The sequence below is a fragment of the Zosterops lateralis genome (assembly GCF_965231275.1).
Source record: "Zosterops lateralis genome assembly, chromosome: 4".
Lineage (NCBI taxonomy): Eukaryota > Metazoa > Chordata > Aves > Passeriformes > Zosteropidae > Zosterops > Zosterops lateralis.
The window spans coordinates 73,585,570-73,816,427 of NC_139765.1; the positions used below are offsets into that span (position 1 = coordinate 73,585,570).

General features: G+C 61.8%; 14 protein-coding genes and 1 long non-coding RNA gene across 19 annotated transcripts in view; 10 read left to right on the forward strand and 5 right to left on the reverse strand.

The window, feature by feature from the left end:
* Nucleotides 1-4,160, forward strand: part of SHANK3 (SH3 and multiple ankyrin repeat domains 3) — a gene marked incomplete at its 5' end in the record, with an annotated part of 158,618 nt that extends 154,458 nt beyond the window's left edge. The window contains 2 exons of the mRNA XM_083860077.1: nucleotides 2,359-3,418; nucleotides 4,093-4,160. Coding sequence (XP_083716203.1) covers nucleotides 2,359-2,908 — 550 coding nt within the window. The 3' untranslated portion in view covers nucleotides 2,909-3,418; nucleotides 4,093-4,160. The remainder of the gene's footprint in view (nucleotides 1-2,358; nucleotides 3,419-4,092) is intronic.
* Nucleotides 4,161-20,019: 15,859 nt separating this feature from the next.
* On the reverse strand, nucleotides 20,020-43,795 carry MAPK8IP2 (mitogen-activated protein kinase 8 interacting protein 2). The gene is made up of 12 exons (XM_083860643.1): nucleotides 43,699-43,795; nucleotides 36,614-36,719; nucleotides 36,132-36,386; nucleotides 33,174-33,276; nucleotides 29,351-31,522; nucleotides 28,559-28,634; nucleotides 26,985-27,157; nucleotides 23,963-24,072; nucleotides 22,929-23,048; nucleotides 22,094-22,164; nucleotides 21,393-21,491; nucleotides 20,020-20,193 (listed from the first exon to the last, which is right to left on the reverse strand). Exons 1-12 carry the CDS (start codon nucleotides 43,761-43,763, stop codon nucleotides 20,121-20,123), a joined length of 3,423 nt encoding a protein of 1,140 aa, XP_083716769.1. The 5' UTR covers nucleotides 43,764-43,795; the 3' UTR covers nucleotides 20,020-20,120.
* Nucleotides 43,796-51,810: 8,015 nt separating this feature from the next.
* Nucleotides 51,811-53,481, reverse strand: LOC310908945 (uncharacterized protein). Of its 2 annotated transcripts, XM_083860427.1 has the most exons (4): nucleotides 53,186-53,481; nucleotides 52,916-53,017; nucleotides 52,143-52,268; nucleotides 51,811-52,051 (listed from the first exon to the last, which is right to left on the reverse strand). In XM_083860427.1, the coding sequence occupies exons 1-4, from the start codon at nucleotides 53,474-53,476 to the stop codon at nucleotides 51,857-51,859; spliced, it is 714 nt and encodes a 237-aa protein (XP_083716553.1). In that variant the 5' UTR covers nucleotides 53,477-53,481; the 3' UTR covers nucleotides 51,811-51,856. The 2 variants fall into 2 exon arrangements, with proteins under 2 accessions (XP_083716553.1, XP_083716554.1); XM_083860428.1 differs by lacking the exon at nucleotides 52,916-53,017.
* Nucleotides 53,482-53,637: 156 nt separating this feature from the next.
* CHKB (choline kinase beta) lies at nucleotides 53,638-66,358 on the forward strand (the record flags this gene model as incomplete). The annotated part of the gene is made up of 11 exons (XM_083858810.1): nucleotides 53,638-53,789; nucleotides 55,329-55,437; nucleotides 57,804-57,917; nucleotides 58,670-58,803; nucleotides 59,615-59,719; nucleotides 60,504-60,562; nucleotides 61,073-61,157; nucleotides 61,823-61,931; nucleotides 63,308-63,408; nucleotides 64,278-64,359; nucleotides 65,749-66,358. 11 exons carry the CDS (start codon nucleotides 53,638-53,640, stop codon nucleotides 65,803-65,805), a joined length of 1,107 nt encoding a protein of 368 aa, XP_083714936.1. The 3' UTR covers nucleotides 65,806-66,358.
* Nucleotides 66,359-68,716: 2,358 nt separating this feature from the next.
* CPT1B (carnitine palmitoyltransferase 1B) lies at nucleotides 68,717-90,993 on the forward strand. Its single transcript, XM_083860697.1, has 19 exons — nucleotides 68,717-68,777; nucleotides 71,037-71,199; nucleotides 71,286-71,425; nucleotides 72,705-72,876; nucleotides 75,541-75,642; nucleotides 75,720-75,857; nucleotides 77,120-77,197; nucleotides 77,299-77,406; nucleotides 78,635-78,719; nucleotides 78,815-79,010; nucleotides 81,198-81,383; nucleotides 82,215-82,320; nucleotides 83,221-83,337; nucleotides 83,889-84,053; nucleotides 85,036-85,170; nucleotides 87,614-87,766; nucleotides 89,135-89,248; nucleotides 89,883-89,975; nucleotides 90,794-90,993. Exons 2-19 carry the CDS (start codon nucleotides 71,059-71,061, stop codon nucleotides 90,881-90,883), a joined length of 2,319 nt encoding a protein of 772 aa, XP_083716823.1. The 5' UTR covers nucleotides 68,717-68,777; nucleotides 71,037-71,058; the 3' UTR covers nucleotides 90,884-90,993.
* Nucleotides 90,994-95,068: 4,075 nt separating this feature from the next.
* LOC310909081 (rheacalcin-1-like) lies at nucleotides 95,069-97,815 on the forward strand (the record flags this gene model as incomplete). Its single annotated transcript, XM_083860644.1, has 5 exons — nucleotides 95,069-95,138; nucleotides 95,692-95,758; nucleotides 95,836-95,947; nucleotides 97,055-97,160; nucleotides 97,748-97,815. 5 exons carry the CDS (start codon nucleotides 95,069-95,071, stop codon nucleotides 97,813-97,815), a joined length of 423 nt encoding a protein of 140 aa, XP_083716770.1.
* A 2,977-nt stretch (nucleotides 97,816-100,792) lies between these two features.
* CIMAP1B (ciliary microtubule associated protein 1B) lies at nucleotides 100,793-104,556 on the forward strand (the record flags this gene model as incomplete). The annotated part of the gene is made up of 5 exons (XM_083860648.1): nucleotides 100,793-100,917; nucleotides 102,184-102,287; nucleotides 102,990-103,105; nucleotides 103,894-104,031; nucleotides 104,482-104,556. 5 exons carry the CDS (start codon nucleotides 100,793-100,795, stop codon nucleotides 104,554-104,556), a joined length of 558 nt encoding a protein of 185 aa, XP_083716774.1.
* Nucleotides 104,557-106,047: 1,491 nt separating this feature from the next.
* Nucleotides 106,048-114,405, forward strand: TYMP (thymidine phosphorylase). The gene is given in 10 exon segments (XM_083860099.1): nucleotides 106,048-106,292; nucleotides 108,400-108,602; nucleotides 108,674-108,772; nucleotides 109,902-110,031; nucleotides 110,115-110,177; nucleotides 110,180-110,232; nucleotides 111,191-111,353; nucleotides 112,393-112,623; nucleotides 113,492-113,632; nucleotides 114,114-114,405. Coding segments are annotated over 10 exon segments (1,392 nt in total). The 5' UTR covers nucleotides 106,048-106,165; the 3' UTR covers nucleotides 114,296-114,405.
* A 178-nt stretch (nucleotides 114,406-114,583) lies between these two features.
* Nucleotides 114,584-117,085, forward strand: SCO2 (synthesis of cytochrome C oxidase 2). Its single transcript, XM_083860306.1, has 2 exons — nucleotides 114,584-114,660; nucleotides 115,611-117,085. The coding sequence occupies exon 2, from the start codon at nucleotides 115,623-115,625 to the stop codon at nucleotides 116,424-116,426; it is 804 nt and encodes a 267-aa protein (XP_083716432.1). The 5' UTR covers nucleotides 114,584-114,660; nucleotides 115,611-115,622; the 3' UTR covers nucleotides 116,427-117,085.
* An 873-nt stretch (nucleotides 117,086-117,958) lies between these two features.
* Nucleotides 117,959-129,547, reverse strand: NCAPH2 (non-SMC condensin II complex subunit H2; the record flags this gene model as incomplete). The annotated part of the gene is made up of 21 exons (XM_083860649.1): nucleotides 129,488-129,547; nucleotides 127,469-127,710; nucleotides 127,278-127,379; nucleotides 126,381-126,436; nucleotides 125,889-125,964; nucleotides 125,423-125,494; nucleotides 124,423-124,502; nucleotides 123,711-123,853; nucleotides 123,568-123,633; nucleotides 122,876-122,970; nucleotides 122,372-122,443; nucleotides 122,192-122,258; nucleotides 121,635-121,742; nucleotides 121,320-121,370; nucleotides 120,468-120,538; nucleotides 120,308-120,362; nucleotides 120,081-120,164; nucleotides 119,915-119,958; nucleotides 119,697-119,798; nucleotides 118,847-118,996; nucleotides 117,959-118,108 (listed from the first exon to the last, which is right to left on the reverse strand). Exons 2-21 carry the CDS (start codon nucleotides 127,574-127,576, stop codon nucleotides 117,959-117,961), a joined length of 1,752 nt encoding a protein of 583 aa, XP_083716775.1. The 5' UTR covers nucleotides 127,577-127,710; nucleotides 129,488-129,547.
* A 54-nt stretch (nucleotides 129,548-129,601) lies between these two features.
* LMF2 (lipase maturation factor 2) lies at nucleotides 129,602-143,365 on the forward strand (the record flags this gene model as incomplete). Its single annotated transcript, XM_083860650.1, has 14 exons — nucleotides 129,602-129,704; nucleotides 132,430-132,683; nucleotides 133,694-133,722; nucleotides 134,417-134,616; nucleotides 136,755-136,933; nucleotides 137,664-137,802; nucleotides 138,760-138,894; nucleotides 138,983-139,088; nucleotides 139,592-139,688; nucleotides 139,799-139,981; nucleotides 141,113-141,281; nucleotides 142,130-142,241; nucleotides 142,409-142,520; nucleotides 143,009-143,365. 14 exons carry the CDS (start codon nucleotides 129,602-129,604, stop codon nucleotides 143,363-143,365), a joined length of 2,175 nt encoding a protein of 724 aa, XP_083716776.1.
* A 736-nt stretch (nucleotides 143,366-144,101) lies between these two features.
* Nucleotides 144,102-148,337, reverse strand: MIOX (myo-inositol oxygenase). Of its 4 annotated transcripts, none has more exons than XM_083858783.1 (10): nucleotides 148,250-148,327; nucleotides 146,907-146,969; nucleotides 146,707-146,787; nucleotides 145,935-146,097; nucleotides 145,789-145,856; nucleotides 145,590-145,699; nucleotides 144,984-145,051; nucleotides 144,648-144,697; nucleotides 144,448-144,560; nucleotides 144,102-144,338 (listed from the first exon to the last, which is right to left on the reverse strand). In XM_083858783.1, exons 1-10 carry the CDS (start codon nucleotides 148,265-148,267, stop codon nucleotides 144,230-144,232), a joined length of 843 nt encoding a protein of 280 aa, XP_083714909.1. In that variant the 5' UTR covers nucleotides 148,268-148,327; the 3' UTR covers nucleotides 144,102-144,229. The 4 variants fall into 4 exon arrangements, with proteins under 4 accessions (XP_083714909.1, XP_083714908.1, XP_083714911.1 ...); XM_083858782.1 differs by having other exon boundaries at nucleotides 146,907-146,990; nucleotides 148,250-148,291; XM_083858785.1 differs by lacking the exon at nucleotides 146,707-146,787 and having other exon boundaries at nucleotides 148,250-148,337.
* Nucleotides 148,338-149,509: 1,172 nt separating this feature from the next.
* On the forward strand, nucleotides 149,510-151,262 carry LOC310908127. The gene is made up of 3 exons (XR_014589782.1): nucleotides 149,510-149,763; nucleotides 150,067-150,131; nucleotides 150,301-151,262. It is a non-coding gene; the product is annotated as an uncharacterized lncRNA (long non-coding RNA).
* A 236-nt stretch (nucleotides 151,263-151,498) lies between these two features.
* ADM2 (adrenomedullin 2) lies at nucleotides 151,499-153,382 on the reverse strand (the record flags this gene model as incomplete). Its single annotated transcript, XM_083860651.1, has 2 exons — nucleotides 151,499-151,871; nucleotides 153,291-153,382. 2 exons carry the CDS (start codon nucleotides 153,380-153,382, stop codon nucleotides 151,499-151,501), a joined length of 465 nt encoding a protein of 154 aa, XP_083716777.1.
* A 4,059-nt stretch (nucleotides 153,383-157,441) lies between these two features.
* On the forward strand, nucleotides 157,442-221,721 carry SBF1 (SET binding factor 1; the record flags this gene model as incomplete). Its single annotated transcript, XM_083859847.1, is given in 44 exon segments — nucleotides 157,442-157,496; nucleotides 186,062-186,147; nucleotides 190,050-190,187; nucleotides 190,989-191,126; nucleotides 192,608-192,718; nucleotides 196,029-196,134; nucleotides 196,463-196,595; nucleotides 196,910-197,018; nucleotides 197,651-197,764; nucleotides 198,626-198,703; nucleotides 199,331-199,444; nucleotides 200,436-200,564; nucleotides 201,140-201,238; nucleotides 201,850-202,054; nucleotides 202,725-202,837; nucleotides 203,496-203,645; nucleotides 204,170-204,238; nucleotides 204,594-204,752; nucleotides 205,381-205,640; nucleotides 206,723-206,861; nucleotides 206,863-206,893; nucleotides 207,537-207,610; nucleotides 207,695-207,890; nucleotides 208,489-208,616; nucleotides 209,323-209,460; nucleotides 209,463-209,497; nucleotides 210,654-210,793; nucleotides 211,687-211,894; nucleotides 212,451-212,647; nucleotides 213,465-213,602; nucleotides 214,534-214,629; nucleotides 215,313-215,390; nucleotides 215,875-216,059; nucleotides 216,661-216,837; nucleotides 217,271-217,372; nucleotides 217,449-217,634; nucleotides 217,968-218,094; nucleotides 218,171-218,301; nucleotides 218,807-219,037; nucleotides 219,309-219,419; nucleotides 219,862-220,073; nucleotides 220,306-220,393; nucleotides 220,809-220,940; nucleotides 221,041-221,721. Coding segments are annotated over 44 exon segments (5,745 nt in total). The 3' UTR covers nucleotides 221,140-221,721.
* Nucleotides 221,722-230,858: the final 9,137 nt, after the last annotated feature.

Below are 230,858 nucleotides of genomic sequence, written 5' to 3' on the forward strand. Positions count from 1 at the left end.
TGGAATCCGCGATGGGAATCACGGGAGACAATTCCAAACGTTTGGGGGCCACCACAGAACACCGGAGCAGCAGCACGGAGGCCTCGCCAAGGAACAGGGAACGATCCCGGGAACGATCCCAGTGATCCCAGGAATGCTCCAAATGATCCCAGGAATGATCCCAGGAACGATCCCAGTGATCCCAGGAACAATCCAAATGATCCCAGGGATGATCCAAATAATCCCAGGAATGATCCAAATAATCCCAGGAATGATCCCAGTGATCTCAGGAACGATCCAAATAATCCCAGGAACGATCCCAGTGATCCCAGGAACGATCCCAGTGATCCCAGGAATGATCCAAATAATCCCAGGAATGATCCCAGCAATCCCAGGAATGATTTTAGCAACCCCAGGAACAATCCCAGAAATCCCAGAAAGAATCCCAGCGATCCCAAGAACAATCCAAAATAATCCCAGGAACAATCCACACGATCCCAGGGACAATCCCAGGAATTATCCCAGTGATCCCAAGAATGATCCAAATAATCCCAGGAATGATCCCCGTGATCCCAGGAATGATCCAAACGATCCCAAGAATGATCCCAGCAATCCCGGAAATGATCCTAGAATTATCCAGAATGTGGCTCAAAGATGGGAATTATCCGGAACGTGACTCAAAAACGGGAATCATCAGGAACGTGGCTCACCCTGCGGATCTTCAGCCGAGCCGTGGATTTCTGGGATCCTTGGAGCTCATCAACATTCCCAAAACCAGGAGGCAGCGGTGGATCCCAGCAGAATTCCAGAGCGTCCCGGTTTTCCAGGAGGGAGCTGAGATGGGAGTGGCAGGGAAACTGAGGCACGGGGATGTGGGAATTTCACGGGATGGAGTTCTGAGGAGAAAGTGGAGTGGGAGGGGTGGGATGGGATGGGATGGGAGGAACCTCAAAACCCATCCAGGGACACCTCCCACTGTCCCAGGCTCCTCCAGCCCCAATGTCCAGCCTGGCCTTGGACATTCCAGGAATTCCAGGGGCAGCCACATCTTCCCTGGGAATTCCAGCCCAGCCAGGAATTCCTTCCCAAAATCCCACCCAAATCTCCCGTTTCCCATTGGGAAGCCATTCCCTGTGTCCTGTCCTTGTCCCCCAGTCCCTCTGCAGCTCTCCTGGAGCCCCTTTGGGCCCTGGAATGTTCTGGAAGCTCTCCCTGGATCCTTCCCTTCTCCAGGAGAACATTCCCAGTTTTCCCAGCCTCTCCAGAGCTCTGATTTTCTGGGATCCACCGCGGTGTGTCACATCCCTTTCCCATTCCCCGTCCATCCCGCGGGGACGATGGCAGGGTGGGGACAACGCCGAGGCGACACTCAGGAGCCGCGTCCCCATCCAAGATTCCCACAGTGGCACAGCCAGGGGCGTCCCAACACCAGAGGGGACCCCGGCCTGGCCACCCCCAGACCCCTCAGGCCACACTGACCACCAGGTGACCATCACTGGAGTGTCCATCCCGGGAAAACGCCGGGAGTTCCTTTTTATCCCAATTTTTCTCCGCTGGGTCTCTCCCATCCCACGCGGGACCGGGATCAGTGTGGGGTGGGGTGGGGGGTGTGGGGCAGGGATGAGGCACAAGGTCCTTGTCCCCAGGGCTGGGGACATTTTGGGGTTGCCAGGAGGGGCAGGACCAGTCGGGAATCCCCAATCCTGGAGACGCTGCCGGAATCTTTGGGACATCCCCAAAGATGGGGATATCCCACCCACCCGAGAGCCCTTTTTACCCCCATATAACCAACCAACCAACCAACCAAACCCCAAATCCGTGTCCCTGTTCCCAGACCTGGCCTCACCCCTTCCCTCTCCTCTCTCTCTCTCTCTCTCTCTTTTTCTCTCTCTCTCTCTCTCCTTTTTTTTTTGGTTTTTTTGGTTGGTTTTTTTTGGGGGGGGTTTTTTGGGGTTTTTTTTGGGGGGGGGGTTTTGGTTTGGTTTGGTTTGGTTTGGTTTTTTTGTTGGTTTGGTTTTCTGGGTTTTTTGGGGGTTTTTGTTTTGGTTTGTTTTTTTGTTTTTTGGGGGGTGTTTTTTTGGGTTTTTGTTTGTTTGTTTGTTTGGGGGGTTTTTTGGGTTTTGTCTTTTTGGGGTTTTTTTGGGGGGTTTTTTGTTTGGTTTTGGGGGTTTTTTGGGGGCGGTTTGGTTTTTTGGGGTTTTTTTTTTGGCGGGGGGGTTGGGGTTTTTTTTGTTTTGTTTTGTTTCTTTTGGTTTTCTGGGTTTTTTTGTTGCCTTTTTTTTGTTTGTTGGTTTGGTTTTTTGTTTTTTTATTTCTTTTTTTTCTCCCATTTCCCCCCTCTCTCTCTCTCTCTCTCTCTCTCTCTCCCCCCCAACACAGACTTTTCAGCAGTCTAGGCGAGCTCAGCACCATCTCCCAACGCACCTCCAGCGGCACCACCTTCACCGTGCGGCCCGGCAGCCGCTACCCCGTCACCCGCCGCACGCCCAGCCCGGTCAAACCCGCCGCCCTGGAGCGCCCCGAACCCCTCAGCACCGTCCGCCCTTACGGCCTGACCCCTCCGACCATCCTCAAATCCTCCAGCCTCTCCATCCCCCACGAGCCCAAGGAGGTTCGCTTCGTGGTGCGAAGCGTCAGCGCCCGCAGCCGCTCCCCATCACCATCACCGTCACCGTCACCGGCCTTGCACACTCTGCACCCACCCAGGCCCTTCATGCAGAAGCCGCTGCATTTGTGGAATAAATACGACGTTGGGGACTGGCTGGAGAGCATCAACCTGGTGGAGCACCGGGATAAGTTCGAGGACCACGAGATCGAGGGCACTCACCTGCCCGCCTTGACCAAGGAGGACTTTGTGGAGTTGGGGGTGACCCGAGTGGGGCACCGGATGAATATCGAGAGGGCGCTCAAGCAGTTGGTGGACAGCTGACCGCTGGCCGGAGCCGCCGTGGGGTGAAAGGGGCAGGGGTGAGAGGCCCGAGCCAAGAAAAAAAAAAGAAAAAATAATCCATCCTGGAGTTTTTCCTCCTCCTAGCACTGCACTGAGGGTGTGGAGCCTTTCCCCCTCTCCCCAAAACAAAAATTAAGGGCTCCCCGCCTCGCCTCCTCCAGACCAGGAATGTTGCATGAAATTCCTCCTCGTTCCCGTTTTTTTTCCCGGAGAGTTTGGCCTGTAAATCGCTCCCTGTGTGTCCCTTGTCCCCTCCCAGGGGTGGGGGGACAGGCAGGGGACACGTCACTGCGGCTGGTGGCACCTCCTGAGCTGTCCCGGCTGCTGGTGGCAGTGGTGACAGCGGAGGTGGCACCTCCTGGGTTGGCCCTGCCAGGCTCTAGAGGTGGCCCAAGGTCCTGATGAGTCCCCCGGGTGTCCCTGCCAGGAGGTGGCCCCAAGATCCTGAACACTTCCAAATGTCCCTGGCAGGGTCAGAGGTGGCCCAAGGTCCTGAACATCCCCCAAGGTGTCCCTGCCAGGAGGTGGCCCAAAGTCCTTTGTCCCCTCCAAGATGTCCCTGGCAGGGTCAGAGGTGGCTCAAGGTCCTGATGAGTCCCCCGGGTGTCCCTGGCAGGAGGTGGCCCAAAGTCCTTTGTCCCCTCCAAGGTGTCCCTGGCAGAGTCAGAGGTGGCTCAAGGTCCTCACAAGTCCCAGGTGTCCCTGCCAGGTGGTGGCCCCAAGTCCTGTCCCACCCCAGGTGTCCCTACCAGGAGGTGGCCTCAGATCCTGTGTCCTCCCCCAGATGTCCCTGGCAGGGTCACAGTTGTCCCTGCCAGGTTTGGAGGTGACCCAAGCTCCTGTCCCCCCCAGATGTCCCTGCCAGGAGGTGGCCCCAGGTCTTGTCCTATCCCAGATGTCCCTGGCAAGGTCAGAGGTGGCCCAAGGTCTTGAGTCCACCCCCAGGTGTCCCTGGCAGGGTCACAGTCGTCCCTGGCAGGGTCAAGAGGTGACCCAAGGTCCCTTTAAGTGTCCCTGGCAGGGTCACAGGTGTTCCTGCCAGGTTTGGAGGTGGCCCCAAGGTCCTGAACATCCCCAAGGTGTCCCTGGCAGGGTCAGAGGTGACCCAAGCTCCTGTCCCCCCTATCAGATGTCCCTACCAGGAGGTGGCCCAAAGTCTTGAGCATCCCCCAAGTGTCCCTGGCAGGGTCACAGGTGTCCCTGTCAGGCTTGGAGGTGGCCCCAGGTCCTGTGTCCCTCTCCAGATGTCCTTGGCAGGGTCAGAAGTGACCCAAGCTCCTGTCCCCAAGATGTCCCTGCCAGGAGATGTCCCCAGGTGTCCCCAGGCCCTGTCCCTGCCAGGAGATGTCCCCAAGTGTCCCCCAGGCCCTGTCCCTGCCAGGAGATGTCCCCCAGGTCCTGTCCCTGCCAGGAGATGTCCCCAGGTGTCCCCCAGGTCCTGTCCCTGCCAGGAGATGTCCCCCAGGTCCTGTCCCTGCCAGGAGATGTCCCCAGGTGTCCCCCAGGTCCTGTCCCTGCCAGGAGATGTCCCCCAGGTCCTGTCCCTGCCAGGAGATGTCCCCAGGTGTCCCCCAGGTCCTGTCCCTGCCAGGAGATGTCCCCAGGCCCCCCCCAGGTGTCCCCAGGTGTCCCCACCAGGCTCAGAGGCGGCGGCTCCCGGCGAGAGAAAAGAACGAAAGAAAAGAAAATAAAAGAAAGAAAAGAAAGAAAAAAAAAAAAAGAAAGAAAAATACAAAATAAAAGAAGAAAGAAGGGCCGGGGAATCTCCATCTCCGCCTGCACCATCCCGAGCCGAGCCAGAAGAGCCAGGCAGGACCCCCCACCCCAGGACTCTGAGCTGCTGGCCCGGGTGAGAAGGAGCGAGGAGCGAGCGCATGGATTCGAAGCATGTTTTGGGAATTTCGGGAGGCTGGGGGAGGGCACAAACCCCGCAGCAAAAAAAAAAAAAAAGGAAAAAAATTTCACAAAAAAAAAAAAGGGAGAAAAAAAAGCTTTGCCAACGTTTTAAAGGGAGGGAGGGTGGGAAAAGTTTGATTTTTTTGGGGGGTTTGTTTGAGAGGGGGGGGTTTGGTTTTGGTTTGGTTTGAGTTTTTTTTTTTTTCCAAGGGGAGGGAAAAAAGCGTTGATGGGAATAATTATTTAATCTCCGTGCATTTATCTAGAGAGCAGCTGATAAAGCCCCCACGAGATAAAGAATTACAGGATCCTCCCCCCCCCTCTCCCTCCACCACCACCCCAAACACACACACACAAAACCCCCTCCCCAAAAAAAAAAAAACCACAAAAATCCTGCTCATCCCCAATTTTTTGCATCTTTTTAAGCAGCTCTATATTTGGAAAGAGAGATTATCTATATATCTGTATCTCCAGAGCTATAGCCACTTGGGGTTGGGTTTTTTTGGGGGTTAGGAAAATTTTTTTTTCCTAAAAAATAACAACAAAAAAATATAATTATATATATATATATATATTCCTATCTCTGGACTGGAGGAGACTCTCCCTGGGGGAAACCCTTGGGAGTTTTTTAAGCGACTGAATGAATGTGATAAAAACAAAAGAAAAAAAAAATTCTTTTTAAATACACACACAAAAAAAAAAAAAAATCCCTAAAATCCCCCCCTAAAATAAAAAATAAAAAATATATATATAAATAAGCAGCTCTGGATTTGTAAAAATTCAGAGAATCGTATAAAACACATTAAAAAAAATAAATAAAATAAAACCCCAAACTTGGGTTTTGGGACACACCGAGTCTTCCAGGCACACAGCAGGGCTTGTGTCCCCAATTTTTGGGGCTGGTGGTGGCTTTGGGGACACCGATGGGGTTTTTTTTTTTGGGGTGGGGGACATTGCCAGGATCCCGGTGTCCCCCCGAGTGTCCCCAAGTGCCACCACCCGCTTTGTTTTGTCCCCTGGGCTGGAGTGGCCCGGCTGGCCGGGAGGGGAGGGCTCGGTGCTCCCCAAAAAGCCGAGACCCCCCAGGAAGGCATTAAAAAAAAACAAAAAATAAATACACAAAATAAAAATCTCTTGTGGTGCTAAGAGGGGAGGACAGGGAGGAGATTCGTCCTGACCCTCGACCGTCTCTCCGAAACCTTCCCGGAATTGCCAGGGAAAAAAAAAAAATTAAAAAGGGGGGAAAAAAGGGGGAAAAGATCCTGCGGGACACTGGGATGGGCCCTGGGTGTCCCTTGCTCTGTGTCAGGGCACTGGGACATCCCTGGGTGTCCCCAGAGTGTCTCTGAGATGTCCCCTGCCCTGTTTCAGGTCACTGGGATGTCCCCGGGATGTCCCCAGGGTGTCCCCAGGGTGTCCCCTGCTCTGAGTCAGGGCACTGGGACATCCCTGGGTGTCCCCAGAGTGTCCCTGAGATGTCCCCTGCCCTGTTTCAGGTCACTGGGATGTCCCTGGGGTGTCCCCTGCTCTGTGTCAGGGCACTGGGATGTCCCCAGGATGTCCCCAAGGTGTCCCCAGGGTGTCCCCAGGGTGTCCCCTGCTCTGAGTCAGGGCACTGGAACATCCTTGGGATGTCGCCTACCCTGTTTCAGGCATTGGGATGTCCCCAGGATGTCCCCAGGGTGTCCCCAGGGTGTCCCCAGGGTGTCCCTGCTCTGTGTCAGGGCACTGAGATGTCCCCAGGATGTCCCTGAGATGTTCCCGGGACATCCCCTGCCCTGTTTCAGGTCACTGGGATGTCCCCAGGGTGTCCCCTGCCCTGCTTCAGGTCACTGGGATGTCCCCAAGGTGTCCCCAGGAGGATCCCCGGGATGTCCCAGGCACTGGGACCTCCCCAGGATGTCCCTGGGCTGTCCCCAAGATGTTCTGGGGATATCCCCGGGATGTCCCTGGGATGTCCCCAGATGTCCCCTGCCCTGTCCCCAGGATGTCCCCAGGATGTCCCTTGCCCTTTACCAGGCACTGAGATGTCCCCGGGATGTCCCCAGGATGTCCCCAGGATGTCCCCAGGATGTCCCCTGCCCTTTTCCAGGACACCGTGATGTCCCCAGGAGGGTCCCCGGTGCCACCTCCTTGTCCCCGAGCCCTCACCCCGCGTGGCGACTCCTGGAATTGTCCGGAGGCCACCGGGGGGTGGGTGGCCTGTCCCTGTCCCCGGCTGCCACCCCGCTGTCCCCAACCCGGGACGTGTCCCCATTTCCCCGGGGACACGGGGAGTGGCCCGGGGAGCGACCAGCCAGGAAAATAAAAACAAATCCCGGGAAAAATCAAATCCCGGGAAATAAAACCCATCCCGGGAATCCCGGCCACCTGCCCGAGCCCTCCCCTGCGCCACCGCGGTGTCCCCGCGCCCGCCGGGTGTCCCCAGCCCGAGCTCAGGTCCTGCCCCTCGGCCGTGTCCCCGCTGTCCCCGCTGTGTCGCCAATGTCCCCTCCCTGTCCTGTCCCCAGGTCTGCCCCGCCAGCCCCGCTGTGTCACCAAGTGTCACCTTTGGTCCCCGAATCCTCTGTGCCTGTCACCCCATCCCTCCCCAGGGTCACCTGTGTGCAAACTGCCCTGCTGTGTCCCCAAATCCGGCCCCACACTGTGCCCTGTCACCTCTGTCCCCAGATCTGTCCCCTCTCTTTCCCCTGCCACCTCTGTCCCCAAATCCATCCCTCCTGTGTCCCCAAATCCATCCCACCTCTGTCCTCAAATCCGGCCCCCCTCTCTCCCCAAGTCTGTCCCCCCTCTGTCCCCAAATCCGGCCCCACACTGTGCTGTCACATCTGTCCCCAAATCTGTCCCCCCTCTGTCCCCAAATCCACCCCACACTGTGCCCTGTCACCTCTGTCCCCAGATCTGTCCCCCCTCTGTCCCCAAATCCAGTCTCACACTGTGCCCTGTCACCTCTGTCCCCAAATCTGTCCCCCCTCTGTCCCCAAATCCACCCCACACTGTGCCCTGCCACCTCTGTCCCCAAATCCGGCCCCACACTGTGCTCTGTCACTTCTGTCCCCAGATCTGTCCCCCCTCTGTCCCCAAATCCAGTCTCACACTGTGCCCTGCCACCTCTGTCCCCAAATCCGGCCCCTCTGTGTCCCCAAATCCATCCCACCTCTGTCCCCAAATCCATCCCACCTCTGTGCTCAAATCCGGCCCCCCTCTCTCCCCAAATCTGTCCCCTCTCTGTCCCCAAATCTGTCCCCCCTCTGTCCCCAAATCCTTCCCACCTCTGTCCCCAAATCCGTCCCCCCTCTGTGCTCAAATCTGTCCCCAAATTCATCTCTCCTGTGCCCCTAAATCTGGCCCCACACTGTGCCCTGCCACCTCTGTTCCCAAATCCATCCACTGTGCCCTCAAATTCATCTCAGCTGTGTCCCCAAATCAGTCCCAACTGTGTCCCCAAATCCATCCCACCCAAATCCAGTCCCACTCTGCTCTGCCACCTCTGTTCCAAAATTCATCTAGTCTGTGTCCCCTAATCCAACCCTCCCGTGTCCCCAAATCTGTCCCACCTCTGTCCCCAGATCCATCCCCAACCCCCTCCCCTGGCCGGTGCCACCCTCACCCCATGTCCTCGCTGTGTCCGGCATTCCCGGGACACTCGGGGCACAGGGACAGGCTGGCAGCTCCCACCCCACATCCCGACTCTGATCCCAGCTCCCATCCCAAATCCCATCACCAACCCCATCCCAATTCCCATCCCAGTTCCCATCCCAATTCCCATCTCAGCTCCCATCCCAATTCCCATCACCGATCCAATCCCAATTCCCATCCCCAACCTCACCCCAATTCCCATCCCAATCCAATCCCAATTCCCTCCCCAATCCAATCCCAATTCCCATCCCAATTCCCACCCCAATCCAATCCCAATTCCCATCCCAGTTCCCATCACCGATCCAATCCCAATTCCCATCCCCAACCCCATCCCCAATCCCATCCCGTGCCACCCTCCTGTTCCACTCCTGCCACCTCCTCTCTGTGTCCCCCATGTCCCCCCCGTCCCCAGTGTCCCCTGTGTCCCCCCTGTCCCCTCTGTCCCTCAGCCACCTCCCTCCCTGTCCCCGAGCCCCGCATGGAGCCAGAGCGCGCCGCACGTCCCGGGATTCCCAGCGGGAATGTCGCATGGCGGGAATATGGGAATGTCACATCCCGGGATTCCTGGCAGGAATATGGGAATGTCACATCCCGGGATTCCTGGCGGGAATGTCGCATGCGGGAACGTGGGAATGTGTCACATCCCGGGATTCCCGGCGGGAATGTCGCATGTGGGAATATCACATCCTGGGATTCCCGGCGGGAATGTCGCATGTGGGAATGTGACATGCGGGAATGTGGGAATGTCGCATGCCGGGAATGTCACATGCCGGGAATGTGGCACGCTAGAATGTCACAGGCCGGGAATGTCACAGGCCGGGATGTCGCATGGCGGGAATGTCACAGGCCGGGATGTCGCATGGCGGGAATGTCGCATGGCGGGCGGAGCACGTCCCGGTGGCTCCTTCCCAAGCTCTGGGATTCCCGGGAATTCCTGTGGCTGTCGCTTCCCGGTGGGAGTCCCACCACTGGCACCGCTGGCTGTCCCCGCCTTGGGGACACCGGGGTCCCCCCGAGCCCCTCCCGAGGTCCCCGCACGGCCACCGCGGGTCCCGCCTGTGTCACCCCTGTCCCCTTGTGCTGCCGCTCGGTATGGCCTGGCACTGACCGCACTGACCGCCCTGACCGCCCTGACCAGCTGACCGCACTGACCGCACTGACCGCACTGACCGCACTGACCAACTGACCGCACTGACCACACTGACCACACCGACCGCACCGACCGCACTGACCGCCCTGACCAACTGACCGCACTGACCGCACTGACCGCACTGACCGCACTGACCGCACTGACCACACTGACCGCACTGACCACACTGACCACACTGACCAACTGACCGCACTGACCACACTGACCGCACTGACCACACTGACCAACTGACCGCACTGACCGCCCTGACCACACTGACCGCACCGACCACACTGACCGCACTGACCACACTGACCACACCGACCGCACTGACCGCACTGACCGCCCTGACCGCACTGACCGCACTGACCGCACTGACCGCACTGACCGCACTGACCGCACTGACCGCACTGACCACACTGACCGCACTGACCGCACTGACCGCACTGACCACACTGACCACACTGACCAACTGACCGCCCTGACCACACTGACCGCACCGACCACACTGACCGCACTGACCACACTGACCGCGCTGACTGCACTGACCACCCTGCCTGGCACTGACCGCACTGACCACACTGACCTCACTGACCACACTGACCACACCGACCATACTGTATGCACTGACCGCACTGACCACACTGACCAACTGACCACACTGACCAACTGACCACACTGACCGTGCTGACCGCACTGACCACACTGACCACACCGACCATACTGTATGCACTGACCACACTGACCGCACTGACCGCACTGACCGCACTGACCGCACTGACCGCACTGACCGCACTGACCGCACTGACCACGCTGACTGCACTGACCACCCTGCCTGGCACTGACCGCACTGACCACACTGACCTCACTGACCGCACTGACCACACTGACTGCACTGACCATCCTGCCTGGCACTGACCACCCTGACCACACTGACCACCCTGCCTGGCACTGACTGCACTGACCATCCTGAGCATGCTGACTGCACTGACTGCACTGACCACACTGACCACGCTGACCACACTGACCACACTGACCACTCTGCCTGGCATTGACCGCACTGACCACCCTGCCTGGCACTGACCACACTGACCACTCTGCCTGGCAGTGACCACAATGACCACAATGACCGCACTGACCACACTGCCCACTCTGCCTGGCACTGACCACACTGACCACACTGACCACACTGCCCACTCTGCCTGGCACTGACCACTCTGCCTGGCAGTGACCACACTGACCACACTGACCACACCGACTGCCCTGCCTGGCACTGACCACTCTGCCTGGCACTGACCACTCCTGCCCGCCTTGCCTGGCACTGCCTTGTGCTGACCACTCTGCCTGACCACCCCTGACCAGCCTGCCTGACTCTGCCTGGCACTGACCACTCTGCTGGACATCCTTGCCTGGCACTGACCATTCTGCCTGGCACTGACCACTCTGCTGGACATCCCTGCCTGGCACTGACCGTTCTGCCTGGCACTGACCCCTCTGCCTGACCACCCCGCCTGGCACTGGCACTGACCACTCTGCCTGGCCACCCTGACCTCACTGCCCACCCTGCCTGGCACTGCCTGCCCTCCCTGCCTGTCCCTATGTCCCTGCCTGTCCCTCCCTGTCCCTCCCCTTCCCCTGTCCCATCCCCACCTCCCCTCACCCCCGGCCCCCCCTGGCAGCCCTGGGTGTCCCCTGGCTGTCACCGGTGTCCCCGGTGCCCCCGCCCGGACCCCCCGGTGTCCCCTATAGAGGACTGGGGGACTCCTCGAGCGCTGCCCTTTGCCGGGTGTCGCCCGCGGGTGACACGGGCTGGCGGTGGAAGGTGACAGTGGCGTCCTGAGCCGCGGGCAGCCCGGCGCTCTCCCCGCCGGCTTTCCCCGGGTCTCCGCCCCGTTCCCGCAGCTGTTTTTTGGGGCCGCTCCCCTTGAGACCCGCCCGCGGCCGCCTCTCGCCGCGAGAGGCCGAAAAAATAAAAATAAAAATAAAAAAAATAAACCCCGCGGAGCGCAACCGCTCCGCGCTAAGCTCGCTCTGGGACAGGAGAGCTGGACGCCTTCTCGCCATTTCGGAGGAACCTTCCTCTCCCTCCTTCTCCTCTGATTTTTATTTATTTTTTCCTCCTCTCCCTCCGCGCCCGCGGAAGGTGGAAATGGCCGTGCCCGCAGGGCCCCCCCAGCTCCCGCTGAAGCAGCTGCAGCCGTACCTGTGTTGGCGAACACTGAGTGTCCCCCGCCCCGCGGGGACACCACGGCTCGTCCCAGTCAGGCGCCACGCCCAGAGAAGGCGACTTCCATCCGCCCTGCCCCCGGCCCGGGCCCGCCCGGGGCTGCCACCGACCCGCCCGGGGTGTCCCCGCAGGCTCCTGGTCCTGCTGCTCCTGTCCCCTGTCCTGGTTATCCCTGTCCCTTGTCCTGGTTATCCCTGTCCCCTGTCCTGGTTATCCCTGTCCCCTGTCCCCTTTATCCCTGTCCCCTGTCCTGTTTATCCTTGTCCCCTTTATCCCTGTCCTGCTTATTCCTTGTCCCATTTATCCCTGTCCCCTGTCCTGTTTATCCCTGTCCCGTTTATCCCCATCCCATTGTCCCATTTATCCCTGTCCCATTTATTCCTTGTCCCGTTTATCCCTGTCCCGTTTGTTCCCATCCCATTGTCCCATTTATCCCTGTCCCCTGTCCTGGTTATCCCTGTCCCCTGTCCTGGTTATCCCTGTCCCCTTGTCCCCTTTATCCCTGTCCCCTTTATCCCTGTCCCGTTTATCCCTGTCCCGTTTATCCCCATCCCATTGTCCCATTTATCCCTGTCCCCTGCCTTGTTTATTCCTTGTCCCGTTTATCCCTTGTCTCGTTTATTCCTTGTCCCACTCATCCCTGTCCCCTGTGCCAGTCATCCCTGTCCAGTTCATCCCTGTCCCCTGTCCTGTTCAGGCCCTTTCCCATTTATCCCCATCCCATTGTCTCATTTATCCCTGTCCCCTTGTCCCGTTTATTCCTTGTCCCATTTATTCCTTTTCTCACTTATCCCTGTCCTGTTCCATTAATTCCTGTCCCCCTGTCCCGTTCATGCCCTGTCCCAGTTATCCCTGTCCCCTTGTCCCGTTTATCCCTGTCCCGTTTATCCCTTGTCCCACTCATTCCTGTCCCCTGTTCCATTAATCCCTGTCCTGTTTATCCCTGTCCCCTTGTCCTGTTTATTCCTTGTCCCTTTTATCCCTGCCCCCTGTCCCCTTTATCCCTGTCCTGTTTATTCCTTGTCCTGTTTATCCCTGTCCCCTGTGCCACTCATCCCTGTCTCATTTATCCCTGTCCCGTTTATATTCCTTGTCCCTTTTATCCCTGTCCTGTTTATCCCTGTCCCCTGTGCCATTCATCCCCGTCCCATTGTCCCATTTATCCACGTCCCATTGTCCCGTTTATCCCTGTCCCCTGTGCCGTTTGTCCCTTGTCCCCAGCCCCACTCATCCTTTGTCTCCTGCGCCACCCGTCCTGTCCCCTGCCCTGCTCATCCCCACTCCGTCCATCCCTGTCCCGTTTGTCCCGTTTGTCCCTGTCCCCTGGGCCACTCATCCCTGTCCCAGCCCCTCTCACTTCTGTCCCCTGTGCCACTGATCGTGTCCCCTGTCCTGCCCATCCCTGTCCCCCGTGCCACTCATCCCTGTCCCCGTCCAGTTCATTCCTGTCCCCCACCTTCCTCATTTCTGTCCCCAGCCCTGCCCATCCCTGTCCCCTGTTAACTCTTGTCCCCTGTCCTGCCCATCCCTGTCCCCTGCCCATCTCTGTCCCCCGTGCCACTCATCCCTGTCCCTGTCCAGTTCATTCCTGTCCCCTGCCTTCCTCATTTCTGTCCCCTGTCCTGCCCATCCCTGTCCCCTGCCCATCCCTGTCCCCTGTTAACTCTTGTCCCGTCCTGCCCATCCCTGTCCCCTCGACTCTTGTCGCTTGTCCTGCCCGTCCCTGTCCCTGTCCCTATCCCTGTCCCTATCCCTGTCCTCTGCTCACCCCTGTCCCCTGTCGACTCTTGTCCCCTGTCCTGCTCATCCCTGTCCCTGTCCCCTGCCCACCCCTGTCCCCTGCGCTGCCACGGGGATGTGGCAGATCTGGACGAGGGACATCCAAAAGGACATCAGGGTCCCCGGGAGAACTGGCTTCACCCGGGGTGGCCCCTCCAGCTGCCAGCACAGACCCCCCGTGTCCCTTCCGTGTCCCCTCCGTGTCCCCATGGTGCCACTCCACCCCACGGTGACACCGTGCCCCAGCCAGGGTCACTCAGTGGTGTCACCACCGGGACCCGCGGGTGCCCCACGGCCTCGGTCCGGTCCCGTCCCCAAAGCGCTGCCGTCCCCTTCCCACGGGGACAGAGCCATCCCAGTGTCCCCAGGTCCTGTCCCCGCCCCGGCCATGCCACCAGCCCACTCCGGACATCTCAGAGCCAGGGCCACCTCGCCTTTGGAAAAGCCATCCGGGAGAAGGCAGAGCAGGAGCCCAAGTGACCCCTGACCCCGGCCTGGCCGCTCGGCCATGCTGACCCCTGGGTTACACTGACCCCTTGGCCCTGGGTCACACTGACCACTGGGTCACACTGACCCCTCAGTCACACGGACCCCTGGGTCACACTGACCCCTCGGCCCTGGGTCACACTGACCCCTTGGTCACACTGACCCCTGGGTTACACTGACCCCTTGGCCCTGGGTCACACTGACCCCTGGGTTACACTGACCCCTCAGTCACACGGACCCCTGGGTCACACTGACCCCTCGGCCATGGGTCACACTGACCCCTTGGTCACACTGACCCCTGGGTTACACTGACCCCTTGGCCCTGGGTCACACTGACCACTGGGTCACACTGACCCCTTGGTCACACTGACCACTGGGTCACACTGACCCCTTGGTCACACTGACCCCTGGGTCACACTGATCCCTTGGTCACACTGACCCCTTGGCCCTGGGTCACACTGACCCCTCAGTCACACTGACCCCTTGGCTCTGGGTCACACTGATCCCTTGGCCTTGGATCACACTGACCGCTGGGTCACACTGACCCCTCGGCCCTGGGTCACATTGATCCTTGGGTCACACTGACCCCTGGGTCACACTGACCCTTTGGCCCTGGGTCACAATGACCCCTTGGCCCTGGGTCACACTGACCCCCAGGTCACACTGACCCCTGGGTCACACTGACCCCTCAGCCACCCTGAGCCCTTAGTCACCCCTCAGCTCTGCCAACCCCTGGGTCACACTGACCCCTTGGTTACAACAACACATCGGCCATGCCAAGCCTTTGGCCACACTGACCCCTCGGCCATGCCAACCCCGGGGTCACACTGACCCCTCGGCCATGCCAACCCCGGGGTCACACTGACCCCTCGGCCATGCCAACCCATCGGCTGTGCCGACCCCTTGGCCACGTTGACCCTTTGGCCACGCTGACCCCTTGGCCGTGCCAACCCCTCGGTCATGCCTTGGCCATGCCAACCCATTGGCCATGCTGACCCTTGACCACACTGACCCTTTGGCCACGCCAAGCCATTGGCCGTGCCAAACCCTTGGCCACACCAACCCATCAGCTGTGCCAAGCCCTTGGTCAGCCCTCAGACCCACTGACCCCTCGGCCACGCCAACCCACCAGCCGTGCTGACCCTTTAAGCACCCTTGGCCCCTGGCCACGCCAATCCTTCGGCCACGCCAACACATCGGCCGTGCAACCCCTTGACCACCCCTCGGCCCTTTGGCCACTCCAACCCTTTGGCCACCCCTCGGCCCTTTGGCCATGCCAACCCATCAGCCATGCTGAGCCCTCGGCCACGCCAGTCCTTTGGCCACCCCAACCCCTTGGCCCTGCTGACCCTTTGACCACTCCTTGGCCCTTTGGCCATGCCAATCCTTCGGCCATGCCAACCCATTGGCCCTGCTGACCCTTTGACTGGCCACGCCAACCTATCGGCCATGTCAAGCCCTTGACCGCTTCTTTGCCAGGCCAACCCCTTGGCCGTGCCAACCCCTTGGCCATGCCAGCCCATTGGCCGTGCCAACCCCTTGACCATCCCTTGGCCACAGCAACCTCCTGGCCTTGCCAACCCCTTGGCCACACCAACCCACCGGCCGTGCCAAGCTCTTGACCACTTCTCTGCCAGACCAACCCCTTGGCCACGCCAACCCGTTGGCCGTGTTGACCCCTCGGCCACGCCAACCCATTGGCCGTGCCAAGCCCTTGACCCTTTCTTTGCCAGGCCAATCTCTTGGCCATGCCAACCCATCGGCCGTGCCGACCTCTTGACCACCCCTTGGCCACACCAACCCCTTGGCCACGCCAAGCCCTTGACCACTCCTTTGCCAGGCCAACCCTTGGGCCACGCCAACCCATCGGCCGTGCCGACCCCTTGACTGCGCCAACCCCTCAACCGCGCCAACCCATCGGCCGTGCCGACCTCTTGACCACCCTTGGCCACGCCAACCCCTCGGCCACACCAACTCCTTCGGCCGTGGCAACCCATCGGCCACGCCAAGCCCTCGACCACGTCTTCGCCAGGCCAACCCCTCGGCCGTGCCGACCCCTTGACCGCCCCACCGGCCACGCCGACCCTTTGACCACCGCTCGGCCTCTGGGCCACGCCGACCCCTTGACCACGCCGCCCCTCGGCCACGCCGCGCCCGGGCCACGCCGCCCTGTGCCGCGGCGGTTACTGTGATTCCTCTCATGGCTTCTCCACCACTCGGGTTTTTTCCGCTGTACAAAGGGAGACACTTTTCCTTTTTTTCTTTTTTTCTTCCCCCCCACACCCACCCCCCCGCCGCCGCCGCCGCTTCCAAAGGGGTTTTTTTTGTCCCCCCTCTCTCCCAACAAGTTGTCGATATTTTTTCTGTCGTCCAGCCCGGCGCCATCGCCTTTTTCCCCCCTTCCTTTTCCATCCGCCTGTCCCCCGACTGCGACAACGAGCAAAAAAATAAACAAAAAAACCCTCTCGGGTCACTCAGCTCTCCCCACCCCACCCCGGGGTGGGGTTGGATGGACCCCGCCAAAACCCCCATCCGCGGCGGGGCCGCTGTCCGGCCGGCCGGCCGCTGTCCGGCCACGCCCTCACTGCCCATGCATGTGCCACGCCCTCACGCCCGCTGCATGTGCACAGCCCACACTCTCGGTTCCCCTTTCAAAACCCACCCTGTTCCTCCCACCTCTCCCCAAAGCCGGACTCACCTGTGGGTTTTCGTTCACGTTTTTAATTTCCCAGGGTCAGTTTGACTTCACCCTTAATTTTGTATGGATTTTCGGAGGAGCTTTCTCTCCTTCTCCGGAGTCACGGAGGTGCGGCCATTCGCCTCCCGCCCTTGACGTTGTGATACACATCCCCCACAGAGATCTATGTTTCTTATATTATATTATTATTATTATTATTTATTATTATTATTATTATTATTATGTAATAAATTTATAAGAAAGCTCCGCTTGGTCCTTGTGGTCGATCGGGGTCTGGGGTGGTCCTGGGCCTACACAAGGAGTGGGGACAGAGCCTGGTGGGTGGATTTTTGGGGTGAAACTGAAAAAATTTTGGGTTCCCTGGTGGAATTTTTGGGGTGTCGCCCGGTTGAATTTTTAAGTTTTAATTTTGGGATGTTCCTGGTTAAAATTTGAGGTGCCCTGGATGATTTTGAGGGTGTTCCTGGATGAGTTTTGGGGTGTCCCTGGGTGAATTTTTGGGGTGCCCTGTGTGAATTTTGGGGTGTTCACAGTTAAATTTTGGGGTGTCCCCAGTTGAATTTTAGGGTGTCCCTGGGTGAATTTTGGGGCATATTTGGCTGAATTTTGGGGGACATGGACAAGGGACAAAGGGACAACAGAAAGGGGCTGGGGGTCCCCACTTTTCTTGGTGTCCCCAACTCACCTGGGTGTCCAACCGTGCACCGGATGTCCCCAGCAGTGTCCCCACTGCTGTCCCCAGCAGTGTCCCACCCCTGTCCCCAACACTGTCCCCAGCAGTGTCCCAGTAGTTCTCAGAACTGTCCCCAACACTGTCACATCACTGTCCCCATCATGTGTCCCCAGCATTGTCCCAACACTGTCCCAGCAGTGTCCCCAACACCGTCCCCAGCAGTGTCCCCAGCAGTGTCTCCACAGTGTCCCCAGCACTGTCCCCAGCAGTGTCCCCAGCACTGTCCCCAGCACTGTCCCCAGCAGTGTCCCCAACACCGTCCCCAGCACTGTCCCCAGCAGTGTCCCCAGCAGTGTCCCCAACACCGTCCCCAGCACTGTCCCCAGCAGTGTCCCCAGCAGTGTCTCCACAGTGTCCCCAGCAGTGCCACCAGCAGTGTCCCCATCACTGTCCCCAACAATGTCCCAACACTGTCCCCATACTGCCCCCACCCCTGTCCCCAACACTGTCCCCAACATTGTCCTAGCACTGTCACCAGCAGTGTCACCAGCACTGTCCCCAACACTGTCCCCAACAGTACCCCACCTGTGTCCCCATCACCATCCCTACCCCCAGCAGTGTCCCAGCCATGTCCCCAAAACTGTCTTTAACACTGTCCAACACTGTCCCAACACTGTCCCCAAGACTGTCACCAGCAGTCACCAGCAGTGTCCCCAACACTGTCCCCACACGCCCAGTAGTGCCCCAACACTGTCCCCGTCACTGTCCCCAACAATGTCCCAACACTGCCCCAGCAGTGTCCCCACCCCTGTCCCCAACACTGTCCCCAGCAGTGTCACCAGCAGTGTCACCAGCAGTGTCCCCAGCAGTGTCCCCACCCCTGTCCCCAACACTGTCTCAACACTGTCCCCAGCTGTGTCACCAGCAGTGCCCAGCACTGTCCCATCAGTGTCCCCAACACTGTGCCCAGCAATGTCACAGTAGTTCTCAGAACTGTCCCCAACAATGTCACATCATTGTCCCCAGCACTGTCCCAGCAGTGTCCCCTGCACTGTCCCCAGCACTATCCGAGCTGTGTCCCCAGCATTGTCCCAACACCGTCCCAGCAGTGTCCCCAGGATTGTCCCACCACTGTCCCCAGCACCGTCCCAGTTGTGTCCCCATCACCATCCCACCCCTGACCCCGCCGTGTCCCCACCCTGTCCCCGCACTGTCCCCACCCCTGACCCCGCCGTGTCCCCACCCTGTCCCCGCACTGTCCCCACCCCTGACCCCGCCGTGTCCCCACCCTGTCCCCGCACTGTCCCCACCCCTGACCCCGCCGTGTCCCCACCCTGTCCCCGCACTGTCCCCACCCCTGACCCCGCCGTGTCCCCACCCTGTCCCCGCGCTGTCCCCAGTGTCACACCAAGCATATATTTTATTGAAAGACCAAGTGGGTGACAACGGCGTGGGGACAATCCGGGGCTGGCACAGTGGCTCGGGGGGGGCTCCTCTGGCGGCTGCTGAGTTACAGATAAATATCGGGACATCGAGCGGGTGGCGAGAGAGAGTCACGATAGCGCTGGGCGACAGGGGCCGAAGCGAGGGACCGCCGGGCACAGCCGTGAGGAGGGGGCGGCCCCGGGACCCCCCCCCCCGGGGAGCTCGGTGGTGGCAGGAGGGGACAGCTGGGGACACCGACACCAGGGGCAGCACAGCCGGGGACACGGAGGGCCCTGTTTCTTTTCTTTTTTTGGGGGGGCAGTGAGGGGTTTGGGGGTGTCCCCGTTCTCCCCCTGAGCTGTCCCCAGATCCCCCTCCCCTGGTGCCACCCCCCCCCCCCCCGTCCCCGCGGTGTCCCCAAAGCCGCGGTCCCCGTTGTCCCCCGGGCTGGCCGTGCTCATGCAGGGGGCGCTGCTCTGGCTGTGTCACCCCCCGGCTGGGCTGTGTCACCTCCCCCCGTCCCCACCCCCCCACCGAGGGGACCCCCGGCCCAGGGGGGCGTGTGGGGGACAGTGGGGAGGGGACACGGGTCAGCCAGAGCCTCTGGGGTGACACAGAGTCCCTGGGGTGACACAGAGTCCCTGGAGTGACAGAGAGAGAGGCTCTGGCTGTGACACAGAGTCCCTGCAGGTGACAGAGTCCCTGAGTGTCACACAGAGCCTCTGGGGTGACACAGAGTCCCTGGGGGTGACACAAGAGTTCCTGGAGTGACAGAGAGGCTCTGGGTGTGACACAGAGTCCCTGCAGGTGACACAGAGTCCCTGGATGTCACACAGAGTCCCTGGGGTGACACAGAGTCCCTGGGGTGACAGAGAGAGGCTCTGGGTGTGACAGAGAGTCCCTGGATGTCACACAGAGTCCCTGGGGGTGACACAGAGAGGCCTCAGGTGTCACACAGAGTCTCTGAGTGTCACACACACCATCCCTGGGTGTCACACAGGCGTCACACACAGTCCCTGGGTGTCACACACAGTCCTTGAGGTGACACACGGGTGTCACACACACCATCCCTGGGTGTCACACACAGAGCCCCTGGGGGTGACAGAGCCCCTGGGGGTGACAGAGCCCCTGGGTGTCACACAGAGCCCCTGGGGGTGACAGAGCCCCTGGGGGTGTCACACAGAGCCCCTGGGTGTCACCCAGAGCCGCGGGCGGGTTTGGGGGGGCAGCAGTGACCCCCTACTCCAGGTAGATGTCCTCTGTGGGGCAGGCGTACTCCAGGTGCTCCTGGTAATATTCCTGAAACGCTCGGCTGGGGGCACACGGAGGGGAGGGGGCGTCAGGGAGGGGCACCCCCAAACCCGCTGAGACCCCCACAAATGGGTGTTGGTGCCCCCAAACCCAGCACAGCCCAACCCACAGCCCCCCAAAGTTGGCACAGTCTGACCCACAGCCCCCTCAAAGTTGGCATAGTCAGACCCTGGAACCCCCAGACCCCCAAAGTTGGCACAACCAGACCCACAGCATTCACAGCCCCCATAGCTGGCACCCCCAATCTCCCACTCCCCAGCACCCCAATCCCCTGGCACCCAGACCCCCAGCACTCCCAGCCCCATCAGAGCCAGCCCCCCAGCCCCTTGTCACCCCCTGTCCCCTGAACCCCAGATCCCCCCTCCCCTGGCACCCTGACCCTTCAGCACCCCAATCCCCCAGGACCCCCAATCCCCCTGGCATCCCAAATCCCCTGGGACCCCCAATCCCCGGGCACTCAGACCCCAAATCCCCTGGCACTCAGACCCCCAATCCCCTGGCACCCCAAACGCCCTGTCATCCCAAATCCCTTGGGACCCCCAATCCCCCTGGCATCCCAATCCCCCAGGACCCCCAATCCCCAGGTACTCGGAGCCCCCAAACTGTCCAGCCCAAATTCCCCATCCTCTGTCCCCCTGCCCCATCCCGACCACCCCTCTCCCTCCCCGTGCCCCCCTGTCCCACCGTGTCCCCCATGCCCCCCTGTGTCCTCAATGTCCCTGTCCCCTCTGTCCCCCCCGTGTCCCCCGTACCCCCCTGTCCTCCCATGTCCCTCCATCCCCTCATGCCCCCCCATGTCCCCCTGCCCTTCGTGTCCCCTCTGTCCCCCATGCCCTTCATGCTCTTTGTGTCCCCCCTGTTCCCTCGTGTCCCCCTGTCCCCGCCAAGCTCCTGTCCCCCCCTATGTCCCCATGTCATCCCCTTTCCCCCCTGTCTCCCCATGTCCCCCTCTCCCCCATGTCCCCCATGTCTCCCTGTCCCCTCTGTCCCCCAGTACCACCATAACCCCCCATTCCCCCCTGTGTCCCCTCTGTCCCCCCATGTCCCCCTCTCCCACCCTGTCCCCCCCATGTCCCCTCTGTCCCATGTCCCCCCCGCCCTCCATGCTCCCCATGTCCCCGCTGTGTCCCCGTACCCCTTGTCCCCCCCATGTCCCCTGTGTCCCCTCCATGTCCCCTGTGTCCCCCCGTGTCCCCGTACCCGACACACTCGGCCACATGTCTCATGGACTCCTGGGACACGAACACGTGGCAGGCGAAGCGGCTCAGCACCGGGTGCTTGGTGATGAACCCGAAATAGCTGCGGGGTTTGGGGGGGCACGGGCTCAGGGGGCGCCCCAAAACCTGCCCTGGGCACCCCAAAACCTGCCCTGACACCCCAAAACCTGCCCCAGGGCAGGGGGAAAGGGGGCACCCCCAGAGCCCCCCAAAAGCCACCCCAGGGGGAGCAGGAGTGGCGCCGTGGGGGGCCCTGGATGGGTGGGGGTTCCTTGGGGTGTCCCTGAATGGGGTGGGGGTCCTTAGGGTATCCCTGGCAGGGTGGGGGTACCTTGGGGTGCCCCTGGATGGGTGAAGGTCCCTCGGGGTGCCCCTGAATAGGGTGGATGTCCCTTGGGGTGCCCCTGGATCAGGTGGGGGTCCCTTATGGTGCCTGTGGGTGGGGTGAGGGTTTTTTTGGGGTCCTCCCAGCAGGGTTGGGGTCCCTTGGGGTGTCCGTGGATGAGATGAGGGTCTCTTGGGGTGTCCTTAAATGGGATGAGTGTCCTTTGGGGTTCCTCTGGCAGGGTGGGGGTCCCTGAAGGTGTCCCTGGCAAGTCCCTTGGGGTGCCTCTGGATGGGTGGGGATCTCTCAGGGTCTCTCTGGCAGAGTGGGGGTCCCTGGGGTGCCTCAGGGGGTCTCACCAGCTGTTCCGGGGGTGGCACCCACAGAAGGAGATGTTCTTCATCTGGAAGAAGTGGCTGCAGCGCTCGAACTGGGGGGGCAGGACAGACAGGGGGGCTCTGGGTCAGGGCTGGGGGGCCCAGAGCCCCCCAAAAAATCTGTGCACCCTCCTCCCCCTCAGCACCGGCCCCCAAACCCACAGCCCTGCACCCCTCACCTGCTGGGCACCCCCAAACCCACAGCCCTGAGCCCCTCAAATCCCCCCAAACCCACTCCCCACATTCCTGCTGTCCTGGGCACCCCCAAACCCAGGCCCAAACATCCCTCACCTCCTGGTCATCCCCCAAATCTCCTTTTTTTTGCTCCCCAAACCCGGATCCTTGCACCCCTCATCACGTCCTGGTCACCCCCAAACCTTCTCCTGTCACCCCCAAACCCAGAGCCCTGCACCCTCCACACTCCTGGTCACCCCTAAAACTCCTGTCCCCTCCTCTGGTCACCTCCAAACCTTCTCCTGTCCCCTCTTGGTCACCCCCTGTCCCTGCTGTCCCCTCCTGGTCACCCCCTGTCCCTCCTGTCCTCTCTGTGGTCACCTTTTGTCCCTCCTGGTCACCCCCTGTCCCTCCTGTCCTCTCCTCTGGTCACCCCCTGTCCCTCCTGTCCTCTCTGTGGTCACCTTTTGTCCCTCCTGGTCACCCCCTGTCCCTCGTGTCCCCTCCTGGTCACCCCCAGGCCTCCTTCTCTCCCCTCCTGGTCACCTCCAAACCCTCTCCTGTCCCCTCCTGGTCACCCCCTTGTCCCTCCTGTCCCCTCCAGTTGTCACCCGTGTCCCCGGTGTCCCCGCTGTCCCCTGACCTCGTGCTCGGGGCTGTACTCGGTGACGGTCAGGATGAGTTTGATGCCCTGCAGTGTCACCTCCAGGTCACAGCTGGCCGGGGGCCGCAGGTGAACCGTCAGCTTCCGGGTGGTGGCGATCTGGGGGGACACACAGGGGTCAGGGGGTCATGGTGGGGACAGCGGGGTTCAGGGGGGGACAGGAGGGGACAGTGGGGTCAGGGGGGACAGCGGGGTCAGGGGTGTCAGGGGAACACAGAGAGGTCAGGGGGGACAGAGGTGTCTGGGGCTGTCCGGGGGAGGTCAGGAGGTGTCCAGGGGTGTCCAGGGTGGGGTCAGGAGGAGTCCAGGGGTTCAGGGGGCTGTCCAGGGGCTGGTCAGGGCTGTCCGGGGGTGTCCGGGGGGTGGTCAGGCCTGTCCAGGCTGTTCGGGGGGTGGTCAGGGCTGTCCTGGTCTGTCTGGGGGTGGCACAGAGGGGTCTGGGGGTGACCAGGGGGTGGTCAGGGCTGTCCAGGGGGTGGTCAGGGCTGTCCAGGGGTGGTCAGGGCTGTCCGGGGGGTGGTCAGGGCTGTCCAGGGCTGTCCGGAGGGTGGTCAAGGAGTGGTCAGGGCTGTCCGGGGGGTGACCAGGGGGTGGTCAGGGCTGTCCAGGGGGAGGTCAGAGCTGTCCGGGGGGTGGTCAGGGCTGTCCAGGGGGTGGTCAGGGCTGTCCAGGGGGGTGGTCAGGGGGTGGTCAGGGCTGTCCAGGGCTGACCAGGGGGTGGTCAGGGCTGTCTGGGGGGTGGTCAGGGCTGTCCAGGGGGGTGGTCAGGGCTGTCCGGGGGGTGACCAGGGGGTGGTCAGGGCTGTCCAGGCCTGTCCGGGGGGTGGTCAGGGCTGTCCAGGGGTGGTCAGGGCTGTCCAGGGCTGTCCGGAGGGTGGTCAAGGAGTGGTCAGGGCTGTCCGGGGGGTGACCAGGGGGTGGTCAGGCCTGTCCAGGAGTGGTCAGTGGTCAGGGCTGTCCAGGCCTGTCCAGGAACGGTCAGTGGTCAGTGTCCGGGCTCCAGCCCCCCGCACCTTCTGCATGGCAGCGCACAGGATGCCGTTGCCCTGGTGGTACGGGACCTCCACGGAGCCCAGGAACTGCACGGTGAATCGCTCCAGCCAGCACGGGTTCCGCTTCAGACCTGGGGATGAGGATTAATTAATAACATTAATTAGTGACAGCGTGTCTGAAGTGCAGCATTAATTCATGTCATCCCCTATGAACTTTATGATTCATTAGAGTTATGATGTATGGAGTTTATAATTCAATAATGCCATTGTATATTGAATTTTGCGGATTATTTTTGTATATAGGATGGTTTGTAGTTTGTTTTTAAATGATTGTGGAGTTGTTGGGTTTTGCTTATATATTATACATTATACATTATATATATAAGATATATTATTTATTATATAATATAATATTATATATATATCATATATAATATATATTATATCTCATATATATAATATATATTATATTATTTATATATTATGTATAATATATATAATATATTATATTATGTACCATGTTACATATAATGTTATATAATAAATAATAATACATATTTAATGTTATAAATATAATAAATATAATATACATGTTATATATATCATATTATATATATTATACTAGATACATTATAATGCATATAGTATACAAAATGTAAAATACAAAATATTATATATTATATACTATATATTATATAGTATATGTTATATGTTGTTTGTTATTTATTATATATTATTTATCATTTATTATTTATATTTTATATTATGTAATATATAATATATTATATTATGTACCATGTTATATATAATTTTATATATAATGAATAATAATAAATATATAATGTTATAAATACAATAAATATAATATACATGTTATATATATTATATATATTATACTAGATACATTATAATGCATATAGTATACAAAATATAAAATACAAAATATTATATACTACATATTATATAGTATATCTGTTATTTGTTATTTATTTATTATATATTATTTATCATTTATTATTTATTATATTATGTATTATGTAATATATAATATATGATATGTAACACACAATATAATATATACAACATACAATATGCTTTATATATTATATATCATACATTATATATTATACATTATATATCATATATATAATATAATATAATATAATATAATATATATTATATTATATTATACATTATATCATATATTATACATGATACCATTATGTATTAGATTATAATTAATTAATATCATTATATATTAACTCACAAATTATTTTTATACAGTACAGTTTGTAATCTCTCTTTAAATAACTACACAGTCACTATCTTTCACTATTATATATTACATATTTAATTATATAAATTTAATGTATAAAATTATAATTAATATAATTATTAATCCTATATTTATATATTAATAATATTTATATGTTAAAATTATTATTAATGTCTACTTTATATATTACAACTTTATAATTGATATCATTATATACCAAATTATTTTGCTCTAGTACAGTTTGTAATTTCTTTTTAAATAACTATGCAGTCATTGGCTTTTGTTATTATATAGTGAATTTTGCAAATTATTTTGATATTGTACAGTTTGTAACCTCTTTTTAGATAATTATATAGTCATTGGGTTTGGCTATTATTTTTAATTTTGCAAATTGTTTGCTATAGTGCAGTTTTTAATCTCTTTTTAAATAATTACATAACTATTTTAAATACTGGCATTCCTATTTTAAAAAACACCTGTTTTGGCTAAATTTTAAACAATGTAGCCAATAAAATAAAAATATTTATTTATTTTATTATTAAAATTTATTTTAAAATGAAATAAAGTTTTTATTTTATTGGCTACATTATTTAAAAGGATGGCTTTCACTATTATTTTTAAAATTTGCAAATTATTTTGCTATTGTACAGTGTAATCTCTTTTTAAAATAACTACGTAGCCATTGGCTTTCACTCTTGTATATTATATATATAATTATATAATTATATATTAACTCTATAATTAATTCCTATAATTATATATTAACTTTATAATTTATTAGTATAATTCTATACTACCCTTTGCAATTATTTTGATGGCCTGCAATTTGTAATCCCTTTTTAAATAACTACGTAGTCACTGGCTTTGGCTAATTTATGTTATATAAATAATTATATAACTATTTAATTATATAATTATATATTAACTTTGTAATTAATGTCTTTTTTTTTACTTCTGGAAATTCTTTTGATACAGCACAGTTTGTAATCTCTTTTGGAATAGCTACGTAGTGATTTAAATCATTGGCTCTTTAATTTTATTTTCTGGCTATATTTAAAAAAGAGAATTTTTTAAAAATAGATATTTTACATACTTTTATGTATTTTTAAAAATACAATATTTTTCTATCCTTAAAAACATAAATATATAATATATAAACATGTTTTTAAATTTTTTTAAAAATTAAAATATTTTAATTATTTTTTAATTTATATTTTTAAAAATATAAATATATATTTTGTATATGTATTTTATTAAATAATTATTTTTATATATTAGTATATATTATATATTAATGTATATAGATATGTATATTAAATATTTTTACATATCTAAATTATAATTTATATTTTTAAAAATATAAATATAATAAAAACATTAAAAATATTTTTAATTGTTTTAAAACTATAAGTATTTTTGTATTTTTAAAATCTTATTATATTTTAAATACATAAATATAAACACATATAATTTTTTTAATTTAAAATATAAATATTTTCAAAAGTCGTTTAAATTTTTTTTTTTTTTTTTAGATACAAAAAAATATATAAAATACTTAAATATTTTTAACAACACAGCCAAAAAACCTAAAAAATAAAGTATCAAACAACAGAGCCCAAACACTAAAAAAACCGCATCTCCCGAGCATTAACTCGGGTCTGAGAGAGGAAAAGAAGCTAAAAACCCACAGAGCCCCCTCCCCAAATCCCCGGGGGTCCCGGGTGACCACAGCCCCCTCCCCACGGCCGGGGGTCCCGGGGGTCGCACCGATGCTGTCGCGGGCCTGTCCCACCACCTCGTGGGCGTAGAAGGCGGGGAAGATGCCGCGCTCGCCCGTCCGCATGTTGTAACCGCGGTACCAGTAATCGTCCTCCTCCAGCTCCACCAGGATGGGATCGTCCACGTCCAGCTCCAGCTCGTCCTCGTGTCGTGGGATGAACCTGGGGAGAGCATCGAGGGGTGGGGACGTGGAGCCCCAAAATCCCGGACTGGGCGTCCCTTGGATCATTGTCACCCCAAATCCCAGACCGTGAGTCCCTTGGGTCGTTGTTGTCACCACAAAATCCCGGACTGGGCATCCCTTGGGGTGTCGTTGTCACCCCAAAGCCCAAACCATGAGTCCCTCGGGTCATCATGACCCCAACTCCAAACTCCAAACCCCAACTCTGCATCCTTTGGGGTGTCACTGTCACCGCAAAGCCCAAACTGTGCGTCCCTTGGGTCATTGTCACCACAAATCCCAAACCATGAGTCCCTTGGGGTGTCATTGTCATCCCAAAGACCTGACCTCCTGGTCACCCCTAAATCCCAAACTGTGCATCCCTTGGGTTGTCATTGTCACCCCAAAGCCCAAACTGTGCATCCCTCGGGCCATTGTCACCCCAAAATCCCGGACTGGGTGTCTCTCAGGTCGTTGTTGTCACCCCAAAGACCTGACCTCCTGGTCACCGCAAATCCCAAATTCTGCATCCCTTGAGTCATTGTCACCACAAATCTCAAACTGTGCATCCCTTGGGTTGTCATTGTCACCCCAAAGTCCAAACTGTGCGTCCCTCAGGCCATTGTCACCCCAAAATCCCGGACTGGGTGTCCCTCAGGTTGTTGTTGTCACCCCAAAGACCTGACTTCTTGGTTACCCCCAAATCCCAACCTCTGCATCCCTTGGGTCCTCATTGTCACCTCAAATCCCAAACCATGAGTCCCTTGGGTCGTCGTTGTCACCACAAATCCCAAACTGGGCACCCCTCGGAGTGTCATTGTCACCCCAAAATCCCAGACTGGGCACCCCTCGGGTTGTCATTGTCACCCCAAAGACCTGACCTCCTGGTCACCCCAAACCCCAAACTCTGCACCCCTCGGGTCACTGTCACCCCAAAATCCCCAACTGTGCATCCCTCAGGTTGTCATTGTCACCCCAAACCCCAACTCTGCACCCCTCGGGTTGTCATTGTCACCACAAAGCCACAGCCCTGAGCTACTGGTCATCCCCACATCCCAAACTCTGCACCCCTCTGGTCATCATCACCCTGAAGACACTGCTGTGAGCTCCTGGTCACCCCAAGGCCACATTCCTGTGCCCCTCATCCCCTCCTCATCCCTGCTCAGACCCCTCCCTTATGTCCTGGTCACCCCCAAAGCCACCCCTGTGACACCTGTGGGGTGCCCTGGGGGCCACAACACCCCCAGAGCCACCCCAGGGGGATGGGCAGAGGGCAAGGAGCCCTGGGGTGACACTGAGGGGCCTAGGGGGACACTGAGGGCCCTGGGGTGTCCCTGACAGGGCCCTGGTGTCCCTTGGGGGTCCCCTGGGTGTCCTCTGGGGTCACCTGGGGTGGCCTCACCTGAAGACGGCGCGGTGGGTCTGCTCCCGCTCCTCGCCGTTCACCATGCAGGAGAACAGCCCGAAGGACTCTGTGCCTGCGGGGACAGCAGTGACAGGGACAGGGACACTGCCACCCCACGGGGACAGGGGACACCCTCAGGGGGACAGCAGTGACAGGGGACAGGGACAGCTGCCACCCCACAGGGACAGGGGACACCCCATGGGGACAGCAGTGACAGGGGACAGGGACAGCTGCCACCCCACGGGGACAGGGGACACCCTCAGGGGGACAGCAGTGACAGGGACAGGGACAGCTGCCACCCCACAGGGACAGGGGACACCCCATGGGGACAGCAGTGACAGGGACAGCTGCCATTCCACAGGAACAGCCATGACAGGGGGCACAGGGGACAGCTGCCACTCCCACTGGGACAAGGGACAGCTGTGACCCCCACAGGGACAGGGGACAGCTGCCACCCCCATGGGGACAGGGGACAGTGATGCCAGGGGAACAGGGGGACAGCTGCCACCCCCAGGGGACAACGTGACATTACATGACACACAGAAATGGTGCCAGGGACAGGACAGGGAAGGGCAGCTGGTGTGAGGAGAGCCAGGACAGCATGGCACATGTCACGACATCCAATGATATATCGTGACATATCGTGACACGCCACAACAGCGCACACAGGAATGGCCAGGGCAGGACACGGAGGACAGCCAGCACACCGAGGTCACACAGCCCAGCCCAGGATACCATGACACGTCACCACATGTCACGACACGTCCCCACACGCCACCAGCCACTTACTGGAGGAGCGTGAGGTGCTGTTGACGAAGACATTGAGGAACTTCTTGGAGAACTGCAGGTCGGCCTCGGGGGACGAGTCCTCGGAGGAGCTGCGCGTGTCGGGGGCCACCCCCAGCCCGTCCCCAAAGGCCACCTCGTCGTCACTGGCCCTCAGGACGTCGCTGTCATCACTGAGCACCGACGTGCAGCGCCGCAGGCTGACCAGCTCCAGCTGCGTGTGCTCATCCACCACCAGCGTGTACTTGACTGAGTCGTAGGCCAGAGACTCGTCCAGCTGCTCTGGCGGCACTGTTGTCACCATTGTCACCTCCCCGGTTGGGCTGGCCCGGCGTGAGGCCACCAACGGCGGCTCAGGCTCCTCGTCCAAGGTGAAGCCAAGGTTGGTCTTGGCTGTAGACACGTCCGGCGCGGCGTCGGGGTCACCATCGTCGGGCGCTAACCGGACGTCGTCGATCATGGAGTCGGCCTCCAGCACGCCCGAGTCCAGGGCCCAGCTGTCCCCAACGGTGACAACGCCCTCAGGACTGGGTGACACTCGTGGTGGCGGCGCAGGGCGACATCCCAAAGTGGCCAAGACCTCAGAGGCGTCCAGGCGGTCAAGGGCGACGGGCGCGATGGTGTCGTTGGTGGGGTTGCTGAGGAAGAGGAAGGGCCCCGGCTCCTCGGCCGGCGGCTCCGGCGGCGGCTCGGCGGCCGCGTGCTCGGCCTCGGCCAGCAGCGAGCTCCGCAGCGTCTCCATGTCCACCAGCTCGATGGCGCCGCGCTGGCACTGCGTCGTCGTCACCATTGTGTCACCCCGCGCCGTCACCGGCGAGTCCCGCGGGGGCGGCTCCTCGTCCAGCGGCTCCTCACCCAGGATCTCGGGCTCCAGGTCGGAGGCGGGCGAGATGGTGTCGCACAGGGAGTGGCTGTTCTGGAAACACTCATCCGGGCACTTGATGGGATACGAGCCCTCCGAGATCATCTTGTTCACCAAGTTGCTGAGCAGCCACGGCGAGTCCGAGTCCTCGCTCAGGTCGGGCTCCGACTCCGAGTCGGAGTCGTACTCGCTGTTGTCCTCCTCCTCCTCCTCATCGGCCTCGGGCATCAGCTTGGGCCCCACGGGCAGGTAGAAGGAGCGGCGGATGCTCTCCAGGCTGTGGTCGGGGTCGATTTTCAGGTCCAGGGGGCTGGCGCTGGACACGTCTGTCTGTCCCTGCGGCGCGGCGGGGCCGTCGGCGGGGTCCAGGCTGTCGTAGTAGGCGTCCATCTTCAGCTCGGCCAGGCTCTCCCTTCGCACCACGCCGCTCTCGGCCGGCTCCTCCTCCTCGTCCTCCTTGCCCTTGTCCAGCAGCAGCGAGTCCTTGATGCCCAGCAGGCCGGGCGCCTCCAGCTCGGGCTCCAGCTCTCCCTCGGAGCCAGGCGAGCTGGCCTCCTCGATGGAGTTGGTGAGGTGCGACGAGCGGCCGCTGCTGCTGTCGCTGCTCAGGTCCAGCTCGGTCTCGGAGATGGACGAGATCATGTTGCTGACCAGGCGCCCGCCGGCGAAAGCCACCTCCAGCTCGCCGTCCACGTCCGAGTCGGAGCCCGGCGAGCTCAGCTCGTCCCCTCGCCTCCCTCCGGGCAGGAAAGGCTTGGCCGTGCGGCTCCTCATGTCGGCCTCGATGCCCGGGTCCGAGGAGGGCGAGGTGGTCTCCGAGGAGCCCGAGGGGTGACCGCGCACGCTGGCGGCACGGCCGGACCTGGCGCCCTCGCCGTCGGAGCTCAGCGGCTCCGGGGGACCCTCGGCCTGCTCTGACCTGGGGGGCTGCGGCTGCGGGCGAGGGGACCCCGGGCTGCTGCTGTCACCACCCCGGGGCTGCGTGGGGGCCTGGGGGGCGGCCTGGGGCTGGGGGGCGGCCTCGGGGGCGCCGTGGGGAGCGGCGGGCCCTGTTGGAGAGAGACAGGGGTGAGGAGGGGGCGGCTGGCGGGGGCGCGGCGGGGAGAGTGGAGCTCGGAGCGCAGCGGAGATGAGGTTCATGTTAAAATCGGGCGCGGCTCTCGGGGGCGATGGGTTACCATGTGCCAGGGACTCGGGGCTGTTGCCTTGCGAGTCCAAAGGGGAGGGCGGCAGCGAAGGGGGAGCCCCCCCGGGGCCCGGCGGGCTCTCCAGGCAGGGTCCGTCCAGGATGCAGGCGTGGGGGGACGAGTGTCCTGCGGGGAGGGGGACACGGGGACAGGGTCACTGCAAGGGGCTGGTGGCACGGCCGCGTGGGCAGAGACACAGTGTCACAGCCCAGTGTCACAGCCCAGTGTCACAGCCCCAGTGCCACAGCCCCAGTGCCACAGACCCAGTGCCACAGACCCACTGTCAGAGTCCCAGTGTCACAGCCCCAGTGTCATAGCCCCAGTGCCACATGCCTGCTGTCACAGCCCCAGTGTCACACTCCATTGGCACATCCCCACTGTCACACCCCACTGTCACACCCCAGTGTCACAGCCCCATTGTCACACCCCAGTGTCACAGCCCCACTGTCACACCCCAGTGTCACAGCCCCAGCGTCACACCTGCACTGTCACAGTCGCAGTGTCACACCTCATTGTCACACCTCCCTTGGCACTGCCCCACTGTCACACTGCCATTGGCCCAGTGCCACTGTCACATGCCCTCTGTCACAGCCCCAGTGTCACATGCTGCTGTCACAGCCCTTTGTCACACCTGCCTTGGCACAGCCCCACTGTCATAGTCCCACTGTCCCAACCCCACTGTCCCACATCCCATTGTCACAGCCCCACTGTCACACCACCATTGTCACATCCCACTGCCACACCCCATTGTCACAGCCCCACTGTCACACTGCCATTGTCACAGCCCCACCGTCGCTGTCCCAGCCCCACTGTCACACCCCACTGTCACAGCCCCACTGCCACACCACCATTGTCACAGCCCCACTGCCACACCCCATTGTCACAGCCCCACTGTCCCAACCCCACTGTCCCAATCCATTGTCACATCCCACCGCCACACCACCATTGTCACACCCCACTGTCACACCCCATTGTCACAGGCCCACTGCCACACCACCATTGTCACATCCCACTGTCAAATCCCACTGTCACAGCCCCACTGTCATAGTCCCACTGTCCCAACCCCACTGTCACACCGCCATTGTCACATCCCACCGCCACACCACCATTGTCACAGCCCACTGCCACACTGCCGTTGTCACAGCCCTGCTGTCACTCTCCACTGTCACACCCCACTGCCCTTGTCCCAGCCCCACTGCCCCACTGTCCCACTCTGCTGTCCTTGTTCCCCCCACTGTCCCTGTCCCCCCGCACTGTCCCTGTCCCCCCACTGTCCCTGTCCCCCCGCACTGTCCCTGTACCCCCTGCTCTATCCCTGTCCCAGCCCCTCTGTCCCTATCCTCCTCGCTGTCCCTGTCCCCAACTCTGCCCCTGTCCCAGCCCCGCTGTCCCCCCCACTGTCCCTGTCCCCCCTCACTGTCCTTGTCCCCCTCCACTGTCCCTGTCCCCCCACTTTGTCCCTGTCCCCCCCCTCTGTTGCTGTCCCCCCACCCTCTGTCCCTGTCCCCCCCTGCTGTCCCTGTTCCCCCACCCTCTGTCCCTGTCCCAGTCCCTCACTGTCCCTGTCCCCCCCCTGCTGCCCCCGTCCCCCCTCACTGTCCCTGTCCCCCCCTGCTGTCCCTGTCCCCCCACTCTGTCCCTGTCCCCCCACGCTGTCCCCGTCCCCCCTCACTGTCCCTGTCCCCCCTGCTGTCCCTGTCCCCCCCTGCTGTCCCTGTCCCCACGCTATCCCTGTCCCCCCTCACTGTCCCCGTCCCCGGTGTCCCCTGTCGCTCACCGGTGTGTGAGGAGGAGGAGGAGGAGGAGGAGTGGAGGAGCGCGTCCTGCCAGCTGGGCCGGGGGGCGGGCGGGGCGAACCCGCCGTTGTTGTTCAGGGAATCCTGCGGGGAGAGCACAGGGGGGCGCTCAGGGGGCGGGCAGAACCCCCAGGAATGTTCCAAGACCCCCAGGAATACCCGGAGCCCCAGGATGTTCGGAGCCCCCGGGAATATTCTGAGCCCCCCAGGATTTTAGGACCCAAATAATGTTTGGAGCCCCAGGAATTCTCAGAGCCGCCAGGAATTCCTGAAACCCCAAGAATACCCGGAGCCCCCATGATGTTTGGAGCCCTCAAGAATTTTGCAACCTCCAGGAATTCCTGGAGCCCCCAGGAGTATTTGGAGCCCTCAAGAATGTTCGGGACCCCCAGGAATATTCTGAGCCTCCAGGAATGTTCCAAGCCCCAGGAATGTTGGGACCCCCCAGGAATATTCTGAGGCCCCAGGATGTTCAGAGCCCCCCCAGGAATGTTGGGACCCCCCAGGATGTTCAGAGCCCCCGGGAATGTTCCAAGCCCCAGGAATATTGGGACCCCCCGGGAATATTCTGAGCCCGCCAGGATGTTCAGAGCCCCCCCAGGAATGTTGGGAACCCCAGGAATATCCAGAGCCCCAGGAATTCCTGGAGGCCCCAGGAATATTCTGAGCCCCCCAGGATGTTCAGAGCCCCCCAGGAATGTTGGGAGCCCCCCAGGAATATTCTGAGCTCCCAGGATGTTCGGAGCCCCCAGGAATATTTGGAGCCCCCCAGAATGTTGGGACCTCCCAGGAATATTCAGAGCCCCCCAGGATGTTCAGAGCCCCCCAGGATGTTCAGAGCCCCCAGGAATGTTGGGACTCCCCAGGAATATTCTGAGCTCCCAGGATGTTCGGAGCCCCCAGGAATATTTGGAGCCCCCCAGAATGTTGGGACCTCCCAGGAATATTCAGAGCCCCCCAGGATGTTCAGAGCCCCCCAGGATGTTCAGAGCCCCCCAGGAATGTTGGGACCCCCCAGGATGTTCAGAGCCCCCCAGGATGTTCAGAGCCCCCCAGGAATGTTGGGACCCCCCAGGATGTTCAGAGCCCCCCAGGATGTTCAGAGCCCCCCAGGAATGTTGGGACCCCCCCAGGATGTTCAGAGCCCCCCAGGAATGTCGGGAGCCCCCGGGGATGTTGGGGAATGTCGCGCCGGCAGCTGCGGATTAGCCGGGCCCGGGCAGAGCTAATCCCGGCGGATCCCGGCGGATCCAGGGATTAGGGAGAGCGGCCCCAGCCCCGGGGAAACAACCGGGGCCGCCCTAAAAGGGATTGGGGCGGGCACAGAGGGGATGGGGGAGATGGGGATGGGGGAGATGGGGAGACACAAATGGGGGCTGGGGGGACAGGGATGGGGGGACAGGGGTGGGAGGGGATGGCAGGGGGTGATGAAGGGGTTGGGACACAGGGATGGGGACAGGGGGGACACAGGGATGGGGACAGGGGGGACACAGGGATGGGGGACAGGGACACAGGGATGGGGACAGGGGGGACACAGGGATGGGGACAGCAGGGACACAGGGATGGGGGACAGGGACACAGAGATAAGAACAGGGACACAGGGGTGGGGACAGGGGGGACACAGGGATGGGGGACAGGGACACAGGGATGGGGACAGCAGGGACACAGGGATGGGGACAGCAGGGACACAGGGATGGGGACAGGGGGACACAGGGATGGAGACAGGGACACAGGGATGGGGACAGCAGGGACACAGGGATGGGGGACAGGGACACAGAGATAAGAACAGGGACACAGAGATAAGAACAGGGACACTGGGGTGGGGACAGGGAGGACACGGGGATGGGGACAGGGGGGACACAGGGACCGAGGACCAGGGCAGTGACAGCCACCCCTGGGCTGTGTCCCCTGGCGGTGACAGCCACACCCCTGAGCCCCCCCCCCCCCAGCCCACCAGGGAGGGAAAACAGGGAGGGGGGAGCCCGAAATTCCCAAATTCCCGAGGGCCCCGCGGTTCCCTGGCAACGGCTGCAGCCGCTTCCCACACACTGCGGTGGCGCCTGCGCGGGGACACGGGGACAGCCCCAGCGACATCCCCGGGGGGACCCCAGAGGGGACAGAGGGGGGACACGGGGACAGCCCCAGCGACATCCCGGGGGGACACCAGAGGGGACAGAGGGGGGACACGGCCTGGGGAGGGAGGAGAGGGATGGTGACACCGGGAAGGGACAGTGACACCAGGGAGAGGACAGTGACACCAGAGGAGAGGGGACAGTGACCCTGAGAGTGGAGGGACAGTGACACCAGGGGAGGTGACAGTGACCCCAGAGGTGGGTAGGTGACAATGACCCCAGGGGCGGTAACAATGACCTCAATGATGGGGAGGTGACAATGACCCCGGGGAGGTGACAATGACCCCAGGGCAGGTGACAATAACCAGCCCTCACCTGTGTGCCCAGGGCTGTCAGGTTGAGCGTGGTGGGGCAGTGTGGCTGGGGAGGTGACAGTGACCCCAGGGATGGTGACAGTGACCCCAGTGATGGGGATGTGACAGTGACCCCATGGGAGGTGACAGTGACCTCACCTGTGTGCCAGGGGCTGTCAGGTTGAGTGTGGTGGGCCGGTGACAGTGACCCCAGGGGAGGTGACAGTGACCCCAGGGATGGGGAGGTGACAGTGACCCCAGGGATGGGGAGGTGACAATGACCCCAGGGGTGGGAAGGTGACAGTGACCCCAGGGGTGGGGAGGTGACAGTGACCCCAGGGGAGGTGACAATAACCAGCCCTCACCTGTGTGCCCGGGGCTGTCAGGTTGAGTGTGGTGGGCCGGTGACAGTGACCCCAGGGGAGGTGACAATGACCCCAGGGGTGGGGAGGTGACAGTGACCCCAGGGGTGGGGAGGTGACAGTGACCCCATGGGAGGTGACAGTGACCTCACCTGTGTGCCCGGGGCTGTCAGGTTGAGCGTGGTGGGCCGGTGTTTCTGTGTCTCCTCCAGGGCGGGCGAGGGGATGGGCGAGGCCGATGGGGACGGCGGCGCCTCCAGCCCGTTCCCTTCCTCCTCCTCCTCCTCCTCCTCCTCCTCCTCCTCATCCTCATCGTCATTGTCGTCGATCATCTCGAACTCCTGGAAATCGTCCTGGAAGGTGCAGACGGGGTGCGGCTGCTCCCCGCGCTCCAGCACCAGGCAGTCCTGCCAGGGGACACCGTGTCACCGCGTCAGGGGACATGGGGACAGCCCTGTGTCACCCGCCTGGGGGTGGCAGTGTCCCCAACCCCTCCCTGTGTCCCCTGCCAAGAGGGGACAAGGGACATCAGGCTGGTCCCCTTTGGCTCAGCACGCAGAGAGTCACCCAGGAGGGTGGGAGGTGTCCCCACGTTGTCCCCAAGGTGTCCCCAAGGGCCACCAGGCTCCTGTACCTTCTCGTAGTGGTCCGAGTCGTAGTTGAGGCCGATGCCGCAGTCGTCCGTGATCTCTGAGAGGTCCTCGTCATCAAACTCCTCCAGGCTGATGTCCTGGGGGGGCCTGGGGACAGCGGGACACGGGTCAGGGGACACGGCTTGGGGACAGCGGGACACGGGTCAGGGGACACGGCTTGGGGACAGGGGGACATGGGTCAGGGACAGGGGGACACGGCTTGGGGACAGGGGGACACGGCTTGGGGACAGGGGGACATGGATCAGGGGGACATGGATCAGGGGACAGGGGGACACAGCTCGGGGACATCACTCCGTGTAGGGGTGGCACTGTCGGTGGGGGAGCAGCAGGGACATGTCACCACACCCCTGTCACCCCTGGGTGCTGGCACAGGACACCCACAGGGACATGTCATCATAACACATGAATATGGCACCCAGTCCTGTCACCTCTGGTGCCACTCGGACATGTCACCAAACCCTGTCACCTCTGAGTGCCACAAGGACATGGCACCAGAACACAGGGACATGTCACCACGGCCCTGTCACCTCTGGTATCACAAGGACATCACTACACCCCTGTCACCTCTAGTGCCATATGGACATGTCACCAAACCCTGTCACCCCTGGGTGCTGGCACAGGACACCCACAGGGACATGTCACCGCACCCCTGTCACCCCTGGGTGCTGGCACAGGACACCCACAGGGACATGTCACCACACCCCTGTCACCCCTGGGTGCTGGCACAGGACACCCACGTCACCACTGTCACCACTGTCACCGCTGTCACCGCGGAGGCGCCAAGGCCACCACACATCCCAAACCCCCGCAGCCGAGCCGGGGAGGGGACAGTCCCCTGGGCAGGTTTGGGGCGACCTGGGGGGTCCCTGCGGTGTCCCCCCGGCTCGGCAGGAGGTGACAAAGGGGACCCGGGGCTGTGACACCCCGGGCGCGTTCCCAGGGAACGGGGCTGCCATGGGAACCGGCGGCGGGAAAACGGGACCCGAGACAAAACCCCGCCGGGATTTGGGGCCGGAAAACACAAACCAGGCGGGTCGGGGAGGGAGGGGGGCTCGGGGAGGGGGCAGGGACGGCCTGGGGGACACTGGGACCCTCTGTCACCCTCCGTGGGGTTGGGGACACCCAGGGTGCCTCAGCAGCATCCAGGTGACACTGGGACCCTCTTGTCACCTTCTGTGGGATTGGGGACATCAGGACCATTCCCAGGTGCCACTGGGACCCTTTTGTCACCTTCCATGGGGCTGGGGACACCCAGAACCCCCGAGCTTGTCCCCAAGGGTGTGTGGCAGTGCCTGAGTGCCAATGGGACCCTCTTGTCACCCTCCATGGGGTTGGGGACACCCAGGACCATCCCAGAGGGGTGTGGCAGCACCCAGGGGCCAGCAGGACCCTTTTTCCATGGGGTTGGGGACATCCAGGACCCCCGAGCTTGTCCCCAAGGGTGTGGCAGCATCCAGGTGCCACTGGGACTCTCTTGTCACCCTCCATAGGGTTGGGGACACCCAGGACCCTGTGCCACCACCCTCTGTGGGGTTGGGGACACCCAGGACCCTGTGCCACCACCCTCTGTGGGGTTGGGGACACCCAGGACCCCTGTGTGGGGTTGGGGACCCCCAGGGGGCTCCTGCAGGTGCGGGGTCTCAGGCCGGAGGCGGCAGCAGGGTCAGACCCCCAGGGGGGCTCAGGACTGTCCCCTTGTCCCCCCCCGAGCGCCTGTTCCCGATTCCCGGCAGGAAGATTCCCCTAATCCCATAATTCCCAGAAGTAGGGCACGGCCCAGCCGAATCCGCGCAGATTTGGGGCAAAAAGCGGCAGAAACCGAGACGGGGCCGGGAACGGGGCTGAGCGCGACCCCAAAAACCGGACAGGGGCGGGGGGAGCCCTGGGGCTGTGGGGTGAAGGGTCCTGGAGCCTTTTTGGGGTGCAGAGCCCCGGGGTGTGGGGGAACAGGAATGTTTGGGGTGCAGAGCCCCGGGGTGTAGGGGAACAGGAATGTTTGGGGTGCAGAGCCCCGGGGTGTGGGGGAACAGGAATGTTTGGGGTGCAGAGCCCCGGGGTGTGGGGGAACAGGAATGTTTGGGGTGCAGAGCCCCGGGGTGTGGGGGAACAGGAATGTTTGGGGTGCAGAGCCCCGGGGTGTAGGGGAACAGGAATGTTTGGGGTGCAGAGCCCCGGGGTGTAGGGGAACAGGAATGTTTGGGGTGCAGAGCCCCGGGGTGTGGGGGAACAGGAATGTTTGGGGTGCAGAGCCCTTTGGGGTGTGGGGGAACAGGAATGTTTGGGGTGCAGAGCCCCAGGGTGTGGGGGAACAGGAATGTTTGGGGTGCAGAGCCCTTTGGGGTGCAGAGTTATGGGATGATAAGGTGCAGAACCCTTTAAGGTGCAGAACCCTTTGGGGTATTGGGGTGCAGAGCCCTTTGGGGTTCAGAAGCCTTTGGGGTGCAGAGTTATGGGATGATGAGGGACAGAAGCCTTTGGGGTGCAGAGTTATGGGATGATGAGATGCAGAACCCTTTGGGGTTCAGAATTATGAGATTATGAGGTGCAGAACCCTTTGGGGTGCAGAAGCCTTTAGGGTACAGAATTATGGGATGTCGAGGTGCAGAGCCCTTTGGGGTTCAGAGCCTTCTTGGGGTGCAGAGCCCATTGGGTTATAGGAATCAGAGCCTGGGGTATGGGGGAACAGAGCCCAGGGGTTTTGGGGTGCAGAACCCCAGGATGTCAGGGAGCAGAGCCCAGGGGGTTTTGGGGTGCAGAACCCCAGGATGTCAGAGAACAGAGCCCAGGGGTTTTGGGGTGCAGAACCCCAGGATGTCAGAGAACAGAGCCCAGGGGTTTTGGGGTGCAGAACCCCAGGATGTCAGGGAGCAGAGCCCAGGGGGTTTTGGGGTGCAGAACCCCGGGATGTCAGAGCCCAGGGGTTTTGGGGTCCAGAACCCCGGGATGTCAGGGAGCAGAGCCCAGGGGTTTTGGGGTGCAGAACCCCAGGATGTCAGGGAGCAGAGCCCAGGGGTGTTGGGGTGCAGAACCCCGGGATGTCAGGGAGCAGAGGCCTTTGGGGTGCAGCCCCCAGGATGTCAGGGAGCAGAGCCCAGGGGTGTTGGGGTGCAGAACCCCGGGATGTCAGGGAGCAGAGCCCTGTCCCCAGGGTTGGGATGGTCACAGTGGAGTGGAAGTGACAGAGTGGGATGGTCGCACTGGAATGGGGACACTGGTGGGATGGTCACACTGGGGTGAGATGGACACAGTGGGGTGGGAGTGACCCAGTGAGGTGGGATGGACACAGTGGAATGGGGGACACTGTGGTGGGATGGGCACAGTGGGGTGGGGACACTGTGGTGGGGTGGGATGGTCACACTGGGGTGACATCGACACAGTAGGGTGGGAGTGACACAGTGGGGTGGGGACACTGTGGTGGGGTGGTTGCAGTGGGGTAGGATGGTCACACTGGGGTGGGAGTGACACGGTGGGATGGTCACACTGTGGTGAGATGGTCACACTGGGGTGGGATGGTCACACTGGGGTGGGATGGTCACAGTGGGATGGTCACAGTGGGGTGAGATGGTCACAGTGGGGTGGGATGGTCACAGTGGGGTGGGATGGTCACACTGGGGTGGGATGGTCACAGTGGGGTGGGATGGTCACAGTGGGATGGTCACACTGGGGTGGGATGGTCACACTGGGGTGGGATGGTCACAGTGGGGTGGGATGGTCACAGTGGGGTGGGATGGTCACAGTGGGATGGTCACACTGGGGTGGGATGGTCACAGTGGGGTGGGATGGTCACACTGGGGTGGGATGGTCACACTGTGGTGAGATGGTCACACTGGGGTGGGATGGTCACAGTGGGATGGTCACAGTGGGATGGTCACACTGGGGTGAGATGGTCACACTGTGGTGAGATGGTCACACTGGGGTGAGATGGTCACACTGGGGTGGGATGGTCACAGTGCAATGGTCACACTGTGGTGAGATGGTCACACTGGGGTGGGATGGTCACAGTGGGGTGGGATGGTCACAGTGGGATGGTCACACTGGGGTGGGATGGTCACAGTGGGATGGTCACACTGGGGTGGGATGGTCACACTGGGGTGGGATGGTCACACTGGGGTGAGATGGGATGGTCACAGTGCAATGGTCACACTGGGGTGGGATGGTCACACTGGGGTGGGGACACTGTGACAGCACAGAACCATCAGTGAGATCCAACCCAGCCCCACAATCCCCCGATGGGACCCCCGGGGACCCCTCTGGGGTCAGAGGCAGCGCCCTGGCCGTGGGTCCAGGGACACAACGGGACAGCCCTGGGGACACCCCGGGGACCGAGGGACAGGAGCACAGCCGAGGGCGGGGACAGCTCAGGGGGTCCCACCCAGCCCCACACACCCTCAGAGTGGATGGGGAAGGGCTGGGGGCCACAGGACCTGCCCCACGGCACCCCAGTGTCCCCAGTGCCACCACCCCGAGCCGGAGGGGACCCCAAAGGGACCCCCAAACCGGCCGGGACCCCCGAAACCGGCCGGGACTCCCAAACCGCTCCCGGAGCCGGGTCTGACCCCACGGTCACCCCAAATCGGGCACGGGGGGCTCCCGGCTGCCACCAGGGCCCGGGAGGGAGGTGGGAGTTATCCCAAGGCCCGGCTGCGTGTGCGCCGGGAATTCCCACATCCCGCATTGCCAGGCTGAGAATTCCCAGATCCCACATTTTAGGCCGAGAATTCCCAGATCCCGAATTCCCGGACCAAAAATTCCCACATCCTGAATTCCCAGGCCGAGCATTCCCAGCCCGAGCATTCCCACATTCCTCATTCCCAGGCGGAGCATTCCCAGATATCGAATTCCCGGCCTGAAAATTCCCACATCCCGAATTCGCACATTCCTCATTCCCAGGCCAAGAATTCGCACATTCCTCATTCCCAGGCCAAGCATTCCCAGATCCCAAATTCCCGGCCCGAAAATTCCCGCATCCCGAATTCGCACATTCCTCGTTCCCAGGCCGAGAATTCCCAGCCCGAGAATTCCCACATTCCTCATTCCCAGGCCGAGCATTTCCAGATCCCGAATTCCCGGCCCGAAAATTTCCACATCCCAAATTCGCACATTCCTCATTCCCAGGTCGAGCATTCCCAGATCCCGAATTCCTGGCTCAAGAATTCCCGGCCCAAGAATTCCCACATTCCTCATTCCCAGCCTGAGAATTCCCAGCCCGTCCCCAGGGCCAGGGGGGTCCCACCCCACCGGAGACCCCAAACCGGGCCGGGCACCCCCTCCTCCCCTCCCTGGGGGTTCTGTAGGGAAGGATTTGGGTTCTCGGGCCCATTCCCGGGGGGTCCCGGGATGTTCAGGGAGACCCCAGAGGGGCCACGGGGATTGTTTTGGGGAGAAGCCCCGGCCAGGCCCTTGTGTCCCCTCCCTGCGACACCGCGGGCAGCGACAGCCACGGGCCGGGGGGGGACAGGGACAGCCTGGGGACAGGGGACACCCTGGGGATGGGGACAATCCGGGGACAGGGGACAATCCGGGAAGGGGACAGGGACATCCTGGAGACAGCGACAATCCAGGGGAAGGGGACAGGGACAATCCGGGAAGGGGACAATCCGGGGACAGGGATGCTCAGGGAGGGGACAGTCCGAGCAAGGGGATGGTCAGAGAAGGGGACATCCTGGGGACAGGGACATCCTGGGGACAGGGACAGCCCAGGGACAGGGACATCCTGGGGACAGGGACATCCCGGGGACGGGGACAGCCCGAGCACAGGGATGCTCAGCAAAGGGGACATTTTGGGGACGGGAATGCCAGAGAAGGGGACAGGATGGGGACAGGGATGCTGAGGGAGGGGACGTCCCGGACGAGGGGACATCCCGGGCAAGGGGATGCTCAGGGAAGGGGACATCCTGGGAAAGGGGACATCCCATAGAGGGGCCCCCTGCCCAGCCCAGGCCACAGCCACCCCAGGGCACATCCCGCACAGCCGCGTCCCCTTCTCCCGTCCCCTCATCCCCGGGTCCCCTCCAGGCGCCCCTCACCGCCCCCCCCCATCCCTCCCCACCCCCTGCCCGCCCCCCGGCCCCGCACTGCGCCAGCCCGACCCCGCACCGCGACCCCGCAGCCCCCGAGCCCCGCCAAGGTCAGCGACGGGGCCGAGACCCCTCCCCCGGGACCCCCGGGGACCCTGCGGGGAGGTGACCCAGCCCTGGGACCCCCGGGAAGGTGACCCAGCCCCGGGACCCCCGGGAAGGTGACCCAGCCCCGGGACCCCTGGAGGACCCTGGGGAAGGTGACCCAGCCCCGGGACCCCTGGAGGACCCTGGGGAAGGTGACCCAGCCCTGGGACCCCCGAGGACCCTGCGGGGAGGTGACCCAGCCCTGGGGGCTTGGTGGAACCCCCCTCTGGTATTTCCCCGGAGCCTCGGGGGGTGCTGAGCCCCCTCCCCTCTTTGCCGGGCCTCATCCCATCCCCATCCCCATCCCGGGGCCGCTGCGGCGCCTCGGGAGAGACAAAAGAGGCGGCGGCCGCTCCTCCCGCAGCGGCCCCGGGGATGCGGCGGCTCCAGGAGGCTCCGGGGGAAGGAAAAGGGGCCAGCGGGGACCCCCCGAGACCCCCCAGGCCGCAGGGGAGAGATGGGGAGGGGAGGGGAGGGAGGGATGGATGGATGGATGGATGGAGGGAGGAAAGGAGGGATGGAAGGAAGGATGGATGGAGGGATGGATGGAGGGATGGAGGAAAGGAGGGAAGGATGGAGGAAGGATGGATGGAGGGATGGATGGATGGATGGATGGATGGATGGATAGAAGGATGGAGGAAGGATGGATGGAGGGATGGAGGAAAGGATGGAAGGATGGATAGAAGGATGGAGGCCGCCCGTCAATCCCGGGTAACGGTACCGGGGGCGGGATGAGCCGCCCCCACCCAGGGCCGGTCCCGCATCCCAAGGTGAACGGGCGGGGGGTGTATTTGGGGGGGGTCAGGCCCGGTGTAAGGCCGGGACGGGGGGAAAAGGAGCAGCGCGACCCCCGCACAGCCATCCCACCCTCCCCCCCGGAGCCTCCCCCGCTCCGCTCTCACCGGCAGCCGGGCGGGGACAGCGAGTGGAAGGTGGAGAGCGAGAACATCTCGGCGCGATCCGCCATTTTCTCCGGCCGGGGCTGCGCCGGACTGCGGAGCTGCGGGAGAGCGGGGGGGGAGCGGGAGGAGCTGCGGGAGAGCGGGGGGGGAGCGGGAGGAGCTGCGGGAGAGCGGGGGGGGAGCGGCGGGAGGAGCCCGGGGATGGTGCGGGAGGGGGGACACCGGGGGAGAACGGGAGGAGCCCGGGGATGGGGATGGGGATGGGGAGAGGGGGAGAACAGGAGGAGCTGCGGGAGCGGCGGGAGGAGCCGCAGAAACACGGGGAGGGGGGACACGGGGGGAGCCGCAGGAGGAGCCGCGGGGATGATGCGGGAGGGGAGAGCGGGAGGAGCTGCGGGCACCGGGAGGAGCTGCGGGAACACGGTGGGGAGGGGGACACGGGGAGAGCGGGAGGAGCTGCGGGAACACGCGGGGGGAGCGGCGGGAGGGGAGCGGGAGGAGCCGGGGATGATGCGGGGGGAGCCCGGGGGGAAAACACGGGAGGAGCCCGGAGACACCGGGGCGGGGGACACGGAGGGGACAGGGGAGAACGGGGGGGACACGGGAGGGGTCTGGGCACCGGGGTGGGGGACACGGAGGGGACAGGGGAGAACGGGGGGGACACGAGAGGGGTCTGGGCACCGGGGTGGGGGACACGGAGGGGACAGGGGAGAACGGGGGGGACACGGGAGGGGTCTGGACACCGAGACAGGAGGAGCCGTGGGAACACGGGGGGGAAACACGGGAGGAGCTGCGGGAAAAGGGGGGAGAGGGGCAGGAGGAGCCGGGAGGGGCGGAGGGAGGAGAGAGGAGAGAGGGGAGAGGGGAGAGGGAGGGGAAAGGGAGAGGGAGGAGGGGTCTGGGGGCGGGCGGTGGGAGGGCTGGGGGGTTATGGGGCGGGGTGGGATGAGATCCATGGGATGGGATGGGATGGGATCCAGGGGATGGGACCAATGGGATGGGATGGGGTGAGGTGGGATCAATGGGATGGGACGGGATCCAGGGCATGGGGTCAGATCCATGGGATGGGATGGGTTAATGGAATGGGAAAGGATCCATGGGATGGGATGGGATGGGATGGGATGGGATGGGATGGGATGGGGTGAGGTGAGATGGGATCAATGGGATGGGACCAATGGGATGCGATGGGATAATGGAATGGGACAGGATCCATGGGAGAGAATCCATGGGATGGGATGGGATCCATGGGATGGGATCCATGGGATGGGATGGGATGGTCCTGGGGGGGGGGGGGGGGTCTGGGGGTGTGGGATGGGATTGGGGCAGTTCTGGGGATGGGGGGTGGGATAAGGAGGGAATGGGGAGGGGTCCTGGGGGAATCTCCAGAGGGGAGAGAAGGAGGGGGAGGGAAGGGAAGGGAAGGGAAGGGAAGGGAAGGGAAGGGAAGGGAAGGGAAGGGAAGGGAAGGGATGGGATCAGGGGTTTTGGGATGGGGTGGGATCAGGGGGGTCTATAGGGACAGGGGGTCTATAGGGACAGGGGGTCCATAGGACATGAGGGAATCTATAGTGGGGTCTGCGGGTTTTTAGGGTGGTCAGGGGGTCTGTAGGGCGGTCAGGGGTCTGTAGAGGGGCAGGGCAGTTTATAGGGTGCTCAGGGGCTCTATAGGGTGTTCAGGGGCTCTATAGGGTGTTCAGGGCTCTATAGGGGGATCAGGGGCTCTATAGGGTGTCCAGGGCTCTATAGGGTGTTCAGGGGCTCTATAGGGTGTTCAGGGCTCTATAGGGTGCTCAGGGGCTCTATAGGGTGTTCAGGGCTCTATAGGGTGTTCAGGGGCTCTATAGGGGGGTCAGGGCTCTATAGGGTGTCCAGGGCTCTATAGGGTGTTCATGGGCTCTATAGGGGGGTCAGGGGCTCCATAGGGTATTCAGGGGCTCTATAGGGTGTTCAGGGCTCTATAGGGTGTCCAGGGCTCTATAGGGTGTTCAGGGGCTCTATAGGGTGTTCAGGGCTCTATAGGGTGTCCAGGGCTCTATAGGGTGTTCAGGGGCTCTATAGGGTGCTCAGGGCTCTATAGGGGGGTCAGGGGCTCCATAGGGTATTCAGGGGCTCTATAGGGTGATCAGGGCTCTATAGGGTGCTCAGGGCTCTATAGGGTGTTCAGGGGCTCTATAGGGTGTCCAGGGCTCTATAGGGTGTTCAGGGCTCTATAGGGTGTCCAGGGCTCTATAGGGTGTTCAGGGCTCTATAGGGTGTTCAGGGGCTCTATAGGGCGTTCAGGGGCTCTATAGGGTGTCCAGGGCTCTATAGGGTGTTCAGGGCTCTATAGGGTGTTCAGGGGCTCTATAGGGCGTTCAGGGGCTCTATAGGGTGCTCAGGGGCTCTATAGGGTATTCAGGGCTCTATAGGGTGCTCAGGGCTCTATAGGGTGTCCAGGGCTCTATAGGGTGCTCAGGGCTCTATAGGGTGTCCAGGGCTCTATAGGGTGTCCAGGGCTCTATAGGGTGCTCAGGGCTCTATAGGGTGCTCAGGGGCTCTATAGGGTATTCAGGGGCTCTATAGGGTGTTCAGGGGCTCTATAGGGTATTCAGGGGCTCTATAGGGTGCTCAGGGCTCTATAGGGTGTCCAGGGCTCTATAGGGTATTCAGGGGCTCTATAGGGGGGTCAGGGGCTCTATAGGGTGTTCAGGGCTCTATAGGGGCGCTGTAGGGGCGGGGCCGAGCGGGCCCGGCAGGGAGCTGTCCGCGGTGCTGAAGGCGGCACGCGGGATGTATGGGGGGGGCAGAGGGTCTATAGGGGCTCGGGGGGTCTATAGGGGGGACAGGAGGCTCTATAGGGGATCTGGAGGGTCTACAGGGGGGTTAGAGACTCTATAGGGGATTGGGGGCTCTATAGAGGATCGGGAGGGTGTAAAGGGGATTGGGGGCCCCATAAGGGATCAGGAGTCTATAGGGGATCAGGGGCTCTATAAGGGATCGGGGGGCCTATAGGGCGGTCAGGGAGGATCTATGGGGGATCGGGGGCTCTACAGGGGGATAGGAGGCTCTATAGGGGATTTGGAGGGTCTATAGGGGGCTCAGGGATCTATAGGGGATCAGGGGTCTATAGGGGATCCCGGGGCTCTATAGGGGGGACAGAGGGTCTCTAGAGGATCGGGGGGTCTATACGGGGCACAGGGATCTATGGGGGATCGGGGGCCCATAGGGAGATCAGGGAGGGTCTATGGGCGATCGGGGGCTCTATATGGGATTGGGGGCTCTATAGGGGATGGGAGGGCCTATTGGGGGGTCAGGGGGTCTATAGGGGATGGGGGTCCTGTGGGACTCTATAGGGCCGCCGAGCGGAGCCGGGAGCCGCGCGGGGCCCGCGAGAGGAGCTGTCCCTGGTGCTGGACGGGGACAGGGATGGGGACAGGGACAGGACAGGACAGGACAGGACAGGGACAAGGACAGGACAGGGACAGGGACAGGACAGGGACAGGGACAGGACAGGGACAAGGACAGGACAGGACAGGGACAGGACAGGGACAGGGACGGGGACAGGGACAGGGACAGGGACAGGACAGGACAGGGACAGGACAGGGACAGGGACAGGGACAGGGACAGGGACAGGACAGGGACAGGGACAGGGACAGGGACAGGGACAGGGACAGGACAGGGACAGGACAGGGACAGGACAGGGACAGGGACAGGGACAAGGACAGGACAGGGACAGGGACCGGCGCTGGTGGCCCAAGCGGGGAGGGGACACCAGGGAGGGGCCCAGATTGGGGGGTGGGCAGTGGGACCCCCACACTGCCACCCGCGGGATGTGGGGTCCCCCAGCGTCCCCAGTTCCCTCAGTGCCACCCCCTGTGTGTCCCCAACTCCCTCAGTGTCCCCCATGTCCCCAACTCCCTCAGTGTCCTTCTGTGTCCCCAATTCCCATCCATCCATCCATCCATTCATCCACCCCAACATTCCCAGTTTTCACCCAAACATTCTCGTCTCCAGCCATCCCAACATTCCCATTCCCAGTTTTTACTCCGACATTCCCAGTTCCATCCCATCCCAACATTCCCATCCATCCATCCATCCATCCATCCATCCATCCATCCATCCCAACATCCCCATTCCCATTTTTCACTCCAACATCCCCATCCACCCCAACATTCCCAGTTTTCACCCAGACATTCCCATCCCCATCCATCCCAACATTCCCATTCCCAGTTTTTACCCTGACATTCCCAGTTCCATCCCATCCCAACATTCCCAGTTTCCATCCCAACATTCCCATTCCCATTCCCATCCATTCCAACATTCCCACTTTTCACCCAAACATTCCCATTCCCATTCCCATTCCCATCCATCCATCCATCCATCCATCCATCCATCCATCCATCCCAACATTCCCAGTTTCCAACCCAACATTCCCATTCCCATCCATCCCAACATTCCGAGTTTTCACCCAAACATTCCCATCCATCCATCCATCCATCCATCCATCCATCCATCCATCCATCCCAATATTCCCAGTTTCCATCCCAACATTCCCAGTTTCCATCCCAACATTCCCATTCCCACCTCGGTTTCTTCGGGGTTTTGGGGTTGGACACCAGCCCACGGCCCTGCCCCAGTTGAGATTTGGGGTTCCAGGATTTTCCCCACCCCAGGGGTGTTTGACCCCCCATTCCATGGTGAAAACATTCCCAAAAAAACCTGAGCAGGATCTTCCCAAACCCAAATTTGGGATCCAAATTCCCAAACTCCCACTGGGAATTGTGGCTTTAAAGGGATTTTAATGGATTTCCAGGGACAGACTGGGACCGATGTTCCTTGGGGATCTCACTCCTGATGTTCCGGGATTCCTTTGGCCCCTTCCAAGGTCTGACCCCCATTTTCCATGGAGAAATTCCCAAATATCCAATCCAAATCCCCAAATATCCAATCCAAACCTCCATGGGCAGCTTCTTCCAAGGCCTGACCCCACTTTCCATGGAAAAATTCCCAAATATCCGATCCAAACCTCCCCTGTCTGGGCTGAGGCCGTTCCCTCTTTTCCCAGGGCTCATTCCCTGGATAACCGGGATGTGCTGGGAATTCTCATGGGGGTGTGAGCACACAATTCCCAAATTCTCCAGCCTGGGAGAGAATCCCAAGGGCACCGAGCCCCGGCTGTGCCCGACGCCCCCCAGAGCCCCGAGTGCCACCTCCAGGAATTCCCTGGACACCTCCAGGGATGGGGATTCCAAACCTCCTGCCCAGGCCTGACCCCCCTTTCCGTGGGGAAATGATCCCAAATGTCCCTGCCCAGCCCGGGGGGCCCTTCTGGCATTCCATGGGCCAGGATCCCACAATTCCCCAGTCCTGGGATGGGTTGGGTTGGGAGGAGCTCAAAGCCCATCCCGAAGATCCCCCAGGATCCAGGAGATCCCACGGGATCGCAGCACAGGGGGTTTTCCAAGCGTTTTCCATTCCCAGGATCTGCCAATTCCACCCTGGGCCCATCCCAAACCTTCAGCTCCAGAGGATCCACCCGGAGCCACAAAGGCTCAGGAAAAACGGGAGAAATTCCCACTGGGACCATCCAGCCCGAGGAAAATTCATCCCTGAAATCCTCCCTGCCTTCCTCATTCCCGGTTTTCCCTCATCCCTCTCCCTCCCAGCTCAGCCCTTCCCATGGGGTCTCCTCGTTCCCAAATCCAGGAATTTTTGGGATTTCCCCTCATCCTCATTTTCCAACCTCCCAAAATTCCCACCCAAAATTCCCACCCAAAATTCCCACCCAAAATTTCCACCCAAAATTCCCACCTGGCTCCTGGAAGCAGCAGCAGCAGGTGGAAATTCCACAAAAAAAAAAAAAAAAAAAAAAAAAATTAAAATAAAGGATTTTCTCCTTTTTTTCCCCTTTTGAGGCAGGAAAAGCCCAAAGCAGGAAAATCCTCGGATCTGTGTGTGAGTGAGCCCAGCCCAATCCCAATTTCCCAAAAAGGCAAATCCCATGGGAATGAGGGAGGCCCGGAGCTGTCCCGGGTGCTTCCAGAAGATTCCCGAGTTCCTGAGAATCCCGGGATGAGCCAGAGCCCAGAGCCCATCCCGAAAATTCCCCGGGAGCCTCCTTTGCTCCAGGCTGATCAAAACCCTTCCCAAATCCCCCGGGAGTTTTCCAGCCCTTTCTCAAATCCCTCCAGAGTTTTCCAGCTCACTCCCAAATCCCTCCAGAATTTCCCAGCCCCTTCCCAGCTCTCTCCAAAATTTTCCAGTCCCTTCCCAAATCCCCCAGGAATTTTCCAGCCCCTCCCCAAATTCCTCAGGAATTTTCCAGGCTCTTCCCAAATCCCTCTGGAGTTTCCCAAATCCCCCAGGAGTTTTCCAGCCCTTTCCCAAATCCCTCCAGGAGTTTTCCAGCCCTTTCCCAAATCCCGCAGGAATTTCCCAGCCCTTTCCCAAATCCCTCCAGAATTTTCCAGCCCCATCCTAAATCCCTCTGGAGTTTCCCAGCCCATTCCCAGCCCCCCCAAGGATTTTCCAGCCCTTTCCCAGCTCTCTCCAAAATTTCCCAGCCCCTCCCCAAATTCCTCAGGAATTTTCCTGCCCATTCCCAAATCCCCCAGTTTTCCAGCCCCTTCCCAAATCCCGCAGGAATTTTCCAGCCCTTTCCCAGCTCCTCCAGGATTCCTCCTGGGGCCCCACCAAGGCCACCAGAAATGGAGAATTCTTCTGAAAATTCGGGAAAACCGGGAAAGGTTCAGAATCCCCATCCCCAGAGGGATTCCCACCCCCGGGGAGGTGACACTTGGGGACACAGGGGTGACACTTGGGGACACGGGGGTGGCCTTGACCCTCTTGGATTCCAGGGGATTTTCCAGCCTCGATTCCCCCGCAGCTGGCAGAGATGCCACCACCCCCCTTGTCACCTATCTGTCACCTCCCGCAGCTGGCAGAGATGCCACCACCCCCCTTGTCACTCATCTGTCCCCTCCTGCCCCTCCTGCAGCTGGCAGAGATGCCACCACCCCCCTTGTCCCCCATCTGTCCCCTCCCACAGCTGGCAGAGATGCCATCACCCCCCTTGTCCCCCATCTGTCCCCTCCCACAGCTGGCAGAGATGCCACCACCCCCCTTGTCCCCCATCTGTCCCCTCCCACAGCTGGCAGAGATGCCACCACCCCCCTTGTCACCCATCTGTCCCCTCCTGCAGCTGGCAGAGATGCCACCACCCCCCTTGTCCCCCATCTGTCACCTCCCCAGACTCCATAATCCGGGCTCGGGGCTGGGCGTCGCTGTCACCCCCCACCCCGAGCCCCCCCAGGATGTCACCACCCACTGGAGGTGACACGGGGAGGTGACACGGGTGGCCCTGAGGCCGTGGGAACAGACAGAGCCGGACACGGGGTGGGCACAGAGTTTATTGGGGACGGAGGGGACATGGTGGCATTGGAGGGGACAAGGTGGCCATGGATGAGGACAGGGTGGCACTGGGAAGGGACAGGATGGCCCTAGAGGGGACACAGTGGCACTGGGATGGGACACGGTGGCCCTGGGGACAGTGTGGGGTTTCTGTGGGGAGCTTTAGGGCACAAGGTGTTTATAGGGTGGGCACAGGATGTTTATGGGGTGGACACAGAGTATTTATGGGGTGGGTACAGGGTGTTTATGGGGTGGGCACAGGTTGTCCATAGGGTCACAGGTGTTTATAGGGTGGGCACAGAGTATTTATGGGGTGGGTATAGATTGTTTATGAGGTGGGCACAGGGTATCCATAGGGACACAGAATGTTTATGGGGTGGCACAGGATGTTTATGGGGCCATACAAGGCACAGGATGTCCATAGGGGCAAAGAGTGTTTATGGAGTGGACACAGGCTGTTTATGGGGTGGACACAGGCTGTTTATGGGGTGGGCACAGGGTGTTTATGGGGTGGGCACAGGAAGTTTGTGGGGCAGCACAAGGCACAGGCTGTCCATGGAGGCACAAGGTGTTTATGGGGTGGCACAGGATGTTTATGGGGTGGGCACAGGGTGTTTATGGGGTGGGCAGAGGATGTTTATGGGGCAGCACAAGGCACAGGCTGTCCATAGGGTCACAGAGTGTTTATGGGATGGACACAGGATGTTTATGGGGCCACACAAGGCCCAGGCCATCCTTTAGCCAGACACACCCACCCCACCCCATCCCCTCACCCCTGCTGTCCCTCCCCATCCAGGAGCTGCCCCTGGTGACTGTCCCCACTGTCCCCAGTGTCCCCCTGTGCCAGCAGCAGGTCCAGGTAGGCCCCAGAGATGAGATCCTGTTCCCCGATCCCAAATTCCCCCAGCAGCTCCAGCGCCACGCGCCGCCCGTCCTGCTCGCTCTGCTCCGGCCTCAGCACCACCTGCCACCGCCCGGGGGACACCAGGGTCACCCAGGGGACACCCAGAGGTGCCACCACCCCCCTGGCAGTGTCCCCAGCCGTGTCCCCTCACCTCCAGCTCCAGGAAGTCCCCGAGTCCCTGCACTCGGTCCAGGTGTACCCGAGTCTGCCCCAGCAGGAGCAGCAGCCGCTCCTTGGTCACCGTGCCCAGGACACCCAGGGACTGGGACAGCACTGACTGCGGGGACAGAGGGGACAGGGGTGACATAGGGGACACACAGGGGACACAGGGGACACACAGAGCCCAGGACACCCAGGGACTGGGACAGCACTGCCTGGGGACAGAGGGGACAGGGGTGACACAGGGGACACACAGAGCCCAGGACACCCAGGGACTGGGACAGCACTGACTGCGGGGACAGAGGGGACACGGGGTGACACAGGGGACACGGGGTGACACAGGGGACACACAGAGGACACAGGGGACACACAGTGCCCAGGACACCCAGGGATTGGGACAGCACTGCCTGGGGGGACAGAGAGGGGACAGGGGTGACACAGGGGACACACAGTGCCCAGGACACCCAGGGACTGGGACAGCACTGACTGCGGGGACAGAGGGGACATGGGGGTGACACAGGGGTGACAGAGTGCCCAGGACGCCCAGGGATTGGGACAGCACTGACTGGGGTGACAGAGAGGGGACAGGGGTGACAGGGATGGCACAGGACACCCCACACCCCCAGGACACCCCAGAGCCCCCAGGACACCCCCAGGACACCCCAGAGCCCCCAGGACACCCCCAGGTCACCCCCAGGTCACCCCAGAGCCCCCAGGTCACCCCCAGGTCACCCCCAGGACACCCCCAGCCCGGTCCCCGCTCACCTGCAGCCCCTCGGGGTCGGCCGTGGGGGTGATGCTGAACTGGGACAGTTTGGGGCCGGCGCTGTCGGGGCGCTCGTAGAAAATCAGCTGCCCCCGGCCCTCCTGGGGACAGGTGGGGACAGGTGAGCACAGGGACAGGTGGGGACAGGGACAGGTGGGGACAGGGACAGGTGAGCACAGGGACAGGTGGGGACAGGCACAGGTGGGGACAGGCACAGGTGGAGACAGGGACAGGTGGGGACAGGGACGCCCCCTTCAGCCACCCCTCACCTGCATCCTCCGCAGCTTCAGCCGTCCCCTCGGCACTCGGAAGAACGTGTCGGTCTGGAGGAGCACCTGTCCTATGCCGGGACACACCTGGGGCAGCTCCTGCCCCTCACCCGTGCCCTGCCCCGCCCCAGGACACACCTGGCCGGGTTCCTGCCCTGCCCCAGGACACACCTGGCCCGCCCCATGCCCTGTCCCGGAGCAAACCTCGTGTTCCCCCCTCAGCCTCAGGGCCACCCTCAGCGCCTCCTCCCGCGCCCTCAGCCGAGCCTTCACCTCCACGTTCCTCCTCATCCCGCCGAGTGCTCCCATTGGCCGCGGGGCGCGCGCCACCTCCCCGATCCTCTTTCCCATTGGTTAGGTGAACTATCGATCAGCGAGGCGTGATTGTTATTGGTTAGAACCAGCCTGAGCCCGCCCCGCCCTGGCCGAGCGGGGACAGGGCGGGGGCGACCATGGCGGCGGCGGCGGGGGGCCGGGGAGGCGGCGGCGAGGAGGGCGATGTCCCCGCCGCCACCCGCCTGCAGGCCTACGCCTGGTGCCGAGAGTTCCTGGCGGGGTCCTGGAAGCTGGTCAGTCCGGAGGAGTTCGGGATCTGGCCGGTCAGGTAGGAAGCGGAACCAGGGGAGAGGAGCGCACACCCCCCCCCCCTGTCCGCGGTGGTCTCGTCCTGGGTTACGGGTGGGGACGGCTGTGCCTGGGGCGGTGGCATTGTCACCTCCCTGGGGCCTGTCCCTCTCCCTGGGTCCTGTCCCCCTCCCTGGGTCACTGTCCCCCTCCTTGTATCCCGGGGCGGTGTCATTGTCACCTCCCTGGGTCCTGTCCCCCTTCCTGGGTCCCTGTCCCCCTCCCTGGGTCCTGTCCCCCTCCCTGGGTCCCTGTCCCCCTCCCAGTGTCACTGTCCCCCTCCCAGTGTCACTGTCCCCCTCCCTGTGCCTGGGGTGGTGTCATTGTCACCTTCCCTGGGTCCTGTCCCCCTCACTGGGTCCTGTCCCCTTCCCTGGGGCACTGTCCCCGTCTCAGTGACCACGGCTGTGCCTGGGGTGGTGTCATTGTCACCTTCCGTGGGTCACTGTCCCCTTCCCTGTGTCACTGTCCCCTCCTTGTGTCCCTCCCAGTGTCCCCAGTTGCCCCTCGGACTGGTGTCCCTGTCCTCCACCCAGTGTCACTGTCCCCTTCCCTGTGTCACTGTCCCCTTCCCTGTATTCTTGTCCCGCTGTGTCACTGTCCCCCTCCCAGTGTCACTGTCCCCCTCCCGGTGTTCCTGTTCCCCTCCCTGTGTCACTGTCCCCAGCCCCGTGTCACTGTCCCCCTCTCGGTGTCCCTCCCAGTGCCCCCAGTTGACCCCCAGATCGGTGTCCCTGTCCCCCGGTGTCCCTGTCCCCATCCCGGTGTCCCCGTTGTCCCCGGATCAATGTCCCAGCTGCCCTCCCTGACCCTTGTCCCCATCCCTGTCCCGGTGTCTCTGATTGCCCCACCCCGATCCAGTGTCCCTTACCCCAGTGTCCCTGTCCCCAGTGTCCCTGTCCAGTGTCCTAGTCCAGTGTCCCAGTGTCCCCCAGTGTCCCTGTCCCCAGTGTCCCTGTTCAGTGTCCCCCAGTGTCCCCAGGTCCATGTCCCAGTGTCCCCGCCCAGCTGTCCCCCAGACCAGTGTCCCTGTCCAGTGTCCCAGTGTCCCCAGTGTCCCTGTCCAGTGTCCCAGTGTCCCCGCCCAGCTGCCCCCCAGACCAATGTCCCTGTCCCCCACAGTGTCCCTGTCCAGTGTCCCAGTGTCCCTCAGTGTCCCTGTTCCTGTCCAGTGTCCCTGTCCCCCAGTGTCCCCCAGTGTCCCCAGGTCCCTCTCCCAGTGTCCCCAGTCTCCCCCCAGGCCGGTGTCCCTGTCCCAGTGTCCCCCATCCGCTGTCCCCGGTGTCCCTGTCACCTGCCCTGTGCCCTGGCACATCCCGAGCGGGGCTGTCACTGTCCCCACAATGTCCCCACAATGTCCCCACGGTGTCCCCTGGTACCCTTTGACCTCCCAAAATCCCTCAGCAGGGTTTCAGTAACCTCCTGTACAGTGAAGACTGGGCGGGTGGGTCCCTGTCCCCCGATGTCCCTCGGTGTCCCCCGGTGTCCCCCGGTGCCCTCTGACCCCCCGTTCCCGCAGTGGGGGTCTCAGTAACCTGCTGTACAAGTGCGCGCTGCCCGAGCACATCCCGAGCGTGGGGGACGAGCCCCGGCAGGTGCTGCTGCGCGTCTATGGGGCCATCCTGCAGGTGAGGGGGCACCCCAAATCCCTGGGCACCCCGAGGGAACCCCAAAGGAACCCCCCAAGACCCCAAACCCCAAGGGAACCCCATGGGAAGCCCCCAGGTTTAGGGATTTTTGGGTTTTCTCCCACTGGGTTTGGGGGTTTCGGGGCCATCCTGCAGGTGAGGGGACATCCCAAACCCCAAATCCATTGAGGGGGGGCCCAGGGGAACCCCCGAGACCCCAAACCCCATGGGAAGCCCCCAGGTTTAGGGATTTTTGGGTTTTCTCCCACTGGGTTTGGGGGTTTCAGGGCCATCCTGCAGGTGAGGGGACACCCCAAACCCATGGGAACCTCTGAGACCCCAAACCCCATGGGAAGCCCCCAGGTTTAGGGATTTTCAGGTTTTCTCCCACTGGGTTTGGGGGTTTTGGAGCCATCCTGCAGGTGAGGGGACACCCCAAACCCATAAGGGACAACCCCAAGACCTCAAACCCCAAGGGAACCCCCCAGGTTTAGGGATTTTCAGGTTTTCTCCCACTGGGTTTGGGGGTTTCAGGGCCATCCTGCAGGTGAGGGGACACCCCAAACCCATAATGGACAACCCCAAGGGAATCTCCGAGACCCCAAACCCCAAGGGAACCCCATGGGACCCCCCAGGGTTTAGGGATTTTCAGGTTTTCTCCCACTGGGTTTGGGGGTTTCGGGGCCATCCTGCAGGTGAGGGGACACCCCAAACCCCAAATCCATTGAGGGGGGGCCCAGGGGAACCCCCGAGACCCCAAACCCCATGGGAAGCCCCCAGGTTTAGGGATTTTCAGGTTTTCTCCCACTGGGTTTGGGGGTTTCGGGGCCATCCTGCAGGTGAGGGGACACCCCAAACACATAAGGGACAACCCCAAGGGAAGCCCCAAGACCTCAAACCCCATGGGAACCCCAGGGGAATCCCTGGGATTAGGGATTTTTGGGTTTTCTCCCATTGGGTTTGAGGGTTCCGGGGCCATCCTGCAGGTGAGGGGACAGTGACACCCCAAGAGAACCCCCTGAGACCCCAAAGCCTGAGGAACCCCCCGGGTTTAGGGATTTTTGGGTTTCCTCCCTCTGGGGCGGGGGGTCCTGGGTTTGGGGTCCTGGGTTTGGGGGTGCCTCTGTTGGGGTCTTGGTTTTGGGGGGTGCCGGGTTGGGGGCCCATTTTGGGGGCTCCTATTTGGGGTCGTGTTTTTAGGGCCCCTATTTATGGACCCATTTTTTGGGTCCCATTTTTTGGGTCCCGTTTTTGGAGGTCCCTATTTGTAATCCCATTTCTGTGGTCCCATTTTCGGGGTCCCTATTTATGGTCTCTATTTGTGGTGCCGTTTTGGGGGGTCTCATTTTGTGGTCTCTGTTTGTGATTCCATTTTTTGGTGATCCCGTTTCTGTTGTCCCGTTTTGGGTGTCCTGTTTTTGTGGTCCTGTTTTTGGGGTCCCTATTTGTGATCCCTATTTATGGTCCCGTTTTTGGGGTCCCATTTTTGGGATCTTTATTTATGGTCTCGTTTTTGGGGTCCCTATTTATGATGTCCCTGTTTGATGTCCCCTCTCTGGTGCCCCGTTTTTGGGATCCGTTTTTGGGGTCCCATTTCAATGTCCCCTATCTGACATCCCATTTTCGGGCTCCTATTTTTAAGGTCTCCTTTTTGGGGTCCCCTTTTTGGGGTTCCTATTTTCAGTCCTGTTTTTGTGGTCTCCCATTTTTGTAATCGTGTTTTTGGGGTCCCGTTTTGGGTGTCAGGTTTTTAGGATCCCTATTTCTAGTCCCATTTTTGTTGTCCCTATTTATGATGTTCCCTATCTGGTGCCCCATTTTTGGGATCCTGTTTTTAGGGTCTCCTTTTTGGGCTCCCTTTTTTGGGGTTCCTATTTTCAGTCCTGTTTTTGGGGTCCTGTTTTTGGGGTCCCTATTTATGATGTCCCTGTTTGACGTCCCCTCTCTGTGCCCCATTTTGGGGTCCCTATTTATGATGTCCCCTATCTGGTGCCCCCTTTTTTGGGGTCCCTGTTTATGATGTCCCCTCTCTGTGCCCCGTTTTTTGGGTCCTGTTTTTGATGTCCCTATTTATGATGTCCCCTATCTGGCATCCCATTTTCGGGGTCCCGTTTTTTGGATCTCTATTTATGGTCCCGTTTTCGGGGTCCCGTTTTTGGGATCCCTATTTCTGGTCCTATTTTTGGTGTCTCTATTTTGATGTCCCCTATCTATGCCCCGTTTTTGGGATCAGTTTTTGGGGTCCTATTTATGATGTCCCCTCTCTGTGCCCCGTTTTTGGGGTCCTGTTTTTGGTGTCCCTATTTATGATGTCCCATTTTGATGTCCCCTGACTGTGGCCCGTTTTGGGGTCCCCCCTGTTTTAGGGCGTGGACTCCCTGGTGCTGGAGAGTGTGATGTTTGCCATCCTGGCCGAGCGCGCGCTGGGCCCGCGCCTCTTCGGGGTCTTCCCACAGGGCCGCCTGGAGCAGTACATCCCGGTATGGCTGGGGGCCCCCAAACCTCCCCGGGCACCCCAAAATCCCCTGAGCCCCCCCCGACAGCCCCAAACCTTCCTGAGCTCCCCCGGACACCCCTAAACCTCCCCGGGCACCCCAAAATCCCCTGAGCCCCCCCCTGACAGCCCCAAAATCCCCTGAGACACTCCTGACAGCCCCAAACCTTCCTGAGCCCCCCTAGACATCCCTAAACCGGCCTGGACACCCCTGAGCCCCCCCTGGACACCCCAAAACCCCCTGTCCCCCCCCGTGACCCCCCTAAATCCCCCCTGGACACCCCCAAACCCTCCCTGACCCTCCTGGCCACCCCAAAATCCTCCCCTGGACACCCCAAAATCCCCCCTGTCCCCCCAGAGCCATCGGCTGCTCATGGAGGAGCTGCAGGACCCCGCGGTGTGACACCCCAAAACCTTCTGTGACCCCCCTGGCCACCCCAAACCCTCCCTGACCCTCCTGCACACCCAAAAATCCCCCTGTAACACCCTAAATCCCCCTGTGACACCCTAAATCCCCCTGTGGCACCCCAAATCCCCCCAGAGCCATCGGCTGCGCACGGAGGAGCTGCGGGACCCTGCGGTGTGACACCCCAAACCCTCCCTGACCCCCCTGGACACCCCAAAAAAGCCCTGTACCCCCTCTGTGACCCCCCCTAAACCCCCCCTGGACACCCCAAAACCCCCTGTGACACCCCCAAAGCCCCCCAGACACCCCAAAAATCCCCGGTGTCCCCCCAGAGCCGGCGGCTGCGCACGGAGGAGCTGCGGGAGCCCGCGGTGTCGGCCGAGATCGCGGCCAAGCTGTCGCGGTTCCACGGGATGGAGATGCCCTTCAACAAGGAGCCCAAGTGGCTCTTCGGGACCATGGAGTGGTGAGGGGACCCCAAATCCCATTGGGAATGGGGTGTGGGGGCCTGAAATCCCATTGGGACCATGGAGTGGTGAGGGACCCCAAATCCCATTGGGAATGGGGTGGGGGGTCTGAAATCCCATTGGGACCATGGAGTGGTGAGGGGACCCCAAATCCCATTGGGAATGGGGTGGGGGGCCTGAAATCCCATTGGGACCATGGAGTGGTGAGGGGACCCCAAATCCCATTGGGAACAGAGAGTGGGGACACAAATCCCATTGGGAACAGGGAGTGGTGAGGGGACCCCAAATCCCATTGGGAACAGGGGGTGGGAGCTCCAAAATCCCATTAGGACCATGGAGTGGTGAGGGACCCCAAATCCCATTGGGAACAGGGTGTGGGAGACCTCAAGTCCTACTGGGAACAGGGTGTGGTGAGGGACACCAAATCCTACTGGGAACAGGGTGTGGGAGACCCCAAATCCTACTGAGAATGGGGAATGGAGGCTCCAAAATTCCATTGGGAACAGGGAATGGTGAAGGAGAACCCAAATATCATTGGGAATGGGGTGTGGGGGGCCTGAAATCCCATTGGGAACAGAGTAGGGACACAAATCCCATTGGGAGCAGGGAGTGGTGAGGGGACACAAATCCTACTGGGAATAGGAAATGGGGGGCCCAAAATCCCACTGGTTCAGGTACCTGCAGCGGATCTCTGAGCTGTCCCCACAGTGTCCCCTCACTGTCCCCATGTCCCCATGGTGTCCCCAGGTACCTGGAGCAGATCTCAGAGCTGTCCCCACACTGTCCCCAATGTCCCCATGGTGTCCCCAGGTACCTGGAGCAGATCTCTGACCTGACGTTCCCGGACCAGCCCCGCCTGGAGCAGCTGCAGCAGCTCCGGAGTTACAACCTGGAGCAGGAGATGAGGAGCCTCAGGTCACTGTCCCCCCTGTCCCCTGCTGTCCCCTGCTGTCCCCCCCTGTCCCCCCTGTCCCCTGCTGTCCCCTCCTGGGCGGGGCTCCGGGGGTGGCCCTGTGTCCCCTCTGTCCCTGTGTCCTTGTGTCACTCTATATTTGTGTCCCCAATGTCCCCTGTGTCCCTATTCCCATGTCCCTGTGTCCCCTGTGTCACTCTGTTCATGGTGTCCCTGTGTCACTTTATCTTTGTGTCCCCTGTGTCACTCTGTCCCTGTGTCCCCGATGTCCCTGTGTCACTGTGTCCCTATGTCCCTGTGTCCCTGTGTCACTCTGTCCCTGTGTCCCCAATGTCCCCTGTGTCACTGTCCCTGTGTCACTTTATTCCTGTGTCCTTGTGTCACTTGTGTCACTCTATACTTGTGTCCCCAATGTCCCCTGTGTCACCATTCCCGTGTCCCCAATGTCCACTGTGTCATTCGGTCTCTATGTCCCTTGTGTCACTCTGTCCCTATGTCCCTGTGTCACTTCATTCCCATGTCCTTGTGTCACTTGTGTCACTCTATACCTGTGTCCCCAGTGTCCCCTGTGTCACTCTGTGCCTGTGTCACTGTTCCCATGTCCCCAGTGTCCCCTGTGTCACTATTCCTGTGTCCCCTGTATCTGTGTCACCTCCATGTCCTGGTGTCACCCATGCCTTTGGTTCTCTGTGTCCCCAGTGTCCCTGTGTCCCATGTCCCTGGGCTGTCCCAAGGCTGTCCCCATGTCCCCAAGCTGTCCCCAAGCTGTCCCCTGTCTGTCCCCAGGGCCCTGCTGGAGTCCACGCCATCCCCGGTGGTTTTCTGTCACAACGACGTGCAGGAGGGTGAGTGACACTTGTCCCCTGTCCCCATGTCCCCATGTCCCCCAGAGCCCCCCAAAAAAACCCCAAAAAATCCCAAAAACCCCCTGGATCCCACAAACCCCCTGTCCCCACATTGTCCCCACATTGTCCCCACTGTCCCCATGCTGTCCCTGCTGTCCCCACATTGTCCCCACACTGTCCCCACTGTCCCCGTGCTGTCCCTGCTGTCCCCACATTGTCCCCACACTGTCCCCACTGTCCCCGTGCTGTCCCTGCTGTCCCCACACTGTCCCCACACTGTCCCCACTGTCCCCACCCCAGTTTAAGGACCCTGAAATCTCCCCAGGACCCCCCAAATCCCCCTGGGACCCCCTAAACCCCCCCAGGGTCCTCCAGGACCCCCCAAACCCTCCCAAAATCCCCCCCAGGGACCCCCCAAACTCTCCCAGGGGCACCCCAAATCCCCCAGGAACCCCCCAACCCCCCCCAGGGTCCTCCAGGACCCCCCAAACCCCCCCAAAATCCCCCCAGGGAACATCCTGCTCCTGGCGGGGCGCGAGGGCTCCTCAGACCAGCTGATGCTCATCGACTTCGAGTACAGCAGCTACAACTACAGGTGGGGGATTGGGGGGTTTGGGGGCTCCCTGGAGGATTTGGGGGTCTCTGGGGGAATTTGGGTGAAGTTTGGGGGGTCCCTGGGGGGGTTGGGGGAGGTTTGGAGGGGTCCCCAGGTGAATTTGGGGGAGGTTTGGGTGGTCCCTGGGGGGATTTGGGGAGTCCCCAGGGGAATTTGAGGGAGGTTGGGGGGTCCCAAGGGGTGTATGGGGAGTCCTTAGGGGGGTTTGGGGGGTCCCTGGGGGTATTTGGGGGAGATTGGGGAGTCCCAGGGAGGTTTGGGGGGTCCTGGGGGTGTTGGGAGAGGTTGGGGGGTCCCTGTGGGGATCTGAGGGGTCCCCAGGGAAGTTTGGGGGGTTTCTGGGGGAATTAGGGGGGTTCCTGGGGGTGTTGGGGGAGGTTTGGGGGTCCCTGGGAGAGTTGGGGGATCTTTGGGGGTGTTTGGGGAGGTTTAGGGGGTGTTTGAGGGGTCCCTGGGGGATTTGGAGGGTCCCTGGGGGTCCCTCCTGCCCCTCACATTCATTAATCTCAAGGGGATTTGGGGGGCTTTAATTCCTTCTCCATGATCCCAGTGGGATTTGGGGTTTTTTGGGGTTTTTTGGGGGGTTTTTTTGGGTTTTTTGGGGTTTTACCCCCTCTCCCAGCTGATTTTCCCCCATTTCCCAGGGGGTTTGACGTGGGCAATCACTTCTGTGAGTGGGTTTACAGTTACACCCACAGCTCCTGGCCCTTCTTCCAGGCCCGCCCCGAGCACTACCCCAGCCGGGAGCAGCAGGTGGGGGGTCCTGGGGGTCTTTTGGGGGTCCTGGGGGTCTTTTGGGGGTCCTGGGGGTCTTTTGGGGGGCCTGGGGGGGTCCCTTGGGGGGCTGAAGGGTTTTTTTGGGGCTGGGGGTGGGTTTATTTGGCTCAGGGAGGGTCCCTTGATGGGCTGGGGGGTCCTTTGGGGGATCTTTTGGGGTCCTGAGGGGATCCTGGGGGTCTTTTGGGGGTCCTGGGGGTCTTTTGGGAGTCTTTTGGGGGGCTGAAGGGGTCCCTGGGGGACTGAGGGGGTATTTATGGGGTTTGGAGGGGGGTTTGGGGTCTGGGGATGGGTTTATTGGGCTTGGGGAGGGTCCCTTGAGGAGCTGGGGGGTCCCTTGGGGGGGTCCTTTGGGGGGCTGAGGGGGTTTTTTGGGGTTGGGGGGTCCCTTGGGGGTCTTTTGGGGGAGCTGGGGGGTCCCTGGGGGGGCTGGGGGGTCTTTAGGGGAGTTGGGGGGGTTTTGGGGGGATTTTTTCGGGGACTGAGAGGGTTTTTGGGGTCTGGGGGGTGGGTTTATTTGGCTCAGGGAGGGTCCCTTGAGGAGCTGGGGGGTTCCTTGGGGGATTCTTTGGGGTCCTGGGGGGGGCTGGGGGTCTTTTGGGGTCCTGGGGGTTTCTTGGGGGAGCTGGGGGGTCTTTTTGGGGTTCATTTGGCTCAGGGAGGGTCTCTGTGGGGTCCTTGGGGACTGGGGAGTGATTTGGGGGATTCTTTGGGGAGCTGAGGGGGTTTTTTGGGGTTGGGTTTGTTGGGTTTTTTTTGGGGGGGGTCTCTTGGGGGGCTTTGAGGCTGGGGGTGGGTTTATTTGGCTTGGGGAGGGTCCCTTTGGGGATTCTTTGGGGGTCCTTGGGGGGCTGGGGGTGATCTGGGGGGGGACTTTGACCCTAAAATTTGGGGGGTTTGGATGGTCTCAAATTAGGGTTCATTGGGCTCGGGGTGGGGGCGGTTCTTTGGGTCCAGGATATTTTTTAGGGCTGGGGGTGGGTTCACTGAGGTCTGGGGATGTTTTATGGGGGTCCAGGAAGGTTTTTGGGGGTCTGAGGGGGGTGTCCCATCCCTTTTCATCCGGCATTACCTGCCCGAGGGCTCAGGGGGTCCCTTGGCTCCAGGGGAGTTTTGGGGGGGGGGATTTTGGGGCCGGGGTGGGTTCATTGAGGTCCAGGGTGGTTTTTGGGGTCCAGGGGGGTATTTTGGGACCCCAATCCCAGCCCTTTTCCCCCCCACCTCCATTTCATCCGGCACTACCTGCCCCAGGGCTGGGGGGGATTTTTGGGGCCGGGATGGGTTCATTGGGGTCTGGGGGTGTGGTTTTTGGGGGGTTTTTGGGGTGTCCCATCCCTTTTTCTCCCCCCCAGCTCCATTTCATCCGGCATTACCTGGCCGGGGGCTCGGAGGGGCCTCGTCCCCCCCAGGAGCAGCAGCAGCTGGAGGAAGAAATGCTGAGAGAGATCGACCGGTACGGGGGGCTGGGGGGATCTGGGGGGTCCTGGGGCACTTTTGGGGTCCTCTGTGTGATTTTGGGGGGTCTTTGTACCTTTTTTTGAGGTCTCTGTGCCCCCATTTGGGGTTTTGGTACCCCTGTTTGGGGTCTCTGGGACACTTTTGGGGTGGTTTTGGGGTGCACAGGGATGTTTTGGGGTGCCTAGGGTGGTTTGGGGGTTTTTGGGATGCACAAGGAGGTTTTTGGGGTGATTTTGGAAGGTTTGGGGGTGGTTTGGGGGTTTTTTAGGGTGCCCAGGGAGGTTTTGGGGAGGTTTTGGGGTGGTTTTGGTGGTGCCCAGGGAGGTTTTTGGGGTGGTTTGGAGGTTTTTGGGGTGCACAGGGAAGTTTTTGGGGAGGTTTTTGGGAGGTTTTTGGGGTCCCCAGGAAGTTTTTGGGGTAGTTTGGGGTGGTTTTGGTGGTGCCCAGGGAGGTTTGTGGGGTGGTTTTGGAGTTTTTTGGGGTGCCCAGGGAAGTTTTTGGGCTGCCCAGGGAGGTTTTTGGGGTGGTTTTGGAGTTTTTTGGGGGCTCCAGGGAGGTTTGGGGCACCCAGGGAGGTTTTGGGGTGGTTTTGGAGTTTTTTGAGGTGCCCAGGGAGGTTTGTGGGGTGCTTTGGGTGGTTTTTGGGGTGCCCAGGGAGGTTTTTGGGGTGGTTTTGGAGGTTTTTGGGGTGCCCAGGGAGGTTTTTGGGGTGGTTTTGGAGGTTTTTGGGCTGCCCAGGGAGGTTTTTGGGGTGGTTTTGGAGGTTTTTGGGATCCCCAGGGAGGTTTTTGGGGTGGTTTTGGAGGTTTTTGGGCTGCCCAGGGAGGTTTTAGGGTTTTCTCACCCCGTTTTTCCCCTCCCCAGCTTCGCCCTGGCCTCACATTTCTTTTGGGGTCTGTGGTCGGTGGTGCAGGCCAAGATCTCCACCATCCACTTCGGCTACCTGGTCAGCTGGGACCCCAATTTGGGGTTTGGGGGGGCTGGGGATCCCAATTTGGGGTTTGGGGGGTTTGGGATCCCAATTTGGGGTTTGGGGGGTTTGGGATCCCAATTTGGGGTTTGGGGGGGCTGGGACCCCAAATTTGGGGTTTGGGGGGTTTGGGGTCCCAATTTGGGGTTTGGGGACCCCAAATTTGGGGTTTGGGGGGTTGGGGACCCCAATTTGGGGTTTGGGGGGTTTGGGATCCCAATTTGGGGTTTGGGGGGCTTGAGGACCCCAAATTTGGGGTTTGGGGGGGCTGGGGACCCCAATTTGGGGTTTGGGATCCCAATTTGGGGTTTGGGGGCTTTGGGATCCCAATTTGGGGTTTGGGGGGTTGGGGACCCCAAATTGGGGTTTGGGGGGTTGGGGATCCCAATTTGAGGTTTGGGGACCCCAAATTTGGGGTTTGGGGGGGTTTGGGGATCCCAAATTGGGGTTTGGGGGGTTTGGGATCCCAATTTGGGGTTTGGGGGGGCTGGGACCCCAAATTTGGGGTTTGGGGGGTTTGGGACCCCAATTTTGGGTTTGGGGGCTTTGGGATCCTAATTTGGGGTTTGGGGGGTTGGGGACCCCAAATTGGGGTTTGGGGGGTTTGAGATCCCAATTTGAGGTCTGGGGATCCCAAATTGGGGTTTGGGGGGTTTGGGATCCCAATTTGGGGTTTGGGGACCCCAAATTTGGGGTTTGGGGGGTTGGGGGTCTCCAGGACTCCCTGACCCCCCTTTTCTCTCCTTTTTTTCCCTTTATTTTCCCTTTCATTCCCTCTTTTCCCTCCTTTTCTCCTGCTTTTTTCTGCCCTTTCCGTTTATTATTTCCCCCTTATTATTATTTCCGCCTTTATTATTTTCCCTTTATTTTCCCCCCTTTATTTTCCCCCCTTTATTTTCCCCTTCATTATTTTCCCCTTTATTATTTCCCCTTGATTTTCCCTTTATTATTTCCCTTTTATTTTCCCCTTTAATATTTTCCCTTTAATATTTCTCCTTTATTTTCCCTTTATTTTTTCCCTTTTTTATTTTCCCTTTATTATTTCCCCCTTCATTTCCCCCTTTCCCCCCCTTTTTTTCCCTTCATTTCCCCTTTATTTTTCCCCCTTTATTATTTCTCCTTTAATATTTTCCCTTATTTTTCCCTTTATTTTCCCTTTTATTTTCCCCTTCATTATTTCCCCTTTATTTATTTTTCCCCTTAATTTCCCCTTAATTTATTTTCCCCTTTATTTGTTTTCTCCTTATTATTTCTCCCTTAATTCCCCATTAATTCCCCTTTAATTTCCCATGAAATTCCCCCTTAATTCCCCTTTTTTCCCCTTTTTTTTCCCCTTTATTTCCCTTTTTTCCCCCATTTCCCCAGGACTACGCCCAGAGCCGTTTCCAGGCTTATTTCCAGCACAAATCTCGCTGCTCCTGAGGAGGGGAACCCCCAAAATCGGGACCCCCAAAATTGGGACCCCCCTGAGCCCCCAATTTGGGGGTGGAACCGCTGGGACCTTTTTTGGGGGGATAAATTTTTTTTTAGGGTTAAAACGGTTTTTTGGGGGGTTTAAAACTGATTTTTGGGGGTTTAAAACTGATTTTTGGAGGTTTAAAACTGATTTCAGGGGGTCAAAACTGATTTTGGGGGGTTTAAAATGATTTTTGGGGGTTTAAAACTGATTTTTTTTAGGGTATAAAACGGTTTTTTGGGGCAGCCAGGACCCCCCTTCCCTTACAGGGTGTTTTTTGGGGAGGGGGGACCCCCAAATCCGCTCCCCTGGCCAGTAATGGGGTTTGGGGTGGGTTTTTTTGGTTTTTTAGGGGGGATTTTTGGGGTGTCGCTGTTTGTACCTCATTGTGTCCCCACCCCCCAAGTTTTGGGGGGGTTTTTTGGGGGGTTTCACCCCAAATTTCGACGGCAGAATGTAAAACTCAGACCAATAAAAGCCGCGCTGGGGCCGGCGCTGGGAGTGGGGCTTGTCCCTGAATGAGCCCTGAAATTCCCAACGCCCCAAATCCCACCCCAAAATCCCCCCTTCACAAATCCCATCCCTTAAAACCCCCTTTCCCAAATCCCCCTCCCCAAATCCCACCCCAAATTCTCCCATTCATAAATCCCGCCCCAAATCCCACCCCTCAAATTCCCCCTCCTCAAATCCCACCCCTCAAATTCCCGCCCCAAATCCCACCCCTCAAATTCCCCCTTCTCAAATCCCACCCCAAAATCCCACCCCAAATCCCACCCCAAATTCTCCCTTCTCAAATCCCACCCCAAATTCTCCCTTTCCCAAATCTCACCCCAAAACCCCACCCCAAATTCACTCCCTTAAATTCCCCCTCCTCAAATTCCCCCCGCCCCAAATCCCACCCCAAAATCCCCCTTCACAAATCCCGCCCCAAATCCCACCCCTCAAATTTTCCCCTTCCCAAATCCCACCCCAAATCCCGCCCCTCAAATTTTCCCTTTCCCAAATCCCACCCCAAATCCCACCCCTCAAATTCCCCCTTCCCAAATCCCGCCCCAAAATCCCACCCCTCAAATTCCCCCTTCTCAAATTCCCTGTTCCCAAATCCTGCCCCAAATCCCACCCTGAAATTCTCCCCTTTCCCAAATCTCACCCCTCAAATTCCTCCCGCCCCAAATCCCGCCCCCAAATCCCCTCTCCAAATCCCACCCTTAATTTCCCCCTTTCCCAAATCCCACCCCAAAATCCCACCCTGAAATTCTCCCCTTTCCCAAATCCCGCCCCAAATCTCACCCCTCAAATTTTCCCCTTCCCAAAAACCCGCCCCAAATCCCCCTCCCCAAATCCCGCCCTTCAAATCCCCCTCCCCAAATCCCACCCCAAAATCCACCCCAAATCCCCCTCCCCAAATCCCTGTCCCGGGTCCGTGTCCCTGTCCCCTGTCCCTGTCCCTGATGCGTGTCCCTGTCCCGGGATAGGTGTCCCTGTCCTGTCCCCTGTCCCTGTCCGGGGCTGTGAATCCCCCCGAGAGTGTCAGGACCCGCCCGGGGCTGCCCCTCTCCCCGGGATGGCGTGTCCCCTCTGTCCCCCGGTGTCCCTGGGTGTCCCTGGCTGTCCCCGCTGTCCCCGCTGTCCCCGCTGTCCCCCCGGGCTGTTGGTGTCGCCCCCTCCCCGGGGATGCCCGTTCTGTCCCGGGATGGGACACCCGGGGATGTCGCTGTCCGTGTCCCGACAAGTCGCCGTCCCCAACCCGGGGATCCCTGTCCCCAAACCAGGGATGTCACTGTCCCCAACAATGTCACTGTCCCCAAACCAGGGATGTCACTGTCCCCAACAATGTCACTGTCCCCAAAACAGGGATGTCACTGTCCCCAACCTGGGGATAACTGTCCCCAAACCAGAGATGTCACTGTCCCCAACAATGTCACTGTCCCCAGTCCCGGTGTGTCACTGTCCCTCCGGTGTGTCACTGTCCCCAGTCCCGGTGTCACTGTCCCCAATCCCGGTGTGTCACTGTCCCCAATCCCGGTGTGTCACTGTCCCCGGTGTGTCACTGTCCCCCATGGTGTGTCACTGTCCCCAGCCCCGGTGTGTCACTGTCCCCGGTGTGTCACTGTCCCCAGTCCCGGTGTGTCACTGTCCCCAGTCCCGGTGTGTCACTGTCCCCAGTCCCGGTGTCACTGTCCCCAATCCCGGTGTGTCACTGTCCCCAATCCCGGTGTGTCACTGTCCCCGGTGTGTCACTGTCCCCCATGGTGTGTCACTGTCCCCAGCCCCGGTGTGTCACTGTCCCCGGTGTGTCACTGTCCCCAGTCCCGGTGTGTCACTGTCCCCAATCCCGGTGTGTCACTGTCCCCGGTGTGTCACTGTCCCCCATGGTGTGTCACTGTCCCCAGTCCCGGTGTGTCACTGTCCCCAGTCCCGGTGTGTCACTGTCCCCAATCCCGGTGTCACTGTCCCCAGTCCCGGTGTCGGGTCCCCCCCGGTGTGTCACTGTCCCCGGTGTGTCACTGTCCCCAGCCCCGGTGTCGGGTCCCCCCCGGTGTGTCACTGTCCCTCCGGTGTGTCACTGTCCCCAATCCCGGTGTGTCACTGTCCCCAGCCCCGATGTGTCACTGTCCCTCCGGTGTGTCACTGTCCCCAGTCCCGGTGTGTCACTGTCCCCAGCCCCGATGTGTCACTGTCCCTCCGGTGTGTCACTGTCCCCAGTCCCGGTGTGTCACTGTCCCCAGCCCCGGTGTGTCACTGTCCCCCATGGTGTGTCACTGTCCCCAGTCCCGGTGTGTCACTGTCCCCAGCCCCGGTGTCGGGTCCCCCCCGGTGTGTCACTGTCCCCCCTCGGGGCGGGGCCGCGGTGTCCCTGTTGTCCCCTCCCGGTGTCCGGTTACCGGCTGGTAGGCGGCCGCAGGACCCGCCGTCCCCCGGAGCCGCCCCCGCTCAGGTACCGGCAATTCGGGGAGGGGGCGCCCAGGGGGGACCCCCGGGACGGGAAAACCCCCGTTTGTCCCTCCAGGGGGGTCCCACGAGTGTCCCTGGGGATCCCCCCCCGCCCCACCGGGGGTCCCTCCGTGTGTCCCTTGGCGGTGTCACCTCTGGGGGTCCTGGGGGGTTCTGGGGGGCTCCAGGGGGTCCTGGGGGTTCCAGGGGGTCCTGGGGGGTCTCCAGGGGGTCCTGGGGTGTCCTGGAGGGTTCTGGGGGGTTCTGGGGGGTCCCAGGGGGTCCTGGGGTGACACTGCGGGGCTGCGGGTCCCGGCCCCGGGCCCGTGGTGACCTTGGGAGGGGACAGAGGGGACACTCGGGGGAGTGTCCGCGGGACACGGAGGGACACGCGGGGGGTGCGGGGACACGGCCCGGGCAGGGACAGGGACAGGGACAGCGCCACGCGCGGTGTCACAGTGTCACAGTGTGTCACACAGTGTCACAGCGCCTTGCGGGGTGGCACAGGGGGTGGTGGCACTCAGGGTGGTGGCACAGGGGGTGGTGGCACAAGGGGTGGTGGCACAGGGGGTGGTGGCACAGGGGGTGGTGGCACAGGGGATGGTGGCACAGGGGGTGGTGGCACAGGGGGTGGTGGCACACACAGCTGTCCCCAGCAGTGTCACACACAGTGGTGGCACACACAGCTGTCCCAGGCATTGTCGCACGGTGGTGGCACAGGGGGTGGTGGCACTCAGGGTGGTGGCACACACAGCTGTCCCAGGCGGTGTCACACACGGTGGTGGCACACACAGCTGTCCCCAGCAGTGTCACACACACAGTGGTGTCACACACGGTGGTGGCACACACAGCTGTCCCCAGCAGTGTCACACACGGTGGTGGCACAGGGGGTGGTGGCACACACAGATGTCCCCAGGCGGTGTCACAGCCCCCTGCAGGGCCGGGGGATGGGGTGATGCCACCAGGGTCAGAGGGCACAGGTCGTGCCAAGCTGTCCCTGTCACCCTCAGCCCAAGGCCACCCCTGAGCCACCCCGTGTTGGGGACAGGGGTGTCACCCCCTCCCCGAGGCTCCCTGGGCTCGGCCCCGGCTGTGCCCAAACCGGGGGGTCCCGGGGCTGTGGGGACACCCCTGGGGCAGAGGGGCGTCTCTGGGGACCCCCGTGGTGACACAGTGACTTTGTGCCACTCCAGGGCCACCCGTGGTGACAGAGTGACTTGGTGGCACTCCAGGGACCCCCGGGCTGTGTCTGTGCCACCTCTCCTGCAGGGGACACAGGGCAGGGGACACAGGAGAGGGGACACGGGGAGGGGACACAGGGCAGGGGACACAGAGAAGGGACACAGGGCCTGGCGTGTCCCCCCCGCTGTCCCCTCCGGGCTGGTGACAGCTCTGACCCTTTCCCTCAGTGGGCGCCGCGCCAGCGCCACGTGAGGCCGCTGCGACACCGCGGTGACAACAGGGGGACACCGGGGGGACACCGGGCTGGGGGGACCCCGCGGGCCACCGCCGGGTGACAGCGGGGAGGGGACACAGGGGAGGGGACACCGGCAGTGACAGCGGGGAGGGGACACCGGCAGTGCCACCATCCCGAGTGACACCGAGGAGCAGTGCCACCATCCCGGCTGACACCGTGGAGGGGACACAGGGGAGGGGACACCCGCAGTGCCACCATCCCGGGTGACACCGTGGAGGGGACACAGGGGAGGGGACACCCGCAGTGCCACCATCCCGGGTGACACTGGGGAGCAGTGCCACCATCCTGGGTGACACTGGGGAGGGGACACCAGCAATGCCACCAGGGAGGGGACACCGGCAGTGCCACTATCCCGGGTGACACCGGGGAGCAGTGACACCATCCCGGCTGACACCAGGGAGGGGACACCCCATAGTGCCACCAGGGAGGCTGACCCCGGGGAGCAGTGCCACCACCCCAGGTGACACCAGGCAGGGAACACCCTCAGTGCCACCATTCCGGGTGACACCGGAGAGCAGTGCCACCATCCCTGGTGACACTGGGGAGCAGTGCCACCATCCTGGGTGACACTGGAGAGGGGACACCAGCAGTGCCACCATCCCGAGTGACACCGGGGAGCAGTGCCACCATCCCTGGTGACACAGGGGAGCAGTGACACCATCCCGGATGACACCAGGGAGGGGACACCCCACAGTGCCACCAGGGAGGGGACACAGGCAGTGCCACCATGCCAGGTGACCCCAGGGGTGGCCGTGCCCTCTCCCACGGCCCCGCTGTCCCCCGCAGGTGTCACCGCAGGTCCCCAGCCATGGCGGAGGCTCACCAGGCCGTGGCCTTCCAGTTCACGGTCACCCCCGAGGGCTTGGACTTCCAGCTGAGCCGCGAGGCCGTGCGCCAGCTCTACCTGGCCGCCGTCCACTCCTGGAAGAAGCGCCTGGTCCGCGCCAAGGTGCGCCCGGAGTGACCCCTGACCCCTCCCCGCGGTGGGTGAGGTGACACCTGGCTGTCCCCAGGCTGAGCCGGCTGTGCCCACAGAACAGTTTCCTGAGCGGCGTGTACCCCGCCTCGCCCTCCAGCTGGATGGTTGTGGTGTTGGCCACCGCCGGGTCCTGCTACTGCCAGGTGGATCCGTCCCTGGGGCTGATCGCGCGCATCCAGCACTGCCTGCCCAGGGGGTGAGCGGGGACAGGGGACAGGGAGGGGACAGTGAGGGGACAGTGAGGGGACACAGCCTGGGGACACGGCCTGGGGACACGGCCTGGGGACACCACGGGGACAGTGTGGGGACAGTGTGGGGACAGTGTGGGGACAGTGAGGGGACAGTGAGGGGACACAGCCTGGGGACATGGCCTGGGGACATGACCTGGGGACACCACGGGGACAGTGTGGGGACAGTGAGGGGACACAGCCTGGGGACATGGCCTGGGGACACGACCTGGGGACACCACGGGGACAGTGAGGGGACAGTGCGGGGACAGTGCGGGGACAGTGCAGGGACAGTGAGGGGGCAGTGCGGGGACAGTGCAGGGACAGTGCAGGGACAGTGAGGGGACAGTGCGGGGACAGTGCGGGGACAGTGTGGGGACAGCGTGGGGACAGGGAGGGGACAGTGCAGGGACAGGGAGAGGATAGTGCGGGGACAGTGTGGGGACATGGCCTGGGGACAGGGAGGGGACAGTGCAGGGACAGTGTGGGAACAGTGTGGGGACAGTGTGGGGACAGTGTGGGGACATGGCCTGGGGACATGGCCTGGGGACAGTACGGGGACAGCGTGGGGACAGTGAGGGGACCTGGCCTGGGGACACGGCCTGGGGACAGTGCAGGGACATGGCCAGGGGACATGGCCACGATACATGGCGTGGGGATAGCGCGGGGACAGTAACAGGGATGGGGACAAGGGACAGGCAAAAGGGACAAGACAAAGGATCAGGGGACAAGGAATAAGGGGACAGGGGCAGGAACAGGAATGGAGACAAAGAACGAGGACAGGGGACAGAGAGACGGGACAAGGGACAGGGGCAGGAACAAGGATGGGGGCAGGGAATAGAAATGGGGGACACAGAGAGAGGGGACAAGGGACAGGGGCAGGAACGGGGATGGGGACAAGGGACAGGCAGAGGGGACAGGACAAAGGGTGAGGGGACAGGGCCAGGAACAGGAATGGGGACAAGGAACGGGGACAGGGGACAGAGAGACGGGACAAGGGACAGGGGCAGGAACAAGGACAGGGAATAGAAATGGGGGACACAGAGAGAGGGGACAAGGGACAGGGGCAGGAATGGGGACAGGGACAGGGAATAGGAATGGGGGACACAGAGGGAGGACAGGAACAAGGGTCAGGAGACAGCGACAAGGACAGGAGACACCAGGGCTGGGGACAGGTGACAGGGACACAGACAGGGCACAGAAAGCAGCGGTGTCACCGCTCCCTGAGCGCTGTCCCCGTGTCCCCAGCGAGGCGCTGGGCCCCGAGGCGCGGGCGGTGGTCAGCACGGTGCTCTTCTCCACCGGGGCCTGGCTGGCGGCCGTGCTGCTCTTCCGGAGGGTCCTGCGCCTGCTGCTCTCCTACCACGGCTGGATGTTCGAGCCCCACGGCCGCATGAGCCGCAGCACCCGCCTCTGGATCGTGAGAGAGATGCGGGACAGGGGGGAGATGCGGGAAATTTGGGGAGTTTTGGGAGATGCGGGAAATTTGGGGAGGTTTGGGGAGATGCGGGAAATTTGGGGAGTTTTGGGAGATGCGGGAAATTTGGGGAGTTTTGGGAGATGCGGGAATTTGGGGAGTTTTGGAATATACGGGAATTTGGGGAGATTTGGGAGATGCGGGGATTTGGGGAGTTTGGGAGATGCGGGAATTTGGGGAGTTTTGGGAGATGCGGGAAATTTGGGAAGTTTGGGAGATGCGGGAATTTTGGGGAGTTTTGGGAGATGCGGGAATTTTGGGGAGTTTTGGGAGATGCGGGAAATTTGGGGAGATTTGGGAGATGCGGGAATTTTGGGAAGTTTGGAAGATACGGGAATTTGGGGAGTTTTGGAGGATGCGGGAAATTTGGGGAGATTTGGGAGATGCGGGAATTTGGGGAGTTTTGGGAGATGCGGGAATTTGGGGAGTTTGGGAGATGCGGGATCTGTAGGAAGTTTGGGAGATGCGGGAAATTTGGGGAGTTCTGGGAGATGCGGGATCTGTGGGAAGTTTGGGAGATGCGGGAAATTTGGGGAGATTTGGGAGATGCGGGGAATTCGGGGAGTTTTGGGAGATGCGGGAAATTTGGGGAGATTTGGGAGATGCGGGAGTTTGGGGAGTTTTGGGAGATGCGGGATCTGTGGGAAGTTTGAGAGCTTTGGGAGCTGTGGGATCTCTGGGAACTGCGGGAGTTTTGGGAGCTGCAGGAGCTGTGGGAGTTTTGGGATCTGTGGGAAGTTTGGGAGCTTTGGGAGCTGTGGGACTTCTGGGAACTGCGGGAGTTTTGGGAGTTTTGGGAGCTGCGGGATCTGTGGGAAGTTTGGGAGCTGCAGAAGCTGCGGGAGATGTGGAAGATGTGGGAACTGCGGGAGTTTGGGGAGTTTGGGGAGTTTTGGGAGCTGCAGAAGCTGCGGGAGTTCTGGGAGCTGTGGGAACTCTGGGAGTTTTGGGAGATTTAGGAGCTGCAGGAGTTGCGGGAGGTGTTGGAGATGCGGGAGCTGTGGGAGCTGCGGGAGCTGCAGGAGCTTTGGGAGCTGTGGGATCTCTGGGAACTGCGGGAGTTTTGGGAGTTTGGGGAGCTGTGGGAGTTTTGGGAGGTGTTGGAGCTGCGGGAGCTGTGGGAGCTGTGGGAGTTTTGGGAGCTGTGGGATCTGTGGGAACTGCGGGAGCTTTGGGAGTTTGGGGAGCTGTGGGAGCTGCAGGAGCTCTGGGAGCTGCCGGAGTTTTGGGAGCTTTGGCAGCTTTGGGAACTGCGGGAGATGTGGGAGCTGCAGGAGTTTGGGAAGTTTTGGGAGCTGCAGGAGCTCTGAGAGATGCGAGAGCTTTGGGAGCTGCAGGAGCTGTGGGAGATGCGGGAGTTTTGGGAGCTGCGGGAATTCTGGGAGCCATGGGCACTTCAGGAGCTCTGGGTGCCTGGAGTTCTCTGGGAGCTGCGGGAGCTCTGGGAGATTTGGGAGTTTGGGAAGGTTTGGCAGCTCTGGGAACTGCGGGAGTTGGTGCGGGAGCTGCAGGAGCTGCGGGAATTTGGGAGTTTTGGGAGCTGTGGGATCTGTGGGAGCTGCGGGAGTTTGGGGAGTTTTGGGAGCTTTGGGAGCTGCAGGAGTTTTGGGATCTGTGGGAAGTTTGGGAGCTTTGGGAGCTGCAGGAGCTGCGGGAGATGTGGGAACTGCGGGATTTTGGGGAGTTTTGGGAGCTTTGGGAGCCGCGAGAGCTCTGGGAGATGCAGGAGCTTTGGATCCTGTGGGATCTGTGGGAGCTGCGGGAGCTGTGGGAGTTTTGGGAGGTGTTGGAGATGCGGGAGCTGCGGGAGTTTTGGGAGTTTCAGAAGCTTTGGGAGTTCTGGGAGCTGCGGGAATTCTGGGAACCGTGGGTGCTTCAGGAGCTGTGGGTGCCTGGAGTTCTTTGGGAGCTGTGGGAGTTTTAGAGCTGTGGGAGCTGTGAGACTTGTGGGTGCTTTTGGAGCTGTGGGTGCTTTGGGAACTGTGGTACCTCGAGTTTCTTGGGAGCTGCGGGAGCTTCGGGAGCTGCGGGACCTGCGGGTGCCTGGAGATCTTTGGGATCTGTGGGATCCATGGGATCTATGAGAGATGTGGGATCCGTGGCATCTGTGGGATCCATGGGACCTGTGGGAGCGCTTTGGAAACTGTGGATGCTTCAGGACCTGTGGGTGCCTGGAGATCTTTGGGATCTATGGGAGCTTTGGGAGCTTTGGGATCTGTGGTATCCATGGGACCTGTGGGAGCCTGAAGCACTTTGAAAACTGTGGATGCTCTGGGAACTGCGGGTGCCTGGAGAACTTTGGTTGCTGTGGGAGCTTTGGGATCTGTGGGAGCTTTGGGATTTGTGGGATCTATGGGATCTATGGGATCCATGGGACCTGTGGGAGCCTGGGGCACTTTGGAAACCATGGGTGCTCCAGGAACTGTGGGTGCCTGGAGATTTTGGGTGCTGTGGGATCTATGGCATCTGTGGGATCCATGGGACCTGTGTGAACCTGGAGCACTCTGGAAACCGTGGGTGCTCCAGGATCTGAAAATGCCTGGAGATCTCCGTGAGCCGCCAATCCTCACCCCATCATCCCTCCTCCTCCTCCTGGGGCTCCTGCAGGTGCTGATGAAGGTCATGTCCATCCGCAAGCCGCTCCTCTACAGCTTCCAGAGCTCCCTGCCCAAGCTGCCCGTGCCCCCCGTGAAAGCCACCATCGCCCGGGTACGCCGTCCCCGGGGGGCTGGGGGGGTCCTCGGGGTGACAGTGACAGTGACACGGGCCGTGTCCCCTCCCCGCAGTACCTGGAGTCGGTGAGGCCGCTGCTGGACGATGACAAGTACGCGGAGATGGCGGCGTTGGCCAAGGAGTTCCAGGAGAAGACGGCGCCGCGGCTGCAGCGCTACCTGCGCCTCAAGGCCTGGTGGACCACCAACTACGTGAGCCTGGGGACAGCCGGGGGACGGCGGGGACAGCGGGGACAGCGGGGACAGCCAGGGGACAGCGGGGACACCCTGTGGGACAGCAGGACAGGGAGCCGGGAATGGATGTCCCAGGGGTTTGGGGTGTCCTGGCTGGAGCAGGAGGGGCAGAGGGTGTTGTGCTCTGTCACTGTCCCTTATCTTTGTCCCTGTTTCCTGTCCCCATCTCTGTCCCTGTCACCTGTCCCCATCCCTGTCCCTTCCTGCTGTGTCCTGTCTTTGTCCCTGTCTTCTAACCCCTGTCACTGCCCTCTCTCTGTGTCCCCATTCCTATTTCCTGTCCCCGTTCCTGCCCCTGTCCCTTGTCCCGTCTCTCTGTCCCCTGTCCTCGTTCCTTGTCTCCATTCCTGTTCCTGCCCCTGTCCCCTTATTTCTTGTCCCCTGTCCCCTCACCCTTTGCCCTGTCCCCTCTGCCTGTCCCCTGTCCCCTTCCCTGTCCCCATCCCTGTCCCCTATCCCTGTCCCTTTGTCCCTGTTCCTTGTCTCCATTCCTGTTCCTGCCCATCTCTTTTCCCCTTCCTTGTCCTCTCACCCTTACTCCTATCCCATCTCCCTGTCCCCGTTCCTTGTCTCCATTCCCATCCCTGCCCTTGTCCCCTCTCCCTTTTCCTTGTCCCCATCTCTGTCCCCTATGCCATGTCCCCCTCCCTGTCACTTTTCCTTGTTCCCTCTCTCCATCCCTGTCCCTGTCTTCTCTCTCTCCCCCTGTCCCTGTCCCCTGTCCCTCTCCTCTCTCCATCCCTGTCCCCTGTCCCTGTCCCCTGTTCCCTCTCTCCATCCCTGTCCCCTGTCCCCATCCCTGTCCCTGTCCCTGTCCCCTGTCCCTGTCCCCTATCCCTGTCCCCTGCCCCTGTCCCCTGTCCCTGTCCCCATCCCTGTCCCTGTCCCTGTCCCCTGTCCCTGTCCCTGTCCCCATCCCTGTCCCTGTCCCCTGTCCCTGTCCCCTGTCCCTGTCCCCTGTCCCTGTCCCCATCCCTGTCCCTGTCCCTGTCCCCTGTCCCTGTCCCCTGTCCCTGTCCCCATCCCTGTCCCTGTCCCTGTCCCTGTCCCCTGTCCCTGTCCCCTGTCCCCATCCCTGTCCCTGTCCCCATCCCTGTCCCCATCCCTGTCCCTGTCCCTGTCCCCTGTCCCTGTCCCCTGTCCCTGTCCCCATCCCTGTCCCTGTCCCTGTCCCTGTCCCTGTCCCTGTCCCTGTCCCTGTCCCCATCCCTGTCCCGCAGGTCAGTGACTGGTGGGAGGAGTACATTTACCTGCGCGGCCGCAGCCCCCTCATGGTCAACAGCAACTACTACGCCATGGTAAGGGGGCTCCGGGGACCCCCAAACCTGCCCCCCAACCCCGGGGATCCCCCGACGCCACCCGCCACTCGCGGCGTGTCCCTTTGTCCCTTTGTCGCCAGGATTTCCTGTACGTGACCCCCAGCACCGTCCAGGCTGCGCGGGCGGCCAACGTGGTGCACTCCATCATCCTCTACCGGAAACGTCTGGACCGAGGGGAGATCCCCCCGGTGAGGGGCTGGGGGGCTTGGAGGGGTCCCGGGGGCCTGGGGGGGTCCAGGGGGGCTGGGGGGTCCAGGGGGGTCCCATGGGGTTGAGGGGTCCTGGAGGGAGTGAGGGTCTTTGTTGTACTGAGAGCAGCTGGACCTCAGGGAGATCCCCCCAGTGAGGGGCTGGGGGGCTTGGAGGGGTCCCGGGGGCCTGGGGGGTTCAGGGGGGTCCCATGGGGTTGGGGGGTCCCAGAGGGAGTGGGGTCTTGTTGTACTGACAGCAGCTGGAACACGGGGAGATCCCCCCAGTGAGGGGCTGGGGGGCTTGGAGGGGTCCCGGGGGGCTGGGGGGGTCCAGGGGGGCTGGGGGGATCCATGGGGTCCCATGGGGCTGGGGGTTTCGGGGAATCCCAGGGAAATGGGGGAGTTGTGGCGTTCCATGGGACTAGGGGGTTTGGGGGATCCCAGGGGAACTGAGGGGTTTGTGGGATCCCAGGAGTTGGAGGGTCTCATGGGACTAGGGGGTTTGGGGGATCTCAGGGGAACGGAGAGGTTTGGGGGGGGGGTCCCAGGAGTTGGGGGGTCCCATGGGACTGGGGGTTTGGGGGATCCCAGGGGAACTGAGGGGTTTGTGGGATCCCAGGAGTTGAGGGTCCCATGAGGTTGGTGGATTTGGGGGATCCCAGGAGTTGGGGGGTCTCAGGGGACTGGGGTACTTGGGAGGTCCCATGGGACTGGGGGGCTTGGGTGATCCCAGGAGTTGGGGGGTCCCATGGGGCTGGGGGTTTGGGGGATCCCAGGGGAACTGAGGGGTTTGGGGGGGTCCCAGGAGTTGGGGGGTCCCATGAGGTTGGTGGATTTGGGGGATTCATGGGGAACTGAAGGGTTTGGGAAATCCCAGGAGTTGGGGGGTCCCATGGGACTGGGGGATTTGGGGGATCCCAGAGGACTGGGGGATTTGGGGAATCCCAGAGGAATGGGGGATTTGGGGGATCCCAGAGGACTGGGGGATTTGGGGGCTCCAATGGGGCTGAGGAACCTACGGGGACCCCCTGGATTTTGGGAACCCCATGAACTTCAGGAGAACTCCATTTGACAGAAGCAGGGGCAATGTCACCACGGGGTCACCTGGGGTGGGGAGGTGACAGCGACAGAGACGGGGACACCGCCACCCCCCTGTGACCCTCCCTGTAACCCCCCCTGACCTGTGACCCCCCTGTGACCCCCTGTGACCTGTCCCCCTCCCCAGATGATGGCGCTGGGCGTGGTCCCCATGTGCTCCTACCAGTCGGAGCGGATGTTCAACACCACCCGCATCCCTGGCAAGGAAACAGGTACGGCCACACACCAGGGGAGGTGACACCGCTCCGGGGACACGGAGGTGACACCGGGGGCCACTCTGACCCCCCGTGTCCCTCCTGCTCCCCAGACACTCTGCTGCACCTGGCGGACAGCAAACACCTGGCCGTGTACCACAAGGGCCGCTACTACAAGGTGTGGCTGTACTACGGCGGGCAGCTGTTGGCCCCCGCAGACCTGGAGATGCAATTCCAGAGGATCCTGGAGGATCCGTCCCCTCCACAGCCCGGGGAGGAGCGGCTGGCAGCGCTCACGGCCGGGGACAGGTGGGCGGGAAAAGGGGATAATGGGAATGGTGGTGGGGATAATGGGAATGGTGATGGGAATGACGGGAATGGTGGTGGGGATAATGGGAATAATGGGAATGACGGGAATGGTGGTGGGGATAATGGGAATGGTTGTGGGGATAATGGGAATGGTGGTGGGGATAATGGGAATGGTGGTGGGGATAATGGGAATAATGGGAATAATGGGAATGGTGATGGGGATAACGGGAATGGTGGTGGGGATAATGGGAATAACGGGAATGACGGGAATGGTGATGGGGATAACGGGAATGGTGGTGGAGATAATGGGAATGGTGGTGGGAATAGCGGGAATAATGGGGATGGTGGTGGGAATGACAGGAATGGTGGTGGGGATAACGGGAGTGGTGGTGGGGATAATGGAATAATGGGAATGACGGGAATGGTGGTGGGGATAACGGGAATGGTGGTGGGAATGACAGGAATGGTGGTGGGAAAAACGGGAGTGGTGGTGGGGATAATGGGAATAATGGGGATAATGGGAATGGTGGTGGGGATAACGGGAATGGTGGTGGGAAAAACGGGAATGGTGGTGGGAATGACAGGAATGGTGATGGCAATAATGGGAATAATGGGGATAATGGGAATGGTGGTGGGGATAATGGGAATGGTGATGGGGATAATGGGAATGGTGATGGAATGACAGGAATGGTGGTGGGGATAATGGAAATGGTGGTGGGGATAATGGGAATAATGGGAATGGTGGTGGGAATGATGGGAATAACAGGAATAGTGGTGGGAATAACAGGAGTAACGGAACTCACGGGAATAACGGGAATAATGAGAATGGTGATGGGAATAATGGGAATAACAGGAATGACAGAAATAACGGGAACGATGAGAATAACGGGAATAGTGATGGGAGTAACGGGAATGACGGGAATAATGGGAATGGTGATGGGAATAATGGGAATGACGGGAATGATGGGAATAACAGGAATAGTGGTGGGAATAACAGGAGTAACGGAGTAACAGGAATAACGGGAGTAACAGGAATGGCAATGGGAATAATGGGAATAACGGGAATGACGGGAATAACGGGAATGGTGGTGGGAATGAAGGGAATAATGGGAATGGTAATGGGAATAATGAGAATGGTGATGGGAATAACGGGAATAGTGGTGGGGGTAATGGGATTAATGGGAATGATGGGAACGGTGATGGGAATAACAGGAATGACAGGAATAACGGGAATGGTGATGGGAATAACGGGAATAGTGGCGGGGTGACAGGAACGGTGGTGGGAATAACGGGAATCATGATGGGAATAACGGGAATAACAGGAATAGTGGTGGGGGATAACGGGAATGACAGGAATAACGGGAATGGTGGTGGGGATGGTGGGCACCTGGCAGCTCTGGGAATAATCGGGATACTTGTAGTAATGGGTATCCGGGAAGTTTAGGAACACTGGGATTAATGGGAATAATGGGCATGCTGGAAATACTGAAAACACTGGGCAGCTGGGAACTCTGGGAATAATGGGGATAACGGCAATAAATGGGGATACTGGAGACACTGGGCATAATGGGAATAATGGGGATGCTGGGAATATTGGGGATGCTGGGCATCATGGGCTCCTGGAAACTCCAGGAAAAATGGGGATAACTGGGAACACTGGGAGCATTGAGAACCCTGGGCCATCAGGGTGTCCTGTCCCCATCCCTGTCCCCTGTCCCCATTCCCCTCCCTGTCCTCATCCTTGTCCCCATCCTTGTCCCCATCCCTGTCCCCCGTTCCCATCCCTGTCCCCTGTTCCCATCCCCATTCCCATCCTTGTCCTCATCCCTGTCCCCCATCCCCATCCCCATCCTTGTCCTTATCCCTGTCCCCTTCCTGTCCCTTCTCCCCATCCCCATCCCTGTCCCCATCCCTGTCCACTGTCCCCATCCCCATTGCTGGCCCCATCCCCATCCTTGTCCCCATCCTGTCCCCTGTCCCCATTGCTGTCCCTGTCCTCGTCCCACCCTGTCCCCATTGCTGTCCCCTGTCCCCATTGTGTCCCCATCCCTGTCCCTTCTCCTCATCCCTGTCCCCTGTCCCCGTCCCCATCCTCACCCCGTGGGTACCACCCATGGGTGGGGGTCTCGGGGGGTCTCAGGGAGTCCCCGCGGTCCCGGGGGCCCCGGTGCTGACGGGGGTGCACAGGGTGCCCTGGGCCGAGGCCCGGGAGCGTTTCTTCAGCCGCGGCCCCAACAAGACTTCGCTGGACGCCATCGAGCGCGCCGCCTTCTTCCTCACCCTGGACGAGGAGGAGCACGGCCACGAGCCTGCCCAGCCCGGCTGTATGGACCGCTACGCCAAGTCCCTGCTGCACGGGCACTGCTACGACCGGTGTGTGCCCCAAAAATACCCCGGGCCCTAAACCTGCCCTCAGTGCCCATAGACACCCCAAATCCCCGCTACGCCAAGTCCCTGCTGCACAGACACTGCTACGACCGGTGTGTGCCCCAAACACAGCCCCGGGCCCCAAAACACACCCTGACCCTAAAACATCCCCTCAGTGCCCATAGACACCCCAAATCCCCCCCAGCCCAGTCCCTGCTGCACGGGCACTGCTATGACCGGTGGGTGCCCCAAAAATATCCCCCGATCCCAAAAACCTGCCCTCAGTACCCATAGATACCCCAAATCCTGCCCAGCCCAGTCCCTGCTGTGCAGGCACTGCTATGACCGGTGTGTGCCCCAAATATACACTCGGACCCCAAAAACCTGCTCTCAGTACACACAGACAGCCCCAGTACCCATAGAGACTCCAAATCCCCCCCAGCCCAGTCCCTGCTGCACAGACATTGCTACGACTCGTGGGCACCCCAAAAACACCCTCAGACCCCAAAATATCCTAACAGTACCCATAGAAACCCCAAATCCCCCCAGCCCAGTCCCTGCTGCACGGACACTGCTACAACTGGTAGCACCCCCGGACCCCAAAACATCCCCACAGTACCCCCATACACCCCAAAGCCCCCCAGATCCCCCAAATGCCCCTTCAAACCCTGCACCCTCCGCGGCCACCTCCCCAAATCCCCCCACCAGTGCCCCCCAAACTCCCCAGTGCCTCCCAAACCCCTCTCAGTGCCTCCCCAATGTCCCCCAAACCCCCCAAATCCCTTGTGCCGCCCCCCAGTGCCCCCCAAACCCCCCAACCCCCGTTTCCGTCCCCAGCTGGTTCGATAAATCCTTCACGCTGGTGGTCTACAAGAACGGCAAGGTCGGCGCTAACGCCGAGCACTCCTGGGCCGACGCCCCCATCGTGGGGCACCTCTGGGAGGTACCGGGACCCCCGGGCTGGGGGGACACCCCGATGGGACACCCCCAGTGGGACACCCCAATGGGACACCCCCAGTGGGACACTCCAAACTGGGCACCCCAAGATCTGGGGATGCCCAATTTGGGGACCTCCAGTTGGGGAACCTCAGTTGTGGACCCCTGTAGGGCACCCCAAATGTTGGGGACCCTCAGTTGGGGACCCCCATTGGGTGCCCCAAGAACTGGGGACCCCCATTTGGGGGTGGGACGGGGAAGAAGATGTGGGAGGCCTGCCTGGGGGTGTGGGGTGAGGGTCGGGATTCTGGGGGGCCACGGGGGCTGGAATTGGGGGGCTCAGGAGGTTTGGGGGACAGGGGTGGTCGAGGGGAGACTGGAGGGGTTGTGGAATTGGGGGGTCAGAGGGATTGGGGATTTGGGGTCGGGGGGACCACGGAATTGAGGGACCAGGGGATTTGGGGATTCGGGTGGTTAGAGGGTCATGGAATTGAGGGGTCAGGATTTGGGGAGCTCAGGTTTTGGGGGGCCATGGAATTGAGGGGCCAGGGGATTTGGGGTCTGGGGGACCATGGAACTGGGGAGGCCGGGGGATTTGGGTGTTGTAGGGTTGTGGAATTGGGGGGTTGGGGGGCCTTGAAATTGGGATTCTGGGTGGGAACAGAATTGGGCAATCCTGGGGGGTCTTGGGAATTTGGGGTTGGGGGGTCATGGATTGGGGAGTCGGGATTTGGGGACTCAGGGTTTGGGGAGCTCAAGGTTTGAGGAATTGGGGGGCTGAGGGTCCTGGGGGTTTGGGGTCTGGTGGAATTGGGGCTCTGGGGGGGTTCTGGAATTTGGGGCCGGGGGTTTTGGGGGGCCAGGAGTCATTGCCCCCCTCAACCCCAATGTCCCCATGTCCCCCCAGTTCATGCTGGCCACAGACACGTTCCAGCTGGGGTACACCGAGGGGGGGCACTGCAAGGGGGACCCCAAGAGACACCTGGCCCCCCCCCAGCGCCTGCAGTGGAACATCCCCCCCGAGGTGGGTGACAGCTGGGGACAGGGGTGGGGACAGGTACAGAGGTGGGACAGGTTCAGGTGAGGGCACAGGTGAGGGTGCCACACCGCGTGTTGTCCCCAGGGTGGTGGTGGCCATCGAGGGGTCACTGGGGGTGGCACAGGTGAGGGTACAGGTGAGGGTGCCACACCATGCCATGCTGTGCCAGGTCGTGCCATGTCCCCAGGGCGTGGTGGCCATCGAGGCGTCCCTGTGGGTGGCACAGGTGTGGGTTCAGGTGTGGGTACAGGTACAGGTACAGGTACAGGTACAGGTGAGGGTGCCACACCATGCCATGCTGTGCCAGGTCATGCCATGTCCCCAGGGCGTGGCAGCCATCGAGGCGTCCCCGCAGGTGGCACAGGTGTGGGTACAGGTTCAGGTGTGGGTACAGGTACAGGTGAGGATGGCATGCCATACTGTGCAATGTCCCCAGGGCATGGTGGCCATCGAAGCGTCCCTGCAGGTGGCACAGGTGTGGGTTCAGGTGTGGGTACAGGTACAGCTGAGGGTGCCAGGCCGTGTGTTGTCCCCAGGGCGTGGCGGCCATCGAGGCGTCCCTGCGGGTAGCGCGGGCACTGGCCGAGGACGTGGATTTCTGCTGCTTCCCCTTCTCCACCTTCGGCAAGGGGCTCATCAAACGCTGCCGCACCAGCCCCGACGCCTTCATCCAGATCGCCCTGCAGCTGGCACACTTCAGGGTGAGCCATGGGATAATGGGATCCATGGGATCATGGGGTCATGGGATAACGGGATCCATGGGATCCATGGGATAATGGGATAATGGGATGGGATGGGGTCCATGGGATGGGGCAGACCAGCCCCAACGCCTTCATCCAGATCACCCTGCAGCTGGCACATTTCAGGGTGAGCCACGGGGTATGGGATCATGGGATAATGGGGTCATGGGATAACGGGATCCATGGGATTATGGGATCATGGGATTATGGGATTGGATCCATGCGATGGGATGGAATCCATGGGATGGGGCAGACCAGCCCCGACGCCTTCATCCAGATCGCCCTGCAGCTGGCACATTTCAGGGTGAGCCATGGGATTATGGGGTCATGGGATCCATGGGATAATGGGATCCATAGGATGGGGCAGATGAGCCCCGACACCTTCGTCCAGATCCCCCTGCAGCTTGTGCGCTCCCATGTGAGCACCAGGAATGGGAATGGGGTGGGAACGGGGCAGGATGGGGCCGAGATGGGGTTGGGGTAGGTATGGAATGGGGATGGGAATGGGATGGGGTAGGGTGGGATGAGGATGGGATGGAGACAGATGGAGACAGGGGTGAGACGGGGATACGGACAGAATGGGGTGGGGTGGGATTCATGGGATTGATGGGGTGGGGTGGGATAATGGGATGGGATGGGATGTGATGGGATAATGGGATGGGACAGGATGGGATAATGGAGTGGGATGGGATAAGGTAATGGGATGGAGTGGGATGGGATGGGACGGGACGGGACGGGACGGGACGGGACAGGATGGGATGGGATGGGATGGGATGGGATGGGACGGGATGGGATGGGATGGGATGGGATGGGATGGGATGGGATGGGACAGGGCAGGACCAGGACAGGATGGGATGTTCAAAGAGATCAGGGCAGGGCCATGACCAGGACGAGGTGGGCCATTCCCAGAGGGATGAGCCGTCCCCTCCCCGTCCCCCCGCAGGACAAGGGCTCGTTCTGCCTGACGTACGAGGCGTCCATGACGCGGCTGTTCCGCGAGGGCCGCACCGAGACCGTGCGCTCCTGCACCGCCGAGTCCACGGCCTTCGTGCGCAGCATGGCCAACCCCCAGATCAGCGTGAGTGACACCGGGCACGGGGCTGGCACCGGGGTGACACTGCCACGGGCACGGGCACAGGGATGGCCTCAGCCTCATGGGGTGCCACGTCAGGCCAGGGGGGCCCCAGCCCTCATGGGGGTCTCCTTTCTTCAGGGAAGTTCACATCCATCATGGGTGTCCCCGTCCCTTGTGGATGTCCCCATCCCTCCTGGGGGTCACCATCCTTCATAGGAGTTCCCATCCCTCATGGGCATCCCCATCCCTTGTGGATGTCCCCATCCCTTGTGGGTGTTCCCATCCCTCGTGGGTGTTCCCATCCCTCATGGATGTCCCTATCCCTCATGGATGTCTCCATTCCCTGTGGATGTCCCCATCCATCACGGATGTCCCCATTCCTTATGGATGTCCCCATCCTTCAAGGAAGTTCCCATCCATCGTGAGTGTCCCCTTCACTCGTGGATGTCCCTGTCTCTCACAGTTGTCCCCATCCCTCGTGGGTGTCCTCATCCCTCGTGGGGGTCCCCATCCCTTCTGGGTATCCCCATCCTTCATAGGAGTTCCCATCCCTCACAGATGTCTCCATCCCTCATGGGTGTCCCCATCCCTTGTGGATGTCCCCATCCATCGTGGATGTCCCCATTCCTTATGGATGTCCCTGTCTGTCACAGTTGTCCCCATCCCTCATGGATGTGTCCCCATCCCTCACAGATGTCCCCATCCCTTGTGGGTGTCCCCATCCTTCACGGTTGTCCCCGTCCCTCACAGATGTCCCCACCTTTCACAAGAGTTCCCATGTCTCATAGATGTTCCCTTTGCTCGTGTATGTCCCCATCCCTCATGGATGTCCCCATCCCTTGTGGATGTCCCCATTCCTTATGGATGTCCCCATCCTTTCAGGAAGTTCCCATCCATCGTGGGTGTCCCCTTCACTCGTGGATGTCCCCATCTCTCACAGTTGTCCCCGTCCATCGTGGATGTCCCCATCCCTCACGGATGTCCCCACACCTTGTGGATGTCCCCATCCCTTGTGGATGTCCCCGTCCCTCATGTGTGTCCTCATCCCTCCTGGGGATCCTCATCCTTTATACAGGTTCCCATCCTTTATAGAAGTTCCCATCCCTCATGGATGTCCCCATCCATTGTGGATGTCCCCGTCCCTCATGGGTGTCCCCATCCCTCACAGATGTCCCCACCCCTCATGGGTGACCCCGTCTTTTATCCAAGTTCCCATCCCTCGTGGATGTCCCCATCCCTCACAGATGTCCCCGTCCCTCATGGGTGTCCCCACCCCTCGCAGATGTCCCCGTCCCTCATGGGTGTCCCCATCCCCTGCAGAGGTCCCTGTCCCCATGGGGTGCTGGGTGCCTGATTGGGGCGCACTTTGGGGTGCACTTTGGGGTTCAGCCCCCTGACCCCTCCCCAGCATCCAGAGGGGCAGCAGGGGCTGTTCAAGGTGCAGATTTGGGGTTCAGGTTTAGGATGTCGGTATGAGATGTTTTTGGGGTTCAGGTGTGGGGTGCAGGTTTTGGGGTTAATTTTGGGGTCCCCAGCGCTCGGAGCAGCAGCGGCTGTTCAAGGGGCAGATTTGGGGTTCAGGTTTTGGAGTGCAGGTTTTGGGGTGCAGTTTGGGGTTAATTTTGGGGTCAATTTGGGCCCCAGCGCTCGGAGCGGCAGCGGCTGTTCAAGGGGCAGATTTGGGGTTCAGGTGTGGGGTGCAGGTTTTGGGGTTAATTTTGGGGTCCCCAGCGCTCGGAGCGGCAGTGACTGTTCAAGGGACAGATTTGGGGTTAATTTTGGGGTTAATTTTGGGGTCAATTTGGGGCCCAGCGCTCGGAGCGGCAGCGGCTGTTCAAGGGGCAGGTTTGGGTTAATTTTGGGGTTAATTTTGGGGTCAATTTGGGGCCCAGCGCTCGGAGCGGCAGCGGCTGTTCAAGGTGCAGATTTGGGGTTAATTTTGGGGTTAATTTTGGGGTTAATTTGGGCCCCAGTGCTCGGAGCAGCAGCGGCTGTTCAAGGGGCAGATTTGGGGTTAATTTTGGGGTTAATTTTGGGGTTAATTTGGGCCCCAGTGCTCGGAGCAGCAGCGGCTGTTCAAGGGGCAGATTTGGGGTTCAGGTGTGGAGTGCAGGTTTTGGGGTTAATTTTGGGGTCCCCCAGCGCTCGGAGCGGCAGCGGCTGTTCAAGGGGCAGGTTTGGGGTTAATTTTGGGGTTAATTTTGGGGTTAATTTTGTGGTTAATTTTGGGGTTATTTTTGGGGCCCCCAGCGCTCGGAGCGGCAGCGGCTGTTCAAGGGGCAGGTTTGGGTTTAATTTTGGGGTTAATTTTGGGGTTAATTTTGGGGTTAATTTTGGGGTCAATTTGGGGCCAGCGCTCGGAGCGGCAGCGGCTGTTCAAGGGGCAGGTTTGGGTTAATTTTGGGGTTAATTTTGGGGTTAATTTTGGGGTCAATTTGGGGCCCAGCGCTCGGAGCGGCAGCGGCTGTTCAAGGCGGCGGCAGAGAAGCACCAGCAGCTCTATCGCCTCGCCATGACCGGCTCGGGCATCGACCGCCACCTCTTCTGCCTCTACCTGATGTCGCGATACCTCGGGACACAGAGCCCCTTCCTGGCCAAGGTCCGCCCGGGGGGACAGGGACAGGGGGAGGGGACAGGGACAGGGACAGGGACAGGGACAGGGGGAGGGGACAGGGACAGGGACAGGGACAGGGGACAGGGGATGGGGACAGGGGATGGGGACACAGGGGGAGGGACAGGGGACACAGGAGAGGGACAGGGACAGGGGAGGGGGACAGGGACACGGGACAAGGACAGGGGAGGGGGACAGGGACAGGGGACAGGGGACAGGGATACAGGGGGAGGGACACGGGAGGGGGACAGGGACACGAGACACGGGACACGAGGGGACACAGGGCACTGGGGGGTACAAGGGGACGCGGGACAGGGACACGGGATGGGGACACGGGTGGGACAAGGGACACAGGGAGACATGAAGGGACAGAGGATACAGGGACATGGGGACAGGGGACAGGGGACACGGGACATGTTGGGGACAGGGACACGGGACACAGGAGGACACAGCGGCACACAGGGCAGGGGACAGGGGAGGACAAGAGGGGGACAGGTGGGGACACGGGGAGAGCACATGGAGCCACTGTGGGATGTGGGCACGGGGGGACACTTGGAGACTCTGGGTGACACTGAGTGACACGGGGGACATGGGGGGACACTGAGTGACACGAGGGACACGGCCAGCCACACAGGGGGGCACAGGGGGCAGCTGCCACCCACGCCCTGGTGTCACCGCACAGGGAGTCCTGCTCTGGGACTGGGGCACAGTGGGTGCCATGGGGTACAGCGGGGTTCCCCAGGGTGCCATGGGGTGCCCTGGGGTGCAGTGGGGCGCCCCGAGGTGCAGCGAGCCGCCCCACAGGTGCTGTCGGAGCCCTGGGGTGCCATGGGGTCCTATGAGGTCCCATGGGGTGCTATGGGTTCCCATGGGGTCCCATGGGGTGCCATGGGGTCCTATGGGGTCCCATGGGGTGCTATGGGTTCCCATGGGGTCCCATGGGGTGCCATGGGGTCCTATGGGGTCCCATGGGGTGCTATGGGTTCCCATGGGGTCCCATGGGGTGCCATGGGGTCCTATGGGGTCCCATGGGGTGCTATGGGTTCCCATGGGGTCCCATGGGGTGCTATAGGGTCCCATAGGGTGCCATGGGGTGCCCGGTTGCTGTCCCACAGGTGCTGTCGGAGCCCTGGTGTGCAGGGGAGTGCCATGGGGTGCCATGGGGTCCTATGGGGGGCCATGGGGTGCTATGAGATGCTATGGGGTGCCATGGGGTGCCATAGGGTGCAGTGGGGTGCCATGGGGTACTATGGGTTCCCATGGGGTGCCATGGGGTGCCATGGGGTGCCATGAGGTGCCATGGGGTCCCATGGGGTGCCATGGGGTGCTATGGGGTCCCCGGTTGCTGCCCCACAGGTGCTGTCGGAGCCCTGGCGTCTCTCCACCAGCCAGACCCCGCAGCAGCAGCTCAAGATGTTCGACCTCAACAAATTCCCCGACCACGTCTCCAGCGGCGGCGGCTTCGGGCCCGTGAGCGCCGGGGGCACCGGGGGGCACTGGGGGGTCCAGGGGGGTCCAGGGGGGGCTCTGGGGGTCCAGGGGGGGCTCTGGGGGTCTGCATTTCTTCCCCCCCCCTGTGGATTTGGGCAGGGCCGTGCCCCACACCAGGAGTCCCCAGCCCCATATGGGGGACTCCAACCCCACAGCCCGGGTGGGTGTCCCCAGGTGGGTCACAGGTACCTCCAGGTGGGTTCCAGGTGTCCCCAGGTGGGTCCCAGGTGGGTCTCAGGTACCTCCAGATGTGTCCCAGGTGGGTGCCAGGTGCTACAGGTGTCCCCAGGTGGGTCCCGGGTGGGTTCCAGGTACCTCCAGGTGGGTCCCAGGTGGGTCTCAGGCGTCCCCAGGTATGTCCCAGGTGTCCTCAGGTGGGTCCCAGGTGGGTCACAGGTACCTCCAGGTGTCCCCAGGTGCTCCCGGGTGGGTTCCAGGTGGGTTCCAGGAGCTCCAGGTGGGTCCCAGGTGGGTCCCGGGTGGGTCCCAGGTGTCCCCAGGTGGATCTGGGGTGTGTCCTGGGTGGGTCCCAGGAGCCTCAGGTGGGTCCCAGGTGTCCCCAGGTGTGTCCCCAGCTGTCCCCAGGTGTCCCACGCCCCCCTGCCCCCCCCAGGTGGCAGACGATGGTTATGGGGTGTCCTACATCATCGCCGGGGAGAACCTCATCACCTTCCACGTGTCCAGCAAGTTCTCCAGCCCCGAGACGGTGAGGGGGGCACTGGGGGCACGGGGGGGCACAGGGGGCGAGGGGGGCACGGGGGACATTGGGGGGTCACGGGGGGCACGGGGGGCATTGGGGGGGTCACGGGGGGCACGGGGGGCGACGGGGGGCAGGGGTGGGGGCTCCCCTAGAGCTGCACTCTGTCAGTGGGGTCACCTGTGGAGTCAACTGGGGGGTCACCTGTGGGGTCACCTGGGGGTCTGGGACAGCCCCTGACCCTGAACTTGACCCTGCTGCGTCCTGTCCCTGTCTCTTCCTGTGGGACCCCAAAACTCCATCCCAATCCGTCCTGTGGGACCCCCACCCCATCCTAATCCCATCCTGAGGGACCCCCACCCCATCTGTGGGATCACCACCCCATCCCAGACTGCCCGTGGGACCCCCACCCCATCCCAATCCCCTCCTCTGAGGCCCCAAAACCCCCTCCCAGTCCATTCCCCTGGAAGCCCCACCCCATCCTGTGGGACCCCCACTCCAGCCCAGCCCCTTGTGGGACCCCCACCCCATCCCAGCCCCATCCTCTGGGACCCCAAAACTCCATCCCAGCCTCCCTGTGGGACCCCCATTCCATCTGTGGGACACCCACCCCATCCCAGCCCCTTGTGGGGACCCCCACTCCATCCCAATCCCATCCTGTGGGACCCCCACCCCATCCCAATCCCATCCTCTGGGTCTGGTTCTCACTTTGGGGGTCCGGGTGCCTCTCTAGGGGTTCAGACCCCACTCTGGGGGTTCAGATCCCACTCTGGGGGTCCCGGTGCCCCCCGGGCTCGGGGTGGGCTCTGAGGGGTCACTCCCCGCAGGACTCGCAGCGTTTCGGCCGCAACATCCGCCAGGCCATGCTGGACATCGCGGGGCTCTTCGACAAACCGCCCCCCGCCCCCGGGAAATGACCGGCCCAGGGGGCTGGGGGCACCTTTGGGAGCTGGGGGGTGCCCCAGGGGGATGGGGGGCACCCCCGGGGTTTGGGGGGGCTGGGTGGGGGGTCTCTGCCCTGGACCTGCTGCCAATAAAAGCTTTTGGTGTGACCCCCCTGTGTGTCCATGGGGGGCTGGGGCTGGGCCTTTGGGGTCCTGAGTCCGTGGGGTGCCAGGGGGGGATCTATAGGGGGCTGGGGCTGAATCTATGGGGTGTGTCCATGGGGGGCTGGAGCCATGGGGGGCTGAGGCTGGAGCTATGGGGTGCCAAGGCTGGGTCTATGGGATGTATCCGTGGGGTGCCAGGTTTGATTCCGTGGGGTACCAGGGCTGGATCCGTGGGGTCCTGAGTCCATGGGGTGCCGAGGATGGATCCTTGGGGTGCCAGGGCTGGATCCGTGGGGTGTCCTCAGGGGGGCCCGGTGGGCACCGGCCATCAAAAGCCCCATCGCTGGGCCGGTGATCCCGGTGATCCGTGTCCATCCCGGTGTCCATCCTGGTGTCCATCCCTGTGTCCATCCCTGTGTCCATCCCGGTGTCCATCCCGGTGTCCATCCCTGTGTCCATCCCGGTGTCCATCCCGGTGTCCATCCCGGTGATCCGTGTCCATCCCGGTGATCCGTGTCCATCCCGGTGTCCATCCCGGTGTCCATCCCGGTGTCCATCCCGGTGATCCGTGTCCACCCCGGTGTCCATTCCCGTTCCTGGCCCCATGTCCATCCCCGGACCCGCAGCAACCCCTGGCCCAGCCCCAGATCGATCCCCATCCCACTGACCCTTTCCCGGTGGTCCATTCCCGTTCCCGGTTCCCATCCCCGTCCCCTCTGCCCCATCCCCTTCCCTCTGCCCCATTCCCGTCCCCTCTGCCCCATTCCCGTTCCCGGTCCCCATTCCCGGTCCCCATTCCCGTCCCGTTCCCCCGGGCGGGGCCGGGGGTGCTCAGCGGGGCGCGGCGCCTGGGCCGGTCCCTGCGCACAGTCCCTGGCCCGTGTCCGCCCGGGGGTCACCGCGCCCCGGCTGCCACCGCTGGGACAGCGACAGCGCTGGGACACGGCTGGGGAACACGACTGCCACCGCTGGGACAGGGACAGGGCTGGGACAGGGACAGGGCTGGGGACAGGGACAGGGCTGGCACTGTCCCCTCCCTCCCTCCCCGCCGCCACCGCCCGGCGCCGCCAGCCCGGAGCCACCGGCGGGCGAGGAGCCAGGACAGGGGACAGGGACAGGCCGGGACAGGGGACAGGGACTGGGGACAGGGACAGGCCGGGACAGGGGACAGCCGGGACAGGGGACAGGGACTGGGGACAGGGACAGGCCGGGACAGGGGACAGGCCGGGACAGGGGACAGGGACTGGGGACAGGGACTGGGGACAGGCCGGGACAGGGGACAGGGACTGGGGACAGGGGACAGGCCGGGGACAGGGACAGGGACTGGGGACAGGGACAGGCCGGGACAGGGGACAGGGACTGGGGACTGGGGACAGGCCGGGGACAGGGGACAGGGACCAGGAACACCTCGGGAGACGGGACAGGACAGGGACAAGGGGACAGGGGACAGGACGGGAGAGGGGACAGGACGGGGACAGGGACAAGGGACAGGATGGGAGGGGGACAGTAACAGGAACAGCCTGGGACAGGGGACAGGACGGGAGAGGGGACAGGACAGGGACAGGACAGGGACGGGGACTGGAGACACCTCCTAGAGAGGGACCAGGGGCCACCCGTCAGAGGGGACAGAGCGGGGACAGGGAACAGGGGACACCCCCCGTCCCGAGGAGCGTCCCCAGGGGTCACTGTCACCCCCGGCACCGGGGCCGTGTCCTGTCCCCGTCCCCACCCCGGTGTCCTGTCCCCATATCAATGTCCCCTGTCCCCATCCCAGTGTCCCCTGTCCCCATCTTGGTGTCCCTGTCCCCACACCAGGCCCTGTCCTGTCCCCTGTCCCCATATCAGTGTCCCCTGTCCCCATATCGGGGCCGTGTCCTGCCGGGGTGGCCTCTGTGTCCCCTGGTCCGTGTCCGTCTGTCTGTCCCTTGTTTTGTCCCTCTGTCCGTGTCCCCTGGTCCGTGTCTGCCGCAGGCGCGGCCGCTCCCCGTCTCTTATCAAATCCCTTATCAGATCCCTTATCAATCCCTTATCTGAGCACACTCCAGCCCGGCACCTTCATCCCCCCCTGTCCCCCCTGTCCCCTCCTGTCCCCTCCTGTCCCCCCTGTCCCCCCTGTCCCCTCCCTGTCCCCCCCTGTCCCCCCTGTCCCCCTGTCCCCTCCTGTCCCCTCCTGTCCCCCCCTGTCCCCCCTGTCCCCCTGTCCCCTCCTGTCCCCCCTGTCCCCCCTGTCCCCTCCTGTCCCCCCCTGTCCCCCCTGTCCCCTCCTGTCCCCCCTGTCCCCTCCTGTCCCCTCCTGTCCCCCCCTGTCCCCCCTGTCCCCCTGTCCCCCCTGTCCCCCCTGTCCCCTCCTGTCCCCACTGTCCCCCCTGTCCCCCCTGTCCCTCTGTCCCCTCCTGTCCCTCCTGTCCCCTCCTGTCCCCCCTGTCCCTCCTGTCCCCCCTGTCCCCCCTGTCCCTCTGTCCCCTCCTGTCCCTCCTGTCCCTCCTGTCCCCCCTGTCCCCTCCTGTCCCCCCTGTCCCCCCCTGTCCCTCCTGTCCCCCCTGTCCCCCCCTGTCCCCTCCTGTCCCTCCTGTCCCTCCTGTCCCCCCCCTGTCCCCCCTGTCCCCCTGTCCCCCCTGTCCCTCCTGTCCCCCCCTGTCCCCCTGTCCCCTCCTGTCCCTCCTGTCCCTCCTGTCCCCCTGTCCCCCCTGTCCCCTCTTGTCCCCCCCTGTCCCCTCCTGTCCCCCCCTGTCCCCTCCTGTCCCCTCCTGTCCCCCCTGTCCCCCCCTGTCCCCTCCTGTCCCCTCCTGTCCCCCCTGTCCCCTCTTGTCCCCCCCTGTCCCCTCCTGTCCCCCCCTGTCCCCTCCTGTCCCCTCCTGTCCCCCCTGTCCCCCCCTGTCCCCTCCTGTCCCCTCCTGTCCCCCCTGTCCCCCTGTCCCCCCCGGGGGTCTCACACTCATCTGTCACCCAGCCCTGACCCCCCCAGGCCGGTGGGTGACCCCAATTCCCCCTTTGGGGTGACCCCAAAACCCTCCGGGGACCCCCCGGGTGGTGTCACGGTGACCCCGGTGACACCGGGGGTCCCTCAGCTGGCACCCCAAGGGTGGGGACAGCACCTGGGGGGTCTCCAGGTGTGTCCAGGGGGGTCCCCAGGTGTATCTAGGGGGTCCCCAGGTGTGTCCGCCGGTGTCCGGGGGGCTCCCCAGGTGTATCCAGGTGTGTTCGGGGGTCCCCAGGTGTGTCCAGGGAGTGCCCAGGGGGTCCCCAGATGTGTCCGAGGGTTCCCAGATGTGTTCGGGGGTATCCGGGGGGTCCCCAGGTGTGTCCGGGGGGGTCCTCAGGTGTATCTGGGGGTGCCCAGGCGGTTCGCAGGTGTTCCTAGGGGTGTCCAGGGGTCCCCAGGTGTATCCAGGTGTATCCAGGTGTGCCCAGGGAGCAGCCCCGCTGTCTGTCCCCGCTGTCCCTTTGATGCGGTGCCAGGGGCGGTGGCTCACACGGGGGGGTGCCCCGGGCCCGCCCCCCCCGCACCCCAAATCCCCCCCCCGGGGGTTATAAAAGGGCTCGGGGCGGCCCCGGCCCGCTCAGCCCGGAGCGCTGCGGGACTGCCCAGGTGCCGGGGGTCCTGGGGGGTCCTGGGGGTCCTGGGGAGGATCCTGGGGAGGTCCTGGGGAGGTCCTGGGGAGGGAAACTGGGGGTCCTGGGGGTCCTGGGGAGGGTTCTGGGGGTGCTGGGGAGGGTTGTGGGGGTCCTGGGGAGGGAAACTGGGGGTCCTGGGGGTGCTGGGGAGCGTTCTGGGGGTGCTGGAGGTGCTGGCGAGGGAAATTGGGGGTTCTGGGGGTCCTGGGAGGTCCTGGGGAGGGTTCTGGGGGTCCTGGAGGGGTCGTGGGGGTGCTGGGGAGGGTTGTGGGGGTCCTGGAGAGGGTTCTGGGGGTTCTGGGGGGGGGTCCTGGGGGCGCTGGAGGAGGCAGAGGGGTAGGGGGTTTGGGTGGGCACTGCCCGGGCAGGGCTGGCGCCCCCCGCCCCCTGCAGCCCCTCCCCCGTTACAGGAGGATGAGGATGAGGATGAGGATGGGGATGGGGGGTCCCGCCGCCCTCCTGGGGCTCTGCCTGCTGGGGTGTCTGGTGCTGCCCCCCGAGCTGCCGGGTGAGACCCCCGGGGGGCCTGGGACCCCAGACCGAGCCCTGGGACCCCCAAAGTGCTCCCTGAGACCCCAAACCGAGCCCTGAGACCCCCGGGGGGGCCTGGGACCCCAAACTGAGCCTCGAGACCCCCAAAGTGCTCCCTGAGACCCCGAACTGAGCCCTGGGACCCCCGGGGGACCCTGAGACCCCAAACTGAGCCCTGGGACCCCCAAACTGAGCCCTGAGACCCCAAACTGAGCCCTGGGACCCCAAAGTGCTCCCCGAGACCCCAAACTGAACCCTGACACCCCTGAATGAACCCTGAGACCCCAAACTGAGCCCTGAGACCCCCAAAGTGCTCCCTAAGACTCTCCCTGCACCTTGAGACCCCCAAACTGCACCCTGAGCCCCCCAAATTTCCCACAGACCCCCCTCCCCACACCCCAATCCTCCCAAACCACCCCCTGTCCCCCACCCCAATCTCTTTCCCCCCCAAAACACCGACACCCCCTCCCCAAAACGGGCCCCGGCCGCCTTTGGGGGGTGACGGTGACACTCCTGTCCCCTCCCCGCAGTGGCCGAAGCCACCAGGTGTCCCCGGGGGTGGCTGTCCTTCGAGGGACACTGCTACGGCTACATGGGGCAGCAGCTGAGCTGGAGGAGGGCCGAGGTGGGTCTGGGGGCTCTGGGGGTCCCCAACCCCCCCCTGGACCCCCCAGTCCTGAGGAGTGTCGCTGTCGCTGTCACCAGGCGTGGTGCCAGGCCACCCGCGGGGGACACTTGGCGTCCCTGCACAGCCCCGAGGAGCACCGGGCCCTGGCCGCCTTCCTGGCCCGGAGGAGGGGACAGGAGGACGAGGATGGGGACAAGGACAGGGACAGGGACAGGGACAGGGACAGGGACAGGGAGAAGGAGGAGAGCGTCTGGATCGGGCTGCACCGCAGGGTGAGTGCTCTGGGGGGTTTGTCATTCCTGGTGTCACCTGTGTGTCACCTGGGTGTCACCTGTGTGTCACCTGTGTGTCCCCTGTGTGTCACCTACCTGCAGTGTCACCTGTCCTGACCCCTGTCTGTCACTCCTGGGTGTCCCCTCCTGGTGTCCCCTGGGTGTCCCCTGTGTGTCCCCTCCCTGCAGTGTCACCTGTCCTGACCCTGTCTGTCACTCCTGGTGTCCCCTGTGTGTCCCCTGTGTGTCCCCTCCCTGCAGTGTCACCTGTCCTGACCCCTGTCTGTCACTCCTGGTGTCCCCTGTGTGTCCCCTGTGTGTCCCCTCCCTGCAGTGTCACCTGTCCTGACCCCTGTCTGTCACTCCTGGTGTCCCCTGTGTGTCACCTGTGTGTCACCTCCCTGCGGTGTCACCTGTGTTCCCCACACCTGTCCTGACCCCTGTCTGTCACTCCTGGGTGTCCCCTGTGTGTCCCCTCCCTGCAGTGTCACCTGTGTGTCCCCTGTGTGTCACCTGTGTGTCCCCTCCCTGCAGTGTCACCTGTGTGTCCCCTGTGTGTCCCCTGTGTGTCCCCTCCCTGCAGTGTCACCTGTGTGTCCCCTGTGTGTCACCTGTGTGTCCCCTCCCTGCAGTGTCACCTGTGTGTCCCCTGTGTGTCACCTGTGTGTCCCCTCCCTGCAGTGTCACCTGTGTGTCCCCTGTGTGTCCCCTGTGTGTCCCCTCCCTGCAGTGTCACCTGTGTGTCCCCTGTGTGTCACCTGTGTGTCCCCTCCCTGCAGTGCCACCTGTGCTGACCCCTGTCTGTCACACCTGTGTGTCCCCTCCTGGTGTCACCCGTGGGACACCCTGTCTCCTCCCTGCAGTGTCACCTGTCTGTTACATGTGCTGTCCCCTGTGTCCCCCTGTCCCCCTGTCCCCTGCGTGACCTGTCCTGTGTCCCCTGTGTCCCCTGTCCTTGTCCCCCGTGTGACGGTGTCCCCGGTGTCTGTGCAGCGCCAGGGCTGGCTCTGGGCTGACGGGTCCCCGCGGCACTACTGGGCCTGGGAGGGGGACGATGGCCCCAAGGGACACCCCTGCATCGCCCTGGAGGACTCGGCAGGTCAGGGGACACTGGGGACACTGGGGACACGGGGGACACGGGGGACACGGGGCAGGGGGTGGGACAATGGCTTGGGGACAATGGCCTGGGGACATCCCTGTGCCAACCCCAGAGGATTTGGCAGGTGAGGGGACACTGGGGACACGGGGCGGGGGGTGGGACAATGGCCTGGGGACAACGGCCTGGGGACATCCCATGGCCTGGGGACAATCGCCCTGTGCCAGCTCCAGGGATCAGCTGGTGAGAGGATGAAAAGATTTGGGGGGGTCAGAGGGTGGCAGGGGGGGACAGAGAGGGACAGGGGGGAACAAGGGACTCCAGGGAGGGACAAGGGGACAGGAGGTGACAGGAGGGACAGCGGGACTCAAGGAGTGTCCAGGAGGGACAGGGGATGTCGGGGAGGGGCAGGAGGTGACAGGGGGGGACAGGGGGGACAGGAGGTGTCCAGGAGGGACAGGGGATGTCGGAGAGGGGCAGGAGGTGACAGGGAGGGACAAGGAGGGTCAGGGAGGGACAGCGGGGACAGGGAGGGCCCGGGGGCGGTGGCAGTGTCCCCGTGTCCCCTGTCCCAGCCCGTGTCCCCGCAGGGTTCATGGCCTGGGAGGGCGAGGCCTGCGGGGAGCGCAAACCCTTCATCTGCAAACTGCCGGCCTAGGGGGGCCCGGGACCCCCGGAGTGCCCCCCGGCCCTGGGGCTGACCCCGCCTGGATCCTGACCCCAAATCCCCCCCCAGACCCCAAATCCTGCCCCTGAACCCCACATCCCTGCCCCAGACCCCACATCCCCCCCCAGACCCCAAATCCTGCCCCTGAACCCCACATCCCTGCCCCAGACCCCAAATCCCCACCCCAGACCCCAAATCCTGCTCCCAGTCCTGCCCCCACTGTCCTGCTCCCCATATCCCACATCCTGTCCCCAAAACGCCACACCCCTGACCCACAGTGTCCCCCAACCCTGTGTCCCTGCCCCCCTGACCCCAGACCCCCAATCCCACCTCCAGCCCCCCCAGTCTCAGGACCCCTGCCCCCTAACCCCAAATCCCGCCCCAAATTCCCATCCCGCACGCCCCATGCACCCCCCAACCCCCAGAGCCCCCCCTGTGGGGACCCCCCCAATAAAGTGACTGAAGTGACCCCCCCGTGTCCCATCACTGTGTCTGTGCCCCACGGGGGGACAGGGACACCCATGGGGGGACAGAGGGGGCACGACCAGGAGTGACCCCAAGGGAATGGGGTGTCCCCAAGAGAAGAAATTACCCCAAGGGACGGGGTGTCACCAGGACAGGGGTGTCCCCAAGGGATGGGATGTCCCCAGGACAGAAGTGTCCCCAAGGGATGGAGTGTCCCCATAGAGAAATGACCCCAAGGAATGGGGTGTCCCCAGGAGAAGAAATGACCCCAAGGGATGTGGTGGCCCAGGACGGAGGTGACCCCAAGGGATGAGGTGTCCCCAAGGGATGGTGTCCCCAAGGAATAGGGTGTCCCCAAAAGAAGAAGTGACCCCAAGGGATGAGGTGTCCCCAGGACAGAGGTGTCCCCAAGATGTGTCCCCAGGACAGAGGTGACCTCAAGGGATGAAGTGTCCCCAAAAGAAGAAATGACCCCAAGAGAAGGGATGTCCCCAAGAGAAGGGGTGTCCCCAAGGGATGGGGTGTCACCAGGACAGGGGCGTCCCCAAGAGAAGGGGTGTCCCCAAGGGATGGGGGACAGAGGTGTCCCCAAGAGAAGGGGTGTCCCCAAGGCACCCCTTGGGGTCTCAGCCAGTTTCTGTGTCCCCTCGTGTCCCCCTGTCCTCCTGTGTCCCCCACATTCCCATGTCCCCACATCCCCATCAGCCCCTCAATGTCCCCCACTGTCCCCATGTCCCCTTGTCACCTCCATTACCCTCTCCCTGTGTCCCTGTGTGTCCATGTCCCCAATATGTCCCCATGTTCCCATGTCCACATATGTCCCCATGTCCCCATATGTCCCCTATATGTCCTCATGTCCCCATGTCCCTATATGTCCCCATGTCCCCCATATTGTCGTCCCCATGTCCCCCCTGTCCCCGTGTCCCCATGTCCCCTCCTGTCCCTCTGTCCTTGTGTTCCTGTGTCTCTGTGTCCCTCCTGTCCTGTCCCTGGGGTCCGGGGGGGGTCACACATGGGGTTCTGGGGATCAGATATAGGATATGGGAGGTGCATCCATGGGGTGCTGCGTCTGTGGGGTGCCTGGGCTGTGTCCATGGGGTGGATTTGTGGGATGTGTCCATGGGGTGTGTTTTATCCATGGGGTGCTGGGATGAGGATGTATCCCATGGGGTGTATCCACTGGGATGAATCCATGGGGTGTGTTTCATCCATGGGGTGCTGGGCTATATCCATGGGATGTATTTTTTGAGGTGTATCCATGGGGTACATTTCATCCAGGGGGTTCCAGGGGTCAATCCATAGGTTCTATTTTTTGGATGTATCCACTGGGATGTATCCACAGGGTCTGTTTTATCCATGGGGTAAATCTATGGGGTGTATTTTTGGGATGTGTTTTATCCATGGGGTGCTGGGGGTCAATCCATGGGATGTATTTTTGGGGTGTATCCATGGGGAGCCAGGGTGTATCCATGGGGTGGATTTTTGGGATGTATTTTTGGGATGCATCCATGGGGTGTATCCATGGGGTGTGTTTTAACTATGGGATGGATTTTTGGGATGTATCCATGGGGGTGCTGAGGGTCAATCCATAGGTTGTATTTTTGGGGTGTATCCATTGGGGTGTGTTTTACCCATGGGGTGCCGGGGGTAAATCCATGGGGTGGATTTCTGGGATGTGTCCATGGGGTGGGTTTTATCCCAGACTGTACCCATGGGGTGTGTTTTATCCATGGGGTGGATTTCTGGGGTGTATCCATGGGGTAAATTTTTCGGATCTATCCATGGGGTGGATTTTATCCTGGGCTGTACCCATGGGGTGGATTTCTGAGCTGTATCCATGGAGTGCATTTTATCCCGGGCTGTGTCCATGGGGTGGATTTTTGGGATCTATCCATGCGGTGCATTTTATCCTGGGCTGTATCCATGGGGTGAATTTTTGGGATATTTCCATGGGGTGTGTTTTATCCATGGGGAGGATTTCTGGGATCTATCCATGGGGTGTATTTTTGGGATCTATCCATGGGGTGGATTTTTGGAGTGTATCCATGGGGTGTGTTTTATCCCGGGCTGTATCCATGGGGTGGATTTATTTTTGGGATCTATCCATGGGGTGGATTTCTGAGCTGTATCCATGGGGTGCATTTTATCCATGGGATGGATTTTTGGGGTGTATCCACGGGCTGCACTTTACCCCGAGCTCTCCCCATGAGTTCCCCACATTCCGCCCCCCCCCCCACCACCACCACCACCACTGTCACCGTTGCCACCCCTGGAACCCCGGTGGCCTTTGTGACACCACGGCCACCAGCACTGTGTGGCCTCCCCCTCCCGCGGCCCGGCGGTGTCACTTTGTCACCAGGGCTGCCACCACCACCATCCACCCACCGCCGCCCTGCACACCCGGGGGGCTGAGGAGGGGGCAGAACCCCCCGAGAGCCCGAGGAGAGCTGGGGGAGCTCCTGGAGACTCCACCTGTCACCTGTCCCCAGCCTGTCCCCGCAGGATGGCTGAGTGCGGCGGAGGGACCGAGCCCCTCCATCGGCGGGACCCCTCGGGCCGGCGCGCCCCCGCCTACAGCTTCGGCCTGAGGGTGGGGGGTCCCGAGGGGCCGCGCTCCCCCGGCCCGCAGTACCTGGTGCCCCCCGGATTGACCGCGCGGGGCCGAGACCGTGTCCCCGCCCCTTGGCCGGCCGCCCCAGAGAGAGGCGCGGCAGGAGCACACCTGGGCCAGGTGAGGGATGGGCGGGGCGGGGGTGGGATGGGGTGGGATGGGATGGGATGGGGTGGGATGGGGTGGGATGGGATGGGGTGGGGTGGGATGGGGTGGGATGGGATGGGATGGGATGGGGTGGGGTGGGGTGGGATGGGATGGGGTGGGGTGGGGTGGGATGGGATGGGATGGGGTGGGATGGGGTGGGATGGGATGGGGTGGGGTGGGATGGGGTGGGATGGGATGGGATGGGATGGGGTGGGGTGGGGTGGGGTGGGATGGGATGGGGTGGGGTGGGATGGGATGGGATGGGGTGGGATGGGGTGGGATGGGATGGGGTGGGGTGGGGTGGGGTGGGATGGGGTGGGATGGGGTGGGATGGGATGGGATGGGATGGGATGGGGTGGGATGGGGTGGGATGGGATGGGGTGGGGTGGGATGGGGTGGGATGGGGTGGGATGGGATGGGATGGGATGGGATGGGGTGGGATGGGGTGGGATGGGATGGGATGGGATGGGGTGGGATGGGGTGGGATGGGGTGGGATGGGATGGGATGGGATGGGGTGGGATGGGGTGGGATGGGGTGGGGTGGGGTGGGTTGGGGTGGGATGGGGTGGGGTGGGGTGGGGTGGGATGGGATGGGGTGGGGTGGGATGGGGTGGGATGGGGTGGGATGGGATGGGGTGGGGTGGGATGGGGTGGGGTGGGGTGGGATGGGGTGGGATGGGATGGGGTGGGATGGGGTGGGGTGGGGTGGGATGGGGTGGGATGGGGTGGGATGGGGTGGGATGGGATGGGGTGGGATGGGATGGGATGGGATGGGGTGGGATGGGGTGGGTTGGGGTGGGATGGGGTGGGTTGGGGTGGGATGGGATGGGGTGGGATGGGGTGGGGTGGGGTGGGATGGGGTGGGTTGGGGTGGGATGGGATGGGGTGGGATGGGGTGGGGTGGGGTGGGATGGGGTGGGGTGGGATGGGATGGGATGGGGTGGGATGGGGTGGGTTGGGGGTGGGGATGGGATGGGGTGGGATGGCGGGGTGGAGGGATGGGGTGGGTTGGGGTGGGATGGGGTGGGATGGGGTGGGATGGGGTGGGGTGGGATGGGGTGGGATGGGATGGGATGGGGTGGGATGGGGGGACAGGCCAGGGGGGATGGAGGTTGAGCCCCCTCGGCCCTTCCCAGCGCCACTTCCGAGCCCGAGAGAGCCGCCAGGGTCACCACGCCCTCCGCGCCCGCCTGCTCCGTGCGCTCCCGCAGCTGCGCCCCCAGGACCCCGCAGACCCCAGGTGAGATGGGGGGGAGTGGTGGGAGCCCCGGGGTGGGACCCCCGACATCCCATCTGAGCTGGGACCCCCAACATCCCACCTGGGCTGGGACTCCCGTTATCCCACCAGGGTTCAGACCCCATTATCCCTCCTGGCCTGGAACCCCAAACATCCCACCTGGGCTGGGACCCTCATCATCCCATCCGGGCTGGGACACCCGTTATCCCACCAGGGTTGGGACCCCAACATCCCACCAGGGCTGGGACCCCGTTATCCCACCTGGGCTGAGACCCCCAACATCCCACCAGGGCTAGGATCCCTTAATCTCCTCCAGGGCTGGGACCCCATTATCCCATCAGGGTTTGGGACCCCATTATCCCACCTGGGCTGTGACCCCCTAATCTCCTCTGGGGTTGGGACCCCCATTATCCCATCTGGTCTGAGACCCCCAACATTCCCCCTGTGTTGGACTGGGCTGGGACCCCATTATCCCATCAGGGTTTGGACCCCCATTATCCCACCTGGCCTGTGACCCCCTAATCTCCCCCAGGGCTGGGCTGCAACCCCCACCTCACCCCTGGGCCAGGACCCCATCACCCCCTGTGCTGGGCTGTGCCCCCCATCTCCTCCCGGGGCTGGGATCCCCCATTCCCCAGGGCTCCCCAGGACCCCCTGGCTGTGCTGGGAGGGGGGTGAAGCCCCCCTGAGCCGTGTCCCCCCCAGGCCCTGCCAGCTACCAGCTGCCGGCCGTGCTGGGCCCCCGCCAGGTGATCAAGACCTCGGCCCCCCAGTACAGCTTCACCGGGAGAGGCCCCAGCATCTTCGACGACAAGGAAAAGGTGGGGACAGGGGGGCCAGGGGGTGGGATTTGGGGTATCAGGGTCAAGGGGGGCTGGGGGAACTGCAAAAGGGACTGGGGTGTTGGGATTTGGGGTAGCAGGGTCCTGGGGGGCTGGGGTGCTGAGTGTGGGGTGCCAGGGGGACGGGGGTTTGGGTACCAAGGGTGTGGGGTGTCAGGGGGTTGGGTGCCAAGGAGTCTGGGGTGCCAGGGGCCTGAGGGGTTGGGGTGCCAGGGGTCCAGGGAGTTGGGGTGCCAGGAGTCTGGAGGGTTGGGGTGCCAAGGATGTGGGATGAAGGGGGTCTGTAGGATGGGGTGCCAAGGCTGTGGGGTGCCAGGGGTTCCGGGGGTTTGGGGTACCAAGAGTGTGGGGTGCCAGGAGTCTGGAGGGTTGGGGTACTGAGGGTGTGGGGCACCAGGGTCCTGGGGGATTGAAGTGCTGAGTGTGGGGTGCCAGGGGGACGGGGGTTTGTGGTACCAAGGGTGTGGGGTGCAGGGGGTCCAGAGGGTTGGGGTAGCAGGGTGTGGGGTGCAGGGGTCTGCATACCAGGGTGTGGGGTACAGGGGGTCTGAGGGATTGGGGTACCAGGGTGTGAGTGCAGGGCTCTGGGTACCAGGGTGTGGGGTACAGGGGTCCGGGTACCCGTGTGTGGGACACAGAGGGTTGGGGTACCCGGGTGTGGGGTACAGGGGTCCGGGTACCCGTGTGTGGGACACAGAGGGTTGGGGTACCCGGGTGTGGGGTCCCGTCGCCCAGGGGGTCACACCAGCCCCCCATTCCCCCCGCAGACCCCCGGACCCAGCGAATACAACACCGTGGACACCAACGTGTACATGGCACGGGCCCCCCGCTGCACCATGGCGGGGAGGACCCCCCTCGGCCCCAGATCCGACACCCCCGGGCCCAGCGACTACACCCTGCGGGAGGTGAGCGGGGACGGGGATGGGACAGGGACAGGGATGGGGACAGGGATGAGACAGGGATGGGGACAGGGATGGGGACAGGGACAGGGATGGGGACAGGGATGAGACAGGGACGGGGACAGGGATGGAGACAGGGACAGGGATGGGGACAGGGACAGAGACAGGGATGGGGACAGGGATGGGGACAGGGACAGGGACGGGGACAGGGACAGGGACAGGGACAGGGATGGGGACAGGGACAGGGATGGGGACAGGGACAGGGACAGGGACAGGGACAGGGACAGGGACAGGGACAGGGGACAGGGTGGGAACAGGGCCGGGGACAGGGATGGGGACGGGGACAGGGACAGGGACAGGGGAGAGGGGACAGGGACAGGGATGGGGACAGGGATGGGGACAGGGCCAGGGCCAGGGAGGCACAGCATGTCCCCTCACACCCCCGTGTCCCCGCAGGGCCACAAACAAGGCCCCACGTTCGGCATACGCTACTCGGACGCCGTGATCCCCGTGATGGACTCGCCGCCCTAGGGCAGCTGTGGGGCCGTGGGTGGCACTGCCAGCCTGTGACAAACACGACCTGCAGCAGCAGCAGCAGCAGGACTGGCTCGTTCTCTTTGTGTCCCTCTGCGCCGCACGGGAGGGGCAGGGGGGACCCTAAAGTGCCCTTTGGTTGTCCCAAGGGAGATCCTGGAAAGGCCACCCATGGAGGGGGAGCCCACAGTGGGGTGGGATGTGCCGGAGTGAGGGATGAGGGGTGTGCTGCCAGCCCTGTCCCTGCTGCAGTCCTGTCCCATCCCAGTATCCCACCCCATTATCCCATCCCAGCCCATGGAGCCCATCCGATCAGTCCCATCTCATTATCCCATCCCATCTCATCTCATCCCATGGATTGCATGCCATGGGTCCCATCCCATTATCCTACTATTCCATTTTCCCATCCCATCCCATGGATCCCATCCCACGGATCCCACCCCATTATCCCATCCCATCCCATTATCCCATCCCCATGCCATGGATCTCATCTCATTATCCTATTATCTCATTATCCCATCTCATGGATCCCATCCCATGGACCCCATCCCATCCCATCATCCCATCCCATTATCCCATCCCATCCCATTATCCCATCCCATCCCATGGATCTTATTTCATTATCCCATTATCCCATCCCATGGATCCCATGGATCCCACCCCGTTATCCCATTATCCCATCCAGGACCTCTGTCCACGGGGGCTCTGGGGCCACCAAACAAGGAGGGGACACATGTCACTGCCACACCCTGGGGACTCCCCCCGCTCTGTGGGGGCAGGACACTGTTGGGGGGACACAGTGTGGGGTTTTGGGGACAGGAGGTGGGATTTGGGGAGCAGAGCCCCCGGGCATCACCTGCGAGTGTCCACAGCGAATGAGGGACCCGGAGAGGGGCCACCACCGTGTCACCCCCGTGTCACCCCCGTGTCATGTCACCCCCGTGTCACCCCCCGTGTCACCCCCATGTCACCCTCATGTCACTGCTCTGTGTCACCCCCGTGTCACCTCCGTGTCACCCCTTGTGTCACCCCGTGTCACCCCCGTGTCACCGCTCTGTGTCACCCCCGTGTCACCCCTCGTGTCACCCCCGTGTCACTCCCCGTGTCACCCCTCGTGTCACCCCCCGTGTCACCCCCGTGTCACTGCTCTGTGTCACCCCCGTGTCATCCCCATGTCACCCCCATGTCACTCCCCGTGTCACCCCTCGTGTCACCCCCGTGTCACCCCCATGTCACCCTCATGTCACTGCTCTGTGTCACCCCCGTGTCATCCCCATGTCACCCCCATGTCACTCCCCGTGTCACCCCTCGTGTCACCCCCCGTGTCACCCCCATGTCACTGCTCTGTGTCACCCCGTGTCCCCCCGTGTCACCCCGTGTCCCCCCGGCGCGGCCTGTCCCGTGCCCGTTGCCCCGGGCTCAGAGTCCGCGCGGAGCCTCCCGCGGGCAGCGGGCACCGGGCACGGGGCCAGGCCGGGCCGGGCTCGGGCGGGTCCCGGCAGCTCCGGGGGAGGCGCGGCCCTGCTCGGGGGGAACCGGGGCTGGGAGCAGCCGGGTGTCGCTTTGCGGGGTCACCGCTGTGTCACAGCGCGGGGCCGGGACGGGGATGGAGGCCCGGACTCCTCTCCCCAGCCTGATCCGCAAGAAGAGGGATGGGGAGCGCCTGGAGGACGCCGAGATCCGGAGCTTCGTGCGCGGAGTCACCGAGGGCAGCGCGCAGCAGGGACAGATCGGTGCGGCGGGGACAGCGCGGGGACAGCGCGGGGGGGACACGAGGGGACAAGCCAATGGGATGTGGCGGGGAGAGCGGGCAGAGCCGGTGGGAGTGACACAGGGGCACAGGGGACACACAGGGGCACAGAGGAGTGACACAGGCACAGGGCAGTGACACGGGCACAGGGGACACACAGGGACACAGGGCAGTGACACAGGCACAGGGGACACACAGGGGCACACGGGACACACAGGGACACAGGGCAGTGACACGGGCACAGGGGACACACAGGGACACAGGGCAGTGACACGGACACAGGGGACACACAGGGACACAGGGCAGTGACACAGGTACAGGGCAGTGACACAGACACAGGGCAGTGACACGGGCACAGGGGACACACAGGGACACAGGGCAGTGACACAGGCACAGGGGACACACAGGGACACAGGGCAGTGACACGGGCACAGGGCAGTGACACAGGCACAGGGGACACACAGGACACAGGGCAGTGACACGGGCACAGGGCAGTGACACGGGCACAGGGCAGTGACACAGGCACAGGGGACACACAGGGACACAGGGCAGTGACACGGGCACAGGGCAGTGACACGGGCACAGGGGACACACAGGGACACAGGGCAGTGACACAGGTACAGGGCAGTGACACGGGCACAGGGGACACACAGGGGCACACGGGACACACAGGGACACAGGGCAGTGACACAGGTACAGGGCAGTGACACAGGTACAGGGCAGTGACACGGGCACAGGGGACACACAGGGGCACAGGGCAGTGACACGGGCACAGGGGACACACAGGGACACAGGGCAGTGACACAGGTACAGGGCAGTGACACGGGCACAGGGGACACACACGGGCACAGGGGACACACAGGGACACAGGGCAGTGACACGGGTACAGGGCAGTGACACGGGCACAGGGGACACACAGGGGCACAGGGCAGTGACACAGGTATAGGGCAGTGACACGGGCACAGGGGGACACACAGGGACACAGGGCAGTGACACGGGCACAGGGGAGTGACACAGGCAGAGGGGACACACAGGGACACAGGGCAGTGACACAGGCACAGGGGACACACAGGGGCACACGGGACACACAGGGACACAGGGCAGTGACACGGGCACAGGGGACACACAGGGACACAGGGCAGTGACACGGGCACAGGGCAGTGACACGGGCACAGGGGACACACAGGGACACAGGGCAGTGACACGGGCACAGGAGACACACAGGGACACAGGAGGTCCCAGCAGTGGCAGGGACAGCAAAGGAAAGTCCCGGGGTGTCCCAAGGGATCCTGGGCAGGGGGCACGGCTGGGGGACCACCCTGGGGGGACAAGAGGGAGACCCCAGGACATGGCATGGAGACAAAGTTGGGGGATCCCCTGGGGGTCTCCAGGATGTGGCAGGGGGCGTGGCTGGGTGGGCGACCTGGGGAGGACACTGAGGTGGCCCCACGTGTCCCCAGGTGCCATGCTGATGGCCATCCAGCTGTGGGGCACAGGCCAGGTTGGGGACAGGGCACAGAGGAGGTGACATGTGTCTGGCCGCTGTCCCCAGGTGCCATGCTGATGTCCATCCAGCTGTGGGGCACAGGCCAGGTTGGGGACAGGGCACAGAGGAGGTGACATGTGTCTGGCCGCTGTCCCCAGGTGCCATGCTGATGGCCATCCAGCTGTGGGGCACAGGCCAGGTTGGGGACAGGGCACAGAGGAGGTGACATGTGTCTGGCCGCTGTCCCCAGGTGCCATGCTGGTGACATCCAGCTGCTGGGCACGGGTCAGGTTGGGGACAGGGCACAGGGGAGGTGACATGTGTCTGGCCGGTGTCCCCAGGTGCCATGCTGATGGCCATCCGCCTGCAGGGCATGGGTCAGGTTGGGGACAGGGCACAGGGGAGGTGACATGTGTCTGGCCGCTGTCCCCAGGTGCCATGCTGGTGACATCCAGCTGCTGGGCACGGGTCAGGTTGGGGACAGGGCACAGGGGAGGTGACATGTGTCTGGCCGCTGTCCCCAGGTGCCATGCTGATGGCCATCCGGCTGCGGGGCATGGGTCAGGTTGGGGACAGGGGAGGTGACACTGGACATTGTCCCCAGGTGCCATGCTGATGGCCATCCGCCTGCGGGGCATGGAGGCGGGTGAGACGCTGGCCCTGACCCAGGCCATGGCCAGCTCTGGCCGGACACTGGCCTGGCCGCCCGCCTGGCACGGGCTGCTGGTGGACAAGCACTCCACCGGTGGCGTTGGGGACAAGGTCAGCCTGGCCCTGGCCCCCGCGCTGGCCGCCTGCGGCTGTAAGGTGAGGGGGACACCGGGGATGGGGACAGGGGTGTCCCCGTGTCACCACACCCACCCGTGTCCCCCCTCCAGGTGCCCATGATCAGCGGGCGCGGGCTGGGCCACACCGGGGGCACCCTGGACAAGCTGGAGGCCATTCCCGGGTTCCGCGTGTCCCAGAGCCCCGAGGAGGTGACAAATGAGGACACCGCGGGCACCCCCACACCCTGCAGGGCTCCAGAGGGGTGGGGGGGGACAATGGGGTGACAATGGGGTGGCAATGGGGTGACAACGGGGTGGCCATGGGATCCGAAGAGGGGGCAGATGCCATTTGGGGTATGGATGGGGTTCAGGTGCCAGTGGGTTGTGGGGTCCCAAAAGGGTGCAGGAGGAGATGGGGGTGCCCTTGGGGTGCCCTGAGGGTGTCCATGGGGTGCCATGGGGTGGCAATGGGATGTGGGGTGCCTGTGGGGTGCTGATGGGGTCTGGAGGGGAGGGGTGGGTGCTGATGGGGTGCCCGTGAGTTTGGGGTGCAGATAGGGGGGTCAATGGGGTGTGGATTCCCATGGGGTTTCAGTGGGGTGTCAGTGGGGTGTCAATGGGGTGCCACTGGGGTGTCAGTGGGGTGTCAATGGGGTGCCACTGGGGTGTCAGTGGGCTGTCGATGGGGTGTCTATGGAGTGGCACCAGGATGTCAGGGGGTCATCAATGGGATGTCAATGGGGTGCCTGTGGGATGTCACTGGGGTGCCACCGAGGTGCCACTGGGGTGTCAGTGGGGTGTCAACAGGATGCCCATGGAGTGTCAGTGGGTCATCAATGGGATGTCATTGGGGTGTCACTGGGGTGTCACCAGGGTGTCATTGGGGTGTCAATAGGGTGCCCATGGAGTGTCAGTGGGTCATCAATGGGATGTCATTGGGGTGTCACCAGGGTGTCAGTGGGGTGTCAATAGGGTGCCCATGGAGTGTCAGTGGGTCATCAATGGGATGTCACTGGGGTGTCACCCAGGGTGTCAGTGGGGTGTCAATAGGGTGCCACCGGGGTGTCAGTGGGTTATCAATGGGATGCCACTGAGGTGTCAATGGGGTATCAATAGGGTGCCACCAGGGTGTCAATAGGATGTCACTGGGGAGCCCCCAGGGTGTCACTGGGGAGCCCCCGGGGTGCCACCGGGGTGTCAATGGATGTCACTGGGATGTCACTGGGGAGCCCCCAGGGTGTCACTGGGGAGCCCCCGGGGTGTCACTGGGGAGCCCCCGGGGTGTCACTGGGATGTCACCGGGGTGTCACCGGGGTGCCCCGCGGCACGGTGCCCGCAGATGCAGCACATCCTGGCGCGGGTGGGCTGCTGCATCGTGGGGCAGAGCGCGGAGCTGGTGCCGGCAGACCGGGTGCTCTACGGGCTGCGCGACGTCACCGCCACCGTGGACAGCCTGCCGCTCATCACCGGTACGGGCACGGGACACGGGGACACACGGGGACACACGGGGACACCGGGACAGGCGGTGACCCCTCTCCTTGGCCCGGCCCAGCCTCCATCCTCAGCAAGAAGGCGGCGGAGCGGCTCTCGGCGCTGGTGCTCGATGTGAAGTTCGGGGCGCAGCTCTGTACCCCACCCAGGAGAGCGCGAGGGAGCTGGCACAGAGCCTGGTGACACCTCGGGGACCCCTGCCCGCTGTCCCCTCCCGCTGTCCCTGTCCCTGCCTGCTGTCCCTGTTCCTCCTTGCTGTCCCTTGTCCCTGTCTGCTCTCCTTCCTTCTGCCCCTGCCTGTCCCTGCCTGTCCCAGCTTGTTCTCCGTGCCCGCCCCATCTCTGTCCCTGCCCATTGTCCCATTGTCCCTGTCTCTGTTTGTCCTCCATCCCTGCCCTACCTCTGTCCCTGTCCCAGCTTGTCCTGCAACCCTGCCTGCTGTCCTTTGTCCCTGTGTGTTCTCCTTCCCACTGCCCCTGCCTGTCCCTGCCTGTCCCTGCTTGTCCTCCATCCCTGCCCCATCTCTGTCCCCACGTGTCCCCATCCCTGCCCTCTGTCCCTGCCTGTTGTCCCTATCCCTACCTGCTGTCCCTTGTTTCTCCTTCCTACTGCCCCTGCCTGTCCCTGTCTCTGTCCCTGCTTGTCCCCTACCCCTATCCCTGACCCCATGTGTCCCCATCCCTGCTCACTGTCCCCACCTGTTGTCCCTGTTCCTGTCCATCCTTGTCCCTGCCCGCTGTCCCCGCTTGTTGTCCCTGCCCCTGTCCATCCCCCTCCCTGCCCACTGTCCCTGCCTGTTGTCCCTGTCCCTGTCCATCCCCATCCCTGCCCGCTGTCCCTGCCTGTTGTCCCTGTCCCTGCCCACCCTCCTCGCCTGTCGTCCCTGTCCCAGTCCATCCCTGTCTCTGCCCGCTGTCCCCGTCCCCGCTGTCCCCGCCTGATGTCCCTGTCCCTGTCCATCCCTGTCCCTGCCCACTGTCCCTGCCTGTTGTCCCTGTCCCTGCCCACCCTCCCCGCCTGATGTCCCTGTCCCTGTCCATCCCTGTCCCTGCCCGCTGTCCCTGCCCGTTGTCCCTGCCCCTGTCCCTGCCCGCTGTCCCCGCCGGTCCCCGCCACGGCCGCGCTGTCCCCGCGCAGGTGGAGGTGGGCACACAGCTGGGCATCCGCACGGCGGCCCTGCTGACCCGCATGGAGCAGCCGCTGGGCCGCGCCGTGGGCAACGCGCTGGAGGTGCTGGAGGCGCTGGAGTGCCTGGAGGGGGCCGGGCCCCCCGACCTGCGGCACCTGGTCACGGCCCTGGGTCAGTGCCACACGGGGGGACACGGCGGGACACGGGGGGACATGGGGGGACAAGGGAGGGAGGCCCCCCGACCTGCGACACCTGGTCACCGCCCTGGGTCAGTGCCACACGCAGGGACACGGGGGAGGAGGACACAGGGGTCCTGTGTCCAGTCCTGGCCCCCAATCTCGAGGTCCCCCCAACACTCTCTGTCCCCTCCTAAGCCCCTCCTGGGATCCCGTCCCCCTCCCCTTCCCCCCGCAGGGCCGAGGAGGAGTGAGGGGGCGCAGAGGGGGAGAGTTTGGGGTCTCCCCCTATGGGGGTCCCAGCCCGTGTCCCGGTTTTGGGGTGGAGCAGGGGGGCAGTGGGGCGGTATTTGGGGTCCCAGCCCTGTTTTGGGGTGAAGCAGGGGGGCTGTGGGGCCGTGTTTGGGGTCCCAGCCGTGTTTTGGGGTGCAGGGGGGATGCTGCTGTGGCAGTGCGGGCTATGGGGCGGTATTTGGGGTCCCAGCCGTGTTTCGGGGTGCAGTGCGGGCTGTGGGGCGGTATTTGGGGTCCCAGCCCTGTTTCGGGGTGCAGGGGGGCTGTGGGGCCGTGTTTGGGGTCCCAGCCGTGTTTCGGGGCGCAGGGGGGATGCTGCTGTGGCAGGCGGGTTGTGGGGCGGTATTTGGGGTCCCAGCCCTGTTTTTGGGGTGAAGCAGGGGGGCTGTGGGGCGGTATTTGGGGTCCCAGCCCTGTTTTGGGGCGCAGGGGGGATGCTGCTGTGGCAATGCGGGTTGTGGGGCGGTATTTGGGGTCCCAGCCCTGTTTTGGGGTGCAGGGGGGATGCTGCTGTGGCAGTGCGGGCTGTGGGGCCGTGTTTGGGGTCCCAGCCGTGTTTCGGGGTGCAGGGGGGGCTGTGGGGCCGTGTTTGGGGTCCCAGCCCTGTTTCGGGGTGCAGGGGGGGCTATGGGGCGGTATTTGGGGTCCCAGCCGTGTTTTGGGGCGCAGGGGGGATGCTGCTGTGGCAATGCGGGTTGTGGGGCGGTATTTGGGGTCCCAGCCGTGTTTTTGGGGCGCAGGGGGGATGCTGCTGTGGCAGTGCGGGCTGGCGGCGGGGGCCCAGCAGGGCGGGGAGCGCCTGGCGCGGGCTCTGGACGATGGCTCGGCCCTGGCCGCCTTCGAGGCCATGCTGGGGGCGCAGGGGGTGCCCCCCGACACCGCCCGGGGGCTCTGCGCCGGGACCCCCGCCCAGCGCCGCCGCCTCCTGGGCGAGGCCAAGGTCTGCGAGGAGCTGCCCGCGCCGCAGGAAGGTCAGGGGGGACCCAAACCCCAAACCCCCACACCCCAAAACCCCTCACCCCAAACCCTGTATCTCTTCACCCCGTATCTCTCCGGGGGGCTGAGGGTCCCCATACCCTGCGCCTCAAGGGTCCCTGATTCCCAATCCCATGTTCTGGGGGTCCCCAAACCCCCCTCCCCCACACTCCTGGTGTGTTCCCACTGTGTCCCTGATTCCTGGGGGATGCCCCTGTCCCCCCCTGATCCTGGTTTCCCTCCTTGTCTCTGTCCCCCCACCATGTCCCTGTCCCCCCATCACATCTCTGTCTCTTCCCATGTCCTGTCCCCCTGACCCCCATGTCCCCAGGCTGGGGTTATCCCCGTGTCCCTGTCCCCTGCCCCATGTCCCTGTCCCCCTCATCCCTGTCCCCCCATGTTCTGTCCCTCTGACCCCTGTGTCCCCCAGGCTGAGGTTATCCTCATGTCCCTGTCCCCCTGACCCCGTGTCCCTGTCCCCCGGTGTCCCCAGGCTGGGGTAACCCCTGTCCCCGTGTCCCCAGGCTGGGTGCAGCAGGTGCGGGCTCTGCCCCATGTCCTGTCCCTGTCCCCCGGTGTCCCCAGGCTGGGGTAACCCCTGTCCCCGTGTCCCCAGGCTGGGTGCAGCAGGTGCGGGCACTGCCCCATGTCCTGTCCCCGTGTCCCCAGGCTGGGGTAACCCGTGTCCCTGTCCCCAGGCTGGGTGCAGCAGGTGCGGGCACTGTCCCATGTCCTGTCCCTGTCCCCAGGCTGGGGTAACCCCTGTCCCTGTCCCCAGGCTGGGTGCAGCAGGTGCGGGCACTGCCCCATGTCCTGTCCCTGTCCCTGTCCCCAGGCTGGGGTAACCCGTGTCCCTGTCCCCAGGCTGGGTGCAGCAGGTTCAGGCTCTCCCGGTGGCGCGGGTCGTACACGGGCTGGGCGCGGGCCGGGACCGGGCCGGGGAGCCCATCAACCCCCGAGTGGGCGCCGAGCTGCTGGTGGGCCCCGGGCAGCACCTGCGGGCAGGTGAGGGGACCCCCGACCACCCCCGCGGAACCGCGCAACGACCCCCTGGCCCCCTCCCCAAAATGAGCCCCGGCTGAGGGTGCACCCCGCTATCTGGGGGGATATCTGGGGGATATCTGGGGGGATATTTGGGGGTACCAGAGCCCCCTGACGACCCTGTGTCTCTCTCTCTCCGGCCAGCCCCAGTTGGGGGGATATCTGAGGGAATATCTGGGGTACCAAAGCCCCCCGGTGACCCCCATGTCCCCTCCCTCAGGCCAGCCCTGGTTAGGGGGATATCTGAGGGGATATCTGGGGGATATCTGAGGGGATATCTGGGGGATATCTGGGGGATATCTGGGGGGATATTGGGGGTACCAGAGCCCCCTGGTGACCCCCGTGTCCCTCCCTCAGGCCAGCCCTGGCTGTGGGGATATCTGAGGGGATATTTGGGGGATATCTGGGGTACCAAGCCCCCCCAATGACCCCCTGTCCCCCCCAGGCCAGCCCTGGCTGCGGGTGCACCACGAGGGCTCCCTCAGCGCGGAGGGGCGGCGGGAGCTGCAGGCCGCGCTCTGCCTGGGCCCGGAGCCCCCCCGGGACCCTCCGCCGCTGGTGGCCGAGACCATCCTGCCCTCGGGGCCCGTCCGCGGGCCGTGCCGGGACTCACAGGACTCACAATAAAGCGCAAAGGTCGCGATATCGGGGCCATATCGCGATTCCCCCTCCCGCCAAAAGTCTGAGGGGAGCGGCGCGGTGGCGCCCCCTAGCGGTGAGAGTGAGGGAGCAGGACACGCCCCCTGGAATTGACCACGGCCCTGTATTGACCACGCCCCCCTCGCACTAACCACGCCCCCTTGGATTGACTATGTCCTTTCATTGACCACTCCCCTCGTATTGACCACGCCCCCTCATGTTTTGACCACGCCCACAATAGCCGTTGCCCCTCTTATTCCCGCGGTGGCCCCGCCCCCTCACCCGGTATTTCCGGTTCCGGCGGGAGCGGCGGCGGCGGACGGGGCGCGGGGGGGACAGGCCGGAGGTCAAAGGTCAGCGGGGACCGGACATCTGAGGGGTCAGGGGGCGGGTACGGGCAGAGCGGGGGGTCTGGGAGTGGTGGGGGTCAGGGTGGGGGTCTGGAGTGCCGCAGGGGGGGTGTCTGGGGAGAGCGGTGGGGTCCGGGGGTACTGGGAGGGGTGGGGTGAGGGGTCAGGGGACATTTGGGGACAGAGGTGGGGTCCAAGGGCATAAGGAGGGGTGGGGTGAGGGGTCAGGGGATATTTGGGGACAGAGGTGGGGTCCAAGAGCAGCAGGACACAGGGTGGGGATCAGGGGACATTTGGGGGGACAGGGGTGGGGTCCAGGGGCATAAGGAGGGGTAGAATGAGGGGTCAGGGGATGTTTGGGGACAGGAGTGGGGTCCAGGGGCAACAGGAGGGGGGGGGGTGAGGGGTCAGTGGAGACATGGGGACAGGGGTGGGGTCCAAAGGCAGCAGAAGGGATGGGATGAAGGCTCAGGGGATATTTAGGGAACAGAGTGGGGGCTCCAAGAACATCAGGACACAGGGTGGGGATCAGGGGGCATTTGGGGACAGGGGTGGGGTCCAGGGGCATAAGGAGGAGTAGAATGAGAGGTTAGGGGATGTTTGGGGACAGGAGTGGGGTTCAGGGGCAGCAGGACACAAGGTGGAGGTCAGGGGATACATGGGGACAGGGGTGGGGTCCAGGGGTATTGGGAGGGGTGGGCTGAGGGGTCAAGGGACATTTGGGGACAGGGGTGGGGTCCAGCAGCATAAGGAGGGATAGAATGAGGGGTCAGGGGACATTTAGGGAATAGGGGTGGGGTCCAGGGCCATGGAGATGGATGGAATGGGAGCTCAGAGGTCACTCGGGGCACAGCACCGAGCTCCAACCCCACTGCGGGCTGGGGGACACACACACAGAGGGGTCACCTCACCCCTCTGACCCCCCTGACCCCCTTATCTCCCCTTCCCCACAGCCCTCCACGGCCATGCTGCGCTCCCTCCGCTCCCTCCGGCTCCTGTCCCCATCCCTGTCCCCACCCCTGTCCCCATCCCTGTCCCCATCCCTGTCCCCACCCCTGTCCCCATCCCTGTCCCCACCCCTGTCCCCTCCCCGCCGCCACCTCTCCTCATCCCCTCAGCTCCCCCTGCGGCATCGCCTGGCGGTGACAGCGGCGGTGACATTCACAGTGGCCGCGGGGTGGCTTTACCTGCGCCACCAAAAGGAACAACAACAGCAGCAGCGCCACCTGCGCCACCTCCGCTCCCTGTCCCTGGGCCAGGGCGACTTCCAGCTGCAGGACACCTCGGGGAGGACCCGCAGCAAGGCTGATTTCCTGGGCAGCTGGGTGCTGCTCTATTTTGGCTTCACACACTGCCCTGACGTGTGTCCCGAGCAGCTGGAGAGGCTGAGCAGAGCCCTGGAGCTGCTGGAGGCCCAGCCGGGGCTGCCCCCGGTGCAGCCGGTGTTTGTCACCGTGGATCCCCAGCGGGACGATGTGGCGGCCTTGAGGAGGTACCTGAGGGATTTTCATCCCCGGTTTTTGGGGCTCACGGGCTCCCCGGGGCAGGTGAGGGAGGTGGCAGCTCGGTTTAGGGTTTATGTGAGCGCGGGGCCCCCGGACAGCGATGGGGATTACGTGGTGGATCACTCGGTGCTCACCTTCCTGCTGGATCCCGACGGGATGTTCCGGGATTGCTACGGCAGCGCCCGCACGGCCGAGGAGCTGGCCAGGAGTGTCAGGGGACACATGGAGAGCTACAGGCCACTGTCACCTCCTGTCAGTGCCTGAGGGAGTGTCAGGGGACACATGGAGAGCTACAGGCCACTGTCACCTCCTGTCACCACTGCCTGAGGGAGTGACAGAGGGCACATGGAGAGCTACAGGCCACTGTCACCTCCTGTCAGTGCCTGAGGGAGTGACAGGGGACACATGGAGAGCTACAGGCCACTGTCACCTCCTGTCAGTGCCTGAGGGAGTGACAGGGGACACATGGAGAGCTACAGGCCACTGTCACCTCCTGTCAGTGCCTGAGGGAGTGACAGGGGACACATGGAGAGCTACAGGCCACTGTCACCTCCTGTCAGTGCCTGAGGGAGTGACAGGGGACACATGGAGAGCTACAGGCCACTGTCACCTCCTGCCACCACTGCCTGAGGGAGTGACAGGGGACACATGGAGAGCTACAGGCCACTGTCACCTCCTGTCAGTGCCTGAGGGAGTGACAGGGGACACATGGAGAGCTACAGGCCACTGTCACCTCCTGCCACCACCGCCTGACAATTACCAGCCATTTTCGCCTCTTGTTGTCACTGCCTGAGGGGAATAAACGGTGTCAGGGGGCACATGGATAATTATCGGCCACTGTCACCTCCTGCCACCAACTGAGGGGAATAAACGGGGACAAATGGATAATTACTGGCCATTGTCACCTCCTGCTGCCACTGACTGAGAGGAATAAACCTCAGGGGACACATGGAGAGCTACCGGCCACTGTCACCAACTGAGGGAGTGACAGAGGGCACATGGATAATTACTGGCCACTGTCACCTCCTGCCACCCTGACAATTACTGGCCATTTTCACCTCCTGTTGTCACTGCCTCAGGGGAATAAAGGGTGTCAGGGGACACATGGAGAGCTACCAGCCATTGGCCATTGTCACCTCCTGCTGCCACCAGCTGAGGGGAATAAACAGTGTCAGGGGACACATGAACAATTACCAGCCATTGTCACCTCCTGCTGTCGCTGGAGGGGAATAAACGGCCAGGGGACGCTTTGATAATTACCAGCCATTGTCACCTCCTGTTGTCACCACTGCCTGAGGGGGGTCTGCAGTGGTTTGGGGTGTGGGGAGGGCAGGGTGGCACATGCGGGGTTATATGGAGGGGAGGGACAGGTGGGAGGTGACACCCAGGGGTGTCACAGGGGGTGGGACAGAGCCCTCAGAGGCCACACCCTCCAGGGGTGTCACAGCGGGGAGAGGGACAGGTCACAGCCCTCCCAGGGGTGTCCTGTGAGGTGGGTGGGTGGAGGGACCCCCACCAGACCCCTCTGCCCCCCAGGTGTGTCCTGTAGGGTGGGGGGCTCTGTGTAGGTCAGTGAAGCAACTCCCCCACCCCTGTAGCCCCCCAGACCCCTCCCCAAAAAAAGGGAGGCAAAGGATGAGTGGGCAGAGGGACTCCCCACAGCCTCTCCCACCCCCTGTAGCCCCCAGGGCCCTCCCCACGGGTGTGGGGGGTACCTGTGCCGGTGACCGAAGCCCCCCAGGGCCCTCCCCACCCCACTCCCCTACAGAAGAGGCTTTTCCTTAGCAAAAAAGTTTTTATTTGGGGCCGGGGTCTCTCTGTGAGGGCAGCTGGAAGTTCTGGAACCTCTCGTGGGCCGGGCGGGCCGAGAGCAGCCTCAGCCTGGCCGTGTCCAGCGCCGCCTCCAGCCCCTCGTCCTGCGCCAGCTCCACCTCGGCGTCGTTGGCCTGCAGGGGACAGCCAGGGGTGACTCACGGGGACAAGGGACTCTGCAAGCCTGAGATATTCTAGAATGTGTGGTTTTATTGCAGGGTGGTGGGTAGAAAGGGCTTTGCCTTCAGCCACCAGCCTGGGCTGGAGGGAAGTGCCAGAGAGAGAAGGAGAGAGCAAGAGGGTTTGGGCTGAGAAGAGGGGAGAGAGAGAGCAAGGGGCAGGGTCAGAGTGCAGGGGGAAGAACAGGGAAAAGAGCAAGGAAAAGAGCAGAGAAAAGAGCAAGGAAAAGAGAGCGAGGTCCTGGTTCCAATCCATTCTATTTCCTTTTGTGATGAATATTCTAATTTACAGTGACCAACCAACACAAGACACAAAATCCTATAGAATCTCCACACAGCCTATAAGAACTACTACATCACCGTGTGTTATATTTTAAACTCTAAAAACTCCTCTTTAGACTTTTCTGTTTTGCTGCATTGACCTTTGGATCCCTCAGGCAGCAGAAGGGGATTGTTCAGTCCAAAGGGATTCTCCTCCAGCTGCCCAGGCTGTTGTCTTCAGGTTATAGAGTGACTAAGGCTCGGTGTCCTACAACTCAAATTAAGCTCCCATTTCTATTTCCATTACAAGTTTCACATTTTCAGAATCTTTTGCCAAGCAATCATATTTATAAGGTTTCCCTGATTCATCTTTCCCAACAGCCCGGGGTCCCGGCACACCCAGAGCCCCCCAAAGCCCCCCCAAAGCCTTACCAGCTGCAGCGAGGCCAGCAGGTAGCGGCACACCTCGAACGGGGGCTGCCCGGCCACCAGGCTGGCCAGGGAGTGCCACCGGCCCGGCTCCGAGCAGCGCTGGGTCAGGGCCTGCCCGTAGGCACGGACACTGAACGGGGCCCGGTGCTCCTGGGGACAGCGGGGACAGTGAGGGGACAGGAGGGGACAGGAGGGGACAGGGAGTGACACTGAGGGGACAGGAGGGGACAGGGAGTGCCCGTAGGCACGGACACTGAACGGGGCCCGGTGCTCCTGGGGACAGCAGGGACAGTGAGGGGACAGCAGGGACCGTGAGGGGACAGGGAGTGACACCAGTCAGTGCTCAGACACTGAATGGGACATGGGACACTGAGGGGACAGTGAGGGGACAAGGAAGGTCAGGGACTGTCACCAGCCAGTGCCAGCCTGTACCCACAGACATGGAACGGGGCACGGAATTCCTGCAGGTATGAGGGGACTGGGAGGGGACAGGGGGAGCTCAAGTGTGGGCAGGGGACTCAGGAGTGGGCTTGGGGTGCTCAGGGAGGGCAGAGGGGCTCAGAGGTGACCAGGGCACTGCCAGCCCCCTGCCCACCCCAGGGGGTCCCATCCCACCCCAGAGATCCCATCCCATCCCAGGCAGTCCCATCCCACCCTGGGGGTCTCAGACCATCCCAGATAGTCCCAGGCCACCCCAGGGGATCCCATCCCATCCCACCCCAGGCAATTCCAGCCCATCCTGGAGGTCCTAGCCCACCCCAGACAGTCCCATCCCACCTCAGGCAGTCCCAGCCCACCCCGGGGGTCCCAGCCCACCCCAGGCAGTCCCAGCCCACCCCGGGGGTCCTGCCTGCTCCTGCAGCAGCGGCTCCATGCGCTCCTCCCAGAGCCGGATGCGCTGGGACAACTCCGTCTCCTGGGCAAACTTCTGAGAGCTGGCCATGAACAGCTCCTGGGGCCACAGGGACAGGAATGGGGACAGGCCTGGCACTCTGGGGACACCCCCAGCCCTCCTGGGGACACCCCGAGCCTGTGCAGTCACCCCCAGAGCCCCACAGCAGCACCCACCACGTTCCTGCGCACCAGCTCCTCGTATCCGGGTTCGGGGGGCTCTGTGGGAAAAAGGGGGTCACCAGAGTGAGGGGACAGCACCCACCAACCCCATGGGAGGGACAGGGACACACAGGGACACACAGGGCAGAGGGGATTTGGGAGGGCAGGGTCAGCAGCTCACCCAGGGATCCTTCCCCCAGCTCTTCTGGCACCTCGGGCTCCGCGTCCTCAGGCTCCACGTCCTCGTGCTCCACAAAATCATCATCTGCCAGCATGGGGACACCACTCAGTGTCCCCTGGGACCCCCTCAGTGTCCCCTGAGACCCCCCCAACCTTCTGGGGCCCCTCCAGGAGGGGAGGAAAGGCTCCCCAGGCAGGGGGGATTCGGGGTTTTGGGGGGTTCCACACCTGCCCCTTCCTCGCTGCCGGCCTCGCGCTCCAGCTCCGGCTCCCACAGCGGCTCCTGGGGGGAGGAACAGCCCTGAGCCCCCCCTGAGCACCCCCAGAGTGTGGGAAGGGGCTGCTGGAGCCCCTCCAGCCCCCCCAGTGTAGCCCCCAGCCCACTCACCCCCCGGCTCTGGAGCTTCCTGTGCGCCGCCATCCTCTCCTTGAACTGCCGCCAGTACAGCACCTCCAGGTCTGCAGGGTGGGATGGGGGTTTGGGGGGCCCTCTGTGCCCCCCAAAGCATAAACTGCCCCCTCCCAAAGCACAAACTGCCCCCTCCCGAAGCACAAACTGTCCCCCAGCCACACCAGCCCCTTCCCAGGCTCCCCTGGCCCAGATTTGGGGGGTCTTTCCCCTTTGCAGGAGCTGGTGTACAGTCCCCTCAGTTTTGGGGTTCCCCTCCACGCCCTTCCCATTGCAGGATCCATTCCCCAGAGTTTTGGGGTGTCCTTCTTGCCCCACTGCAGGACTCAATCCCTGGTGTATCCCCCCAGTTTTGGGGTGTCCTCCCCACTGCAGACCCCAATCCCTGCTGTCCTCCCAGTTTTGGGGTGTCCTCCCCACTGCAGATCCCAATCCCTGCTGTCCTCCCAGTTTTGGGGTGTCCTCCCCACTGCAGACCCCAATCCCTGCTGTCCTCCCAGTTTTGGGGTGTCCTCCCCACTGCAGACCCCAATCCCTGCTGTCCCCCCAGTTTTGGGGTGTCCTCCCCACTGCAGATCCCAATCCCTGCTGTCCTCCCAGTTTTGGGGTGCCCTCCCCACTGCAGGACCCAGTCCCTGGTGTCCATTCCCCCCGTTTTTGGGGTGTCCTTCCTGTCCCACTGCAGGATCCAGTTTTGGGGTGTTCTTCTCCTCCCTGTCCCACTGCAGGACCCAGTCCCTGGTGTCCCCCAGTTTTGGGGTGCCCTCCCCAGTGCAGGACCCAATCCCTGGTGTCCCCAGGGTCCCTGGGGACTGTCCCTGTCCCCCTCACCTGCGAAGGTGGGCCCCCTCCTCCTGCTCTTCCTGCCCTCCGTGGTGTTGTCTGTGGGGAGCAGAGCAGGAGTGACCATGGGATGGGAATTCCGTGGGTTTATCCCAGCTGGAAAAGCCCTCTGAGCCCACGGAGAGGGGACAAGGCCACCCCTGCCCCTGTCCCCAAGTGCCACATTGCACAGGGCTGCCCACCCCACTCTGCTGGAGGTTTTTAATTAAATAAATTAAATTAAATTAAATTAAATTAAATTAAATCAAATCAAATCAAATCAAATCAATCCTTTGGGACGTCGAACCCACGGGAATCACTCACAGACTGCAGAGAACCATCTGATGAAATCCTGGAGCTTCCTGGGGCCCCTCCTCTTCCTCTTGCCTCCCACCGTGTCCTCCAGGCCCTGGGGCACCAGGAAGGGCCTCCCTGCGGGTGACACGGGTGACACTGGGTGACACTGGGTGACACTGGGAGTGTGGCCACCACCAGGGACACTTGGGGATGTCACAGGGTGGGGACAGGGACACTTGGGGACGTCACAGGGCTGGGAATGACCCCAGAGTGGGGACAGGGACACTTGGGGACATCACAGGGTGGGGACAGGGACACTTGGGGACGTCACAGGGTGGGAATGACCCATAATGGGGACAGGGACACTTGGGGACGTCACAGGGCTGGGAATGACCCCAGAGTGGGGACAGGGACACCTGGGGATGTCACAGGGCAGGGAATGATCCATAAAAGGGACAGGGACACTTGGGGATGTCCAGTGGGGCTGGGAATGACCAGCTGTGGGGCTGGGGACACTGAGGGACACCAGGCCAGGAATGACCCACCACAGGCTCCCAAAGCTCCCCAATTTCCCCCAAAATTACCTTTCCTAAAGGGTTTCTCCTCGGAGTCTCCAAAGGGGTCGAGGCTCTGCCACGGGTTGGGCTCCTCCTGCCACAGGGTGAGGGAGGGTGGGCAGGGGGTCTAGGGGGTCCCATTCTGCCCGGATTTGGGGTCTCCAGGGCTCAGCTTTGGGATCCCCAGGGCTCCAGGGCTCCCCTTACCTTGCTGTGGGGTTTGGGGTCCTGTCTGGGGGCTCTCTCCCTCAGGATGTACCCCCGGGTCCGGGGTGTGCTCTGGGGGACACAGAGGGGGACAGTGAGGGACAGGGAGGGACAGGGAATGGGGTGGGGGATCCAGGGAAGAAATGGGGGGATCCCAGGGGTCTGGGAAAGGAGTGAGGGGATGAGGGAAGGAACAAGGAGCTCCAGAGATCCAGGGAAAGAACAAAAGGCTCTGGGGAAAGAGTGGGGGGCTCTGGGGAAGGAGTGGGGGGCTCTGGGGAAGGAGTGGGGGGCTCTGGGGAAGTAATGAGGTGCAGTGGGGCTCCAAGGAAGGAACAAGGAGCTCCAGGGATCCAGGGAAGGAGTGGGGGGCTCTGGGGAAGGAATGAGGCACTGGGGGGCTCTGGGGAAGGGGTTAGGGAATCCAGGGAAGGAATGAGGGGCTCTGGGGTTCCAGGGAAGGAGCACAGGCAGACCCCCAAGCCCCTCTGAGCCCACACAGACCCTCTGAGCCTCGATGTGTTCATTGGGGACTGGAGTCACTTCCATGTCGTCCCCCAGGGCCCCGAGGATGTCGTCATCGTCATCTCCTGCAGCTCCTGCAGGGCGGGAATGGGCAGGGGCTGGAGGAGCTTCTGGGACCCCCCATTCCCTCCCTGCCAGCCAAGGAACCCCCCAGGAGCCTCCCCTGCCAGGGCCATTCACCCCAGAGCACCCAGGAGGGACACAGGGACCCCCTGGCAGGTGTCACCCCCTGAATTCACCCTGTAGGGACACAGGGACCCCCTGGCAGGTGTCACCCCCTGAATTCACCCTGTAGGGACACAGGGACACCCCTGGGCCAGTGTCACCCCTTGAGTTCACCCCAGAGCACCCTGGAAGGACACAGGGACACCCCTGGGCCAGTGTCACCCCCTGAATTCACCCTGTAGGGACACAGGGACCCCCTGGCAGTGCCACCCCTTGAATTCACCCTGTAGGGACACAGGGACCCCCTGGCAGTGCCACCCCCTGAATTCACTGGAGGGACACCCCTGGGCCGGTGTCACCCCCTGAATTCACCCCAGGAGGGACACAGGGACATCTCTGGGCAGTGCCACCCCCTGAATTCACTGGAGGGACACCCCTGGGCCGGTGTCACCCCTTGAATTCACCCCAGGAGGGACACAGGGACCCCCTGGCAGTGCCACCCTCACCTGTGTCCTCAGAGAAGCTCAGAGCCTGCACCGGGGCCGTGCCGCAGCCGGCGGATCCCGGAGCCGCTGTGGGGGACAGGGACAGGTGAGCTCCTGGCGGTGACACTGACGGTGACACCCACACCCCAGGGGTCCCCAGGTACCTGTGGGTGTCCCCAGGGGCTGCTCCTGCAGCGGGTGGGTGGGGGAGAGGCCGGCCAGCTCCAGCAGGAAGGCCCCGGAGGCGTGAGGGGTGGAGGTGTTCATGCGGAAATCGCGGCGGCTGGCCAGGACCTCGCCACGCCGGCTGAGGGGACACTGTCAGGGACTGTCCCCAACGTCCCCAGGGTCACCCTGGCCTGGCTCGGGGTCAGCCCAACCCTCCCTGCAGCCCCGGAGTGGCCTGGGTGTCCCCAAATGTGCTGGGAGGTTGCTGCTCACCCTGACGGGTCTCAGCAGGGATTGGGAGATGGGAGTGAGGGGTCCTGGCTGGAGCAGGGAGGGGACAGGGGACACTAACAACCAGGGGAGGGGACAGGGGACAATCCCAACTGGGAACAGGAGCAGGGAGGGGACAAGGGACAATCTCACCCAGGGGAGGGGACAGGGGACAATCCCAACCAGGGACAGCAGGGGAGGGGACAGGGACAAGGGACACTCCCACCCAGGGAGGGGACACAGGACAATCCCACTCAGGGACAGGAGCAGGGGAGGGGACAGAGGACAGTCCCAACCACGAGAGGGGACAAGGGACAATCCCACCAAGGGACAGGAGCAGGGATGGGGACAAGGGACAATCCCACCCAGGGGAGGGGACAGGGGACAATCCCAGCCAGGAACAGGGATGGGGACAAGGGACACTGCCAGCAGTGGCACCTCAGGAGGGGGTTCTCCTTCTTCTCCCCCTCTTCTGGGGGCACCAGGGACATCGGGGTCAGGGGGACGATGTTCACGGCCTGAGAGGGGACAGGGGGGTGGCACTGAGCCTGGGACAAGTGTCATTGTCCCCAGGGCCACCATCCCCCCTTGATGGCCACAGGATTCACACGGGAAAGGGAAAAAAGGAGGAAAAAGGAGAGAGATAAAAGGGAGAAAATGGGGGAGAAAAAGAGGGATAAAAGGGAGATAAAAGGAGGAATAAAAAAGGGATAAAAAGGAGGAGAAAGGGAGAGATAAAAGAAAGGGAAAAGGGAGAAAAGGAGGAATAAAAAGAGGAAGAGAGAGAGAGAGAGAGAGAGAAAACAAGGAGGAAAAAGAGAAAATAAGGGAGAAAAAGCGAGAGAAAACAAGGGAGAAAAAGAGTGATGAAAGGGAGAAAAGGAGAGATAAAAAGAGGGAGAAATTGAGAGATAAAAAGAGGAATAAAAAGAGAGATAAAAGGGAAAGAAGGAGGGAGAAAAGGGAGAGGAAGGAAATGATAAAAGAGGGATAAAAGGAAGAAAAGGAGGGAGAAAAAGAGGGATAAAAAAGAAGGAGCAAGGGAGGGATAAAAAGAGGCATAAAAAAGGAGAAAAGGAGGGAGAAAAGAAAGGATAAAAAGGGGGAGAAAGGGAGAGAAAAAGGAATAAAAAAGGGAGTAAGGGAGGGATAAAAAGTGATAAAAGGGAGAAAAGGAGAGATAGAAAGAGAGAGATAACAAATAAAAAAGAGAAAAAGGGAGGAATAAAAAGAGGGAGAAAAAGGGAGAGAATGGGAGGGATAAAAAGAGAAAATGAACAAATGAAGAAATAAAAGGAGAAAGGAGGAATAAACCAAGGAATAAAAGGAGGAAAATACGTGTCACCCTTTGAGCGAACAGAACTAAACAGAAAAGATTAAAAAAAAAAAGAACAAAAGGAGAAAAATAAGAAATAAAAGCAGACACAATTGCCCTTACAGCAGGCTGCTGATCCCTCCTCATGTCCACGCTGGCCTGGCTGCTCTCTGCGATGTCATCCAGGGACAGGAACTGCCAGGGGAACCCCAGGGGGGTCAGCCCAGCTGGGAGGGACCCCAGGGACCCCCTGGGGCAGGACACAGACCCCAAAGGGACCCCTGTGGGGCAGGACAGGGGGCACAGACCCCAAAGGACCCCCCCTGGGGCAGGACAGGGGGCACAGAGACCCCCAGGGACCCCCCTGGGGCAGGACAGGGGGCACAGAGACCCCCAGGGACCCTCTGGGGCAGGACACAGACCCCAAAGGGACCCCTGTGGGGCAGGACAGGGGGCACAGAGCCCCCCAGGGACCCCGTGGGGCAGGACAGGGGGCACAGACCCCAAAGGACCCCCCTGGGGCAGGACAGGGGGCACAGACCCCCCAGGGACCCCCGTGGGGCAGGACAGGGGGCACAGAGCCCCTCACCTCCTCCTCCTTGTCCGTGAAGGTGGCATCGGTATCTCGGCCATCGGGGGCCAGGGAGGTGGGCAGCTTCTCCCTCCTGGGGAAAAATGGGATCAGGGGCCATGGGAAAGGTGGGGGAATCCCAAAAGAATAATGGAGTTTTTCTTCTTGGAGTGAGTGGATGGAAAAGGGCCCCTCCAGGTGGGAAAATCCCACCAAAAAATGGGGTTTTCCCTCTTGGTGTTAATGGGGGGGAAGGGCCCCTCCAGGTGGGAAAATCCCAAATAAACAATGGGGTTTTCCCTCTGGGTATCCATGTTGGGAAAGGGCCCCTCCAGGTGGGAAAATGAAAATAAAAAAATAATAAAAAAAAAAATCCTTCCCCTGGGAAGGGAAAATTCCCCTTTGGGAAGCGAAAATTCTGCCCTGGGAAGGAAAATTCCACCCTGGGAAGGGAAAATTCCTCTCTGGAAAGGAAAAAATTCCTCTCTGGGCAGGGAAAATGCCACTCACTTTTTGTTGGAGATGCAGTCCAGTGTCTGGCAGACCAGCATGTACAGGTATTCCACCTGGAAAACAGCCCCTGGAGCTGGGAAAGGGGGGAGCAGCTCCTGGGAAAGCCCCTCCACCCCAGAGACTCCCCATTCCCATCACGGGGCTCAATTCTGGGGGGTTTTGGTGCTGTTTTCCCGGGTTTTTTCAGCCATTCCAAGGGCAGGCTTGGGGAAATCCCTGGAATTTGGAGCAGCCTGGGGCAGTGGGAGGTGTTCCCTGCCCAGGGGGGCACTGGGGGGGCTTTGGGGTCCCTTCCCACCCAAAAAATCCCGGGATTTTGTGGTCAGAAAGATCCACTAGCCCGGGATTTTGTGACAAAATAGGATTTTATATCCCACCCTCGAGGGAAAAAAACTGGAGAACAGCAAAATTCCTGCTCCGGGGGTGTCAAATTCCCCCAAAGGGATCCAACTGAGGAATGAGGGACTGAAATTCCCCCAAAGGGATCCAAATTCCCCCAAAAGGATCCAATTGAGGAATGAGGGACTGAAATTCCCCCAAAGGGATCCAAATTCCCCCAAAAGGATCCAATTGAGGAATGAAGGACTGAAATTCCCCCAGAGGGATCCAAATTCCCCCAAAGGGATCCAATTGAGGAATGAGGGACTGAAATTCCCCCAGAGGGATCCAAATTCCCCCAAAAGGATCCAATTGAGGAATGAGGGACTGAAATTCCCCCAGAGGGATCCAAATTCCCCCAAAGGGATCCAATTGAGGAATGAAGGACTGAAATTCCCATCGATGATCTGAGGCCAAGGGGGAATTGTGGGGTGGGCCCGGGGACTTGGGGCAGCTCAGGGGTCCTGGGGATGGGGCAGGGACCCCAATCCCAATCCAGCCCCAATCCCCGCTCACCTTCTTGCTGTAGATGCAGGCAGAGCCCTGGATCAGCAGCGCCGCCTCCATGAAGTTCATGGTGGTTTTGCCGTTGTCGAAGGAAATACAGATGTGATCCAGCTGTGAGGGGCAGGGGGGACAGAGAGGCTGAGCCTGGGGGGATTTGGGGTGGGATTTGGGGACAGGGCTGAGGGGATTGACCCCGATACCTCCTCCAGGTACTCCCCGAGCTGTGCAGCCACATCCACCTCCCAGTTCTTGGTGAGGTCCCGGATGGGCTGGAGCAGGTGCAGGAATCGGGAATCCACCTCCTCCATGCTGGGGGGACACCTGGGGGGACCCTAAAACTGCCTGGGGGGTCCCAGAGCAGCAGGGATCCCACAGGAATGGAGGTCCCACGGTGTAGGGCAGGGATGGGCACGGAGGGAGCTCTGCAGGAGTCACAGCTGGGCTGGATTGAGATAGAGAGAGGGATCAGGGAATGGGGGGAAATCCTGACCCCAGTGATGGCCTGACCCATCCCAACACCAATCCCAATCCCAACCCCAGTGCTGCCCTGAGCCCATCCCAACACCAATCCCAATCCTGACCCCAGTGCTGCCCTGAGCCCATCCCAACACCAACCCCAGTCCTGACCCCAGTGCTGCCCTGAGCCCATCCCAATCCCAATCCCAGTCCTGACCCCAGTGATGGCCTGACCCATCCCAACACCAATCCCAATCCCAACCCCAGTGCTGCCCTGAGCCCATCCCAACACCAACCCCAGTCCTGACCCCAGTGCTGCCCTGAGCCCATCCCAACACCAATCCCAATCCTGACCCCAGTGCTGCCCTGAGCCCATCCCAATCCCAATCCCAGTCCTGACCCCAGTGCTGCCCTGAGCCCATCCCAATCCCAATCCCAATCCTGACCCCAGTGCTGCCCTGAGCCCATCCCAACACCAATCCCAGTCCTGACCCCAGTGCTGGCCTGAGCCCATCCCAATCCCAATCCCAATCCTGACCCCAGTGCTGGCCTGAGCCCATCCCAATCCCAATCCCAATCCTGATCCCAGTGCTGCCCTGAGCCCATCCCAACACCAATCCCAGTCCTGACACACAGATCCTGACCCCACTCACAAGCCTGGTCCTGATTCTGACCCTAACCCTGACCCTGATTCTGACTCTGACCCTGATCCTGACCCCGATCCTGACCCCAACCCAAATCACAGTCCTGCCCCTGATTCTGACTCTGCCCATGATCCCAATCCTGACCCTGATCCTGATCCCAGCTTCAGTCCTGACCCTGACCTCAAACCCCATCCCAATCTGGAGCCAATCCCGACCCTGACTCTCACCCCACTCCCATCCCCTGTCCCGACCCCAATTCCCACCCCAACAGCGCTGTAAACCTCAATCCCCATCGTGCTCCCGGTCCCCATCCCAGCCTCAATCCCATCCCAAACCCAACTTCGGTTCCGATCCAGATCCCAACCCCAATCCCGACCCCAGCCGCGTGCTCAGCCTCGATCCCGATTGTGATCCTGATCCCAGTCCCCATACAAATCAAAATCCTGGTCCCGATCCCGGTCCTGGTGCTCAGCCCATTCCCCATGCAAACCCCAGTCCAAATCCCGGTCCCCGTCCCGATCCCGGTCCCGTTCCCCACGCAAACCTCGCTCCCTGTCCCTGTCCCGATCCCGACCCTGATCCCGGTCCCGATCCCGTTCCCCACGCAAACCTCGGTGCTGATCCCGGTCCCGGCTCTCAGCCCGGCCCCATGCAAACCTCAATCCAAACCCCAATCCCAGTCCCCTTCCCCACACAAGCCCCAATCCCGATCCCCAACCCAGCTCCATGTAAACCCCAATCCCGTTCCCCATCCAGGTCCCGTTCCCCGAGCAAACCCCAATCCTGGTCCCGGCCCCGTTCCCCACTCAAACCTGGCTGCTGTCCCTGTCCCTGTCCCTGTCCCTGTCCCGGTCCCGATCCACAGCCTGGCCCCATGCAAACCCCAATCCCAATTCCAGTCCCGTTCCCCACGCAAACCCCGATCCCGATCCCGGTGCTCAGCGCAGCCCGGCCCCATGCAAATCCCAATCCTGGTCCCCATCCCGTTCCCCACACAAACCTCGGTCCCGGTCCCGGTGCTCAGCCTGGCCCGATCCCGATCCCGATCCCGATCCCGATCCCGATCCCGATCCCGATCCCGATCCCGATCCCGATCCCGATCCCGATCCCGCCCCTCACCGGCCCCTCCTCATTCCCCGATCGCCGCCGCCATTTTTGTCCTTCCCGCGCTCCGTGACGTCACCACACCCGGGTGTGACGTCATCACCGGGCGCGGCGCGGCGCGGGGCCGGCATGGCCGCCATGGGGGAGGCGGCGCGGCCGCGGGCGCTGTTCCTGGCCGGGCTGGCCGCGGTCTATATCGCCGCCTTCGGCTCCCTCTACGTGCAGATACCCGGTACCGCGCCGGGAACCGCCTGGGCGGACGGGGGGGACGGGGACGGGAGTGGGGGAACCGGGACTGAGGGGGGAGTGAGGCTGAGGGAACCGGGACAGGGCCGGGAGTGGGACTGGGGGAACCGGGACAGGGCCAGGGGAACCAGGACAGGACCGGGAGTGGGGCCGGGGGAACCGGGATGGAGCCAGGAGAACGGGGACAGAGCCGGGATAGAGCCGGGGAACCGGGACAGGGCTGGGAGTGGGGCTGAGGGAACCGGGATGGGGCCGGGAGTGGACCTGGGTAACGGGGACGGGGCCGGGAGTGGGGCTGAGGGAACCGGGATGGGGCCGGGAGTGGACCTGGGTAACGGGGACAGGGCCGGGAGTGGGGCTGAGGGAACCGGGATGGGGCTGGGAGTGGGGCTGAGGGAACCGGGATGGGGCTGAGGGAACCGGGATGGGGCTGGGAGTGGGGCCGGGGGAACCGGGACAGGGCCGGGGGAACCGGGACAGAGCCAAGGGCGGGCAGGGGGACGGGGACAGGGTCGGGGGAACTGGGATGGGGCTGGAGGAACCGGGACAGAAGCGGGAGTGGAGCCGGGAGAAGAGGGATAGAATCGAGAGTGGGGCCGGGGGAACCGGGACAGGCCAGGGGAACCGGGAGAGAGGGGGGAATGGGGCTGGGGGAACTGGGATGGGGCTGGGGGAACCGAGATAGAACCGGGAGTGGGACCAGGGAACAGGGAGAGAGGTAGGAGTGGAATTGGGAGAAGCGGGATAGAACCAGGAGTGGGGCCGGGGGAACCGGGAGTGGGGCCGGGAGCGGGGTTTGGGGAACCGGGAGAGAGGCAGGAGTTGGGCCGGGAGAAGCGGGACAGGGCTGGGGGAACCGGGACAGGCCCGGGGCCGGGCAGGGGGACGGGGACAGGGTCGAGGGAACCGGGAGTGGAACTGGGATGGGGCTGGGGGAACCGGGACACAAACGGGAGTGGGCCCGGGGGGTAACCGGCATAGGGCCGGGACATGGCCAGTGAAGTCAAGAGTGACACCGGTGAATCGGGGCCGGGATGGGGCCGAGACAGGGCCAGTCGCCATCCCCGTCCCGCTGCCGGGCTGATCCCTCCGTTCTCCCCGTTATCCCTCTCCCTCCATCCGCTCCTGCCCGTCCCGCCTCCCGTCCCTTCCCCGGGGCTCCGGCGGCTCTTCCCGGCGGGATGGGAGCCGGGACAGACCCGGAGCAGCGGGAATGGGGTCGGGGTCTGTCCCTGCAGCAGCCCCGGCCCCTCGGGGGGTTTTCCGGGGAACGCCGGTTTTTTTTCCTGGAAATGCCGGGTTTTTTCCGGGCTTTCCCCGGGAATATATCAAGGTTTTCCCGGAAGTGCCGAGGTTATGCCGGGTTTTTCCTGGGAATGCCAATGCCAGGGTTATGCCGGCGTTTTTCTTGGGAATGCGGGGATTGCATGTGGTTTGTTTTTTTCCCGGGAATGCCGGGGTTATGCTGGATTTTTCCGGGTTTTTTTTTCAGAAATACCAGGTTTATGCTGGGGTTTTCCTGTTTTGTTTTGTTTGTTTGTTTGTTTGTTTTCCCGGTTGTTTTTTTTTTTTTTTCCCGTGTTTATGCCGGCTTTTTCTCAAGAATGGCGGGATTTTCCTGGGGTTTTCTGAGTTTTTTCCCGGGAATGCCGAGGGTTTTCCTGAGAAAATGCCGGATTTTTTTCCCGGGAATGCCAGAGTTGTGCCCGGTTTTCCCGGTTTTTTTTCCCGGGAATGCCGGGGTTTTCTGGGATTTTTTTTCCGGGTTTTTTCCCGGGTTTATGCCGGGTTTTTCTCGGAAATGCCGAGGGTCTTCCTGGGAAAATGCTGGTTTTTTTCCCCTGGAATTGTGCCGGGGTTCTGCCGGGTTTTTCCAGTTTTTTTTTCCCCGGGGTTCTGCCAGGTTTTTCCGTTTGTTTTTTTTTTTTTTTCCAGGGTTATGCCGGGTTTTTCTCCGGAATGATGGGATTTTCCTGGAGTTTTCTGTGGTTTTCCCGGGAATGGCAGGATTTTCCTGGGGTTTTCTCAGGAATTATGGGATTTTCCTGGGGTTTTCTGAGGTTTTCCCGGGAATGGCAGGATTTTCCTGGGGTTTTCTGAGGTTTTCCCGGGAATGGCAGGATTTTCCTGGGGTTTTCTGAGGTTTTCCCGGGAATGGCAGGATTTTCCTGGGGTTTTCTGAGGTTTTCCCGGGAATGGCAGGATTTTCCTGGGGTTTTCTCAGGAATGATGGGATTTTCCTGGGGTTTTCTGAGGTTTTCCCGGGAATGGCAGGATTTTCCTGGAGTTTTCTGTGGTTTTCCCGGGAATGGCAGGATTTTCCTGGGGTTTTCTTAGGTTTTCTCAGGAATGGCAGGATTTTCCTGGGGTTTTCTTAGGTTTTCTCAGGAATGGCAGGATTTTCCTGGGGTTTTCTGAGGTTTTCTCAGGAATGGCAGGATTTTCCTGGGGTTTTCTGAGGTTTTCCCGGGAATGGCAGGATTTTCCTGGGGTTTTCTGAGGTTTTCCCGGGAATGGCAGGATTTTCCTGGGGTTTTCTGAGGTTTTCCCAGGAATGGCAGGATTTTCCTGGGGTTTTCCCGGGAATACCGTTTTTTCCCCAGGCATACCAAGGTAGTGCCGGGTTTTTCCTGGGAATACCAGGCTTACACAGGTTTTTTTCCCAATTTTTCCCCCTGTAATGTCTCCTGCCCCTCCTTTTCACCCCCCAGGACTGTACGGCCGCGAGGGGCTGCTCCCAGCACGGCGGGTGCTGCGCCCGGCAGGGAAAGGGCTGTGGGAGCAGCTCCAGGATTCCCCCACCCTGCTGTGGCTGAGCCCCCGCCTGGGGCTGGACACGGAGCAGGGCATGGAGCTGCTCTGCCTCCTGGGGCTCCTGGGGGCTTTGGGGGCTCTGATCTTCGAGGGGATGAGGGACTGCCTGGTGTTTGCTCTGCTCAGGATGTGCTACCTCTCCCTCTACCAGGTATGGGGACAGGGGGGGACACTGGGGTCCTGGGGGTGGTTGGAGGGGACACTGGGGTGCTGGGAGTGCTGGGAGGGGACAGAGGGGTCCTGGGAGGGGTCCTGGGGGCTTTGGGGGCTCTGATCTGCAAGGGGATGAGGGACTGCTTGGTGTTTGCTCTGCTCAGGATGTGCTACATCTCCCTGTACCAGGTATGGGGACAGAGGGGGACAGTGGGGTCCTGGGAGGGGACAGCAGGGTCCTGGGAGGTGACATTGGGGTCCTGGGGTGCTGGGAGGGGACAGCAGGGGACATTGGGGTCTGGGGGGGTGTTGGCATTGTTCCACAAGCTCCTGGTACTGTGGGAAGCACAGTCGTGGAGTTAGGGATGGGTTGGGGTGGGATCAGGGGGGTTAAATCCCATTGCAGGGACATCTCCCGCTGTCCCAGGGTGTCCCAGCCCCACCCAGCCTGGCCTGGAGCTGCAGAGGGACTGGGGACAGGGACAGGACACAGGGAATGGATCCCACTGCCACAGGGCAGGGCTGGATGGGAGATTGGGAACTGGGAATTCCTGTCTGGGCTGGAATTGGCAGAGCAGCTGTGGCTGCCCCTGGATCCCTGGCAGTGGCCAAGGCCAGGCTGGACACTGGGGCTGGGCTGGGGACAGTGGGAGGTGTCCCTGCCATGGCAGGGGTGGTCCTGGGGGGGCTCTGGGCTCCCTTCCCACCCAAAGCACTCCCCAAATCCTCCCTGCTGTTGGGGCTGGAGCTGCAGTGAGTCAGAACCAGGCAGGAGGAGGAGGAGGTTTCACTTCCCTCTGAAATCAGAGAATTCAGGAAGAACAAATGATTTGTGTGAGGCCCCCCTGATGGAGGGGCTGTCACCTCCCAGGGCTGGCTGTCACCTCCCTCTGCTCCTTGCCTTTGGCCCAGGGGGGCCCTGGGGGGGTCTGTGCCCACCCCTGTCCCCGTGGGGAGGGGTCTGGGGGTGTCAGACCCCCCGGCTGACCCCCTGTTCCCTCTCTGCAGGTGGGACAGGTCTTCCTGTACTTCCAGTGGTGAGTGACACCCCCTTCCCTGGGGATTTTTGGGGGGCTCAGGGCTGGGGGAGCCATCCTGGGCTGGGGTTCAGTGGGGTGGGGGGCACAGAGGGTTCTAGGGGGTGGGATGGGGGGCACAGAGGGTTCTGGGGGGTGGGATGGGGGGCACAGTGGGGTGGGGGTCCCCAGGACCCGGGTGAGGGGGCACAAGGGGCTTGGCAGGACAGGGGTGGGGATGTTTGGGGGGCAGAATGAAGGTGTGGGGGGCTCTGAGGACTGGGGTGGGGGCACAGGGGGCTCTGGGAACAGGGCAGAGGAAATTGGGGGCTCTGGGGACTGGGGTACAGAGGGATTGGGGGCTCTGGGGACAAGGACAGGGGGTGTGGGGGGCTTTGGGGACTGGGGTACAGTGGGGTGAGGGGCTCTGGGGACTGCAGGACAGTGGGGGCTCAGCAGGATGGGGTCCCCAGCCCCCTGTGGGGTGTGTTCCCAGCCCCCTGTGGGGTGTGTGCTCGTGTCCCCAGCCCCCTGTGCGGGGTGTCCCCATGTCCCCAGCCCCCTGTGCGGGGTGTCCCCATGTCCCCAGCCCCAAATATGGGATATCCCCAGCCCCTGTGTGAGGTGTCCCCATGTCCCCAACCCCCCTTGTGGAGTGTCCCCAGCCCTCCATGGAGCCCAGGACGGGGGTCCCAGCCCTGTGTCCCCCCCCCAGGGACAGCCTGCTGCTGGAGGCCGGGTTCCTGGCCGTGCTGGTGGCCCCCCTGAGGCTGCTGAGGCGAGGGGGGTCCCCGTGCTGGAGACCCCACGACGCCGTCACCTTCTGGGCCGTGCGCTGGCTGCTCTTCCGCCTCATGTTCGCCTCGGGCGTGGTCAAACTGACCAGCCGCTGCCCCACCTGGTGGGGGCTCACAGGTGAGGGGGGCACAGGTGAGGGGGCAAAGGGGGCTCAGGTTTTGGGGGGAGTTTTCCAGTTTTTGGGGTCATGAAGCTCATGAGCTGCTGCCTCACCTGGTGAGGGGTGCAGGTTTGGGGGTTCGAGTGCTGGGGAGGGGTCACAGATGAGGGGAGCTCTGGGGGGCTCAGGTTTTGGGGCCCCAATTTTAGAGATCATGAAGCTCATGAGCTGTTGCCTCACCTGGTGGAAGCTCACAGGTGTTGGAGTCAGCTTTGGGGGGCTCAGGTTTTAGGGGGAGTCCCCTGGTTTTTGGGGTTACGTAGCTCACTAGCCACTGCCCTCACAGGTGAGAGGGTGAGGGGGGCTCAGGTTTTGGGGGGAGTCCCCCAGTTTTAGGGAAAAAATCCTCTCAGTTTAAGGGTACCCCAGGTTTAGGGGTCATGAAGCTCGTGAGCTGCTGCCTCACCTGGTGGGGGCTCACAGGTGAGGGGAGGCTCTGGGGGCTCAGGTTTTGGGGAGAGTCCTCCAATTTTTGGGATTGTGAAGCTCACCAGGCACTGCCCTACATGGGGACTCACAGGTGAGGGTGTAGGTTTGGGGATTCAGGTGTTGGGGGCCTCAGATTTTGGGGGGAGTCTCCCAGTTTTAGCGGTTGTGAACCTTATGAGCTGCTGCCTCACTTGGTGGGGGCTCACAGGTGAGGGGGCTCAGGTGAGGGGGGCTCTGGGGGCTCAGGTTTTGGGGGCAGTTTCCCAGTTTTAGGGGTCATGAAGCTCATGAGCTGCTGCCTTACCTGGTGGGGACTCACAGGTGAGGGGTGCAGCTTTGGGGGTTCAGTTTTTGGGGAGGGGGTGCAGCTTTGGGGGTTCAGGTGTTGAGGAGGCTCTGGGGACCTCAGATTTTGGGGGCAGCCCCCAATTTTTGGGGTTGTGAAGCTCATGAGCTGCTGCCTTACCTGGTGGGGACTCACAGGTGAGAGATGCAGGTTTAGGGGTTCAGTTTTTGGGGAGGAGGTGCAGCTTTGGGGGGTTCATGCATTAACCAGGAATTCCAGTGAATTCTTAGGAAGTAGATCATGGCCAGCCCACCTTGAGGCCCCCCATGTCCCTGAGGTACCATTTCATTTCAGTTCTGAGGTACCATTTAGTTTGAGTTCTGAGGTACCATTTAATGTGGATTTTTCTGCAGGGAAGGATTGCCCTCATTAGCACTGATCCTTTTTCATAATGGGAAAATCTGCATTAGCCTGGAATTCCGGGGAATTATTGGGAAGCAGATTAGGGAAAGCCTCTTGTGTCCCACAGCCCTGAGGCACCACCGAATTTAACAACATTTTTGCCCTGGGAAGCTTTTCCCTGTACTTTTGGGCGAGGAGAATCATCATTAACCCAGAACTGGGGCGGGTTTTTTGGAACAGTGGATTTTTGGGATCTGTAACAAACCCCCTCTCCCCCATTCCCCCAGCTCTGACCTACCACCAAATTTAACATTTTTACCCCAGGAGGCTTTTCCCTGTACTCTGGGACAGGGTAAATTGGTGTTAATCCAGAACTGGGGAGAATTTTTGGGAATTGTGCCAAACCCTCTGTTCCCCATGCCCCCAGCCCTGACCTACCACTGAAATTGAGATTTTTGCACACTGAAATTGAGATTTTTGCTCCAGGAAGCTTTTCCCTGTGCTCTGGGGTGGGGAAAACCACCATTAACCCAGAACTGGGGTGAGGTTTTTGGAAACTGTGACAAACCCCCTCTCCCCCATTCCCCATCCCTGACCTACCACTGAAATTGAGATTTTTTTGCTCACTGAAATTGAGATTTTTGCTCACTGAAATTGAGGTATTTTACCCCAGGAAGCTTTTCCCTGTACTTTGGGGCGAGGAAAATGAGCATTAACCCAGAACTGGGGCGTCTTTTTGGGGAACTGTGGATTTTTGGGAATGGTGGATTTTTGGGAACCGTGGCAAACCCCTGTTCCCCATTCCCCCAGCCCTGACCTACCACTGAAATTGAGATTTTTGCTCACTGAAATTGAGGTATTTTACCCCAGGAAGCTTTTGGGGTGAGGAAAATGAGCATTAACCCAGAATTGGGGTGGGTTTTTGGGAACAGCAGATTTTTGGGATGCATAACAAACCCCCTGTCCCCATTCCCCCAGCCCTGACCTACCACTACGAGACGCAATGCATCCCCACGCCGGGGGCCTGGCTGGCCCACCAGCTGCCCGTGTGGTTCCAGAAGCTCAGCGTGGTGGGCACCTACGTCATCGAGGTGGCCGTGCCCGTGCTCTTCTTCGCGCCCCTGCGCCGCCTGCGCCTCTTTGCCTTCTACTGCCAGGTGGGGATGGGGGTCCCTGGGGGGGCTGCAGGGGATGGGGGGGGCTTCCCGGGGGGCAACAGGGGGTGGGGGGGTCCTTGGGGGGCTACAGGGGGGCTGAGGGGGGGTCCCTGGGGGGCTACAGGAGGTGGGGAGGCTCCCCAGGGGGTCCAGGCAGTGGGGGGGGAGGGGGTCTCCAGGGGTTGAGAGGATCCCCGGGGGGCTTCAGAGAGTGAGCGGGATCCCCAGGGAGCTCCAGGGGCTGGGGGGGATCTCCAGGGGGTGACAGGGCTCCACAGGGGGCTACAGAGGGTGGGGGGGCTCCCCGGGGGGATCCAGGGGCTGGGGGGGCTCCCCTGGGGGTTCCAGGGGGTATTGGCATTCCCTGGGGGGGGATCCCCAGGGGGATCCAGGGGCTTGGGGGGCTCCTCAGGGGGCTCCTTGGTCTGGGGGGGCTGCAGGTGATGTCCTGTGTTCCCTGTGACCCCATGGGTCCCTTTGTGCCCCCCATTGTGCCAGGGGGGGGTTCCCATGGGGGTCTCCCCAGGGCTGGGGTTGGCTCCTTGCTGCAGGACACTCGTGTGGGGACACTGGGGTGCCCCCAGGGCTGTGTGTGGGGACACTGGTGTGTCCCCAGGGCTGTGTAGGAACACTGGAGTGCCCCCAGGTTTGGTAGCCACACTGGTGGCACTGGCTGGGGGGTCTCCAGTGTCCTCTGCCCACCCCCAACCCCTCCCCTGTGTCCCCCCAGGTGCTGCTGCAGGTCCTCATCATCCTCACAGGTAACTACAACTTCTTCAACACCCTGACCATCGTGCTGACCTTCTCTCTGCTGGACGAGGAGCACCTGGGGCACTGGCTGGGCCGGCCCCGCAGGAGGCACAGCCCTGGTGAGACCCCACAGGGGCTGGGGGGGGCTTTTCTGGGGGGACAGGGGAGATGTGGGTCCCAAACCCAGCCCAGGTTGTGCCCAGGGGGAGACCAGGGATGTGGGGCACGGTTGTGGGATCAGGGGGGGTTAAATCCCATTGCAGGGACATCTCCCACTGTCCCAGGGTGTTCCAGCCCCACCCAGCCTGGCCTGGAGCTGCAGAGGGACTGGGGACAGGGACAGGACACAGGGAATGGATCCCACTGCCACAGGGCAGGGCTGGGTGGGAGATTGGGAACTGGGAATTCCTGTCTGGGCTGGAATTGGCAGAGCAGCTGTGGCTGCCCCTGGATCCCTGGCAGTGGCCAAGGCCAGGCTGGACACTGGGGCTGGGCTGGGGACAGTGGGAGGTGTCCCTGCCATGGCAGGGGTGGCCCTGGAGGGGCTCTGGGCTCCCTTCCCACCCAAACCATTCCAGGATTCCCCAAATCCTCCCTGGTGTTGTGGCTGGAGCTCCAATGACTCAGAACCAGGCAGGAGGAGTAGGAGGATTTCTTTTCCCCCTGAAATCAGGGAATTAAGGAAGAACAAATAATCTGTGTGAGGCCCCCCTTCCTGTGGTTGCTGTCACCCCACAGAGAGTTCCCACCTCATGGAATTCTGTGTCCCTGCTGCTCCTTCCTGGGCCTTTCCCTCCTGCCAGTGAGACCCCCAGCCTCCCTGTTTTTTGGGGAGGGGACATTGCAGGCACATCCCTGAGCTCTCTGTGACCCCGTGGCTCCATTTGTGCCCCCCATTGTGCCAGGGGGGTTCCCATGGGTGGCCTCACAGGGTGGGCTGGGCTCCTCCTTCCCTCCTGCCAGTGGGACCCCTGGTTTGGGGAGGGGGTCACCACAGTCAGGTCCCCATGGCTGTGGGTGCCCCCAGGGCTGTGAGGGGGCTCCCAGGCAGGCTCTGAGCCCCCTCCCTGCCCCAGGCTGGCCCCCCAGCCTGGGCTGGCTGCTGAGCACCGTGCTGGAGCTCAGCACCTACGGGCTGCTGCTCTACTGGACCGTGCGCTACTTCGGCCTGGAGCTGGACTGGGACAGGAGGCTGCTGGAGTCCAGAGTGGGTAAGAGTGAGGGGGGCACCACAGCCCCAGGACCCCTCCCTGGGGGGCTCAGGGACCCCCCTGAGCTCAGGGCTGTCCCTCCCTGCAGCCTTCACCTACCACGAGTTCACCACGTGGCTGCGCACGGTGACACTGCCGCTGGTGGGGGTGGCCTTCCTGTCCCTGTCCTGGGAGATCCTGGTGGCCATGTACCGGTGGGTGAGGGGGCACCCTGGGGTGTCCCTGGGGCTGGGGGGGGACACTGGGGTGTCCCCAGGGGTGTGGGATGTCCCCAGGGGTGTGGGGGGACATGGGGATATGGGGGAACATTGGGGTGTCCCCAGGGGTGTGGGGTGTCCCTAGGGATGTGGGGGACACTGGGATATGGGAGGACACTGGGGTGTCCCCAGGGATGTGGGGGGACAGAGGGGTATGGGGGAACATTGGGGTGTCCGCAGGGGTGTAGGGGACCCTGGGGTGCTCCCAGGGCTGTGGAGGGACACTGGGATGTCCCCAGGGGTGTGGGGTGCCCCCATGGGTGAGGGGGACACCGGGGTGACACCCTGGGAGCCTTGAAGGCCTGACCCCACTCCAAGATTGGAACAAACACAGCATTGTGGGGAGGTTTAACCCCTCACCTACAACTGTAACCCCCCAAACTGTGGGGGGCTGAGCATCTTTTCCCCCCTTAACCCCCCCTTTGTTCCCCCCTCCCCAGCTGTGCCTGCACCCGGGGATGCTTCTGGAAGCTCTGGGCCACCCTGCAGTGGGCCATCATGGCCACGGCCACCGTGGGGCTCTTCACCGTCAGCCTGGTGAGGCTTGGGGGCCATGGGGGACCCTCAAAACCCCCCAGGCCGTGATAGAGCCCCCCAAAACCTCCCCCAGGCCCTGACAGAGCCCCCTGCCTTCCCCTCCCCTGCAGGTGCCCTTCACCTACATCGAGCACGAGTCCAACGGGAAGCTGTGGCCAGGCATCCACCAGATGTTCGGGGCCGTGGAGAGGTTCCAGGTGGTCAATTCCTACGGGCTCTTCCGCAGGATGACCGGCGTGGGCGGCCGGCCCGAGGTCATCCTGGAGGGCAGCTACGATGGACACAGCTGGACGGTGAGGAGGGGCACAGAACCCCGGGATTTGGGGTGGGAATGTCCTTTTCCCAAGGCTGTGGTGACCCTGGGCAGGACTAGACCCTTGATTGGATCAGGTTTCTGGAGGTGTCCTGCCCCAAAATCCCCAAATTTTGGGTGCGAAGGTGTTTCCCTGGGGCTGAGGTGACTCTGGGCAGGATGAGACCCTTGGTTGGATTGGATCCTGGAGATGTGCTGCTCCAGAATCCCGGGATTTTGGGTGGGAAGGGACCTTCCAGACCAGTCCCATGCAGAGTTTGGCAGGGTTTGTCCCCATGCCAGCGTCCCTGTGCCTGTGTCCCCATCTCCACACGGGTGTCTCCATGGCCATCCCGGTGTCCCTGTCCCAGTGTCCTCGTGGCCATGGCAGTGTCCTCGTGGCTGTGTCCCCATGTCCTTGTGTTGATGTCCCCACGCTCTGTTGGTGTCCCTGTCCCCATGGCCATGCCGATGTCCCCATGCCAGTGTCTCCATCCCCATGGTGGTGTCCCTATGCCAGTGTCCTTGTCCTCGTGTCCCCATGCCAATGTCACCCTGCCAGTGTCTCCATCTCTATGTGGGTGTCCCTATGCCAGTGTCCCCATCCCAGTGTCCCCATCCCCATGCCAGTGTCCCCCGTGCCTGTGCTGGTGTCCCCATGCCATGCTGGTGTCCCCTTCCCTGTGCCATGCTGGTGTCCCTGTGCCAGTGTCCCCGTGGCTGTGCTGGTGTCTCCATCCCCGTGCTGGTGTCCCTGCGCTGGTGTCCCCATGGCCGTCCTGATGTCCCCATGCCAGTGTCCCTGTGGCTGTGCTGGTGTCCCCATCTCCACGTGGGTGTCCCTATGTCCATGTCAGTGTCCCCATTCCCGTGCCAGTGTCCCCGTGCTGGTGTCCCCATGCCGGCGTCCCCATCTCCACGTGGGTGTCCCCATGTCCATGCCGGTGCCCCCATTCCTGTGCCAGTGTTCCCATGCCAGTGTCTCCGTCCCCATGCTGGTGTCCCTATGCCATGCAGGTGTCCCTATGTCCCCACGCCAGTGTCCCCGTGGCCGTCCCCTTGTCCGTGCCACTGTCCCCATTCCCATGCCCCGTTGTCCCCATTCCCATACCAGCCATTCCCAATCCCGCAGGAGATCGAGTTCATGTACAAGCCCGGGAACGTGAGCGCGGCCCCGGCCGTGGTGGCCCCGCACCAGCCCCGCCTGGACTGGCAGCTCTGGTTCGCTGCTCTGGGGCCTCACCAGAGCAGCCCCTGGTTCAGTGCCCTGGTGCTGCGCCTGCTGCAGGGACAGCCCGACGGTGGGACACGGGGATGGGGGTTTGGGGGGTCCCTGGTGGGGTTTGGGGGGTTCCTGGTTCAGTGCCCTGGTGCTGCGCCTGCTGCAGGGACAGCCCGACGGTGGGACATGGGGACAGGGGTTTGGGGGGGTCCCTGATGGGGTTTGGGCTGTCCCTGTTTGGATTTGGGGTGTCCTCGTTTGGGTTTGGGGTGTCCCCTGCAACATTCTAGAGTGTTTGGGTCTGGGGTCTCCTTGTTTGTATTCAGGGTGTCCCTGTTTGGGTTTGGGGTGTCCCTGTTTGGATTTGGGATGTCCTTGTTTGTATGTCTCTGTTTGGGTTCAGGATCTCCCTGTTTGGGTTTGGGATGCCCCTGTTCGGATTTGGGGTCTCCTGGTTTGGGTTCAGGGTGTCCCCTCCAGCATTCTAGGGTGTCTGTGTTTGGGTTGGGGTGTTCCTGAAGCCCCGAGGGTGTCCTCCAGGTGTCTTTGGGGTGTCCCCAGGTTGGTTTGGGGTGTCCCCTGCAGCCCTGAGGGTGTCCCCAGGTGTCTTTGGGGTGTCACCAAGTGGATTTGGGGTGTCCCCGGGCATGTTTGGGGTGTCCATGGGTGTGTTTGAATTCCCCTCTTTGGGTTTGGGCTGTCCCCGGGCTGTCCTTGGCTGTATTTGGGATGTCCCCTCCATGGATTTGGGCTGTCCCCGGCTGTGTTTGGGCTGTGTTTGGGGCCGTCCCGGGCTGTGTTTGGGGTTGTGTTTGGGATGTCCCTGGCTGTGTTTGGGCTGTGTTTGGGGCCATCCCGGGCTGTGTTTGGGGCCGTCCCGGGCTGTGTTTGGGGCCGTCCCGGGCCGTGACCCCGCCGTACCCGCAGTGATCCGGCTGGTGCAGACGGACGAGTCCCGGTACCCGTTCCACGGCCGCCCGCCCACCTTCCTGCGGGCCCAGCTCTACAAGTACTGGTTCACAGCCCCCAGCGAGGCCAGGTGAGCGGGGAGGGGCCCCTGAGCCCCCCAGCCCAGCTTTGGGGGGACCCTGGGGTGACCTAAGCCCCCTGTGCCCCCAGCCCAGCTTTGGGAGGGCTCTGGGGTCACCTGTGCCCCTAGCCAGGCTTGGGGGGCTCTGGGGTCACTCGAACCCCCTGTGCCCCCAGCCCACGCCAGGTGGCCCCGTGGTGGCGGCGGCAGCACGTGCAGGAATTCTTCCCCGCCGTGTCCCTGGGACACCCCACGCTGGAGTCCCTGCTCAGCCAGCACGGCCTCAAGGTGGGCACGGGGCTGGGTGACCCTTCCCTGGCTCCTGACCCCCTTCCCTTGCCCCAGCTCCTTCCCTAACCCTATTCCTTTGCCCTTGACCCTCTCTTCCTTCACCTTGATCGCCTTCCCTCTCCCCTGACCCCCTTTCTTGGCCCCTGACCGTCTTCCCTCACTCTGACCCCCTTTTTCAACCCCTGACCCTCTTCCCTCCCTGTCCATAATCCGCTCATATTAGCGGATTGTGACACTGTCCCCTGACCCCATTCCCACACCCCTTTTCCACCCCCTGACCCTCTCCCTGTCCCCATTCCCACACCCCACACCCTTTTTCCAGCCCCTGCCCCTCTTCCTTCCCTCTCCCTGTCCCCTGTCCCCATCCCCTCACTCCAATCCCCTTTTCCAGCCCCTGCCCCTCTCCCTGTCCCCTGTCCCCATCCCCTACCCCTGTCCCCCATATCCCCGTGGCCATTCCCGGTGTGACAGCGCTGTCCCCGCAGGACAAACCCCCACTGCGCCGCCGGGCTGACGCTGCTCTCCCCCGGCTCCTGTCCTGGCTGCGCCACCTGTGCCGGCCCTACTCGGGCCCCACCCTGCTCTGGTCCCTTTACCTGGTGGCCGCCACCGCGGGGCTGCTGCGGGCGCTGGCCCGGCGGGCACCGAGCCCCGCTCGCCACAAAGGGCCCCCCCGGGAACGGGGAGAGCGCAACGGGACACGGGCCACCGAGGGGGGGACACGGGCCACCGAGGGGGGGACACGGGCCACCGAGGGGGGGACACGGGCCACCGAGGGGACAGCACGGAGCTCAGAAGGGGCACGGCCCGAGGGCCGGCACAGCAATAAGAAGAAGAAGTAGCTCGCCCCAAAAATTGGGGGGCAGCGAGGGGGTCCCCGGGTTGGGGGGGTGGCAGTGGTTGTTGGAGCCCAGCCCAAGGTGAGGGGGCCAGTGCCTTCAGTATGGGGTGGGGACAGTGCCCGGGGTTTGGGGACATCTCCCGGCTGTGTAGGGAGTGGTGGGGACCCCTCCCCAGGGTTTGGGGGTTGCCTGGGGACGTGGCCCAGTGTCTGGGGACCCTTTCCCAGTATCTGGGGACCTTTTGGGGACCCTGCCCCACTGCCCAGGAAGCCCTTGGGGACTCGGGCCCAGTGTCAGGGGACCCCTCCCCACTGCCCAGGGACTGTCCCAATGCCCAGGGACCCCTTGGGGACCCCTCCCCACTGTCTGGGGACCCTGCCCCATTGCCCAGGGACCCCTCCCCACTGCCTGGGGACCCTGCCCCACTGCCCAGGGACCCCCCAGACCCCCTCCAGGCCCCCCAGGGTGGGGGTCTCAGCACAGGTCAGGGGCTCAGAGCAGAGGGGGGAGCTCTGTGCCCACAGGCTGGAGCAGTTTGGGCAGTGCCAGCCCCTCCTGTTACCCTGCCCAGCCCCTCAGGTCACTTTGGGGTGTCCCCCCCGGCACTTTGGGGTGCTCCCCTCACCCCACGGGCTCTGCCCATCCCGCTGTTACCCCCCCAGAGGTTTCCTATAATTTTCTAATTAAAGCCTTTGACATTCCAGCCCTGCCGCTCTCTGGGGGTGGCTCACAGGGGGGATGCAGCAAAAGCAGATTTATTGTGGAGCCCCAGGATGGGCTCTGCAGGTGCTGGGGGGTCCCAGCCGGCTCGGGGAGGGGCCTGGCAGGATTTTGGGGGTGTCACCAGCAGGATTTTTTGGGGGGTCACCAGCAGAGCTGCCCAGGGCAGTATTTATCGATGAGGCCCTGGTAGTAAGTGCGGAGCTGCTGCACATCAGGCAGCTCCTCCACCTTGGTGTACAGGTCAAACTTGCTGCAAGGGGGGCAAACAGGGGGGTCAGGGCGGGGGGTGGCACCCCCAAACCCCTGAAAAAAACCCCGGGGAGGGGTCCAGGCGAGCCCCCAGCCCCCCAGACACGCACTTGAGCTCCCGGACCCAGGGCAGCATGCGCCGGTCCTCGTCAGAGCACAGGTGGTCGTAGTCACCGTGGGCGTGCCAGGGGTAGAAGGAGTGGAAGCGGATCATGTAGAAGGCCTGAGGGGTGGGACAGAGGTTTAGGGTGCTCCCCCTGCACCCCCAAACCTCCCGGGGGTCTCTGAGCCCACCCCAGGCTGAGCTCACCTCCTTGGGCAGGGCGAACTTGTTGAACTTCATCACTTGGTACATGTACTCTGAAAGGGAGTGGGGGGCGTGGGGGGGGGCTGGGGTCCCACTGGGGGGGCACCCCGAGAGGTGCAGACCCCCCCCCCCCGAGTCACAGAACCCCCCCTGAGAGCCAGGGACCCCCCAGAGTCACAGAGCCCCCCAAAAGAGCAGCCCCTGCCCCACACCAAGGGCTGCAGTCCTTGCAAAGGGAGGCAAGGGGAGGGGGGGTCAGTGCAGCCCCTCGGGGACTCCAGGGCCCTGTTTTGGGGGGTGGGGGGCCCTGCCCCGAGGAGAGGAACCCCCCAAACTCACCATCGTGTCCCCAGGACATGAGGACGTTCTCCAGGCCACAGCCGGGCTGGTACATCCCGTACTCTGTGCTGGGGGTGGGATGGGGTGGGGGATGAGGAGTGCAGACCCCTCCCCAAACACAGCCCGGGGGGCCGGGGGTACATCCCCCACCCCCCAAAATCCCCCAGCTCACCTGTACCGGGGGTACATCCCCCCAAACCCCCCCAGCTCACCTGTACCGGGGGTACATCCCCCACCCCCCAAACCCCCCCAGCTCCACCTGTACCGGGGGTACATCCCCCCAAACCCCCCCACTCACCTGTACCGGGGGTACATCCCCACCCCCCAAACCCCCCCACTCACCTGTACCGGGGGTACATCCCCCACCCCCCAGACCCCCCCCAGCTCACCTGTACCGGGGGTACATCCCCCCAAACCCCCCCCCAGCTCACCTGTACCGGGGGTACACCCCCCACCCCCCAAACCCCCCCACTCACCTGTACCGGGGGTACATCCCCCACCCCCCAAACCCCCCCAGCTCACCTGTACCGGGGGTACATCCCCCCAAACCCCCCCACTCACCTGTACTGGGGGTACACCCCCCGCCCCCCAAACCCCCCCACTCACCTGTACCGGGGGTCTTTGGTGTCAGGGTTGTCGTGGAAGGTGGAATCCCCATAAACCACCGATTTCTGCACCTTGCAGCCCACCGGGAAAGTGTCCCCGACCACGGCCCACTGCCGGGGGGGACACTGGGGGTCACAACAAACCCCCCTGAGACCCCCCCCAGACCGCGGGGAACCCCCCGAGCCCCCTCCCCACTCACCTGGGGCTCCCCGAACAGCACCAGCACCTTGCCCAGGTCGTGCAGGAGCCCCACCAGGTGGAACCAGTCTGGGGGGACAAGTGGGGATGTGTCACCCGCGGGATTTGGGGACAGAGCAGGGGCAGGGAGGGGACATCCCGCCCTACCTTTATCGGGGTGGGCCCGGCGGATCCCCTCGGCCGTTTGGAAGGCGTGGAAGGAGTTGGGGAAATCCACGTCGGGGTCTGACTCGTCCACGAGCTGGTCCAGCAGCTCCAGCGCCTCCATGGCGCTCATCCTCCTCAGGGAGCAGGAGCTGTACTGGGCGCTCTGGGGACAGCGGGGACACCGCGGTGCCACCACCCACCCCCCCTGAGCCTGGGGATGGGGGGATGGGGACCCCAAACGGGCCAGGGGTCTGGGGTCCCCAAATGGGGCAGGGATGGGGGCTCTGGTGTCCCCAAACGGGCTGGGAATGGAGGGTATGGGGCCCCTGGGTGTCCCCTGGGATAGGGGGTCTGGTGTCCCCAAACGAGCCAGGAATGGGGGGGGGTCTGGTGTCCCCTCACTGTCCCCAAAAGGGCCGGGGATGGGGGTCTGGGGGGTCTGGGGTCCCCAAACGGGCCAATAATGGGGGGTCTGGGGTCCCCAAACGGGCCGGGAATGGGGCAGCGGGGCTGGATTTTGGGGTGTGGGGTGGGAGGGCTGGGACACCCCCCTGTGCTGTGGGTGCAGTTCCCGTGGGAATTGGAGTGCCCTGAGGGGTTTGGGGGGACCCTGTGGGAATGGGGGTGTCCCTGGGGTGCTCCTGTGGGAATAGGGTGCTCTGGGATATGGAGGTGCTCCTGGGAATGGGGGTGCCCTGAAGGGTTTGGGGCGCTCCTGCGGGAATGGGGCACCCCGAGGGGACCCCCCAAATCCCCGGGGGGCGGGTCCCACCTTCCTGCGGACGAACTCCACGGTCTGGTGCGTGTGCATGAGCAGGTACGTGTTGTACACGCGGTCAATGAGCCTCCCCTCCTGCGGGGCGGCACCGCGGGCTGGGGGCGCTCCGGGGGATCCCCCTGCCCGGCCTGGGGACCCTGAGCCCCCCGGGACCCCCCGAGACACCCCCGGGTTTGGGGACCCCCCTCACTCACGGTGTAATTGCGGAGCTCCGCCTTGGGATTGTCCGCTTTGGGCTCCTCGGAGGAGTCGGGGCCCTGCGGGGGGACAGGACAGGGCTGGGGACAGGACAGGGCTGGGGACAGGGACAGGGGTGGGGACAGGGACAGGGGTGGGGACAGGGACAGGGGTGGCTCAGGGGGACACAGGTGGGGACAGGGGTGGTTCAGGGGACATGGGTGGGAACAGGAGACAGGAACAGGGGTGGCTCAGGGGAACAGGGGACAGGGACGGAATTGGCTCAGGGGACATGGATAGGGACAGGGGCCGTGGGTGGGCTCAGGGGACAGGGACAGGAGACAGGGACGGGGTTGGCTCGGGGGACGTGGATAGGGGACAGGGGACAGGGACAGGGGACAGGGACAGGGGTGGCTCAGGGGACATGGATAGGGACAGGGCCGTGGGTGGGCTCAGGGGACAGGGACAGGGGACAGGGACAGGAGTGGCTCAGGGGGCCGTGGGTGGGGACAGGGGACAAGGGTGGCTCAGGGGATACGGGTGGGGACAGGGACAGGGGACAGGGATGGAATTGGCTCAAGGGACACGGGTAGGGACAGGGGACAGGGACAGGGGTGGCTCAGGGGTCCCATCCTGCCCCCAGCCCGGGCAATGCGGGACAGGGACAGGGGGGATCAGAGTCCTGTCCCCCTCCTCTGGCCCAGGCACTGCGGGCCAGCGACACGGGATAAGGGACAGGGACAGGAGCTTGGGGACAGGGCGACACTGGCACTGAGGAGAGCCCTGGCGGCGTGGGATGACACCAGGTCGGGGGGCTCACTGTGTCACACAATGTCACACACTTATCACACAATGTCACACCTTGTCACACGGTGTCGCACACAATCACGCACTCGGTGTCACACGGTGTCACACGGTGTCACAGGTCACCACACACTGTCCCCCCCCCCCTTCCTCCCCATGGCACAGTGTCCCCAATTCCCTGGGGGGTCCAGCCCAGGCTGTCCCTGGGTGGAGACAGCGCTCTGGGGGTCCCTGTTGGGGACAGTGTGAGGGGGCTGTGGGACCCCCCCAGGGCTGGCCCTGACCCCCCAACCCCGCCCAGGGTGGGGGGCAGCTCCCCATGGCCTCGGGACCCCCTGGGGACTGCAGGGGCGTCCCTTTGGGGTGGGGTCCTTTGGGGTGGCACCGCCCCAGTGGGGACAACCGAGGGGGGTCCTGTGCCCCCCCGGGTTTGGGGTGTCCCGGGGTGTCTGTGCCCCCAGGGGGGTCTCCTGTGCCCCCCTCCCCGGGTTTGGGGTGTCCCGGGGGTGTCTGTGCCCCCAGGGGGGTCCCCCCAGCCCCCCGTCCCCGCACTCACCGCCCGGGGGCTGCTCATGGTGGCTCCGGAGGTTCTGCGGGGCGGCCGCGGGACCCCCGGGTTTATGGCGGGGGGTGGGCGGTGCAGGGCGCGGGGGGGGACCCGCGGGGACAATCGGTGACAATCGGTGACCAGTTAACCCGCCCCGGTTAATGTTTGACCCCGAACCCGCCCGGGGGATGCGGCTCCCGGAGGGGGCTGGGGGGACCCCCGGGATGGGCACCCCAAACACGGTGACCCCCCCCGGGTGGGGCTGGGGGTGACCCTGGGGACACCGCGGGGCCACTGGGCTGGCCGGACACCGTGGGGGACAACGGGCAGTGAGTGGCCTGTGGACGCCACCGGGCATGGCCACAGCTGGACATTGGGGCCTGTGGACACCCCCGGGCCCGGACAGGGCTCTGGGCATGGCATGGCCCCGCTGGGATGTGACACACGTGTGCGTGTCCCCACTGTCCCCACGCCCATGTGGGGGCTGTGTCATCTCCTGTCCCTGAGAGTGCCTGGCCCTGGACACGGCTGTGCCATCCCTGTGGGATCACTGTGTCCCATCCCTATAGGATCATCATGTCCCATCCCATATCCCATCCCTATGGAATCACTGCCCCATCCCATATCCCATCCCATAGGATCACCATGTCCCATCTCATATCTCATCCCTATGGCATCACCATGCCTCATCCCATATCCCATCCCTATGGGATCACCGTGCTCCTTGCTGTGTCCCTACAGGATCACCATGCCCTATCTCTATGGGATCACCATGCTCCATCCCTATGGGATCACTGCCCCATCCCATATCCCATCCTATAGGATCACCATGCCCCATCTCATATCACATCCCTATGGGATCACTGTGCCCCATCCCATGTCCCATCCATTTGGGATCACCGTGTTCCATCCCTATGGGATCACTGCCCCATCCCATCCTATAGGATCACCGTGCCCCATCCCATATCCCATCCCTATGGGATTACCGTACCCCATCCCACATCCCATCCCACATCCCATCCCTATGAGATCACCGTGCTCCATCCCTATGGGATCACCATGTTCCATCCCTTTGGGGTCACCGTGCCCCATCCCACATCCCACCCCCACGGGCCCACCACGCTCCACCCCGTCTCCTCCTCACTCTCTTCGTTTATTCCACACAATCCGGGATTCCCGGGAAGCAGCGACGCTCCGTGTCCTGGGGCACCCCCCGGGGACACCCAGGGGAGGGGACAAAGGCCCGGGGACCCCCACACAGCCTTTGGGTCCCCCCATCACCCCTTGGCAGCTCCAGGGGGGTTGGGAATCCCTGAGACACCCATGGGGTGGGCGCAGCTCGGGGTGGCACCCATGGGATCCCACCCCGGAACAGGCCAGGACACCCAGGGGACACCTGGAGACGGTCCAGGGACATCCTGTCCCGGGGACAGCCAAGGGACAGCCCCGGCCGTGGGGGGCACAGGGACACCCAGGTGCTCCGGGGGGGAGTGGGGTGCCCTGGGAATGGGGTGCCCTGAAGGGTTTGGGGTGCTCCTGTGGGAATAGGAATGCTCTGGGATATGGGGGTGCTCCTGTGGGAATGGGGTGTTCTGGGAATGGGGGTGCCCTGAAACTTTTGGGGTGCTCCTGTTGGAATGGGAATGGTCAGGGCATGGGGTGCTCTGGGAATGGGGTGCTCTGGGGGAATAGGAATGGTCTGGGAATGGGGTGCTCTGGGGGAATAGGAATGGTCTGGGAATGGGGTGCTCTGGGAATGGGGCTGCTCCTGGGAATAGGGTGTTCTGGGAACGGGGGAGCCCTGAAGGTTTTGGGGTGCTCCTGAGAATGAGGGTTCTCCTGTGGGAATGGGGTGCTCTGGGGGAATGGGCACCATCCTGTGGGAATGGGGGTGTTTGGAAGGTTTGGGGGTGCTCCTGTGGGAATAGGGTTGTTCCTGTGGGAATGGGGTGCTCTTGTGGGTATGGGCACCTTCCTCTGGGAATGGGGTGCTCTAGAAATGGGGGCGTTCCCGGGAATGGGGGTGTTCTGGGAATGGGGGTGTTTGGAAGGGTTTGGAGCGCTCCTGTGGGAATGGGGGTGCCCTGAAGGGTTTGGGGCGCTCCTGTGGGAATGGGGGTGCCCTGAAGGGTTTGGGGCGCTCCTGTGGGAATGGGGCGCTCTGGGATATGGGGTGCCCCCGGCAGGGCAGGGCAGGGCAGTTCCGGGGGGAATTGGGGAATTCTGCCGCTCTGGGGGGCGGCTCAAGCTGCTCCCGGGAGGGGCTGGGACAGTGACCTGGGGACGTCACACGTGTCCCCTCGTGTCCATGGGCCACCCCCCGTGTGGGGACACGGCGTGGGGGGTCCCCGAGGGGACAGCAGGGGACAGGCGGACCCCAAATCTCCACTGCCCCCCACATTTGGCGACACCTCCCCTGGGCGGGCCGTGGGTGACACCGGCTGGGGACACGGGACACGGTGCCAGGGGAGGGGACAATGGTCACACCGAGGAGGGCAGGACCCCCCCAGCCCCCCGGGAAGGTGCCGAACCCACCGGGACCCCCAAGTGGGGAAGGGGTTGGGGGCTGCCCCGTCCCCCCAGCCCGGAGCGGGGGGTCCCCACAGGTGCCCTCCCTGTCCCTGCAGTGTCCCCACAGCCTCAGTGTCACCCCGGGGGGCGATTGGGGTGCCCCGGGGGGGCTGGAAATGCTGAGTCAGCAGGAGGATCTTGCACAAGGCGGCGGCGCTGCTGCGGTCAGCGGGATTCCCTCCGGCCCTTGGACCGGCCCGGACACACTGACCACTGCCAGGGCCGGCCGGGTCACCACCAGGGGCCACTCCGAGCCGCCGTGGGCAACCAGCGCTCACTGCCAGTCTCTCCGGGCCACTGCCAGTCCCTGGGGGCCACCACGGGTCACTTTGGGCCACCGTGGGTCACTTTGGGTCACTCTGGGCCACCGCGGGTCACTTTGGGCCACCGTGGGTCACTTTGGGTCACTCTGGGCCACCGCTGGTCACTTTGGGCCACCGTGGGTCGCTCTGGGCCACCGCTGGTCACTCTTTGGGCCACCACGGGTCACTTTGGGTCACTCTGGGCCACTGTGGGTCACTTTGGGTCACTCTGGGCCACCGCCGGTCACTTTGGGCCACCGCCGGTCACTCTGGGCCACCAGCAGCTCCTGCGGTCCGTCCCTGGCGGGTCCTCGGGCCGTCCCTGGGGGTCCCGGAGCTCCATGGGGGGTCCCGCGGTGCTGGGGGAGGGGGGTCCCGGCCCCGCTCAGCCGTAGCTGTGGGGGCTGTGGGGGTTCATGGGGGACGAGAGGCGGCGGCCGGCCTGGCCCCGCAGCTGCCACAGGCGGTGGCTGAGGTTCTGCACCTGGCACGTGCCCAGCACGCAGCCCACCCGCAGCACGTGCCCCCCGGCGTGGCGCCGGCCCCGGGGGGGGCCCCGGCCCAGGGGGGTCCGTGTCCGGCCCAGGGGGTCCCGCAGGATCAGGCGCCGGACGCGCCACCCCGGGGAGCGGGGGGACACCCAAGGGCGCGGCCGGGCCACGAGGGCGCGGTGCCGCAGGGTCCCCACGGGGAGAGAGGCCGGGGGGGCTCCGGGGAGAGCCGAGAGACGAGCCGGGGGGAGCCGGGCCGGGGGGAACCTGCGGGGACACGGGACACCGTCAGGGGGACAGGAGGAGGGGGAGAGGAGGAGAGGAGGAGACGAGGAGGAGGAGGAGGAGGAGAGAAGGAGGAGGAGGAGGAGGAGGAAGCCGATACCTGCAGACACACACGTACCGAGCACACGGACACGTGTCCGGGCTCACGGCACCGCCGGTTCCCCCCGGACACCCCCAGAGAGCCCCCCCTGAGCCCCCTCATGCCCCGGACACCCCCCTGTGCCCCCCTCAGTGCCCCGGACACCCCCCTGTGCCCCCCTGTGCCCCCCGCCCCGGGGACACCCTTCCCTCAGGGGACCCCTCCTGAGTCCCCAGGAACTCCAGCTTCTGCTCCAATTCTTAATCTCTTTTCCCCCTTTTTTAATATTTCCTGCCCGTTTTAACCCTCGCCCCGTCCCCCAGAGGAGCCCCCCCACCCCCCAGGAGCTGCCCGGGCCCTGTGGGGTCCCCCAGTGCCCCCCACCCGCTGTCCCCAGCCCCGGTGCCGCTCCAGCCCCCCACAGACCCCCCGGGCAGCCCATTTCTGTCCCGGGAGCGCCACCGGTGGTTCCTGCACAGCCCAAACCCCACACACCTCACACCCCCCGGGTGGGGCCCGGCAGGACACGGAGCCCCGAGACCCCCCAGGGCCCCTCCCCGGGTAATGCGGGGCCGGGGGGGCGGGGAGGGGCGTGGGGAGGGGGTGCGGGAAAAGGGGGGAGGGAAAAGGGGGCGCGGGAAAAGGGGGCGCGGGAAAAGGGGGCGAGGGACAGGGCAGGACCCCGCGGAGGGGTTTGGGGCAGGGGGGAGGGCGGGGGGATTGTCCCGGGCAGGGGCTGGGGGAGAGAGAGGGCAGGGGGTGAGAGCAGGGGTCCGGACAGGGGGGCGGGCAGGGGGCGTGGGCGGGCAGGGATCAAGGAAAGAGTTGGGGCAGGAACCAGGGCAAGGGGGGCAGACAGGGATCGGGGCAGGAATCGGGGCAGGGGGCGCGGGCGGGCAGGGGGTTCAGGCAGGAATTGGGGCAAGGATTGGGGCAGGAATCGGGGCAGGGGGCGCGGGCAGGGGTCAGGAAAGGGATCGGGGCAGGGATCGGGACAGGGATCAGGGCAGGAGTTGGGGCAGGGGGTGCGGGCAGAAATCAGGGAAGGGGTCGGGGCAGGAGGTGCAGACAGGGATCAAGAAAGGGATTGGGACAGGGATCAGGGCAGGGGGTGCAGGCAGGGATTGGGACAGGGATCAGGGCAGGAATTAGGGAAGGAATCGAGGCAGGAATCAGGGCAGGGATCAGGGGAGGGATCGAGGCAAGGGGTGCAGGCACAATTCAGGGCAGGAATCAGAGCAGGAGGTGCGGGCAGGGATCGGGGAAGGGGTCGGGGCAGGAATCAGAGCAGGGATCAGCACGGGAACAGGGCAGAGTCTCACCTGCGGGGCGGCAGGGCCCGGCCCTGGGGCAGCTCCAGCAGACACAGCGCGAAGCTGACGCAACCGAGCGCCAGCGGCCCCGGGGCTCGCATGGCCGGGACCGGACCGGACCGGGACCAACGGGACCAACGGGACCGGACCGGACCCAACGGGACCAAACGGGGCCAAACGGGGCCCGAGCGGCGGCGGCTGCGGGAGAAACGGCGGGGGCGGCTCGGGGGGGCTCGCTGGGCTCCGGCTGCAGAACCAGCCCCGCTCCAGTTCTCCCCCAGCCCCTCTCCGGTTCCCCCCGCCCAGCCCCGCTCCGGTTCCCCCCAGCCCCGCTCCGGTTCTCCCCCAGCCCCGCTCCGGTTCCCCCCAGCCCAGCCCCGTTCCCTGCCCGGTGCGGGGCCCCGGCGGTACCTGCGGGGCTCGGTGGGCTCGGTGGGCTCGGGGATGGGCTCGGTGGGCTCGGGGATGGGGATGGGCTCGGGGATGGGTTCAGGGATGGGGATGGGCTCGGCTCGGTCCCCGCTCGGCGCTGCCGCTCCCCGGCCCGGCCCAGGTTAAATATCGCCGGCTCCGGGAGCGGGAGGAGCCCCGAGGGGCGGGAGGAGCTGCGGGCGGGGGGAGAGAGATCCTGGACCGCCCCCGGTCTGGACCGGGCCTGGGACCGCAGAGACCCCGCAAAACCCCAAATCCTGCAGCACCAGGGCCCCCACTGCCCCCCCAGACCCCTCACTGCCCCCCCCCAGACCCCTCACTGCCCCCCCCAGACCCCCCACTGCCCCCCCCAGACCCCTCACTGCCCCCCCCAGACCCCTCACTGCCCCCCCCAGACCATTCACTGCCCCCCCCAGACCCCTCACTGCCCCTCCAGACCCCTCACTGCCCCCCCCCAGACCCCCCACTGCCCCTCCAGACCCCTCCCGGACCCCTCACTGTCCCCCACAGACCCCTCACTGCCCCCCCCAGACCATTCACTGCCCCTCCAGACCCCTCCCGGACCCCTCACTGCCCCCCCCAGACCCCTCACTGCCCCTCCGGACCCCTCCCGGACCTCTCACTGTCCCCCACAGACCCCTCACTGCCCCCCAGCCTCTCCAGGGCTCGTTCCTTGTTTTTAACCCTCACACGGAGCGCTGTAAATCAAGCCAGGAATGTAAATCCGCAGGGATCAGAGCGGCCCCGCTCCTGGGGGGCAGCAGCTCCCCCAAAAGGGGATTTCCCGAGGTGGGGCAGGTCCGGGGGGCTCCTCCTGAGCTGGGACAGCCAGAGCTGGGCAGGGAGGGGTCCTCACATCTTCCCCCCGCTGGGACCCCCATCCTGGGCCGGTGGGGACCCCCAGGACCCCCCAAACAGGGCTGGGGGGTCTCCTCTCCCCCCAGAGAGGCTTCCCCAGGCCGAGGGGCCTCTGCGTGCCCGGAATGGCTGAGATTGTTCCGCATTATCCCGACACAAAGGGCGCTCACACCGCCCTGGGCTGGGGATTGGGCACTCCCTGCTCCCGGGGGGCTCCGGGGGACCCCCCAGCCCTGCCCCGAGCCCCCCGCCGTGTCCCCAGGGCTGTCCCTGTGTCACCCTGCGGCTCTCAGGGGGGGACATTTGTCACCAGCCCCACCCTGGGGCGTTCTGGGGTCCTGGATGAGGGTCCTGGGTGGGGGTCACGGATGGGGGTCACGGGTGGGGGTCACGGATGGGGGTCCTGGGTGGGGGTCCTGGATGGGGGTCACGGATGGGGGTCACGGATGGGGGTCACGGATGGGGGTCACGGATGGGGGTCTCCGGGAGCGGCTGTCACCCAGTCCTGCCACAGCTGGAGCCGTTGTCACCCGGCCCTGTCACAGCTGGAGCCCCCCCGGGTCACCTCCTCTGTCCCCAGGGCCCCGCAGCACTTTCCCTGTCCCTGTCCCTGTCCCTGTTCCCCGCGCTGGCTCCCGGCCCTGGGAAAGCAGCAGAAGTGTTAATTAGCCTAATTGCCCGCTGGCTGCGGCCCCGGGGCAGGGCGGGGCTGGGGGCAGCTCCCACAGCCCCGCTCCGCGCACCCCCTCCCCAAACAGCGCCCCGGAGTGCTGGGACCCCCCACCCTGTCCCTGAGCACCCCCCGCAGGGCCGGGGGGCACAGCCGGGACCCCCCCAGCCCTGAGCCCCCCGGGTGTGACCCCAAAGCGAGGGGCGGCTCCCCCCCAGCCCCGAGCCCCCCGGGTGTGACCCCAAAGTGCCGCAGGCGGCCCCGGGCCGTGTCCCCGCTGGGGGAGGTGACAGAGCTGTCCCGGGACATCCAGCCGGGACCGGGAACGGCCGGGACTGGGAGGGGAAACCGCGTCCGGCTGCCTGAGGACACGGGAGTGTCACCGGTGTCACCGGTGTCCCCAGTGTCATCAGTGTCACCAGCATCTTCAGGAATGCCAGTGTCCCCACTGTCCTCAGGGTCCCCATTTGCCCCCATTGCCCCCATAGTCCCCAATGTCCCCATTGCCCCCATAGTCCCCATAGTCCCCAGTGTCCCCAGTGTCCCCAGTGTCCCCATCGCCCCCATTACCCCCATTGTCCCCATTGCCCCCATAGTCCCCAATGTCCCCATCGCCCCCATTGCCCCCATTGTCCCCATTGCCCCCATAGTCCCCAATGTCCCCAGTGTCCCCAATGTCCCCAGAGTCCTCATTGCCCCCAGTATCCCCAGTGTCCCCAATGTCCCCAGTGTCCCCAGTGTCCCATCTGAGCCCTTTCCCGCGGTGGCCGCGGGCACACGGGCTCTGCACGTGCCTGGTGTCCCCGTGCGGGTCCCTCTCGGTGTCACCCGCGGCCACCGGGGGCGGGCAGGGCCCGGGGGCTGGCAGCGATCCCCGGCCACTTCCGATCCCCGTGGTGTCCCCGCGGTGTCCCCAGCCCGGCACAGCCCCGGGCGCCTCCAGGGCAGCTCACCCGGGTTTCCCGTCCCCATCCTGCGCTCCCACGTCCCCGCTGTCACCTTTTGTCCCCCTGTGCCGGGTGCCCGTCCCTGGGGCTGTCACCCTGCTGGAGGTCCCATCCCCGGCCCCGGGGCTGTCACCGGCTGTCCCCGCCACAAACCGGCTCCAGCTCTTGGGGACACGGGGCTGCGGGCGGGTGGCGTTTGGGGACATGGGGACAGCCACCCCCGGGGACCCCCCAGGCCTGGGAAGGGGCTGAACCCCCAGGCCGGGGGTGGGATGGGGGGTCCTTGTCCTGTGCCCTGGGGACCCCTCCCGGCGGGGGGACAGCCCGGGGACACCTCAGGGGGAAGGGGAGGGGAGGGGAGGGAAAGGGAAAGGAATGGGAGGGGATGGGATGAGATGGGATGGGATGGAAAGGAAAGGGATGGGATGGGACTCACGGGATGGCCACACCAGCCCTACGGTGAGTTCCCCCTGCCGGGGACACCACGGGCTGTGCCGGGGGGTGACCCCTTTGTCCTGCTGCCCCCTCAGCAGCCCCAGGTGTGCCCAGGTGTGCGGGTGAGGCTCACAGGGGCTGTGTCCAGGTGTGTCAGGGCAGGTGAGGCTCACAGGGGCTGTGCTCAGTGTCCCCGCACACCTAGTGATGTCCCCCCAATCCCGGGATGCCCCCCCACTCCCGGGGTGTGCCCCCAATCCCGGGGTGTCCCCGTGTCCCCGCACACCCAGGGCTGTCCCCCCATTCCCGGGGTGCCCCCCCACTCCCGGGGTGCCCCCCCAATCCCGGGGTGTCCCCGTGTCCCCGCACACCCAGGGCTGTCCCCCCATTCCCGGGGTGTCCCCGTGTCCCCGCACACCCAGAGCTGTCCCCCCAATCCCAGGATGTCCCCCCCCTCCCGGGGTATCCCCATGTCCCCCCCCCATTCCCCCCGGCCCCGCCCCCTGGGGAAGCCCCACGCCTTAATCCCGCCCCCTCCTCACTTGGCTCCGCCCCTCCCACCACAGCCAATAGCAATCGTGGCCCCTCCCTCCCTTCACCAATAGGAGGCGCGGCTTCCTCCCTCTCTCAGCCAATGACAGGCGCGGCCCCGCCCCCCGCGGCGCCCGGCGGCGGCGCAGGCGCGGTACGCGCGGGGGCCAAGATGGCGGCGGCGGCGGGCGGTGGGCGCGGGCGGGCGGCGGAGCCCTGAGGAGCCCTGAGGAGCCCCGAGGAGCCGAACGGGGCCCCCGGGGCCGCCCCGGGCCGCCCCCGCCGCCATGGCCCGCCTGGCAGACTACTTCGTGCTCGTGGGATACGACCCCGGCAAGCGCGGTGAGCGGCGGAGGGACGCGGGCCCGGCCGGGGCTGAGGGGCCGCGGGGTGAGGCCGGACCGGGGGGTGAGGCGGTTCTGCGGCAGGACTGAGACTGTGGGGCCGTCCAGAGGCTGTCCCGGGGCTATGGGGCTGGAGCTGGTCCCGGGCCGGGCAGTACCGGGCGGTACCGGGCAGTACCGGGAGGCACCGGGCCGTTCTCAGCCCCTCGGAGCCGCCCCGGCAGCCGCAGCCGGCCCTGCGCGGTTCAGTCGCGTTCACGTTGGGGTGTTTTCAGTGTGTCCCCCTCCCCCGCCGTGCGCGGGCTGTCACCGCTCCGGAAACACCGGCTGGGCCCGGGGGAGAGCGGGGCAGGGCTCGGGGCTGGGCCCGGCCTGGGGCTGCTGCACCGCCACAGGGCTGGAGAGGGGACGGGGGGATCCTGATCCTGCTCCCCGGGCACCCACAGCCCCCCGGATGGAGTGTTGTACCCCCAGCCCCATTTCCCAGGCATTCCCAGCCCCAAGGATGCTGTGTCCTGCTCCCCCGAGCATCCCCAGTCCCCTCAAGCCCTCGCTGCTCCCTGGGACGCTGCCGGCCCCCGGCTCTGTGGGATTCCCGGTTCCTGTCTCCCCTCCCACATCCCCGCTGGCCCTCAGGCGATGCTGCTGGTTGTTTTGGTCGCGTTGGTTGTTTTGGATCTTCCTTTGGGGTCCGAGGTCTCTTCCCGCTCGCCGCCCCCAGCAGATTTTGGGAAAAGGAGTTTGGTGCTGTCACAGGGGAGTGAAGTGACCTAAAATTGGGGGTTTAGTGCAGAACTCCCCACCTGGAGCTGGGGAAGGGAATCCTGGTCCTGTCAGTGCTGGGTTTGGCTCTCAGGGGATGCTGCTGGGGCTGGGATCAGATCCATCATCCCAGGGGGAAATCCCATTCCTGTTCCCCATCCCGGGGGGGATCCCATTCCCATCCCAGAATGGATCCCAGCCAGGGATCCCTCGTGGGAGGCAGGAGGAAGGATTTGTGTGTCAGAATGTGAGCGGGATCCCAGTGTGGTGTTTCCTGAGGGCTTTTCTGCTGTCGGTTCAGTGGTTTATTGTTGTCACTGCTGTCATTGCAGGCGTTTTCCCCCACAGTCCCGTTGTCCTGGGCACTGGGATGGCTCAGGCCGTGCCTGGGCTGGGAGGGCTGCAGGAGATGCCGGGGGGATGCCAGGATTCCATCTGGGAGCAGCTCCCGTGTCCTCTCAGGGGTCAGGAAGGGGCTGGAGCTGAGTTGTACCCCCTTTGTTCTGCTTCCTGCTTCATCCTCTTCCTCATCTCCTCCCTGAGGGTGCTGCAGCTGGGATCTGCACCCTCAAACTGGTGCTTTGAACTGGTGTCCCCTGGGCCTGGTGTCCCCTGGGCCTGGTGTCCCCTGGGCCTGGCTGTCCTTGCTGTCACTCCCAGAGCTGGAGTTTCCAGAGGAAAAGGAATGTCCCCTGTGTACCCTGGGGTCGTTTGGGATGTCCCTGGGGGACAGGGATGATGCTCTGAGGTGATGCTGGGACAGCCAGAAGGAAGAGCAGGTTTGGGTGGGATATTGGGAGGGAATTCCTGGCTGGGAGGGTGGAATAGGATTCCCAGAGCCCCTGGATCTCTGCAATGTCCAGGGCCAGGCTGGACACTGGGGCTGGGAGCAGTGGGACAGTGCAGGTGTCCCTGCTGTGGCTGTGGGGTGGATGGGGATGAACTCTCTGGTCCCTTCCCACCCAAATCACTCCATGAATTCTGTGCCACTTGGAAGGGAAGAGCTCACAGTTAACAAATCACATTGCTCTGATGTAAATATTCACTTTATTTGGGGTTTAACTCATCAGGGGGTGGGTCCAGGATGCTGTGGAGGGGACAGAGGGACAGGTCCCAGACACCAGCCTGGGATGGAGTGACCCTTGCAGGGTGGGGCACCCAGGATTGGTGACATCTCTGTGACAACCAAAACAAACCCTTTCCATCCTGCTGTGGAGCTGTCCAGGCATTGTCCTGTGCTGTGTCCCCAGGAGTGGTGACATCTCTGTGACAACCAAAACAAACCCTTTCCATCCTGCTGTGGAGCTGTCCAGGCATTGTCCTGTGCTGTGTCCCCAGGGCTGGAGAGCTGGGCCAGCCGGGGTTCTGTGGTTTTTGGGGTGGGGGTGGCAGCACTCCCAGCTCTGTGTTCCCGCCCCTCTCCCTGCTCAGATGATGCTGGAGGAAGGGCAGCAGAGCTCATCTGCTGGTGACTAATTGCTGTACAGGTTGGGCTGCTCTGGCAGAGCCGTGGGCTGTGCCAGGCTGGGCTGTGCCAGGCTGGCACCTTCCCTCTAAAGCTCAGCTGTAAACAGAGCTGGGCTGAGCTGGCCCAGGCCTGGATGGGCCCCTCAGCCCTGCTGGAGCCTCCCCAGGTGCTGCTGAGCCCTGGAGTTCTGTGCCTGTGGGATTCCTGGTCAGGCAGGGATGGGTTTGCATTTGGGGATGTGAAAGAGAAAGGTCTGCTGGGGTGGTGGGAGCTGTGGGGGCTCTGCAGAGTGTCCAGAGAGACAATCCAGGGTGGGAAGGGACTCTAGAGCTCCTCCTGCCATGGCAGGGACACCTCCCACTGTCCCAGGCTGCTCCAGCCTGGCCTTGGCCACTGCCAGGGATCCAGGGGCAGCCACAGCTGCTCTGCCAATTCCAGCCCAGACAGGAATTCCCAGTTCCCAAAATCCCACCCAAATCTCCTCTTTCCCAGTGGGAAGCCATTCCCTGTGTCCTGTCCCTGTCCCCAGTCCCTCTGCAGCTCTCCTGGAGCCCCTTTGGGCCCTGGGAAGGGCTCTGAGCTCTCTCTGGACCCTCCCCTTCCCTCCCAGCCTGGCTCCACGAGATGCTGCCGTGGCTCAGAGCAGTTTGTGGGAACAAAACCGAAAGCAGCTCCGTGCTGGAGCGGGCCCTGCTGGGTCCCTGGGGTCACTGGGTGTCCCCGGGGTCACTGGGTGTCCTGGGGCTGCACTGCAGGGCCCGGGACAACGTCCTGCTCCTCTGGCAGGGGCAGAAAAGGGCTCTGAACTCTCTCAAGGGCTGTGGCTTTGCCTTGAGCTGCTCTGGCTGCACAGAGTGTCTAGGATCCAGGCAGGCATCCAGATGCTTTTCCTGGGAGTGACAACTCCCCAGAGCTGGGATTGTGCCTGGTTTTACCTGGGAATATCAGTTTCCCAGAGCTGGGATTGTGCCTGGTTTTACCTGGGAATATCAGTTTCCCAGAGCTGGGATTGTGCCTGGTTTTACCTCAGGACCAGAGGGATTTTCTCTGTGCATCCTCTGAGAGTCCAGGGCATCTCCATTCCAAGCCATGAGGCTGAAGGAGTCTGGAAGTTTTGGATGGCCTGGCTGATGGGAGCCAGGACCCAGTTTGGGATCGATTTGGGATTTCCCAGGGGGTTTAAGCTGCAGGATGGGAGATTGGGAATTGGGAATTCCTGGCTGGGCTGGAATTGGCAGAGCAGCTGTGGCTGCCCCTGGATCCCTGGCAGTGGCCAAGGCCAGGCTGGACACTGGGGCTGGGCTGGGGACAGTGGGAGGTGTCCCTGCCATGGCAGGGGTGGCCCTGGGGGGGCTCTGGGGTCCCTTCCATCCCAAAGCACTTCGTGACTGGTCCCTGCTGGTGTCGGGCTGGGGGAGGAGGATGCTGAGGCTGCTCGGGAAGTCCCGGTGGTTTCTGTGTTTGCGCGCTCAGGGAGCAGCATCAGCCCACGTTTGTTTGTGCCCTTCTCAAACACCTCCCTGGGGCTCGGCGGCTCTCTGGGCACCCACGGGACGGCACGAGGGGATGGCAGGGGGAGGCTGCTCTCTGCTCTGAGCTGCCTCTTTCCATGAGGTGTTTGGGGCAGGTTTTGGGGAGTTTCTTGTGAGGGTTTTTTGAGGAGCCAAGGCACAGACAGGGCACATCCTGCCCTCCCTGGGGTGCTCCTGGAGCTGGTTCCTGATGGGAGAAGATTCTGGAGTGGGTCTGCAGGGCAGGGCAGGGCTCTCAGGGCTCACTCTCCAGCTGTTCTGGGTTTAGTTCTGTCTTTCCTGGTGGCACCTCTCCGTGTCACCTCTTCGTGTCACCTCTCCGTGTCGCTCTGTCGTGCGTGGCCGTGGCCCAGTGACTCAGGGTTTGACTCACTGAGGTTCTGGGAACATCCAGCAAAATCCTGGCCCCGGGGAAAAGCCCCTGGGGTTGGCAGCAGTGCTGGAGCTGTTTGCTGGGTCAATATTTGCACAGGGAAACAGAGGCTGGGAATGGCCCTGCCACGTGCAGAGCTGATCCCAGCCCCGTGCCTGGTGCTGGGAGAGGTGGCGATGGGAGAGGAGACAAATCCAGGGAGCTGCTCCAGGGCTGGAGCCCCTCAGCCCCCAGGGATCCAGGCTGGGAGAGCTGGGAATGCTCCCCTGGAGAGGAGAAGGGTCCAGGGAGACCTTCCAGAACATTCCAGGGCCCAAAGGGGCTCCAGGAGAGCTGCAGAGGGACTGGGGACAGGGACAGGACACAGGGAATGGCTTCCCACTGCCACAGGGCAGGGCTGGGTGGGATTTTGGGAACTGGGAATTCCTGTCTGGGCTGGAATTGGCAGAGCAGCTGTGGCTGCCCCTGGATCCCTGGCAGTGGCCAAGGCCAGGCTGGACACTGGGGCTGGGCTGGGGACAGTGGGAGGTGTCCCTGCCATGGCAGGGGTGGCCCTGGGGGGGCTCTGGGGTCCCTTCCATCCCAAACCAATCTGGAATTCCCTGATCCCATGTCAGGCACTGTCTCTGGAGGGGTCCCCCCTCCCTGTGGCCCCACAGCTGCACCCCTGGCCTGGGAACGGCGGCTCCTCTGATCCAGCTGCTCCCTCCATCCTCCTCCCCTTCCCTTTGAACTCCTGCCCGGGAGGAGCAGCTCTGGGCCTGCGGGTCCCCTGGGGATCCCAGGCTGAGCAGTGACAGTGACAGTGACAGAGCTGTCCCCGGGCAGTGCCAGGGCTGGGCCTGAGCTCCCCCAGCTCCCCCAGGGTGTGTTTCTGCATGGGGAGATTCATCTTGGGATCGTGGAGTTGTTTAGGTTGGAAAACCCCTCAGAGCCCATTCCCAGCACTGCCAAGGCCAGCACTGACCCCAAATGCCACATCCACATGGATTTTAAATCCCTGCAGGGATGGGGACTCCACCACTGCCCTGGGCAGCTCATTCCAATGCCTGACCACCTTTTCCATGGAGGAATTTTCCCTAAAATCCCATCTAAACCTCCCCTGGCCCAGCCTGGGGCCGTTCCCTCTCCTCCTGTCCCTGTTCCCTGGGATAAGATCCCAAATCCCCCCCGGCTGTCCCCTCCTGGCAGGGACTTGTGCAGAGCCACAAGGTTCCCCCTGATTCCCCTTTTCTCCAGGCTGAGCCCCTTCCCAGCTCCCTCAGCCCCTCCTGGGGCTCCAGACCCTTCCCCAGCTCCCTCAGCCCCTCCTGGGGCTCCAGACCCTTCCCCAGCTCCCTCAGCCCCTCCTGGGGCTCCAGACCCTTCCCCAGCTCCCTCAGCCCCTCCTGGGGCTCCAGACCCTTCCCCAGCTCCCTCAGCCCCTCCTGGGGCTCCAGACCCTTCCCCAGCTCCCTCAGCCCCTCCTGGGGCTCCAGACCCTTCCCCAGCTCCCTCAGCCCCTCCTGGGGCTCCAGACCCTTCCCCAGCTCCCTCAGCCCCTCCTGGGGCTCCAGACCCTTCCCCAGCTCCCTCAGCCCCTCCTGGGGCTCCAGACCCTTCCCCAGCTCCATTCCCTGCCCCGGAGAGGAGCCCTGGGAGGTTTGGGAGCCGTTGTCTCTGTCCCTGAGAGCATTCCCGGCTGGGATCAGAGGCTGATCAGACCAGCACAGCCCCAGCCCTGCCCTGGGGAGGCTGTGACAGTGACAGTGGCAGTGACAAGACACAAGTGGCCTTATCTGGGCCATCAGCAGAGCCCCAGCTGGGGCAGGAAGGTGCAGCAGAGCTGAGGAGAAGCTGCTTTGCTGCACTTCCTGCAGCTCCCCGCAGAAACACCTCAGCTGCACACACACACAGACACACCACACTCGGCTCTTCCTCCCCAAAAAAAGCCCCTCTGCTGCCACATCTCCAAAAACAGCTCAGACACGAGAGAACGACGCGCTTTGAAAACGCAAAAATGTGATTTTAAACACAAAAAGGTGCTTTAAAAACACACAAAAAAATGTGCTTTAAAAAGGCAAACCAAACGTGCAGGACTGTGGATGGGGAGGTGGCAGACCAGCTGCTCCCTGTTCCCTGCCAGGGGACACGTGGCACCGGGAGCCACTCCACAAACAAAAACCTCTGGAATTGGTGCCGGAGGAAGGGAGAGGGAGGGCCCTGACTGCTGCTCTCCACTGCCCCGACCCCCAGCCCCTGCCTGACCCTAAACCCTCCCCAGCCCCGTACACGGGGGCCCAGCAGTCCCTAAATTCTTCCACAGGATCCCAACGATTCCCAAATCCCTTCTCAGGGTCCCACCACTCCTTAAATCCTTTCACAGGGTCCCACCGGTCCCTAAATCCTCCCACAGGGTCCCAACTGTCACCAGATCGCCCCAGAGGGTCCCACCAGTCCCCAAGGACCCTCTCAGAGTGTCCCACAAGTCACCAAACCCTCCAAGAGGGTCCCATCAGCCCCCAAATCCTTCCACAGGGTCCCAAGAGTCCCCAAACTCCCCTACAGGGTCCCAACTGTCACAAAATCACCCCAGAGGGTCCCACCAGCCCCTAAATCCTTCCACAGGGTCCCACTAGTCACCAAATCACTTCTCAGGATCCCACCAGCCACCAAGGACCCTCTCAGAGGGTCCCAAGGATCCCACCAGTCCCCAAGGACCCTCTCAGAGAATCCCACCAGCCCCCAAACTCCACCAGAGGATCCCACCAGCCCCTAAACCCTTCCACAGGGTCCCACTAGTTACCAAATCACTTCTCAGGATCCCACCATTCCCCAAACCCTCCTAAAGGGTCCCACCAGTCCCAAACTCCCCTCTCAGAGGGTCCCAGCTGCCCCCAAACGCTCCAGGCCTCCCCTGGCAGCAGCTGCCACCCCGGGAAGGATAAAAGGATAATTCCCAGGAGCAGGAATTCCCTGCCCCGAGGCCGCCAGGCTCTCCCTGGCCACAAGAGCAGCATTTAGTGGTCAGGAGCTGTGGAGCCGGGGAAGGAGCGGAGCAGCCCCGGAGGCGTCAGAGGAGGGAGAAAAGCTCCTGAGATCCCGCCCCATCCCACCGGCTCATCCCGCAGGAGCCAAACCAAAGGGATTTCCAGGGTTAACTCCTCCCCCCGAGCTCCAGGGCACGTTCCCACTGGGGTTTTGTTTGTGTTTTTAGCGCCCATAAAACCGCAGCTGCTGCTCCAGCCCAGGCTGGGAATGGGGAAAAGGGACTGGCTGCAAGGAAAGGCTTCGGATTTGGGGAAAAATACGAGCTGGGGTGAGAGAGACCAGAGAGAAAAGTGTTAGATCCTCGCTGGCAAAATATCTAATAATTAAATGTGGCCAAAAAACGGGGCAAGGATGTGAGTACAACAGCTGGGTTTGGGCTGTGTGCCCACCTCACCTTCAGCCTCCTCCCCAAACAGGGGCTGTGACACCCCAAGGAACACCAGCCACCCCTCCCTGGGCACAGCAGCAGGGAATTCGGGCAGGGAAACCCAGCTGGACACGGGAATGGGTCTGAAGGGAGAGAAATGACCAGCCCAGAGCTCAGGAGCTGCTCCAGGTCCTGCCTGAGCCATCCCACAGCGATAACAACAACGTCCATCCCCACATGGAAAAGGAGAGACAGCCAGGGGTGGCCAGGGATGGAGCTGGGGAAGGGTCTGGAGCCCCAGGAGGGGCTGAGGGAGCTGGGGAAGGGTCTGGAGCCCTGGAGGGGCTGAGGGAGCTGGGGAAGGGTCTGGAGCCCCAGGAGGGGCTGAGGGAGCTGGGGAAGGGTCTGGAGCCCCAGGAGGGGCTGAGGGAGCTGGGGAAGGGTCTGGAGCCCCAGGAGGGGCTGAGGGAGCTGGGGAAGGGTCTGGAGCCCTGGAGGGGCTGAGGGAGCTGGGGAAGGGTCTGGAGCCCCAGGAGGGGCTGAGGGAGCTGGGGAAGGGTCTGGAGCCCCAGGAGGGGCTGAGGGAGCTGGGAAGGGGCTGAGCCTGGAGAAAAGGAGGCTCAGGGGGGACCTTGTGGCTCTGCACAAGGAGGAAACAGTCGGGAGGGGGGATTTGGGATCTTATCCCAGGGAACAGGGACAGGAGGAGAGGGAACAGCCTTGGGGAGGCTCAGGGTGGATTTTGGGGAATTCTCTCCTGGAAAGGGCTGCCCAGCCCTGGCACAGAGCGGGGCTGGAGTCACCTGGGGACAGGGTCAGTGCTGGAGAATGGTCAGACCCGATGCTTTTCCAACCCAAACAATTCCCAGATTCCCAAAAAGCTGCTCTTTCCTGTGGGAAGAGCCCCTGGCCTGGTTTCAGGACCTTGCCCTGGTGTTTTTGGTGCTGTTGAGGTACCTGCAGTCCCAGCCCTGCAGCAGATTCCCATCAGGACACCCAGCCAGGCTTTGGGAAGTGCCAGCTGGGTGTTCATCTGCACCATCCCCTGCCAGCTTTTCTATCCCTCAGCGGGGAAAAAACTGCCGCTGAGCCCTCCCAGGGCAGGGGAGGAGCTGCAGGTAACGCTGCTGTCCCTCTGCAGGGCCCTGGGGACACAGGGTGGGGACACAGCTGTGGGGACACCGCCCTGCTGGCCCTCTAACACAGCAGCTCTGTCAGCCCCGGCCGAGGACAATGGGAGGCTTCAGCCTCGCCCAGCTCGGGCAGGGACGTGCCACGGGCTGGCTTTGGGGACCAGCAGAGCTGTGGCTTCCCTGGGGATGAGCCCAGGGGGTTGGAAAGGACAGGGATAAGCTCCTGGATGGGATCAAGGTGAGCTCAGGGAGCTGGATTTAATTAAAGGGACACTGACAGGCTGGGCCAGACCTTGTGCCTTTTGTCATCAGTAGCTGTTTTTCAGACCTTGAGTAAAGAAAGTATTCTTATATTTGTTTTATATTAAGAAACTCTGCCTAAATTCTTCTATAAAAACAATCTCTGGGCACTGAGAGCGCCAAACAGCGAAATTTGCTGGTGTGATTCCTCCCGGGAGCAGGAATTCCTGATTCCTGCAGGAATTGTGTGCAGGGGCAGGTTCTGAGCTCCCCCTGGGGCTGTGGCAGGTTTTCCTGGGGTGGGAATTCCTGCAGGAATTGTGTGCAGGAGCAGGTTCTGAGCTCCCCCTGGGGCTGTGGCAGGTTTTCCTGGGGTGGGAATTCGTGCAGGGATTTTTGGAATTCCCAAAATTCCTACAGCTGATTTCCTACAGCTCCCAGATCCTGGTGGGATCTGCTGTGCTCACAGGGACAGGAGGAGAGGGAACAGCCTCAGGATTGGACATCAGGAGGGATTTCCTCTTGGAAAAGGTGCTCCAGGCCTGGCACAGTGTGGCAGTGCCTCTGCACCCTCCCAGGCAGGAATTTCTCCCCGAAATCCCATTTATTTCCACCTGGCAGTGGAAGCCACTCCCCCTTGTCCCTGTCCCGGTGACGTGCCAGCAGAGCAGGGGGACAGTGACACTGCAGACAGCCCAGAGCCACTCCTGCCTCTCCTGGGGGATTTCTCTGTCTATTAAACCTCTCCTTCCTCCCTCCCCAAGTTCCTCTCAGCTCTCCTGACTCAGGGCTGTGTTTTCACTTCACGTTTTTTCCCCTCTCTGTTTGGATGGGCTTGGGCCACGTTCAGAGCTGCTTTGCTCCTGTCACACAGGACCTGCATCCACATTGCTCCCACTCTCTGTGCCATCCCTGATTTTTCCTTTTTCCTCCCAAAAATGGCAGTGGAGTCACCTCACCACCATTAACACAGGGGGAGGGAATGTGGATTTTCTTCTGGGTCCTCTGACCTGAGGTTTTCTTGGCAACTCTGGTTTTACACGAGGACCTTTCATGAGTGTTGGATCTCTTGGGAGCTCCATCGAGGGTGTTGGGATTTTTGGATTTTTGATTTATGCTGGTGCAGAACTCGAGGTTTGCCGTGTTTGAGATCCAGATCTGGTTTCAAGGAGCAGCTCCAAGAGCTGCTGGAGCTCCTTCCTTCATCCCCTGGATCCCTGGCAGTGCCCAAGGCCAGGCTGGACACTGAGGCTGGGCTGGGACAGTGGGAGGTGTCCCTGCCATGGCAGGGGTGGCCCTGAGCCTCCTTTTCTCCAGGCTGAGCCCCTTCCCAGCTCCCTCAGCCCCTCCTGGGGCTCCAGACCCTTCCCCAGCTCCCTCAGCCCCTCCTGGGGCTCCAGACCCTTCCCCAGCTCCCTCAGCCCCTCCTGGGGCTCCAGACCCTTCCCCAGCTCCCTCAGCCCCTCCTGGGGCTCCAGACCCTTCCCCAGCTCCCTCAGCCCCTCCTGGGGCTCCAGACCCTTCCCCAGCTCCCTCAGCCCCTCCTGGGGCTCCAGACCCTTCCCCAGCTCCATCCCTGGACACCCCTGGCTGTCTCTCCTTTTCCATGTGGGAATGGATGTTGTTATCGCTGTGGGATGGCTCAGGCAGGACCTGGAGCAGCTCCTGAGCTCTGGGCTGCTCATTTCTCCCCTTTCAGACCCATTCCCGTGTCCAGCTGGGTCTTCAAGGTCCCTTCCCACCCATCCCATCCCATCCCATCCCAGGACTCCCTGACTGCAATCTTGGCCTTTGCAGGGAAGTTTTTTCCCCAATAAAAAGCGTCTCCTGTTTCCCCCAGGCCCTCCCCGAGCATCCCCGAGCTGTGCAGGGTGTTCTCCCGGCCGGGAGGGGCTGCAGGTGGCCCTGGGCCAGGCAGGAGGAATGTGATCCGTCATCCCCGGCACGAGGGGATGAATCGGCAGCTCCCGAAATGCAGAAAGGCAGAAAGGCAGCCCGGAGCCTGGCGGGCTGGAGTCATGAGGCAGGCACAGCGCTGGGATCTCTGAGTCATGCCCGGAGAAATCTGTTCCCGGCTCCACAGCCCGTAGGAAGAGCAGCTGGGAGCCGTGGAACCCATCCCGGGCACGGTGGTGGGGCGTGGGGAGAGGAGCGGGGCTGGGGGCAGCTCCCCCAGATGGGATTTGCTGCCTTTTCTCCATAAAAGGGGAAATTCTCCCTCGCACCTCCTCGTGTGCTGTGTCTGTGAGTCCGCGGAGAGTGGGAGGGGAAAACATCCCAGCAGGGGGAGGATGGGGAGGGGAAGGGGCTGCAGAGGGGATGTGGGGCTGGAGAGGGGATGTGGGGCTGCAGGGATGATGGGATGTGGGGCTGGAGATGGGATGTGGGGCTGGAGGTGAAATGGGAGACAGGATGGGGGCTGCAGGGATGTGGGGCTGGAGATGGGATGGGGCTGGAGAGCAGATATGGGGCTGCAGGGATGATGGGATGTGGGGCTGGAGATGGGATGTGGGGCTGGAGGTGAAATGGGAGACAGGATGGGGCCTGCAGGGATGTGGGGCTGGAGATGATGTGGGACCTGCAGGGATGTGGGGCTGGAGATGAAATGGGAGATGGGATGGGGCTGTGGGGCTGGAGATGGTGTGGGGCTGCAGGGATATGGGGCTGGAGATGGGATGAGACCTGCAGGGATGTGGGGCTGGAGATGAAATAGGAGATGGGATGTGCCTGCAGGGATGTGGGGCTGAAGATGGGATGTGGGGCTGGAGACAGTGTGGGACCTGCAGGGATATGGGGCTGGAGATGATGTGGGGCTGCAGAGATGTGGGGCTGGAGGTGATAATGGGGGCTGCAAGGATGTGGGGCTGGAGGTGAAATGGGAGACAGGATGGGGGCTGCAGGGATGTGGGGCTGGAGATGGGATGTGGAGCTGGAGATGATGTGGGACCTGCAGTGATGTGGGGCTGGAGATGAGATGGGGCCTGCAGTGATGTGGGGCTGGAGATGGTGTGGGACCTGCAGGGATGTGGGGCTGGAGATGAAATGGGAGATGGGATAGGGCTGGAGATAATATGGGGCTGGAAATAATGTGGGGCTGCAGGGATGTGGGACTGGAGATGAAATGGGAGATGGGACAGGACCTGCAGGGATGTGGGGCTGCAGAGATGTGGGGCTGCAGAGATGTGGGGCTGATGTCCTGACCAAGGAGGCAGTCCCAGTGTGAGAGCTGGAATTCCAGCCTGTGTCCCAGTGGGAGCACTGGACACAGCTCCAGTAGGATCCATATCCTTGTGGGGTTACAAAAACCAACAAAACCCCCCAAACCAAACAGCCCCACCTGCCCCAAACCAGTCCCAGTCTCTCGTGGTGTTGTCAGCCCATGGAACTGGACACATCCTCGTGAAGGATTTGACCCCAAATTCTTGGGATTCCTGGGAATGCTGCAGGGCAGAGCGGCACAGCTGGCACAGGGGGAAGGATGGATGGGGACAGGACAGAATTCCAGGGGTGGGAAGGGAGGGAAGGGGATGTGTCCTGCCCCAGAGCTGGGGGGTGAGGAGGGACCCGAGGCAGCACCTGGGGACTTGCTGGGACATCCTGGGGGACCTGTGCCAGCCTGGGGGACCTGTGCCAGCCTGGGGGACCTGCCCCATCCCGGGCAAGGCTGCTGTGGGATTTGCAGCTCTTGTGCCAGATGGAGACTGCCAGGCTCCAAGTAAATCCCGGGATTTATCGGGGTTTCCTGCCTGAGACAGGGCTGGAGGTGGTGCTGGGATGGGGATGGGGACAGGGGGAGGGAGCCTGGGTGGGCTCAGCCCTGGGCAGGGACCCCCAGGAGGGGACAGGACCCTGCTGTGGTCACAGAGCAGTGACATGGATTCATGGAATGGTTTGGGTGAGAAGGGACCCCAAAGCTTCCCCAGGGCCACCCCTGCCATGGCAGGGACACCTCCCACTGTCCCCAGCCCAGCCCCAGTGTCCAGCCTGGCCTTGGCCACTGCCAGGGATCCAGGGGCAGCCACAGCTGCTCTGGGAACTCCAGCCCAGTGCTGAGGGCTGGGTGATGTTCGGGCACAGGAGGAGCTCACCTGGCTGTGTTTGTAGCTGTGGGGAGCTCACCTGGCTGTGTTTGTAGCTGTGGGGAGCTCACCTGGCCGTGTTTGTACCTGTGGGGAGCTCACCTGGCCGTGTTCGTACCTGTGGGGAGCTCACCTGGCCGTGTTTGTACCTGTGGGGAGCTCACCTGGCTGTGTTTGTACCTGTGGGGAGCTCACCTGGCTGTGTTTGTACCTGTGGGGAGCTCACCTGGCCGTGTTTGTACCTGTGGGGAGCTCACCTGGCTGTGTTTGTACCTGTGGGGAGCTCACCTGAGTGCAGCTGCTCCCCCTGCCCCCCACGTGCAGCCCTTGTGTGTTTTTATGCTCCGTTGGGTGTTTTTAGTTGAATCATGGAATTATTTGGGGTGGAATATCCCTCAGAGCTCATCGAGTCCAACCCCAGCAGTGCCAAAGCCACCACTGCCATGTCCCCAAGTGCCACAGACTCAGACTCAGGAGGGAGCCAGGCCCTTGAAAGTGCCAAATTCCTTTTAGGGAATATTCCTGCAGCACCAGGTGCCAGTGCTGGGAGCAGAGCCCAGGCTTTGGCACACAGGAATTCCAGGATAACCTGGGATAAATCCTCCTGAGCCACTCAAAGCTTGTCTGAGGGACAGTGACAGTGTCGCCAGCCAGGCTGGGAGAGCTGGGAATGTTCACCTGGAGAGAAGAAGCTCCAGGGAGAGCTCAGAGCCCCTTCCAGGGCCTAAAGGGGCTCCAGGAGAGCTGCAGAGGGACTGGGGACAAGGGATGGAGGGACAGGACACAGGGAATGGCTTCCCTCTTGCAGCCATAATAATCCCTGAAATCATTTCAGTGGGATTATTGCACATTATTTTCCTTGGCTCTGCTGCCTCATCCCAGCCCATGGGGTTTGTGGGGTTTTCTGGGGTGGCTGGGAGTGGCAGAAAAAGGGGGACAAGGTGGGAATGTCACCGTGCAGCACCCCAAAGGCAAAATCCCGTCTCCTGGCCCTGGTTTGGGCAAAAGGAGGATGAGGAAGCAGCTCTGGAGGAGTGAGGAGAGTCAGGAGCTGCTCACAGCTCTTGGAGCTTTTCCCAGAAATGTGTGATGGAAAGTGTGGACTCTTCTCCTCGGGCCTGGAGTGAGGGGCAGGGACGTGGGGGGCTCATCCCAGCCCCTGCTGCAGTTTGGGATGGAGGGAATGGGGATGTGGGGGGCTCATCCCAGCCCCTGCTGCAGTTTGGGATGGAGGGAATGGGGATGTGGGGGGCTCATCCCAGCCCCTGCTGCAGTTTGGGATGGAGGGAATGGGGATGTGGGGGGCTCATCCCAGCCCCTGCTGCAGTTTGGGATGGAGGGAATGGGATGTGGGGGGCTCATCCCCCCCTGCTGCAGTTTGGGATGGAGGGAATGGGGATGTGGGGGGCTCATCCCAGCCCCTGCTGCAGTTTGGGATGGAGGGAAGGAGGTGCTGGGTTCATCCAGTACAGTCTCAGTGCTCCTTGTCTCATTCTGGACAGATTGGAGTCCGATTTGGGGCATTTTTCCCACTTTGCAGCTGAAGCAGGTATTCCTGTCAGGAACCTCCATGTCCTCCCTCCCTCTGGTGTCCACCCGGAGCTCCTGGACATGGGGCCAGAGCCACATCCCCCCAGATTCCTCCTGGCACTGCTGTGTTTGCCCAGATCAGTTTTTGGGATCAGTGCAGTGTTCCCATTCCCTGTGCACTCACACCAGGATGGCTCCGTGTTTCCAGCAGCCCCAGGCAGGCCTGGGATGTGTCTGTGGGATTTATCCTGCCCTGGATTTATCCCAGGCCTGGATTTCTCCCAGCCCCGTGTGCCCACGCAGGGATTATCCCCAGGGCTCTGGGAATGTCGCTCCTGCTCCGGGATGGGCTCCTGTCCTTCCTCCCCCGAGCTCTGTGCATCCAAAACAGCCTTAATCCTTAATCCATGTCCAAGTTTGGAATGTTTACGGTGTGTTTGCTCGATTTTCTGGCCATTAGCTGGTGGTTTGGGGGGTTTTGGTGTGTCTGGAAGCAGCTGTGCTGCTGAAATCCCCCGGGGGACGGGCTCAGCACGGACACCACACAATATTCCTGAAAATCCAAGTGGGACAGGAAGCTGATGTTGGAGAACACGTTTGAATTTTCCGTGTTTCTGTTGAATTTATCGTTAATTCTGGGGGTTTTTTTGTATTTTTCAATAGTTTGTTGCTCGTTTTTCCCTGACCTTTACCCCATGTCTGACTTGCTGTGTCGTCTCGGTGGTTTGGGCTTGTTTATTTTATTGTTGAACTCTTGGAGGGTTTTATTTTTCTGTCCAGCTTGGTAAATCAATCCCAAGATGTTTTTCCTGCCTTTGGCTGAACGGGGGGTCAGTCACTTGTTGAAGGTCTGGAAAAACCTAAACCCACGGCAGAGATGGGATTTATTTGGGTCAAATTCCAAGTGTTTTTTTTTTTTTTCTCTTTGCTGGGAAATCAGGGTTTTGCTGTGGGGGAAGTGAAGCTGTTGGGGGCCTTGGAGGAACACCTGGGACAGTGGAAGGTGTTTGGGATCCAGGAAGGTGTTTGGGATCTTGGTTTCCAAGAGAAGCTCCAAGAGCTGCTGGAGCTCCTTCCTTCATCCCCTGGATCCCTGGAATGGCCAAGGCCAGGCTGGACACTGGGGCTGGGCTGGGGACAGTGGGAGGTGTCCCTGCCATGGCAGGGGTGGCCCTGGGGGGGCTTTGAGGTCTCTTCCCACCCAAACCACTCCAGGATTCCCTGATTGTCAGTTTTCCTGGCAGAGCAGCAGCAGCAGAGATGAATGTTTGCTCTCTCAGGTCTGAGCTGTCTCATTCCAAGGCTAGAAGCTCCACGAGTGGAATGTGCCAGGAGGAGCACCATTCCTGCTCCAGCTGGGTTCTCCTCCACAGAGTGGGGGATTCATCCTCCTGACTGCAGTGAGCCTTCCCTGTCTTCCTCAGAGTCAAAGATCCAAGGATTTCAGTGGAGTTATTTTGGGAAATGGGGGATTTGAGGCTGGTGGGGATGAGGAGCTCCTCAGGGTTCACATGGAACCCCTTCCAACCTTGTCCTGTGCTCCCCAGGATCCTTCCAGGGCGGCTCCCAGGGGTGAGGGCCCAGCCCCTGCCAGCTCTGTTGGCTTTGGGTGGAGGAGCAGAGCTGTGTTTCCTTCTGGGAAGGAGCCCATGGGGCTGTTTCCCAGCCCTTCCCATCAAACAGAGCCTCTGCCCCAGGCCCAGCTGTGGATGTGCCTTGGGGTCATGGATTCATGGAATGGTTTGGGTGAGAAGGGACCCCAGAGCCCCCCCAGGGCCACCCCTGCCATGGCAGGGACACCTCCCACTGTCCCCAGCCCAGCCCCAGTGTCCAGCCTGGCCTTGGACATTCCAGGGATCCAGGGGCAGCCACAGCTGCTCTGCCAATTCCAGCCCAGACAGGAATTCCCAATTCCCAAGATCCCACCCAAATCTCCTCTTTCCCAGTGGGAAGCCATTCCCTGTGTCCTGTCCCTGCAGGCCTTGTCCCCAGTCCCTCTCCACTTGCCAAACTCTATTCTCCAGGAACTTCTACTAAAAGGGGGAATTCCAACTCATGTTTTCTATTGATTTCTTCCCCATATCCCACCTAAATGTCCCCTGTCCAGCTCAGACCCCTGGGACAGGCTGGGAGGGGCCTTGTGTCCTGCTGATCTCCAGGAGCCGGCCCGGAGCCGCTGGTCCTGGTTCTGACCCGAGCAGTGTCAGCAGCAGCTCCAGGGACAGGTCTGCACCTGGAATCCTGGGACATCCTGAGCTGTGGGGCCCCACGGGGATCATGGATCTGGGAACACCTCACTCCTGTTCACAGAACCAGGGAATCTCCTGAGCTGTGGGGCCCCACAGGGATCCACAGGGATGATGGATCCATCCACAGACCCCCCAACAGTCCCAGCCTGTCCATCCCTGGCAGTGCTGTCCAAACACTCCTGGAGCTCTGGGGCTGTGCCCATTCCCTGAGAGCCTGGGCAGTGCCAGCACCCTCTGGGGGAGAACCTTTCCCTTAAATCCGTCCTGTCCCTCCCCTGGCACAGCTCTGGCCATTCCCTGTGCCCTGTCCCTGCACAGACACCCCAACAATCCCATCCTGGCACCCCTGGGAGCAGAGCTCTGGCAGCCTCAGAGTGCCCATTCCCTGAGAGCCTGGGCAGTGCCAGCACCCTCTGGGGAAGAACATTTGACTCCATGAGCTTGGGACTCACCCCAGCCTGTCCCAGCCTTCCCAGATCATCCATCCTGGGGATGAGGTGGGTTTGGGGGCCTGGGTGTTGGTGGGGTGCACTGGGAGCAGCAGCAGGAGCTGTTGGGAATGTGCTAATCCTGGTAATCCCCCGGGCAGGCTCGGAGCTGGCAGCACTCCCTGCTGCTCCCATTCCCATCTCCCTGCTCATTCCCAAGGATTAGAGGTGAGGAGCTGCCCAGGTCACTGGGGCAGGGCTGGGGCCATGGCTGGACCCTGTGCCAGGGGTTTGGGGGAGCAGGGATTGGCATTCCCGGGGCTGGGCAGGGCAGGGCTCCCCTCCAGGCTGTGGGGCCAGGCTGAGGGACAGCTCCAGGCTCCAGGTGCTCCATGGGGGCTGTACCTGCTTCAGAGAAATCCCTGCTGCTTTGGGAAATGCCGATGAGGAAGCTGAGGGCTCCAGGGCAGGCTCATTTCCCCATCCCAGAGCAGTCTGTGGTCGGTGGGGTTTCAGTTCCCCTTGGCTTCAGCCTCTTCCTCCTCCTGCACCCTCTGCTGTTCCTGCTGCCCCAGCAGAGTCAGATCCCTGCTGAGGGCCCTTCCTCATGGAGGGGATTCGCTTCTGCAGCCCAGGGAGCTGGGAAGGGGCTCAGCCTGGAGAAAAGGGGGATCAGGGGGGGCCTTGTGGCTCTGCACAAGTCCCTGCCAGGAGGGGACAGCCAGGGGGGATTTGGGATCTGCTCCCAGGGAACAGGGACAGGAGGAGAGGGAACGGCCCCAGGCTGGGCCAGGGGAGGTTTTGATGGGATTTTAGGGAAAATTCCTCCATGGAAAAGGTGGTCAGGCATTGGAATGAGCTGCTCAGGGCAGTGGTGGGATCTCCATCCCTGCCGGGATTTACAATCCGTGTGGATGTGGCACTTGGGGACAGAGTCAGTGCTGTTCTCATGGAATTCTCAAACTTCCCATATTGATGGACACCTCCTCCCATTTCAGTCCTGGGCACTGCTGAGGCCCCTGTGGAACCTGACCCCATTCCCACTCCTCCAATCCTGCCCTGTCATTGCTGTCACTGTCCCTCCCTGCAGAGCTGTCCCCTGCATGTGCCACCCTCTGTGACAGCTCTGTCCCCGCAGCCTGTGTGGGACACAGGGAACAAAAGCTCCTTCTGCCCTCCTGGGAGATGTTGATGCTGGCAGAGGCTGGGTGGAAATGATCCCTGCAGGGTCGAGACAAACTGAGGCAGGGCGTGGATGGCTCCCTGTGTCCTGGCAGGACGGAGCAGGGAGGGATGTGAGCACCCACGTGTGAGGAGCAGCCCTGGCTGGGATTGGGGCTTGGGGTTTCCCTCTGTCCTTGGCTGCCCTGCAGGGATTGCCTGGGACAGGAGCAGGGCTGGCACTGAGGCCTTTTGTCCTGGGGCTTGGAGCTGCTCTGTGCCTGTGCCTGGATCCTGTCCCACTGTCCCTCTGTGTCCCTTTAGGGAACAGCTCTGCCCTGGAGCCAGGCTGGGAGAGCTGGGAGTGCCCAGGCTGGAGAGGAGAAGGTTCAGGGAAACTTCAGAGCCCCTGGCAGGGCCCAAAGGGGCTCCAGGAGAGCTGCAGAGGGACTGGGGACAAGGGATGGAGAGACAGGACACAGGGAATGGCTTCCCACTGCCACAGGGCAGGGCTGGGTGGGAGATTGGGAATTCCTGGAATTGGCAGAGCAGCTGTGGCTGCCCCTGGATCCCTGGCAGTGGCCAAGGCCAGGCTGGACACTGGGGCTGGGCTGGGGACAGTGGGAGGTGTCCCTGCCATGGCCCTGGAGGGGCTCTGGGGTCCCTTCCATCCCAAACCATTTCATAATTCCCACGTGTTTTTCCCACAGAGCAGGAGGGGCCTCGGGAGCAGCCAGGGCTGTTTTTAGGCCGTGGGTAAACATTGGCAGCCCCATAATTATCACCCGGGGTGCCAGTGGAGCTGGGAATGGCTCCCCAGGGAAGCAGCTGGAATTTGGCATCAGGTAAAAATAGCGGAGGTTCATCCCCAAAACACTTTTTTAGCAACTCTGGCCACAGGACCACAGCTCTCCTGATGGACAGTGGGATCCTCCTGCCCAGGGGACTGAGCCACAGAGCCCACCCAGCTCCAGGTTATGGGATCAGGGAGTCCTGGAAAGATCTGGGTGGGAAGTGAGTGACCCCAGAGCCCCCCAGGGCCACCCCTGCCATGGCAGGGACACCTCCCACTGTCCCCAGCCCAGCCCCACTGCCAGGGATCCAGGGGCAGCCACAGCTGCTCAGACAGGAATTCCTTCCCAAAATCCCACCCAAATCTCCCCTTTCCCAGTGGGAAGCCATTCCCTGTGTCCTGTCCCTTCATCCCTTGTCCCCAGTCCCTCTGCAGCCCCTCTGGACATTCTCCCCCCAGCTGGATGTCACTGTCACCTGGCAGAATCCCAGAGGATCTGAGATCCAAAGGGACCTTCAGGAGGACCTTTAAGGGATCCTTTAAAGCAGTTCCTGGTCCCTCACAAGCTTCCACTTTTCCTGGGGGGCTCCTCCAGAGGGACCCCCAGCTCCTGCCCTGTGTGGGTGATGGTTTGAGAGGATTTGAGGAGGTTTGAGGAGGTTTGGGGGGGTTTGAGAAGGTTTGGGGGGGTTTGAGGGGGTTTGAGGAGATTTGGGGTGGTTTGAGGGGTTTGAGGAGGTTTGTGGAGGTTTGGGGGGGGTTTGAGGGGGTTTGAGGAGGTTTGAGGAGGTTTGGGGGGGTTTGGGGGGGTTTGAGGAGGTTTGAGGTGGTTTGGGGGGGTTTGGGGGAGGTTTGAGGAGGTTTGAGGGGGTTTGGGGGGGTTTGAGGAGGTTTGAGGGGGTTTGAGGGGGTTTGGGGGGGTTTGAGGAGGTTTGGGGGGTTTGAGGGGGTTTGGGGGGGTTTGAGGAGGTTTGGGGGGTTTGAGGCAGTCTGAGGGGGTGTGAGGCAGTCTGAGGGGGTTTGAGGCAGTCTGAGGGGGTTTGGGGGGTTTGAGGCAGTCTGAGGGGGTTTGAGGCAGTCTGAGGGGGTTTGAGGCAGTCTGAGGGGGTTTGAGGGGCCGTGGGGCCGTGTGCCCAGGGATTTATGGAAAGGTTTCCTGCAGCAGCCCCGGGTGAGCCGTGTCCCGCTGCCAGGAGCTCTCGGGGCCGGCAGCTCTTTCCTGAGCTCTCGGAAGCGGGCGGGGTTTTTTAATTTAATTACTTCCTCTTCTGCTTTAATGTTTCCAAAGATAAACACAGCTCTCCCTTGGAACGGGGTCAGGGAACAGCCGGGCTGCTCTAGCCAGGCTGTGCCGAGCCTGCTCCCAGCCCCAGCTCCGTGTGGGAATCTCCCAGGATCTGCCCCCCATTCCAGGCTGGCAGCTCCCTCTTCTCCGAGCATTCCCGGGTCTCTGGATCTTCCCTGAGCCCTGTGGCTTGTGCTGTGTGTGGGCAGGACCCCAGTGCACCCTCCTGCAGGATTTTGAGGTGGTGGGAGAGGAGAGAACCCCACATTCCACAGGCTCCTGGAATTTGCCAGCATTCCTCATTCCTGGCAGTCTGCACCCCCAGGTCCTGGCAGGGCCCAGGGGGAGATGCTGCTTTCTGCAGCGTTTCTCCCGAGCTGAGGGGGATTAGGGAGAGGTCGAGAGGGATTGAGGAATAATGACATCCCGGGACAGGAGTGGTGTGAGGCAGGGCCAGGGGGATCAGCGCTGACCCCTCCTCACCCACCTCACTTCACCCTCCTACCAACAGCCCTTGGCAGTGGGGCCCTTCCAGAGCCTCCCAAAGGCATTGCCCCCTGAATTCCATAGGGAATGAGAGCTGTGCTCCATGGCAGTGCCATGCTGGGAGTGCCCCAGGCACTGACACCCCCAGCGCTGCTCCAGGATGTTGTAACTGGGAGTGAGTGACCCCAGCCTGGAGGGGTTTGCCTCCCGTGGGAAACGTGCCATGGCTGGATGGAGTTTTTCCAGCCTGGAATTGCATGCAGACAGTTTGCTTCCTCACCCAGCTCCGTGTCCCAGGCTCTGGCTGATCCTTATCTTCCCTGGGTGATCCTTATCTTCCCTGTGTCCAGCAGGTCAGGCACATCCTCAGACATCACCCAGCTGACCATTAAACACAGAATGATGTGCTTATTTCTAAGTTTTTCCCTTTTTTTTTTTTTTTTTAGCTGCACTCAGGACAGGAATTGCTGTTCCACGTGTGACTTTTGCCCTAATTCCCTTGCCCTGAGGTGTCCCTGTCCCCCTGCTCCTGCAGGGGTTCCTGCTGTCTGGGAAGGGCTTTGTCATTCCTCCTCGTCCCCTGGAATTGCACTAAAGCACGGAGAGCACCACGAGTGGGAGATTATTCCTTGGGATGTTGCATTTGCTTGGCCCATTCTGGGGGGGCACAACATGCCACAAGTGGGGAGGGGACAATGGGGGTCCAGGAAGTGACACTTGGAGAAGAATTTCTCCATGGGACAGGGAGGTTTGGAGTGCTCATCCCTGGGGGATTCCTGGAGGTGGCACTGAGTGCTCTGGGCTGGGGACAGGGTGGGGATGGGCTGGGAGGGTTTTCCAGCCTCAGGGACTTTGGGATTGGCACAGGGAGCTGCCAGCACCTGCCCTTGGTGCTGGTGGGGACAGGACTGGTGGCCAGCAGTGGGGCCAGGGTTGCCCTGGGCAGGGTGGGCTCTCCTGGCCACCCCCAGCCCCACAAACGGCCCCTTTGTTCCCGCCATAGAAAGGCCATTCTCGGTGCCCCCGGCACAGGGAACAGAGGCCCCTTTGTCCCCCAGCAGACACTCGGGTGTTGTTCTGGGTGGGCTTGGGGGGTGGGGGCTGCAGGGCTGGGGTGGGATGGCTCATCCCTGTCTGTGCCTCATTCCCGCTCTTTGGGAGGGAGGAGATGAGGACCAGGGCTGGAATATCCCAGCTCCCCACTCAGGTGGTGATTCCTGGTGGGCAGAGGGGTGAAGGATGGGCTGGTTGTCCTCAGGTTGGTTTGTCACATCTGAGAATGATGGAATGGTTTGGCAGGAAGGGACCTTAAAGGCCGTCCAGTGTCACAATTAGGGACACGAAAAGAACCACACTCACCCGTCAGGTAGAAGCAGGGAAAGAAGACAGTTTGTTATGATTTAGGGTTTATACAGTATTTGGGATTTGGTCAAGGATTGGTCAATGAGAGGAACAAACACCTCTCTGACCCCAGTGGTCAATTCAGAAGTCCATCACCGAGAGGAATGAAAACAATATACGTTGTTTTCAGAGACTCCAGAGGAAAAATATGTAAATAATCTTCAGAAGGCTGATGATTAGGGTGACAGTCTAGTGCCACCCCTGCCATGGCAGGGACACCTCCCACTGTCCCAGAGTGCCCAGTGCCCCTAAAGGGGCTCCAGGAGAGCTGCAGAGGGACTGGGGACAGGGACAGGACACAGGGAATGGATCCCACTGCCCCAGGGCAGGGCTGGATGGGAGATTGGGAACTGGGAATTCCTGTCTGGGCTGGAATTGGCAGAGCAGCTGTGGCTGCCCCTGGATCCCTGGAGTGGCCAAGGCCAGGCTGGACACTGGGGCTGGGCTGGGGACAGTGGGAGGTGTCCCTGCCATGGCAGGGGTGGCCCTGGGGGGGCTCTGGGCTCCCTTCCCACCCAAACCAATCTGGGATTTCAGTGCAGGTGTGGGAAATGAGATGCAGCTCCTGGATGTCACAGGAGGGATGACAGGAGGTGGTCACAGGCCTTGGGGATGGGATGGGATGGGTGTCCCCTGGTGTGACACACAGCCTGGGCTGGGAGCTGGGGGTGCCCTGGGGGCTCCCTGGCAGCCTCCCCCTCGGGCTATGCTCCCACAGGCTTTTCCTGTCCCGTGCTGGTGCCGTGTGGGGCAGGTGCTGCAGCCTGGCCTGGAACCAGCTCCTCATCCTGGGGAATTGCAGGGGGAGCTGCTGGAGCCCCAGTGCCAGCCTTTGATCCCCCTGGTTTGTCCCAGCAGCTGCAGGTGGCAGGTTTGGTCCTTGTTCCCTGGTTCCGGCCCACCTGGGCTGGCAGCTGGTGCCAAATCCTGCTGCTCCACTGGCATGGGAACGTCCTGCCTGGGCTCCCCTGGGGACAGGGCTCTTTTCTTCTGGCACCGTGGAGTCAGTCAGGTTGGAAAAGTCCTCCCAGACCATTGAATCCAACCGTTCCCAGCACTGCCAGGGCCAGCACTGACCCTGTCCCCAAGTGCCACCTCCACACGGTTTGAAATCCCTGCAGGGATGGGGATTGCACCCCTGTGCCAGGGCTGGGCAGCCCTTTCCAGGAGAGAATTCCCCAAAATCCACCCTGAGCCTCCCCAAGGCCATTCCCTCTCCTCCTGTCCCTGTTCCCTGGGAGCAGATCCCAAATCCCCCCCAGTTGTTTCCTCCTTGTGCAGAGCCACAAGGTCCCCCCTGAGCCTCCTTTTCTCCAGGCTCAGCCCCTTCCCAGCTCCCTCAGCCCCTCCTGGGGCTCCAGACCCTTCCCCAGCTCCCTCAGCCCCTCCTGGGGCTCCAGACCCTTCCCCAGCTCCCTCAGCTCCTCCTGGGGCTCCAGACCCTTCCCCAGCTCCCTCAGCCCCTCCTGGGGCTCCAGACCCTTCCCCAGCTCCATTCCCAGCCCCTCCTGGGGCTCCAGACCCTTCCCCAGCTCCATTCCCAGCCCCTCCAGGGCTCTCCAGAGCTGCCCCCAGGATTCCAGGGGCTCCCTCAGCACAGGGGACAGTCCCTGCACAGGTAGGACAGAGCAGGACTGGAGGATCAGCGAATCCCAGAGTTGTTTGGGTGGGAAGGGACCTCAAAGCCCCTCCAGGGCCACCCCTGCCATGGCAGGGACACCTCCCACTGTCCCAGGCTGCTCCCAGCCCTGTCCAGCCTGGCCTGGGATGTTTCCAGGGGCAGGGCAGGGGTTGCTGACACTGCTCCCCCCTGCGTTGGTTGCCCTTGGTTGATGCAATCTCTCCCAGGGCTTGCAGGGCATTTCCCAATCCCCGTTTGACGCTGCAGCAGGGATTCATTCAGAGGTTCCTGCCTCCTTCCACGAGCCCCATCAGCCTCCTGCTCCGTGCTGGGCTGGGCCTCCTTTGCCTGTGCTTCAGCAGCTCTGGGTGTGAATCAGAGCCCTTGGCAGCAGCTCCAGGTCCTGGCAGGTTGTGTGGCCTTGTCCCTGCTCTGTCCCTGCTCTGTCCCTGCCTTTGCAGGAGCCACCCCTGTCCTGTCCCTGTCTTTTTCAGGGCTTTGGAGCACCAAGGGTTTTCTAGTGCTGTAAAGCTGCTGAATTCATAAATAATTCCTGCAGAGAGAAGCTCTCAGAAGCCTCAGCTGATGTTTTCAGGCAGGGATGAGGTTGCTCCCAAACCTGGGGGGAGCTGGGGATTTGTTAATGGTGTGAAATGGATGTTTCTGGAATAATTTAGGGTGTCTGAATTCACTGGATGTTTTTAAAGGGATCCCACACTCTCTCCTGGCTGGACATCACCTCCAGGTTGGAGCCTGGGGGGAAGAGGACTGGAACAGCTCTGGCTCCTGTGGGGAGGACTTGGAATTGTGGAATGGTTTGGGTGGGAAAGACCTTAAACCTCATCCAGTTCCATGTGCAGGGACAGCTCCCGCTGCCCCAGGCTGCTCCCAGCCCAATGTGCAGCCTGGCCAGGGATCCAGGGGCAGCCACAGCTGCTCTGGGTGACCTCAGTTCCCTCCCTGAGCTGTGTTGTCCGAGCTTTGTGTTCCCCTGGATGATTTCATCCCGAATTTCTGAGGGTCAGGGCTGTGGGAGTCGTGTCCCAGCCTGCAGAGGAGCCGGGACTGGCCAGGCCAGTGGTGAAACACCTTCAGCCACCTGGGAGTGCAGGGTGTTGGGTGTGAGGGGTGGGACAGGGCTTCTTCCAAACGAGCTCCTTTGCCTCAAACCCCCGTGAAAATCCCTTTCTCCTCTCTCTGTCACATCCAGCTCCTGGAGGAGCTGCTGCAGGGCTGGTTCCCTGCCCAGACCCCATGGCTGCCCCAGAGCAGGGCCTGGTTGTGGGGCTGGGACAGGCTGGGGCTGCCCTGCTCCACCTCTGAACCCCCCGGGGCTTTTCCAGGGAAAGTGGGCACATCCTGCAGGGTCTGGGGACCCTCCAGGCCCGGGAGATGAGGCCTGGCTGCTCTGTGTGCAGGGCTGAGGCCCGTGTCCTGTTGTCCCAGCCCTTAGGGGACAGTGGCAGTGAGGGGACAGCGTGTCCATGACCCCTGTCCTGGCTGTTCCCAGCGCTCCCGCCCGGGGTCATCCTGTGCCGTGCCTCGGGCCCGTGTTTAACTCCCAGCTTATTTAGGATTTCCTGGATCACAACAACATCCCGTGTCCTTCCCAGCCCAGCCGGGCAGGGGCTGGGCTCCCCCAGGTGTCCCCGGCCCTGCAGGAAGGACACGGGGCAGCAGCTGCTGCCTGGAGGCCGAGGGTCAGGGGCACACCTGTGTTCCCAGGGAATCTCCAGCGTTCCCAGGGAATCTCCAGCGTTCCCAGGGATCTCCAGCTTTCCCAGGGATCTCCAGCTTTCCCAGGGAATCTCCAGCTTTCCCAGGGAATCTCCAGCGTTCCCAGGGATCTCCAGCTTTCCCAGGGATCTCCAGCCTTCCCAGGGAGCTCCAGCTTTCCCAGGAAGCTCCAGCCTTCCCAGGGAATATCCAGCTTTCTCAGGGATCTCCAGCTTTCCCAGGGAGCTCCAGCCTTCCCAGAGAGTTCCACTTTTCCCAGGGATCTCCAGCTTTCCCCGGGAATCTCCAGCATTCCCAGGGAGCTCCAGCATTCCCAGGGATCTCCAGCTTTCCCAGGGAATCCCAGCTGGGGTGGCAGGAGGATGGACAGGGCAGGTCCAGCTCTCTCAAGCAGGAAGGGACGCGCCAATGCCGCAGTCTGATACGGAGCAAACGGTGGGAAGGGGGAAAGCTGGGATCAGGCTGCCCCAGGAGCAGCTGGGGGTGTCCAGGGGTCCTGAGTCAGGCTGTTGGTGACAGTCCCTAAAATCAGGAGGTTCCTGCAGAAGGGTGGCAGCTCCTGGCTCTGGGAAAACCCTGGGAGTGGAGGTTCCCATTGGTCTCAGCAGCCCTTGGAATGATTTTTTGTTTGTGTTGACAATGATGAGCCTGAGACCCTCCCAGTGAGGGACTGAGCCCCCAGGGGGACCCTGTCCCTGTGCCCAGGTGAGGCCCCACCTGCAGAGCTGCCCCAGCCCTGGGGACGCAGCAGCAGCACCTGGAGCTGCTGGAGAGTCCAGAGGAGGCCCCGGAGCTGCTCCAGGGCTGGAGCCCCTCAGCCCCCAGGGATCCAGGCTGGGAGAGCTGGGAATGCTCCCCTGGAGAGGAGAAGGGTCCAGGGAGAGCTTCCAGCACATTCCAGGGCCCAAAGGGGCTCCAGGAGAGCTGCAGAGGGACTGGGGACAGGGACAGGACACAGGGAATGGCTCCCACTGCCACAGGGCAGGGCTGGGTGGGAGATTGGGAACTGGGAATTCCTGCCTGGGCTGGAATTGGCAGAGCAGCTGTGGCTGCCCCTGGATCCCTGGCAGTGGCCAAGGCCAGGCTGGACACTGGGGCTGGGCTGGGGACAGTGGGAGGTGTCCCTGCCATGGCAGGGGTGGCCCTGGGGGGGCTCTGGGCTCCCTTCCCACCCAAACCATTCCAGAATTTTGTGCTCTTGTATCCAGTTCCCTTTAACTGAGCATATTCCAGCAAAGCCGTGGCAGGGCTGGATGTGGAAGGCACAGCTTGGAGCTGTCAGAGCTGTAATCCTGACATGGGGATCTCAAGGGATTTTCCTGTCTGGAGCTTGAGCCGAGCCCTTGGCACGGGGAGGGAGCAGCCTTTGCCCAGGACTGGGGGCCAGGGCTGGCTCCAGAGGGACGTGGTGACAGAGCAGGGACGTGATGACAAAGCACAGGATTGGTGACAGAGCAGGGCTGTGGTGTCAGAGCAGGGATGTGGTGTCAGAGCAGGGATGTGGTGTCAGAGCAGGGATGTGGTGACAGAGCACGCAGCCAGGCAGGATCTGGTTGACCAATCCCCGTTATCCCAATCCCTGTGGATGTTTGGTGCCCAGTTTGGCTCCAGCCTTTCCATTTTGGGCTCGGGGCTATAAATGGCCACTTTCCCTCTCCTGGTCCTGCTAAATCCAGCTGTAGCTGGTGAGTGGGACCCTGGGGACACGTCTGGGCTCCCGAAATAGCCCTTCCCTGGTGCTCCTCCTGCTTTCCCAGCCCCATTCCGTGGCCAGGACCCGGCTCCTGGGATGGGACAGGCCTTGGGTGGTCCCTGGAAATGTGACAATCCCTCAGCAGCTCTGGAAGGGGCTGGAACATGCCCCCTGTCCCAATCACAGGGCTGCCTGCCTTTGTGGCTGGGCCAAAATCCTCAGGATTTGTGTTTCCCAGCTGGATCCAGGAGCAGCTCTGTCTCTGCAGGGACAGGGGAGCCCTTCCCAGGCTGGCAGGGGCTGTGACAGGAGCAGTTGGTGGCACTGTCACCGCGGGCTGTCCCAGAGCCAGCTGCTCCTGCAGTGCCCCTGTGCCCTGCTGAGCCTTGTCCAGGCTGTCTGTTGGGAAACAGCAGGATTTGGGGTCGGGAATGGTGTGGGCTGTGGGGCAGGGGAGGGCTTGGAGTGCTCCCAGTGGTCCATAAAGCCCTGGGGAAGGAGGAGCTGTCAGGAAGCCAAAAACAAATGGGAAAAGGCCAGTGGGGAGATGAGGAGCAGGAAATGCAGCTCAGATGGGGAGTGCTGTCTGTGTTGGGATCTCAGGGAATGCAGCTCAGAGTGGGGAATGATGTCTCCATTGGGATCTCAGGAAATGCAGCTCAGATGGGGAGTGCTGTCTGTGTTGGGATCTCAGGGAATGCAGCTGAGAGTGGGGAGTGCTGTCTGTGCTGGGATCTCAGGGAATGCACATCAGAGTGGGCAGTGCTGTCTGTGTTGGGATCTCAGGGAATGCAGCTGAGAGTGGGGAGAGCTGTCTGTGCTGGGATCTCAGGGAATGCACATCAGAGTGGGCAGTGCTGTCTGTGTTGAGATCTCAGGGAATGCAGCTCAGATGGGGAGTGCTGTCTCCGTTGGGATCTCAGGGAAGGAAGTTCCGCCTGGAGAGAAACCAGAGCTGCTGCTCCAGCCGTTCCCACCTCCAGAGAAGTCTCTGGGATCTGTTTGCTGTGGGATTCCGTGGGATGTGCTGGCTGGGCAGTGCTGTGGGGCTGTGGGGCTGTGGGGCTGTGGGAGGGGCCGGGGTCTCCCCTGTGCTGCCCCATCCATGCAGAGCTGCAGCATCCCGGCATTCCAGCCTGGCATTCCCGGGGGGTGGGGGAACCTGCTGCCCTCTAACCCTGTCCTGTCTCTGCAGGGAGCGGGGATGGACAGGGACAGATCCTGCAGCGCTTCCCGGAAAAGGACTGGGAGGACAACCCCTTCCCACAGGGCATTGAGCTGGTGAGTGGCTGGGGACGCCGGGGGTGACACCGGGGGTGACACCAGGACACGTCCCTCAGGGATGGGGGGCCGTGAGGGAGCAGTCCCACCTGCTCTGGGTGCAGCTCCAGAAGTCTCCAGAGCTCTCCAGGAGCTGTGGGATGCTGGTTCCTCTCCCGGCCTCCCCGTGCCCCCTCCTTTACCAGGATCAGCTGCTGGAGGCTGGAATTCCTCCTGGAGGAGCCTTGGGTGCAGCCTGAGCCCCCTCAGGAGTGTGGCCAGGCCTCTCCTGCCTGAGGCTGGATCCCAGGGTCTGGATGTCCCCAGCCCTCCAGGCACAGTCACCAACTCTTGGGACATCCCGAGGTCTTTGCAGATCTTTGGGATCAGCTGGGAGCTGGGACATTCCTGGGATGTAATGCTGTGAGCATCCTCCAGACCAGCTCCAGCTAATCCAGGGGACTGGGATTATTCCCTTCATTATTAAACTGGAGTGGGAGCTCTTCCCAATCCCTCCCTGTGCCCTGGAGCTCCAGGGACCCTCAGGAAGGAGCTGGGGCTCCATTCCCAGTGAAAAGTATGGACTGGGACAGGCCCCCAGACTGAGCCCTCTGGAAGCTGCTCCATTCCCCCTGGAGTTCATGAAAACATGCATTTATTTGGGTTGGAAGATCCCTCTGAGCCCCTTGGGTGACATCAGTGGTGCCATCACCTCTGCCCATGTCCCCAAGTGCCACATCCACATGGATTTGAGATCCCTGCAGGGATGGGGACTTCAGCCCTGCCCTGGGCAGCTGGGCCAGGAATGGACATCCTTTTAGAAGGAATTCCTGACTGGGCTGGAATGGCCAGAGCAGCTGTGGCTGCCCCTGGATCCCTGGCAGTGTCCAGGGCCAGGCTGGACACTGGGGCTGGGGACAGTGGGAGGTGTCCCTGCCCATCATCCCTGGGGTTGCTGGCTCCTCATCCCATTGTCACTGGGATTGGCAATATCCAGTTCCTCTTCCCATCACATGTCCCCTGAAATTCCAGCCCAATTTGGGCCTTTTCTGAGCTGTCATATCCAAGGCAAAAACACACATTTATTTTTATTTTTATTTTTCTTCTCTGAGTTTCCTGATGTCTGCAGGGACTTGGGAACTGTCCCAAGCAGGAGCAAAGCTGCTTTTTTTTTTTTTTTTTTTTTTTTTTTTTTTTTTTTTTTTTCCCAAGGGTCAAACTGTCCAGCCAAAAAATCCCTGGAATTTAAACAATTGGAGCCCTGTGCTTTTGGGAGCCAGGGGTGGCTCCAGGGCTTCCCACAAGCTCTCTGAGTGTCCTGGGGGAGCAGCACGTGGGGCTGATCCCAGGGGAGCTCGGGAAATCCACGGGAGCCCATCCCAGAACTCGGGTGGGACGTGCCACCAGTCAGGGCTGATCCCCCTTGACAGCTTTTTGGGGAGAAAAGCCTTCCCAGGGTGGGCAGGGAGGTGGGATTTGGAGTGTCCAGTGTCCAGTGGCAGTTCCCAACAGAAATAACTCATTTTAATGGATTGACTTCCTCTGGGGACAGGCACAGGATGGGGATAAACCACCCTGGAGCCTCTCCCTGCCTGCCCAGAGCTGTTCCCTGCCTGGGGAGGGCATTCCTGGGGTGAGGCATTCCCAGGGGAGCAGCTGGAGAGCCTGGGGTCTCTGCTGGAACAGGGGGATCCTTTTGGGAATGGAAATTCCTGGAAATCCAGGGATGCCATTCGCAATTTCCCTTCTGGATTCTTCCTCAGCACTGGGCTTTAAGACCCTCCATGCCCTGATCCCACAGGTCTGCTGGGGTCAGTTTGGGATTTTTCCATGTCCTGAGGCAGCTCTGGGATGGTTTTGGGACTCACTGAGTGTGTCCAGGCCTCCAGACCTGCTCCACCTCTGCCACGGACATCCAGCAGCTTCCAGCGCCCAAAGGGGCTCCAGGAGAGCTGCAGAGGGACTGGGGACAGGGACAGGACACAGGGAATGGCTTCCACTGGGAAAGAGATTTGGGTGGGATTTTGGGAAGGAATTCCTGTCTGGGCTGGAATTGGCAGAGCAGCTGTGGCTGCCCCTGGATCCCTGGCAGTGGCCAAGGCCAGGCTGGACACTGGGGCTGGGCTGGGGACAGTGGGAGGTGTCCCTGCCATGGCAGGGGTGGCCCTGGGGGTCTTTGGGGTCCCTTCCCACCCAGACCATCCCAGGATTCCCTGATTCCATGATCCTGACCCAGCAGCTCTGTGTGGGCTCCTCATTCCTGCAGTGGCAGGAGATCCCAGGGCTGGGAGCAGTGAGGGGGAATTCCCATGGCAGGACAGTGACACCGGGACAGTGACACCGGGACAGTGACACCGGGACAGTGACACCGGGTGCTCATCCCATGTTCTGCTGAGCCAAACCTTCCCCTCTGCTCTGATGGGAGCTGGCACAAGGCCCTGGGATGGAGTGGCACGGGGACAGAGAGGCCCAGGATGTCACTTTGCAGGGACAGGGAATCTGGGAAGCAGCTCCTGGGGTGCTTTTCCCTCCCGTCCCTCCTGCTGCCATCCCAAGGATCCGGATAAAGCCGAGCTCCTGTCCCGTGGGCTCTTCCCATGAGGATCCATGGGCACCCTGGCCATGGAACAGTTGGGAAACTCTCAGGTGGGATCCACCTTGGCTTCCCGAGGGAGCTGGAGCTGGTCAGGCCCTGGTGCCACCATGTTCTCCTCCCTGATTCGCTGAATTCCCCTGTCCTCAGCTCTGGAAGGAACCAGGCTGTCCCACACCCAGGGAATTTTCCACAGCTCCTCAGCAGCCAAATGCAGCCCTGAGGAAATAAAGAAAATCCCCTGAGATTCGGGAACCAGGGGGAGTCCTGGGGCCACCGGCTGGAATGACCCCGGTCCTGGGAGGGGCTGGTGCAGTGACAATGGCACAGCCAGGCCGGTGTTTGTGCCAGGGCAGTGGTGCCACCTCCTGGAGCCACTCCAGAGCCCGTGTCACACGTGTCCCCTTTCCTTTGGGACCCTGTGTGGTGCTGCCATGGGGTGTCTGTGCCACCGTGGGCTGGGGGCTGTGCCGAGTTTGGGGTCTCTTTTCCATGGGGCTGTGCAGAGTTTGGGGTCTCTTTTCCATGGGGCTGTGCCGAGTTTGGGGTCTCTTTTCCATGGGGCTGTGCAGAGTTTGGGGTCTTTGTGCCATGGGGATGTACAAAGTTTGGGGTCTTTGTGCCATGGGGGTCTGGGGCCGTGCAGAGTTTGGGGTCTCTTTTCCATGGGGCTGTGCAGAGTTTGGGGTCTCTTTTCCATGGGGCTGTGCAGAGTTTGGGGAGGGGGTCTCTGTGCTAACGGGGTCTGGGAGCTGTGCAGAGTTTGGGGTCCTTGTGCCATGGAGGTCTGTGGAGTTTGGGGTCTCTGTGCCATGGGGGTCTGTGGAGTTTGAGGTCTCTGTGCCATGGGGGTCTGTGGAGTTTGGGGTCTCTGTGCCATGGGGGGAGCCTCCCCAGGAGCTGGGGGATTCCTGCCTGGCTGGGCTGTCCCATCACAGCTCCTCCAGTCTGGGGTCCTCAGGCAGCTCCTGCTGTCCCTGTGGGCAGGAGGGGACAGCACTGTCCCCACTCCCCTGCAGAGGGGGATTTGGGAGTTCTCAGAGCCAGTCCAGCGGGGTCAGGAGGTTCCAGGAGACCAGGGGGCTCTGCCCAGTGCTCTCCCTGACCTGGTCCATGGGGCTGCCCTTCCCCTCATGCTCCATGGGTGATGTGAGCGGGGGTCAGGGCTGGGATCAGGTGTGGATGAGGGCTGGGGTCAGGGTGTGGGTGAGGGCTGGGGTCAGGGTGTGGGTGACACCTGTCAGCCCCTGAGCCCCATGGGCCATAATGGGACTGGGATGAGGTGTGTATGACACCTGTCAGCCCCTGAGCCCCGATGTCCATCCCACAGTTCTGCCAGCCCAGTGGGTGGCAGCTGTTCCCCGAGAGGAACCCCCCCACCTTCTTCGTGGCCGTGCTGACCGACATCAACTCGGAGCGGCACTACTGCGCCTGCTTCACCTTCTGGGAGGCCGTGGAGAGCCCGCAGGTATGGGGACATGGGGACACGGGGGGACACAGGGGGACATGGGCATACAGGGGGACATGGGGACATGGGGACACAGGGGGACATGGGGACACAGGGACACGGGGACATGGGGACACAGGGGGACATGGGGACACATGGGGACATGGGGATACAGGGACAGGGGGACAGGACATCGGGACATGAGGGCATGGGGATACAGGGACAGGGGGACACAGGACATGGGGACACAGGGACACAGCACATGAGGACAGGGGACATGGGGACATGGTGACACAGGCACATGGGATGGGGGGTACAGGGGCATAGGGACACACTGGGACACAGGGGGACATGGCAACACAGGCACACAGGACATGGGGACACAGAGGGACACAGGGACAGGGGGACATGGTGACACAGGCACACAGGACATGGTGACATGGGGACATGGGTATACAGGGACATGGGGACACAGGGACACAGGGATAGGGGACACAGGGACATAGGGACATGGGGACAGGGGGAGACAGTGACATGAGGACACAGGGACAGGGGGACATGGTGACACAGGCACACAGGGACGGGGGGACATGGTGACACAGGCACATAGGGACAGGAGGACACAGGGACATGGGGACAGTGACATGGGCACACAGGGACAGGGGCTGGCAGCACTGAAGGGGAAGGATCTGCCTTCCTTTGGCACTGGCCGGGGCTTCCTGCCTTCCCTGTGCCACAGGAATCCGCCCTCTTTCACCGGGAGCTCAGGACAGGGAAGAGCATCCCTTAACCCCCAGCCCGGGCTGGTTTGTGTCTCCCCAGCCGCAGAGCCACACCAGGAACGGTGAGGGCGAGGAGGAGGAGGAGGAGGCAGCCTCATCCCTCGTGCAGCCCGCCCAGCTCTTCGCTCCCAAGAGCCTGGTGCTGGTGTCACGGCTGGACCACGCCGAGGTGTTCCGGGTGAGTGGGGATCACCAGGGAAGCTGCTCAGGGGAGGGGGAGCTGTGCTGGGAAAGCCTCCCTGGCTGTGGGAGTGGGAACAGGCTGGCACAGCCCCGTGGGAGCAGAGCCCTGCCCTTGGCACCCCGGAGCTCCGGGGCTGGCAGCTGCCGCTGCTTCACAGGACACGGAGCAGCTGCCGGGGGAAACCCAGGGGGAACAGCCCGTTCCTGGAGCACTGTCTGTGCCAGCTGTGCTGGCTCCAAAGGTGCTGCATTGTGTGCCTGGGGAGGGCTGGGAGCTGTATGGATTGTATCCGTGGGCATGGGGCTGGGAGCGTCCAGCCTGGCAAGGAGAAGGATCCAGGGAGAGCTCAGAGCTCTTCCCAGGGCCTAAAGGGGCTCCAGGAGAGCTGGAGAGGGACTGGGGACAGGGACAGGACACAGGGAATGGATCCCACTGCCACAGGGCAGGGCTGGATGGGATATTGGGAATTGGGAATTGCTGCCTGGGCTGGAATTGCCAGAGCAGCTGATCCCTGGCAGTGGCCAAGGCCAGGCTGGACACTGGGGCTGGAGCAGCCTGGGACAGTGGGAGGTGTCCCTGGCCTTCTGTGGGGTGAGAATTTTCTGAAATCCAGGATGTGTTTTCCTAAGCCTGGGGCAGCAGAGTGGGGTCCTGCCAGGTAAAAGCTGGGACAGCTCCAGGGGACAGGGTCACCTCACTTGTTCCCAAAGTGTCCTGTCCCAGAGGTGTCCTGCCAGCTGCTCCCCTGGGACTGCACAGAAAAGTTCCCAGCTCCTCATCCCAGTGCCCAGGAATCTGAGCTTCATCTTCCCTTGTTATTCCAGGAGGCAGGGGGTTTATCCTGCTCTTCCTTCATTATTCCACTGTGCCAGAGTCTGCCTGGCCCTGCTGTCCAAATCCCAGTATTTGTGTTTTCCCTTGTCCTCGATGCCAAGGGGAGATGGTTGGAACACAAACTCCTCAAATCCCTCATTCCCAGCTTGTCTTGAGGGCTGCCCTGTGCTGATGCCCCCAGACTCCCTCTGAGCTGGTGCTGCTGTTGATTCCCAGTTGGACTGGGCTGTTTTTGTGGTAGTGACCACCCTGGGCTGACCAGAGTCCAAGTGTGCTGTTAAGAGAAATTCCCAGATTTTGGCCATCTCAGCCTGGGAAAGGATCTCCTCCCTTCCCTTCCTTGGGGTTTGTGTGGGACTGGGAGTGCTGGGAGGCTGGAGCAGCCCAGCTGGCCCTGTCAGCTCTGCTCCTGGAGCTTTGGAAAGCCCCTCAGTGCTGCTCCATGGAGCTCTGGCCTTGGAGACACGTCTCCTGTTCAGTGGGATCAGTGCAGGGATGGGGCTGTGCTCCTGGCTGGAATATCCCATCCCTGTGGAGGAGGAAACAGCCAGAGCTGGCATTCCCAGGGTGTGGCCAGGGACAAGCCCTGGAGTGTCCCCAGCTCCTGGCCCTGCTGATCCGTGCTGTGCTCCCCTCTCCAGAACAGCCTGGGGCTGATCTACACCATCTACGTGGACGGGCTGAGCGTGTCCCTGGAGAACGTCATCGGGAACCTGCTGACCTGCACCATCCCCATCACGGGGGGAGCACAGGTGGGTGTCCTGCAGCCCTGTCCCTGTCCCTGTCCCTGCTCTGTCCCCTCAGGGCTGAGCCCAGTCCTGCTCCCCGTGCTGGGACAGCCCAGTGGGCCCCGTGGGCAGGCTCTGGCTCCGTGCCCTGCTGCCTTCCCGAGTGCTTCCAAGCACAAATCCCACTCACATCCTCAATTAGCCAAGGAGCTGCTGCTGCTGCTGCAACTTCTGTGTGCTGGCTCCTGCTGCCCTGGGAGGGAGCAGCAGCAGCTCCCGTGGGTGCTGGCCAATCCATGCAAGCATTCCCTGGTCTGTGGGCACTCCCAGGGTCTGGCTCTGCATCCAGCCCTGTGGGATGGCCCTGTGGAGAGCTGCTCCAGAGCCCGGTGGTCACAGGCCATCTGTGACAGCAGGGCTGGGACAGCTGCAGGGACATGGGCCAGCAGGGCCAGGACAGCAGCCTGGAGCTCTCCTTGGGGCACTGGCCTGGTGCTGTGCCCAGGTCTGTGCCAGGTCCTGTGCCCGTGGCCATGCCAGGTTCTGTGCCCATGTCTCTGCCAGGTTCTGTTCCAGGTTCTGTGCCCATGGCCATGCCAGGTTCTGTGCCAGGTCCTGTGTCCATGTCTGTGCCAGGTTCTGTGTCTGCCAGGTTCTGTGCCAGGTTCCGTGCCCATGGCCATGCCAAATTCTGTGCCAGGTTCTGTGCCAGGTTCTGTGCCTGTGGCCATGCCAAGTCCTGTGCCAGGTCCTGTGCCAGGTCCTGTGCCCATGGCTGTGCCAGGTTCTGTGCCCATGGCTGTGCCAGGTTCTGTGTCTGCCAGGTCCTGTGCCAGGTTCTGTGCCTGTGGCCATGCCAAGTCCTGTGCCCATGGCTGTGCCAGGTCCTGTGCCCATGGCTGTGCTGGGTCCTGTGTCCTGTGCCTGGGGGCATGAGGAGCAGCAGCTTCTCCTGGAGCTGAGGCCACCACGCTGTCCCCTCAGAGCCATGTGTCCCTGCAGCCTGCCCTGCCCTGGGCCAGCTGGGCTCAGCACATGGAGCTGGGAGGCTCCTGGGGGATGGCACAGAGGGGCAGCCCAGCTGGAGCCCCTGGCAGGAGGTTGGGGACAGCAGCCTTGTGCCCTGGGGCTGTCCTGCCCCTGTGGATGTGTGCTTGTGACCCGATGTGCCTTCCCTTCTCCTGAGCTCCCCTTCTCCCAGCACAGAGCCAGGAGTGATCCCACAGCTGGGCTGAGCCAATGGAGGAGCCTTGGCCAGGCTGGGACAGCACTGGGACAAAACCACGGGGCACTGGGACAGCACTGGGACAAAAACATGGGGCACTGGGACAGCACTGGGACAGCACCATGAGGCACTGGGACAGTGCTGGGACAGCACCATGAGGCACTGGGACAGCAGCACAGGGCACTGGGACAGCACCTCCAGCCCCTGGTGCCTTCACAGGGGTTTCCTCCCCACTGTGCTGTGACCCCAAGCAAGGCTCTCCCTGATCTCATATCGCAGTGGGATTTGGGGCCAGTGCTGGGGCTCCCTGTGGCCCTCTGTGGATCCTGGGAGAAGCCAGCAGTGCTCCCAGGGTCTGTGGGGCAGGGATGAAGCCTGTCCAAGGCTCCGGGGAGCAGAGGCAGGAGCAGCCAGGGCTGTGCCAGGCTCCCGGGTTTGCCGTCCCTTCCCATGGGATCTGCCTGGATCCGGCTGCTCCCAGCAGGACCAGGAGCTGCTGCCAGAGCAGGACGGCTCCTCCTGCCACCATGGCTGGCTGGGCTTGGCACAGACCCGTCCCCCCAGCTGGGGCAGGGTGGCTCTGTGCCGTGGGAACGGGGACTGTGTGACAGTGGGGACAGTTTGGTGGTGGCACTTCCCTTCCCGTGGTTTTCCTGCTCTTTTGCCGTGTCCAGTGCTCCTTCCTGGTGCCGTAGGCATTGCTTTCACTCTGTGTCTGTGTCTGTGTGTGCTCCTCTCCTGCTGTCCCTGCTGGTGTCTGTGTGTCCTGTCCCATTGTCCCTGCTGGTGTCGTGTCCCCTCTGTCCCTGTCTGTGTGTCCTAACTGACTGTGCTCTCTGTCTGTCCCACCTCAGCCTGACGCGGAGGACGAAGCCGTGGTACGAACTCCTTTTCTTTCCCACCTTTTCTCTCTCCCCTGCTCTGGGGTCTGTCCCCTCGTTAGCAGCCTCTCTGTTAATTGCTGTGACCCAGCCCCAGGTCCTGGTGGCTTCAGGGCACCCTGGGGTGTGTGTCCCTGTGTGTCCCTGGGCTCTGGGAAGGGGCAGAACTGCAGGCACACCAACTGGGGTTGTGACAAGCCAGCTGAGGGCTCTGGCTCTGCTCAGCAGAGGATTTTGGGGCTGTTCTGGCAGGAGCTGGAGGTGGCTGCAGTGGAAACGCTGCTCTTGCAGGAGTGCTTTCCCTGGACAGGAGTGGAAAGAGGAGCAGAGGGGCCTGGAGACAACCTGGGGATGTACAAGTGTCCCTGTGTCCCTGGGAGTGAGCCCAGGGCTGGGAATATTCACTGGTGTCAGGGAAGAAGCACCAATCCTGTACCTGGGGTGTCCATCCCTTCCCTCAGGATATTCCTCCCACTGGAGAGGCCACAGAGCTGCTGCTGGGCACAGCCAGGCTGGGACAGGGGAGCTGCTCCCTTGGCTCCAAGGGCATAGGAGAGGCTCCAATTCCCCTCAGATTCTGGGGAGCCCTTGAGTCCTGGGGAACCTTTGAGTCCTGGGAAACTCTCTTATCCTGGAGAGCTGTAGAGTTCTGGAAAGTCCTCACATCCTGGGGAGTCCCCAGATCCTGGGCAACACTCATGACCTGCAGACTCCTTGAGTTTCTGAGGACTCCCCATGTACTGGAGAGCCCTCAAATCCTGGGGTGTCCTGAAATCCTGGGGAGCCCTCGTGTCTCACATCTCCCTGTGGATCTCGGGGCCCTTGGGACATTCCTGCTGCTGGTTGGGGGCATTGCAGGAGGTTCTCTCCTTCCCCTCAGCCCAGGGACCCAGTCAGGCACCCAATGGGTGCTGTGGCAGCATCTTCTTCTCTCTTTCCCTTTCTTTTTCCCTTTTTCTTTCTCTTTCCCTCTTCCCACAGCAGATGGGGGTTGTGCTGGGGCATGGTGGCCTTGGCCCTGTGTCCAGGGGGGTCTGGCTGCCCTGTTCCTGTGTCCAGGGGGGTCTGACTGCCCTGTTCCTGTGTCTAGTGGGGTCTGGTTACTGTGTTCCTGTGTCCAGGGGGGTCTGGTTACTGTGTTCCTGTGTCCAGTGGGGTCTGACTGCTCTGCCCTGTCCCAGTCCCTCTCTGGGTGGCCCTGGTGACCTGGTTGTGTGTTCCCTTGCAGAGGACCATCTCTCTGGGAGCAGGGGACAGGCAGGTGATCCAGACCCCCATCAATGACTCTCTGCCCGTCAGCAGCTGCAGCGTGGCTCTGCTGTTCCGCCAGCTGGGTGAGACCTGTCCCCACCCTGTCCCCACCCTGTCCCCGTGACCCCCAGTGTCCCTGCAGTCACCTCCTGCACGTGGCTGGGCCTCCCTGGGCCTGCTGTGCCAGCCCTTTCCCAGGGGGGTGGGATTGGGGCTGCCATTCCCTTGTGCCCCCCAGGGAGGGCCACCAGCCCCCAGGAGGGATTGGAGCATCTCCAGGAAGGGGGGAACACACCAGAACCTGGAGGGGCTCTTTGGGGGGTGCTGGGCGTGGGGATTGGGCTCAGGGGTCTCTGAGGGGTGTCACAGGGACCCCCAGGATGCCTGAGGTCCCTGCTGTGCCCTGCCCAGGCATCACCAACGTGCTGTTCCTGTTCTGCGCCGCGCTGACCGAGCACAAGATCCTGTTCCTCTCCAGCAGCTACCAGAGGCTGACCGACGCCTGCCGGGCCCTGCTGGCTCTCATGTTCCCCCTCAAGTACAGGTGAGGGTCCCCGAGCCTCCAGCTGTGCCCCAGCTGTGCCCCTGTCCCACCCTCGGTGCCTCCCAGGCTCTGGGAAAGAACTGGGAATGTCCCAGCCCTGCCAAGCAGAACAGGCTCTGGCACTGGGGGCAGAGCTGGAAAAGATTCTCTCCTCCCTGGTGAGCAGGGACAGGACCCAGAGAACGGCTGGAGCTGTGGGTTGGGATGTGGGGCAGGGCTGGGATTGTGTCTGGCTGTGCCAGGGCAGGGGTGGGATGTGGGGCTGTGCTTGGGGCTGGTTCTGAGGCTGTTTCTGAGGCTGTTTCTGGTTGCAGTTTCACCTACGTGCCCATCCTGCCTGCCCAGCTCCTGGAGGTGCTGAGCACCCCCACGCCCTTCATCATCGGCGTCCACTCCATCTTCCAGTCAGAGACCCAGGAGCTGGTGAGAGGCCACGGGCCCTGTCCTGGTGCCAGGGGACAGCCACGGCCAGCGGGGGTGTCACGGGCTCAGGGGACAGCTCGGGCCATCCTCAGGGTGCCCAGGGACACAGGCTCAGCCCAGGGTGCATCCAGGTGTTCCACAGAGCCACTGGGAATGGCTGTGTCCAAAGGGGATTGCTGTGTCCAGAGGGGATGGCTGTGTCCATTGGGAATGGCTGTATCCATTGGAAATGGCTGTGTCCAGTGGGAATGGCTGTGTCCAGTGGGAATGGCCAGGCCATATGGGAATGGCTGTGTCCATCCAGAGGGGATGGCTGTGTCCAGTGGGAATGGCCAGGCCATATGGGAATGGCTGTGTCCATCCAGAGGGGATGGCTGTGTCCAGAGGGAATGGCCAGGCCATATGGGAATGGTTGGGTTCCTCTCCTGCCAAGTGTCCCCCTGTCCCCCCGTTGAGGGGTCCCAGCGTGTCCTTGGATTTGGGGACAGGATGGGACACACAGGGGCTGCTGAGCGCTCAGGGAAGTGGGGAGGAGCCAGAGCCTGCTCCCAGCCCTGTCCTGAGCCAGCTCATCCTGTGGGATGTGGGATATGGGGTGTGGGGCCGTGTCCCACTCCTGCCCTCCCTCCCAGCTGGACGTGGTGATCGCAGACCTGGACGGCGGCACAGTGAACGTCCCCGAGTGTGTGCACATCTCCCTGCTCCCAGAGCCCCTGCTGCAGCAGACCAGGGAGGCCCTGTCCATGGTGAGGGCCACGGCATTCCCCTTCCCCACCTGGTGTCCCTGCTGTGCCAGCACCATTCCCTGGAAATGGAGCTGGGGCAAGGATGATTCCTGCCTTGGGGTCCTGCCCGTTCCTTGGGGTCCTGTTCATTCCTTGGGGTCCTGTCCTTGCCCTGGGGTCCTGTCCATGCCCTGGGGTCCTGTCCATGCCTTGGGGCCCTGTCCTTGTATTGGAGTCCTGTTCATTCCTTGGGGTCCTGTCCATGCCCTGGGGTCCTGTCCATGCCCTGGGGTCCTGTCCATTCCTTGGGGTCCTGTCCTTGCCTTGGGGTCCTGTCACAGGAACCATTCCTGATCCAATGGCCTTTTGCCAACACCCTGGGAATGACACACACTTCCATGGGAGCTGGGGGTGGAGCAGCAGGGATTCCTCTGTGTGATTCCTGCCTTGGGGTGCTGCTGTCCCTGTCACAGTGGCCATTCCCAATCTGTGCCCTCTGATGTCCCCAGCAGTGACAGAGGGGGAGTTCCTTTGGCAAAGGTTTCTGGGAACGGGGTGCTGGCTCCCAGCCCAGGGCAGGAAGCAGCTGTGGCCTGGCTGCCTCCAGTGTTCCTGAGATGTTGGAGCAGCTCCTGCTCCTCCTGGGGCAGTGTGGGGTGAAGGTCTCCCTGGCAGGGCAGGAGGGGCTTCCCCTTCTCTGGGATCCCAGTGCCAGCCGTGTTCCCCAAGGCAGGGTCAGGCCCAGCAGAGCATTCCTGGTCCCCCATGCTTTGTCCCCAAGCCCCTCAGACCTTTTCCACAGGGGCTGGGGGAGTCTCTGGGGAAACCCCCTTGGCTTCTCCAGCCAGGATGGGGCCTGAGCTGAGTGTCCTCCCTGGGCAGGTCCTGGACCCCGAGCTGGAGGTGGCCGACCTCGCCTTCCCCCCTTCCACCATTTCCGCCTCTTCCCTCAAGATGCAGGTGAGTGGTGGGAGGGAGAGGATCTCTGGGTGAGGGGCTGCTCCCCAAGGACACCCAGAGGGTCCCTGGGTGAGGGGCTGCTCCCCAGGGACACCCAGGACAGGAGGGAGAGGGTCCCTGGGTGAGGGGCTGCTCCCCAGGGACACCCAGGACAGGAGGGAGAGGGTCCCTGGGTGAGGGGCTGCTCCCCAAGGACACCCAGAGGGTCCCTGGGTGAGGGGCTGCTCCCCAGGGCCATCCCAGCTCTCTCACACCATTCCAGCCCTGTGTCCATCCGAGGCCACTGCTCCCAGCCCTGGCAGGATCCTGCAGAGCCGTGGGCTCTGGATTCATGTCCAGGCTGCAGCAGGCAGGGAATGTTTGGGCTTGCAGCATTCCCAGAGCTGTAGAGCTCCCTCTCCTCCCTCCAGGGGGGGCAGAGCAACAAGTCCTGGCTGCTGTGTCCCTTTTCCCTGGAATGTCAGCCCTGTGCATTTCCTGCCCTGGGAGCTGCCCTGTGCACACACCCTGTGCCCCAGAAGCCCAGGCTGTGCCCCAGAAGCCCAGGCCGTGCCCCACAAGCCCAGGCCGTGCCCCACAAGCCCAGGCCGTGCCCCACAAGCCCAGGCTGTGCTTTCCCTGCTGCAGGACAAGGAGATCCGGGCCGTGTTCCTGCGCCTGTTTGCTCAGCTGCTGCAGGGCTACCGCTGGTGTCTGCACATCATCCGCATCCACCCCGAGCCCGTCATCCGCTTCCACAAGGTGAGGGCCCCGGGCTGAGCCGGGCAGAGGGCAGGAAACACTCCCAGCTCTGCAGGCAGTGACCTCCCCAGCATCCCTGCCCTGCACCTGCATCCCGTGTTTGACCTGGAGTGTCCCCAGGTCCCCCGGGGCAGGCAGAGCTTCCCTGCTCGTGCAGGGAGTGTTGGGGTGCTCCTGCAGAGCTCGGCCACGAGGGAGGAGGCCTGGAGATGTGGGTCTGGAGAGATCTTGGCACTGCTCAGGGACCACCTGCAGTCTTCTGGCTCTGTGCCCCTCTGGCCTTGTGTCCCTGTGTCTCTGTATTCTTGTGTTCCTGTGCCCCTGTGTCCCTGTGTTCCCGAGTACCTCTGGCCTTGTGTTCCTGTGTTTCTGTGTCCCTGCATCCTTGTGTCCCCATATCCCTGTGTCCCTGTATTCCTGCTTCCTTGTGCCCTGTGCCCCTGTTGCCCCTATGTCCCTGTGTTCCCACATCCCTGTGTCCCTCTGTGCCTGTATCTCTCTGTCCCTGTATTCCCGTGCACCCTGTGTCCTGTGTTCCTGCATCCCTGTGTCTCCTGTGTCCCCATATTCCTGTGCCTCTGTGTCCCTGTATTCCTGTGTTCCTGTGCCCCTATGTCCCAGAGTCCCTCTGGCCCCATGTCCCTGTATCCCTGTACCCCTCTGTCCCTATGTTCCTGCATCCCTGTGTCCCTATGTCCCTATGTCCCCGTGTCCCTGTGTCCCTATGTCCCTATGTCCCCGTGTCCCTGTGTCCCTATGTCCCAGAGTCCCCGTGTCCCCCTGTCCCCGTGTCCCCGTGTCCTCCCTGTGCATGCCAAGGTGACACCAGAGCCCTTCCCTTGCCCCTTGTCCTGCAGCCATGGGCCCGAGGCTCAGGTTTCCATGTCCCTGCCCCCGGGATGGCACAAAGGAAGGAGGTGTCACTGTCCCAGTGCTCCCCCAGGTGCTCAGTGTGTGTCCCCAGCACTGATGGCAGTGTCTCCCTGTGCAGGCGGCGTTCCTGGGCCAGCGGGGGCTCACGGAGGACGATTTCCTCACCAAGGTGCTGGAGGGGATGGCCTTTGCTGGCTTTGTCACCGAGCGCGGGGCTCCCTATCGCCCCATCGACCTCTTCGACGAGGTGAGGCCGGGGCAGCTCCCCCTGCTTCACACGGATCAGCGGGATCAGCTGGGGATCAGTGGGATCAGCTGGGGCCCAGCGGGATCGGCCATGGCCTGAGCGGGATCTGGGGCCTGACAGGATCTCTGAGTGGGATCGACCGGGGCTGAGCAGGATCTGCCATGGCCTGAGTGGGATCTGCAATGGCCTGAGCAGGATCTCCTGAGTGGGATCTGCCATGGCCTGAGTGGGATCTCCTGAGCAGGATCTGCCAGGACTGAGTGGGATCTGCTGAGTGGGATCTGCCAAGGCCTGAGCAGGATCTCCTGTTTAGGATCTGCCATGGCCTGAGCAGGATCTGCAATGGCCTGAGTGGGATCTGGGGCCTGACAGAATCTCCTGAGTGGGATCTGCCATGGCCTGAGTGGGACCTGTCATGGCCTGGCAGGATCTCTGAGTGGGATCTCCTGAGCGGGATCTGCCAGGGCTTGAGTGGGATCTGCTGAGTGGGATCAGCCAGGGCCTGAGCAGGATCTGTGTGGCCCGGGGTGTGGGAGAGACTTGGAGCTGCTCCTGTCACCCCTGTCCCTCCCCAGCTCGTGGCCTACGAGGTGAAGCGCATGAAGGCAGAGGAGGGGAACAAACAGAAAATCCTGAGGCACATCAAGGAGCTGGCAGAGAAACTCTACAAAAACGTGAGTCCCAGAGCCCCTGGGCAGGAGTGGGGATGTGCTGGGGGATGTGGGGTCCTGGTCACTCTGTCCTCCCTCCACAAGCTCGTCGTGATGGATCCTGTCCCTCCTTGTGCTGTCCTGTGTGGTCAGGTGTGTCCTTATGTGCCCACAGGTCCTGGGAGTGGGATTCCCTGGTTTTATAGGATCACAGAATCCCTGAGGCTGGAAAAACCCTCCCAGCCCAACCAGCCCCAGCTGTGCCAAATCTCCCCCTTGTCCCCATCCCAGAGCCCTGAGTGCCACATCCAGGAATTCCCTGGACACCTCCAGGGATGGGCACTGGGCAGCCTCTTCCAAGGGCTGACCACCCTTTCTAGGAGGAAATTCCTGCTGCTGTCCAGCCTGAGCCTCCCCTGGCCCAGCTGGAGATTTCCAAAGGCACCTGAAGGCAGCAGAGCAGCCCCAGCTGGCTGGGATGGAACTCCTGGTGGCTGTACCTCCCTGGGGCTGGGGGCAGCACATCCTGGGGCTTGCAGATGGGAACTGGGAGCAGAGCAGGGGCAGGCTGAGGCTCCTGTCCCGGGAGGGGACACACAGTGACCTCGGGGCTGAGCAGGAGCTGTCCCCGGCAGGAGAACCCGTACCCAGCCGTGACCATGCACAAGGTGCAGAAGCCCACCGAGGGCTGCCACCTGCGGCTGCACCAGAAGCCCTTCCCAAGGCTGGACGAGGGCACCGTGCAGTGGATCATCGACCAGGCCACGGCCAAGCTGCAGAGCGCCCCGCCCGCCGTCCGGGCTGAGAAAAAGTGCATGGTGCCCTCGGGGCCCCCCATCGGTATGTGGGGCACGGGGGGACCCTGTCCTGGGGGGCCATGGTGCCCTCGGGGCCCCCCATTGCGGTGTGGGGCACTGGGGGACCCTGTCCTGGGGGGCCATGGTGCCCTCGGGGCCCCCCATCGGTATGTGGGGCACAGGGGGCCCCCATTGGGATGTGGGGCACAGGAGGGGGGCTTGTCCTGGGGGGCTGCTGAAGTGCATGGTGCCCTCATGGCCCCCCATTGGTATGGGGCACATGGGGGGACCCTGTTCTGGGGGGCTCCAGAATCCCAATAATGTATGGAGCACAGGTGAACCCTGCTTTGGGGAGCTGTGGGAGGCCATGGTGCCCTCAGGAATCTCATTAGTTTGTGGAGCACAGGGGAACTCTGCTCTGGGGGGCTCCTGGAGGCCATGGTGACCTCAGAACCCCCATGGGTACATAGGACACAGGGGGACCCTGTCCTGGGTGCCCTCAGGACCCCCATGGGTACATGGGACACAGGGGACCCTGTCCTGAGTCACACCACAGGAGTAAAACATGGAGAAACAGCAGCTCCAACCCCCTTGGGGTCCTCATCTCCCCATGGGCTCCTGGCACCCCTGAAGGCCCCCTGGAGCAGGGGGACACCGTGTGGCCCCCAGGGACACAGGTCCCACCCCCTGGACTGACCTGATTTCTCTCCCAGCTGCCATCCTGGAGCGCAACGGGAACGCCCTGGCCAACAGCGCGCGGCGCCTGGAGGTGGTCAGGAACTGCATCTCCTACGTCTTTGAGAACAAAATGCTGGAGGCCAAAAAGGTATGGGGGCTCGGGTTGGGGGTCAGCATCCTCTGCCCACGTCCTGCTGGTTGGTTTAGGGTTAAAAAGTTGTGAGATCTCAGAGTTACTGAGGTTGGAAAATCACTCTAAGCCCATCGAGTCCAGCCATCCCCAGCACTGCCAAGGCCACCACTGACCGTGTGCCCCAGTGCCACATCCACAGGGCTTTGGAATCCCCCCAGGGATGGGCACTCCAGACCTCCCTGGGCAGCCCCTGCCAGGGCCTGACTGCCCTTTGCAGGAGGAAACTCCTCCTGATGTCCAACCTGAGCCTCTCCTGGCACTGCTTGAATCTGTTCCCTGGGAGCAGAGCTCCACTCCCACCTCACTAACAGAGCCATGGGGCCATTTGGATTGGAAATCCCTCTGGGACCTTCAAGGCCCAGCACTGCCGTGGCCACCAGCAACCCATGACATGTCCCCTTCCTCGTGTTCCTGGGATTTTGGCTGGTGGCTCTGCACCAGCTCAGCTCTTGCTCCACCTCTCAGTGCCCCTGGGCCCCTCTCCATGGCCATGTTGAATTTTTGTCTCTGTGTCCGAGTGCACCCCGTGACACCGGTGTGTGCCCACACGGAGCTGGGTGTGGGAGCAGGGCTGTGCAGGCCCCCTCCCACCCCACAAACCCCCTGCCCACAGCTGTTCCCAGCCGTGCTGCGGGCCATGAAGGGCCGGGCTGCCCGGCACTGCCTGACCCAGGAGCTGCACCTGCACGTGCAGCAGAACCGCGCCGTGCTGGACCACCAGCAGTTCGACTTTGTCATCCGCATGATGAACTGCTGCCTGCAGGTAGGGCAGGGAGGGCTGGGGGCTTCCCTTCCCTTCCCTTCCTTTCCCTTCCTTTCCCTTCCTTTCCCTTCCCTTCCCTTCCCTTCCCTTCCCTTCCCTTCCCTTCCCTTCCCTTCCCTTCCCTTCCCTTCCCTTCCCTTCCCTTCCCTTCCCTTCCCCTTCCCTTCCCTTCCCTTCCCTTCCCTTCCCTTCCCTTCCCTTCCCTTCCCTTCCCTTCCCTTCCCTTCCCTTCCCTTCCCTTCCCTTCCCTTCCTTCCCTTCCCTTCCTTCCCTTCCCTTCCCTTCCTTCCCTTCCCTTCCCTTCCCTTCCCTTCCCTTCCCTTCCCTTTCCCTTCCCTTCCCTTCCCTTCCCTCCCCTCCCCTCCCCTCCCCTCCCTCCCCTCCCCTCCCCTCCCCTCCCCTCCCCTCCCTCCCCTCCCCTCCCCTCCCCTTCCCCTCCCCTTCCCCTCCCCTCTTGGGGGGCACAGGGCAGGACTGGCCCTCGGGGTGTCCCCTGGTCACTCCCCTGGTCACTCACTCCCCAGGACTGCACGGCCATGGACGAGCACGGCATCGCCGCCGCGCTGCTGCCGCTGGTCACTGCCTTCTGCAGGGTGAGTGTCAGCAGTGTCCCCTCCCCACAGCCCTCAGGGTCACCCAGGGGGCAGAGTCTGCAGGCAGGTGTCCCCTCAGGACTTGCCAGCCTGTGGCTCCTGACCAGAACCTTCCACCCAGCCCAGACTGGCCCGAGGCTGTGGGAAGGGGGTTGTTCTGGAATATGAGCTTGATCCCGTGGTCAGGCTGGGCTGGGATCAGCCTCTGAGCTCTGGGTGGGCTCTGAGCAAGAGAATTTTCAGGGAATGCTGGAGGAGCTCTGGTGCAGACATCCCTCCTGCCTGCCTGGGGCTTTCCCAGTGGAGGAGCAGGGATACCTGTGTTTAGATGGACCTTTCCCACCTCCCTGCACAGAAACTGAGCCCTGGCATCACCCAGTTTGCCTACAGCTGCGTGCAGGAGCACGTGGTGTGGACCAACATCCAGTTTTGGGAGGCCATGTTCTACTGCGACGTCCAGAACCACATCCGGGCCCTCTACCTGGACAGCGCCGAGGAGAACCACACGGAGCAGGTGGGGGGACAGCTCTTCTCAAAGGGCTGGGGCTCACCATGGGTGGGTGGGATGGGACCTCAAAGGCCACCCAGTGCCACCCCTGCCATGGCAGGGACCTCCCACTGTCCCAGGCTGCTCCCAGCCCCAGTGTCCAGCCTGGCCTTGGGCACTCCCACAGCTGTTTTGGGAATCCCATTCCAGCTGCCTGTTCTGGGCAGCCTGCTGAGGTGAGGCTGAGGGGCTGCACCCCATTTCTGGGAGCTCCCAGTGTGTTACCCCTGCCCTTAGAGGGGCAACACGTTGTGACGTGGTGTGGACCCTCCCAGAGAACAGCAGGCACAGCAGGTCAAACATGGAAGGCTCTTTATTATCTGACTCCAATTCTACTTATATACATTTTGAACAGAGGGCCCAGATTGGCCCAAGGAGGTCGCAACCTCCTGACTCCATTGGTCACTGTGACCATCAGTCAAATTCTCCTCTCAGGGAACAACTACGCAAAACACACAGATTAGTTTTAAGAATACAATATTATTTACATGAAGCAGCGTGAGAAAGCTGCTGCAAAGACTCAAACACTCAAAAGCAAGAAAGTCAGGGGCGACACCAGTGGGTCTGTCCATGCAGACAATCCCCATTTCCCCAGGAGAGCCCGGAGGAGCCACAGGAGGCCAAATCTGCACTGGAAATCGCGTCGGAGCAGCTGCGGCTGTGGCCCACCATGAGCAAGGAGAAGCAGCAGGAGCTGATCCAGAAGGAGGAGAGCACGGTGTTCAGCCAGGCCATCCACTACGCCAACAGGATGAGCTACCTGCTGCTGCCCCTGGACACCAGCAAGAACCGCCTGCTCCGCAGCTCCGGCCTGGGCGACGTGGAGAGCGTCAGCAACAGCTTCGTCACCAACAGGTGAGCCCTGCTGGGGACACTGGGGACAGAGCCCACGGGGTGTGAGGGCTGCTGAAAGGGAAAGGTGGCCCTGCTCGCTTTGGGGGGTTGGACAAAGTGGTCCCTAAGGGTTCTTCCCAATCCCACCCATGCTGGGATTGCAGGATTGTGTCAGGAGTGAGGCGGATTGGGGTGCCCAGGGGTGGTTCTGGGAGTGGGAGCTCTCCTGGGATCACATCAGGAGTAGGAACTCTCCTGTGTTCTTGTGAGGAGTGGGAGCTCTCCTGGGATCATATCAGGAGTAGGAACTCTCCTGTGTTCTTGTGAGGAGTGAGAGCTCTGCTGGGATCATATCAGGAGTGGGAGCTCTGCTGGGATCATATCATGAGTGAGAGCTCTGCTGGGATCATATCAGGAGTAGGAACTCTCCTGTGTTCTTGTGAGGAGTGAGAGCTCTGCTGGGATCATATCAGGAGTAGGAAACTCTCCTGTGTTCTTATGAGGAGTGAGAGCTCTGCTGGGATCATATCAGGAGTAGGAACTCTCCTGTGTTCTTATGAGGAGTGGGAGCTCTCCTGGCTTTTTCCAGGAGTAAGAGCTTTCCTGGGTTTCTGCCACAAGTGGGAGCTGTCCTGGGTCTGTATCAGCACTGGGAGCTCTCCCGGGTTTTTATCAGGAGTGGGAGTTCTCCTGGGATCATATCAGAAGTAGGAACTCTCCTGGGTCTGTGCTGGGAGTGGGAACAGTCTTGGACTCAGGATAGGAGTGGGAGCTGTCCAGGGTCTCTGTGAGAATTGGGAGCTCTTCTGGGAACAGATGAGGAGTGGGAGCTCTCCTCAGTTTTTACTGGAGCAGGAGCTCTCATGGGTCTGTGCTGGGAGCTGCCCCTGTCCTGGGCTGACCCCTGGCTGGGCTGTCTGGGCTGACCCCTGCCTGGGGCTGACCCCTGCCCGGGCCGTCCTGGGCTGACCCCTGTCCGGACTGTCTGGGCTGACCCCTGGCCGGGGCTGACCCCTGTCCGGGCTGTCCTGGGCTGACCCCTGGCCAGGGCTGACCCCTGGCCGGGCTGTCTGGGCTGACCCTTGCCCTTGTCCCTGGGGAAGCATCGCGGGCAGCGTGGCCGAGAACGACACCGAGAGCGGCTTCGAGGATGCCGAGAGCTCGGACGTGGCCAACTCCGTGGTCAGGTTCATCAACCGCTTCGTGGACAAGGTGTGCACCGAGAGTGGAGTCACCAACGAGGCACCTCAAGGGGCTGCACGTCATGATCCCAGGTGAGGACAGGGCAGGGGGGGTTTGGGAAAGGCAGGTGAGATTTGGCAGGGCAGGGGGGGTTTGAATAGGGCAAGTAGGATTTGGGCAGGGTGAGATTCAGGCAGGGCAGAGTGGATTTGGATAGGGCAGGTAGGATTTGGGAAAGGGTGGGGTTTGAGCAGGGCAAGGTGAGATTTGGGAAAGGCAGGGTGGGATTTGGATAGGGCAAGGTGAGATTTGGGTAGGGCAGGGGTGGGTTTGGGAATGGTAGGGTGGGGTTTGAAAGGGGGCAGGGTGGGATTTGGGCAGGGTAGGGTGGATTTGGAAGGGTTGGTAGGATTTGGGCAGGGTGGATTTGGGAAAGGCAGGTGGGGTTTGCCGGGGGCAGGGTAAGATTTGGATAGGGCAGGATTTGGGTAGGGCAGGTAGGATTTGGGTAGGATGGGATTCGGGTAAGGGAGGCGGATTTGGGTAGAATAGAATGGGATTTGGGCAGTTGGGATTCATGCAGAACAGGATGGGATTCGGGCAGAACAGGATGGGATTTGGGCACGGACAGGTGGGATTTAGACACAATAGGATGGGATTCAGGCAGGAATAGGTGGGATTCAGGCAGGAATAGGTGGGATTCAGGCAGGGCAGGACTCACCCCGTGTCCCACAGACATCGTGCAGATGCACATCGAGACCCTGGATGCCGGGCACAGGGAGAGCAAGAGGCTCCCTCCCATCCAGAAGGTAGGGAACACCCTGCTGGGCTGGGAGCAGAGCCTGGGGGCTGTGAGACCCTTCCCACGGGCCTGAGCCCCCCCGTCCCCCCAGCCCAAGCTGCTGCGGCCCACCCTGCTCCTGGGGGAGGAGTGTGTGATGGAGGGGCTCCGCGTGTACCTGATGCCGGACGGGCGCGAGGAGGCGGCCGGGGGCAGCGTCGGGGGGCCCCCCCTGCTCCCCGCAGAGGGAGCCGTGTTCCTCACCACCTACAGGATCATCTTCAAGGGAACCCCCACTGACCCCCTGGGTGAGGGGCTGCGGCCTGGGGAACCCTGGGGAGTAGGGGAATCCCTGGGGAACAGAGGGATGGTTGGGGATCCTTGAGGAGGAGGAGGAGCTGGTCTGTGATCCCTGGGGAGCAGGGGGATGATGGTTGGGGATCCTTGAGGAGGAGGGAAGAGCTGGTCTGTGATCCCTGGGGAGCAAAGGGATGGTTGGGGATTCCTGGGGATGGGGGGCTGGTCAGGGATCCCTGGAGAGGAGGGTTGGTGATGCCTGTGGAGCTGGGAGCTGGTCAGGGACCCCTGGGGGTCAGGGATCCCTGGGAATCAGGGATCTATGAGGATCATGGGGCTGGTCAGTGATTCCTAGGGATCATGGGGCTGGTCAGTGATCCCTAGGGATCAGGGGACTGGTCAGGGTTCCCTGGAGAGGAGGGTTGGTGGTCCCTGGGGATCAGGGGGCTGGTCAGTGATCGCCAGGGGCGGGGGTTGGTTGTTCTTGGCTGTTGTGTGCCGTGGCCCCGTGTCTGTGGTGGGACAGACACCGAGGGTGGCCTGGGGTGGCCTGGCCCTGCCCGGGCCCAAGGCAGGGATGGAACTGACCCCTTCCTGTCCCGTGTCCAGTGGGGGAGCAGGTGGTCATCCGGTCATTCCCCATCGCCTCGCTGACCAAAGAGAAGAAGATCAGTATCCAGGCCCAGGCGGATCAGTTCATCCAGGAGGGGCTGCAGCTGCGCTCCTGCACATTCCAGGTGGGACCCTGGGCTGGGAGAGAGCTCCCCAAAACCTGCCCCAAAACCTGCCCTGCACAGGGACACCCAGGAGCAGGGGGGGAGGCTCCAGCAGGAAAGGGAATGGGGCAGAGGAAAAGGGAGTGGGACAGAGGAGAATGGCACAGAGAGAGTGGGACAGAAGAAAGGATCTGGGGGTTGTTTTAGCCTGGAGAAAAAGGGAGACTCAGAGGTGACCTTATCACTCCTCCTACAACTTCCTGAAGGGGGGTGCAGACAGCTGGGGTTGGCCTCTTTCTCCAGACAGCAACTGAAGAAGGAGAGGACACAATCTTAAGCTGTGTCAAGGGAAATACAGGTTGGATATTAGGAAGAAGTTTTCACTGAAGGAGTGATTAAATACTGGAATAGTCTGCCCGGGGAGGTGGTGGAGTCACCATCCCTGGATGTGTTTAAAAGGAACTGGATGTGGCACTCGATGCCATGATCCAGTTGAGGTGTCAGGGCTGGGTTGGGACTCAATGATCTTGAAGGTCTCTTCCAACCTACACATTCTGTGATTCTGTGAAGGGGAATGGCACAGAGGAAAGGGAATGGGGGTGCAAGGAGAGGCAGGGCAGCCCCTCAGCCCAGTGGTGCTCTGGGGTGGCTCCAAGCTCTGCCCTGATCCCTGGGGAGGGCTGTCCCCTGGGCTGACCCCTCTGTGCCCCCCTGCCCTGTCCCCCAGCTGCTGAAGATCGCCTTTGACGAGGAGGTGGCCTCGGACAGCGCCGAGATCTTCCGAAAGCACCTGCACAAGCTGCGCTACCCGCAGCACGTGCGCGGCACCTTCGCCTTCACCGTGGGCCAGTCCCCAAGCAGGCCATGCAGCCCAAGGCCAAGGAGAAGAACCCCTCGCTCAGGTACCTGTGCCAGCAGGGCAGTCACACCTGGGTGGGATTCCTCTCCTCCTCTGGGGCAGCCCCTCCTGTCCCTGCTCCGGCAGAGGCACCACGCTGGGGGCACTCAGGGGATGGGACATGGAGCTGAGCCCTCCTTGCTCAGACTCATCCTGGTGTAGAGTTTGCATTGCTGGAGAGCAGAGAGTCCTCAGGGTTGGAAAAGCCCTGTGATGAGACAATGACTCCAGCCATTCCCAGCACTGACCCTGTCCCCAAGTGTCACATCCACGTGGTTTGAAATCCATGCAGGGATGGGGACCTCACCCGTGTGCCAGGGCTGCACAGCCTTTTCCAGGAGGGAATTGCCCAGAACCCACCCTGAGCCTCCCCAAAGCCGTTCCCTCTCCTCCTGTCCCTGTTCCCTGGCAGCAGAGCCCAAACCCTCAGCTGTCCCCTCCTGTCAGGGACTTGTGCAGACCAAAGAGCTGCAGATGTCCCCTGTCCTGCAGTGTCCCCAGTCACACTGGGGAGTGGGAGTTTGTGGCGGGTACATCCCCTGCCTGAGAAAGTGTCCCACAGGAGGGGTTCCAGTGGCCTGGGTGGCTCAGGGACGTGGTGCTGCAGTGCTGGGGGACTTGGGGACACAGTGCTCCAGTGCTGGGTGACTTAGGGATGCAGTGCTGCAGTGCTGGGTGACTCAGGCACATTGTCCTGCAGTGCTGGGTGACTTGGGGACATTGTCCTTGTCCTACAGTGGTGGGTGACTTGGGGACATTGTCCTGCAGCACTGGCTGCAGCCCTGACCCCAGGCTTGGTTGGCAGTGGCCCTGCCATGGGTCCCCTGGTCCCTGTCATGGATCCCCTGGTCCCTGTGCTAATTCCCCTTGTTCCTGTGGTGGATCCCCTGGTCCCTGCACTGATTCCCCTGGTCCCTGTAGTGGATCCCTGTCCCTTGCTGTGGTTTGGAGCCCTCCTCCCCTGGGATGAGCCAGAGCTCTGCCTGTGGCAGCTCCGATGAGGAGCAGGCCACGTCCCCTCAGATCCAGAGAGTGGGACACTTCTCCTCCTGGCTGCCCCATCCCACCTCCCCAGCACCCCAAATCCCTTGGGAACAGCAGCAGCTGAGGCTGCTGCTGGCCCTGCCTGCCCCTGTGACAGCGCTGTCCCGTGTCCCCAGGACGCTGTCCAAAAACCTGGTGAAGAACGCCAAGAGGACGATCGGCCGGCAGTACGTGACCCGCAAGAAGTACACACCCCCTGCCTGGGAGCAGCGGGGCAGCCAGAACTTCCCCGAGGACAACGAGGACGAGATCTCAGGTGGGCAATGCCCCGGGAAGGCCAGGACACCTGGGGGAAGTCCCTGCACTGGGAACAGGGTGGGAACATGTCGTGGTTTGAAAGCAAAATGAGTGAGAGGCTCCAAGTCAGAAATACAATTTAATAAGAAGAAAGGAAAATAAAATAAAGTAAAATAAAAAAAATAAAAATAAAATAAAATAAAATAAAATAAAATAAAACAAAACAAAATAAAATAATAAAAAATATAATAAAATAAAATAAAGTAAAATAAAATTCAATACAAAAGACCACAGAGTCAGAACACACCCTGAGCAGGGTGGGGGGAGCAGTCCAGGTGAGGGGCTCTTCCTGAAGCAGTGATCCCACAGAAAGGTCTGGGAGCTCTGCTCCTCTGGGAATCCAGTGGCTCAGGGCTGCTTGTCCTGTCCCAAATCCCAGATTCTCTCCAGGTGGGAATGCTTGGCTCCTCCCCCTGGGCATTGGGAGCATCTCCCAATGGGATGAGGAGTCGTGCAGTGGCTCCTTGATGGCCCATTAAACAGAGAGAGCTCCTGGAGGGAGTTCCCTGTGAGTCCTGGGCAAGGCATTGATGGGCCATGAGCAGAAGAGCCCAAAGGAGGGGCCTGGGAAAACACTGCCCCACCTGGTTCCAACAGCTCATGGGGATGGGGATGGAATAAATACTGTGTGCACATCCTACACCACAACCCAGGACAGAGCATCTCCTGGGTGCTGCCCCAGCCCTTGGCTGCTGGTGGGGGCAGGCAGTGACCCCACACAGAGGGAGCTCTGGGCTGGCTGGGGATGGTGACAGGTGACAGCAGCGGGGTCAGACATTGCTCCATCCCCTTCTGCTCTGGGGCACCGTGTGCATGCCCCGAGGTGTCCCCAGCCCCGCCGTGTCCCCGCAGTGTCCGAGGAGCTGGACAGGAGCACGCTGACCCCCAGCAGCACCATGAGGCCGTCGGAGAAGATGACCATGACGCACGTGGTGGAGCGCGCCTGCTGCCGGGACTACCAGCGCCTGGGGCTGGGCACGCTGAGCAGCAGCCTGACCCGCTCCAAGAACGAGCCCTTCCGCATCTCCACCGTCAACCGCATGTACGCCATCTGCCGCAGGTGAGCTGCTGTGGATCCCTGTGGATCCCAGGGGATTCCAGCAGATCTTGGTGTCACTGGGACATCCGGAACCACCAGGATCAGTAGAACCCTCCAGCGGTGCCAGTGAGTCCAACATCTCTTTGTCCTTGGCCAACCAAATCTGTGCGGATCCCAGTGGATCTCTGTGGGTCCCAGCAGATCCCGGTGTCACCCAGATCCACTGAGGTCAACAGAACCCTCCAGCAGTGCCAGCAGGTCCAGCATCTCTTTGTCCTTGCCAAATGAATCCTAGCCATGAGTTTCGGTCACACGATCGTGTCCTTGGATGACCATGAGTCCTGGTCACTCCACTGTGTCCTTGAGGGGCCATAAATTCCAGCTCCCAGGTGTCCAGTTTAACTCCCTGGGGCTTTGCTCAGTGCACCTTGTCAGGGGTGGTTTTACCCAACTCAGAGTTCTAATTTAATGAACCGAGGAACAATCCATCAGGCATGTGGAGAAGGCGAATTAGCGGGCACCACTCAGGATTAATTAACGCCCTTATGAAGTCACAAATGGAGGTTTGTGTCCGCAGCTACCCCGGGCTGCTGATCGTGCCGCAGAGCATCCAGGACAACACCATCCAGCGCATCTCGCGCTGCTACCGGCAGAGCCGGTTCCCGGTGGTGTGCTGGAGGAACTCCCGCACCAAGGCCGTGCTGCTGCGCTCCGGGGGCCTCCACGGCAAGGGCGTCGTCGGCCTCTTCAAGTCCCAGAACGCCCCCAGCCCGGGTGAGTGTGCTGTGCTGCCCCGGCTGGGGCTGGGGCTGGGGCTGGGGGATCGCCCCGGGGACCGGCAGTGACACTCAGGGGACTCTGGCTCTGGGTGGTGACACTCAGGGGTGCCCTGGATCCTGATAGTGACATTTGGTGTCCTCTGGCACCAGGCAGTGACACTCAGGGGTCCCCTGGCTCCCAACAGTGACACTCAGAGGTCCCTTGGCTCTTGACACCTGGGGTCCTCTGGCTTCAGGCAGTGACACTCGGGTGTCCCCTGGCTCTTGACAGTGACATCTGGGGTCCTCTGGCTTCGGGCAGTGAAGGGGTCCCCTGGCTCAGGGTGGTGGCACTTTTGGGGTCTCTGGCTCTGGGTGATGACACTGAGATGTCCCCTGTCTCTGGGGTGGTGACACTCAGGGGTCTCCCTGGCTCTGGGCAGTGATACTTGGGGGTCTCCAGGGTCCAGGCAGTGACACACTGGGGTCTCCAGCTCTGCGTGGTGGTCTTTGGGAGTCCCCTGGCTCTGGGAGGTGACACTTGGGGGTCTCCCCAGCTCTGGGAGGTGACACTCAGGGGTCTCCCCAGCTTGGTGCAGTGATACCTGGGGGTCTCCCAGCTCCAGGTGCTGACACTTGGGGGTCTCCCCAGCTCTGGGAGGTGACATTCAGGGGTCTCCCCAGCTTGGTGCAGTGATACCTGGGGGTCTCCCAGCTCCAGGTGCTGACACTCAGGGGTCTCCCAGCTCTGAGTGGTTACCCTCAGACATCTCCTGGTTCTGGGTGGTGACAACACGGGGGTATCCAGGTGACATTTGGGGTGTCCCCTGCAGGCCCCTCACAGGCAGACTCCACGAGCCTGGAGCAGGAGAAGTACCTGCAGGCTGTCATCAATTCCATGCCCCACTACTCGGACGCCGGCGGGCGCAACACCCTCAGCGGCTTCACCTCGGCCCACATGAGCAGTGCAGGTGAGGGGGGCACAGGGGAGGGGGCACGGGTGGGCTCCTGCCAGCCCTGGGTCCTGCTGTGCATCCCAGGGGAGCTGCTCTTGGACTCCCACACCCCAGGAGGCAGCACAGCCTCCCCAGAGCTCCCAGCTCCAGCTGGGTCTCCCTGGCTGTGGGTGGGGATGGGTTTGGGGAGATCTGGTGTCCCTGGAGCACTGGGGGTTTTGGGAACTCCAGTGTCCCTGGAGCACTGGGAGCCAAAGCCTGTGCTGGGATCTGGGCACTTTGTGGTGGGATCAGACCCTTCCCACCAGGATCTCAGCACTGCCTGTCCCCCATGCACAGTGCCGGGGTCAGTCTGGGGACTCCCGGTAAGTCTGTGCCCAGCTGTCCCTTCCCAACTGTCCCATCCCAACTGTCCCTTCCCTGCAGGTCCATCCCAACTGTCCCATCCCAACTGGCCCTTCCCTGCAGGGCAGAGCTCCATCACACCCTGCCACACTCTGGTGCCATCTGTGTTGTCCCAGTGCCATCCATCCTGTCCCAGTGCCATCCATGCTGTCCCATCATCCCACCCACCATCACTGTGGACACATCAGGGGCTGGGGGCTCTGGGGAGCCCAGAGGGGCTCCCTGATCCTGAAGGCTGGACACTGTGGATCCTTGTGAATCCCAGCCCACTGTGGGGGGCCTGCAGCAGGGGGCTCAGGGTGGCCCGGGTGACCTGGCAGGGCTGGCACAGGGTGACCCCACGGTGGGCTGGGGGCCGAGCCCCCTCCCCTCAGGCTGCCCCTGGTTTTCTGTGGCTCCATCTGGACGGTGCTTCCCGCGCTGGCTCTGCTTCCCCGGGGTTCCGCTTGCTGCTGCTTCCTCCTGCCCCTGCCCCGGCTCCAGGGGGGCCTGGGGAGCCCCGAGGGGGCCTCGGGAGCCTGACCTTCTCTTGGTGCTGCAGATTTCTCCGACAAGAGGCAGCAGCCTAAGCTGGGATCGCTCATGAAGCAGGTGATGGGAGGGAAGGACGAAGGGCCTGGGACTTTGAGCCGTGGAGGTGAGGACGGGCTGGGGGCACTGCCTGGGGGGCCTCGCTGAGACCCCCAGCCCTGAGCAGCTCTCGTAGAGTAGATGCTTCTCTGGGGGGAGCAGGTCATCCCCTGGGAAGAGCAGGTGACCATTCCCTGGAAAGAGCAGGTGAAGATTCCTTGGGAAGAGCAGGTGATTCCCTGGGAAAAGCAAGTGATCATTCCCTAGGAAGAGCAGGTGGTGATTCCCTGGGAAGAGCAAGGGATGATCCCCTGGGAAGAGCAGGTGATCATACCCTAGGAAGAGCAAGGTCATCCCTGGGAAGAGCAGGGGTTGATCCCCTGGGAAGAGCAGATAATTCCTTGGGAGGAGCAGGTGACCATTCCCTAGGAAGAGCAGGGGATGGTTCCTGGGGAAGAAGAGCAGGTGATTCTCTGAGAAGAGCAGGTGATTCCCTGGAAAGAGCAGGTGATCATTCCTTGTGAAGAGCAAGGGATGATCCCCTGGGAAGAGCAGGTGCTCCCTGGGAAGAGGAGGTGATGATCCTTAGGAAGGGCAGGTGATGATCCCCTGGGAAGAGCAGGTGCTCCCAAGCCACAGGGAGGGCGGGAGGGCTCAGCCCCGGCGCCATCACCTCCATCCCATCCTATCCCCTCCCGTGTCCATGGCTCCATGTCCCTGGCTGAGGCCGCTTCCCTCCTGTGCCCCCAGGGCTGGGTCACAGAGCCAGGGTCATCACCCTGTCCTCCCCCAAGTGCGCGTCGCCGAAGGGCCGCGAGACGCCCCGAGGTACGGCCGCCTGTGACTGACCACTGACCCCACACTCACCCACTCACTCACCGCCTCCCTCCCTGCCCTCACCACTAATGCCCAGTAACCCCAGTAACCCCCAGCCCCCCTGTGCTCCACGGGCACGGTAAGTACCGGGCAGCCTTGCCAGGTTTGCTTTGGGCTCCTCGGCCTCTGCGGTGCCGGGGCGGGCGTGCAGCTGGTGGCAGGGCTGTGACAAAGGTGGCAGGGCCGTGGTGCAGGTGGCAGGTCCCTGTGGTGCTGGAATGGGCTGTGACAGTGCCAGTGAGGAGCCACGGAGCCGCCGGGGTCAGGATGCAGCAGGCAGGAATTCCTGCAGCGCCCAGAGGGAGAAGCAGCCAAAGCAAACCTGGTGGTGCCCAGCACCTCCCTGGCATGTGCCCCCCGGGCCGGGCTGCGGGGACAGCTCAGCCCCCCCGGGCTGGGAACGTGGGGCCGCCCTGATCCCGCCCCGATCCCGCAGGGAAGTGGGGCAGCATCCGGGCCAGCGGCCGCATGAGCAGCTACGCCCTCAACGTGGAGATCGGGTCCCGCCTGGCCGGGAAGGACCTGCTGGGGACGCAGCACAACGGGACCCCCGCCGAGCCCTCCTTCCTGCGGCAGCACCGAGCCTCCCTCTACATCATCGGGGACAAGTCACAGCTGAAGGTGACACACCCCGGCACGGCCACCGCCGGGGAGGGGCTGAGGGAGCTGGGGAAGGGTCTGGAGCCCCAGGAGGGGCTGAGGGAGCTGGGGAAGGGTCTGGAGCCCCAGGAGGGGCTGAGGGAGCCGGGGAAGGGTCTGGAGCCCCAGGAGGGGCTGAGGGAGCTGGGGAAGGGTCTGGAGCCCCAGGAGGGGCTGAGGGAGCTGTGAAGGGGCTGAGCCTGGAGAAAAGGAGGCTCAGGGGGGACCTTGTGGCTCTGCACAAGGAGGAAACAACTGGGGGGGATTTGGGATCTGCTCCCAGGGAACAGGGACAGGAGGAGAGGGAACGGCCTCAGGCTGGGCTGAGGAGGCTCAGGGTGGATTTTGAGGAATTTCCCCATGGAAAGGGGGCTCAGAGATTTGAACTGCCCAGGGAGGTTTGGAGTGCCCATCCCTGTTGGGATTTAAAACCCCTGTAGATGTGGCACTTGGGGACATGGCAGTGCTGGCTATGATTGGACTCCAGAGTCTCCGAGGGCTTTTCCAATGGGAAGAATTCCCTGGTGCTGAGGGTGGCTGAGCCCAGCCCAGCCCAGCCCAGCCCAGGTCTGTCCCCCTGCAGGGCGTGAAGCCGGACCCGCTGCAGCACTGGGAGGTGGTGCCCATCGAGGTGTTCGACGTGCGCCAGGTCAAGGCCAGCTTCAAGAAGCTGATGAAGGCCTGTGTGCCCGGCTGCCCCTCCAGCGACCCCAGCGTGGCCTACCTGCGCTCCCTGGAGGAGTCAGAGTGGCTGTCCCAGGTCAGCCCCCCACAGCCTGGCCCTGCCCTGCCCTGCCCTGCCCTGCCCTTCCCCAGAGCCATGTGCAGAGCAGCCCTGGGACACCCTGGGGACACTGCGGGGGGTGAGGGACAAGGGGGGGACAGGCCAGAGCTCAGCTCTGTGGTGCTGGATGGAGCTGCTGGCTGGGAATGTCCACAGTGTTGGGTGCTCTGGAGGGGCTGGGGCAGGGCAGTGGCCCAGGGGGACTGCTCCAGTGTGGAGCTGTGGGAGGGGTCCCACTCTGGAGGGGGTGAGGGGCCGTGTCCCCTGTCCCTGCTGCTGCCATGTCCCAGCACAGGGTGGTGGCCCCTGTGTCCCCCAGCGTGGCCTCACTCTGGAGAAGGGGACACTGCCCCCACAGCCCCCCAGGAATTCCCTGTGCCCTCCTGACTGCCAGCCCTGCCCTTGGCAGATCCACAAGATCCTGCAGATCTCGGTGCTGGTGGTGGAGCTGCTGGACACGGGCTCGTCCGTGCTGGTCAGCCTGGAGGACGGCTGGGACATCACCACCCAGGTGAGAGCCCGGCACCAGCCAGGGCAGCCCCGTGGCCGTGTCCCCACAGCCCCTGGAGCCCCCTGTCCCCCCGCAGGTGGTGTCCCTGGTGCAGCTCCTGTCCGACCCCTACTACCGGACGCTGGAGGGCTTCAGGCTGCTGGTGGAGAAGGAGTGGCTGTCCTTCGGCCACCGCTTCAGCCACCGCGGCGCCCAGACCCTGGCGGGGCAGAGCAGCGGCTTCGCCCCCATCTTCCTCCAGTTCCTGGACTGTGTGCACCAGGTGAGCCCTGCCACCTGTGCCAGGGGACCCCCGAGTGACCAGTGGGACCCCTGAGAGCTCCCCAAGTGTCCCCAAGTCCATGAGTGTCCAGTGGGAACTCCAGCACCCAGCAGGACCCCTAAGTGCCCACTGTGTCCACCCCCAAGTGTCCCCTGGGACCCCCAAGTACACCTTGAGCACCCAGTGGGACTCCCAAGTGCCCAGTGGGACCCCCGAGGCTGCAGCAGGACCCCAGGCCCTGGGGGTGCCCCCGGGGCGGGTTGGAGGTCCCAGGCCAGCCCGTGTCCGTGGATCCTCGGCCATCCTGGGGCTCTCCCGTTGCTGCTCCCGCAGATCCACCTGCAGTTCCCCATGGAGTTCGAGTTCAGCCAGTACTACCTGAAGTTCCTCAGCTACCACTACATTTCCAACCGCTTCCGGACATTCCTGCTGGACTCGGACTACGAGCGCATCGAGCTGGGTGAGGGCGGCGTGCGGGGCCAGGGGGGGCTCCTGCCCGTGGCCCTGTCACACCTCGTGTCCCCTCTGTCCCCCAGGGCTCCTGTACGAGGAGAAGGGCGAGAGGAAGGGCCAGCAGGTCTCCAAATCCATCTGGGATTACATCGACCGCCTCAACAAGAAAGCTCCCGTCTTCTTCAACTACCTGTACGCACCTGAGGACGGGGAGGTGAGAGCTGGGGGCACCTGGAGGGGGCTGGGAGTGCCCTGGATCCTCCTGCAGGAGCTGCTGGAGCTGGGATGTGTCCACTGGGAAGGGACCTCAGGGATCATCCAGTGCCACCCCTGCCATGGCAGGGACACCTCCCACTGTCCCCAGCCCAGCCCCAGTGTCCAGCCTGGCCTTGGCCACTGCCAGGGATCCAGGGGCAGCCACAGCTGCTCTGCCAATTCCAGCCCAGACAGGAATTCCCAGTTCCCAATCTCCCATCCAGCCCTGCCCTGTGGCAGTGGGATCCATTCCCTGTGTCCTGTCCCTGTCCCCAGTCCCTCTGCAGCTCTCCTGGAGCCCCTTTGGGCCCTGGAATGTGCTGGAAGCTCTCCCTGGACCCTTCTCCTCTCCAGGCTGGACAGTCCCAACACTCCACGTGGGCACACAGCTGTCCCCTGGTCTGGCTGGGAACGTCCAGCCCTGCCCCACTGCCCTTCCTGAGCCTCCCCTGCCCCTCCCACAGGTGCTGAGGCCGTACAGCAACATCTCCAACCTGAAGGTGTGGGATTATTACACAGAGGAGACGCTGTCCGAGGGCCCCTCCTACGACTGGGAGCTGGCGCAGGGGCAGCCCGAGCCCGAGGAGGGGGATCGGCAGGACACGGCGGCCCCGCAGAGCAAGCGCAGGATCATCTGGCCCTGCTACGACAACCGCAGCCGCGTGGAGCCCGACGCCATCTCCAAACTGCTCGAGGTGCCATCACTGGTGACACCGGGGGTGGCGCCCGGGACGGGGACAGGGACAGCGGGACAGGGACAGGGACAGCAGCCCTGGGACAGGGACAGCGGGACAGGGACAGTGGCCCCGGGACAGAGACAGTGGTCCTAGGGCAGGGACAGGGACAACAGGCCCAGGACAGAGACAGTGGCCCTGGGAAAAGGACTGTGGCCCTAAGGCAGGGGCAGGGACAGTGGCCCCGGGGGTTTTGTCCCCTCCGGGGCTGATGACAGAATTCCCCCCACAGGAGCTGCACAACCTGGAGATGGAGCTGGGGCAGGTCCCGGAGCGCTGGAAGGACACGTGGGACAAGGTGAAGGCGTCCCAGCGCACCGAGGGGCGGCAAGAGGGCAGCAGGGTAAGTGACAGGGGGTGACAGGGGCTGTGACTGTGTGTGACAGGGTGTGGCAGGGGCTGGGACAGGATTGTGACAGAGGTGTGACAGAGTGTGGCAGGCTGCTGCTTCTGATAATGGCTCTGGTGCTGGCTCTGGGTCTTGGTGCTGGTTCTGATTCTGGCTCTGATGGTGGCTGTGGCGCTGGCTCTGAGTGCTTTCTGGTTCTGGCTGTGCTGCTGGCTCTGGGTGCTGCTGCTGGTGCTGATTCTCATGGTTGTGGTGCTGGTTCTGGGTCTTGGTGCTGGTTTAGACAGTGGTTGTGCTGGCTCTGGGTGCTGTTGCTGGTTCTGGTTCTCATGGTGGCTGTGGCGCTGGCTCTGGGTGCTGTTTCTGGTTCTGGCTGTGCTGCTGGCTCTGGGTGCTGCCGGTGCCCATCCCAGCCCCTCACTGTCCCGTCCCGCAGACCCCCAGCTCCCTGCTGATGTCGTCGGGGCTGTCGCACCAGCGGCGCTCGCTGGGCGTGTACCTGCAGGAGAGCGGGGTGGGCTCCACGCTCAACCTCAGCCTGGACAGCGACACCAGCAGCACCTCCACCCCGTCCAGCGGGAAGCCGGGCGGCCGCCGCAGCACCTCCACCCTCTACAGCCAGTTCCAGATGTCGGAGAGCGAGAACAGGCAGGCGGGGCCGGGAATGGGCCGGGAATGGGCCGGGAATGGGCCGGGAGTGGGCCGGGAATGGGCCGGGAATGGGCCGGGAATGGGCTGGGAATGGGCTGGGAATGGGCCGGGAGTGGGCCGGGAATGGGCCGGGAATGGGCTGGGAGTGGGCCGGGAGTGCCCCTCCCGCGGGGGCAGGACGTGGATCCCGGTGGGTTCCCATCCCTGACCCTGCTGTTCTACCCCGTAGATCCTACGAGGGGTCTCTGTACAAGAAAGGCGCCTTCATGAAACCCTGGAAGTCTCGGTGGTTTGTGCTGGATAAAACCAAACATCAGGTACCGGCTGGGCCCCGGGGTGTGTCCTGGCCCTCCATCCCCATCCCTCCATCCCCATCCCATCCCTCCCCGCCCCGCCCCGCCCTGCCCCGCCCTGCCCCGCCCTGCCCTGCCCCGCCCTGCCCTGCCCCACCCTGCCCTGCCCCGCCCTGCCCCGCCCCACCCTGCCCTGCCCCGCCCTGCCCTGCCCCACCCTGCCCCGCCCCGCCCTGCCCTGCCCCGCCCTGCCCTGCCCCGCCCCGCCCTGCCCTGCCCTGCCCTGCCCTGCCCCGCCCTGCCCCGCCCCGCCCCGCCCTGCCCTGCCCTGCCCTGCCCTGCCCTGCCCCGCCCTGCCCCGCCCCGCCCCGCCCCGCCCTGCCCCGCCCTGCCCCGCCCTGCCCGTCCCTGAGCGCTCTTCTCTCTCTCTCTCTGCCAGCTGCGGTACTACGACAGCCGGATGGACACGGAGTGCAAGGGGGTGATCGACCTGGCCGAGGTGGAGTCCATCACGCCGGGGACGCCCACCATGGGGGCCCCCAAGACGGTGGACGAGAAAGCTTTCTTCGACGTGAGTGTCCCCCAGGCCGGGGCCGTGGGGTCTCTGATGGCTCCGGGCTCCGGAGCTCTGCCCCGGCACCGCCCTGAGCGCCGCCTCTCTCTGCCCGCAGCTGAAGACGACGAAAAGAGTTTACAATTTCTGCGCCCAGGACGTGCAGCTGGCCCAGCAGTGGATCGACCGCATCCAGAGCTGCCTGTCGGACGCGTGAGCCCGGCCCAGGAGCCGCGATTCCAGGCATGGCACGGCTGCCGGGCCCGCAGCGGGAGCAGCGGCAGCGCCGGCTCCGGGCCCAGCCCGGGATGAGGGAGAGGAGGAGCGGCCCTTCCTCCCGGCCCGCCGGGCAGTGCCGGGCGTGTCCCGGCCCGGGGCGGCGCAGGGGGGGATTCCTCGCGTTGAAGCGGGCGGGGGCCCGGCCCGCCCCCGGCCCCGTCTGAGCCGTGTCGTGACCCGTGTCCTCCGTGTGCCCCGGCCCCGCTCCCCTCCCTGGGCAGGGGTCCTGCCCCACGCCCCCACCCCGCACTGCTGGCACGGGCAGAGCTGCCCCCGAGTCCTGCCCCGAGTCCTGCCCCCCTCGCATGTCTGCCCGAGCCCCCCGGAGCCCGCCCTGCCCCTCCCGGCTCGGAAACGAGCCCTGGGCTCTGCTCCCATCCCGGAGCCGGGACCTGCAGCTCAGGGGGTGGCACAGGGAGGGGACAGAGCCCTGCAGCTCAGGGGATGGCAGAGGGGACAGAGCCCTGCAGCTCAGGGGGTGGCAGAGGGAGGGGACACAGCCCTGCAGCTCAGGGGGTGACAGGGGACACAGCCCTGCAGCTCAGGGGGTGGCAGAGGGGACAGAGCCCTGCAGCTCAGGGGGTGGCAGAGGGGACAGAGCCCTGCAGCTCAGGGGGTGGCAGAGGGGACAGAGCCCTGCAGCTCAGGGGGTGGCAGAGGGAGGGGACAGCGCAGAGCACCGGGACCAGCCCGTGTCGTGTCCCACTCTGGAGCAGCTGGGCAGGTACAGGAATACTGGGATTACTGGGATGCTGCAGGCGCTGGCTCCGTGTCCCCGGGGGATGTGGCCGTGGCCACTCTGCTCCCAGCGGGCAGGAGGCTCCTGGGGGTCCCTGTCCTGGCTGGGACAGTCTCTACCTCCAGGCTGGCTGTCCCGGGGGGCACATTCCCTGCAGGAGGTGCCAAAGGCAGCAGCCTCCTGGGTGCCCCTGTCCCCTCCTGGGGGGTCCCTGTCCCCTCCTGGGGGGTCCCTGTCCCCTCCTGGGTGCCCCTGTCCCCTCCGGGGGGGTGGGGACCAGACCAGCCCTGGGATGAGGGTCCCCTCTGGCTGCACCACACGGGGCTGGGACAGGGCCGGGACAGTGGCCCTGCAGGTGCCACCCGCTCTCTGCAGGGTCTCCTTTGCACAGGTCATACCCCCACCCCCTCAGGGCTCTCCTCCCTCCCAAACCCCCCCCGGGTGTCCCTTTGTGCTCTGCCTGTGCCCAGCCCGGGGGTGCAGGGGAGCAGCTCCTGTCCCTGTCCCTGTCCCTGCCCCGCTGTCCCCCCGCTGCTGCTGCCCCTCAGTGCTGGGGGGGCTCTCGGTACAGAATCAGCTCCTGCAGCCCCCCCAGCCCCGCACTGTGTGACCTGGGGGGACCCCCGAGGGCACCGTGGGGCCACTGAGGCCCCACCCAGGGCCCCCCCAGCACCCCCAGGACTGACACCCCCAGCCCCTCCACCCGTCTCGTTTTTAAAGTCCAGCGTTTTATTTCAGTGCAGAGCTCTTTGTACAGTCGCCCCGTTCCTCTGTTCCATCCTGGCTGTGCAGGTGTAACACGGAGGTTTTGTAACTTACCCCAGCAGTTGTAGATTATTGAAGTTTCTGTACATTGTGTCAAACACGCAGAGTCCTTGTATTGTATTTGTGCCTAGAGGAAAAGGTTATTCTATAAAGAGAAAACTAACGGAATTTAATAAAAAAATTAATGAGAGATGCTCCTATTGCCTCACTGAGCGCTGGGAAACGCGGCAGAGCCTTGGGACACAGCACAGGGCAGGCCCAGGTGCTGCCACTCGCTGTCCCCGTGTCACAGGACAGGCCCAGCCCCTGTCACTCCCTGTCCCTGTGTCACAGCAGAGCTCCTGGGGCTCCTGGCACAGGGACATTTGTCCTGTGCTGAATCCTCTCTGTCCCAGCTGCTCCTGCTTGGCTGCCCCATCCCAACCTGCCAGGAGGGGACAGCCGGGGGGATTTGGGATCTTATCCCAGGGAACAGGAACAGGAGGAGAGGGAACAGCCCCAGGCTGGGCCAGGGGAGCTCAGGGTGGATTTTGGGGAATTTCCCCATGGAAAGGGGGCTCAGAGATTTGAACTGCCCAGGGAGGTTTGGGTGCCCATCCCTGGAGGAGCCCAGGGAATTCCTGGAGGTGGCACTTGGGGACAGGGTGGGGACGGGGCCCAGCTGGGGCTGGACGGGCTGGGAGGGCTTTTCCAGCCTCAGGGATTCCATAATTCCAGCCCCACTCCCGGCTCTGCCTGTCCCAAAGGCCCCTGGGGACCCTCAGCGTGTCCTGCAGGACGGAGGAACCCAGCACTGGCACGTCAATTTTGAGCTTTTATTGATAGTTGGAATTTACAGCCTAAAACTGACAACATAGAGAGATGCAGACTTTTTTTTCCTTTTTCTTCTTTTCTTTTTTTTTTTTTTTTTTTCCTTTTTTGGTCACTTTTTTACAAAAAAAAAAAAAAGAAAAAAAAAAAGAAAAAAAAAGAAGAAAGAAAAGAACAAAACCAAAAAAAAAAAAAAAAGCCACCAGCATCAGATTTACAATATAAAAGTTTTGACAGTAGAGAGACTAAAGTACATCTGGAATTACTCAGAAAAATAAACAGGGAAAAGGCAGTAATTTCAAATTTGTCCCTCATATTTACACATAATACACAGACATTGCTTACAAAGACCCGGGTCCCAGTTTAAGGGCAGTTGGCATCGTGAGAAGGCTCCCCCGGCACCGCCCCCCGCGGCCCCTCCGTGGTTTTATTGCTTTGCGGGGCCGGTGGTCGTGGAGAAAGGCATCGAGTCCCCCCGGCCAGGCCAGCCCCATCCCGGGAATTCCCTCGGGAAGCGCGGGGGGACCCCGGGCCCAGCGCAGATTGTCAGGGAGACTCAGCTCGGACACCCCGGCAGGATCTGGGGGGAGAGGGAAGAGGAGGAGCGGAGCGACGCTGGAAATCGGGCTGGGAACCCCCCCTGCCACATTCCCAAATCCAGGAATCCCCACCCCGCGGCGGATTTCTGGGATCTCCTGTGCTCAGGGAAGGCTCCGGATCCCATCCCAGAGCCTGGAATGAGCTGGGGATGGCAGAGGTGCCGCTCCCAAGGCTCTTCCCAAAATGAGCCAAGGCTGGGAGCCCCAGGATGGGGCACGGCCTGGGATGGGGTACGGAACCCCGGGATGGGCACAGAGCCCCAGGATGGGCACAGAGCCCCCGGGATGGGCACAGAGCCCCAGGATGGGCACGGAGCCCCCGGGATGGGCACAGAGCCCCCGGGATGGGCACAGAGCCCCAGGGATGGGGTACGGAACCCCGGGATGGGCACAGAGCCCCAGGGATGGGCACGGAGCCCCAGGGATGGGCACAGAGCCCCCGGGATGGGCACAGAGCCCCCGGGATGGGCACAGAGCCCCAGGATGGGCACAGAGCCCCGGGATGGGCACGGAGCCCCAGGATGGGCACAGAGCCCCCAAGATGGGCACAGAGCCCCAGGATGGGCACGGAGCCCCCAGGATGGGCAGAATCCTCTCCCTCGGGATGCCTGGATGGCCCCGGCACCGCTGTGCCCCCAGACTCTCCCCCTCTCCCGGAGGTCCCGGATTATTCCCAACAAACAGCCCGGCCCGGGTCATTTTTAGATCAGTTCGGGGTTCTGGGGCCGCAGGCGGCACCGAGGTCTCCCGGGGGGTGAATCCATCCGTGGTTTGTGCTAACAGTCAGAGCCCAGCGCTCCCAGCCCTGGAAAAGCGGCTCCAGAGGCTCCAACTCAACAGCAAACGGGGAATTTTCTGATGGATGGATGGATGGACGGAGGGGCCCGGAGGGAAGCGGAGCAAAGGAGGGATTTGATGGGGCAAATTCACCCTGCAGGAGAACACCAGGAACCTCCAGGGACGGGGATGTGCCAGCAGGATCAGCCCCCGCGGCCAGGAGGGACAAAGGAAAGGTTTGGGAAATGTTACAAGGGGGAGAATGCCTGGAAAACTCCATTTTTCCACTCAAATTCCCCTCAACCGCCGCTGCAGCCGGGTCGGACGTGGAAGGCAAAGACAGAAACAAGGAAAAGGGAGAATCCGTGATGGTGAGAGCTCCAGGGACACCCCGGGACGGCTCCAGCCTGGAACGGCCTCTCCCACCCGGAGAAAAGGGAACAGGGATGAAGTGAAGGGAAGGAGTCGCTCCGTTCTCAGCCCTGGAATTCCCAGCCCTGCCCAGCACCTGGGACTGGGATTGGATTGATTTGTACCAACGTCGGAGCCCATTAAAGGTGAACATCTCCTGCTTCAGGAGCTCCCAGCGAAGCCAAAAGCTCTGGGAAAAACGGGATTTGGGTGAGTTTAGAAATCTCTGCAATAAACTTTTATAAATATTCCCTATTTACAGCAAACGCTGGGAATGGGAGTGTGGGGAGGGAAGGAGGAGCCAGGGACACGCTTGGTGCAGCTCCTGCCTGTCCCCAGTGTCCCCTCTGCCCTCACTCCATGGATCCATCCCCTTGGAAAGCCCCTGCCTGTCCCCAAGGCTGGGGGAGAAACCAACCACCTCTTTCCATGAAATCCCAAGGATTTCAATCCCAAGGATTTCAATCCCAAGGACTCTCCTCGTCCATCTCACGGTCCAACCCTCGAGTCACGGCCTCAGCAGGATGGGAAACCCACGGGAAAGGTTCCATCTCCCTTGGGAAATGGGGAATGGGGGTAAAGGGTCAGGTCCTGTTCCTAAATTGGCCATAAATCCATCTGGGAAGTCCGGCTGCTCCAGCCCCGTGGCACCTCCTGGGATCCCAATCAGGGAAAGGGGGATCCCAGCCAGGGAAATCCCAACCCAACCCAGGGAATCCCCAATTCCAGCCCCTCCCAGCACTGGAGCTCTGAGCATTCCCGTGTTCTCCACTGTCGGCTGCCAGGGAAGGGAAGGACAGTTCTAACAGGGAAAAGCTCATCAGGGATTTCTCTGGGACTACCTGGCAGAAAATCCCTTTCCACTCCACAAACCCCAGATCCAGCAGGGGAATGTTTATATTCTAAGGTGGGGGGATATTTACAGGCCTGGGAAGTTTTCATTTAAATTCCATTAAATAATAAAATATTTGGGATTAAACACGAATTCCATTCCATCAGAAAGAATTCCATTCCATCAGAAAATCAGGAATGATCCTTTCTTTTGGGGCTTTTAAGCCCAGTTTCTGTCCCTCTCAGAGACAGCTCTGATGCCCAGGCTGGAGCCTGGGATCCCCTTGGAGCAGGCAGGGAATGGACAGGGAATTCCCGTTCCCTGCCCCATGGCCCCTCTCCCATGGGAATTCCATTATCCCTTGGGAAAGGATCAGCCCCAAAGGGAACCCCAGAGCTGAGCATTCTCATTTTCCTTCTGCTCTGTGGAATCCTGACAGGGCCCCATTCCCAACCATCATCCTCACATCCCAAATCCAGGGGAAGTCCAGGGAAGGGGTCCTGGGGTTCCCGGTGACCAAATCCCATCTGGCTCTGCCTGGAACTGGAAATGCAGCTGGGGGGACACCAGGGATGGAGGGACTGGGATGGACTGGGATGGACTGGGATACTGGGATGGATGAACTGGGACAGAGGGATGGATGAACTGGGACAGAGGGATGGATGAACTGGGACAGAGGGATGGATGAACTGGGACACAGGGATGCACTAACTGGGATAAGGAGCTGTGAGATGTAGGGGGAAGAGCACAGGGAACAGAAATCCACTGTTGGGATGGGGATGGATTTAAGGCACTTGGAACAGTGGGAATTGGGAATGATTGTTTTCCATGGGCTCGGGCACAGGATGTTCTCCTTCCCTGTTTCTTGTGACCTGGGATGGAACAGGACTGGACCCAAGCTGGAATGGGAAGAGATGGCTCCTTCCACATTAAACCCAAGGCTTTGGAACTTCCAGCGTGATCAGTGCCGTGCCCTGGAACAACTCCTGGATCCCAGGGACTGAGGGGCTGGAAGTGCCCGAGGGAGCAAAACCTTCCCTGGGAAAGCTGCAGCAGGTCTGGAGGGAGGGGAGGAGATGGGAATTGCAGGGATGTGATGAATACACGGGAATTAACTGCAAATTAACAGGATCCGAGGGAAGGGAAGGGAAGGGAAGGGAAGGGAAGGGAAGGGAAGGGAAGGGAAGGGAAGGGAAGGGAAGGGAAGGGAAGGGAAGGGAAGGGAAGGGAAGGGAAGGGAAGGGAAGGGAAGGGAAGGGAAGGGAAGGGAAGGGAAGGGAAGGGAAGGGAAGGGAAGGGAAGGGAAGGGAAGGGAAGGGAAGGGAAGGGAAGGGAAGGGAAGGGAAGGGAAGGGAAGGGAAGGGAAGGGAAGGGAAGGGAAGGGAAGGGAAGGGAAGGGAAGGGAAGGGAAGGGAAGGGGTTTTCCCCACAAAGCCACTTTTCCAGATTCTGCCATGGCCAATCAGACACAGATTGGAGTTTGAACATTCCTGGGATGAGAGAGAGGAGCAGGGAAAGAGCTGAAGTGTCCATGCAAAGTCACTGCCAGGAGTGGGAACAGGGAGGTGAGGAGCAGGGAATGGCTGCAGGGAGCAGGGAATGGCTGCAGGGAACAGAGATTAACTGCAAGGATCAGGGAATGCACAAGGGCCAGGGAACAGCTGCAAGGACCACGGAACAGACGTGAGGATCAGGGAACTGCAAGGACCAAGGGATGACTCCAGGGGCCAGGGAAGGACTCCGGGAATTCACAGGAGGACGTGGAAGGCACACAAGGACCACAGAATAAGGGAATTCCAGGCTCTGGAGCAGAGCAGCCAAACTTCCCTGTCCCAATCCCAGCACCCCAAGGGACACTCGAGGTTCTCCAGCAGCAGTTTGGGAACGTGGGGAGTGGGAGAAACATTTCCATGGAGAAAAGGTCTCCAGGAATGTTTGCTGTGCCTGTGGATAATTCCATCCCACGTTTGGATCCATGAGATCCAAAGGGGATCCTCCAGCAGTGCCCTCACTGCCAGAGCCACCAAACCCACCCTGGCAGAGGAATCCCTACAGTACGCTCAGAATTCCTACAAAGCTCTGCAAAACTACCTCTGAGCATCAAAATTACAGGAGAAAGGATTTTTTTCCTCGTTTCCATCTGTCCAAGGAATTTGAGGGAATCAAAAATAGAAGGGAAGGCTCTGCCCTCCAGAAAAGCCCCGAATTCAGGGAGAGAGGAAAATCCCTCTCTTCCCATCAGCATCAAATACAAAAATACACTTTCCATGGGAATATCCCACTGCTGGGAGAGGGGAGGACCACCAGGGAATACTGGGAATTCTGTACAAATCCAGGCAGGAGCTGGGACACCGCAAAGCCCTTCCTGGATGAGGTAAGAGAGGTTCAAGTGAGAGAAGCCACCGGGGAGGAGGAGCCAAATTGTTCCTTTTCCATTTGTTTGCCCCAAAGTTCAGCCCTAAACACACCTGGAAAACTCCTGGGTTTGCTGGAACTTCCCACCACAGAGGGAAAACACCAGGATCAAAAATCTCCTGCTCAGCCCAAACCTTACAGCATTCCTGATAAAGTCAGGAATGTTATCCAGGACAAAACCAACGGGAACTGACCCAAAGGATCTCAGAATTTCACTGACAGAATGCTGAACTTGGTCCAACTCTTCAAGGGCACCACTCCTGCCACCACCACACGCCATTAATTAATTAACACAGGTCATTATTAATTAGCACTGCCGGATTCCAGAGGCGATTCCAGACCACAATCCCAAATCCAACGTCGCGGAGCAAAGGGAAAATGCCGAGAGCGAATCCAAGGGAGAACAGCCCCAGCAATCCCGGGTCTCCAGGGATGCCCCTCCCCAGCCCACAGAGCACAGCCCATGCCAAGGGCAGGATCCCGGGCTGGCACATCCCTGTCCCCGGGGCAGAGCACAGGACGGAGCCAGGAATGGGAAATGGCCCACAGCAGGAACAGCCTCCCAAAGGCAGGACGGAGCCGGGACAGCGGGGTGGGACTGGCAGGAGCAGCCCCCAGCCCCAAGAGGTGCAGGGAGGACAGCAGGGATTCCCTCAGGGCAGCCCAGAGCCCACAGAGCCCCAGTGCAAACCAGTGCAGAGCCAGGCCACGAGTGACAGCACAGCGGGAGGGTGGGAACAGATGGGATACACCTGGGATACACCCGGGATACACCCTGGATACACCTGGGATACACCTGGGATACACCCGGGATACACCTGGGATACACCCGGGATACACCTGGGATACACCTGGGATACACCCGGGATACACCTGGGATACACCCGGGATACACCCTGGATACACCCGGGATACACCTGGGATACACCCGGGATACACCCTGGATACACCCGGGATACACCTGGGATACACCCGGGATACACCTGGGATACACCCGGGATACACCCGGGATACACCCTGGATACACCCTGGATACACCCTGGATACACCTGGGATACCTGAAACATCCACTAAGTACCACTCTCCAGTTTTTCCAATAGATCAACTCTCTTTTTTCTAAATAATTCTGCTTTTTCCAATAGATGATTCTGGTTTTTCCAATAGGTCAATTCTGGTTTTTTGGATCAATTCTGGTTTTTCCAATAGGTCAATTCTGGTTTTTCGGATCAATTCTGTTTTTTCCAATAGATCAATCCCAGTTTTCCAATAGATTAATCCCATTTTTTTTTTCCAATAGATCAACTCTCTTTTTTCTAAACAATTCTGCTTTTTCCAATAGATGATTCTGGTTTTTCCAACAGCTCAATTCTGTTTTTTCTAATAGATCAATTCTGATTCTGGTTTTTCCAATAGATCAATCCCTGTTTTTCCAACAGATCAATCCCAGTTTTCCAATAGATCAATCTTGGTTTTTCCAATAGATCAATTCTGGTTTTTCCAATAGGTCAATTCTGGTTTTTCGGATCAATTATGGTTTTTCCAATAGATCAATCCTGTTTTTTTCCAATAGATCAATTCTATTTTTTTCTGATCAATTCCGGTTTTTCCTATTAATCAATTCTGTGTTTTCTGATCAATTCTCATTTTTCCAATAGATCAATTCTATTTTTTCTGATCAGTTCCATTTTTTCTGATAGATCAATTCTGTGTTTTCCTGATCAATTCTGTTTTTTCCAATAGATCAACTGCTTTTTCTAAACAATTTCAGTTTTTCTGATCAATCCTGGTTTTTCCATTAGATCCCAGTTTTACAATAGATCAAGCCTAGTTTTTCCAATAGATCAATTCTGTTTTTTCCAATAGATCAATCCTGGTTTTTCCAACAGAGCAATCCCAGTTTTTCCAACAGATCAATTCCCAGCCCACTCAGTGGGGGCAGAAAGGTCCCCTCAGGATGAGGGGGATCCCAGAGGAATTGGGATTTCAAGGCCTGGCCCAGGGATGTCCTCCAAGGATTGCCACTGATAAATCAGGATTTTAATGACATTCCCTGTCAGGCCAGTGGGGGAAAATGACTCTGGGGATGCCACTGGAGAACAAGAAATAACTGAAATGATATTTCCTTTAGATATGTTCCTTGGGAATGTCCCTGCACCTTCACTGCAAACCTTTCACTGGGAGCCTGGGGGCCCTTTGGAGCAGACACTGAGGGGCTTTTGGGGTTTTTTTTGGTAATTCTTTTTTTTTTTTTTTTTCCTTTCTCTTTCAGTCCGTGCCCTCCAGGGTTTCCATTCCCTGCCCACCTGCAG

Excerpts from the sequence above, each read along its gene's own strand:
- LOC310908945 (XM_083860427.1), bottom strand. The coding sequence starts at position 53,476 with ATGAGGAGGAACGTGGAGGTGAAGGCTCGGCTGAGGGCGCGGGAGGAG. Across the intron at positions 53,018-53,185 it reads TGAAGCTGCGGAGGATGCAG|GAGGGCCGGGGGCAGCTGAT; the intron begins GTGAGGGGTGGC and ends ACCTGTCCCCAG. Across the intron at positions 52,052-52,142 it reads GGGACTTCCTGGAGCTGGAG|GTGGTGCTGAGGCCGGAGCA; the intron begins GTGAGGGGACAC and ends GGGCGGTGGCAG.
- CPT1B (XM_083860697.1), top strand. The coding sequence starts at position 71,059 with ATGGCGGAGGCTCACCAGGCCGTGGCCTTCCAGTTCACGGTCACCCCC. Across the intron at positions 78,720-78,814 it reads CATCCCTGGCAAGGAAACAG|ACACTCTGCTGCACCTGGCG; the intron begins GTACGGCCACAC and ends CCTGCTCCCCAG. Across the intron at positions 82,321-83,220 it reads TCGTGGGGCACCTCTGGGAG|TTCATGCTGGCCACAGACAC; the intron begins GTACCGGGACCC and ends ATGTCCCCCCAG.
- MAPK8IP2 (XM_083860643.1), bottom strand. The coding sequence starts at position 43,763 with ATGGCGGATCGCGCCGAGATGTTCTCGCTCTCCACCTTCCACTCGCTG. Across the intron at positions 36,720-43,698 it reads CTGTCCCCGCCCGGCTGCCG|GCCCCCCCAGGACATCAGCC; the intron begins GTGAGAGCGGAG and ends CGCTGTCCCCAG. Across the intron at positions 23,049-23,962 it reads TGTGCGCTGCCATGCAGAAG|ATCGCCACCACCCGGAAGCT; the intron begins GTGCGGGGGGCT and ends GTGTCCCCCCAG.
- MIOX (XM_083858782.1), bottom strand. Across the intron at positions 145,052-145,589 it reads ACCAAAGACCCCCGGTACAG|CACAGAGTACGGGATGTACC; the intron begins GTGAGTGGGGGG and ends TCCCACCCCCAG. Across the intron at positions 144,339-144,447 it reads CCCTGGGTCCGGGAGCTCAA|CAAGTTTGACCTGTACACCA; the intron begins GTGCGTGTCTGG and ends CCCCCCTTGCAG.
- SCO2 (XM_083860306.1), top strand. The coding sequence starts at position 115,623 with ATGCTGCGCTCCCTCCGCTCCCTCCGGCTCCTGTCCCCATCCCTGTCC.